Source organism: Tetrao urogallus (assembly GCF_951394365.1).
Source record: "Tetrao urogallus genome assembly, chromosome: 1".
NCBI classification, from domain to species: Eukaryota; Metazoa; Chordata; class Aves; order Galliformes; family Phasianidae; genus Tetrao; species Tetrao urogallus.
Window position 1 is genome coordinate 144,726,932 of NC_136813.1, and position 233,588 is coordinate 144,960,519.

General features: G+C 47.9%; 13 protein-coding genes across 15 annotated transcripts; 6 read left to right on the forward strand and 7 right to left on the reverse strand.

The window, feature by feature from the left end:
- Positions 1-16,408: 16,408 nt before the first annotated feature.
- LOC306958002 (lethal(3)malignant brain tumor-like protein 2) lies at positions 16,409-30,342 on the forward strand (the record flags this gene model as incomplete). The annotated part of the gene is made up of 17 exons (XM_079549391.1): positions 16,409-16,441; positions 18,563-18,839; positions 19,068-19,201; positions 19,530-19,653; positions 19,947-20,026; positions 21,375-21,492; positions 22,269-22,403; positions 23,035-23,123; positions 24,088-24,319; positions 24,607-24,686; positions 25,188-25,292; positions 26,496-26,643; positions 27,436-27,518; positions 27,895-28,129; positions 28,882-28,947; positions 29,897-30,019; positions 30,233-30,342. The coding sequence occupies 17 exons, from the start codon at positions 16,409-16,411 to the stop codon at positions 30,340-30,342; spliced, it is 2,172 nt and encodes a 723-aa protein (XP_079405517.1).
- Positions 30,343-32,271: 1,929 nt separating this feature from the next.
- On the reverse strand, positions 32,272-35,409 carry CHADL (chondroadherin like; the record flags this gene model as incomplete). Its single annotated transcript, XM_079549255.1, has 4 exons — positions 32,272-32,488; positions 32,751-32,917; positions 33,515-35,179; positions 35,257-35,409. 4 exons carry the CDS (start codon positions 35,407-35,409, stop codon positions 32,272-32,274), a joined length of 2,202 nt encoding a protein of 733 aa, XP_079405381.1.
- A 2,734-nt stretch (positions 35,410-38,143) lies between these two features.
- Positions 38,144-53,427, reverse strand: RANGAP1 (Ran GTPase activating protein 1; the record flags this gene model as incomplete). Its single annotated transcript, XM_079547566.1, has 15 exons — positions 38,144-38,213; positions 40,235-40,356; positions 42,197-42,285; positions 44,002-44,104; positions 44,440-44,553; positions 45,021-45,183; positions 45,569-45,653; positions 46,350-46,449; positions 48,097-48,210; positions 48,393-48,551; positions 49,797-49,931; positions 50,993-51,172; positions 51,583-51,642; positions 52,515-52,642; positions 53,316-53,427. The coding sequence occupies 15 exons, from the start codon at positions 53,425-53,427 to the stop codon at positions 38,144-38,146; spliced, it is 1,734 nt and encodes a 577-aa protein (XP_079403692.1).
- A 12,052-nt stretch (positions 53,428-65,479) lies between these two features.
- ZC3H7B (zinc finger CCCH-type containing 7B) lies at positions 65,480-100,585 on the forward strand (the record flags this gene model as incomplete). Its single annotated transcript, XM_079535995.1, has 22 exons — positions 65,480-65,532; positions 67,167-67,200; positions 67,585-67,782; positions 68,603-68,761; positions 71,454-71,534; positions 72,986-73,045; positions 74,964-75,006; positions 78,861-79,120; positions 79,997-80,345; positions 81,298-81,356; positions 82,348-82,510; positions 82,608-82,769; positions 83,561-83,766; positions 84,829-84,929; positions 85,626-85,807; positions 89,307-89,392; positions 94,834-94,967; positions 96,227-96,332; positions 97,471-97,579; positions 98,847-98,980; positions 99,617-99,780; positions 100,393-100,585. 22 exons carry the CDS (start codon positions 65,480-65,482, stop codon positions 100,583-100,585), a joined length of 3,036 nt encoding a protein of 1,011 aa, XP_079392121.1.
- An 11,381-nt stretch (positions 100,586-111,966) lies between these two features.
- Positions 111,967-126,433, forward strand: TEF (TEF transcription factor, PAR bZIP family member; the record flags this gene model as incomplete). 3 transcript variants are annotated; one of them, XM_079537543.1, is made up of 5 exons in its annotated part: positions 111,967-112,069; positions 121,761-122,084; positions 123,456-123,676; positions 124,311-124,522; positions 126,412-126,433. In XM_079537543.1, the coding sequence occupies 5 exons, from the start codon at positions 111,967-111,969 to the stop codon at positions 126,431-126,433; spliced, it is 882 nt and encodes a 293-aa protein (XP_079393669.1). The 3 variants fall into 3 exon arrangements, with proteins under 3 accessions (XP_079393669.1, XP_079393670.1, XP_079393671.1); XM_079537545.1 differs by lacking the exon at positions 111,967-112,069 and adding an exon at positions 116,436-116,722; XM_079537544.1 differs by lacking the exon at positions 126,412-126,433 and having other exon boundaries at positions 124,311-124,717.
- A 20,294-nt stretch (positions 126,434-146,727) lies between these two features.
- On the reverse strand, positions 146,728-147,747 carry TOB2 (transducer of ERBB2, 2; the record flags this gene model as incomplete). The annotated part of the gene is made up of 1 exon (XM_079540701.1): positions 146,728-147,747. One exon carries the CDS (start codon positions 147,745-147,747, stop codon positions 146,728-146,730), a length of 1,020 nt encoding a protein of 339 aa, XP_079396827.1.
- An 8,353-nt stretch (positions 147,748-156,100) lies between these two features.
- Positions 156,101-161,311, reverse strand: PHF5A (PHD finger protein 5A; the record flags this gene model as incomplete). The annotated part of the gene is made up of 4 exons (XM_079549282.1): positions 156,101-156,190; positions 159,329-159,495; positions 160,773-160,796; positions 161,260-161,311. The coding sequence occupies 4 exons, from the start codon at positions 161,309-161,311 to the stop codon at positions 156,101-156,103; spliced, it is 333 nt and encodes a 110-aa protein (XP_079405408.1).
- Positions 161,312-161,637: 326 nt separating this feature from the next.
- On the forward strand, positions 161,638-182,477 carry ACO2 (aconitase 2; the record flags this gene model as incomplete). Its single annotated transcript, XM_079549663.1, has 18 exons — positions 161,638-161,673; positions 166,172-166,314; positions 168,080-168,338; positions 170,562-170,654; positions 172,363-172,521; positions 172,899-173,049; positions 174,350-174,454; positions 174,688-174,779; positions 175,037-175,142; positions 176,407-176,564; positions 177,317-177,390; positions 178,085-178,196; positions 178,389-178,511; positions 178,703-178,858; positions 179,962-180,153; positions 181,028-181,160; positions 181,451-181,572; positions 181,979-182,477. The coding sequence occupies 18 exons, from the start codon at positions 161,638-161,640 to the stop codon at positions 182,120-182,122; spliced, it is 2,358 nt and encodes a 785-aa protein (XP_079405789.1). The 3' UTR covers positions 182,123-182,477.
- Positions 182,478-184,310: 1,833 nt separating this feature from the next.
- On the reverse strand, positions 184,311-189,643 carry POLR3H (RNA polymerase III subunit H; the record flags this gene model as incomplete). The annotated part of the gene is made up of 6 exons (XM_079537189.1): positions 184,311-184,364; positions 185,030-185,237; positions 185,816-185,879; positions 186,833-186,919; positions 188,378-188,474; positions 189,533-189,643. The coding sequence occupies 6 exons, from the start codon at positions 189,641-189,643 to the stop codon at positions 184,311-184,313; spliced, it is 621 nt and encodes a 206-aa protein (XP_079393315.1).
- Positions 189,644-194,485: 4,842 nt separating this feature from the next.
- Positions 194,486-197,291, forward strand: CSDC2 (cold shock domain containing C2; the record flags this gene model as incomplete). The annotated part of the gene is given in 5 exon segments (XM_079540726.1): positions 194,486-194,542; positions 194,545-194,628; positions 196,449-196,696; positions 196,781-196,903; positions 197,129-197,291. Coding segments are annotated over 5 exon segments (675 nt in total).
- A 3,130-nt stretch (positions 197,292-200,421) lies between these two features.
- PMM1 (phosphomannomutase 1) lies at positions 200,422-204,411 on the reverse strand (the record flags this gene model as incomplete). Its single annotated transcript, XM_079550504.1, has 8 exons — positions 200,422-200,544; positions 200,754-200,869; positions 202,364-202,439; positions 202,676-202,775; positions 203,234-203,325; positions 203,562-203,638; positions 204,071-204,188; positions 204,283-204,411. 8 exons carry the CDS (start codon positions 204,409-204,411, stop codon positions 200,422-200,424), a joined length of 831 nt encoding a protein of 276 aa, XP_079406630.1.
- Positions 204,412-208,475: 4,064 nt separating this feature from the next.
- On the reverse strand, positions 208,476-218,281 carry DESI1 (desumoylating isopeptidase 1; the record flags this gene model as incomplete). Its single annotated transcript, XM_079532421.1, has 6 exons — positions 208,476-208,569; positions 209,722-209,844; positions 210,606-210,715; positions 211,320-211,389; positions 211,913-211,934; positions 218,191-218,281. The coding sequence occupies 6 exons, from the start codon at positions 218,279-218,281 to the stop codon at positions 208,476-208,478; spliced, it is 510 nt and encodes a 169-aa protein (XP_079388547.1).
- Positions 218,282-218,752: 471 nt separating this feature from the next.
- Positions 218,753-231,626, forward strand: XRCC6 (X-ray repair cross complementing 6; the record flags this gene model as incomplete). Its single annotated transcript, XM_079547468.1, has 12 exons — positions 218,753-218,843; positions 218,941-219,056; positions 219,207-219,345; positions 221,888-222,142; positions 224,308-224,491; positions 225,845-226,031; positions 227,275-227,443; positions 228,007-228,168; positions 228,415-228,544; positions 229,754-229,854; positions 230,757-230,870; positions 231,430-231,626. 12 exons carry the CDS (start codon positions 218,753-218,755, stop codon positions 231,624-231,626), a joined length of 1,845 nt encoding a protein of 614 aa, XP_079403594.1.
- Positions 231,627-233,588: the final 1,962 nt, after the last annotated feature.

Consider the following 233,588-nt stretch of genomic DNA (forward strand, 5'->3'; position numbering starts at 1 on the left):
AAGGAGCTGATGCCATGATGTGCGTTTGTGTGTGTGTGTTTGTGTGCATGTGTGACTGTGGCTGCTGGGAGGTAGGCTTTGCATGTAAGCAAACAGCATGGGTGCAGAAGCTGAGAGAAGGCTCAACCGCCTTCCGTATAAACAGCAGGGTACAGACAGCAGGAGCGCTGTGATTGCCGCCTGAATGAGCGGCAAGCCGCTGAGCTGAGAATGCCCTCAAGACTGCTTGGTGTTTGGAAGAGCTGCAGCAGAGCAGTGATGGGATCTCTCCCGCTTCTCCTTTCTCTGCAGATTGTGTGCAGAAACTTCCCCGTCGAACGCACCGTTGACTTCATGGCGGCCATCAAGGAGACCGTCCGGAAAGCCAACGGAGTGCACGTGCGTGCGTGTGGGAAGTGGATGACCACCTTCCTGCAGATGCACGGGAAGGACATCAGTTGGAACGTAAGAGACTTTCTCCCCCGTGTCTTGGACTTGTTCTGGCCATTGCACACGGCTAGGCCCTGCAGAGTCCAGGATGCAGCAAGTCATTCTTTCTCCCCTTCTTCTTTCAGGTGCCACCGCTCCTCTACATCCTGCGCAGCATCACATCGTTTGCGCAGCTGAGCACGATAAGGAAGGGAGGGAGGAGAGGAAAGGAGCAGGGAAGAAAAAAGGGAATGATAAGGGAAATTTGAAAGGAGAAAAGCAGAAAAGAGAACGAGAAAAGAGAAGATGAGCTTAAAAATTGTATCATTTATTATAAATAAAAATATATATTCATATAAATAGTACTTTTTTTTTTTTTTTTTTTACCTAGTCTTTATTTTAATAGCTGCTGTCTCTTCTCCATACCAGTTACAGAATCACAGTCACCAAATGTCAGGGATTGGAAGAAACCTCTAAAGCTCATCTAATCTAATCCCCCTGCTGGGAGCACCTAGATTAGGTCACACAGGAATGTGTCCAGGCAGGTTTTGAATGTCTCCACAGAGGGAGACCCCAGAACCTCTCTGGACAGCCCGTTCCAGTATTCTGTTACCACCACCATGAAGTTTTTTTTCCAGCATTCGTGTGGAACCTCTCATGTTCCAGCTTGTACCCATTGCCCTTATCCTGTCACTGGATGTCACTGAGAAAAGCCTGGCTCCATCCTCCTGACAGACATCCTTTACATATTTATAAGCGTTCATTAGGTCACCTCTCAGTGTCCTCCAAGCCAAAGCTTCCTCAGACTTTCCTCATAAGGGCGATGCTCTGGTCCCTTGGTCATGTTTGTGGCTCTGTGCTGGACTCTCTCAAGCAGTTCCCTGTCCTTCTTGAACAGAGGGGCCCAGAACTGGACACAATACTCCAGATGCGGTCTCACCAGGGCAGAGTAGAGAAGCTGGATAACCTCTTTTGACCTCCTAACCATGCCCCTTCTAGTATGTCCCGGGGTGCCGTTGGCCTTCTTGGCCACAAGGGCAGAGTGCTGGCTCATGGTCACCCTGCTGTCCACCAGGACCCGCAGGTCCCTTTCCCCTACGCTGCTCTCCAACAGGTCAGTCCCTAACCTATGCTGGTATGTGGGGTCGTCCAGAGCAATTTAAATCCAGGCCACAGGCAGAGCTGTCAGCTGCTGCAGCTGGGCTGGAAATCTGCTCCTGCTGGTGTTCGCCATAGGGAATTAGGCCAAGGAAACAGCACTGGGAGGTCAGTCTCCAAATCCAGTGTTTAAAGGGAGCTTTTTTTACCCTCATTTTCACACATGCCTGTTTGTGTGCCTTCATGCCATTGCAGAGCTCACCTGGCTGCATTTCCACATGCAAATAATTGGTATGCGTGTTTTCTGTGCTTGTGTATGCACGTGCATACGTACACACTGACGGGAGGAGAGGCATTGCATTAAGCCGACTGCATCTACGTTTGAAGCAGATTTGATAATGACCCTAAATATGGACCCAAGTGTTTCTTCTGCTGCTAACTGACCTAATGGATTTCATATTTGTATTTGCAGTATTTGTCACCACAAAATGCCAAGGAATCCTCAAGTTTGATAATGCCCCTCTCCTTACTCACTCAGCTGCAGCCCCTTACACAATACTTTGTCTGTCTGATTTGCACCGAATTCCTGACAGGACCAACATACACCATCCTGTGTATTCACAGTTTCACTAAATGTCAGGGATTGGAAGGGAACTTGAAAGATCATCCAGTCCAATCCCCCCGCCTTAGCAGGAACACCTAGATTAGGTCACACACGAATGTGTCCAGGCAGGTTCTGATTGTCACCAGAGAAGGAGACCCCACAACCTCTCTGGGCAGCCCGTTCCGCTGTTCCGTTACATTCACCATAAAGAAGTTTTTTTTTCTAGTATTAATGTATTCATTTTTGATCAGATGCGGTGGAGTCTCTCTAATGTCCCTGACACGTGCCCCCAGTAGACAGCAAAGCTCTCTGGAGAGGTTGTCTGGGCAGCAGATGGGGGCCTCAGTGCCTCCCGGCATGGAGTCCCCAGTCACTAAGACAATGCCGGGCAACGGTGCCCAGCAGCTGCTCCCTGGCAGGGGCTCTCCATCACCTGCTGAGGTGATTCCCTGCGTCAGCATGGAACCGGAACCCCAGAGCCGATTGCGTCACAAAAACGTGCTGTGTTTGAGGGCCTGCAGGGTTGCCCTGGGGACCTGCCTGGCCCCCAGCCCGGGGCGCATCATTCATTCTCTGTGAGGTGACACTGCAGTGTGGTGTCACAGTGGCTGCGTCATCCACCCTTGTGGAGCGGTGGGAGCGGTGGCTCAGTCCGCTTGTGGGACCCGCAGGAAGTGGAACCAGAGAGAGCTTTGCGTCTATCTGGAGGCATCCTGCTATCATGGAGAGGCTGAGAGCCCTTCGAGGTGAGTCCCTCCACCTCTCTGGACACCACGACGCTGCCCGAGCACACGTGTGCCTCCAGTGTCTGTTTAGGACGTGCAGCAGCACTGTCCTTGCTCTGCCCAGTGCAGCTGCCCACCGTGGTTTCCCCAGCACCCCAGCAAGGGGAAAGCTCCCTCCCCTGCCCCCGCCAAGCACACGCAGCCCCACGCTGTGGGGCTGGAGGAGCGTTTTCCCCCCAGAGCTGGCCGGGTGCTCGGCCCTGGCTCCAAGCAACACCTGCAGCAGCTGCTCTGCTCTTTCCTTCCAGGTCTCTTTGCTTGTGTGGGCTGCGTGCCCAGACGGACGCGTCGCAGGGAGAGAAGCAGGGTGTCAAGCCCTGTCCCGACCTGCGCCGCGACCTTACTGCTTCAGCGCCTGCAAGATCAGGAGGTGAGTTGGGGGCATCCAACCAGCAACCCTTGCCCTCCTGGCCCAGGGCCACGGTGCCGTGGGTGCCAGGCCCGGCAGCGCATCCACAGAGCGATGGGTGGCAGCGGGCAAAGCGAGCGTGACTGATCCTTGTCCCCAGGGTGACCGAGCGCAGGCGTACTGTGAGCTGGAGAGCGCCCTGTGCCAAGACAGCAGCCGCCCGCCGTGCGGAGTGGTGAACCGGCTGCTGGCAGAGGTGTCCCGGGACCTGACGGCAGCCCAGGTGAGGGCTCCCTCCCAAAGGCAAAGGGAACCGCCTGCCCACGCTGGTGTTGTGCTGGCGGATGGTGGTGGCTTAGCTCTTGCAAGGGCCTCAGGCAGTCTCCTGTGCCGCGTGTCACCAGTGACTCTCTTCCAGGGCGTGAGCAGCAACGTGAGGACAGCTGCCAGCAATGTCCTGGTGGCTCTGGCTCGGACGCACTTCACCTTGGTGATGGCTGAGCTCCAGAGCCACCTGAAGGCCACGGGGGACATGTGCAAGGAGTTGGTGCTCGTCACCCTGAGCAAACTCTTCAGCACCTATGGTAGAGTACCCTCAACCTGCTGACATCTAGAACAACCGGGAGGGAAAGGGGTCTCTGCCCTCCGCGTGTGATCTGCATTGAGCTGGGGGATGCAGGGCTGCAGCCCCTCCTCCCTCGCTGCCAGGACTCTGACTGTGGCCCTCTCCTTCCTCTCTGCAGCTCCACAGTGCATCCCCTTTGTGTGGCTGATGCTGGCAGGCCTGCGCAGTGTGGTGGGCCAGGTGAAGAGTGGCCAGATCCTGCGCGTCGCTTGTGCTGGTGAGTGCTGGCCCCAGAGCAGGGGGCTTCAGGACAGCCCTTGCACCTCACCCTGCTGCAGACTCTCACAGGCTCCCTTTTCTCTCACTCCCTTCTTCAAAAAAATATTCTTACTATTGTCTAAGTATTTTGTCATGTTTTTTCAGTTGTGAAACAGTGGCTGGATGGCGTGAAGATTCACTTGTCCGCAGGAATGCAATGCCCCTGGCCTGCCATGGAGAAAGAGCAGATGTATGAAAACCTTCGTGAGCTGCTCTTCTCCGTGATGTGGAACTGGCAGGACTGCCAGGAGGAACAGGTGAGCACTGCTGCATTCCCAGCCCAGGAAGGCAGCAGGGGCACCCATGTCGGCAGCTCTGTCTGTGCCCAGTGGGCTGAGAGCTGAGGGGTGATGAGAGGGAGTGGGCTGGCTCTGCAAAGGGCCCTGAAGTGGCTGTGTGCCAGGGAGCAGCTGCATGTGACAGCATTGTGGCAGGAAGAGCTGGGGATGAGGGTATGGGGAAAAGCTGCCTGCCCTCCAGAGCGAGCCCATCTCCTGCTGGGCGTGGGGGTGTGGGGAAGGGGAAGGGAAAGAGAAAGAGAAGGCCCTCTGTGTAGGAAGGGCAGGCCTTCAGTCTTTGATAGCGGGCCTCTGCCATCCTCTCCAGGACAAACAGGCCGTCCTTGGGGCTGTGGCTGCCATGTTGGAGGTTCTCCTGCAAGAGGAGCGGCACCAAGAGCACGTCTGGGAGCAGCTCCTCTGGCTCGTTCACCCGTGTCAGGAGATCCAAGACACCTGCAGGGTGGCCAAGGTGAGGCGTTGTGCAGGGCTCAGGGTGGACGTGGGGCCCGTGCAAGTGCCACGAGGGGTCAGGGGGACGCAGGGAGGAGGTGGGGAGCCCTTGCAGAAAGAAGGGATGGGTGTTCAAGGGAGGTCTGAGGCTTCCTGAGCTCTTCAGTCAAAGAAGGATTGGCCTGGACGAGAGCCAGGAGGGAGCCAAGACTCACAGGGGCTCATCTCCTGGGGATGGGAGACTTCGTCACCACCACCTGGGTGGTGGGGCTCTGAGTGCCTGAGGAGCTGTGTGCTAACAACGGAGGGGACCACAGCCAGTTGCATCTGATGGGGGAGAAGTGGGCTGCTGGGTGGGAAATGCCTGCAAATGATGCCCAAACACGGCTCGATTGAGAGCAGAGAGACTCTCTTGGTGCTGCTGGGTGGTGGGGGATAAACAAGAACGCCTGTGCAGGAGCTTCTCCCTGCAGAGAAACAATTGGGAAACAGTTTCTCCACTCGCAAGTGGCTAGATGTGGCTTCATCCCTTTCTTCCTCTCCTGGTTTCTTGCAGAGCCTCACAGTCTTCCTGGAGGCCTTAGGGGGCACTGAGTCTGTCATTCCAAGGGACAAGTTTCAGGACGTCACCAGTGCCGTGTTCTACCAGGTAAGGGGAGCCTACCCTTGCGCCCACAGCAGTTTCCCTCGTGGCTAAGTCTCAGGAGGACTGCAAAGCTCCGAGCCCCTGAATAAGGCGGCTCAGCCTTAGCTCCTGCATGCTCAAGGCTGCTCCAGAGCCGTGCATGTACTCCCGGGGATGCTGTGGGGCGGGCTGGGTTTTGTCTGCCTGTCCTCTTCCCGAGAGTGCCCAGGGAGACGAGAGCGGGCAGCACAGTGTCTTTTCCGTCCTCAGTGCTGATGTGATTTTCTCAAATGGACCTTGTTCCCACAGCTCTATGACGACAGCAAGCAGCACAGCGAGGCTGCTCGTGCACAGCTGACCCACTGCATCATGCTGCAGGGTAAGGAGAGGAGCCTTGGCCATGCTTGGCGGTGCCCTGGCCAAAACCTCTCTCACAAACCTCAGGAATGGGTGTGAGTTTCTTGCTAACATGGTGTGGGATTTCCTCCCTGCAGCCCGGATCTGCCCAGAGGAAATGATCCTGTTTCTGCAGTCGCAGCTGGGCGATGACTGGGAGCCTGGATGCGCGGCAGCCCTGGGTCTGCTGCGTGCTCTGGCTCGCTCTGATGGTCAGTACCACGGGTTGCTCAGTACCACGCCTTGGGACTGCCAGGGCTCCCTTCTGCCATCTGCGTTGTGGCTCCGCTCATGCTTCTGTGCATCTCTTGCAGAGCCCATGATGACAGAGAAGCTGCCCCAGGTCGTCGAGGCTGTGCAGCGTCTGTGCAGCGACCCCAGCATCCGGGTGAGCTGGTTTGGGAAAGGAAAGTGCTGTTGGGGTGGTGATGCTGCTGCCAGCACAGGCAGGGCTGGGGTGACTAGAGAGGTGCTGGAGCATTGGCCACACGGTCCTGATGGCTCCTGTGGGGAGAGCAGGCAGAGTGGAGCGGGCAGGTCCCTGTGCTGTGCCTGGAAAGCGCACAGCCTGGTGCTAAGGCCTGGCCCTCACGTCAGAAGCCAAAGCTTCTCCTCTGCTCTTGATTCTCTGCTCATGCCCAAAGGGCTGCCCTGATGAGCAGCGGGCTTCCCTTTGCCTTCTGACCAGGAAAATCACACCCACAATTGACCCCTTGCAGGTGAGGACGGCTGTTCTTTATTTCATCAAGGAGCTGCTCAGTTCTAACACCTGGAGCTGCTCAGCCTGGGATGTGGTGGGGCACATCTTCAGGGAGTTCAGCCGCACCACGGCAAGAAGGGTAAGGACAGTGGGCAGCATCTTCTTTTGGAAGACCCGTGCTGCTCGGAGGGTGGCACAGAAGCACCGCTGGGGCCACACCTGAGCCTCCCGAGAGGCTCCTGAGAACTGAGCATAACCAGTGTTTCATTACAACTGTCGTGCAGGCATCCGGCGACCTTTCTGCCCGGGAAGCCCAGGAAGAAGGAGCTCTGCAGGAGCTGTGCATGGACATCCTGGGATCACTGGACGTCTCTGTGAGAGGGATGTCCAAAGTAAGTCACGCTCTGCCCTGCTGCTGCTCCCTTGCCCTTGCCCTTGCACCACGTCTTCCTCGTCCCATTCCAAGACCCCAGCTCTCTCCTCCAATGTGCTCTGAAGCACACAGGACTCGGGTGAATTCACAGAGTCCTCTTCCTCTCTGAGCAGAGGCAGGAATGCTGACCTGCTCAACTGCCTCGTTCCCTACAGCTCCTGTGGCCGCGGCTGCTGCTGTTTGTGATGCCAGCGCAGTACACAGGCATGCTGATCCCAGTCTCCCGCTGTGTCTGTGCACTGGCTGAGAAAGAGGAGCTGACAGGACGGCCGATAGAACACCTGGATCCCCATTTTGTCAGCTCCATGTTTCAAGGTAGGAGCAAAAACTCCCGCAGTGAGCTCTGCTGACCTGTGGTAGCACCCAGAAGGGACAGTAGAGATGTGCATGGCTGGGCACGCAGTGTCTTGGACTCTTACTCAGCACTTTTTTCTCTTTGCAGGCCCACTGCTGACGCCCCAGACACTGCTTGCACGACTGCTGGTGAGTAGATGCTCCAGAGGCCGGTGCCATGAGCAGCCAGGAGGAAGCAGCGTGGCCATGGGCAAAGCTGTTGGCTGCTCCTTGCCTGCCAGGGCAGAGCCAAGTTGCTTCCTTTTTGGGGGGAAGCAGCTGCTCTTGCTGCAGAAGTGACCCTTCTACTTGCTCTCGCTCAGGTGGTGGCAGGCAGCCCTGTAGCAGGCAGCCAACTCCAAGCCGCTGCCTTACTGCTGATGAAAAACCTCCACAGCAGGTTCCACAGAGCTGTGGGGGCCATGTGGGCTACTGAGATCCCCCTGCTGCTGCAGTGCCTTGAAGGTAAAGTACTGGTGGGGAAGAAGAGGCAGAGGCAGGGAAGGGAAGGGGGTGCGTGAAAATGCAGCTCTGCAGAGTGGCGGAGGGGAAGCACTGCCTGCAGCCCAGTTCTTGCTCTGCTGCTGTTCCCATTCCTGGGAGTCAGCTCCGAGGCCCAGGGACCTATCCCACCAGAGATCTGCCCATTCCAGGACAGGGATGGGCCCTTCACATCCCCTCAGACGGCAGTCTTGGAGCACTTAGTTTTGTGTTCCTGTGGAGGCAGTGTTTGTGGGGAGGGACAGGTCATTGTGGAGGGGGTGCGGGTCCCAGCTAGGCTGTGTCAAGTGCCCAGGCCAAGCCAGGTTTGCAGCAGCTCTTCTTCTGTGCCTTGATCCCAAGTCAGGGTCTTTTTCTTCCTATTGCTGTGCAGGGAAAGATGAGAGCTTCCCGGACACTGCCGAGTTTGAGCGCCGTCTGCTAAAGGTACAGCATTGCCGGGAGGCGCGGTGCAGAGGAGTGCTTGCCTGCCCCAAGTAGCCCCGCTCCCCCATGAGCCACTGTGGGACAGGAACAGCCTCTCAAGCGCTGCTGCGGAGAGGGGCGGCCGCACGCCTTTGTGGCGCTGCCTCTTCCGCTCTGTCCCAAGCCCAGGGGGGTCTGAGGAGAAGAGGGCGGGTGGCTTTAATGGAGGGAACGCTGGGGGAGCTGGGAGAGGGACTGTTCTTCCTGACACCTCTCCCCAGAGGGCTGCAGCAACTTGGGAGTGAGGGAAGAGGCAAAGGGCAAGGGAACATTGTCTTCTCCTGTTCTCCAACAGTTCCTGAGGGCGTCAGTGGACACCGTGGATGATGAGGCGTGGACCGAGGCCCTGAGCAGTGAGCTGAGCTGGCGACTGAGCAGCTCTGCCAGCAGCTCTGCAGAAAAGGTGAGTTCCCCCCGGCTCTACCCAGCGGTGCAGCTGCAGGTGTCCAGCTGGGGCTGGGGCTGCGGCTGCTGCTCTGCCCACGCGGGATGCTGATGCTGCTTCCCAGTCTGTGCCCCGCAGAGGCCTTTCCCTGCAATCTGCCTGGGGATGGCTAAAGCTGGGCCCTGCAGCTGCTCTCAGCGACTCCCAGCGTGGGAGCTGGCCCTCCCGCAGCAGCTTAAGCTGCTGCCACAGCTCAGCTTCTTCCTTCCCTTCCCATGCAGTCGTTCCTGTACAAGGCTCTGGGCACAGTGCTGGGATCCTGCAAGGGAGTCCTCCACGTGCAGGAGAAGCTGCTGCAGCACCTGGAGGAGGCAAACGCGGAGGAGCCACGTGAGGCCCAGGTGAGCTCTCCTCTCCTCCAGCTCCAGCCAGCATCCCTGCTCTGGCCCTGGGGCAGAGGCCTTCTCCTGGCCCTGCTCCAGGCCTTTCTGTCTCCTCACTGCTGCCATTTTGCTCAGGAGAGGAGCTGTAGATTCAGGCCTGTGCCAACGGCCCCTTGTTCTTTTGTGCAGGGAATCATCTCTCTTCTCAGCCATGCTGCTGAGAACAACTTCCACACAGTCCTGGCCACGCTCACCATGTTTGCGTCCAGGCTGTGCAAAGGCCGCAATGCCAGGATTTCCAGGCGCAAGAAGGTAAAGCGTTACGGGTTTCCATCTTGGCATTCTTCGGCCTTATTTTCCCTGCAGCTCCTGCCTTGGGAGCCCAGGTGCATCGCGGGGCACTGGGGGCCGTTAGCGAGTGTCTCAAGGCATTTCTTCCCACACAGATGGAGCTGGACAGCACGAGAGCTCATGCCACACGCAGCGCTCTCATGCTCGCCCACGGCAGCGTGGCACTGCGTGCCTCCAAGGAGCAGCTGCTTGCCCACCTGGAGGGAGGCATCGTGGGCAACATCCTGATGCTCTACAGCTGCAGCTGCCGGGTGAGAGCTCAAAGAAGCATGCCAGGGTGTCAGAGCGCCCCGCTGCAAACCCTCCACGGGGGGGGGGGGGGGATGCTGAGATGGGCCTTTCCTTTCCAAAGTCCCTCGGGGAAGGGTTTGTGTCCACATGAAGATCCAAGCCCTTCCCTTAGTGTTGTCTCCCCGTGTCCCTCTTGCAGCCCTTGTCCCTTCCTGCAGTTCAAAGCATGTTCTTCTCTCTTGCTCCTCAGGACTTGCAGAACAACCTCGCGCTGCTGCAGAGCATCACCGACTGCAGCTCTGCCTTCCAAGCTGTGGCTGGTTCTGCAAGCTTTAACCCCTCCTTGAAGAGCAAGCTGCTGGAGATCCTGATGGTGAGTGCCTAGAGACAGGGCTGTCTGCAGAGGAGTTCTGGGCTGCGCCACAAGGCTCGCTTCCCTGGGGGCATACAGGTGTCCAACAGCCACACGTCTCCAGCTGGTGGGGACCTTGGGTGCTGGCAGGCAGCGGCTGGGCAGCGGGCTAGGTGCACCAGCTGCTGCATTCTGCAGTGCTTCCATGGGAAAGTGATGGGGCTGGTGTGTGGCAGTTGTGCCTGTCTCGGGGCCGGGTGGAACAGCTCTCGTGTGCTCCTTGCCCACTTTGACACTGTCTCTCTGGGACTTGCAGGACCTGATGAAGAGGTATTACTCGGGCATCCCTGTCTCCCCAGTGCCTCTCAAGGCGGTTCTGGCCCTGGAGCAGTTGAGGTAAGGACTGAGGTTGCAAGGCAGGATAGTGGTCCCCGTTTTGGGTAGCTCCTGAGGGCCCGGAGGGGGCAGGGAGGGAGGAGCCGCATCTACAGGAGAGACGGCTGGGCTGTTGCGCCCAGCGAAGTTGAGGTTTGGGGCAGGGAGAAAGGCCCTGGTGCTCCTGTCCCCTGGCAGGGAAGAGAAGGGAGAGCTGGGGTCTCCTTCCCTCCAGAGCGGGAGGAGGTGGGCGCTGCTGGAACTGAAGACAGTGCTCAGCAGCATGAGCTGGGGGTATTGGCTTTGTAGCTGTAACTCAGAGGTTGCCTGAACCAGTCTGGAGAGCACTGGTAAAGGCCCTTTCTGATTTCTCTTCCTGTTTTCCTCCTCTCAGCAAGCTGAAGCCCTCTTTTGAAAGCAAGGATATGCGTGAGATGTTGGTCCTGTGCTGCAAGAACATCGTGACACATCCTTCAGCAGAGATGATGCTGAAGATCAGGAAGTCACAGCAAGCAGCACAGTACCTGCAGGTAACCTGCCGTAACTTTCCCGGCCACCTCTGGGTCGGCACCCTACCTCAGCACACACCACCTCTGCTCTGGCAGCAGCCGTGATGCTACACGTCACTCCCCTCTTCTGCTTTCAGCTTCAGCAAACATCATTGAAAGCTCTGGGCCGGCTCATGGGGGTCCTGCTGGAGACAGAGCCCAGCGGTGGCTTCTTCCAAAACATAGTCCATGTGAGTATGTGCTGCGGGGGCAGCAGTGCCGGTGCTCAGTGAGGCGGGAGGCCTTGAGGGCAAGGGCTGGGAAAGGAGGGACAGGGAGAGGGGTGGCAGGAAGGGAAGGAAAAGACGTCCTCAGTGAGACAGATGCTCTACCCCAGGTCCTGCAGAAATCCATGGTATCACCCAATGTGTGGGAGCGCAAGAGGGCCCTGCAGACCTGCTCCCAGCTGCTGGCTGTTTGTGAAGAGCTTCAAGTGAGTAAAGAGCCCCACCGCATGCCCCCTGCTCCCTCCCCGGCACCCCTGAGCTGGAAGGTGAGCTCCGCCCAGCTGTGCATGCTGTGTGACGGCGGCGTGGGGAAGCACAGATGGGGAGAAGCTGGGAGAGCTGGGGCCGTCTACAGCTTTGTTCCTGCCTCTCCCCCCTGCAGAGAGGAGATGCCTGTGAGCACTTTGGCTCCTTGGTGGGATTGCTGGCGCACTCTGACGTGTGACCCCATGCCCGCATCCCGCCAGCTGGCCGTCACCTGTCTGAGCTCCTTCTGCGAATCCAAGAGTGAGTAGAGCAGGCGTGCTCCAGCCCTCTGCCCTCCTCCGTAGCACTACCACAGCCCCACGGGGCTGGGGCCCCTCTGGACAGCAGGGAGAGGCACCGCGCACGGTTCTCCTCTTGTCCCCCACCCTGTCCTCTGTCTCTCCCCCGTGGAAAGCGGTCCCATTTCCAGAAGCATGACTTCCCTTTTCTCCCTGTGCTCTTTCCAGCCAAAGCGACCAACACAGTCATTGAGACGGGTGACATCAAGAGCCCTGTGCGAGGGGCTGCATGCCTGCAGCATCGCCTCTCAGCTCCAGACCACGTCCAAAATGGCAAGAGTAAGTGGACCCCAAGAAGGGGTGCTGGGATCTCTGTCCGTAGAATTCTGCACGGCCCTATGCTGCCCCCAGCCTCTGACACCATTCCAAACTGAGTGTCACCCTGAGACTGCTTTTCTCGGCCAGTAACAGGAGGCTCTGAGCTATGTCTGGCCTTCAGGCACCCAGTGCAAGGAGCTGATGCCATGATGTGCGTTTGTGTGTGTGTGTTTTGTGTGCATGTGTGACTGTGGCTGCTGGGAGGTAGGCTTTGCATGTAAGGCAAACACCATGGGTGCAGAAGCTGAGAGAAGGCTCAACCGCCTTCCGTATAAACAGCAGGGTACAGACAGCAGGAGCGCTGTGATTGCCGCCTGAATGAGCGGCAAGCCGCTGAGCTGAGAATGCCTCAAGACTGCTTGGTGTTTGGAAGAGCTGCAGCAGAGCAGTGATGGGATCTCTCCCGCTTCTCATTTCTCTGCAGATTGTGTGCAGAAACTTCCCCGTCGAACGCACCGTTGACTTCATGGCGGCCATCAAGGAGACCATCCGGAAAAGCCAACGGAGTGGCGGCGTGCGTGCGTGTGGGAAGTGGATGACCACCTTCCTGCAGATGCACGGGAAGGACATCAGTTGGAACGTAAGAGACTTTCTCCCCCGTGTCTTGGACTTGTTCTGGCCATTGCACACGGCTAGGCCCTGCAGAGTCCAGGATGCAGCAAGTCATTCTTTCTCCCCTTCTTCTTTCAGGTGCCACCCATCCTCTACATCCTGCACAGCATCACATCGTTTGCGCAGCAGAGCACGTTCCTGCCTTCCTGTGCCAGGCGGTGGTCATCCTCACCCACTGTCACACTGAGGCCGTGATGAACAACTTCTCCCGGCCGCGTGGGCCAACAGACAGGTACTGGCACTCCCGCCTTTGCTGTGCCTGAGGTCACAGTTGTAGCTGGCCTCTGCCAGAGGAATCCAGGGAGGAGGCAGCTTTGAGTCTGTTTGAGGTCACAAGTCACAACCTGAGACTCCTCCTTTTTCTAGTGAGACGTGGAAAAGAATAAGAGAGTTTTGCCTTCAACGCTGGGGCCGGTTAGAAGAACAAAGAGAAAAGACAAAGAGGAGGAGGAGGAGGTGGAGGAAGAGGAGGAGGAGGGAGGAGGGTGGAGGAAGAGGAGGAGGAGGAGGAGGAGGAGAAGCAAAGCAAAGCAAAGCGAAGAGATACCATTAATCACATAGAGAATGTAATTGTATTTGAATTGTAATTGAATTGTAATTGTAACACTATTATTATTAATATCTTTAATAATAAATAAATAAATAAAACCACTATTTATATCAATATTATTAATATAAAAATCTCTCTGATCATAGGATTGTAAAAGCCAAATGGAAGGTGGCAAAAGTTCAGACACTCTTCCTTATCATAGCTGAATGAATTGGTTTGTTCAGAATTATGGAACAGACTCTAGCATCTTCTTAGAGCATTTCCTGCCCAGGAAGAATTAGATCACGTTATTCTTGGAAATCTAGAAAGCAAAGGATGATTAGTTATGGCTCTGACCGATTAAGGACTTCCTCCCCAAGATGGGCTGCTGTGCTGGAAATGATGTTCCTTGAGTAACAGACCAACAGCAAAAAGCACAGAGAGCAGTACTGCAAACTGGGGAAGCTGGTTGTGTGGAGGGCTTCTATCAGAATATTCTGCAGTGGTTTTCAAGGTTTGTTTCCAACTGCTTGAGTTTCCATGTGCATCCTGAATGGCCAATATGTTCATCCCTCAGTCTGTCACTGGCAGGAGATGTTATGTGACGAGAAACTGGATATGAGCAAGCAGGGTGCGCTTGCAGCCTGGAAAGCCAACTGTGTTCTGGGCTGCATTAAAACAGGGGAGGCCAGCAAGGAAAGAGAGATGGTAGTCCTCCTCTACTCAGCTCTTGCGAGGCCCCGTCTGGAGTACTGCATCCAAGGCCTGGGGCCCCCAGCACAAGAAATACGCAGAGCTCTTCTATCAGGTCCAGAGGAGGGCCGCTAAGATGATCAGAGGACTGGAACACATCTCCTACGAGGAAAGGTGGAGGGGACTGGGCTTGTTGAGCTGGAGAAGAGAAGGCTCTGAAGAGACCTCACTGTGCCCTTCCAGCTCTTGAATGGAGCATATCAACAGGAGAGGGAACAACATTTTACATGGGTCGATATGATAGGATAAAGGGGGGTGGTTTTCAACTAAGACAAAGGAGATTTAGGTTAGATATGAGGAGGAAGTTTTTCATTCCCAGGGTGGTGACACACTGGAACAGGTTGCCCAAGGAGGCTGTGGATGCCCCATCCCTGGAGGCATTCAAGGCCAGGCTGGATGTGGCTCTGGGCAGCCTGGTCTGCTGGTTGGCGACCCTGCACATAGCAGGAGGGTTGAAACTCAATGATTACTGTGGTCCTTTTCAACCCAGGCCATTCTGTCATTCTATGATTCTGTGACATGTCTTTGCAACTGCATCTGTCTCTCAAATACAACAGATACTAGCCACATGAGGAAATGTGGAAATATGAGGGGAAATGGAAATAAAAAAGAAGACTTTTAACTTTGCATGCAACTCAAGTACAAGTATGCAATTATATCTATCCCAACATAAAGCTCTCAAAATCATTTCCATCTTGCATACAATGCAGCTGGGATAGCATGAAAAGCAGAACACAGTACTTTAAAAATGGCTTATCTAGTAATTTAATTGATTGATTGGGATACCAAGTCTTGGAGTCAAAATCTGGTCAGAGAGCAGGAAAAGCAGGCAGAAGAATATACTCCACTGCATTCCTTAGTTCAAGGTTGCAGTCGTCTCTTCTGTGTATTTTGTGCCAGTGATGGACATCGTGGACATCTTAGAGGAGCTGCCTCCTGTTTGAAGGCACAGTCCTGTACTCTCTGGGGATTTTCTGTAGTGAGGGAAGGTGCAGAACTTAGAATGGGGTTGATACACATACACTGAACTGTGTTACATTAAGGAGGGGTATTTCCCATCTCTTCCCATTCTCTTTGACGGCAGGAGAACCAATACCCAGTGGGGATGCCTACTGCCAGGAAGACATAACATTTACTGCGAGGATCTAGGAAGACATTTCTCACAGAGGCAGTGGGGTCGCAGAAAGCAATCTAGGTGACTTAGGTATCAGGTAGATGTTAAGAAGGTAAGTATTGGCTCAGGGTACTTAACTTGAGATTCATAGTTGCCTTTTTTTTTTTCTGCTATACATTCACTGCTAACCATTCTGATGCTGTTTGGTCAAAACATTGTTCGGTGAGCCCGTGGGTCACTGACTTGTACAGTGGTCTTGAAATGGGAATGGATGTTAAAGAAGGGAGCTCCCAGTCATGATGACCATGGATAGGTGCATTGAATCTCCCCCTGAGAGAACCAGCCAGTGAATCAACTACAAAGTAATCCCACGTTTACCGCTGCAGGATTTGGTGGACAGCAATATCAGTATGGGAAGGAGCTGAACAGGCCTCTGAGCAACCTGATCGAGCTGTAATTCCTGCTCACTGCTGGGGAGTTGGACTAGATGAGCTTTCAAGGTCCCTTCCAACTCAAATAATTCTATGTTTCTGTGAAAAATGTAGGAGAGCTGGATGTGGGGATGGAGCATTTACATACTTTTTGCAGTTTTCAGTGGAAGTAAGAATTTCCAAGGAAAATGCAGGCCTTCTCCAAGCTAAACAAGACCAACTCCCCCAGTCTGTCTTCATAGCAGAGGTGCTTCAGCCCTCCAAGCATCGGCGTGGCCCTCCTCTGCACCTGCTCCAACAGTTCTTCCTGTACTGGGGGCCCCAGGCTTGGACACAGTACTCCAAACAGAGTCTCACAAGGGCAGAGTAGAGGGAAGCAATCCCTCCCTCTCCCTATCAGCCATCCCTTGTTGTTTAGATACTCACCGCTGGGTCTTAGCAGAGTAGAAATATTCTTTTTTCTTTCTTTCTTTCTTTCTTTTTTTTTTCTATCTACTGTGCCAACACATTGAAGTTGACAAACCAAAGTTTGGCATGAAGGACAACAAATGCTAGAGATATGAAGAGACAGTGCTTCCTGCCTACTCTTAACTGGGAGCTGGAAGGAGGGATGTTGCTAGTGGGTCAACTAAGACCACGGCGCTTTTCTACGGTGGGGGGGAGGGAAGCTGTCTTTGCATGAAATGATTGCAAGCTGAGGTTGAACCACCAGCTGCTCTTTGGAAGGCGGGAAACATGGAACGGTGCGGCCGCCGTAAGGCGCCACGCTCTTCCGCCTGCTCGCGGAAATCGAACTACGCCTCCCGTCGTGCCCCGCGGGGAGCGCAGGGGGAACAAACTCTTCGCTGATTGGCTTCTTTTCTTCCACCTGCGGCCAATCAGATGCGCGGCTGCTGGGGGGACGTGCTCCACGCGCGTGAGGCGGGCTAGCGTCCTGGGAGCCATGGAGCAGGAGCAGCAACGGCAGCAGGGGGAGGTGAGCGGCGGTGGGGTCGGGACGGCGCCGCCAGAGGCCTCCTGCTCCGACAGCGGAGCGCTGTGCAAAGCCCCACAGCACAGGCTGCGGGGCCCGGGCCGCCTCGTGTCCCGCGGGAGGCGCGCGGTGCGGGCTGTGGCGGCCGTGTAACGGCTGTTTGCGGGCGGTCCACCTCCCCGTGTGGCGTCCGGTGTGGCTTCAGCGGGCCGTGAGGGTGGGGAAGAGACGGGGGCGCTGCGGGTGTTCCCGCTCGGTAGCGCGTCTCTGCTTTGAGGCCCTTTTGGTTCCGGAGCAGCGATCCGAAGTTCTTTGCTTCCTGCGCGCTGAAGGGAGGTGCGAGCACAGAAGGGGCTGAGCTGCACAGTTCCTAGTGCCTCCCCTTGCAGTGCTCGCTGTGTTGATGCTGTCTTCTTGCTGCTGTCTTGCGAATTCCGAACACGTTTTCTCAGGTTGTTTTGCCCTTATTCTTAGCTTGAGGCTTTTCTGGTCGGCTCCTTTCCTTCAGTTCCCGTCTCTCTGCTCTCCCGGTAGCAGCTCAGGATCTGAGCCTGCCTGGATGCCAGGTGTGATCGGATGCAGAGACGTGGTTGTAGGGAAAGGCTCTTTAATAAAAGGTGACCTGTTGAGACAGCTTCTGAACTGAGGTCAGCTGTGGTTTATGCAGTTTCCAAAGGACATAAGCTCAACTCTGAAAAAAGTTGGCCAGCTGATCACAGAAACACCAAGGTTGGAAAAGGCCTTCGAGATTATCCAGCCCAACCATCCACCTGTCAGCAATAGTACTTACTAAACCATGTCCCTCAACACCAAATGCAAACGTTCCTTGAACACCTCCAGGGTCAGTGACTCCACCACTTCCCTGGGCAGCCCATTCCAGTGCCCGACCACTCTTCCAGAAAAGAGAAGTAGTATATCCTAAAATCTGATGTTTTGTTAGTTTTGGTGGCCAGAGCGTGTAACTTGGTACTCGATGGGAAGCTCACAGTGGCTTTGATGATGGTGTCTGCACTGCTGTGCAGTTGTTGCAAGAGACAGTGGCTGGAAGGACGCGGGCTCTTTCCGTCTTTGTCAGTGTGCCTGTGAAGTTCCCTGCATTCATCCCACCTTCCTCAAACTTTATGTCACTGCAGCTCCATGGCTGTGTTTTTTACTCTTGGGAAGCAACGTACAGCATACAGTCTTCCTCTAAGGGAACTTGTTGCAGGAGGAGCAAGGCCAAGTGCAGGGTGCTGCACTTGGGCCGGGGTAATCCCACGTATTTCTACAAACTGGGAGAAGAACCCTTTAAGAGCAGCCCTGCAGAGAAGGACATAGGGGTCCTGATGGATGAGAAGCTGGACATGAGCCAGCAGTGTGCGCTTGCAGCCCGGTAGGCCAACTGTGTTGTGGGCTGCATGAAAGAAGGGGTGGCCAGGAGGAACAGGGAGGTGGTTGTCCCCCTCTACTCAGCTCTTGTGAGGCCCCATCTGCAGTACTGCGTCCAGGCCTGGGGCCCTCAGTACAGGAAGGACGTGGAGCTCCTGGAGCGGGTCCAGAGGAGGGCACGAAGATGATGAGAGGGCTGCAGCACCTCTTCTATAAGAGAAGTTGATGGAACGGGACTTGTTTAGCTTGGAGAAGAGAAGGCTCTGGGGGGACATCATTGTGGCCTCCATATTTGAAAGAACTGTATAAACAGGATGGAGAGCAACTGTTTATGAGGGTGGATAGTGAAAGGACAAGGGGAAATGGTTTTAAACTGAGACGGGAGGTTTAGGTTAGATATTAGGAGGAAGTTTTTCACTCAGAGGTGGTGATGCACTGGAACAGGCTGCCCAAGGAGGCTGTGGATGCCCCATCCCTGGAGGCATTCAAGGCCAGGCTGGATGTGGCTCTGGGCAGCCTGGTCTGCTGGTTGGAAACCCTGCACATAGCGGGGGTTGAAACTCGATGATCACTGTGGTCCTTTTCAACCCAGGCCGTTGTGTGATTCCTTAAACTCCTGAATTTGAGATTGTTGCATGGATTTCTTGCACAGTCTAAGGCTTCTCTGTGGCCCTGAAGGCCTCCCAGCAGTGAAGGCAAACTTATGAATGTTTGGCATAAAATGTCTGTTTGAAAGCAGTCAGTTTCTTTTTTTAGGTGGTGTCTTCCATTAGCAACAAAACTTCATCTTTGGAGAGGGTGGAGGAGGAAGGTGAGGAGGAGGAGGAAGAGGAGGAAGAGGATGACTTGGACATCTTTGGAGGCTATGACAGCATCCAGAGCTACAACAGCAGCATGGGCAGTGACAGCAGCTCCTGTCTGGAAGAATCTAGTGATGATGAGGTGGCAGATCGGGAACTGGGAGATCTTCCACTCTCCCCTGTGCACCAGCCACCCACGGGCCGGATTACAGAAGACAGTGGCTCTGAGCCAGGTAGTGCCCATTCTGGTGTGTGTGATGGAAGGAATGAGGGCTGGTGGAAAGCAAAGGGTGTGTGATTTCCTTCTGAGTATGCTCTGGGAGCAGAACTGGAGTGAGACTGCAGGTTCTGGATTACATGGGGGACCGGCTATGTGCAGTGGGGATTGCCTGGGCTTAGATCTGTCACTTGTAAAGCATAGACCCTGCTAACTGATCCTGTTTCTGTGCTTTTCCTCTCAGCTGTGTGCGAGATGTGTGGGATTGTGGGAACCAGGGAGGCTTTCTTCTCCAAGACCAAACGTTTCTGCAGTGTCTCCTGCTCCAGAAGTTACTCCTCGAACTCCAAGAAGGCCAGCATCCTGGCCAGACTGCAGGTGAGTCAAAACCCATCCTCCTTCCCCAGGGATGGAGCAGAATGCCCCTGTGTACAGGAATGGATTTTTGCTGCCTAGTGAGGTCTCAGGTTGCTCTTACCAGTGGTTTCTTATTTCCGATGAAGCCCCCAGGGAAAAGCATACCAGTTGAGAGGTGTTGTTTCTTAGAAGCTGGGGAAGGACCTAGTTGTATTTTATTTGTTGTATCTCCTAGTTCCTGAGAGCACTGTAGTAACCTGAAAACCGTCTCTGGAGAGATGTGCATCTCCTGCTGGCCAGTTGCAAGCTTCTCTTTCTTCCTATTCCACTAATGTTCCTTCTTTTGTAGGGGAAGCCGCCAACGAAGAAAGCGAAAGTCCTGCACAAGGCAGCCTGGTCTGCCAAGATCGGGGCCTTCCTCCATTCGCAGGGCACAGGGCAGCTGGCAGATGGGACGCTGACAGGCCAGGATGGTGAGTGTAGGCAAGTCATGAGGAGGTACATCTGTAGGAGGCGTGACTGCGAGATGCTTCACTCTGATTTCTCCAGAGATGCTGGAGCCCCAGAGGTGGCCCCAAAACTCCATTTCTCAAGAGCAAGTGACACCTCTTATGGGATCTAGCTGCCCTTCAGGGAAAATGCACTGGAATACAGAGTCCCTGCTCACTGGGTGGCGTGGTGGCATGTTGTAGCCTGGAGGTAATTGAGTACTGTGTGCTTTTAGATAAAGCTCTTTGCCTTACTTTCTTCTGTTGTGTGTTTGTAGCACTAGTCCTGGGCTTTGACTGGGGAAAGTACCTGCAGGAACATGGCTTCAAGGCAGCTCCAGTCAGCTGCTTCAAACACGTGAGTTGTTTGCTGTGCCTCCCAGTGTGCGTGGTACACGTTGCATGCACTGGGCTCTGTGGTGGTGAGTGGAGAGAGGTGTGGGGAGAGGCCTGTTTGAGCAGTGTTTGTGAGGAAGGGAGCTGGGGTTTCTCACCAAGAGCCAAGAGTGGGAGGGAGTCCCATGGGGGGAACCTTTGATTTCAAGGGTGGAAGCAGAGGAGTACTGCCAGTGGTGATGTGTCTTTACTGGGGTGGGTTTGCCTGGGTTGGATGGCAGACAGTTCCCAGCTGCCTCTGTGATTTCTGTGGGTAAGTAGCACACGCAGTGATGTGCAAGGAGGAGCAATAAGTGTTCCTCCAGCAGGTCTGCTTCCTCTGACAGTGATTGGCAAGCCCTGTGAGCCAAGGAGCCAAGGCAGAAAAAATGGAAGGATAGCAGCAGCTATATTCTCTCTCTGTTAAAATAATTTGTTCTGTGTTTTGTTTTAGCTTCTTTTTATTTTTTTAGCGTTTTGATCTGTGATTAGTATTAACAAAATTGGTTTTTTTGAGTATAGATCAGGAAGATGATGGCAATTTTATTGATGATTTGGGATTTTGATATTATAGAATGGCAGCAAGATAGGTCACCCTGAAAAGCAATGCCTCTTAGTTGCATGGAAACTACAAAAGATGCAAAGAGCACAAGAACAGTATTTGGTAGAGCAAATTCCCAACTACAAAGCACTCTAAAACCTGGTCACCGCCATTAGCTGAATCCTAGCGATGAGCTGATGGAGACACTCTTCATTTTGTGGTGTGGCAGCAATACATGGCTATCTGGGACCTGGCTTGTCTTTCACATTGCTGTCTCCTGTGCTGAAATGCAGTACCCACACCTCACTACGCTCACATGCACTGTTTACTCTCTGCAACTGTTCAGCAATCATCAAGGAATGTCAGTGGGTGCAGTTTTTTGCACATGGAGGAATTCAGTGACACACCTTTGCTTCATCCACACTTGCATGTCAGATGTCATTTTGTCAAACTGCCCCTCTGCTGCCCTCTGTCACGCGGCAACAGAATGGGATGGAATGTTGGCAGGAAGGTACAGCCTCTGCTGCTATATCACTGTGGGCCAAGTAATAAAGGAGGAGGCGTTACTTTCAGAGCAGCTCTCCTAATTTGAGATGGTAGAACAGCCAGCAATGAAATACTACTTTTCTACCTCTTGGGATCTTCTATAAACACCCCAATGAAATGTTGGTCACGGTTTGGTTGCTGCTGGCAGGTACAGGAGGGATGAAGCATGCAAACCTTTTGTCTAAGGTGAAAGTGCTCAGACTGCCAATGTCCCTTTGCCATTGTGGCTGCCTCTACTCTTTAGGTGCCGCTCTTTGATCAGTGGGATGACGTGGTGAAAGGTATGAAAGTGGAGGTGCTGAACAGTGATGCTGTGCTCCCCAGCCGAGTGTACTGGATTGCATCCGTCATCCAGACTGTAGGTATGCCTCCAGTGCAAATGCCAACAGCCAGGCACAGCTGACTGCTGGGGGAAACTTGAGTGAGAAGAACATAGCTGGTCATGTAAAGCATCAGCTCTTTGGAGCTCCGCAATTCATGGAATCACAGAATGGCCTGGGTTGAAAAGGACCACAGTGGGCATTGAGTTTCAACCCCCTGCTATGTGCAGGGTCGCCAACCAGCAGACCAGGCTGCCCGGAGCCACATCCAGCCTGGCCTTGAATGCCTCCAGGGATGGGGCATCCACAGCCTCCTTGGGCAGCCTGTTCCAGTGCATCACCACCCTCTGGGTAAAAAACTTCCCCCTAATATCTAACCTAAACCTCCTGTTTCAGTTTAAAACCATTCCCCCTTGTCCTATCGCTACCCGCCCTTGTAAACAGCCGTTCCCCCTCCCATTCATAAGCTCCCTTCAAGAACTGGAAGGCCAAAATGAGGTCCCTCCAGAGCCTTCTCTTCTCCAAGCTAAACAAGTCCAGTTCCCTCAACCTTTCTTCATAGAAAGAAATTGCTGAGGGATTTTGGAACAGGAAATACCGTGGTACAGAAGAGGGAGGAGAACAGCATCTGCTTCCTTTTCTGGTTGCTGGGGTCCTTTGCAAGGACTGTTCCAGCTCCATAATGGTTGGAGAAGCTCTGATAACCTGTGCGGAGTTCTGAATTCCTTGTTGTAGGGAAGAAACCTGTAGGACCCAAGACAGAGAAGAGAAATTATGTCCCTGATGCCTTTCTCTGGTTGTCTTCTCTATCCTGACAGGATACAGGGCCCTTCTGCGATATGAGGGCTTTGAGAATGATGATGGCCATGACTTCTGGTGCAATTTAGGCACAGTGGATATTCATCCCATCGGCTGGTGTGCCATCAACAGCAAGATCCTGGTGCCACCACAAAGTGAGTGTGGGACAAGAGAGCCCAGAACACTGGCTTGGCTGCCTTTGGTTATGCATGGTACAGTGGGATGGGCGCTCCTACGCACAGCTCTACTTGTGCTCTGCTGTGACAGTTGGGGTTGCTCACCCTGCATCTCCCTGTGGCTGACCCAGGGGGCTGCTGGGTGCCGAGCTGCTGTGTCACATCTGTGAAGGGATCCTAATGAATGTAGTCCTTCTTCCTTCTGACCTTCACAGAAACTATGTTTAGTTTTTGGGGGTTCATCTTGGATGCTGTTTCTGAGCAACACACTGGCTCCAGTTCTTGCTCAGCTAGCAGTTAGGAGAAGGAGGCTAGTTTAGCAAGATTCTGGCAAGTGGGTTTGTTTGGTATGACTTCCATGTTCCCTGTAATACCACTTCCACATCCAGATGGGTGGAGCTGGATGTCAGCTTGGCGCAGTCCCTTCTGTGGTGGTGATCCCTCACAGGCCATCGTGAGGGTGAGCTGCAGAGCAGAGTCTGTGTGAGAGCAGAGAGAGTGTTGGAGTGTGAAAGCCTTCTCGTACAGATGAACTCTCCTCACTGAAGAGGAAGGGTGTAGCACAGTCCTTTGGTCATAAAGATATGCTTTTTCCCTTCTGCATGTCTAGCTATCCATGCCAAGTACACTGACTGGAGAAGCTACCTCATGAAAAAATTGGTGGGAGCCAGGACCATCCCGGTGGATTTCCACATCAAGGTGAGACCTTGGTGAAGGCGGTGCTTCCTTTATTGCTTCTCAGGAAGCTGAGATGGTTTTTGCTGCTTGTTCCTGGAACGCAGCAGAGAGCTCACGCTATGGAAGGTGGTGGAGGCAGGCAGATGTTGTCTGTGTGTTTCTTCTCCCAGCATTCCACTCCCACCTGATGAGCAGAAATGGGGAGCAGCTTCCCTTCAAAGATGGGCATTCAGTTTAGGCTGATTGAAGTGTCAGAGTCCATTGAGAGTGCTCTGAGTAATTCTATAGCACTCTGAGATCTCCAGTGCCAAAAAGTCAGGTGTTCTATAAGTGCCTTTGGTATTTGCAGGTGAGTACAGATAGGCTGTTATCAACAAGTTGCAGGTCTCCAAATAGTCCATCAGCAGGCAGCCAGTGACTCATTGGGTCTGTCTGTAGCATAAGTCCAGTGTTGGAGGTAGAGTTGGCAGGTGGTTTATCATGTTGCTCAACCTTTGGTCACAGTAAGATAGCGAAAATAAGGACCTGACCTCTTGAAGTCTACTGAAAATCCTGTTATCCTTTGGGAAGCTGTACCTCTCTGTTCCCACCCTGGAAACCTTTATGGCCTCTCTTAGGGCTGAAAAAGGCACGCAACTCCCCATTCAGTTCCTGCTGAACAGAGAAGTGATATTTTTTTCACCTTGCATAATATTCCACATGCTGGCTAAGCATGGCTCCTGGTCTGCGGTACCTGTTGTAAAGCCACAGGACCAAGGGAGCTTTAAGGTGGATGTGCCCAGCCATGCTGTCGTGTTGTGGGGCTGGCAGCTCCCTGTGCCTCTGATGAATTCAGCCCCATGCAACACTTGCCAGAGATTTGGGCAGCTTTGGGCAGTGAAATGAGCTGAGCAGAGTGTGTGTGAAGGGGAAAGCCATTTCTTTGAAGTCTCTGGGGAAGGAAGGCACTGTGTGCAATCGCCTCACCTCTTCTTCTTGTTGCCAGATGGCAGAGAGCATGAAGTACCCGTTCCGGCAGGGCATGCGGGTGGAGGTGGTGGATAAGAACCACGTGTCCCAGACACGCATGGCAGTGGTGGACACTGTCATCGGGGGTAGACTGAGACTCCTCTATGAAGATGGTGACAGCGATGATGACTTCTGGTGCCACATGTGGAGTCCCCTCATCCATCCTGTGGGCTGGTCACGGAGAGTGGGCCACAGCATGAAGAAGACAGGTAGGGATCAGGCTCCCACATGCATCTTTTGGTTTGCTATTGCTGCCCGGCTCTACTGTTAACACCAGTCCCATCGTGGTGGAAGATCAGGCATTTGTTTTTGTATGAGCTCTGTATCACAGCCTGTTAGAGGAAGATGGAGAGGGATTGACCTGTTTTTATTCATCTGATCTGATCTTGTTTAGCTTTTGAGTTCTCACAGATAACTGATAGCCAGCATGTTTTCTTGCTGCATTTGCTGCAGGTTTCTCACTTCTTTTGTGTTTTTTTTCCCCCATTCCTTCCAGAAGAAAAGCGCAGTGACATGGCAAACCACCCCACCTTCCGGAAGATTTACTGCGATGCTGTTCCCTACCTGTTTAAGAAGGTAGGACAGGTCTTGTTTTCTGCCATGGCTACAACACAGGGAGCAGTGATGCCACTTCCTTGAGTATATGTTGCTTTGTGGGCAGTTAAGGGTGATTGGTCTGTTCCCCTCACAGCTATAGGACAGTGAAGTATTTGGGGTGTCAAGGCAGGGGAAAGTCAGAATAATAAGACAGGAAAAGTGAAAGATGGCATCAGATGGAGGAGCTCAACTGAGCAGTGAGCAGATGCTCAGAGTTTTGTGTAGGAGTAAAGAGGTGGGGCCTGAGATCAGAAGGAGAGTGCTGCAGAGCAATAGCCAGATGCTCGGTCTGGCCTGAGTCTTGGCAGCAACTTGCTGTCATAAGGGCAGTATTGTGCTGTCTGCCTCTTTACATTGTATTTTAGTTCTTTATTTCCCCTCCCTTCTTGTGTTGATCCGGTTTGCATCTGGGGCAGCTGGTGTCAGGATGGGGCTGTCCCACACCCCTGACAGTACGTGGTGTTGTGGGCTCTCCTGTAGGTTCGTGCTGTATATGCTGAAGGTGGCTGGTTTGAGGAAGGCATGAAACTGGAGGCCATTGACCCTCTGAATCTGGGCAACATTTGTGTGGCCACTGTTTGCAAGGTAAGTTTTGGGTGGGGAAGAGGTCTTCTGGCTTTATCTGGCTTCATTCCAGCCTTTCCTCAGGTCTTTGCAAATGGATAGGACTGGGTAGAATTTTGCCTGGGAGACAGGAGAGCTGTAAAGTGGAGCTGTCAAGAGAAAGGTGGGCAGCTAGGATATGGAGGGTGTGAACTGGGGCATTAGCTCAGAGGTCTGGCAGGCTGATGAGATCAGTAGCTGGCCATTCACACCTACCTGAACAGCAAGAAGATGAGCATGTGTGATCTATGAGCTAACTGTCCAAGGTGTGTGACTGGCAACAACCTTCACACCTGGCCATGCAGTAGGAAAGATCCTATCTGCAGTAAGGAGAGCCATCTGTAGTGCTGCCTTGAGGAAAGAGAAGTGATGAAGGGTAGTGGCATATATCTTTTAATGGGCAGCATTCATAGGTTTGGGAAGCTGGGGATAAATGCATCTGTGCCTATCTCTGCTGATGAGGTGATAGTGGGTGGGCTTTCCTTCTGGGCTGGTACTGGAAAGTAAATTGCTCCTCCAGGTTTCCTCACGAGGGTGCTCTGCATCTCCCAAAGCGGGTTTCCTTGGGATTTCCCTCAAGAAGGGAACTGCTGTAACAGAACCCCAAGCAGAAGGCTGTGATACCTGGGGTCTGGCAGGGGGAATCCAAAAAACTTCTGACTGGAAAATATTCCCTTTAGCCAGCTCTTCAGAATGCTGAGAGGCTGGGGGCAGTTGTGCTTACAACATTTTGTCAGTACTAATTAGCTGCGGTGGACGTTAGGAAAGGAGTCTCACTGCTGTCAGTAGCTGCCTACAGCTGGATTGGGTGACCTTCCCTTCAGGCCAGTAACAAACTGCCAGTGTGTCCGGTGTAGAGGGGGCTCTGGGCTGCCAGTAGGATCTGGTTTTGGGGGACAGCAGAGCTCTCAAGCTTTATGGCGGAGCCCTGATCATAAAGCTGATAGTGTCAGTTCCAGTCCTGCAGCAGTTGCTGCTCTGAGGATTAGCTTATGCTGGCTGACGTATCAGGAGAAGCTTCTGTGGATCCTGGAGCATATAGTAAAATATATCAAAATATAGTAAAATATACTAAAAAATACTGCATTTCACTGTCTAGTGGCAATGGTGGTTCAGCTGTGGGTGCTGTGAGATCTTTTGAAAGGAGAGACTGTAGAGCACTTTTGCCTTTCACTCCTATCTCAGGTGCTCCTGGATGGATATCTCATGATCAGCATTGATGGAGCCACATCTGATGATGGCTCTGACTGGTTCTGCTATCATGCTTCCTCACATGCCATCTTCCCTGCCAACTTCTGTCAGAAGAACAACATTGATCTGACCCCTCCAAAAGGTGAGATTTGGACTCTGGCCTGTGGCAAAAACCTGTGCGCAGAATCTGCTGGACTGGGCTTTTCTGGGAAGCGGCAGATTGAGATGAATCAAAACCTCTGAGTTCCACCCTTCCTGGTTTTTGAGATACAGCTGACTGGAGGAAAAGCTCTCCCTCAGTACCGAGTCTTGGTGAAATGAAGGCACGTCTCCAGAGGGCATCACTGTTAGTTTAGCACCTGAAGGATCGTGGGGACAGGTGTACAATTCCAGGTGAATAACCAGCGGTGTAAAGGATAACAACGCTGGGAAGTGATAACGAGAGCTATTGCTCTGTGACTCGGACCACTAGAAATGGCAGGAGCCACCTCTTCTTGCACAAACAAATGGAGTCTGATATGCCATCCCTCTGAGAGTGGATTTTACTGCCTCACCTGGCCATGCCCAAAAAGGCCTACTCTGAATTTGTGTTGCAGCGTTTTGTGTAGTGCTATTCTGTCTTCCTTTGATGTTGCTGTGGGTGGGATAAAGATTGCTTTGAGTGGTTTGCTTTCGATGTGCGATCAAATCCCTTCTTGATTGTTTCTCCTCACCTATTTCTGTGGTCTGATATATGATGGACATGGGTGTTGCATCTTTTCTCTCTGCCCACTGGAGGGAGGTGCTGGACTGCCATGGAATCTGTACTCTAAGAGTATGTCCAAATCAGATTTACACGCTTTGGAGGCAGCTACTGTGCTTCTTTCTTGCCTTTTCTCTCAGCTGATCTGCCCGGTGGTTGTGTTTTTTCTCTGACCTCTTCTTCCTCCTTCAGGCCAAGATGCAAAGACTTTCAACTGGGAAAGTTACCTGGAAATGACAAAATCCAGATCTGTTCCGGCACGGCTCTTCAACACAGTGAGTGCTGCCCAGGAGAAGAGATGTGTTTGTAGTCAGCAAGAAAGGCCACAAGAGTTCTGTGTGTTGCAGAGTGGTTGAGGCTGGAAGGGGCTTCTGCGTCCATCTGGTCCAACCTGCTTGAGCAGGGACACCTAGAGCAGGGTGCGTAGGCCCACGTCCAGATGGCTTCTGAAGGTCTGCAGGGAGAGAGGGAGGGAGGTCCTACAGCCTCCGTCAGCAATTTCTGCCTGTGTTCAGGCTTGAGAGTGGGCTTTTTCTTTCTGCTTGCTGTAGGCAAGCCTGTAGCTGTTGTAGGGAACTGCTGTATATCCAGTATGGCTTTGGTCTGGATGCAATTGTCTTGAGTTTTCCTTTATCTTTTTAATGCACTCAGGACTGCCCAAACCACGGCTTCAAGGCAGGCATGAAGGTGGAAGCAGTGGATCTGATGGAACCCCGGCTCATATGTGTGGCCACGGTGAAGCGTGTAGTGCACCGTCTGCTCAGCATCCATTTTGATGGCTGGGACAACGAGTATGACCAGTGGGTGGACTGTGAGTCTCCAGACATCTATCCTGTGGGGTGGTGCGAGCTGACAGGTTACCAGCTTCAGCCGCCTGTTGTTCCAGGTGAGTGAAGACTTGACTCTGGTTTCTAATGCTGGAGGCAAAGGTGTCCTCCCTCCTTCTCTGTGAGCGGCTCGTCGTTTTGGCCCGTTTGACAGCTTGGGCTGTGCTGGCTCCCACAAGTCCTTCTGTGCAGCCGCACAAGCTTGCAAGTGGCAGAGGAAGGAGTCTGTGGTGAGGAGAAAACAAGCTGAGGTTTGAGGTTGGCTCAGGTTCCCCTCGGCATCCCCACCTGCACACCAACAGAGACCTGCTTGTGCTGAAGTTGGGCCGAGTTCAGGTGGTCCTGTCCCTGCACAGCTCCCTCTTACTAAGCACACTACAGCCTTAGCCAGGTAGCAGGGGCACCTCAGGCACCGCTCCCTTATCTCATAATTTCTCTGACTCTGTGAAAGGTAAGAGTTTCCCTCTCAAGAGTTTGTTCCTTTCCTTGTCACAGGGAGGCCATTGCCTCACCTCTGCAGATGACTTCCTTTTGCATCCAAGCTACAGAGCTCATTTTCTCTGCCTGTTCCTGCCCAACGCGCACTAGGCCTCTCTCCCCTGTGCTGCCCCAGCCTGTCACCCTGTGCCCTCACGTGGAAGCACAGACAACAGCTGCACTAGGGCCTTGCTTTCCCCTCAGCCGGTTGTCTGGGGAAGAGGGCGCTGACTCGGGGGGACGGGTGTATCTTGTTTCTCGCTTATATCACTTCATCCCAGTTACCTACTGGTTGTGGGACTTGGCTTTCGTTTCCCTCTCGTCTCTATGGCAGAGCTCACAACTCCAGTGAAGGCCAAGGAGGTGCCCAAGAAGAGGAAGAAACCCTATGGAAAGAAGAGTGAGTGATGTTTGATTAGTGCCCTCCCGCTCGCTCGCAGGCTGGGCCCAGTGAGAGGAACCCTGTGTATGATCAGAGCAGGAGAGAGAGGCCTCGTCTTGCTGTGTTTGCTCTCAGTCAGCTCTGGGTGTGACAGCTCAGCTTCATCCTTCTTACTCGCCCCCATTACCCAAGAGCAGCGCGCTGTGCGTGTGTGGGAAGGCTCTGTCTCACAGTCTTTTCTGTTGGCTGAGGTACAAATGGCGCTTGTTTGCAGGCGTGAGGTGTGCTGCTTTCCCACCATGTCTGTGGTAAGAGGGAGTTTCTTGGCCACAGCTGGAGGGCAGCCAGAAAGCAGCCCTGGCTGCTTTGTGCTGAAGGAAAGAAAGCCTTAAGATGGCTGAAGAGGCCAGTAGTGGGGCTGGACCGTGTCGCTGTTCTACCTTGTCCTCGTTGCTGTCGTTGCAGTAGATATGGCAAGTCATGCATAGACGGGCAAGGAGTTCATTCCTGGGGGGTGGAGAGGAATGGACGTCTAAAGAGTACACAGACACTGAACCTAAGTAAAAAGGTCAGCTAAAATTGAAAATACCAATGCTACAGTGTCCATGCCCTGGAGCCACCGTGCCCATTTCTTAGGGCTAGACTCAGACAGGTAAGCAAATCTTGGATGGACTCCAACAGGACCAGCTCCTGGGAATTTCGGCACATGCTGAAGTCCATTATCTCTAACGAAGGACAACACGGCGGAGCATATGTTGAAATGATGAATGTAGAGTTCTTCTTCAGTAGCTCCTTTCCTTTTTTTTTTTTTTTTTTTTTTAAGTAACCAGTTGGCAGCTGATGATGGTGTAGTTTGCTGGTTGGTTGCGCTGGTCCCTGGCCTGTGGCTTCTCAGTGGAGCTGGGGTGCTGATCTACCAGGGGAAAGAAGTGCACATTTTCCTATGCTTTGTTATCTCTTTCTTAAGGAAAAAAGTTACCTGCCAAAAGCCGCACCATCAAGCAGACGGTCAAGAAGCCTCCCGTCTCACGGCTAAAGCGAGAAGCAAAAGCTTGCAGCAAAGCTTTGCCAGATCCAGCACCTGACGAGAGTAAGGGAATGCGTGACTTGACCCTGCAGCAATGTGCAGCTCTCTGGTGCTGGGGAAGGGGGTTGGGTAGGGTGCTTGGTGTGCATGGGGTGGGGTCTCAGAAGAGTTGCTGTTGGTCGTAAAGGCTTAATTTCACCTTTGCGTGGACAGATAGAAGGTGGACCACACTGGCTTTCCCTGTATTGATTTCCCCTTCTCTTTTTCCTTTGCTAGTCATTGCTGTGCAGGTGAAAGAAGAAACCATCGACCCCTTGGAGGCAGAGTTTGAAACCACAGAGCTTCCTGTTCCTATCAGCAGCATAAAGCAGGAGGACACAGACTGATCATGGAGCGTCCTGCGGTTGCCTCACTTCATCTGTGGCCCTTTGGGAAAGGTCCTGTCTGTGAGAAGTAGAAGACTTAGAGGGGCCTTCTCTCTTTGTGGCAGGCCACCCTGCATCAATACATCTCTGCTTTCTTGGTGAGCAAGAAGATTGCCCCCAGGCCTGTAACTTTAAGCCTTAGCAAATAGACTCAGAAAAGCCTCAGGCTTGCAGAGGAGCAAGAATGGGTAGCTGCTGGCAGTGTGCTCCCTGCCCCAAAGGCATCTTTTCGAGCAGTAACCGCTGATGGGGACAGAGGCTGCCAAAACACAAGAGGGCAGTCTGGGCTCTCAGCTGCAGCTGGAGGTGTCAAAGATGTGATTTGAGATGATGTGTGCAGGTCACACGTGTCAGGGATTCAGCTGCTGTGCTGTGCTCTCTGGGTGCAGCCGCTGCCTTTGGGAAGGAGAGGAAGAGTGGAAAAGGTGAAAATGGAAAAGGAATGATGATGCCTCTTCAGAGAGCAAGAGAGCTCTTTGTGTACCATCACTTCTTGCTTTTGAACCCAGAACTGCAGTGTGCATGGTGCACGGTTTGAGATTTTTATTTTTTAGTAATTCTACTGTAAATTTGATCAACCAGTATGTATCCTAAGGCCCTGTGGATTAAATGAAGGAAGAAGCCAAAGGCTTGTGTCATGTTTTCCAGAATACTAGCCAATAGCATACCCAAACTGGGGAGCAGAAGAACAAATCGGAAAGGTCAAGTAGCAACAGAGACAAAGAAGCTTTCTAAGTATTCCTGTGAGCTTTGTACAGGTGGGGAAGTGCCTGTCTTGTCTGTGGTGCTACAGGCCCTGTGTGGCTGCAGCACATCTGCCTTGTCAAATGCTGCAGGGAAATGACAGCTGTGCAGGACAGTGTCTTAGTCATGAAATGGCTGCTTTGGCCACGCGCCCCTCTCCAGTTTCCAGGCAAGAGCCTGCAGTGCCAAAATAGTTCATGCTTTGGAAAGTGCTTCATGACAAAATAATCATAATAAAATGGCAATGATGGCAAAACTAGTTAGTGAACACTGGAGAGAGTGGAACACGAGTGAAAAAATTGTGGAGGATCGGTGTCAAAGCTGATGGGCGAACTGGGCCATTGCAGTCTGCCCTGTAAATGTCTCCCTGGGTCTCTGAGGAAACTTCTGGTCCAAAAAGGGTCAATAGAAAAGTGTTATGGAAGCAGCCTGTTGTGGGGTGTTAATGAAGGCAGGGAAGGGGGTGTCCCTCCAAACCCCCTGCAGGGGGATCCTGTTCTGGGGCAAAAGCAGAGTGTTTCCTCTCTTCCCCTCCCAGTGGTGCCAACCTATGGCCTGTTGTAGGGAATAGGCCAGGTACGCTGCTTATGAATGGGATGGGTGAACCACTGATCAAACTTTGCAAAAAGGAGAACGATTTCAATCTGCTTTTGTTTTAATTCTAAGGAGCAGCTGGGAATTCAGGCAGTGTTTTCTCTGATGAAAATTTTTAAGTTTTCTCCTCTGAGATTTGAGCCAGCATGGGATGCTAGAGCTGCTTCCAGTCTGTTTCAGCATTTCTGAACCTTTGAAAGCAGTCAAGTAGAAAGAACATTTGTGAATTCCAGCTTTTCCGCTTGGCTCTTGAAGGCTTGTGAAGGGAAAGCAAGCATAGGGCTTTGCTGTTGGAGTCGTCAGATAAAGCACATGGCAAACACTGCAGAAGCTTTCACACAAGTCCTTTACAGGATAATGTGCCTCTGTGGTCTGCAAAGACAAACCTTGCATCTGTCATACTTGGCCAGGACAGGTCAGCATCACTCCACTGTGGCCAAGCTCTCTCCTTCATACCCTGTACAAGCTCTGTGTTGCTGTAGCGAGGACAAGCCCAGAAAACTGCTCTGACCGTGTTGTAGGTACAGCCCTGTAGCACTTCGCATACATTTCCTAAGCTTTGTTTTTCCTGAAGCCTCTGGATGGTGCTTTTTCTGACCTCTTCTTCTTGCTGGGTTTCCTTGCAGCCTTAGACTTATCAGCACTGGCTCCTCTGGCTCTCCAGCCTGGACAGTTTTGGAAAGTGGTGGAAAACTTCACCTTCCGCCCCTGGGCTTCTGCAGGGGATGCGCAGGTGGCCCCAGTGCGCAAGTTGAGTTTCTCAATCCACCTGGAAATGAGGCAGATCAGAGGAGGAGCAAAAGATGAGGCAAAACTGCATGTGAGCGGGTATGAATTGTTGCAAAACCTCTTGCTCAGGGCCTCCCCTGCCTATGCTTGGAATATCTGCTCATCCCCGTGTATCACTGCTCTTCTTACACTCTTTTTGCCACACAGATGTGTCTTGTAGGACTAGACCTCCCTGCTGAACCCATGTCACCAGTTCGGCAGCTCTGAGTGTCCCTGTGACTGTGTCCCCTCACAGCACTCACCTGTACAATGGTAGCAGCTGGCAGTCGCAGTGGAAAGGCACATCCCTCAGATTGAGGATTTCCAGCCCTGTGAAGTTGCTCATGTTAGGAATGCTGCTCATTTTGTTGCTCTCCAGATGCAGGCTTTTGATCTTGGGTCCAAGTCCAGCAAAGGCACTGGGGGAAATCTGCAATAGAACAAGAGTGGGGCAAGGGGATCACTGTTAAGAGGAGCAAACTCTGCTTCACAGCCACACTGGAGAGCTGAGAGCCTGTCCTGAATTTGGAGCACCCATGAAAGAGTAGCTCTAATCAGCAGTGACTACGGGTCGTGTTCTAGGACTCACTAGATCCTACCCAATGTTTCTGGGAAGAAGATGATGTACAGGTCATAGAGTGATCTGGGCAATGTTAAGAGGTGCATGGTCTGTGTGAGATTGGTGTTAGCATTAAATTCTTGACAAGGAGAAATTCAGGGTTATAGTAGAGGAGTCCTAGAGGAGGGATCATCAAAAGAGGAGAAATTGGGATTGAGGAAGGAGCGGTTTGAAGAAGGGTTACAGGAATGATCTGTACCCTGCCAGCATTTGCTGTCTTTAATGAACAGGGAGTGAGGCTGTCCCAGGTCAGCTGGGGGTGGGGCAGAAGCAAGACACAGTTCCATCCCAGCACAAGGAAGCTTCTCTCCCTGGCTGAGCTGTGGAGTGTCTCCTGAAGCTTTGGGAGCCTGGGGACTTTTAGGGGGTAGAGGTTCCTACAGGGGCCTGTCCCCTGCTCACACGCACCTGCTCCAGCCCCATGTTGTCCAGATAGAGGTGCTGCAGGCTCCCAGCCACCGGCAGGAAGGCGCCATCCCTGATGTGCTTGATGGGGTTTCGGGACAGCTTCAGTTCGGTCAGGGCAGGCAGGTGCTGCAGAGATGATGTGGGCACCTCCTCCAGGGAGTTCCTCTCCAGGTGCAGCTTCTCCAGCATCTTTGTGGCAGCCAGGGCAGCAGGGCCAATGCTCCTGATGGCATTTCCAGCCAGGCTCAGCCAGCGCAGCCCCACCAACCCTGCCAGGTCACCTTTGGCCAGCTCCCCAATGGCATTGTGCTGAAGGTGGAGGGAGAAGAGGTTGGGCAGGAGCTGGAAGGCACCCGAGGGCACCTGCGTGAAGGCGTTGTGATCCAGGTGCAGGTAGGCGAGCTGTGGGACCCCCTCAAAGGCAGTGGGCACCAAGGTGCTGAGCTGGTTGTCAGAGAGGTAGAGGTAGACCAAGCTGGGCAGACCCCGCAGCGCCCCAGGGTGCAGCTCTGTGATACCACAGCTCTGCAGGTGGAGGGACACCAGTTCCTTCAGGCCCAGGAAGGCACCCGCAGGCACCATGCCCAGGGCATTTCGGCGTAGGTCGAGGAGCTGGGTGTCTGTGGGGAAGCCACGAGGGATCTTCCGCAGGCCTCTGTTCTCACAGTTTGCGTGGTGGAATTCAGGGGAGCAGGTGCAGCCCTTGGGGCATGGCCCACTTGTGGTTCCCCCAGTCTGCACCGAGGGCACGGTGGGATTGGGGAAGGGCACCTGGGGCTCCCCACACTTCATCTCAGAGGGCCGCAGGGAGTCGAGGGGTCGGCCCTGGAGGGCTGCGGGGGCCACGCAGGTCCCCTCTGTCTGCACTCTTGCCCGCCCCATCCAGCGGTGGAAGGGGAGCAGGAGGCAGGAGCAGAGCAGGGGGTTCCCGGCCAGGCTGATCCTCACCAGCCCCCCAGCCCCCACCAAGGCAGGGAGCCCCCGCAGCTGGTTGTGTGCCAGATTCAGCGTCCTCAGCAGGGGGCTGCGGGAAAAGGCATCAGGTGCCACGTCCTGCAGGGCCGCATGCTCCAGGGAGAGGTGCTGGAGGGAGGCCATGGCCACGGCCTCCTCAGCCAGGTAGGTGATGGGGTTGTGGCCCAGCTCCAGCCGTGTGGCCTCACTCAGCCGTGCCAGAGCCTCGCTGGGCAGCGCCTGCAGCTCATTGTGGTCCAGGCTGAGCCTGCGCAGGGCAGGCAGGGCCGTGAAGGCTTCACTGCCCAGCACATGGAGGGCGTTATGGGACAGCCGGAGCCACCTGAGGCTCTGCAGGCCCTGAAAGACCATGTCTGGGAGGTAGACCAAGGCGTTCTCCCTCAGATCGAGGAGGGTGAGGGACTCCAGCCGGCTAAAAGCGCCCGGCTGCATTTCCTCGAGGTTGTTCTGCCGCAGGATGAGCTGCTGCAAGGAGGACAGCCCGTCCAGGGCTTCCTGGTAGAGGACAGCAATGCTGTTGGAGGCCAGGTTGAGGTGAAGCAGCCGCCCCAGCCCCCGGAAGGCCCCTTCCTCCACCCTTTCTAGCTGGCTGTTGCTCAGGTCCAAGCGTGTGAGGTAGGGTGTGCTGAGGAAGGCTCCGGCTGTGACCACCTTGAAGCTGTTGCCCCGCAGGTCCAGCTGCTTGGTGAGCTGTGAGTCATGCAAAGCACCGTGTCACCGCGGGGCTGTGGCTCACCCCCTCCCATGCCCAACGGTTCCTCACCCACCTCGGGGATGGTGTCAGGTATGGCTGACAGGTTCTGGCTGAGGCACAGGACGTGTGCACGGAGGTTGTCACAGACGCAGACCGCAGGGCAGCGGGCTGCAGTCGTCCCTCCCGGTGCCAGAGCCAGCACCAGTGCCAGCAGGAGCAGCTCCATGCTGGGGCACCTGCGATCGAGGAGAGGAAGAGGTGAAGGAAGGCAGCAATGCTTTTCTCACCCCAAACAGTACGGGGCTTCGGTGGGAACTGATGGGGCAGCCGCTTGTTGCGGCACACACGAGGCCACTGGCTTTGAGCAGCCATTCTGAGCCGCCACGCTGTGCCCAGAGCTCCTCCAGCCGCGCTGTGGAATAATGCTCAGCTCTGTTCAGCGGCAGCAAGGAGCGGGTTGGTTTTGGCAAGGCGTCAGCGAGCTTCATCGGAGGGTACCGGAGAGGGGCCAGGGCTAGGGGGAGTACAGAGGGCTCCCCCCACCGTTGTGCAACGGGGCCGACAGGGCTCAAACACGAGGAGCCACCGTGCTCCCAGCTCTGCCCTCCTCGCCCTCGCACTGCCGTCACATCCCCCCGGCGACACAGCGGCCCCAGGACACCAGCGCTGCCCTCCCCTTTTTCCCACACACCTTTTGGCCTTCACGCAGCGGGTCCCAGGTCCTCGAGAGACGGCAAGGAACGAGGGGGAGAAGCTGTTGCGTCCTGCGGCTGCCCGGCTTCTGCAACACCGCCCGCCTCTCCGTGCCTGCGCCGGTATTTGCAAAAGCAAGCGCTGAACGGGACGCCTTGTGTCCCAGCAGCGCTGGCTGGAAGCAGCCAGGAAGGGGGGAGGAGAGAGCGGCTCAGCCGTCACCTCCTCGTCACCTTACGGGACTGGGATTCTGGGCGGCCGCAGGCGGCACGATGGGAAGCCGGCTGCGGGGCAAAATGTTTTAGCTCTGCCTGCAAGGAGTCCAGTCCTGCTCTCTCTCCTTACCACCGGATCGCTGCATGCAGCCGGAGCTTTTCCTCCCCTCTGCCACCGCTGCTTTGCTGCGCTTAGAAAGTTCGAATTAAATACGCTGCCTCCGGGGTTTGGTGCACAAGGCAGGCTGAAGCAGCACTGCTGTCATCCCCACCTCAGCCTGATTTTCACATTCCAGAGCAACAAGTGCTCAAGGATCCCACACGAGAGCCACAGGAGGGTTGGGACCATAGAAATTACAAACTGTTTCACTTCTTGTTTGCTCCCTCCAGCTTGCAGTAACACTTCTGTTTGCAGGTGTTGCCAAAGGAATAAAAGGGAACCAGGTAAAGGAGGCAAGGCCCAGCCTTAGCACAGAGCTGAATGCTGCCATCACAGCCTCCATTCCATTCCATTCCATTCCATTCCATTCCATTCCATTCCTTTTACTGACTCAGATACAGAGTTTTGGTTTAGAAAATATCCCTTGCTTTTAGCCTTCAGGCAACATTTTCCAGAGTAATGCAGACACTGCTCACCTGAAGGTGCTCCCTTTCCCTCGGTTGTGGGCACCATGAACAGGCCCACAGGGTGGCAGAATTCAAGCAGAGACTGTATGCATGTAGAGCTGGAGCATACCACACATTTCCATCCACTGCCTCAAACCCTTTCTTCTCTGTAAGCACTGCCTGCAAACCACGTGAGCAAACAACAGCAGCTCCTACATCATATAGGACAAGCATGCCCCCCCCACTTAATGGATGGTAGCTGCTGAGCTAAGTCCATTTCCTTTCCTCTTCTGGCACCCTGTACAGTATAGCCATCGAAAGGCCTGGGGCAAGGATGAACACTTTCCTTCAACTATAACTGAGGAAAAAACAATCAGTGCCAAGTGAAGGGAATTATTACTTTTTATTACTCTAAAGAGAGGTGTAGATTCTCAGAAGCCCAAAAGACGAGTGCAGGTAGTTGACACCAACATGCAGGCAGGTGAACCAACTTCAGTGTAGAGTATGGGGTACCTCCTGCTACTCCTTCTGTGCAAGAACAAGGGCTGCCCTACCTGAGGAACATCACCATTGCCCTAATTCTGTGCTCTTACCTGTGCTCAGCTTTCAAACATGTGAACAGTCCCACTGTTCCAAAGGTAAGACTGAAGGAGAAAGGGAACACATTTCATATGGACTTCATGGATTGTATTCATTTCCAGACCGAGTCTATTTAGCCAGGAAAGGAGAGGGAAAAGGAAAACTACACAGGCAGTGACAAAAAAAAATTACAATGAACATATGCTTGCTCCCTTAAGCAATGGCCACCCGGGTCAGCCACACTACACAGACACTCCAAGCCAGAGTAGCGGGGGAGCAACACCCTAAAATACAGATTGGCCACACAGCGCCTTCAAGAAATAAACTCAAAAGAAGAATCAACGGAGAGCAGACCCTGCTCCTCTGAGCCAGCAGCAGCTGGCCCAGGGCACGTCAAGCACGCCGCTGGCTGGAGAAGCAGCAGCAGCATAGCTGTCCTCCTGCACAGTCTAATAAAATAAAATGGACAGCAAGGGTTGATCCTGATGAGAGCGCTTCCAAGCTCCGTGTTCATTTTGGCACACCCTTGCCAATGCTACAGAAATGGAGAGAGACTCTTCAGTTCATGCTGAGCTCAGAGCGTAAGCATCAGCCCCACAGATCAGAGAGTCACTTCATGAGGAATAGAACAATATTAAAAAAATAATAATAATAATAAATCAGCAGGATTTGCCCAAGTTTATGAAAGCAGAAGGAAGGACAGACCTCCAACAGGGGCAACAACAACAAAAAAAAAAAAAAAAAAAAAAAAAAAAAGGAAAAAAAAGACAGCACATCTGCGTGAGCTCCGGGATCTGATTTCATTGTACAGCTCTGAGTTCTCTGCTGAGGACAGTCCTACAGGGAGAGAAGGCACATCTCTGCCTCTCACAGCTGGTGGAGGGTTTGTAAAAGCATGTGGCGGGCAAAGGAACAGGAGTCGAGAGCACGGTTTGGTCTGTAGGAAGAAAATAATTATTTACAATAGTAAAGCTTCAAAATTGCATTGTAGTAAACTCTAAGTGCCCAAATAAACACCATGTCAAATACACAGGGCTTGCATGTCCAACAGCCTACACATTTTCCCATCAGTTCTCTCCCTGTTCTCTGGTTCCCATTCAGAGCATGCTGTAAAAATTCTCTCCCCTGTTGCAGACAGTGAGAGAGCTGCCAAGAATCAGAAAATTTATATCCAGAGGTACAAAGATGGGTAGCAGACTGCTTCTCCCTGCGGCCCTGTGCCTCGTTTTTGGCAGCAGGAAGTAGGTGGGAAGAGAATTCCCCTTCCCTCCCTGCAATGGAATTTTCCATACAGATTGCGTTTAGGGCACCTGAAATGCATGAGACAAACCTGCTTATGTTCACATCTTTTCTCACCAAGCCAACACCAACTTCAGTCTCCAGGATTTTTACGTTTTCAAAAAGAGGCAGCGTAACCCTGGAGCCTAAGAGCATCTGTTGGCTTCAGAAATGGCCAAGAGAACCTGTTGTTGGCCTGAAGTACCTGAGATCATATCCTGGAGAAGAGTTAACTGCTTTTGTCCCCACAAAAGCCATTTAATGTCCCACGCCTTCAGGAACATAGCAGGACACAATTTGCAGTTTATTTTCAGTCTCAGTGAGGGATTCATTGAATCACAGAATGGTTGGGTTGGAAGGGACCTCAAAGCCCACCCAATCCCACCCCGTGCCATGGGCAGGGCTGCCATCCACCAGCTCAGGCTGCTCAGGCCCCATCCAACCTGGCCTTGAACCTCCACGGATTTCAGCCATCGTGTTCAGAAAACCCAACCCTGTTTGCAACAGCGCAGGTTGATTGCATCTAGGCAGTGTCCCATTTCTGGGAGCAGAGACACTAAAAAGCTGGTGCTGATCACAGCCAAGCTTTCTCATCTTCCACCCTTAACACCAAACCTCCTCTAACACTACTATGGATTTTCCCCCTTGCTGTGGAATTCAATCGCCTGTTGCTCTGCGGCGGGCAGTTGAAAAAAGACCAGCAATGTGATCCCATCCAACAGCACAGAGCTGCAAAAATAAAATTTAAAAATTCCCCCTAAAAACCACCACAGCTTCTGGAGAGCGACCGGAGGACAGGCAGACATCCCTGGACATTGCTTCCTCCTAAAGGATCATGCAGATGCACAGGTGGGTTCACAGCACCCTCTTGTGTCCAGAAAAGAAAATAAGGACAGAGAGCAGCAGAGTAAGATGGATGCCGCTCCCAGCACATACACCCCAGTTTCATTATTTTTCTGAACAGACAGCACTATCCACAGCATCACTGCTACAAAACAGAGGAGGAGAACCAGTACTCCAGAAGTAACATAGTTACACAGTTTCACTTTCTAGAACTGCTGTTAGCATGGCTGGTTGCTGGACAGGCCACTGCTATGCATCAGCTTTCACAGCTTCAGATACACCACCTGCAAAAATCCTCAGCTCATAACAGCCTGCTTCTAATCCCAGCAGAGCTAAGAGAAGGCTATCAGTATTTGACTGAATCCCTCTTACCCATGGTTTGTACCAGCCACAGCTACTTGAGGCCTTTGCCCTTTACCAGCACAAGATTTCAAGCTTCTGCATACTCCTCACACCAATGAAAATCAGGAAGGCTTAAGCCTTTTCCTGAAACCCACTACGCTGTCCTGACCCTACGTGGCACACAGTCTGTGATGAACCAGGCAGCCACCAAATGCCAAATGGATTTCAGGTGGTTTTCAGTACTGAGACAGTGCTGGACTATTTCTCCCCTCTGCTCCAGAGCCAGTTTTCCTCTGCTTCTTCCTGAAGTTTAAGACTTGCTAACCTAAACCTTGTGTATCAGAGTAAGAAAGATAGAGGGCCAAATTATTAATGCTTAATTTTAGAATAGGTACTTAGTGGGCTTTAACAGAGCAGCTTACATGCAAGCTATTAACCTTCCATTACACCAACTCTCACGGAGAAAGAAGATGGCATGACGAGTACGATACTCACTTTGTGACAAAAGCAGAGAGAACTGGGGCCAGGGATTTAGGGAAATAATCCTGCTGGACCATATGGTTCAAAGTCATAAGAATACCATAAAGGCTCGGGACAGCTTTGATCTTCTCTTCGCTCTGAGAAAAGGACAAGAAGATGGAAATCAAGCATCAGGCAGTCACTGCTTTATCCGATTCACTGCAGATGACCAAGGCAATGAACTCCCTGTAGAATGAGGTTCTCTCATACACAGTAGTAAATACTGTTCACAAGGTTAAGCATGATGTTCCTCAAGACCAAGGTGGCCAACTCTATAGCCTCCCTGCACCAACATCTGAAATGTTACCACATTGAGGGTACTCTAGTACATATAACTTAAATATTAGTCACTGATTGCATCAGCAGTAGGGAAAAGGAAGTAACGAACATGCAAGCAGAACAACCAAACCTCAGAGGCTCTGTGTCAAAGTGCTCTCCTGTGGAATTCTACTTGATTTTATCAAGAACTGAGTTGCCTTAATTACACAACTTTCTCTCGCATTATTCTGTAGCTCAGTTTTATGCCACCTCCAGCTCTTTGTCAGGATGCCTCCAGAACCTGAAGCACCATTCCCAGCACTGCTCTCGCACTCATGAATAAGGTAAAGTTATTACCATTCCTCCTCCTGCTTATACCACAATGCAGAATTTCTTCTTGCTCCTAACATGACACTGACCTACACGCCCCAACTTTCATACCGTTTTCATTTATTTTTCCACTGCTATCCTCTTAATCTCTTCATTCTGTAGACAGGAACAAGACAGCCATTTCTGGGTATGTGACCTTATATTTCATGGTGCTAAGGATATCTGTTGCCCACGTGCTTCCACTTATGTGGGACAGAAAGTTATGAAGCTGTTCCCTCTCCACACATGCCTAATTCATCAGCAGTCCCCCACAGGTGACAACAACTGGTTGGCTGATCCTTGAGGCCATTATTATCCACACGACTTCCTGCCACAGCTTTTCCAGAGCATGAGTCTGTGCTTAGTGCTTCATACATCTGTTATTTTCTGGATGGGATAAGAGGTAGGTGGCAGTGCCCAAAACAAGCATTCTGCAGAGCAGAAAGCCATCCTGGGTTCTGTAGACCTGTGAAGAGGGATGCTCAGTTTTGGTCCCATTTGAATCTACACAGGGACGGGCTAAATGGATTTTTAAGGACACGAAGGATGTGACCCGCATGTTAACAGCCTTCTGTTCCCTGAGCTGGATATTAGCAGAAGGAGATTCATAAACTTAATTAAGAGGAGGCTGCTAGAATACAGACATTCTGCAGCTTAGAATCATTTTGGCCCAAGCTTCCATTTTCAGTTTCCAAGTCTTGAGAAAAAATGATCCTTGCAGCCCTAGTAGGCAAAAATATTGAAGTCTGCAGACAGAACCTCTCCCCAAGGTATCTCACTGAAGGTAATGCTATAGGTATTCTGATGCAGTTTGCAGGCTCCTGTCGTCTCTTGGGAGGAAGTCTATTCCATATAAAGATGTATTTAACACTAGAGTGACGTGGAGAGAAGTTAAATGCTACTGATCAAACACGAGAAGTTGGATATTTGTTTGAGACGTGCTACTATAAGATGCCCTAAAGGACCGTGGTTAATAACAATATTACACATCAGACACCTGGACAAAGGGTTTGTCTGTTTGATTAGACATCTGGAAGAGCCTATAGACCAGCAGCATGACCCTCCCTACCTTTAAGGGATGTCTGGGAATTCAGAGCACAGAAAACAGAAGAGGTACAAATTGCTGACACCATCTTCATCCTAATGCAATCTTGCAATTTTTGCCGGCCCTGCAGACTTCTATTGTCCCCGGGCATTAGGCATGCACAGGCACCCAGCTGTTTCCATGGTAACATAATTACCCCAAGCCCAACCAGACTGGTTTTCAACAGCCTAAGCAGACCATAACTTAACTCTTTCCTGCTTCCTCACCTTAAGTAGCCCCATATGGATCAAGAGTCTTGTGATGAACGCATCTGAATTAAACGTGGCAGAAGAGAAAGCTTTTTTCATCAAGGCATCTAAAAAAGAAATACATCACATGAAACAATACAGAAAGGGACCCTGTAAAAAAATTCAAGATCACAACTGACCATATCCATCATTTGTTGAAGGAATTTTGAGAGGTAATGTGCCCAGGATTAGGTAGAATCTCTGAAACCAAGACAGAGAAGATCTGGTCCTTAAGTATAAGGCCTGATACTGGGGTTTAAGTGGAAAAAAAATAGCACAAAATCTTACAGTCAAGTTTCAAATGCAGCTTGATCTCTATCCTATGCAGCACGAGATGTTCTACTCAGTGTATTTGTACTTGGAAGCACATGTGCATATGTACAATATACACATCATCAGTTGAAGTAGAGCAGTAGACCTAAAAGCTTGAGATGTAAAGGCCAGCAAGATTTCACCTTTCTTTTGAAGCCAAGTTCTCACTGTATTCCTTTTGTTCAGTTGTTCCCTAGGCTTCCTTGGGACCAATATCCTGCCGCTAGCTGTGGGCAAACCAGTGTTTTATCTTCTCTTGTCTACAAGGTAAAAAAGGCACAATCTTGACTTCTGACTGTTGTAGTTTCTTGGAGTGAACACAACCCACTACAGCAGCTGCAGAGCAGTGCGGGTCATTCACTAGGGACCTCCTCATCAACTCGCAGTTACTCTTCTGGAAAGAAAGCAATTACTAGGTACCACTTTCCCCTACAAAGCAGGAGTAATAAGGAAGAGCTCTGGTGTCAAGGTAATACATGCACAAGCATGATTCAGGCAACGCATGCATCCTGCATGCCATTTTTTGTGGGAGACAACTCACAACGGGCAGCAGTCAAGGCTGGCACACACTCAGTGAAATGCCAACAGACTACTTTTGGCTGCCTGGACCTACACACCACTCCAGTTAACCCTGTATTAATTTACTGTTTTACAGACAATAGCTAAGTCTCACCAATGTATTACCAACGTCTCACCAATGTATGTATTCCAAACTAAGAAAATGCTAACTAAGGGAACACACACTTGTTTCAAATAAATCACTCTAAATGGCCTTACAACCAATGGATCCATTTCTTTTGCACAGTACTGATAGGTAACTCACGGATGGGGAAACTGTACTGCTGCATCATTTGGAAAATAGATGAAAGCAAGTGGTCAAAGTGCACAGGTGTTGTTTGGAATTCCAGTTTCTCAATGAGAAAATGAAGGGATGCTGTTAGTACACTCATAAATCAAACCTACCCATTCTGTGCTGTACAGTGAGAAACAGTCCCTTGTTTTACAGTACCTACTGTGCCTTAATAACTAATTGTAACTAATAAAGAGGTACACTAGATAAGAGATCTCTCTTTACATTCTCTTAAAACTAAATTGGAAGGCTACTTCCTGTACTTTTCAAATGAGCAGCCTTGGAAAAAAAAACAAAAAAACAACAAAAAAAAAAAACAACCTGATCTTGAGACACAGAACTATTGGCTATTGATAGCACAGCATCAAGGAGATTCAGGTAAGGGCAACACACGACCACAAAGACAGCAACGAGAGACACTCCTCATCAAACTTTGGAAGCATAAGACTTCTTTCATTTAGAACAAGTCTTTACTTCCACTCCACACAACAGCATGTCACAGCTTGGTACTTTGTAATCTGGGGTGTCCTGCTACCAGAATCAACCAATTGAATACCCAGCTCACAAAGGCCTTCCTTTGCTTTGCACTGCATCGCATCCTTAAGTGAAGAAAGATTGTCACCTGTTGTTTCATGCACTGCTGTTTTTACTGGGGCTTCATCTTTGAAGACTGAAGATATCCTTAAGAGAGCTGTAACTACTTTCTCTACATCAGATGTATCTGTCTGAAAGGCAAGGAAAAAAAAAAGTTAAGTGGTAGCCAAATAGAGAAGCTGGATCTGTGCCAACAGCAGTGACAAGAAATACAGCCTCCAGCTGACTGACATCAGTTTTGCCTTGGCCACACTACAAGACATAAGCAACACTATGAAACAAAGTTACTCTGTGTAAAACACCTAGGGTGCCTGTGCAAATATTAAATGCACCACCTGCTTCCACAAGGTTCCTCAGGGAAGAACGAGGGAGAAGCAGCAAGTCTAGGACTGAGAGAAAGTTAGCACTTCTCGGGATTAATGATCCTGAGACAGAGTCAAGTGCAGCAAACCACAGGCTCACCTACCTGCTGAGCTATCAGCACAGAACACTTTGGCCCTAGCCGCAGCAGCTTCTCAGGTGATGGGAAAGCAAGGAATGTGGCAACATCCACAGGAGGAGACGGCACGGGAGTTGAATCCTGAAACACGCAGAATCCATCTCAAGTTTACTCTTAAAAGCAAATAAATTGGTACAGCAAGGACTTGCAAAGGCACATCAGGTCAGAATTTGTTTTACTTTAAAACTATTTAAGGCTGGAATGAAGCTAGAGTTAAAACAGACACAATATTCTAGCACGACTGCATGGCAGCGCACATGCAAGGTTCTTACCACACTCTGAAGATGGGGAGACTTTTTCCACCCACATCTGTCACAATGGCTGCTCAGTCTGTACCACTACATGTGTGCACACGCAGCCTTTAACAAAACAGCTTGCCAAGTCACCCATTTTCTTCACCTTCTGCATGTTATCTCCCTGCCTGTTACCACAGAGCCAGTCCATGCAGGAATGTGAATTCCTGCCAGCACTGCAAACTCTCTCTAAATCTTGTACCCTCCTCAGCTCTTCTCCAGACAGTAAACAAATGTATCCTGAAGTAAACTTACCTGTGAACTAATTATTTTCTTAGGAGTCATCGAGTCCTGTTCTCCCTGTCCTCTTTCCTTCAGCTGTTGCTGTTCCACCTCCTCCTCTTCTTCTTCCTCTTCCTCTTCTTCTTCTTCCTCCTCCTCCTCCTCTTCATCATCCTCCTCTTCCCCTTCATCATCACTAAAGTTAGAGAGTTCACATATTCCATTAATCACATACTTGCAATTCCCATATGCTGGTATTCAATTTTTATTTTCCAAGAACAAAAAAGCAGCCTCTCCTCAAGACTCAGTGCAAGAAGTACACCTTCACTACAACACATTAGGAAGCCACCTGAGACTTCAGCCATCCAGTTGACAGTGGTAAGCAAAAAATGTAGTCAGTAACTGACACCGAATTAATTCTATCAATGAAAATAGTGTACAAGGCTTATCCTGCTTATGTTACAGCACTCCACACTGCTCAGACCAACATCCAACTGCAATTACAGTTCTTACCTTAAACAAAGTAAGTGTTAATAAAAATTGGTAGAAAACTTCTCATTTAAATTCTGGTGCCCTCTTACCTCAACGATCCCAGCACAGCTGCCATATTGAAGCCTTCAAGGATCTCCTGCAGTTGCTCACACCCCTCTTCACCCAGGCAGTTACCTGCATCCAGGGAAAAAGGGAATACATTCAAAAGATGCACACAAGCTTGTTCTTGGGAACACTGTTACAGATTCTTATCTATATCTGTTTAAGTTAAAAAATAATATCAGTAATTTCTACATCAAGGCTTGGAGGCGGCGATGCAGACTTCAGTTATTGGAATCAAACAGCTGTTTAACAGATTCCAGAAGCATTACACAACACTTGGAGACAGACAAAAGCCTCTGCTGTTCAGAAAGTCTTGGAGAAACTTCCTGCTAGTTCTGTAAACAGCTGTTAGTCCCAGCAGTTCTGAAATGCAGAGACTTGGGTACGAAAGGCAAAAGCCCACAGTGGTCAAAATCTCCTACTCCTCTGTAGAGATCCGCACAGAAGTTTTTACTTACAATTTTGAAGTATCTAAGATCACCCTGAACAGTTTTTAAAAGTTGTGTTGAGAACAGCTACAGGTATCACTCCCATCCTTCTACCTTATGGGATGTACTGAAACTACTGAACTCTAACAACTGCCTGAGTTCACATCTTAAGACTGCCTTCAGAATCTAACCACTTCTGTTCCAGCATCACCCAACCTCGTAACCATTTTTTAAATGCCAGATACTGTAACACCAGCACAGGTGATCCTGTAACCACTCTTTCTAGTGGTTTCTAGTTGGGGTCAGACTACATGTGCTTTTACCTAGCAAGCTTACTTACCATTGAGATCCAGCTTCTCCAACTCTACCTTATCTTCAATAGCTTCAGCTACAGACAGAGCAGCGTCTCGTTTGATCTCACAAAAGGACAAATTCAGTTCCTAAGAAGCAAAAAACCACTTGTTTACATAATTCCTGTAATATCTATCATCCTCATAAGCTTCACATGCTCACAAGCTTTCTGGAAAGATTCTAATTTGAAAAGGCCCTTAGGAAAAACAGATTTTTAACTGGAAGTGACATTTCTCTGCCTCATTTAAACAATTTAAATGAGTTTAAATTTTAAACAAAGTATTTTGAAACATACCATAATAAAAGCAACCACTTCAGTTAAACAGCCACAAAGACCACACGCTATTATGACTGCTCCCCTAAAAGGTAGCACCTGTTCCAGCCCTTAGCAATCAGCTGGTTGAATACTTTCACTTACTCAAGAAGCACTTAGAGAACCAACGGGAAGAATTGTGGAACCACTTAAAGGAAGAAAGGCACGTTAGCTCCTTAATTTCCTCTCGTCCTCTCATGCTGCCCTGGGATTCAGCAGCATGTCCAGTCTGCTCAGGTAGCACAGACTGCCCTGTTGTGTTACCTTCTCCCAGAAATTGAAGATTTTTGTTTCTAAGCACATTCTACACCAGCAGAGCCCAGCTATCAGTCACACAACGAGGTCAGAACTCATACTTCAAGTTTTACTGAGGAACGGTAGCTGCTATACTGAACGAAATGCACATTTGCCTTTTAGTATTTACATTTCAAGTTACAGCCTCCTAAAGACAAACTACACCATCCCCCACCACTTCACATAGTGTTCTTCAATCCTTTCCTGAGATTTAATATTAACAACAGAAGGGAAGTTGTTCTTGAACACAATGAATCAGTTACTATTGCTTCATACTACTCTCCCTTAACCATTTCTGCTCTGGAAGAGCAGGGTTTAATTTCCAACTGTTCACACAGACAGTCTCATTACAATCCTTACTTAAGCCTACCTGGGAAACTCAGAAATAAGTTCTGGAGGAACCAGCAGAAGCTTGAGGAAAGGATCTCACAACACAAGGCACCTAATTCTTACTGTACCAGATTCATACACGTAGATAAACATTAGCACTGCAGCAGTGCTGAATTTTTGGTTTTATCTGTAAGCTTCCAAAAATAGGAATTGTGTTCAGCATCTGTCCCAGTGCAGCTGTGACCCTAGAGAGGTGTATCTAGAGATTGTAGTTCACTTATATTACTGACTTGACAACATTTCACAAAGGCCAATGCCAGTGAAATTTAAACACTGATACAGGAGGTGAAACAAAAAAAACTACTGTTTGAACCTTTGATACATCCCCAAAACAAGAAAAGGCAACAACTGTATCAACACTGAAATGATGTAGAGATCACAAGATATTCAGGAAGACAGATATCTCAGTCTGCTCTCATGACTCTCAGGGGTTCTAAAAGCAGATACTTCCATTATTAGACTTTCTGAAGAGCAACTGCTAAGCTGAACCAGCAGCTTAAAAAACCTAAGTGGGACCTAATCAGATTACTGGTATACCTTCACGCAGAACAGTCTCACATGGATGTGGTGATGCCACTAATCTACAACTTCATCGCTTTCAGTTACAGGCACAGAGCTGCACTGAGGAGAAAGCCACCTTAAAGTAATCAGTAGCAGTAGGAGAATGGACACGAAGCCAAGTAACAGAAAATTAGTCATTTTCAAAAGAGACTCAAAGCTGAACAGCAGAAGGCAGTACCTTTAATTTATGAAGTCCTTCTTTAAGAGCATCAGCAATGGCAAGAGCACCCTTGGAACGCACCAGGCAGTCTCCAAAGTTGATCACTTCAACCTGCCGAAGTGCTTTCAGAGTCTGCAAGACAACACAAAGTTGACGGTACAGACGTACAAACCAAATGTGATATCACTTCTGGAAGGTCATCCTTCCCACCTCATTGTGGTACGTGGCTGCACCAAGCCACAGACTGATGCTGACTGACTACATTTGAAGAGACTGGGAGGTGGAAGACAAATCAACCACTTGGAACAACTCACCTCTGCCATGGCCACAGCTCCTTTCTCTGTGAAGGTGTTGTCATTCAAATTTATAACCTTCAGCAATGAATTGATAGCAAAGGCCTGGGCCAGTGCTGTGATGCCAGGATGGTTGATTCCATTCTGTGGCATATGGACCTCTTCTAGAGTCCCAATGATCTGCGAAAGGATGCAGATACAAAAAAGGCTGTTAGAAGACACATTTCAACTTAAGAATATAGGACTCCACTCTTTTTTGCTCAAAATCTACTTGCAATTAAGAAGTCCGTTAGTTCTTCTACACAGAATTACTTAGCAGCAATTGTATCACAAATCTAAGTGAAATATATAGCTTGTGGCAAGCATCTAATAAGTTATGGGTAGCTCCATGCTAGTATGTCTATTCTAGATACCTCAAAACAAGAGTTCTCAGTTTGAGGTTCAACCCTCAAACAAAGAAAAAAAAAAAAAAAAAAAAAAAAAAAATCACTAGTTAGCTACTATATTTTATTATATTAACTCATGGGTTGAGATAAAAGCTATTTACTATGTCAGAAGAGAAGAAAAATACATTAGTTGCAATGCTACCCACTCACCAACACCCAGCTAACGCCACAACTGCCCACCAAAAGACAGCCCACCAACAACGCAAGGTCCCACGTGCATATCACAAAACACAGTAATTCATCCAATTTTTATAGTCATTCAGTCTCAGTTCCTTTTGAATCGCTTTGTTACATGCCTCTCAAGTACCTAAGTCTTGTTTTTGCCATGATTACCAGTTAGTCAACCCAGAAAGACCTCCATAAAAAAAAAGAGCAACCTATAAACCACAAAATCATCATTAACACATTTTACAATATGCATTATCACTCAGAAGACATTTTTAGCAGCAGTGGAGGAAAGCAAAGAGATGTAGGTGGCACCAACCACAGAGACCTCTCTTCCTCCAATGAAAGTGGAAGTTGATCAGAGACAGCTAGAAAAGTTGAGATCTCACAGGCTGATGCCAGCAAAAACAGCAGGTTGCTCCTGCCAATTGACTGAACAACTAAGCAAGGAAATCACTAGTACCTAATCACTTGCTCCACCTATCCCAGCACCAGACAACGTCCATTAGTACAAAGGAAGGAGAAGGAATAGGACCAAGAATTTACTAAGGAGATTCCTATTCCTCCTACTTGACACAGCAACTAGTTACGTGCTTGGAAACTCAGTCACGGAAACATTCAGCCATCCATTCTAATCACACCCGTTGAAGATTCCAGTCTCAGCAGCAAAGAGCATTGCTACTTCAAGTGACTTGACAGCCAGCCATTGTTTCCAAGCCATGGCAAGCTCTGCGAGTGCTATGTGCTACCTCTACCATCAACACTTAAATATACCTTGCTCCCACTTGCTGACAAGAGCTGGTTTGATACTTACTCCAAAGGCTTCAGCCAGCGCAGTGGCACCATCGTTCTCCAGACGATTTCTGCCAGCCACAAATATCTTCAAAGCAAGAGGCTTGCCCTGGGCACTTGATTTCCTGTGACATTCTTTCAGGGCAGCAGCCAATATCTAAAGGAAGCAGAAGTGGTTTATACAGCCTCACCATTTCATTGTGAACGCCAAACGTTTTGTGTATCCAACTCTCAAGCAATAATACTTCAGACACTGACAAAATACACTTGCTTCTACAATAAGTTACACAAGAAAACTGCTACTGCAACACCTGCACATAAAATCCCTAGGACAGAAGAGATGATTTTGCAGTAGAATACATCGATCCCAGTAACATTTGGTTAATAAATATGTAAATGAACGGGTAATAATGACAGTCAGTCTGCTTTTCTGCTTCATCAAATGGGCACCCTTCAGTGCTAGGCTTGGTTTTCTCACATCTCCAAGGATTTTAGTTCTCTTGACATGGAATCTAAAGTCTAAGACAGACCTGTTTTCCTACCATGGAAATTATTATATTTCAGGAATTTGTCAGTATAAACACAGAGGGAAGGGATCATGACAGACTGGAGAAGTGGGACAGGAGGATTCTCATGAAGATCAAAGGACAACACCAGTTCTAGCTCCTGGGGAGAAACAGCCCAGTGTAGAAGTATACACTGGTTGCCAAACATAGCAAAACAGCTTAGTAGTGAAAAAAAAAAACAAGACAAAAAAACAACAATTGGGAATCCTGATGAAGTGCACCATATACTTGCAGCCAAGAAAGCCTACTGGGTTGCCGTGGAAGAAAGCGGCTTAAAGAAGGCAGTGTCAAACAAATGTTACAGACTGATGCAGAGAAAATTCCATTTAAAAAAAACACAGATACAAAAAAAAAAAAAACAAACAAAAAAAAAAAAAAACCAACCAAACCAAACACTTTTTTTTACTGCAAAGGTTGTCAAACACTGGGGTAGATTATCCAGAGAGCCAGTGAAGTCTTCATCTTCTGAGATACTCAAAACCTGACTAGATATAGCCCTGAGCAAGCTGGCCTGGTTGCTTTGAGCAGGAGAGCTGGGCTAGATGACCACCAAATATCCCTTCCAAACCCAATCATTCTGTGATTCTGCATAGGGAAGTCTGAAACCAAGTCCTGGCTCTGACCTCACCCCCAGTAAAGAGACCACTTTTACCTTGCCACCACCAATGCCCATGCCACAGTTATTGAGCTTGAGTTCCTGCAGGGTGTAACAGGCAGGGCTCTTCAGCAACGCCTCAAAGCCACGCACACCATCTGGCCCAAAGGCATTGTCACTCAGATCCAGCTCCACCAGCTGGGCTCCAGCAGTGATGAGTGCATCCCCCAAAGAGATCTGCAGGGAAATGAGTGACAGGGGTGAGGGGAAGGAGTGGACTGTTACTGACAGCAGTGCTGCAGTGGTGAGGTGAGACAGTGATGCTGCAAAAAAAATTCTGTTCTGAAGATATTCTGTGAAGTTGCCTGGAGAAATAAAGCTCCACAGCTAAAGCCAGAGCAGGAGTCACACAAAGCAAGCTAAAGATAACTGCAAGGAAGTTACCAAGAACTGTCTCATCTCTTTAGGCCAAATACTTCTCCAGCTCATACAGAAGGAGCTAAAAAACACATTACTTATTCTGAGACACTTAGTGTTAACATACAGAGAAAAACTCACTAACGAAGTCCCAGAAATACACTCCCACAAAAAGCATGGCAGGTGAGAAGTTATATTAGGCGGAAGTCTCAGATCTAGTTTTCACTTACCAAAGCAGGAGGGATCTCAGATCTTAGCCTCCCAGTAAACATGTCACTCCAATGACACCTCTAAAATAAGAAACATGCAGATAGGAGCCATGAAAAAAATATTTAGGACACAATCGTACAGAAATTTACACATACAAGATGCATTACATTAGTATGGACAGCTTAACGTTGCCTGCTGTGGCCTTGCCATTTGATTGTGCTAAGGAAACAGTGACAACTAATACCACAGCTGCTTTCTTGGAAGGACATTAAGCCACCATAATGCATATTGCAAATAACAGTATACAAGAATTGTTGCTTGCATTTGAGCTGGGCTTCTCTTCTGCTGAGAAAGTTACCAATGGAAAAATCAGTAGGAAACTGAAAGACTGGAACATAAGTGCATTTTACTAAGGGATGGAGCTCAACAATCTGGATTGACTCGAAAAGCCACAAGTGGGTGAATCAACGTTTCATACTCCTCTCCTGCAAAGAGCAGTGCCTCTAGCAGCACAGCATCCTTCTAACATTAGGATGAAAGAATAGTAGGGAAACACAGCTTGGACACAGAAAAACCTTCTGGCGCGTATCCTCCATCAATTCCTTCATTATTCAGATATTGTATGAAACATCACTCACAGAAGAGCTGACCATTCTCCAGCTTTGTGGCCACAGGTCTTTGTCTACAGATGTTGCCTCCACAGAGAGGCTCTTTCTTGCACAGCTTCCCAGCTCTAAGATTGGAAGCTTTTTGAATAGGAACAGTTAGGAACACAGGAAGTGCTCCTCCCACTATCCCAAAGTCTCCAAGTTCTGCTATATTGTCATATGGTTATTCTTATCACTGGAAGAACAAAGTATAAGCTTTAGGGCTAACTCAAGAAGAGTGCAGATAGGCCTACAGTGTTTCTATAAAACTTTTCCCGCCCCCACCACCCACTTGAAGGTCTCACCTTGAGCTCTGACTTCTTCTCCAAGGCTTTAGCAATAACCTTCGCTGCCTCCACACCCACTGTGTTGCCTTCTAGACGCAATGCTTCCAGGCCATCAAATTCCTCAATTTGTTTGATCACTTCTTCAGCTGGAAAAAAACACACAGTATTCAGTTGGCCTTGTGATTACCATCTTAGATATCACAATAACAGTAACACAGTGAGGCAGAAGTATTTGCTAAACGCAACACTTAGCAAGAACATCTGAGTAACACTATCTGAAACAATCCTGAAACAGCAATGGAGAACACAGCTACAGTGTCAGGTCCCTAGACCGAATGCCCTCCATCCACCATCCTCTCTCCCCTTTCATGATTTATTTCTATTATTACTTTGTCAAATGTGAGGTCGGCTGCATAAGTTTGATTCCTCTGCCATTCAGCACATAGTTTAGCAATGCAGGCATCAACAAAGACAAAAGGCCTAAAATATGATGGCAACGGGTGCCACATCAACAGGAATGAGTTCCCACTTACTGGCAGAAATAGATGCCTGTTTAGCAAATGTGACAGAGTGGAACAATTGTACTCTGGAATACTCCTATTCAAAGCAAAGGTGCAGGCTGCAGTCTCTCTCCTGCCACTGACATACCCAAACTCTTTCCTCAAATTTCAGTGGCTTTGCACTATTAATATGGCACATAAAAAGCACCACTGTTAGAGTCAGTAAAGAAGGTAGACAGTATATCAAATAATATCTCTGAAGAACATACTGTTTTTTCATGTAGCAGAAATGTTGGTCTAAATGTGTCTTTTCTCTTACCATCTTCAGCTGTGTTGAGTTTCAGGCTCTGGCCTTTGAAGCTCAACTGTCCGCCACCCACTTTGGTTTTGGCAAGCGACTCTGCAAGCTTAGCGATGTCTTCTGATGCCATTTTTCTGCTTTCCCAGTGCTAAGAGCTGTCAATTAAAACAAATGGTCACCATCAAAAAGATAAACTATAATACATAATCTGTATTAGCAATCATCTTTATAATCACTAACATGCTGGTGTTATTTCCTGAGATACCTAATTGAGTATTCAGTGTCACTACTGTTTTCCCCATAGCTCGCTTACAACCACCAAGCTAGATTAACATTTCAAAGCCAGCCAGACGGTGCTGATTCTTCCAGTACTGAAGTGACTTGGGTTTTGATGAAGTTGTTACACTTCCCAAATGACCAATAGCTAAAGCTACCGGAAAAGACCACTTTAAGATGTTAGTCTTTGGGTGCAACTCTTCTACAATTAAGATGTAATATTCCCTCTCCCCTAGCCCCATCCCTTAGTAATCCATGCCGTGCTGCTTTTTTCCTGTTCTCCAAACCCAGACAGAACAAACACAACTGTTTTTCCTTTTCAGCAATATCCCCAGTAGCACCTAACTCAGCAGAGTTCCAGAACCACAGAGCTGCTGAAAAATCACGTGTGTTGTACGTAGCTCATTCTGAAAGTAAGGCCTCCTATTTATTTCCATGGAAACTACAACAGATACAAAGAACACAGTAACTCCATTTGACAGAGGAAATTCTCAGCTACAAAACAGTTTTTCAACATAAGCACCGTCATTAGCTATGCATTTTCACCAGTGATAAACCAGAGCCTACGTGCCATGCTCATAAAAATCTGTACCACTGGAGATGATCCACTGCTTCACAACTGCTACGACAGCATCGCTGCAATGAAATTGAAATGAAAATGTTGCCCTCAGAGTCCATTGTTCATCAGCTCAAACAGATGGAAGTCAGAAGGTGCCAGAAGTGGACTATAGGGTGGGTGTGGTAGCACAGTCCAGTCAAGACTGGCAATGTGTTTTATGGCCTTCAAAGTGGTACGGGTCCTGATGTTATTGTACTGCAAGGAAAAGATTGCCTTCTTCTCTGGCTCAATTCTGGAAGTTCAAGCCTGTAGCTTAGTCAGCATCACAACATAACAGTCAGAGTTGATGGTTTGTCTGGGTTCGAAGAAATCCAGAAGAATCACCCCCTTCCTATCACAAAAGATAGTGCACATCACTTTACCCACTGAGGTCTGTGTCCTGAGCTACTTCTTCCAAGGCAAATTCACATGCTGCCAGTCCAAGGATTGCTGTTTTGAAGCATTTGTTTTCAGCTTCCCCGGGGCAGAGCTTCTCTTCAGCTTTCATTAACTTTAGTATTTGGGACATAGAAGATAAAACACCTCCAAGGTTTATCAGCATCATCTTTTGAGGATGACTGTCCTCTCAGGTAGATGCTGACGATAAAAAGAGGCTCGAATAAGTCACTGCACTGATTCTAAGTCACAGACATTGTGCAACAGGCAATGGATGCTCCCAATCTCTGTCAATCCAATTAAAAAGGAGAAGATGCAAGGATGTCCCCCAGCCATGAAGGTTTTACCACAAGGAACAGAAGTTAGATAGGGTCCAGCAGTCAATCTGTTCACCAACTTTAATCTTTAGCTTTATAATACTTCATTACCCAACAGTTTGAATCATAGAATTACTTTTGTTAGAAGGGACCCTTAAAAGCCATCTGGTCCAACCCCCCTGCAAAGAACCCATAGCTCAATCAAGGTGCTCAGAGCCCCTCCAGCCTGACTTTGCATGTCTCCAGGGATGGGACATCCACTGCCTCTCTGGGCAACCAATGCCAGTGCGTCAAGTACCCTTATCAAAAACAGCTTTATTCTTATATCTAGTCTAAACCTTTCCTCCTTCAGTTTGAAATGATCTCCACTTACCCTTTCAGAACAGATCCTGCTAAAGAGTCTGTTCCCTTCTTGCTTATATCCTCTCTTTAGACATTGAAAGGCTGCTCTCAGGTCTCCCCAGAAACTTTTCTTCTCTGGGCGGAACAGCCCCAACTCTCTCAATCTTCTCTCTCACAAGGAGGCATTCCATCCCTCGGATCAGTTTTGTGGCCCTTCTTTGGGCATACTCCAACAGGTCCATGTTTCTCTTGTACTGAGGACTCCCCATCTGGCCGCAGCACTCCAGGTGAAGATCTCACAGCACAGAGCAGAGGTGCAGGATCACCTCCCTCGCCCTGCTGGCCATGATCTTTTTGATGCAGCCCGGAATACAGTTGGCAAAATGAAAGTAAGGGTCTATTTACCATGAGGTTCTCCTATAGCCGACAGACCCACTCACACCTTTCCTTCTGCCTGAGATTTCCTTTTACTTTCTATTTCATAAGCAGTGACAGGTTCCTAATTCCAGCACGCCAACTCCCCAGCACATCCTGCAGCGTGTTTCATCGCACACATCGGCCGCACCCAACCACTTACCTACCCGAGGGCTCTTATGCCACCAGATCTTCCACGAGAAAACCTTTGGACAAACATTGAAATGTCAGAGTTACTAAGCACTCTTAACAAAACAGGAGCTGGAAACGCGCCTGCTGACAGCCCAAGGTTATCCTCCTCGCACTCCCTTCCTTCGGAAGGTCCCTTCGCTGCCTTCCGCCCCTTGACGTCCCCACACGCTGCCGGCCCGCAGAGGGCGGCTGTGGGTGGGGTTTCCGAAGGCTCACTGCCCACGCGCGGAGCCGTCCCCGCGCCTCACGAGGCCCCGCGTCGTGACAAACGTCCTGAGGGACGCCGCTCCCTCACGGCCCCCTCCCAGCGGTCCCCGACGGCCGCCGCGCCTCCCGATCTCACCTCGGGGCCTCCGCCGGGTGCGGGTCGCTGAGGGGCCGAGGTGTCGCCGGCACGGGGCCGCCTCACGCCGCCGTCGCTGTCGCCGGAGCGGGTGGGGGAGGGGCGGGCGGAGGCGGAGGATTTGAAAGCCGGCAGTTTTGCTCTCCCCGCTCCCATTGGCTGCAAGGCGCTGCGTCACTGAGAGCCGCCCCGCGCGTGACGCCGCTCGCCGGAGCGACGCAAGCTGCGCTCGTGGGCGAGGCCGCGGGGCACGCTGGGATATGTAGTCCTGCGGAGGGGCGCATTCCCGGCGTGCCCCGCGTGGGGGAACCCTGCGGGGCCTGAATCTAAGACCGGGCTTCCGTCTATTGCGGTAGAACTATTTGATAGAGCAATTTGTCAGCGACAAAACGCCGTCTTTCGATATAGTCACCACCATTAGGCTGCCTGTTCTCGCCAGCAAGGAACAAGAGCCTGCATGCCATGCTCATAACAATCTGCACCCCATTTGCACCGTCACTTGCTGCTGAAAGGCACCACCCTCCGCCTCAGTGTGCTCACTGTGCTCACATCTGTTTGGTCTCCATCAACATCCAGTAAGCATCAGTGAATGTTAACGGATGCAATTTTTTTGCATGCAGGAATTCAGTGACACACCTTTGCTTCATACACACTTCCATGTCAGATGTCATTTTGTCAGACTGCCCCTCTGCTGCCACCCGTCGCACAGCAGCAAAGCATAGCAGGATACTGGTGGGAAGGTTCAACTTCTACTGCCTCATCGCCATCGTGCACCTTTCTTGTCATAAGCCAACATCATAAAATAAAGAGGCATTACTTTCACAACTGCCACTGTATGAGCAAGAAATGTGGCACTTGTTATCAATTCATCACAGCCTAAAGCAATAAGCAGGATTGTATCAAATATATCCAATTATTTCCTCTTTCTCCCAAATATTGGCTGAGCCAAAGGATCGGGGATAAAACCTGCATGGCTGCAGACGTAGTGCAGTGAATGTGTGCTGTGCCATTGCAGCATAGGTCGATAAATTAATTCTCCTTATAAGTACAGCTTTACATGTTAAAGTTAGTTTTATGACACTGCCATATTTTGCAGTAGAGATTTGCAGCATTTTGACTCTACTGAATACAAGACCTGGGTAACCATGTTTCCAAATTATGAGAATTTTCATAGAATCACAGAGAATCATAGAATTGTTTGAGTTGGAAGGAACCCTTAAAGGCCATCTAGTCCAACTCCCTCACAGTGAACAGGGACACATACAGCTAGAGCAGGGTGCTCAAAGCCCCTTCAGCCTCACCCTGAATGTCTCCAAGGATGGGTACCCACAACCTCTCCAGGCAACCTGTTTCTATGCTTCATGTCTCTTGTCATAAGTAGCCTTTTCCTCATTCCTAGTCTAAATCTCCCCTCTTTCTGTTTGAAAATATTTCCCCTTGTCCTACCACAACAGACCCTACTAAACAGTCTGCCCCCTGCTTTCCTAATAGTCCCCTTAAGATACTGAATGGCCCTTAATCTTCAATTAACCCCTGAGGAAAGGCATTATTTCACGAGCAGGACAGCACTTGCCTCATGTCCCTTATGGGGCAGCTCTTAGTATTACAGACGAAGGAAATTGGTGCTGGGTGAAGTGACATTCAATGCGGAAACTCAATCTTGAAAAATAATGTTGTATAAGCTGTCCTGTATAAAAATACAGTGTTTTTTCCAGGATAACTCCTGATTGTGAATAGATCATGGTTTAGTTCCTCTTTCTCCTTGGCTTCTTCTAAGTGCTCTTGTTCCTCTCATCCAGCTGTTTTTATCTTGCCTTTTAGCTCTGAGAGCATGGTTGGAGGCATTGTGGGCTCTGTGACTCGCTCAGTGCCCCATCCCTGGAGGTGTTCAAGTAAGAGGTAATTAATCTGCTGAACAGGTAGCAAAAATAAACATTGTCCTATCCCTGAATCAGAGTAGTCTTTGGGTTGTATTGGACAACATAATGAATACCTTAAAAAAAAAAGTAGATTGTTATTAAATATTGTGAAGAGAGTAGGACAGTGTCCTCCAACATCGTATGGTACATTATACAATTCACAGCCTATATTTTGTAAATGATCAGTTTATTGTGTTGACAGGACTGCCGGCAGCCAATCCTACTCTCTATCAAGTATTTCCTACTCTGATTAAAACATTCTGAATCCTAAGGAGTTTTAATACGTTTTGGGTGATACCTTCTACCCGCACCTGAATATTACCTGAGATGCTTTTCTGCAAATCACTGAGTGACGCTGTTTTAGGTCATGGTAAATAGAGGAGTGAGGCACTGAGGAGTAAATATGTCCCTGATTACATGTGAAAAAGGGGGATAATTTAAACTGGTGTCAGTCTGGAAATTATGACCTGATGGGAGGCAGAAGTCTTTGAGGAGTGGAGAACCCATCTTACCAGGGAGGCTAGGTTGGGAGCCAAGCATAATGCTCATTTCAGAGGGATATCTGAAGTTAATGGCATTGCCACTGGCGGGGAGGGATGAAATCTTTATCCGAGGTGATCTGTGTACCTCCATGTTAACATCCTTTTCCCATGATGCTATTATGTGGGGTGTTGTGGCTGGGTAGTTCATTTTCCAGAAACACTGATGGGTTTGAGATGAGAACAAGCCAAGCATTTAATTCCAAAATTTTTTATTTAATTCCAAAAGATTTTTATGTGCATGTAAGTTACATATATGTCTTTTGTATAATATGCAACAGTATATAATGCAATAGTATTAATATTTTATATATACACACAGTATTTTCATTTCCACAGGAAGGTTCATGTTTGTATATCTTATTTTCAGGGAAGCCATCAGCAGTGTGGGATGCAGTAAGTGCATTCCAGACTGAATAAATCATTAACAACGTTGTATTAAAATCAAGAACAGAGCTTCAGATATTTCAGTGCTTTGTTATTATTTTTTAAGCCTAATTCGACTTAAAGAATCTCAGCACCGTCCAAGAGGGAAAGCTGCATGCATGTAGGCTGTGGGAAGCGGTAGCCTCTAGGGCCCAGAGGATATGCGGGAGGCATTTTCTCTGCTGGTGCGGCTGCGAGCGAGCAGAGCGAGAGACCTGGAAATGAAAGTAAAGAGCTCAGGAGGCACATGGAGGGAGCTGCAGGGGCAGCCGATCCACAAGCAGAATGCTCCCTCCTATAATTAAATAGCACTTACTGTTATTATTACTTATAGTAATAATACGTTAATAATACCTCTAGTAATATAATACCATTTATCGAGGAAAGTTATACGTAGCGTGGGGGGGAGAACCCGAGGAGAGGTGAGTCCTTTATGATTATTTTATTATTATTATTAAACCGAATGGCTATGTGTGTGTATGTGTGTATGTAGACAGGGGGTGGACTTGTGAAACGAGAAAATCTGGACATTGCTTCATTAAAAAGTAAAGGTTTCCAATGCTGACTGCATAGATGCAATGTTGTGTAATTGCAAAAAAAAAAAAAAAAAAAAAAAAAAAAAAGTGGGGGAAAATGATACTGGCGACATTCGGAAGCTAACCCCCCGCTTCTGCCAAAAAATGTGGGGCTTGCAAAAAAATAATTGTCAGAGATCCTAATCCCACCCCCCGGAAAAAATGTGATGGTAGTCTGAAAGTGAACAGCGAGGGGAAAAGCCCCTGGGTTTGTATTAAGAACTTGGGGCTCATTGTGCTCGTGGCTCGTAGCTTTCAGGGCTGCGTTTGGGGCTGTATTTGGGTTGCAGCTCTCCCTCCTGTTTGGTAAAAGCCCCGCTGAACAGTGGAGAAGCTCAGCTGGAACAGCTTCCCAAATGCACCTTCCTTAGAGCTTGTAAAGTTTATCAAATGAGAAGGTTCTGCTTTTGTATTTGTTTATTTTTTGTATTTCATTCTTAATGTTTTAAGCAGCTTCCGGGTAGCACGAGAGGTTATTTTTTATTTTATTTTATTTTATTTTCCCTTTTTCGTAGAGTCTCTCCCCCTCCCCCCGGACTCCTGGAGATGTGTGGTTTCTATTGAAACGGAGGGAGGGGGGTGGGGAAGGAGGAAGAGTATGTTTGGGCTTCTTTTCCGTTTTCCGGGAAACCTGGCTATTTCCCCCCGGCAGCACCGGGAGTGGAGTGATGCCCGGTTGCGGGCACCTGGTGGAGCCCCGCGGGGCTCGGAAGGCATCGCCGGCCCCACGCAGCCCCGGCCGGCGGAGGTGGCGCTTCCGCCCGCGGTGGCTGCTACGCAAGGCCGGGGATCGGCGGCCTAGTGCTGCGGGTGGGGGAGGAGAGCGGGAGCCGTGAAATCAGACCCGACGTTTACATTTTAAAATGAGGCAGGGGAGGACGAGCTGGGCGGGCAGGAGACCTGAGTGAGTGGTCGAGGGGCTGGCAGTGTAATCTTACTGTGCTGCTGGGGCAAGAGGAAGGTGGCCTGCAGTAAACGGTGGGAGTCCTGAGGGAGCCAAAAGGGGGGTGATGAGGACCTGGGTGCTCTGTTGAGGCTTTGCCCTGGGGAAACAGCTGATGGCTGCTTTTAATTTCAGCTGGGGCTAGTTTCACATTCACTGGAGACTGGACATGGCCATCGTTCCTGGCTGGATGGGGGAAAGTTCTATGAGCAGTGGCTGAGGAACTGGCATTGTTCACTGTGGAGAAGAGGAGGTTCAGAGGAGACCTTATCACTCTCTAGAACAATCTGAAAGTTTGTAGCGAGGTGAGGTCAGCCTCTTCTTCCAGGTCACCATCCCTGGAGGTGTTCAAGAAAATGGTTGTGGTAATTAGGGAGTTTATTGTGGTTATTAGGGAGTTAAAATGCAGTTTAGTGAGTAATATTGAAGGGAGGTGTATGGTTGGACTAAATGATCTTAGAGGTCTCTTCCAAACTCAGTGATTCTATTATTCTATCCTGAAAATTGTTGTTTGTGAGAAGTGTTCTCAGAATCACAGAATGGCCAGGGTTGGAAGGGACCTCAAGGATCATGAATCTCCAACCCCCCTGCCACATTCAGGGCCACCAAACTCCCCATTTAGTACTAGACTTATATAGACTAATACTAGACATATAGACTAAGTGTTCAGACTTAGGGAGCAGCCTCAGGAAACAAGCTGGAGCCCTTATTTGTGGCGGGCTTAACCTGTTTTGCTTCACCACCATGGTGGCCAGATTACAGCCAAAGTCTTCATGCTTGCAGGTTAGCAAATCCTGCATGGAGAAGAGAACACAGCCAGTGGCTGAGCTCCTGTCTGAGCTCTACAACCTGCCACTTGCATTTCAGTGTGCTCATTTCTGGCTGAAATGTATTAGTCCAAGCCTAGAAATCAGACAGCTATGAACTCATTGCTATCGCAGAAATATACTGTGAAAAACTTTGTGCAAATTCAGCTTTGTCGAGGCTCTTGATAAGGTAAATTAAAGTATTTCCATTCATGTCATATTCTCTCATTGAGTGAATCTACCTGGTTTGTGACTGAGTCACTGTGTTTACTGGGTTGTGTTTCCTTCTGAAAGCAAAAAAACCATTGTGCCAATCTGCAGTATTTTATTTCTGTCTGACAAATAGTTTGTAACATAAATAAATAATAAAAATATATTAATATATTTTTATTTATTATTTATTATTTATTTATAATATAATATAATATTTATTTTATATTATTTATAATATTTAATAATATAAATATATATTATTTATTATTATTTATTTAATTATTAATATATAAATAAATAATAAAAAAAATAAATAGTTTGTAATAGTTTGTAACTCTTGACAAACCACGAATAAATTCCTCTCCAGATGTTGGACCAGAGGGGGCAAACATTTCAACTGAAATGATAAGGGCTTTTTGGTGGTGATATAAATATCCTGGATTCTAATTCTGGTAGTGATTTGAGCAGACAAGTCTGGACAGACAGATATCGGGGGAAAAAAGGATATTCAGGCACACTGCTTGATGAAATGTTTTGTACTGTGTTTCTAAAAATATTTACGCGACCGAGAAAACAAAAGCTAAGCAGGCTCTGTGCTTGAAATTAATTATGCATCAACTATGGTGTGGTGTGCAGCAGAACCAAAGCACTGTGTGTGTCAGTGGCTGACTGTACTCTGGGGTTACAGACATAATGAGTGTGTGGTGTGGTGTAAGGTTAGAGTGGGACGTGATGGTGAAGAGGCTGGAGTGACCAAGAAGAGGCTGAGTTTGACGGGAATGCAACGGGGGGGTATGAAAGGGCAAGAGGAATCTGCATTAGTGGTGGAGCATGCTAGAGGGAAGAAGAGAACACGTGGAGGAAGGTGCTGCTGTGGAGTCAGATCAAATAGGAAAGATGGTTGTTCCTGAGAGAGATAAAATAGGTTGTTGGGGCAGCGGCATGTGGTGTGCATTTTGAGGGTGTTGCCATGAGAAGATGAGTCTTACGTGTGAAATTATGACATAAATGTGAAGGTGTGAAGGAGTGCTAGCAGAGGAGGCTGATTACCAACCTATAAGGAAAGAGGAATGTGGGGCACCACCAGAGCACAATACTGTAGAGGGGCAATTGAACCTGTGGTCTGTGTCTAAAGAAGGCGACGAAGAGTCTTGTGTTGGGAAGCACTAGCTGTAAAAGATGAGGCTTGGACTGCTGAGAGGAAACAGTGTGCAGGGTACAGAAGTTTTTTTTATGAGAGTTTTTATCAAGGATCAAATCTTTAACAGGGTATTGTGGGATGTAAAGATGATCAAACCATCTAAGTGAAGCAAGGGAGGAAAGCTGGATCTGATGGCCATGAGGAGATTAAAAACAAGGGGAACTCCAGGATGCAAGAGGAGTTGGTTATCTGTGGGAAAAAAGATGCTTTAGAGCCTTTTCTTGCAGGCCTTTAGCCCCACTCCACCTTTTCATCAGCAGTGTTTGAATGCCACTCTGTGGACAAGCAGCAGTGACCAGTTCTGGTTGTAACACGTGCCAATATCTTGCTGTGGAAGATGGTCAGCAGTGGATCAGGGTAGCCATCAGAAGTGGTACTGATCTTCTCTTCCTCACTCCTTGCAGTAGTATTTTGAGAAAAGGACTGAGCTCAGTAGTGGAGTTGAAGCACTCTGTGTGTATCAGAAGCTTTTTAAGGTGATGTATCAGTTGTGTGGATATACACAACTGTGAAGATGTGCCACAGTGTTTTTGGAGTGCAGCCATTGACTTTTTGATGAACAGTGTCCACTTCCCGCAGTCACCAAGAATAAGTCACCATCAGGTCTGTGCACCACAACTTTCCTTCTGTTCTTTTTGTTTTCTCCAGCGTGGCTTGTGATGAGGAGCAGCAAGAGCAAGAGTTCTCCAAGGAGGACAAGCCTGACTTTTTTCCCCAGCTCTCACTGCTGTCTGTGTGCACACAGCTCCTACTTCTCCTCGTCTTGTCTGTTCTCTCTTCTCTCTTTTCAGTTTTGTGTAAGGAGTAATACTGAATGAGATGACTGTCTTATTTTCTACCATTCAAACCTGTCTGCTTGTAGCTTCTGTGTTCATATTAACCTCTCAGTCTCCTTGTTAAATTTCTCTCTTCCTGATTGCTCATTATCCAGGTTATTTATAAACCATTCCAGGCCTTCTGGCGGTGGTGTGCTGAGGTCTACCAGCTCTTCTCCATTGCTTCCGTTAAAAGCCTTTATAGAGACACTGATGATCAGTCATCTTATCTGCTGGCATTCTGGCTTTCCCTTGCTTGCTGTGCTGCCCATCCCATTCCACATACAGCCGCTTGAAATCTTCTGCCTGCTGTTTGGACCAGATTGCTCTCATATTTAATGTCTGATGACTTACAAACAACGCTGTATCACTTTCAAGCCCTTGCTTACTTCTGCTGCCTTTGCTTCTTGGTCTTTATCTCATCTCTATCTTTTTTTGCCTAACTGTCCTTCCTGGTAAAGGGCAAGTATCAGCCATTCTGCACTTTGCATAGTGCAGAGCATAATCAATAAGGGCTTGCTTAGCTGCCAGGATTGATTTTCATGTACCTTAAAGGTTCCTTCACAGTGTTCTGAGCTGATCGTGCTGCAGGTACCATAAGATACATTAGATACAAAGGCATCTGTAATATGAAAGGGAGCCAGGTGGTAATGCTCTCCAAGAAAAATGACGTTTGTTTTTATCCTAATCTTTTCAGAGGCAATCCTAAGCTGTGCATGCGTGTTGTCTTCAGTTCCATCTCATTTCAGTGTTTCTGAGCTTGCTGTCTTTGTCCATCTGTGTGCATGCCTATGGGAAAACGTTTCGCCGAGTGTATGGGAAGTGCTGAGTCACGGCCTGAACCTCTGATTGATCACCTGAGGCGAGCCATGAGTCAGCCAGAGGAGCACAGGTGAAGGCAATTCACCTGTGCTGCCGGAAGGGGTGGAGCCAGGCTCCACTCCTCCTAGACCTATTTAAGAGCTGGCTACCAGAGGGGAAGGCTCTCTTCTGGAGAGCGCCTCTCTTGGTGTTTTGTGGTGAGCCCAGCCGAAGGGTAAGCTCTTCCACCTATTCTCTTTTTGTTATCGTCGTCTCCTTTGCCTAACTCTCTTGATTATATTGTGATTATAACATCTTGATATCTATTGATTATACAGCCGAGTCCTCCTGAGGCTGCAGTTCAAAGCATTGCAGAACAGGGGGGGTCCCCTCTCCCTGAAGCATCCTGGAGCCCTCTTACTGCTCCCAACGAGCGTTCCCAAGTTTCTGCTGCACTTGTGCACTTGTCAACTGATTTTCAGCACAAAATATCCATTGCTGAGGTCCCTTACTGTCTTTTTATGTGTACCACAGCAAGAGATTCCACCTCCTTCCCAGTGCCTCACTGTGTTGTGATTCCAGATGCCCCACATAAATTACTTATTTGGTATGCAAGGATGTTGTAAACCAGTTTGAGTCTGGCCCACTGATCAGAATTGCTTATCATGGAAGGGTCCATGTGCAAATTCTTGAAATCTGCCAGTGCGGGGGAAGTGTTTATTTTTTCCCTCTTTCCTAGAAGGCAGTCAGGATTGCAGTTGGTTCCCATTGCTTTGTTTATTGGCAGTCTAAGCAGTGAGCTCAAATTGAAGCAGTTCCTCTTTGCCTGTGTATCCTGGCAGTGGCATGTGAGAAAAAGCAGATACTGGGTAGTGAGCTGCTTGCTGTCCTTTGCCTGCAGTGTGGATAAATCATGGGCTTCAGTGTTCTGTGCGTTTGGGCTGGTACATTTTGTTAGTAGTAAGTTGAAGCACACACAAAATACTGTGCTGCTTAACTGCCAGCAAGACCTGTAATAACTCATTTCTTTTCTATTTTTTTTCTTTATTCTTCTGCAGCGATTGTAATGGAGAGACAGAAGAGAAAACAAGAAATAGAGAAAGGACTTCAATTAATTCAGTAAGTGGACTCATTGCTTCCTGTGGCTTGGGAGGTGGTTATCTTTGTATCAAGGATTGTAAGAATCAAGTTCTTTCTATTCACCTTTCTTAGGAAGACAGTATTCCTATTACGTCGGTGAGGAAAGGAAGGTAAAAACCAGGTGCCTTGTACACTGCTGTTACCAGAAAGAGATGACCTGGACTCTGTTGCAGTTGCCAGACTGGTCATTGCCTCCAGTCACTCTTCTGCAAATATTTTGTGGCTGCCTAGAGCTTGTGGTGATTTCCTGTAGGGTAGCTACAAGTTCAAGCACTTCCTTATGAAGTGTGGTCGTGCTTTTGCTTCCAGTGGTTGTGTTGGCAAAAGCCTCAAGGTCCAAGTTGCATGATGAGTAGGGAAGAAATAAGATTAGAATAAGATTTATTTTCTTAAGGCGTGCTTTGAATCCTGCAGTTATTATGAAATCTGTCCATCCACAGTAGGGAAAAAAGCCAACTCTTCCAAGTTAGTTATATACTGACATCCCTTGGCGTGGCCATTGTATTTTTACCCCAGTTGGAAACTATGTGAGGCTGGTAACCACTCTCAGACAGAAAGTTGTGAGGTTTGTTTCAGTAATGTTTATAAAAACGTGTAAGGTTCCCATAAATTAAATAATTTGGAAATGCAGGATGTTGTCTGTGTTTCTTGACTGTGTCTCGAGCTCTGAACCAGGGAAAGTGTTATTCATTGGCTTGTTTTGGGGTAGTCCAACTTTATAAGAGTGTGAATGTTTCTTGCAAAGCCATTACATTTCCTGTAGTTAATTTTAAGGATTTGTACTGATGAAATTTTAAAAAGTTTATTCTCTGATCAGTAAGGCCATATATATAGTGCCATATTTCAAAGGTGAGGAGGGGCATGAAGATTGCTAAGGATTTCTTGAAAACTTTGTATTGTCTCTGGCAGAAATAATATATGTGGAGCAAACAGGTGCTCTGATTTGAAGAACAGAGCCTTTTGCCTGTGTCTCGAGGCTGCTGTGGGACAGGTGTAGCCCACACAAGCACGGCCAGTTCTAGGGCACAGCCTGGCAGTCTTGGCCAAGGCAGCAAGAATTGAATGGCTTCTTGCACCTCCATTGTTTTCTCCTTTCATTGTGTTTGTAGTGTAGTCCTGAAGGCACGTGGCTGAGGTAACGGGGAGGAAAGTGATTGTGTTTATCATTGTCTTTTCTGTGACTGCACAGAGGATTTGAGGAGGTCTTGAAGTGACCAATCTGTTGCCTCTCATCAGGGCTAGGTGCATTTGTGCTCCCATTTTCCATGACAACCTCTCATGAGATTTTCTCAGAAATGTTTTTTTACAGGTGGCTGTCTGAGGGCACGTGACAAAATATCAGATGTGCACAGAAAATAGCTGAGAATAAGATTCCTTGTGTCTCAAATACCTTTGGGACCTAATCATCTCTTGACGTCACTGGGTCCGTCACTGAGCATAATGTTCCCTAATTGTGTTCTCTTCACTCCAGCTGTCTTTTAAGTGATAAAACATTCAGTAAATCACTGAGATAATCAAAACAGGACCAAAAAGATGGTTTTCTTCATCAGACAAAAGCGAGATTTTACATGGATGCTTGAATCACGAACACTTTCTCTTCTTTTTTTTTTCAGGTCTACATTACCTTTAAGCCAAGAAGATTATGAGGTAATTACAAGATGTTTTTTTTCTGAAGTTGGGAACCCTGAGGTTAACAAGATTTGTTCTGTTACACAGCCAAACAAGAAGTAGAGAGCGAGAGTGGAGCGTAGGGATGGTCTGTCACAGTTTGTCTAAAATGTCAAGCTTTAAGAATTCTGGCAAGGAAAACTTTCAGTAGAAGGAGAAAACACTTGAGGGATCAAGAAAGGAGGAAATTTGACTGGATTATTCTTCTCCACCAAAAGACTCATGCTTTATAGGAGAGTGGGGATGTGGGAGAATTGTGGTGGGCAGACAGGTTGCTGAAACATGGGAAGGAATGGGAAATTGGAAACTGCTTCTGTTTCCGTGTATCCATTTCAGTCTGTTTGCTCTGTTCCTGCTGTCCAGGCTGTCTTGCAGAAGCTGGTGAGAAACTTGTTTGCAGAGGGCAATGATTTGTTTCGAGAGAAGGATTTCAAGCTGTCGCTGGTACAGTATGTAGAAGGGCTGAACGTGGCGGATTATGCAGCTTCTGATGAAGTGACCATCCCAAAGGAACTCCTGTGCAAGCTGCATGTCAACCGAGCTGCCTGCTACTTCGCCATGGTGAGTGCCTTCCCAAGGCATCCCCAGGAGTCAGGAAGGACAGCTGGATTGCTTTGGGTGTCATGCAGTTGGAAAACATGTCAGAAGGGTATTCAGCCCCCAGCACAGAAGGAAATGGTGACATACAGAGAACTTGGATACCTCCTCACTATCACGTTGTGTCTTGCAAAGCCAGAGGAATGATGTAAAGGAATGGGGTCCCGCTTTTGTTGGCCAGCCCTAAGGTGCTAAGAAGGCAGTTCAGGTCCGTGTTGAGGAGTTAATGCACTCTGCAAATGCAGTTGTAAAGAGCCAGTGCCTTCCTGTACTGACTCTGAATATTGCTCTGGAAGTTTGCCTGCCTCCCCGCATCTGTGAGACTGGAAGACGGTGAGAAGGCTTTGAATCATGGCAGAGCATTCAGAACGCATATGGAAAATGGTTCTGAAATAATAAGGCTAAAAAAAGCTGTTCTCTTCCATTTTCTTCAGGAATGCAACAGCCTACTTTTATGGCAGAGCCCCAAAGCAGGTCCATCCTGTTCATAATGAGGCTAAGTCCTATGAAAAAAGTTAACAGGTGGTCACATAATTAAAGACTGTCAAATGTAACATGTCCACGGTAGAAGGGGAAGCAATATAAGGTTCTTCAAGCAGCCCAAATCGTGCTGTTCACTAAGTTTAAAGTGTTCTGCATTTCACCAGAATTAACAAAATGCAATGAGTGCATTTCCAACTGTCTTTTCCATGCTTTTGTATTTCTGCTGAGAGATACAAAACATGGATTCACACAGAGAAGGGCTTGTCTGCTGTGCTGACTTTTGGTGGTTTCTTCCACGCAGGGGTTGTACGAGAAGGCTCTGGAAGACAGTGAAAAGGCTTTAGGTCTTGACAAGGAGAACATCCGAGCGCTCTTCCGCAAAGCTCGCTCTTTAAATGAACTTGGAAGACACAAAGAGGCGTATGAGTGTAATAGCCGTTGTCTGCTCTCCCTCCCCCATGTAAGTTTTTGACATACAGCTTATCTTGATTTCTGGGGCTCACCAAGTTGCCCTTTCATCACTTAATATTTAGCCTGAGGAGGAAGGAATGTTGGCTATACTTGGTGACATGCTTATGTCCAGGATTCTTCTCCCTCTCTCAACTGAGAGGATCTTTGAATGCTCGTGTTTCTTCCATCCAAGTCACAATCTGCACACAGTACCAGCTAGAGACACTGGCTAATGGCAGAAGGTTTGTTGGCCTATTCACATTGTGCAAAAAGTTGCCCTAACAGAAGGTGAGCTAAGGCCATGAAGGTGCTTTAATTAGCCCTTTTTATATGCCTAATGAGAGTGACTGTGAGCATGGCACAAATGCAGACTGGAGCCCTGTGGGGAAACATACACGTTTTTCCTGTTTTAGGTAAAAATGTCTGATGTTTTAGTTAATAATTACTAAGGCAAGCTGATAAAGTGTTTTTGTTTCTGAGGGATATGTGGAGGGGTCCTCGATGATCAGTTATGTTCACAGGTGTGTAAATTTTTTTACTTAAGAGGGGACTATTCACATATACTAGGCCCTATGTATTTTCTTAACAGTGCTTTTATTGAGCTTTCTTTTAGGCCAGATATTGAACAAGTAAGCAGACTCTGATTACATCCCAGTGAGTGCTGGTCATCTTTGCTAAATTTAGTTCTGATCCATCACAGTAATGCTGTTAGGAAAAAAAAAAGGCAACTACTTCAGCAGAAGTTGGTGGGTTTTTTTCTTATTAGAATTGCAGAAGCAATTTCATAAAGCAGTGCCGTGTTAGCAGTTTGTTGCCTCTTTTGTATTCAGTTTACTTGACTTGACAGAACAAGGTGACCAAAACACACTGAAAGTATTATGTTAGAGAAGTTTTAAAGACCTATTTCGTAAATCCTTTTGTAAACAAAACTGCCTAATACATCTGTTCATGTAAAACTGTACGTGGCTGTATCTCACAATGTAGTTCAGCCACTTTTATATGTGGCTGAAATATTAAAGGTCTTGGTGGTCTGCAGACATTTTATCTAGCTTTTCTGGGTCAGGATAGCTCAACTTTACAAATTCATTATCAAGACATCTGCATTCCTGGCTCTGAACAATTCAGTCTTGTAAATTAAAGCATGCCATTGCCTTATTATCTGATTAACAGAAATCACAAGCCTTCTCCGCATCAAAGTCGAATCAGACTATCCATCGTCTCAGTTCTGTTTCAACTACACCAGTTGCTGGGCCTCTAGAACAATGAGGTGCTACCAGTTTGTGTTGCTGTAACAGCTGAGAAGCAGCTCGTATATTAAAACTTGCAGTGATGAAGGAGTGCCACTCACTGTCTAGCAGAGTTAGCTTAACCAGGTGCAGATATTCAGTGCTGATAGTTTGCAGAGATTCCCAGCATGGTGAGGCTGGTGCTTCTCTGTTGTCTGCTTTTAGGATGGCACAAAGGGTGGGGTTTTTTAGGATATTGCAAGAGGGCATTTTGCATGCCCTTATTGAGCATCCCCTTGCTTAGATGGGGGACAGTAAGCACCTGAAGCAAAGGGAGGCTAAAGAAGAATTCTCAGAATGACAAAGAGTGAGTAAGCTCCCAGTCCCAAACCTCAGGCCTGCTTGTTAAAAATTAAATCATGTTGTTGGGAAATGAAAGCAGCCTAGAGAAAAATATTCTTGATCTTGTCTAAGCATCAGACAGGACATCTTAGAGTTGTGATGGCATGTGGAATTGTATAGGATGAGCCTGGTAGGTATTGTTGTGAGATCAATGAAAAGAAATGATGCAGGAGGTGTCAGAGGATACCTGCAAGAGTGTTTAGAAAGGCGGAGGAACCAGAGACAAAGAGCATTGAAAACGTGATTGGGGTAAAATATTAAAAAGTATTTAAAAAGGCAGAGTGATGGTTATGTCAGACAGTTCTGAGAGTTGGAAGGGATGGAGTAGGGGGAGGCAACCATAAGAACTGACCAAGAGATCTCTGGAGAATATGGAGCAGTTTCAGGAGAGGAAGGTACATCCTGAAGAGATATAAGATGGAGAGAGAAGAGGACATGGGTAAATTGGATTTTTTTCTTCGCTGACTTCAGACCAAACCAGTGTTGAGGATGTGGGGAAAGAAGTTCAGTCAGAAGGTGGCATTTCAGATTGAGGGGAAAAATTACTGATGCAGTGGGATGAAAGACCCACAGGCTGGTGAGGGGCTGAAGGGGAAAAAAATGAACCTGCAGAGAGAAGAAAATTGGGAAGATCAGAGTTATGTGGTAAGCAGAGAGAAAAGAACAAGCTTCAGGGTTATAGATAAAGGACATATGGTAGCATTAAGGAGGGATATTGCAATAGATTGGGCAAGCATGTTGTTTTCCTTTGAAGAAACTGTTAAAGGATGCCAGTATTTTTGCCAGCGGGAAAAGGGAGGAAAGCGCAAGAAAGGAGTTGCTGATGATAAATAAGTGAAGAGGTTTGTGGCAGGTTAGTCCAGGCAGAACTGGAGAGAACAGAGCAACCTCAGTACCTCAGCACGAATGATAGGAACATTCTGGTTTGCATGGCCTCTGCTAGGGTTGCTCTGCTGCTATCTACAAGTGAAGCTTTTTTTTTGGCACGGCTGCGCGGACAGCTGCATTCCTGTTTGTTTTGTCTGCCACAAAGACACAAAGCTGAAAGTGTCCTTCCAATGCTTTTGTCCCCAGGATGAGAGTGTCACGCAGCTGGGACAGGAGCTTGCACAGAAGCTGGGACTGAGGGTTCGAAAAGCATATAAAAGGCCTCAGGTATGACTTCTTTATTTTCTTTATTTTCTTTTTTTCCCGGAGGCTATCCTTTGGCTCTTTCAGATTTACTTCTGCAAAAGTGGTAGGTGCACTATAGACACAGGTGTATTACACTGCAGTCCCCCCAGCAGGCCACTGGCTCCCCTCCTTATTCTGCCTCTCTGACTCACCTTTGCCTTTGTCCATTTCTGACCCCACTGCTGCCCTGGGTCTTCTCCAGGATGTTCCCTGCATCTCCAGCAAAGTCAGACTGGTGCTGCAGGAGAAGGCTCTAATGTGGTAGGAGCCTGCACCTCTATGAAGAGAGGGACATGTGGCCTGATCCCAAAGGAAATTTTGATTCACATTCCTTCCCCTGTAACAGGAATGTGGCTGATACCCTTCTAGTCAGATGCTAGGAAAGAAAGCAGCAAAAATTAAGCTGTTGGTCCAGTTAATGGACCCCAGTGGCTAGACCTGGCTTTGAAAGAAAGTGCTGTAGTACAGTGTACAGTGTAGGTATAGAAATGTATACTCTGGGATGGAGCTAGAGGGCGTTAGGCCACTGCTGGCCCTCTTGGATAAATCTGCTTTGGTCTTGTGAAATCATGGGGTGCATTTTCAGGAGTAAGCAGCTCTAGCTTGTGTCACTGAATGTTCACACGATGACTGTCAGTGTGCTTCGCTGAGCCAGCTCTGCCAAGCATCCTCAGCCCCCTGCACAGCAGTGTGTTGGACACCTCCAGGGAACCTTTACAGTATTTGGTGACGTGGTTCCTGGGCATTCAATCTGCAGAGAGCTTTTGGGAAAAGTGTGGCTCTGTTGTCATGTTCCACTCAATGACAAAACTGATGCGATTGATCCACCCAAAACCCCTCGATGCTGTAGCAACTCTCAGCACTCTGAAATGATTCTGTCTCAAAGAAAAGGAAGTTTTACTTGGAAAATACTTTTTGTAGCTGCTCATTGTGTTCATTGGCCCAACCACGTTTTTTGCTGTTGTCACATTACTGAACTCTGATGGGCTTAAACCATTCTGATGTGCTGGAAAAACAAAGACTATAAAAGACAAAATGCTTTTTATTGCTTGATGTGTAGTGATTGATATTTTGATAACACCTTGCTATCTTTTGTGTTGACTTACAACTTTCATTCCAGTGCTGCAATGCCTTTCCAAAGCAGTGATGTTTTAATGAAAAGGCAAAAAAGTTTGGTTTTTTAGGAATAATGTTAGCTTCCTGACCATGCATTGTATGTTAGGTGTTTAGTAAACACTGAGGTGACACTGAGGTGTCCATAATAAATGTGTGGCCCTGCCAGCGTTCATAAAACTACCTTTGTGTCACAGAGTTATGCTTTTGGGGTGGCTTTTATTTCTAGACAGTGCCTGAAAGAAAAACTGTATTCAGCTTTACCAATTTTACAAGTGTTTGTGGGCTGTCTCTGTTCTAAGACATCTCTCTTCTTGCAGCAGGAATTGGAAACATTCTCTCTACTCAGTAACGGCACGTCCATCAATTTGTCAAATCAGGTACAGTTGGCATCCTCTAGTTATTAATGTTGATGGATTGCTACTGGAATGTTTCTGAGCTTTATTTACATATGCATTGATAGCTGTCTTTTGGAATTTAAATATACTAATTAGTGTATTCCCCTTTGTCGTGGTTTACCTCCACTGGCAGCTAAGCATCCGCAGCTCTTCTCTCACTCCTTCGATCAGGAGGAGAACTGGAAAAAAGGGTAAAAACTTGTAGTCTGAGACAGACAGTATAATGGAACAGAAAAAGGAGGTGAAAATAATAATAATAGTGATAAAAGAATATAAAAAGCAAGTGATGCATGATGCAATTACTCACCACTGAGTGATGCTCAGCCTGTCCCGAAGCAGCTGCAGCCCCTCATGTCACCTCCTCCCAGTTTCACTGGTCAGCATGATACCACATGGATATCATGTGGTATCCCTTTGGCCAGTTTGTGTCCTCTCCTGGTTCTGTCCCATGCCAGCTGCTTCTTGCTGGTGGGGCAGTACAAGGAGCTGAAAAGTCTTCGATTAGTGAAAGCACTGCTTGGCAACCAGTGAAACATCAATGTGTTATCAGCATTATTCTCATCCTAAATCTAAAACACAACACTATAGCAAGCTACTAAGAAGGAAATCAACACTGTCCCAGCCAAAACCAGGACAACCTTATAAGGAATATTGTTAAATAAATTTATTTCTTTGAAAATATTTCTGGTGAAAGCATTTTTACTGTCAACAGATCAGTGGCAATAGTTATTTTTCTTGGTTATTGTGAATGGTTTTCTTCTTTTGTATTTTAAATAAGTTTCAGTTTTCAGGTTCTTACATAGTTAGGACTACACTAAGTAAAGATCAGGAAATGCAGATGCTGAGGAAATAGAGGTCAAATCAAGCAGTGTAGTGCTGTTGTCCAGAAGTGAGCAAGGTACATGCACAGTTTGTTATTCTTTGTATTGTCCTTTGACCTGGGAGATCCTTGAGCAGAGCTCTGCACAAATATTGAACCAGAATATAAGAAATTGCTGAGTTCTGTTCCACCACCAGCTGACAAAAGCCTTGATGTTTTTACAGGCTGTCTGGTACTTCACATTACTCCTTAAAGCAAGCGAAGTATAAAACCGTAGCAATTGACATTTTGTTTGACAAGGTGGGATTCTAAAGAACCAGTTTACCTGCCAGTGTGCAGAGACTTGCCTTCACATCTTTCTAGGAGAGCGAGTCAGTTTTCTTGCATAGTTGTGCCTAGTTTTTCATTTGTAAACCTTGAAGAAATTGAAATATTGCAAAGATCAGAAGTTGTGTAAACTATTGCAGTAGATGCAGTATCTAGAAAGCAGTGCTTTACTTGTGCCTTTGTAAGTTTAAACTTAAAGCACACATTTGCATCTGTTTATGTTACTGTAAAATTTGGGGCTTATTTTATTTCTTGCCTGAAGATTTGTGTCAGCAGTTGTCTTTGTGGAAACCTTTTCCTGTTTTGAGTTTTGCTGTAAAAGTTTGTGGTTATTAGATTGCAAAGTGAACTAAGAGAAGGAACATTGTGTCAGACCAGGCTAATCAGATCTCTCTGCACAGGGCTGACTGACTGGTTTGTCCTGGGACTTGGGACACAGTATTCTTTCTCACCCACACAGGAAAAAACCCAATTCTATATACAGATTTGCTCACGTGGTTGGGCATTATGCAGAGTTGGTATTCCTTTGCAGCAACAAGGCTTGTCCACTGCTGGAGGTGAAAGTGCATAGGTTTTGGATGAAAGCACTCTTTAAGTTTTGTGGTTTTACTGTTCTTGCACTTGCAATAAAGAAAAATAAAGAGCCTGATGTGTTTGGGACTAATAGAAGCTCTACTCTGTGAATTGAGAATATCTTTTTCAAAGATTAAGTTCTGGTGATAATTTCTCTGTTCTTTCCTTTGCCCTCTGCAGACCACTTCCAATGGTTTGGGGTCGATTGATGATATTGAAACAGGTAAAGATATTTCTCTTCTCTGATTTTTTTGTGGTGTCAATGTGGTACCTGACCAGGCTGGCAGGCCTGTGAGGTTTGTGGTCTGCGTTTGTGTCTCTCTGTGTGCTCCTGACTTTGATACCTAGGAGGAAGAAAAGATGATGGGAAGCAGGAGCATATGGGACTGTTACTGTAACTAGTTCTCTCCCATTATCTTCCATATTGCAGTCAGTTATTGAGGCACTGTCATGAAGGGCAAAAGAGACTGAGCAGTTATTTGCCTATTAGTACCTCATTCAGAAAAGCTTCTTGTGCTTCTTGTCCAGGCCCAGCAAGGGACATCTCCAGGAATTAGAAGGGTGTGCTGATGTACACAGCTTCCTCCAGTTCTGCTTTCTTAACGTTGACCTTGGCGCAGCTTCTGAGATTCTTCTGTTACTCCCAGACAAAACAGTCTAGATAAAGTTAAGGTTGTAGGCAACTGTCTGTGCACCAAGCACGTGTTGTCCTCCAGGACACTGAGATGGAGGAGTTCAAAATAAGGGGGTTGGGAAGGACCCAAGGAGAGCCTTGTGCTGCCTTAGGCACAGAGGAGGAGCAGAGTGAGGGCCACAGGGTTGCTTTTCTCATGCTGAGAATCAAGTGACCTTAACTCTTCCCCTGTAGGAAGGCTGGCTGCATGCTTTGCCCTTTGTTGTGTGCTGGCCTCTGAACGTGTCAGTCTCTGTTCCTTTGAAAAGTAGCTGCAGCACTAAGTGTGCAGGCTTAATGCAGATAGCTATCACTCTTTTTATAGAAAGACACTAATTTTATAATCAGGGTGCTCTGGTGTCTATTTTGTTAGTTCCCTGTTAAATTCTGGTTCAGTAACAGAATGCTGCGTGCAGGCATGAGACCCAGTTCCTCAAAACATGGAGAGTTTTTCAGTTATTTGCTGCGCTGAGATGAGCTGGGCTCTTACTGCAGAGTGAAGAGTGGCTGCAACCAGGAGGCTCTTTGTCTTGTCAGGGCTTGGTGCAGAAGCAGCATGCCAGCTTTGCTGCAGCTCAGGCAGAGAGAACATTTTCTGCTAGATCTTTTCAAAATCACTGAAATGATGTGTTCTCCATTGTCCTGAGATTGGCGTGCCATTAGGAGAGCTGTGAGTGCCAGGTGCCTCGAGTGAAACCCACAAGGCTGTTAGGGGGTTTTGTTGATGTTATTTTGGGGTGTTTTTGTGTTGTTCTGTTTTTTTGGGGGGGGGGAGGGTTGGGGGGTTGTTTTTTTGTTTTTTGTTTTTTTAGATGCAAACTCCTGACAGCCCTCCCTCCTTGAAGTCAACTGATTAACTCAGCCCTGTCCTGTATATGTCATGGCTCAGATGTGGCTCAGTATTGCCTTTGGCCAATTGATGCATGGAGGAGCAACTGCTTTTTGGGATGCAGAATGAGAAACAGGGCTCTTAAAAGAACTCTATTCACCTCTCTGGCAATGCCCAAGGAAGCTCCCAAGTGGGGAACATATTCTGCTAGTTTTGGTAGAAGCTCAGGGAAAGGAATGGACAAGACCCTCAATGAACTCATAATAATACATGCGGCTTAGTAGTGTTGGAGCAGTGGCACAGGAAGGCAGGGTGTGCATGTGCTCTGTTCATCAAGGAAGGTTTATGGTTTTTGTTTTTTAAAGTTGGGGCAAATGTTAAAGTGGGCACAGGGGGTGCATGAGCTTTCTAGGCAGAGAGCAGATATGGACATGGTGATTGGTGAGGAAACTCAGTGGATGGGAGTGTTGTGGGGAAAGGAGAGGGAAGGGAAGAGAGAGGATGGAATGGAATGGGAGCGAGGAGCCAGAAGGAGGAGAGGGTTTGGGTAGTCAGAGAGAGAGGAGCAGACGTTTTTTCTGCTTTTCTGCGTGGGATCTCTTGGTTCCTTGCTCTTCTTCCCATTAACCCATACCAATCTGTGGGACAGCCCTTATCTGTCTCTGCCTTTTGATCGCATATTCAGTTTTTCAGAGTTTGGGGTCTGTTAGGGCATATGAGGGCATTTCTCTCTTGGAGAAGGTCTGAACTTGTAAATCCCTTGAGGCTGTATCATTGTGAACCCTTTTACTCCCCCCTGCACGTGTCCCTGGCCCCTACGGCATGTCCTGAACTTCTTGTTGGCCTTCACAGGGATCTTGACAGTACTCCAGATTAAAACATCTGAAAAATGGGAAGGGACAAGCTGTCCCTTTGTGCTGAGGGAAATCTGGCTGCACTACCAGCAATGAGGACAGCACCAAAGGAAAGCTGAATGGCTGGCTCCCAAGCATGGCTGGAGGGTCTGCACCAAAGGGAACTGAACTGAGAGAATCCTTCGCAAAGGAAGCATGGGGGTTGGAGCCAGGCCTGATCTGAGGAACAGCTTTTCCTGTGTAACCGAGGGCATTTACAGCCTTCCTTTGAGCCACTCCACTGCCTGTGGTGGCTGAGTCCAGCTGCAATGCTGAAAAAGTGTGTTGGAGCCCATCAAGTACATGTGCTGTCCTTTAATCTCATGAATGAGTTTTGTGGAGAGGGACCAGTATCTTGCTATTCCCCCCTCGCCATTCCTTTGTCATTGCTTGGCCTCTGGTGCTTTGTACAGCAACCTCAGCTGCTGTCCTCCTGCTCCCAACTCCAGAAGGAAAGGTAGCAGCGGGCAGGGGTGGGATCTTGTAGGATCAAGATTTGCACTTCAGAAACTTGTCAAGTTTCTTTCCTTCCTTATCAGTCCTTCTAATGAAAGCTGTTGTCATTCCCTCCAAACTTTCCCTTGCTTATAGCTTCAGACCATGATAGGTACAGTGCAGCCACTGCTATATGGATGGAGGTGGCAGCACCTTTTTCTGATTTCTTTTCTTTTATTCCAGGACATCTGCACAGGGGCAGAATTAAGGTAGTTTGGGTGCTTGGTTTGAGAGCTGCAAATGTATTACTTCATTTCCTGAATTTCTAACATTTGAACTCTTTTTTAACCTTTTTTTTTTTTTTTTTTAAATTTTTTTTTCTGGAGAATATAATGCTCTTCTGTAAAGAATACATGCTTGTAACCTTAACTTCACTTAACAGAGGTTTATTTTGCATGATGGGAACACGTTACCTTTTCAGTAGGGTACCAGAGCAGTAAGGAAACCTTAGGAAAAATCCCTGCCTCTTTCCTGCCCCAACCCTTATTCACACAAGTTTCTAAGGGGATGTTTGGTGCTGAGGTGTTATGGGGAGAGTGTGGGGAGCATCCTCCCACCTGCAGATATCAGGAAGCATAGAAGAGCAGGGAATTTTCTTGAGTAAATACAGCTGAGTGAGTCTGATAGGACTTTAAGGGACACGTTTTTAACACAATGTGATGTGAGCTTCAGATCTCTGGCTTGTCCCAGCAGGACCCTGTGGTTTTATCTTTTGCCATCCAGGATGCCTGACGGTTTAGAGAGATTGTGTGAATAAGCAAGTCTCTGGGGTGACAGAGCTCCGAGGAGCAGAGAAGGCAGTGGTCTCTGCAAAGTGCCTTGGTGAGGAACATTAAAGAAAACACCAGGTGGTGGGTTCTACAGGAATCAGATTATGTGCCCTTGGCCTTCTGTCCCAGACACAGCAAATTCAGTAGCTGGTCAACCAGCAGCTTTGTGGTGTCCTGGTTACTGCTTGATACACCCTGACAGCCAGTCTGTGCACTGGCCTGTAGGGTATATTTCAGCCATCAGTGAGCCATTGGAGACTGAGAGCAAATATCAAAGAGTAAGAGCAGACCAGAGCCCCTCCTCTCTGAGAACAGGACATACTTGGTGTTTGTGATTTGATGTAATGGTTTTGCCAGGCTGTGCTTTGCTTGCACCCTCCTGGGTGACTGTCTGTCTCTGTTTCTTCTCCATCACAGACTGCTCTATGGACCTGCAGTGCCTGCCAGCTCCTGTGGCCACCCCCATCCCCGTGAGCGAGGGGCTGTCCCCTTTGCACTCAGATTCAGATGCAAAGGGCCTGCCTAGCTCGCTCCCTGCTGCTAGCCTGCTCCCATCTCCAGAGTCCGTGTCTCTGCCAGTGCCTGACAGTGTGGAGGACTTCACAGACGGGGACATAATTGGGGAAGAACTGGACTCCCTCCTGGATTCCCTCGCTGAGGGCTCACCGTACCCTCTGGTAAGAGTGGACATTGCATAATTCCCTTGCCGCTTGATCCAAATAGATCCTTAGAGCCTACAGATGCGTGTACTGCTTCTCTTTCTGTTACTTCTTCCTCCTAGCTCTTCCTCTAGCAAAACTCATTCATTCTTTTGGTTATTTCTGCAACTGGCTTGTGAGTATCTAAAGAGCTCCTCTTTAAGCCTGCTTTGCTGTGTGCAGCTTTATGCAGCTGACCCTCAGTGGCCTCCCCCAAACACAGTCTTCTGCCTGGCCTCTGGTGTTTGTGGATTTGAATCAGGCCTGAGGGTAGACATGAGTGAGTTGAAACACGTGCAGTGGATGTATTTTACACAGTGGTGTGTTGGCTGCATTCAGCCAGAGCTCTTTGCACAGGTCTCCATGTTGTAGAAACAATCAAATTGATGCTTATGTTGTATTTTAGTTGCCAGTAGTGCAGATGTTGTGTGAGTCAGCTTTGATCTGGAAGCAATATAACCGCATTCAGGCAGGAAGGAGCTTGAGGCAAAAAGCTCTGCTGAGAGGCGCCAAGAGTAATGGTCATTACCCCAACCTTGGTGCTGTGTGTATTCAGCTGTGCTAGGTCTCAACCTGAACTGGTGCAGGTGCCCAGTGCAGGGCTCTGCTTTGTGAGCTGATGAGCTCTGGTGCCCCAAAACCTCCTCAGGGACCTCAACCCAGACTGTGTGTGTTGCAGACAGGTGGGCAGGTCTGTGGGAGGTCTGCAGGCGGATGGAGCTGCTGGGTGTCCTTCTGCTTCAGATAATGCAGCACATGCTTGAGTGGGAGTCTGTTGGCTCTGTCTGTGTTCAGACACTCCCTTCTCCTTGTTTCTAATACGCTGCTTATCCTCTCCCTTCTCAATCTCCAAAGTCTTTGGTCCAGGGCACCATTCCCACCAACCTGCCAACAGAGATGCCCCAGCTGATCCCCGTGTTTCCAGGGGGAACTCCGCTGCTTCCTCCAGTTGTGACAGCTAGCATCCCTGTCTCCACCCCGCTGCCACCTGCCTCCTTTGGCCTGGTGATGGATCCCACCAAACAGCTCTCCTCTTCCTCTGTCTTGGATGCCTTCGAGCCCCCACCCGGGGGAAGTGGTGGCTCCACCTTAGATTCCCTGGATTCCCTGGACCTGCTCCCCTACACAGACTCGCGTCTCGATGCCCTGGATTCCTTTGGGACAAGCAGAGGGTCGCTGGATGCCTTGGACTCCTTTGCCATCGGTAGGTGTGGGGCTGACAGGGTTTTGTTCTTCTTTACCTGTGCTTGCCACAGCTGTTTCCTTCAGTGCTGAGGTCTGTCCTTTAGTTGTCTTTGTCAGTGCTTCAGAACGGGAATACAAATGTTGAAGAGGGCAGGCAATTGTATTGAGCAGAGCAGCTGGGTATGTCTAGCTCAGGAGTTATAAGGAGGGCTGTAGGTGCATAATCCCAGATAGCTAGCATGTGAATGCTATGAAATCTCAGAGGAGAAAGGAACACAGGATGTTTAATGAAGACGAGTGAGGTCTAATTATGGCTTGGTATCCAGGATACCTCCCTTGGCACAATTTACTTGACTATAAAATGTTTCCTCCACCTTCCCTAGTGACTGTTGGACATTTGGGGCCAAATGAGCAAAATCCTGGTGACTTTTAAATGAGATAGGATGTTTTTGCACTGGTCTAACTGGTAAAAGCCAAGGTGGGTCTTTCCATCTCTGGATTCAGAACAGTAAGCGTCCCATTGCCTTGAGTACTGGACTCTCACGTAATAAGGAGCCAAACTGTGGAGATCAGTGGGCAAAAAGCAAGTTTCCACCTGTCCCGTGAGGGATGAAAGGCTTCTTCTTCAGGCTGTCTGCTCTAATGCAGTATATTTTGGTTAGCAAAAATATTTTCTGAAGAACAGAGATTGGCCAGTCAGCACTTCAACACACTGATTTACCTAAGGATTGGATTGCCCCAGAGCTGCCACCTTAAAAGTGTCAGAGCTCAGTGGCACAGAGTTGAGTTCACTATAGTTCTGGGGACGTGAAGGCCTTTCCTGGAGCTTTTCCAAGACTTACATGGGGGATTTAGGTATAAAATGTTACGAATAAAGCAAAGTGATTTTGCTGGCATGTGTTTGTCTTTCTGTGAGCAGAACTACCTCTGAAAGTGAAATGGTTTTGTTTTTTCTCCCTTCTTTGGCCCAGAAGAAACCAGCCCTCAGGAACTGCGACATCCACCTGGCAACCAAAAACCATCCCCCGTGGTGAGTGAGCCGCTCCCCCATGCTGATGTCCCAAGGTGCTCTGGAGCCAAGGTAGTAGTGACGTGGGTGAAGTAGGTAATTTGGGCCCCTCTTTTTAACCTGCCCCAGTGAGCATTTCCTCCCACCTTGTGACAAGGCGGGGAAGGATTTTCCCAGAGTCAGGAGGAAGACGTTTGTTCTGCCTTTGTTTTTATCTGCAGTTGTGCAGATGTGCAGGATGTGATTGAAATGAAAGGGATGGGGATTTTTCACGGAAGCCACCCATACAGCAACAGTGCAAAATAACATATTATTAACGTAATATTGCCAAAGTAAACTTGGTGTCCTAGGTTGTAGGATCAACGGGGGATCAAGGAGGCCAGTGTGCTAATGTATCTTGCAGCCTCTTAACTATGGATCAGAGCAATCCAGGCTTTCTTAAGAGTAGTGTAGTTCTTTACTCCTCTTTCCCCTGTCAGACAGCTTTTCCTGGTTGCTCTGTTCCTATCCAATGTCTCCAGTCCTGGGTGAAAAGGGTGTCGATGGTTAACAAATTTGGAATGCAAATTGTTCTTCTTAGATTCCTGTTCACCTGCTGTGCCTGTTACATAGCTGTAGAACAAAATCTTTGCCTCAGATTAATTCCAAAGACTCACTGATAAGTGGATCTTTTTTTTTTTTTCCAGGTAGCGGTGGGGTTGATTTGAGAGTTGGTTGTAATGGATGGAATGAGAATGAGTGAGTGGACATTCTGTTCTGCCTCATGGTAGAAAACTGGTGCTCCTTACCAAGAGAGAAAGAGATCTGTCCTTGAGGTGATCATATCGCGCTGCGTTATTTTTGAAAAAGTTACATGCAGCTTTTCAGGAAATGTCATTTCAGAATTGAATGTTTTGATGAGGAAGAAGATGAGGAAGTTTTTTGAGTGACTGGAGTGAGGTGTGAGGTTACAGAGTTCTCTTAGCCATATGGCTGCAAAGCTTAGAAGAGAAGTGTGTGTGTTTTTGTACAGGTCAGCCTTGGAGGAGTGAGTCACCCAGCTGTGCCCAAAGTCACCGAGCACCTGCTGTCCCAGCCAGAACCAGTAATACCCAACACAGCCTTGCTGGTGAAGAACCCTCTGGCATCCACCCATGTCTTCAAACAAGCCTGTCACATCTGCTACCCTAAAACAGGTGATGTGTTTCCTCTGCCACCCACAGCATTGGCCATGATAAAGCTTTGCCTTTCTCCTGGCTGATGGACAGAGGCTGATGGATGTCTCTGCTGCAGGGCCCAAGGCTGGTGATTACACCTATCGAGAAGGCTTGGAGCATAAATGCAAGCGAGACATCCTGCTGGGCCGGCTGAAGAACTCAGAAGACAAGACTTGGAAGAGGATCCGTCCTCGCCCAACCAAAACCAACTTTGTAGGATCATATTACCTGTGCAAAGGTGATCTGGGGGGGGGATAGAGATGTTGGTGGCTGGGAAGGGGTTGTAAGGTGTGGGCCAGGGGATCTGGAAAACTACTTCCTATTGGTCTTGCCTGCTGTCCCTGGGGTCTTCCTGTCCCATCAGTAGCCCACAGCCTGTAAGGTCCAGTGCAGTCAAAGAAGATGAACTCCCATGCTGTGGAGAATGGGCAGTGAAGAAAGTGGTGGAGCAGGAAAAGAGTTGCAAAGGCATAGTGTGGCTCTGTGCACAGCCAAGGGCTTGGAGCTACTCTAATGCAGGCTTTGCTGGGAACCTACCTAGCAGCCACATGGCTTGGCCTAGGGAAAAGCTCCTTTGCTCCGACCCATCCCTTGGGTCACATTTAATGTGACTGGAATGGTCCCTGAGGCTGTGTCATTGGAAAGCACCCAATGAGGTGGGGGAGAGAGCTCCAAGATAGTGGAGCTCCTCAGTGGTGGGCTGCTAGGAGAATTTCATCTGGTTTGGCTTTAAAAGGGGTCAGTTAAATTTCAGTCTGTCCTTGACCAAGCATAGCATTATAGGAGGTCTCCAGTTTCCACAACAGATTGTGATCTTCTTGAGATTGTCACTACTTAGAAGTTTGCATTAACTTTTCTGAATGCCTCGGTGTAAGCAAACTTGAAGGGAGATGTCTTTTCTTTAACTCTGTGTTTTCTTGCTTTCAGCTCCTTGTGAGGTGTGGGCAGTGGGAGGAGACAAAAGAGAGCTTAGTTTCTGACTGGGCCGCCCTCCCTGTGTGGTGGTGTGTGCTGTTTGTTGCTTTGTAGATATGCTTAACAAGCAGGACTGTAAGTACGGGGATAACTGCACCTTCGCGTACCACCAGGAAGAGATCGACGTGTGGACGGAGGAGAGGAAGGGGACTCTCAACCGTGACCTCCTCTTTGACCCACTAGGTGGGATCAAGCAGAGCAACCTTACCATTGCTAAGCTCCTGAAGGAACATCAAGGCATCTTCACCTTCCTCTGTGAGGTACAGAGCTGGTGGGGGAGAGTGGGCCCCTTCAGTTTCTCCTCTGTGTGGATCGGGACCATCGATACGTCCCAGCCAGTGCCCTGTATGCAGAAAGGCAGTGAGCAATGGATGCAGCCATGTAGGATGAGGGTGAGGTAGTTTTCCTCACCCATCAAGCTGCCTGAGGTGCACACAGCCACATGGGACCACTTTCCTCTTCCTCTGTCTTGAGGTGTTGTTTTGAAGTGTAATTTGGATCCGTCTGTTTTAAAAATCAGAATCCCACAATGCAGCAACTTTCCACTGAGTGTCACAGAATCACAAAATGGAAAAGGACCTCAAGGATCACGAATCTCCAACCCCCCTGCCATAGGCAGGGCCACCAACCTCCCCATTTCATACTAGACCGGGTTGCCCAGGGCCCCATCCAATCTGGCCTCAAACACCTCCAGGGATGGACAGGGCATCCACAGCCTCTCTAGGCAGCCTGGTCCAGCACCTCACCACTCTCATAGTGAAGAACTTCCCCCTGACATTCAACCCAAATCTTCACTCCCTCAACTTAAAACCATTTACCTTTGTCCTGCTGTTATCTACCCTTTTAAAGAGTTTTTTTTGTATTGATCAACTGCCTTGGTCAGTTAGAAATTAGCTCTTACCCCTTTGACACACTGCAGCATAGAGTTCCCTGAGTTGTCATTGTAATATGTGAAGAAACATGTTCTTAGCTGTAACTGTTGTGTGATTTTTATTTATTTATTTATTTATTTTCCCTTCTATTTCTCCTCATTTCCTCCTTGTTCTTGCTCTGTTGTCCAACTGGAAAAGAATATGTGGCTCTGACCAAAATGTTTCCAACCACAGTGGAAAATACTGTGGAAAATAAGCCAAAAATGTTGTCCTGAAGCTTTTCCAAAAGTTTGCTTTCTTTATTCTAATGTCCTACCATGAAGTTTTCACCAGGCTTGTTCAAAGTTAGAACATTAGAATAGGCTGGCTCTGGTTCTTCTTCCCCTTCCAAGTGGTTCTGGTTTACTTCTCTATAAGGTTCTCCCAGCATGCTAATTCTTCTCTTCTCAGATTTGCTTTGACAGCAAACCCCGGATTATCAGCAAAGGGACCAAGGACACGCCATCTGTCTGCTCCAACCTCTCTGCCAAACACAGTTTCCATGACAACAAGTGAGTGAATGTTGGTTGCACTGATGGGAACAATCTCTCAGATGTCCAACCAGTTGAATGCCAACCCCACGGTCTCTTTCTTTCTTTGTTCCCGACGGGTTCCAATCGTAGGCCAGCTCAAAGTATGGTCAGTAGTGCTACATGCTTCTCCCTCCATGTTTGCTGCTGATGCTAAGGGATTTGAAGCAAGAGCAAAGCCCTTTTGAAGTCAACCTAAGTTTTCCATTGATTTAATTTGTCTTTTGAGTTTGGCCTTTATATAAAGGTCAAGCCAAAGATCCTTTAGCTCAGGATCCTGCCTCTGACTGGCTGATAATGAATGTTTAGGAAAACAAGTATAAGAAGCATGTCAAGTACTCAGTAATACAACCCCTTCTGGCTCCTGGCAGGCTGAGGAACTTCGTTGAGCCGGAGGAGTTTGTATATTAGCGGCATGTTTTTGAAGTGGATTTTTGAATTTGAACTCATCACCCATGGGCTGAGGAGGTTGCAAATATCTGCCTAGAGTTGAGACTGACTGAAAGGGCAGCAACTTGGTTTCTCAGGTGTTTTCCTACAGTTCGCATCTCCTGATCTTCTAGAGCTGATCTTCTGTGTCCTTTGCCTGTTCAGTCAAATGTACGAAAACCAGATGTAAGGAGGAGCGGGAGGAGAATTGGTGCTCTGATGATTCACATTTCTCTGGCCTGGCTGTAGGTGTCTGGTCCACATCGTACGTTCCACATCCCTGAAATATTCCAAGATCCGACAGTTCCAGGAACACTTTCAGTTTGATGTGTGCCGGCACGAGGTGCGCTACGGCTGCCTGCGTGAGGATAGCTGCCACTTTGCTCATAGTTTCATTGAGCTCAAGGTCTGGCTGCTGCAGCAGTATTCAGGTGAGTGTGGCTTGGTGCAGGACTGGTGATGTGTACATCTTAGTTTCTTCTAGCATGTGGCTGGAGCCAGTTAAGTGTGGAAGGAGGTGATGTGGAAGTGCTGAGAAGTTGTTGCTCTCTTGTGCCTATGCTTAATCTCTCTCCTCAAGAGACACAGAAAATAGTGCCAAGGTGTTCTGTGAGATTATTTGGCCCTTGTCCCTTTACAGGAGCTACTGTAAACTGCAGGCCAGGGAGCTTTTCCTTTGGGACCAGCTATATAAGTTGAAATGATTGTTAGGTAGAATTGAATCTTCAAAGGTGTTTTGATGTATAAATCCTGCAGAAGATCCTAAATAGCAGTTGGGACTTGGAATAAACATCTGGCGCATCTCTAATTTCTCTGAACAGATTCACCAACGGTGTGAAGTGATAAGATTCTTGGTGTTTCCCAGAAAGGCTTTGATGTACGTCTGAAGAGGCTACTACAGGAATTATGTTCAGATCACTCATACATTTACATGGCCACATCTGGCATTTTCACTCCTCCCTGACGATGCTGGAGGGTTTTTCTTGCTGCTCTCCTGTTAACTGAGTAGATGTTGGTCCACCCACAAAGTTGCCTGGATGTTTTTTCGCCACAGGGTCTTGTTTAGTGCAGAATCCAGCCTCATAATGGGAATGCTTTAGAGAGGAAACATGTTTTAAATTTTCTTTACCATTCTTTGATGTAATTGGAGGCAACTAACTCAGTTTACTGTTCAACTCTCTGTCACTATTGCTCATGCAGTCCTTAGCCTTGACTTGGCTCATGGAGGACAGTGGAGAACAAGCAGCATACTGTGGCAAATGCCATCTGCATTTTGCCCAGCTGGCTTCACTTACACATGGCCACAGGAAAAAAAAAGTTTAAACACTAGAGTTTCTAAGATGATGTGCTGCTTGTGAATCCTATGCAGGATTACTCCACTAAATGCTCATGATACTGTGTGTAGTACTCTGAGCACTCTAGTATTCAAGCATCCTGCTCTTTACCTCACCTCATTTTTATTTTTTATTTTTAGAAGTCTCTTTGCTCTCTCTTTCCTTCTTCCTTCCTCTTCTGCCTGTAGAAGAAATTGATTGATTTTTGCTTTTTGCCTCCTTTTCTTGAAGGAGTCACTTTCAAAAGAGAAGCTGAGGAGATAAAACCAAGAGTTTAGCTGCAGAAGTGGTCAGTACATCTTGTGCTTGTTCTTTTCTTTTCCAACAACAGGACAGCCAGAATCTTTTTGATATTTCTGCAGAGAAGTGGATATGAGCCTGTTCTACAGTGGTAGATTATTACCTCTCTAAAATACAATCCTTGTTAAGGCAACAGATGAACAGTGGTTGTCACCAGTCTCTGAGAAGGCCTTAGCCTTGGAGCAGAGAGCTTGATTTAGGCACCAAGTGCTCTGCAAAAATAGGAAGGGAGCATCCATTGCTCGTAGCAGCCTGCATTTGAAACCAGTAGGCTGTTGCATTTCACAGCCATTTGAGCTTTTACAGAACATGTGGCTTTGTTCATGGGGAAATGGATGGTACTTACAGAGTGAAGGTTCCCATGATTTGGAAATGTGGGTGGGCAAGGACTGCTTCTTTCTTCAGTGTGGCTATTCACAGATATACCTTGCTATCTTCTTCTGTCATTGGAAATCAGAGCCTTTGCGCTCACTAGTGATGTTGCAAAAGAATGTTGAAGTGTTAAAAGTAATCAGCATTGCCGATCACCTTTTGCTTCCCAGAGTTTCTCTTTGGGATAGTTCATGCTTTGTATCAGAAAACATTCTTTCATATCTGGGGGTGTTTTCCAACCACTGCATTTCTAGACCATATTGTTCAGTTAGTTCAGATTTCTGGGAGTGGGAGAAGGCAGTTATTTGAAATTCAGCCTTCTGACAGGAGCTGTATATCTTTGTCCTGCTGTTTCTTTATGCCAAGGATCAGTGCAGGAGTGAAGAATGGAGATGATGGAGGTTGCTTAGGCCATTTCTCTGCCAGATCCAGTGCAGCGAATTAACTCTTCACTGTGGTTTTCCCAGCTTTGTAGTTTTTGCCCCCAAAGTGTAGATCAGGGCTGTGTCCCTGGATTACTTAGACATGAGAGAGAGAGAGTTGCAGTTTTACTAACTCTACCTAGTGTCTTTTGGGATTTACGGCTAATAAGGAAAAAATCTACAACAGCTCTGATCTGGGAGTACCAGCTAGGCAGCAGTTGCCATTTTAGAGGCCTCAGCAAAACTTCCTGGAGAAAGTCCTTTAATCCTGGCCAAACCCCATACAAACAGTAGTATTATTGTCTGGCGGGGATTTGGATAGCTGAAATCACAATGGGGAAACTGAGGTCAGGTGTACTGCGGCTCACCCAAGTTGCACACAACCTAAGCTGAGATAAAAACTTGTGTTTGCTGGCCCTTATCTCCTGGAACATGCTGACTCCCAAATCGGAGATCGTGTCCATATAGCATGTCTGCAGAGCACCAAGCTTTGATAATAGAAGCTGTTGGTAAAAGCAAAACAAACAATTTTGTAAGCCCTGTGGGCTGGGAGTACTACACCAAGGCCATCCTCAGCATCCCACTTGTTGCACTCAACTAGCAGTTGTAAGATACTTCAGTTTGTTTTGACAGATATTTTAGGTCTTTACAGCACTTAAATAACATGGCTTATCTCTAATGGAGCCAGTTCTCACACTGACCAGCCAGCTCCTATTCTTCCATACTTTTCTTTTGATGTTTAGTTCTCTGAGAATTGCGGCACCAATCTAATCTGGTTGGTGCTGACAGAGGATGTTACTTCACCCTTGAGTTGGCCAGGAGCTAATTCCTTAGATAAAGTCTAACCAACCCTTCTTCTTCTCCTTGGCTGATGCATTTGTGATTCCTGAAACCTTGCAGATCCTTTCTTGCTGAAGGAGAAGCAGCTGTTTCTTTGTTGGTTTTGCACTTCTGATCTTTCCTTTCTACTTTGGCTGGACTGTTGAAATTCAGCTTTTTTCTTTGCTTATTGATTGATGAACACTAAATTTGAAGTATGTAGCAGGCTAATTAATCCTAGCAGGGATTGATAGATCAACAGTAACAAAATGTCATCTTTAGAGCCTGGAGTAGATCTGTTGATTTGGTGTTGGTCAAGGTCTTGATCCCTAGTCAAGAATCAGCATCATGGAGGCAGCGTCAAGGCTTTTTGTACACAGTCTGAGAAGAATGCCAGATCTGACTATGCTCAGAAGACCAAACTCTTCCCACTTGTCTGGTTGGAGTGAGAGTGCTGGAGAGAGATCCTTCCCTACCTTTTTTTTTTTTTTTGAACAGGTTCTATGGTGGTGTTGGATTCCCTCACGACCCACCTGCTGGCATTCCTGGTGGACTGCTGGGAGCTGTTAGCCACACAGGGGATTCCTAAGCCCCAGTGCTGGAAGTCCTGCCAGCCCTCCCTCCCTCTCTTCTGTTGGCCATAGTGGAGTAGCTCAGTCCTGTCTCCTCCTTCTTGTTCCCAGGAATGACCCACGAAGATATTGTGCAGGAATCTAAGAAGTACTGGCAACAGATGGAGGCACATGCCAGCAAACCAACCAACAACATGGTAAGGTGCATCTCAGGCTTGTTGCTCCTAACTGTTCCAGTGCTTTTTCTCTCTTTTCCTCCCACTATTATGCCATATGCCTAGCAGGTCCCAGCAAACCAGGCTGGCCACAGAGGAGGAGGACAGCTGTGAGCTTTCTGTTTTGCAGTGCTTGTGATGATCTTTGCATCTTGTTTATCAGCATGGTATCTGCTGAGTTCAGTGGTGGAGAAAAGCCCTCAGAGCAGAGAGGGCAACACACAGAGAATGGTGCTTCTTGCAACATCTTGCTAGTGAAACTGAGAGACTTTGGGGGTTCTGTCCACACAGAGTGGGGATCAAAGATGTCCTGCTGCCCTTTAGTGGCCAAGGGATGTTATGGCAATCTGGAAGGACTGTAAGAAACAACTCATGATCCGTGGGGTTACTCTTAACACGGGAGTGTGTGGAACTTGTGGTTTAGGTACTGTTGGGGCTGGTCAGGGACCTTGGTGGCACCTTGACAGGGGGACAATGTGAGCTTTGTCTCTGCTTTTTTTCTCCAGTCTCAGTATGGGAAAAGGTGTCTTTGGCTGCACTTGAAGCACAGCCAAGAGATTTCTCTGGAGAGGCGTTTCAAACAAAGAACACCTCTTTGTTTACTTTATTCCAGCTCACTGGCTATGGGTGGTGCCACCTTACTCTTTCATTCCTTCAAGGAGGTGTTCTGTAGCACAGGAGCCCACCTAGTGAGGTTGATTCCTAGCCCTGAGTTGAACTAAAGCAGTTTTCTGTTATTAGAACAGTGATTTTCTGTTCCTTGGTTACTTTCAAAAGATAAATCTGGTGAAATTTATGTTATGCCTCCTAGCAAGCTCTCAAGGGTAGGCACAATCCTCTCCCCTGCAAAATGATGGAGAATGTGTTGTGAATCCATTTCATTCCCACCTGACAGCTTTCTTCCCCTTGTGGAGGCCTAAACCCATCACTACTTGGCCTGTCCCTTACTCCCAGGGCAAGGGTGATTCACCTCTGTTTGGGACCTCCCACCAGGAATCTCCTTGTACTACTGAATACAGCTTCTGAGCATCCTGGAAGAAAATGTTTTGTAGGACAGAGGTCCGAGTCACTCACATGGTGTACGGCAGCTTTTTTTGGCTAGATCACAAGCCACCGGAAGTATTCTGAAGGCCATAGGGTGCTGATGCTGGGAAAAGTGGCTGGGCTGTGATCAGCATGGGTTATCCCACTAGGAAAGACTCAGGTGACTTGCAGTGATGGTCTCAGTGTGCTGTATGCCCAAATATCTACTGGTTATGGTGCATGAGATGGAGTCATCTTTGAGGAAATGCTCAGCAACATACATCCATATTCTGCTGTCATGGTCTGAAATGACAGAGGAAGAGGGTGCCGTGCTGACTGAGAAATGGGAAGCAGCAGTCAAGAGTAACCAAGGTCACTAGTTCCCAAAGCTGTCTGACTTGCCTAAGTAACTTGTTCTAACCTGTCAGGAAACTGTATGTTTGGTCCTGAAGGTATGAGATAAGTTTTTACCATCTGTATTATGTGAGAAGTGAAAAATCTGAATGGTTCCATCAGACAGAGCTGCCTATGCTCTCTTTCTAGCCTGGCATAGAGGTGGAGACAGATATCTGCATCTCCACAGGGGAGGAAACTAAGTATGAATCTGCAGCAGTTTGTGACAGTAGTTAGATTTATCTCGGCAGTCCCTGCCCCATGGAGAATGAAGTCTAGTGATTGGTTCTTTCTGGCCTGCAATGGAGCTGCCAGTGTTATCCAGAAAGCTCTGCCTTGTCATTCTCTGTATAATGTTGGGGTAAAACAATATCAATGGACATCTATATTTTTGAAGCCTTGCAAAATCATGTTCACCATTCACTGGAGGTGCTGCTGTTAGAATAAGCTGTATGCAAGGCATGGTCAGAGCATGTCCACTGAAGCATGGGAGCTCTACATGCTGAGTAAGGGTTTCATTTCTGGCTGCTGGGGCTTGCAGGGGCAGAGACTGAGGAAAAAGAAATGCCAGCACCTGTTACAAAAGCCATCAGGGGATGGGCAGAGAGCTATATTTTCTGGGTTCTATGGGCAGTGTTTCATACCGATGGTCAATACAAAGTCTGGTTGTGCCCCACACATGCCTGGTGCAGAGCTGGATTTACCCTGAGTTCTTCCAGGACTTCAGTTTGTTCAGAGGTGAAGCAGCAGCCTTGTTGGTACAGTCAGAATGTGCTTACTAGTGGCACCATCAATTATCTGTAGGACTTGGCAGTTTATCGCAGGGTAGGGAGACAGTCAAGTCAGTCAGACATCTCTGTTTGCAGTAGCAGACCACGGCTTGGGCATCAGCACATATTCAGGCAGAGTGCTTTGCTCTGGGATGAGACAGTCTTGCTGCTGAAGACCCTGGCGGCAGGAATAATGTATCTGTTGAGAGATGTTTTCTTTTGCTATTATGTTCCCTGGTTCAAGCAGGCTAATGTGACTCATAGTTTTCTCAGTGTCCTTCCAGCTTTTGAAGTTGGCCTCCTGGCAAAGACAACTTCCCAGGATTACTGTAAAAGCAGACCTCTTCTTCCCATCGTCCAGTGTGATCCGTGCTTGCCCTGGTGCCCTCCGGTCAGTAGAAGCAATGATCTTCCCAGGGATTTTGCAGCAGTTTTGTCACAGCAGCCAGTTGGACACAGCAGCTGAGTCCTATCCAGTTGTGAAAAAGAAAGGCAGGCAGCATACAGGCACCTGGCAGCCGTGATGAAGATCTAGTAAGAAATGGAATATGATGATACACTTCTTGCTGAACACTTGGCAGGGAGCTCATATGGAGGCTGTAATGGGAATAAGCCCTGTGGCTGCTGATGGAAGAGGCAATCATTCATCAGGAGAGACAGTTGTAGGTAGCTGGGAGTCCTCAACTCCCAGTGCACCCCAGGAGCTGAGGGGTTTAAGCCCTTGTTTTTTCTGTTTCCAGTGGGCTGTTTTGTTTCACCCCACTGGCCAGCTGCAGAACCGCCACGCAAACTGACCCCAGAATTAGCAACTTCAGCAGGGAGATGAAAGGATCATCCCTCGCTGTCATAAGGGATACTTGTGCCTAAATACAGTTCCCTCAGGTGACTGAGTAACCCGGGCTGCTGTATTTTCCCCCAAGGGCATCGGATCCTCCAGATAGCATTTTATTATGACTGAAAAGACTTCCTGTAGCTGGGAGACATGCATGGCAGTGCTGGGGCTTTGCTTTTTGCAAATCCTCAAGTGGAGAACTGTTGTGCTAAAGACTTGTTTATTTGGTTGCCATAGTGCATAGCTAACACTATATTGTCTGGCTTTAGAACAAGGGGTGGTGCCACAGCCGGAGGCACTTTTGTCTGGCTTAGTCTGCTACAGCCTCATGTGATACTAATTTCCACACTGCTGGTTATCAGCAGCCTGCCAGGTATGTGTCTTGCCTTTACAAATACAATCATGTAGCGGCAACAGCAGCAGCTTTGATTTTTGTTTTACTCCTAATCCCCTGGGAGCATACATGCCCACTGGATTAGTGACCAGCGGTTGGCAAGACTCCCGTGAAGAAATGCATAGGGCTTCATTTTGTCATGCATTTCTGAAAAAGCAGCCTAGAGCACCAGAATTACCTGAGAAACATGTTCTCTCCCTCTTCAATCTATTGTGACTTCTGGAGCCACTCGGTTTTTCCTTTTGCTGGTTCAGTAGATTTGAGTTGAGCTTTCTGGCTGTGCTGCAGAATGTGTTGCCTGATAGATTATATGGCAGATAGCACTGGGCTGATAAAAGCCGGTATTCCAGCAGTACTGTTGTGTTATTTCAGCCCCATAGGTATGGTGGGTCAGTGGCAAACTGTAATTTTCTTTGAACACCAAATGGAGATTAAAACTACTGTTGAATTGCCACATTTGAGAGCGAGACACCTTACTGCCTTCTATGATATCCCAGACCTCAACCCTGTTCATCCTGCAGCTGGCCACTTTAATGTGTTCTTGGTGGTCACCAGCATCAGTGAAGACCAACAGATGAACAAGTCACATCGCAGATGCCACCAGAAAGGCCACCTTCAGGCAAGTAGGCCAGAATCAGCATTGCTTTGCAATAGAGATGGTGGTTCTCCAGAAGTCCTTTAGCAGTGAGAGCCTTGCAGTCAGCACGGGCAAAGGCTACCTCTCTGGATAGCTTTTCACAGAACCAGAGGGCCTCTGTCTGCCACATCTGCTTTGTAAGACTGGGTCTGACAGATGCAGAGTGGTAACCAGTAGCTTATGTAGTGTTTCCTGAGAGATGCTTTGATTCTGCACCACCCTGCATTTGCTGCTTTCCTTTTGCCAGATGATGCGTGCAGGATCCACACTACTGCTGTTGCTGGCAGAAGCCAGCTCCTCTGGGATGCTGCTTGCCTCTCTCTTCCTTATGAGATGCTCGAGATTAGAAGTGAAGGCATGGCAGCTGTGGGGGCTGCTTGTGTGGTTAGCAGCTAGTGAGCTGCTTACTGATTTGCCACTTTTGTGCTTCATGGTTGGTTCCATCACCAGGATGTTCCATATACCCATGCCCACAGCTGCTGGCTTGCAGTCAGGTTTGGTCTTTGGTTTGGAAATGAACAGGAGACACTAGCATTGTGTCCATCAGTGATGGTATAAAGTTTAAATGACTTTTCAGAGATTTGCTGAGATAATGCAAGACAGTGGTGATATGGGACTTGCTTAGGTTGTTGGGTTTTTTCCTGCACAATCTGTTGGTCATAATCCCAAAGCGTCCACTTGTGATGATGACAAGTAGAAGGCCAGTTAAGCTAAGTGGCTGAGAGGATATGAAGTGTGGGTGTTTATGGTTGTACCTCTATCCAGAGATTGTAATTGACTGCCTGTGAAACTCATAGTGAGGGCACTATGAGGGATGGAAATCTGCCCAGAAATGGCTTTAAAAAGTATTAACAAGAGGACCCCACTCCGACTTTGGTGTTTCAAATGCCTAGTGTAACATGAGCCTCTTGGTCCAGAAGCAGCTCCTGCCTTGTGTCACAGCCTGGCTTCCTCTCCAGGAGATCCTCAAGCTGTGCAATAGAGCTCTCTCTGTGCGTAGCAAGGAGGATGTGGGTTGCCCTGCCTGCGGCGAAGCAGGGATTAAGCACTGGGGCAGCTCTTGCCGAGCTTGTCTGTACATGGAGGTATGCTGCAGGGGTTTGGCAGTCAGGCCTGGTCAGTGCTGGAAGTTGCCAGGCTGGCTGTGCTCTTGGCCAGAAGTCAAAATGCAGGAAATCACGCTGAAGCCAGCATTAGTTTCACTCCCATCTGGCATTTCAATGACCACCAGCTAACTCTGGTGAAGGAGAGCTGGGCTGTCTCTGTTCTAATCAATTAGTTTCTGGCACGTGGGTGCTCTGGGAGCTGCCACTGTGGCATTTTAGGGGGTGTGTTTTGGCTCTGCTTGCCTGAGGTGCTGGTTCTCTTCCCCAGGCTTCTCCCCGGGCTCCCACATCGAGCACCTTTGACCTTCAGATGAAATTTGTGTGTGGCCAGTGCTGGAGGAATGGACAGCTGGTGGAGCCAGATAAAGACCTCAAGTACTGTAGTGCCAAAGCCCGCCACTGGTGAGCAATGCAACCTTCTCTTCTCCCCACCCCTCCTGAAGGGCAGGAATTTCTCCTCTTACATTCTCTGAGGCTTCATTTGGCATAGTTGGAAGAGGTTGTAAGGTTTCCTAGCAGCCTCTTTGTCCTCAGGGTATTTTCTAGTGAGCATTGCAGGTAGCTGTTTTCCAGTTTCCAGCTCTTTTTATTACTGCTTGTACCTGCTGCCAGCACTGTGCATGGTGCATCACAGCCAGACTCTTAATCTTAGTGCTTACAGTCCAGCTCCTGTAATTCCCTTTCCTCCAGCTGCTATCATTACTCCTTAGCAAGGTCACTAAAATAGTTCTGCTCTGCGCTTGTTTGTACTCTGTGCTGTTTGAAGATGTCTGGCATGTCACTATTAGCAATTATTCAAGGAGTTGTACTTCTTTTTAAATTAGTTTCCTTAGCCCTTTCATTGCTTTTGTTGCTCTTCTCTGACATAAGTCTTATCTCTTTGTACCTCCTAGTTACATGGAACCCGTTGGGTTTGATAGAAAGGGAGTATTGGCTGGAAATAGGCCATTGGGCCATGGAAACTGTGGCCCCTCTCACCCAGGCAACTTGGCAGCACAGGATGGAAAGGTTTATAGGACATTAGTTCCCAAAACACAAGCCACATAGGTACAGTTCAGCATGCTATTGCAAATGTTAAGACCTTTGATGGAAAAGACACAGAGGCAGGAGTTGCTGGAGGAAGTGAGAAGGAAAGGATTACTTCTTAAAATGGGAAGATAACACCTCTGTGCAGCTGCTGAACAGAGCTGAAGCTTTTGCCCAGGGTATTTCCTGGTGATCACTTGCTGATGCTGCCTGAGAATTAGTACTTCATGTTCATAAGACAGTGCTTGTAATGACTTGCATTTCTGCTGTACCTTTCAAGCAGAAAATATTCCTAAATGTTTTCTACGGATCTTGTTGCACAAGAATTGGCTGTGTCAAAGGGTGGAATGCAGTTTAGTAATTCATGGTGATGCCACGCAAGACATAGGGGAAACTTTTGTGGCTTTACAAAAAGATATATCCCAGAAAACGTGTAAGAAATAGTGGGAGAAATCCTCCTAAACACCCTTCTTCAGACTCCTCTGCCAATGATATCTAGGAGCAGGTAGATAGCGGCAGGGACAAGCTAAACTGGAGGATCTGGTCATCTCTCCATATTCAAGAGATCTCTGAGGAAAACAAAGCTTTGTTTTGCTCTTCCTTTTAGCTCGACTGATTTATTCTCTCTTCCTTAGTTGGACAAAGGAACGTCGAGTTCTGCTGGTGATGTCCAAAGCGAAGAAGAAGTGGGTGTCTGTCCGACCACTGCCTTCCATCCGCAACTTCCCACAGCAATATGATGTAAGCCCCATAAATGGCTCAGCCAAGTGCCCCTTTCCTCCCACCGTTGTGCAGTGCTTTGAGGCATGCTCTGTTGTAGACCTGTCTGGGAAGCAGGCACGTGATGTTGGCTAAGGTGTGAGAGCAGGACAAACTGAAGGCAGCGAGATCTCAGATGCATCCAGAAAAATGGTGGAGCAGGAAAAGGAGCAGCACTCATTTGAAACACTGAGTTACACACGTATGCAAGTTCCTGTCGCTGTTGTTAATGCAGTCACCATCTCTAGAACTGGTTGGCACAAGGTTTGGAGATGAGGTTTAAGGCTTCCCTTAGGGTCAGGGTTTCTCAGTGTGGGTGAGAGGTGAGATGGAGTACTGGGGAGAAGCCTACCCCTGCCTTTGCTGTGTCTGGACTGCTGTCTATTGTGAAATTTGCCCAAATTGTGTTTTGAAAGCTGAACTAAGAACTCAGCTAAAAAGCCTCATGCTATGAGGAAGACAACAGATATCCAACCTCTTCCCCCAGCTCCAAATATGGCAAACAGTTATCACTCTCACCCTCTCTTTTCCTTTCTCCCTAAAAAGGAAAAGCTCCTCTCTTTGCTGCCCCATGGGATCCCCTGTATCCGTGTCCAGGTGGAAGGTGAGGCCTTTGGCACTCCCCAGTTGAAGGCCTGTTGCTGGAGGCTGGGAAGGGGCAGCAAGAGATTATTATGGTTGCTGCAATAGGAGATGAGGCCCCCATGAGTCGTGGGTCACGCAGCGAGAGTACGTTGCCATAGGCCTATCTTTGCCTGCTTGGAGATGGCTGGAGAATGTGTTACCTTTGGGGCCAGCAGTGTGACCAGCAGGAGACATTGTTGGGTCGGTCCAGGTTGGTCCCTGCTGTTTTCCCCAGGGCCAGTTGCATGTGGGAAGGGCACTTAGAGAGAGGCCAGGTGCTGAACTGAGCTGCCTCTGTGTTTATAGGGAGATCTTACCTTTCATGTTATAGAGAGCTTGAGGAAAAGAAGCATCAGTTAATGATACATGATGTGTCCTGTTTTGTGACCTCTCCTGTGTGCAGTTTAACACCCTTATTGTTTTTTTTTAGTCCATTTTCCCCTCCAGCAAGGAATGTTTGCGCAGATGCTAAATTTTGCTTTCTGTCTTTTAACAGTTATGTATCCATGCACAAAATGGCAGGAAATGCCAGTATGTGGGCAACTGCTCCTTCGCCCATAGTCCTGAGGAGAGAGACATGTGGACCTTCATGAAGGAAAACAAAAGTGAGTGTGGGAAATGTGGGCTGTGGATGCAGGGTCTGTTCAGGCTTATTCCTGACAAGGTGTTGCCCTGGCAGTTCCCCAGAAAAGCTTCAGTGGCACTGACATCAGCTGAATCCCACACAGCTTTGTGCCCATGGGAGCAGAGAAGGACTCGTGGAGGGACTGTCAGCTCTCTGTCATCCGTTGTTTGTTCAGACCAATGGCGAGCTGGGGAAAAAAGATTCTTTGCAATGCCCAGTTTTTCAGGTGCTTACCTAGCTCTGGTGGGAGCTGCTGATAAGCTTGAAGGATTTCCGGTCATTCGGTTTTTGTGCTTGGATGGAGGGTCTTTCTCTGCTGTTCCAAATGCTATTGTTTGTTGTGGTTCAAGAGCTTTTGTTAGTGGGCCTTTTTTAAGCACATCAGACCAGTCTGGGTGTGTTTGTTCGAGCATGAAGGTGAATCTTCAAACAACAGCATTGTTTCAGTGTGGGCCAATTTGCATTAATTATTCCCCATTACCTTGAGTTCTTCAATTACCCATTTAATGAGGGTAATCACTAATCACTAATGCATTGCATTTAGAACGTCACACTGTTATCTGCAAATTCTTATTTTTCTGTGGCCTGTCTCACAAATTCATCTTGAAAAGGCAGATGTGCAGTCAAATCTTCCAGCCAAAATTTCTCAGCAGCATCCCAAATGGGTTTTAAACCAAAAGCACCAAAACACATGGATTGCACTCCTCTGGGTAGGGTTTGAACTCTGGGGCAGGCTATCATTAGGTCTTCCTCCCCTCCCTAGTACTTTCTGTGGCCAGCTTGCTTATGGGCTCTCCTCCTCCTTGAGCACTGAGGATGAAGTGTAGACTTAGAGGAAAGGGATGGATCCGAATCCAGCCCCTGCCTTCACTGTGGCTGCAGTGAGACGCCTGCTGGGGTCAAGCAGAATCAAACCTGATGGAGAGTCGCCTCATGGGGTGAAGTCCATGGGGATCTTGGGGCACCTTCTGTCCTTCCTGAATGTACCTGCTGTCATGGATGCCCCTTGACTCGTAAAAGACAGCTTCTCATGACAGGCTGGGGAGATGTAAATTTAGCTCCTCTGCCCACAGCTCTTACCTGGGAAGGTGACACTGAGCCTGCTGAGCACTGGCCTGAGCTCTGATGGCAGGAGTTGCTGCACTGGAGAGGGGAGGAAAGGGTTGCCCCACCATTCATCCTTTTCTTGTAGTTTGTGCACGGTGCGGGAGGTTGTCTGAGTGACTTCACGGGTCGCCTTTGTGCAGTACTAGATATGCAGCAGACCTATGACATGTGGCTAAAGAAACACAATCCTGGGAAGCCTGGAGAGGGAACACCACTCACTTCGCGAGAAGGGGAGAAACAGATCCAGATGCCCACTGACTATGCTGACATCATGGTAAACAGCTAATCTCTTGTCCTTCATCCTTCTCCTTCAGTGCTCCAGGTATAAGCTAGCAGGGGCTGAATTGCTCTTCTGGGAAAGAGCCTGTGCTGATGTAGGTTAAATGGACAGCTTGGAGCAGCACAGATGAGGTGGGAGGGGATTTACCTGGGGCAACAAGGCTTTGCGACAGCTTTTCTGTTAATCCTCAAGTGAGTAGGCGTTTCGCGTGGGCTCAGCCTCTCCCCAGGATTCCTGCTCCTGGGGAAGCTGGGAAAACCACTGCTGGCCTGTGAGAAAAGAAGGGGAACCTTGGAGATGAGCTGTGTGTAGAGCACAGAGACCTGAGAAAATCAAAGACAGATGTATCTCCTTAGCCGAGTTTGTGCTCCTGAGGGTTCTTGTGCTGCCTGAGCGCCTCACAGTCAGCTTGAACTGTGGGTAGACTCAGAACATCTCCTCTGCTTGCCTTCAGCAGCAGCATAATGACCAGAAGATGATGTGTCAGGGAAGAGTGTGAAGTCTTAGAGTGAGGCAAATATCCAGGATGCTTGGGAGGGAGATTTGAAGAGGTGATGCCAACATAAGGAAGGCCAGCGAGTGTGAATATTGATGCACTAACTGGCCTTTTGCCCTTTCTGCACCCATTAGATGGGCTACCACTGCTGGCTCTGCGGGAAGAACAGCAACAGCAAGAAGCAATGGCAGCAGCACATCCAGTCAGAGAAGCACAAGGAGAAGGTCTTCACCTCAGACAGTGACTCCAGCTGCTGGAGCTATCGCTTCCCTATGGGCGAGTTCCAGCTCTGTGAAAGGTACCATGCACACGGCTCTGTTTGATCCCAGAAGTGACGACTCCTCAGTGGTAAAAATACATTTCCCAACACGGCTTCAGAAAAGGAGAGCAAGCTTCAAGTCTGCCCTTTGTAGCCGTAATGTGCTCTGCTCTTGGTCTGCTAAACAGAGTCTGCTTGGCTCAATTCTTGGGGGAATCCCAGATGCTTTATTAAATTGTTTGAATGGCTCACACCCTCTGAATCAGTGCCTTGAGGTGCCTTCAGAAGGCTTCTGATGGTTAGAAATGCCATTTTGGTTAGAGAGAAGGCTGTGTCTCTTGTGGCTGCTTTAGAATTTCCTGGCACTTCCTCTCTTGGGTGGTGGCTTCTTCTTGTCCCCGCTGGTCCAGCTCTAGCTCACACCATTTCATTCTTTTGACCGAGTCTCCTCATAGGTGCTGTTATTTCTGCGTCCAGCTTCTCTATTTGTCTTCCTTTGGCTGCACGCAAGTTGTAGGAGAATCACCTCCCCCTTAGCAGGGAGAGTCTGCAGCCAGTTTTGGTGGGCCCCAGTGGAGTCTCGCAGACGGAGCGCTCAAACCCCCTGTCCCAGTGGGGGATTCCTGCTGACAGTGCTGCTTGTGCTGGCAGGTTCCAGAAGAGCAAGGCCTGCCCCGAGGGAGAAGAATGTCGTTATGCCCACGGCCAGGACGAGCTGACGGAGTGGCTAGACCGCAGGGAGGTGCTGAAACAGAAATTGGCCAAAGCCCGCAAGGACATGCTGCTCTGCCCCACGGACGACGACTTCGGGAAATACAACTTCCTATTGAGGGATGGTGTATAGTAAGGGCCGGGGGGGGGGGGAGGGGGGGAGCCTGTTGGCTGGAGAAATGCAGGGCGGGTTTTCTGAGTGAGGCAGTAGCAGGGCGAGCGAGATCCGTGTCTCGCAAAGAGAACTTTTTCTTTTCTTTCGTTTTAAGATTTTGAGACGATGATTTGTTAGTGGTGAATGAAAACGTGAATTTGATTCTCCTTGGCCAGCGAACGCCATGCTCACCGAATTTGTGGTCCATCTTCTCTCTGTTATTTCCCCTAAATTCTCCTTTCTCTCCATCTTTTTGTTTTCGCTTTGAAATTTTGTTTGAAGGAATGGATCCGGGCCGTATTAGGATGTGAATGAGAATTTCTCCTTATCAATCCCCTGCCCTTCAATTGGGACTGTGGCTGCAGAAGTCAGGAAGACAGCTGGGAGAAAAGGCTAGACATCTGCTGAAAAGGGGACCATGAAGTTCATGTTCTCCTTTTCTCAGTGCTGCAGAGCAAGCGTTGCAACTGGCCTGCTTTCTTGGGAATTCAGTACCAGAAGGATTGGGAATTGAGATGCAAGGAAGAAAAGCCACAAGATGTGGCTTAAAACATCTGGGTTTAAACCCCTACTGATTTTATTCTGCTGAGGCATCAACTGGAGCTGAGGGAGGCGAGGGGTAACAGCCATCTAGTAGAAAGAGTGCAGCTAAAAGCAGCTAAGTTATTACACTTTTTACAATGGTGGGAACTACACTGTAAGAAGCTATAGACTGTTTTGGCTGACTGTAACCAGGAAACAAGTTGGTGATGCCTCACTAGATGTCTTTCTCAAGTGTGCAACGTGTTTTTGGAGTGGGTGGTTTTGGTTTGTTATTTGTCTAGTCTGACTGGTGCAAGTAAGACATCAAAGTCATCTAGGTGGTGTACTGGAGACTGTGACCTGCCGTGTCTCACTATACTCCACACAGCACAATCAGTCAGGAAGAAGTCTGTAATCAAAAGGAGTCTGTATTTCTCAGTCTGCTTGTGTCCCGGAGGGATGCAATGAGGTTCCTTTCTTGCTCTTTAAGTGGCATGTGTTGGTGGCTTTATACTGCACCAGCAGACGATGAGTTGATGGTTGGACTAGATGATCTTAGTGGTGTTTGCCCACCTTAATGATTCTATGAACTGGATGGGGATTGAATTAGAAGGACACCATCAGGCAGCGTGGGTGTAATGTGGAGGGCCTGGCACTGGTCATGCTTTGCTGATGGGAATTCAGCTGGAAGCATGTTTACAAGTGCTAACTGTCCAGTCCAGACTCACTGGACCTCAGCACACTGATGGTTCTCTGTCAGGGCTGAACCCCTATCTAAGATTTTTGGTTTTCATGGTGGCAGCAGTGAGAGGCCTCATTCTGTATGCCAGCCTTGTTCTTTCTGGTGCTCCCATCCTGTAAGCAGTAAACATGTCTTATCCTGAGCTTCCCTCGCATGTCTCCTGCATCCAGCTGTGCTCTGCAGTTTTGTTTGCATGGATGGCATCATCTTCTCCAGCACAAAAGCTTCTCCTTCCCTGCCTTCGTGATGATGTCTTTTTTGTATACAGACTCCCAGAACAGCAAGCTGAGAGCCCTCGGGGCTGGCGGACAGCACTGTATCCATGGCAAATACAATTTGGCTGTGTTCCACGTGGTGCTTCGGCATTGTTGAGTCCTGCTTTACCCTGCCTGCTCCTATATCCTTCGGGTTGCCAGCTTTTAAAAAGATGGGACACGGTAGTAATATGCAGGAGATGCTGTGAGAACAGCTGGCACCTTTCTGAACCAGCCTCCAGGTAGCTGCATCAGCAGCACTGAGATAGTTATGGCCCAGGAGCAGAATGTGCTGCGTGCTGGTCTTGGGTCTTTCTAGTAGTATGATGTGCCCCAAGTAAGCCACATGTGCCTCTGAGTTTGCTTCCTCACCTGTAAAAACACAGAGGGGGTCATTGTTTTTTCATGGGAGGTTCCCTCCTTGGCTGCACAGCACCTTGAGATCTGCCCTGAAAGGGGCCTGGGCTGTAGCATCCGATGAAACATGAGTGGCTTATGGTAGATCAGGGAGAGGAGGGGAGGGAAGTGGCCATTTCCAGCTCTGCCCGTGTGAGAGGTGAAGGATGAGAGCCAGAAGAATCTGGAGATTCTCCATAGAAATGGAGAAAAAGAACGACCAATGCAATATCAGATATGGCATTTTTTGAGAGCTTAGGTACTGTGTTCTCTCTGTTCTTTGTTGTCCAGATCGTATCTTCTGCTGGTGCTCCTTGTGCTGGTCAATTTTATGAATAGAGAAAGGGAGGGGAAGTGATAGGCACCAACTCCTGGGTTATCTTGTCCTGCTGGGCAGAGATGCCAAGGAACTAATCTGGACTGGGAAATGTTGGAATATGTTTTTATTTTTAATACAAATCTGCATCTCTAGTGTGACTCAAGCGTTCGCTGCGCTGTGATTTCTCATACAGTAACTTGTTTTAGGTTCCAGAGTGGGTCATTGTCCCCTCTCCCTGTCTCTGCATGGGGAGCTGAGCTGCTCAGTGGGACTGGGATGGGGAGAGGCCAAGCATGCGTGAGGGGAGGAAGGCCCACGGTCACGGGTGTTGCGTTGAGTATCTCTTTTCGTTTTCCCTGATATGATAACCTGGTCTGTGGTGTTGCAGTACTTTGTCACCAGACTTGTTTTAGTGTGTATATATGTGACCCCTCCCATGAAGCATATATACACAGGTATTAAATATATCGCTCTATATAATATTATATGTGTGTGGTATCAAAGGAATCTTTTTAATGAGGGTAAAGGAAAAGGACTCGGGCCGGGAAACGCAGCATCTCCATTTAAAATATGAAGGCTTTTATTTGGATTAGGGAAAGGGAAATAACAGAGGGGAGGTTTTATATAGATAGGTATAAATTCTGAGATGGGGCAGGTTTACCTGTTCATGCTTTTAAAACCCCCTAGGATGTCCTTACAGTCCCATCTCAGTGAAAGGGTATTATACTGCTAATTAGGGAGTGAAGTTTTCACAATAAGGCTTTGCTTATATTATCTAAGAGGACATTGTAAAAGGCAGGAAGCTTCACACTTGGCTTCCCAGGCTCACTTTATCGAGTCAAGAGGTTTTTCTTCAGCACGTGATGTACTTTCAGTAGAAATGCTTGGTGCTCTCAGCTCCACAGCAGTTAACCCCACAGGTAAGTTGTAGGGCTGCTTTAGCAATGCATTCGCACGACCCTCTGATAACTCTCTCTTTTATTCATTCTTCTGAGGGAAGAAGAACATTTTGCAGCGTGGAACCAAGTCCGAGGGTTATTAACAATGCTTTGATTTTATAACATTAGAAGAAAATCTCACGTCCTGTAAAATAATCACACACACAGAATAGAGACTTTGATTTAGATCAGCTTGTTAAATGCTGAAGGACTTGGTGAGAATCTCTTCCCAAATCCTTTGGTAAGGGTCAAGGTGTAAGCGATGCTTTTGTGAGCCTGACCTTTACGGGGAGAAGGAAAAACAAATCAAATACCCTATTTTGCTTGTATGAAACTGTATGTCAAAAACAAATAGGTTTTAGCAAGTGAAAGGAAAAGATAGCAAGGGGATGCTGCACTTCTGAGCTGGGTAGTAATGATTTCGAGTCCTTTAATATGTCTTTGTATTAATATAATTTAAGAATACCACGCTTTACTATTAAAAAAGAACTTAGTATCTTTCATAAGGTCTAGTATCAGGATAATAATGTAGATGTTTTAACAACATTTTTGGTTTTGTTCTTAAAAAAACAACAACAAACTTGCTTCTTTTAGCCTTTGTAATAGAAAATAAAAGTGTGCACTTTAAACCCTCTTCTGATACAGTGTGTGTTTGCATTTTTCAAGTAGCCCACAATGGCTTCTTACCCAGGTTCCAGTTTTCCTTGCTGTAAGGAGGGAAGCAAGGAGAGTACTTCTGGCATTGTATCGTTTGTGCTTTTTACCTTCCTTCCATATAACCTACTGCTCATCTTGCCAAGTAGAAAATTGCATGTGTTTACCAGCAAATTCTACAGTTCACCTCAATCTAGAGATTGCTCTGCTGTGCAGGCTGCTCTGTTCAGCTGGATCAGCCAGTTGTGCACCTTGCCAAGGAAATGCCCTCATTCCCATCCAGAGTTGCATGCAGCTCAAGCCATGGAAAGTGTTGTTGCAGATTCCCCCTGGTGGGATGCTGTATGAAGGTCATACCTGGGGGACAACAGCAGTATGGAAACACTTATTAATAAAACTTTCTTTTTTCTCTGCCTATACATGATGCAGATGAAGTGCCAAAACTGAAGATGTGGCAAAGACAAGGGAGTCCCGTGGAGGCACCCTGCTACTGCTGTACAAACTCCAAGAGTGACTAGAAGGTCAGACTCAGTGAGACCTCAGGAGGGGAGACTTGATCTTCCTAATGTTCCCAGATGCAAACATGACAGCTCAGGGCCTTCTGGTCAAAGGAGAGGCCTGAATATGATATTAGAGTGCAGGGAGAACGAAATGGGTGCATTTTTAAATGCATCGACTGGGTATATACAATACGAGAGGAATTTGTTTTAGCCTCCACACATGACTGAGACCCTGCTGGCAAGAGTAAGTGTAACTTTTCCAGTACAATGGAGGCTGAAACTGTCAAACTGTGAGGCAGACAAAACATAGGGAGAAAAACAAAAGTACTAACTGCAGTATTTTCCTGGCAGACCTGAGATTCAGCTGTAAACTCCTCACCAGTGTTTCTTTGCTGAAGAATAGCAACTTACACTTTAAGGAGGCAGGAAAAGGAGTGGTGGCTTCACCCTCCCAGGAATTTCAGCAGGTGTGAAGGCAAAGGGGAGAGCACAAGGTCAGCCAGGAAGGATTTGGGTCTGATGGCAGAATGAAAGTAGCTAGGGAAGGGACTTTCTCCTTGAGAGGTGAGAGAAAGTCTGCCTTTAATGTCACAGTGCAGCAGTATGGCAGAGGCAACTTGCCTTCCAAAGTCCCTAAGTTGCAGATGGAATTCCTAAGCAGTTTTGTGACTGAGTGTGTCTTCCCACACTACAGGGAAACATTTCTGGGCAGTGGCAGCAGGTGATGTAAACACGGTCATCACTGTTAATTGTTTGTAGCTGCCATTGCAACCAAGAATGGGAGCGTGTTGCATCATGCCTGTGGAAAGAGAGCAGGAGAAGATTTGTGCCCTGAGGGAGCTGGAACTTGTTGAGGTGGGTTGCTGGCCAGGAAGGAGGGCACAGAGTAGGTAATACTGTAGGGCACGAGGTGAGGAAAACATTGGGCAAAAAGTGATGTGCTAAATAGTAAAGGAGAGAGGCAAGGCTGGATGGAAGTGTCTGGTATGGAGGGAAATGGAGGAGGAAAGGCTGCAGGAGTGCAGGCTGGAGCAGAAAGCTATTTGGTGCGAGGCAAAGGAAGGTGCAGAACAGATGGATAGGCATGTATGGGGTGAAGCTGGGCAGAGGTCTTCTTTCCTCCTGGAAAGCTGTGAGTGCTGCTCAGCAGCTCCATCTTATGTCTCAGCCAGCCTCACCCCTTTATCCCCAGGATGGGAGGGGAATGGCCAGAGCCCATCTTATTCCCATTAACTTCTCTCCCTCACACTGGCTGGATTCTTGCTTTCTGCTTCTCTGCAGTTCCCCCTCCTGGCAGGAGCAGCAGGTCCTAGTGCCCTCAGGGTAGGGGTGTTGCTTCCCAAAAGCAGATCCAGCTGCAGCTGGGATAAGAGCAGGGAACAGAAAGGATGACAGTTCTGATTTATTCAGTGCCCTCTTCAACAGCTCCTGAGATTGCCCTTCATGAGTGCTCCTCTCTGTGGTTTAGCTTATGGTTAGCAGTTCCCCAGAAAACTTTTCTTTTTCTTTCTTTTTTCTTTTTTTTTTTTTCTTGAGAGCCTTGTGAGGTACGGACAGCAATGTTCCAGGAAATAGGGTTATTTGTTATCATCTGGGATAATCCTCCCAAAAATGACATTTACCAAGGATTGAGATGGAAATCTCTAAACCCAGATGCCAGAGTAGATTTGGCTTGCTTGGAACCGGAAAAACACTCAGTGCTGGAGGTGCTTTTCCATGCATTTCTCTGTGGATTTCCTTTCTCTGATTCAGTTGTGGGCCTTCAGTAGTGCTGGGGCCCTCCAGGCGGACAGTCAGGGAGTATGAAAAGCTGCATACTTTCTGTAATTGAATACTAAGGCACGCTCCCCTGTTTGTACCCCAGCAAAGCTCAGCAGCAGAGACAGAGAGTCCTCGTTCCAGGGAGTGAGATGGCCTCTGTTTTCCTCAGCCGAATGGCTTGAAGATACCTACAAAGTTTCTGGATGTGGGGATCCACATCCACAATGCAGAAGTGGATTTTCAATAGAGACTTTCAGCAGACTAGATTGTGTCTTGTTGGAAAAGTAGGCATTTGTATCTTGGCTTTTGGGGATCAACTATAGCCAAGCTGTCCAGGCTTCTTGTGAGACTGGCTATTTTCTTTCAGCTTGTGTTCTTTCCCCAGACTCAAGCTAACTCTTATCTATCTATTGGGTTCTGACCTCTTGGGCCACAGCGCTGCAGGGTTCCTTCTCCTGCCAGGGGTCACATTGTTCCTGGGAAAGGTGAGTGAGTCTGGGATGGGTTGGCCACGGGATGGCTGAGATCACTTACAGCCAGCCTCTCTCTTTTGAGAAGTGGCTGCAAGAACATGCGTCTTCCTTGCCATGCCACCCAACCATCTTCCATAGACCCTGGCAGAGGCCCAGCAATTGCTGTCCTTGGATTTCCCCATCCTTCCTTAAACACCTTTGTTTTTTGTTGCTCTTGGCTTCTCCTGGGCTCTGCCTCCTGCCGTGGGTCTGATAAAGCAAAGGCTTGGAAAGCTCCCAAAGCCAGCTCTGCCCAGGCTCCCCGAGTATTTCTGGAACAGGGAAATGCATAAAAGCAGCTGTAGGCGTCCTTCCTGCGCATGGCAGCACAACCTTTGGTGACCCTGAGTCCTTCTCACGTTATCTCCCTACCTAGCACCTACTTTTCTGGCAAATGACACCACACAGGGAAGGCCACATGCAGAACAACAAAGATGTCGTGAGCCTGGCTGCCGCGTGAGCACCCCAAGAGGTGGGCATGTCTTGGCAGCAGGGTGGGAAGGAAAAGCTCATTAGTTTTTGGCACAAGCTTTGGGAAATTAGTTTTTAGAAATACTTTTTGCCTCAGGCAGGAGATGTAGGTGATTCCTTCTGCTCAGCTGTGCTGTTTGCTCAGAGGTTCCCAGTGCTGTTGATAGGGCTGCAGGAGGTGCCTGTTCCAATGCCAGCCCTGGCTTGCAGAGAAAGCAAAGCTGCTGGCTGCCTCCAGCCATGGGCTGTATCCCTGCAGTGGGGAGGTACAGGTACTGAAGGCTGTGCCAGGGCCGGGCCAGCATCAGGGGATACAAACAGAGGGGCTTGCAGCAGCAATCTGTCCTTCCTCAGGTACATGAATCACTCACCAGCCCTCCTCCACACAGGGGTACAGGCATGCGTACATGTGAATGTATGCAATGACCTGTCTGGGGAAGAAGTGGCCCATTAGAAGATGAGAAGGGGGCTCAGCATAATACCTCATCAAACCTGCCTGTTCCTATCCCACATTGCTACTATCAAAAAGGGTTTTATGCATGTATTTCATGCACCTGTCCGCTAGCAGCAGTATCTTGCAACTATAGAAGAGACTCCAGGATGTGGGCAGACATTCTTTCGGAAAGGTTGTGGTAAAATTTATCCTGCCAAATAGTCCCTGCCAAAGTGAAAAACGAACACCTACTAAGCCCAATGCCCCATGCAAATAAATAGTTAAGTTCCCCAGTGGAGGCTCTCATTGGAGCACAGTATTTATTTGTCTTAGGAGCTAGCACGGGAAAAAAGAATTACGGATGTCTGGAAAGAGGCAGTGACTGACCTCTGGCAAAGGGTTTGCTTGGGCAAGAGAAGAAAGAGGAAACCATTTACCAGGCTGGGTTTGATGAAAGAATTGAGGCTGGAGCCTCCACCCAGACCACGGGGAGTAGGTTTGATCTGCAAGACCTGCAAGAGGAGACCATGTGAGGTGATATGGAAATTTCCAAATAATGGCTGTGCTGCCAAAGTGGATGCTCTCAAGTGGCTGAAAAAAGAAAGCTGTTTCAAGAGCAGTAGGGCTTGTAAAGCTTCTAAGGGTTTCTACAGGCTTTTATCCTTATTTCCAGGTATACCTCAGAGGAGCAGCAAACCTTATCTGTCACCTCAAAGTCCTCTCAGTACTGCTGGCTCTGCCTGTACCCACACTATTGTCTGCTAGGGGCAATATGTGTTTTGGGGTCTCAGCTACCAATACGCATGCCCCAGATCAAACAGAATAAAAACCAGCAGGTTTTCTTGCTGAGGAGTCATTAATTTGACTCTCTTCTTCCTAGCTTATCTGTCTAGTAGAAAAAATATATTTAAACTTATTCATCCCTTTGTCAAAGCAGATAGTGTGTTCTGGGTAAGGGGGGGGGGAATAGATGGATGGATAGATACTGCTGTTGTGTAAGCCTTGTGTCCTTATCAAGTCAGACAAAAATGTTTTTTATTTTCTAAGAGGAAACATCCCATTGGATTATTGAGCCAAGCTTTCATTTTATCTGAGGAAGCTGAGATGGCAATTAGTAATAATAACCATTAATGCTGCACTTTTGTCAAATGTCCTTGCTGCTGGTGGGCTCCCCATAAGCTGTGCTCTCATGACACACAACTAAGCTCCCTTATGAAACTGCGGCCTCACATTGTGCAGCCAGATGCTACCACACAGTGCAAGACCCATAGAGACAATTTTCAGGAGTTTCTGCCCAGGAAGGCACCCAGGCATGCCACTGTCTCATGTTTTGGGACTGAGATTGGCTGTGAAAGACTGGCATGAGGAAAGGCAGCAGAAAGGCAGCTGCAGAAGTACTACTGATGTGGCCCTTTAAAGAGACCAAGGGAGCATTCCTGGGGCTGAGGGAAAGTTGGTAACATTTAGACCTGTACGAGGAGCCTTCTCACCCAGCTCCTTGCAATAAACAGAGCTGTATCAGAGAAGTCCAAGTGCACAAAATAATTCCTTGGAGCCTCAGGGTGTCAGGAAGGCAGATGACCTCTGCAGCAGGTGCTCTGCAATTCCTGGTGCACTTTGGGCCTGTAGAAAGATCCCTGCAAAGACAGCAGGAGAATTAGGGTTTTAAAATGAATGTATCCCTGGCTTCTGCAATTTAAATAGTTGTTCCTGGAGTCTGGCTCTCTATGTCGCATTCACTGTACCCTTCTCTGTGGACACCCATTTAGAGCCAGTGCAAGTTGACTGTGGCTGGTCAAGTGTGTCAGAAAATCTACTGTGAGTGGCTGACCGGGCTTCTGAGTGATGGAAAAGGTTGCTGAGAGCTGCACTCACATGGGATTACAGCGAAAATAAGTAATGAACTGATCTGATAACAGTGCAGCCAGAACAAATTCTGCAATCTATGGCCATGCCTGCAGCTCTCCATGATGACACAGAGCCAACATTTCAACTCCATTCACTAAAGCAGCTCAAGCTTTCTCCATGTCAGGGACAAGAGGGCAGGTGGATGCTCTGCACTGCTTTGATGTTAGTCCATACCATGATTTCTGCTTCTCTGGGGCTGGATACTGGGGCAGTGTTGATGCACCCTACCAGTGATGTTACCAAGTTCTTCAAAGAATCACAGAATGGTTGGGTTGGAAAAGACCTTAAAGCCCACTCAGTTCCACCCCTGTGCCGTGGGCAGGGCTGCCACCCAGCAGCTCAGGCTGCCCATAGCCCCATCCAACCTGGCCTTGAACCTCCAGGGATGGGGCACCACAGCTCTCTGGGCAGCCTGCGTCAATGTCTCACTACCTCTGAATAAAGAATTTCCTCTGAATATCTAATCTAAATCTCCTCTCTTTTAGTTTAAAACCTATTACTGCCCATGTAAAACCTTCTCCTGATTGAGAGCTTGATTTTCATCGGGTTGTGAGTCAAGAAGGACACATGGTGTTGGCAGGAGATTTTGTGGACATCGCAAACACAAGATGAGATGTGCCTTCTCAGCTCTATACGCAGTAACTTGTAAATGCCCACTGAAATTTAAGAATTCAAGATTTTGAGTGACAGTTTCCTCCCAACAAACCTAATTTGCCAAAGCAATAAATGTCAGCAACAGGACTAGAGGGAATAACCTCAAGTCACATCAGTGGAGGTTCAGGTTGGATATTAGGAAAAATTTCTTCTCCAAAAGAGTGGTCAGGCGCTGGCACAGGCTGACAATGGAGGCAGTGGAGTCACCATCCCTGGAGGTGTTTAAGAAACACTTATGTTGTAGTAAGGGACATGGTTTAGTGAGGAAGTACTGGCCGTAGCAGGATAGTTGGACTAGATGACCTTGGAGGTCTTTTCCAACCTTGGTGATTCTATGACTCAAACCACTGCAAGTCAGGAGCAAAAAGAAACAAAGGCACTTCTGTTCTCATTATTGCACTCAGCAAGAGAAGACCCCAGCACATGTAAGCCGCTCCTTGCCAAGACAGATCCCTATAAAGAAGATCAGATCTTTTTCTTCCTGTCTCCTGTCGATCCTCCACATTGAAAAGAATCCTTCACTAATAGAAGGGGCTTGCATGCTGAAGATCTTACCTAACCAGCTGTTATCAGAGTACTCTCAGGGTACATGAACTTGCCTCACATCACCGCTTTGAGAGGAGGTTGTTGGATTTCCAATAAAACTCTGTCGCTTCTGAAGAGAAATTCTGCGCTTTGTGCCTGATGCAGACTTGATAAGGAAGATGCCTTTCACTGTTAATCAGTAGGGACTTAGCATGGACACACAGTAAGTGTTACATCATAGAAAAACAGGCACTATCTGCCTCTCTGACAGCTGGAAAGTTAGCAGGCACATGCAGGCACGGTGTGTATGTCTCCGTGGGGCAGGCTGGGCAGCTCATAGCTCCACAGATCCATTTGCTGTTGTGCTCACAGCCACAGTGTTTGTATTTATTATAACACCTTGGGAAAGAAAAGGGTGCTGCCTTTTCAAAGTTAGATAACTGGCCCAGTTCTTCGCAGTCGGATTGGCTGCGAGAGGCCCTGTAAAACCGTGCTGGCCAGCAGCCCGGCCCAGCCCTGCTAGGCTGCAAGCGATTTCCACAATTGGCCACTTCAGAGTGGGAGTGGGGGAGGTGAAGACAGCTGGGCAAACTGCATCTCCACCAAGCTGCTTCCCTTCCTCCTCGGGTTTTCTCAGCCGGAGTTATTTGGCAAAGCCTGCTCCGGGTGCCTCCAAACCCCTCTCGTGAGGTCCAGGCGAGTGGGTTGCGGCACTGGCGGCCAGGCTGCTGGCACTCCATTGGCCTCTCTAGAGCAGTCCCGGCACAGGACATGTCAGTCTGCAACAGCCCTGGGGGCCCCGCTGCCCTGGACTTTCCCGAAGTCCTGAAGTCCCTGCTGGAGTACTCCTTACCCTGGACCAACAAAATGACAGGTAGGACGGAGGGAACGCTTAGGGGTCTGGTTTTTTCTCCATAAATTGCAATGCGAGAAGCGGGCAGAAGTTTGTTCACTGCAAACTTTTCAAGGGTGTGCTGCCTCACCAAGTGAGCTGGGGAGTGCTGGGAGTGAGTGTGGTGTGCAGCTGGGAATAAAACAGCAGTGATGATGGATTGATTACAAAATCCATCAGGAGTGCTGAGCTCCTGATCCTTTTAATCTCAGCTACTTCTTGAGCGCCCTCAAAGCTTTCTGAGCAGGGAAGAATTGGGTACAAACCTTTGTGCTCACATAGGAGCAACTTCCAGGATTTCTATCCGTGCTATGTAATGGTTAATGAGTGCTCAGTCTCTGGACACTACTGCTCCCCAGATGTGCACTGCCTGGGGTGAGGTGCCCAGCTGGCTGATTCTGTGCAAACTTTGTGCATGATGCTGCAGTTGTTTATCGGTTAGAAGCTGAGGTACGGAACAAAACAAATGTTGTGTTTTCTTTGCAAGAGCACTCAGGTACTCCTAGGCTTTCCCACTCTCTGCAGCCTCCGAGAAAACAAATGGAAATGATCCAAGAAGTTGTTTAGTCTGTGCTTCTTCTGGGCTGACCAATTCTCTCCTGTTGGGCACGCTCCAAGCGCCCATCATATAACTCACGGACTTGATGGTTTTGGATGGGATGCCACATGCCCTTGGCAAGCTGTTTTTTGGTTGTTGTGTTGTAATGTTTGCTGACAAGTGCTAGCGAAGTGTGTGGGAACACCTCAGCACCATACGCTCATGTCCAGGCACGAGCAAGTTGAACTCACCAAAAAGAACTCCTGCTGAGTTGGCTGTTGGGCAGGGAGCTGCCAGAGGACAAGGCAGACAGCTCGCAGTCTTGAGGGCAAGCGTGACCCAAGCTGGGAACAGAAAAGCCAGGCCCACAGTGCGGAGGGGAGCTTTCCTTTTGCCCTGATTGTCAACAGGAAAGAAGAATGCTGTGGCAGTAAAGCAGCTGCCTGCTGAAATACAGCAAACACTGTGGGAAAAGGGAAGGGGAAATGCCCATACCTTCCAGAGGCTTATTTTATCACATTACTCTGTTCCTCCCATCTGTGAGCTTGCTTGGCTCACTCCTTTGCTGAGACTTCGACTGGCGTGCTTTACCTGGTGTGCTTACATACCACATGATGTGAAGCCACATGTTGGAAGCAGGTCATGTTTTCAGGGCCGACTGATGCCCATGTGGAAAGTAGACCTGGCTGGGAGGCAACCGGTAATGGACAGAGGTGGCTCACATGGCACAGAGCTTTGCTGGGGCTCTGCTGAAGTATGGCTTGCCCTTTGAGACCTCTGGTCTCCACAGCCAGGTGGATTGAACTAATCCAAGGGGGGAGTGCTGGCAAGATTGGTCTGTCTGGCAAGTAGGAGTAGGGACTGTTGGGGATCAATGATTTGCAGAGGAAATAATTTCATTTTAACTGAATGTGGCTTATTTGGCAACTGAGGTTGCTGTCTTGTGGCAGCTTTCCTCTTCAGTCCTGGGACCACCCTGCCTCTTAGCATCACCTCACGTAACCCTCAGAATTGTGATTATTGTGCCGCTTCCCTCCTGCGGCCAGTGTTCCCATCACGTCCTGCTTCCCACAAAGTTCTGTTCTCCCTGCCGGGTCTCCATACCTACACACCCCTCTTCTGTTTTTGTTTGGCCCTGTGTCTGAAACGAGGATTCAGACCTCCCAGCAGAGCTTGCTGGACATGTCCCACCCTGTGCTTAGCACTGGGCTGCTTTCTGCTTCCTTCCCTGCTGCATCAAAGCTGGGCTGTTCTGCATCATCTGTCCCCGACAGTGACAGCCAAGGCCACTGCATTCCTCTCCTCACATCTCATTGTCCCCCTCTCTTCCTCCTCGGCTGCAGAGCAAAATACCAAGTGTAAAGATCCAGGCAGATCCCAACTCAACCAGGAAGGTACAGCTGAGGGAGCAATGTCCACTTCGTGCTGGCAGCAACTTGAATCCCTACTCCCTTGAAGAAGTAAGGAAAAGCTCTCAGAGCAACCTCCTTCCTTGCTGGTGGGGCAGAGCCGACGCCTAGGCAGGGTGCTGTGAGAGGGAACCCACAGGAATGCTCCCCAGGACCTCCTGCCCTCAGGCAGAACAGCTAACATTGTGCAGGCTGAACCCTCCCCATGCACAGTCACGAGGCAGTGGCAGCGTAGAGTGAACTTTAGCTTCAGCAACTATTTAGCTGGGGTGGAAATGGGCTGGAGAAAGAGCATGATCAATCTAAATGGAAAATCCCTGGAGGAAAGGCTGCTGAGTGGATGTAGCAACCTCCATTCACACAGACGTCACCCAGCAAAGTAGCTGCCATTTAGATCTGTAGGGGGGGATGCACACAGAGCACATTCCTTGAAGGAGCTATGTACTGTACTGACACATAGCATCATCCCTGGGGGCCTCCAGCCACAACAACAATGGAACAAAGCAACCCAGAGAGCTGTAGCTGAATGGAGAGCCTGCAGCCTGCCCCACTTTGGCCAAGTCCCCTCATCCTATTCATAAGAAGCTGCTGTTTCCCAGCCTTGCTAGGTTGTGTTCTTGTTACCACCTACCATTTAGCTGTTTCCTGGGCAAGTGCTTTACTGTAAACCTTTACTTGCCCCTTGCTGAGCTGCATGTGCTGCCTCTGTCCTGTGTGGTCTGACATCTGTCTTTCATTGTCCCGTGTGAAGTGCCATCCCTCTTTTACTCATATGATTATTTCTTCTGCCAGCTGAGCTTGGCAAGGCAGAAGGAGCCTGTGAAAGGCACGTGGCAGCCCTGAAGCACACCAGGCAATGGAGCATGACCTGTTCTGCATGCTTTTGCAGTTGGGTTTATCAGCTGCAATGATATGTTAACCCACACTGCTCCAGCATCCTACATTCACCAGGTGGCCTTCCATGTGAGCTGGCATTGTCAAGGAGATTTTGTCTCCAGCCTATGCAAGAGAAGCAGCTGGCATTTAGGGTAGAGTGTGCTCCATGTCCCTCTGAGTTGGACAAGGGCTTGCTGCAGTGAGGTATCAGTGGGGAGCACCTACCACATGTCACTTCCAATCTTATCCCTTTCTTCTGGGGCATGCGGAGAGAAATTCAGACCTGATTTTGTGTCTCCGTGACCACTGAGATTTATTAGAAAGGGTCAAGTCAAGCTGTACTTTGAAACCACGATGTCTGAAGTTATTTCTGAAGCCTTTGCCCTGGAGGTCTGCAGAGGTGCAGCTGAAGCAAGGCAGCATTACAGTCTGCCAGGAGGGATAGGGCCCTTTTAGGGGGGAGAACCATTCTGCCCTTTCAGCCTTGGTGCTGCAGGGTGCAGCTGGGGCTCTTGCAGAGGGGCTGTGTGCCCGTTCCTCCGGCTGCTCGCAGCACCGGGCAGGTTTGCTGCAGCCAGCCTTCAGTGAGAGCCTTCAGGAGGCAGCAGCTGCTGGTAGCAGAGGCCTGTGTCTGTGGTGCTGTCACTTCTCCGAGCTTGCTCGTTCGGCAGAAGCTCCATACGCTCTGCCTGTGCTCTGGGGGATGAACTTGGCACACACACATCTCCCTGCACCTTCAGAAGCTTAAATCCCAGCACGAATCCCTGCCGCTGGAATAGAAGGCAGGCCCTGCCCGGACCACTGAGGGCAGCTGACGTCCCTCCTGGCTGCTCACGCTATGTGGGGCACGCAGCGGCCGCACTGCAATGTAGGGCAGAGGGAGATTAAATCCAGGCCGTCTGGGCAAGGCGATCCCGGCCTCCAGACAAGGGATATTTAGGGATCTGCCTGCCAGGGCGGGGCCTCGCCCCACAGCAACCGCTGCTGTGATGCAGCTCCCCAACGGCGGGCCTGGACCCGCGGAGATCAGGGCTAGCGACAGCACTTCACGGCCATACCGTTTCCACAGCCGCTACCGGTTACCGAAGGCCAGATGCCCGTGCGTGTGCGCGGGGTGAAATCTCTCGCTTCTGCGCATGCGCGCCCACCCCGCGACAGGCGCTGCTCCTCCGCCGCCCACGCGCGCACTCGGTCCGCCCCTCCCGCCGCCTTTAGGAGCAGTTGGCGGTGACGCAGAGCTCTACAGGAGGGGCGAGGGGCGGGGCCTCGCATGCTAACGAGCCGCCGCAGCCTGCCCCTGCACGTGCCCCGGAGGGCGGGGGACGCGTGCCCGCGCCGGCCGCGGAGGGGCGGGGAGGGCGGAGCCCTGCAGCGAGGTCCCGCCCCTAGAGCGGCACGGGCCAATCGGCGCCGCGGAGAGGGCGGGTCGAGTCGCGAGGGCTCGGGTGGGCGGTGCCGCGGCGCTCGTGAATATTGAAGCGAGAGGCGGACGCGCATGCGCCCTTCCGCTCCAGCTGCTCGGTGTCGCTGGGTCCCGGGGTGCCGCCGCAGCAGCCTGGCGCCGCACGCCGTGGCCGTCGGCGACCATTGACAGCCCGTCAGGCGCCCGCCGGCTCGCGGGGAGTATGCCCGGCCGCGCCGCGCACCAGGAGGCGGCGGCGGCGGCGGCGGGAGGAGCGGCAGCGGAGCCCGCGGCAGCCGGGGGGAGCGCGGGGGTCGTCGCGCAGCAGCCCGAGCAGCAGGGCCTGGCGGGAGCCTTCCCGCTGGTGCTGAAGAAGCTGATGGAGAATCCCCCGCGGGACGCGAGGCTGGGTGAGCGCGCGTGGGCGGCGGGAGCGCGCGGCACCCCAGCCCCCCCGCTTCCCCTCTCTCCATTCCCATTCCCCTCCTTCCACCGCTCTCCCCTCCCTCTGCCATCGCCGTCCTCCCGCCTTAGGGGCGGGCCCGGTGCGGGTTGGGGGGGTGGAGATCCGGGGGGCGCCCCCTGCGCCCGTTCTCTCCGCCCCGAGCCCCGCAGCGTGCCGGGGGGAGAGGTTGGGGCCGCTCCGGGTGCGTCGAGGCGGGGAGAAACGCTTCAGGTGGGAGGGGTGTAGGGTGTGCCGCGGGAGGCGGCCGCCTCCGTTGCCGCAAAGTTGGGCTGGAAGGAGCCTTCAGGTGCCTCTGTCTGCTCTAGGCGCTAAGCGAGCCTAATCCCCAAGGGTGTGCCCGGTACCTGCGCCGTCCTGCCCGGCCGGCGCTCCTCTGCTCCTGAGGGCAGCGTTGTGCAAACAGGGCTGGCTGCAGCCTTCCCAGTGCAGAGCCGTTGGCGTTTTTTATCCTTGCACAGTACTGCGTAAACCTATTCGTCTCGTGATTCTGGCCAATACCTTTTTCTCCTTTCTGCTTTAAAAAATAAATAAATAATAATAATAATAGAAAGGTCAGCCTCGGATAGAGGTTGGCCGTGTTGCTATGGCACAGGATGCTGCAGTGCATTTTGAATCTCCAATGTTATGGCAGTGCTGAGGTTGTTATCCTCACCCAATACCCTTTAGAGGTGACAGTGCTATCAGAAACAACCTCGGGTGGTGTGTGGTGACCAAACGGGATATGGCTGCTTTGTTTTCTACGCCCAGCATTTGGAGCTGTGAAATTTTAAAACAAATAAGGATGCCTTGCACTGCTCTAGAATGAGAAGCACTGAATTGTTTTCCCCTTACCAGATGACCCCGTTCCAGCTTGGGAAGGCACACAGCATGACCCTGTTAAGCTTATTGGTGGGCCTGCTGAATTCTGATTACCCCTCTCCATTCACACCGGGATGAAGTTCACACTGTTCCCATTCTTAATTTTCTCCCTGGGCTTCCTTTAATTCACCTGGCACTATGTCATTTCATTTCATGCTTCCTGAAACGTGTTGCTTTGTTTGTTTTGGTCTCGATGCTTCAATTCTCTGCATGTTTGCAAGACAGAGAAAAAAGGCACCGCTGTTAGCAGGTAACTGTTCTTAATTTTACAAAAGACCTGCCAGTACAATTGCAACTACTGACTTCAGAGGATCCTTCTTTTATTTTCTGTTCCTTTACAAGGCATGGATGGAACCAAAGTGTCAGCAGGCTTTCTAAGAAAGGCTCCTGTGTGCTTTGCCTGTTGACAATATACAATTTGCTGTATTATTTTGAGGTAAATGGTGTCAACTAGCTGCAGTTGTGTCCATTTATAGTCTGCACAAGCTTCCTATGGGTTTTCCAACTGCCCTGGGTAATTTGACTACCCAGTAAGCGAGCAGGCTTTCTAATCCTTCTGAGCAACAGCAGAGGACATCCAGTTCCAACTGAATGCCATCATCTTGAACGCTCTGCCATGTACTGAGTATATGCAACAGCACTTGTAAGTTGTTCTTGAGCAGAGCATAAGGGTTAAATAAAAAAACCCAGTAATTTAAAATAATGAAGTCTGTGGCGTAAGGGAAGAGGATTAATATTTTGAAGCAGGAGTGTAGGTCCTGCCTATTAATAATGAACTGCTGTATACTCTCCAGTCCAAAGGATGCCTTAATCACCAGTTGCATGCCGGTGTGGCAGGAATGCCTCAACAAACATCACAGTAATGGGCATCAGGAGTACATTACTCTAAAACCTATCTTGTTGCACTGTCACAAATGGGGCTGAAGATCTGTGGAAGAATCAGCCTTGGACTATACAGCATTTTCTGTATAATTTGGCAAAATATTTTTGATGAAGGGGGGCTTCCTCAAAAGTGTGGGTACTGGTAGTGGCCTAAACATCTGTCTTGTCTTGTGGAAAAACAAGCATGAGCAATAAAGCTCTTTCCCACTTGCTAAAATGAGTGTTTCCAGCTGTTAGTGACCTGGAGTTCTTGATTTTCGTTGCCAGAATTATTTAAGGTAAACTAGTGACCTCTCTTAACAGCAGATGTACAAGCTAGTTAATAGGTCATAGTAGCAGAATGAGAGGACTAAATTGGACGTGAGCTTTCAGCTGCAGAACTACAGTCCAGATTTACCAGGGTGACCTTGAATCACTGCAAATGGAGCCTCTTAGGATACTGCAGCTCTGCTGTCAGGTAATACCTGTTTACACTATAAATATATTTGGAGAATTAATGTTTCAGGTCCCTGTGCTGGGGCAGGCGGAAACTTTCACCTCAAGATGCAAGAAGTTAATTAGTGTTTCATTAGATATTGTGTACCCAGCAGGATGTTGTGCAGCAGGAAATAAAGATTAAATGAATTGAAAGAAAGCCAGTGGGAAAATGTCAGTGTAAAAATGATCACACAACAGTTCTATCTTTTTATGCGTCATGTTTGAAATACACGGGCACTCAGTACGCCTGCTAACGGCTGCTATTTTAATTTTGTTTCAGATATTGCTGCTAGAAGTGAGGGTGGAGAAAGAGGCAGCGTAGCTAAACAAAGACCACACTGGGGACTCAGTGCTTGTCCAGTTCTCAACGTGTAGCAAAAGGAAAAGAATCAGGCGGTCCTCTCATGTGAAGAAAGGATTTAATTTGACGTGAGCCAGGGACAATAGCAAGGGGAAGTTGGAAGGGCTGCGGTCTTTTTGGGGTACTAAAGTACAGCAGGATGATGGTGCACATCTGTGGGGCTCTGAAAGTTCTTATAAGAGCCACACGTGCCTGGAGTATGGCATCTATCTTCTGGGTTGGGGGGGAGAGGAGGGAAGGGAGGGGTTGGAGACGCAACAGCTAAGCTTTGTATTTTGAGATGTTGCGTTAGATGTTGCAATGCCCGTGCACTACTGTCTGTGTTAAGACTTGCATAGTTTATAATGGAATACTGATGTTTTTAAGACCAAGGGGTGATGACGCTTTGATTCGACATTCACAAGTTGTCTGTCATGTTGATAAAAAAATAAAGTGATTTATACAGAAATCATTATTGTCACTTGTTTTGTATTGTTACGGGATTGTACACCACTCCTTGTACAAATCTGGGTGGTTGTGTTGGGCAATATGCAAACCTTATGGGAATGCACTATCCTAGATTCAAAAGCTTGATGTAAAATGGCTGTTCTGATTTGGTGGAGTGTGCCTCACTAGTGACGTCATCTTTGTGTGTGAAACAGAGCAGACAGCATTTCTTTACTTGCTTCGAGTACAAGCTGTTTAGAACATTCGGTCAGTTTGGATCGTGGCTGTTAACCTGAACGTTTGCTTTGCCTGGGAAAAGGTAGGGAAGTTAGTAAAGGAGTTTATAGCAGGGATAGGTGTTGGGAGGTGGAAGTTCAGAGGCAGCGGTGTGAAGTTGTGAGGGGAGCAGCCCATAGCTGCGAGGAGATGATGTTGACAAAGCTTACCCTTTAGGTACTTATTGTTAGTCCCAAGTCTGTAGCTGATAAGTATTTTCTTGTGTGTTTAGATTAGTAGCTATCTCTTGTATAAAATGTTCGGGGGATGGTGGATGAAAACGATAATTTATTTTGTGTGGCAGTGCTGTTCTTTGAGCCATAAAAAGCTCTTTCAATCTCAGTTCCGTCTCAGCTAAGGCAGCAGTGGAAGGAATGCCAGTTTTATCAAATAGGCTTTATATAAATAGGCTTTTCTGATTTGGAGCACGGTTTCAACCACACTCCCACCTCGATGAAGTAGAATACTCCTTTAGTATATTTTAGCTGGTCTGGAATATCCCATTGCCAAGGGCTTGTGCGTTTTGCTAGGCTGATGTGTGCAGATGCTGGAGATCCACAGTGCTCCAGTGTACTTCCCTGCAGCCCTTGTTCCCTCAGAGTGGGTATTTTATCTGTTTCCTTGATAAGATGCAGTTCCCAGTTGGTACAGCTGCACCTGGTGACTGTTCCTTTTGATGGCAGCACTGGCTTCAGTAGTCGCTGCCCTAACATTGCTTCTGCAGTGCTTCCTTGCAGTGCAGGTAGAATTGCATAGCTATGAGGAGAACTGGATCAGGAACAGAACTTGGACTTTTTTTTTATTTTTGCTGATTTATTTTTATCTCTAAAATTATGTAATTATTCCATAACTTGAGTTTTCTGCTTGGATTCTGTCCCAGACAGTTGTGAAGATTCAGTAGCTATGGGGAATGTAGAAACAGCCATTTTTCAGTATTACATGCTTTGTAGCATAGTAAATGGAGAGCTCATCAGTCTTTTCTGGCTTGGGGGAGGAGATGTGGGAGTATGCCTTATCAGACATCTCCCCAAAGAGGCAAAATTGTGTGTAGGTACACTGAGCTATCTATAGTGAACAGCATTTGGAGCTATTACTTTATGTGGACATGCTGAGTCATTTTAGAAAGGAATGCATCTACAATACTGAACAGTAGTGGTCCGGGTCTCTGATGTGCTGTGGACCCTTCTAGCCGATTTTCAAATGCAGTCTGAAAACCCTTATTTACTTCTGAATGTCAATCTAAATTATTCTTATTCTTCTGCACCTTCTTTCCCTCATGCATTGAATAAACTACTCTGCTTCCTCAAAGTTCTCTTAATGGCTTCCGTTGTAATTCTGTGTCAGGACATTCATTTCCCCATCTTCCAGGACAAGTCAGGGAAAGACAAATGAACGCACAGCAGCAAAACCAGTCTATTTTGCAGTGGCTAGTGAATAATAAGCCAGATGCAGTATTATAATGTACTTTGGTGAGTTCTCACAGCAGAGTTGATGGTCTTCAAGGCTACTCAACTGTGGTCCAGCCCTTGCAGGGGGGCAAAGTACACCATGCTGAGCTGCATACAAATGTTGCCTTTCAACATCTGCATTTCCAGATCATGTCTTGAGGCAGAAATACGGTTTACTGAATTTTCTTCCATGGGATTTTTTTTTTTTTAATTTTAAGCTGCAACTTGTGCAGTGACCTACTTGTATCTTTCAGATAAAGAGAAGAAGATAAAGCTTGAGGAAGATGAGGCGGCAGCTGCCAGCACTATGGCAGTCTCAGCTTCCCTCATGCCACCTATTTGGGACAAAACTATTCCTTACGATGGAGAGTCATTCCATCTGGAGTACATGGATCTGGATGAATTTCTCCTAGAGAATGGAATTCCTTCCAGCCCTACTCACCTGGATTTGAACCAGAATCCACTCATGCCTGTGGCTAAGCTGGAAGAAAAGGAGCCAGCCAGTGCATCCACCGGTTCTCCTGTGTCTTCGTCATCTACTGCCGTCTACCAGCAATCTGAAGCAGCCTCCAGCACAGGTAGATGGAATTGTTTTGATTGTTCTGCTATCAGCAGGTGCCTCTTTAGATCCAAGAGGAGATGTGCTAACCCATTGCTGTTAGCTGTGGCAGGCTAAGTAACAGGAAAGTGCTCAGCGTAGCCCGTGTGTCAATTCATGAAGATGCTGCCTCTCGTCTTCCTCAGTCTCCTTGCTGGAAAAATGAGTCAATGTTTACAAGTATGCAGCCTTTCTCTTTTTGAAATCAGTGAAGCTGGAATGCCAGCATAAAAAATTTGCTTTCTTAATTTTGCTTATTTGGTGAGAAGCTGGGCGTGTTGTGAATTCAGCTGCTCAGATTGTCTTCTAACAGATTTGATAGGTTGTGCCAAGTCACTTGTACTGCCTTGGTTTGTCCCTCAAATAACAATGCTTAATTGGAAAAATAAATAAATAAAAAAGGCAGCCTTTCCTTGCTTGCCTGTGAAAATGGCAAACTGACCTTTGGAAAAGGTCTATTAATGGTACAGTTTAATATTCTGTGTTGCTTTGAAGAGAGAATGAAGGAACAAAGAAACAAAACTATGTACTTAAATGGTACTGAGAGACTTCTGCTTTTCATGAGTAGGGTTTGAGCTAGATTTGGAGTTTAAACTTCTTAGCCACTAGACTTGCACAGTGCTATTTCAGGAGCAGAGTTTACAGCAAGCATTTTGCTGAGGACCTCCTCCTGGGAACCTATGCGAAAAGCAAAACATGAAATTCTTTCTGTAAGACATAAGGTGTGTTATTTGCTTGTTTTTTTCCAGGTGGCATATGAAAAGATTTGTTCATTGATCTCTGCTTCAGGTTGCACTGATATTACAAACTCGATGAACTTGAGTTGCTAAGTTGCATAAATATGTCAAAGTTCACGTGAACGCTGTCAGGCAGCTTGTTGGGGCACTTCTGTTCCCATGTGGCAAGGTTGTAGCATGTATTTAAATTTGTACCAAATCTACACTTCTTTAGTCCTTTGGTAATGCAATTGTCTTACCTTTGAAGGACTTAGGACTGCAGTGTTTGGGCAAGCTTTTTTTTTCTGTGAAGTTTTCAAAGTGACAAATCTCAGGCTGATACAATTTCCATGCTTAGAAACAAACTTGCTGTAGCAACCCTAAATGTGCTCAAGTGCAAAAAAACACTTTGAGGAAGTCTTAGCTTTTGTCCCACACCTGTCTACTCATGTCTGTTAGTCTGGCAGATGGTCCTGGAACTTGTGTTACAGTGGACATACAGTACCAAGCATTGCATTAGAGAAATATCAGGTAGTGCTGTTCAATGCTGGCTGCAACAACAGAGGTATCCAGCGTGGCTTCTGAGTTGATTCTCTTCATCCTGCTGAATGTGTTGCAACTTCTGTTTTTGCCAGAATCCCCACCGCAAAACGAGAGAAATACACCCAGCCCCATTGATCCTGACTGTGTAGAAGTTGAGGTGAATTTTAATCCTGATCCTGCTGATTTAGTGCTGTCCAGTGTGCCTGGTGGTGAGCTTTTCAATCCTCGCAAGCACAAGTTTACTGAAGAGGACCTGAAACCACAACCAATGATTAAAAAAGCAAAGAAGGTTTTTGTCCCAGATGAGCAAAAGGTAACAGATTTATTACTGCAGACTTCTCTAGGCTGTGATCAAAATTTTTCACTCTTTGACCAAACACACTCACATATAAAGGTAACATGCTGTACATACATGACTGGGGAAAAGCATTGCCGGGAATAGAATTGACAAGTAAACCACTGTTCTTGCTGTTTTGCTGGTTTAGTACCATGAGATAATTACCAGGCAGGAGCAACTGAAAATGATATACACAGAAATTAGAAGAACTGTCTGGTCACGTCCACATCGGCTGCGCTTTGAAGGCCAGTGTATGTATTTGCCCAGCATTATGCCTGCTGTAGCTTTGAGCAGACAAGAGGCTATTTTTCTTGGAAGTTCATTCTTGAATTGAAATTAAGTCAAGAGCAGATTTCAATTGGACAGCATAGTAGCCAGGTCTTTTATTCTCCCCACTTCTAGGAGGGCATCTTGTTTATGCTAAAGCAAGACTTGCATGTGATTATGAAATCTTACAGTGCTCCCTTGCCTATATTTTAGCATCTGAGCCTTACGAACCAATGAAGGAAGCTCTCAAGTATGGCGTGTAGTGCCCTTATAGGACACAGGTGTTCATTTGATACAAAATATCGGGTTGGCATCTTTTTTTTCTTATTTCTTTCTGCTCCAGGACGAAAAGTACTGGACAAGACGAAAGAAGAACAATGTGGCAGCAAAGCGTTCCCGTGATGCTCGACGATTAAAGGAGAATCAGATCACAATTCGGGCAGCCTTCCTTGAGAAAGAGAATACGGCCCTGAGGACGGAGGTTGCAGAGCTGCGCAAGGAAGTGGGGCGATGCAAGAACATTGTTTCTAAATACGAGACCAGATACGGACCCTTGTAAGCACACCCCTTTTCCTTGTTAGGGCTCGTTGTTTTAGCCTCTTAGACTTCTCTGCCTTCTGTAGAGACTTTCAGAAATAAAGTTTGTGGAGGCTTTGCCATTTTGCATCTTAAAAAAAAAAAAAAAAAAAAAAAAAAAAAAAAAAAAAAAAAGTTGGCAAAACATTCAGACACATTTCCTGATTATCATGTTGCCCGAAAACTTAGTGTCCGTATTTACAACTTTAGCACTAATAGAGCACTTTCTGATGTCATACGAAAGAACAGATTATCCTGTCCAAAGGAATATACACAGATTCCTTGTGACTGGACAGAGCTTTTGCTTTCTGTTCTAATCTCTCTTTTTTTTTTCAATGGAGGGAAAAAAGCAAAGACCAGAGTCCCTTAGGCTCTTTTTTTCTTTTTTTTTTTTGTTTTCAAGAAAATCTTACTCTTTTGTACCTGTGTGCCACCTCCCTGCCCCAGTCAAATTGTGAAACATCATTTTAAGATGTTGCTGTGCAGCATCATGAAATTTTCCTCTCCCATTTAGAGGCACTAGAAAGCACTCTCTTCCTGTTGAAGAGGAACAGAGAATCTTTAGGACAGGGAAATGTTCGATCTCTTGTGGAAACTGAGATCTCTACCTTAAGCACTAGGAAAACTACAGTCAGTACAGTGTTGGTAAAATACTGCTTAAGCCTCTAGATAGGCTCTAATTCTGGGTAACTTCCAGGAGCCTAGAATAGAGAACAGCAGGGAGTCCCTCACTTTACAGATGACTACAGAATAGTTTGTTGTGGATTTTAAGCTGTAATTCTACCACCACCTTTCATTTTTTTGTTCCCTGAGGGGAGACTTCTTCCTTGAATTGCTGATGAAGCAGCATGTTCATCATAACTGAGGAGTAAGGGGGAAAAAGAAGTCTGCCTTCTTATGCTGAATTTGAGGCCCATCTGTTAAGGAATTGCTTTTAAAATTTTTACAGAAAATCTTCTGTAGCATGAGAAACAGAGAAACTAGCCACTGTTACTTTGTTACACCTTACCTGTTGTACAAAGGTTTTGTTGTTTTTTTGTTGTTTGTTTTGGTCCTTTGCCTCCCAAATATGCTATGGAACAAGCTACCAACAGTACACCTCCATATCTCTTGTGTAGCAGTGTATCTGGACTCTGTGCTTGCTGGTTCTCTCTCTAGCATGCTTCTTGATAGAAAATTAATATACAAGACTTGCTCTCTTGAAAATAATCCATTCTCAGCACCAAGTGCTGCTTCAACAGTATGTGCTGCTAAAAGAGAACTATGTTGCGTGTGATGTTGGGACCTTCTCCATGACCTCCAGCTGCAAGAGCCAGAAGCTTTAACAGAAGTATTTGTGCAGAAGTTCCCTTCTAGAACAAGAGAAGCTATCTTAAGATAGCAGTTATGTCAGAACTTCTGAGCTGTGCTTCCTGGGCTAATGCTTCTATTAGGGAGTGAACAAGAGGTAGCAGATGTTGAGGGTAGTTTCCAGTTCCCCTCTTGAAATCTGAAAAGAATGTTGAGGGAAATGAAACAGAGGTTCTTTCCTGTACTAAAGACTTTGTGCCCAGCTTGTCTTTTAAACATAATGGAAAAATTGGTATGAATTTAAACCAATTGTGCGTTGACTTCTTAAGAAAGTGGAGAAGCAGGCTAATCCAGTACAGTTAAAGTAAATGTATGCTTTGATCTCTCTCCCCTTTTTATGTTCTAATTCGACCAGAGTGTCTCTTCGTACTTTGTTGGTCTGATTTCTTTCAAACATGCTAAAAATGGTCACCCTTTCAGCAGGGGATTTGCTTTCACAGGGTGGTGTGTGGTGGTGGTGATGGCGGGAAGGATATTATAAATAAATTGTCACACTTAACACTTTGCTTTGTTTAAAGTGACTTATCTGATTCCGAGTGATGCAACTTTAAAGACTTTTAAAAACAAAGAAACTAAAAAGCACACATGAATCGCCAGTCTTCAGAGTGAGCAGTGAAATCTTTGAGGTGTCCCAACACAACTGACGATGACCCTGCCTGCCTGCTTGCCTGCAAGTACCCCATCTGAACTACCCAGGGCTGGGCATGATGAAAAGTGCAAAGTCTCCTTAATTCTGTATATGGCTTTCTTATCTGTCTTTCTCACTGTAACTATGAACTACAATAAGCTTACTTACTGGGGGTTTTGTCAAGACACTCAAAGTTCATGTTTCAAAGTCTGTTTACAGCCTGTGTGAGTAGTGACTGTTCTGGCACTCGAGTCGGAGAAAATAGAGAGATTTAAATGGAAGTGTCTGTATATAGTAAGAACTGCTATACTTTAAAACTTCTTTCCCCTGCAGTAGAATAAGTTGTACCTAATGCTGCAGCTCGCTTCTGGTACAGCATAGCATCTTGTGGAGTATTGTGAGTGCAGAATCAAAGACAGCAGTTTGTGACGTGTAAGGCTTCCAGTGCAGAGTAATACAGCAGATGTATTGAAACAATGCAGAAAGCACCCCAGTGTGCCATATGAAGGCCTGTAAGAAAATCTCTATCAAACAACCCATGCCAGAGGAAAAACTCTGCTGTAACCTGCCTTCTGATTTTTTTTATTTTTTTTTTCCAAGGCTCACTTTCTTTTAATGGTATCTCTCTGAAACAAAGTCTGATCTTGTGTTACAAGTCAGCAGTCATGGACAAGGTGCTGGTCTGATCCCCATGTCTTTTGGCAGTGTAAGGCTACCAAGTGAGTATTAGTGCCAGCAAAGCAATGGCTATGAGCTGCCATGCTGCAATTTGCCCTCTCTTGACTACATGAGAACTGCAGTGGCAGAAGAGTATTTCATTTGTTTGACAAACCTGAAACAGCTAAAGACTTTGCAGAGGTGCAGCAGGCACCTTAAGTACCAGGACCCTTCCTTGTGCTGGTGCGGGAGAGTAGATGAAAGCTTAGGCAGATTGTGCAGATGATTATTGTGTGTAGAAGATGGGGAAAGTAGGTGGAAGGTCCTTTGTAATAGCTTCATCAGCCAAACAAGAATCTACCTTTATGTTGAGGAAGGTTAAGAGCTGTATTTAAGTGGGAAGAACAAGTACTTGCTTTCTGGGAAAGTAGCACAGAGCTGTAGCCTGTAAGACAGGAGTGAATGTTTGGTGTATTTGTGCCTGGAGATTGATGAATAGCACACACCTCAAGAGAAATAACCCAAAAAGCTTTCAGAAGCACAAGTGCCTGAGTTATGAGGCACAACTAGTTACCAGCAAAACCTGACACAACATTGAGCAAGTATTCTGAGTTAGTGTTTACCCAAGAGATACCACTCTTCAGAGCAGAAAGGCAAAGAGAAAAAGATGCAAGGCAGCAGATAATGTTGTACCTTCACTTAAAGAATAAAAATTAAAATGCAGAATTTGTAACTTTTTTTTTTTTTTTTTTTTGAAAGCATAACCTTTGTAAAGGGCATATATATATTAAATGCACTTATTGACCTGTTATTTGTAATGGACCATGATCTGGAGTGGAGAAGGTATTTTTAACTTTCATTGGTTACAAAATTGTACCGAGTGCACAATCAGAACTTGTGATTCTGAGGTGATCTCTGAGCATCCTCAGATGGACGAATAGCTTAGCTCTGCGTTGCTGGAACATCAGCATGTATCACTACCTGTAGCAAATATTGCAGATTCGAATGGATATTTTTGGTATGTCCTGTTTTTCTTTTTCCTTTACTTTGATGATACTGACAGCATGTAAATACAGCAACTCTTTTTCCATTTATCATTTCTACGTTTCCGGTTGGATTTAGCTATTCTTGACAGTCATGCTTCCTGCTTAAATCAAAGAATATTGTAACTGGGCAAGGAGTTGCTAATCCTTCATGGGGTCTTGCTGTCTTACTGCTTTAGGAGCATGTTTTAAATGCCTATACATTGTATACAGGACCTGGTTTTGCAGTATGCCACACTATTTTAACAGCAAAACAGTAAGAATAGTATGTGCAATTCTGTCTTTTCCTGTTGTATCAAAGGTTTATACAGTGGAAACTAACAGTGCATTATATATATATATATATATATATATATGATATAAAATATATGAAATAAATATATATATATATTTATATATATATATTTATATATATAAATGAAATATATATATATATATATATATATATATATATATATATTTTATTTCAGAGAAGACTGTTAGTAAATTCTTGTGCTTCCCTGTAGAACAGTGCACATCTGCACATCCTGTTTCACGTATCTACAGGTTGCAAAACTGGAAAATCACACTTCAGGATAAACGTGACTGATCTTCTATAGTTGGAGATTTCTTTTTTTCTGTTAAGAATGAACATCTTCAAGGGTAGATGAGGAGGTAATAACACCGAAAGGAGCGTGCGCGTTGCCAGACGGCAGTGATGTGCAGCGCTCATTTCCGTTCTCAGCTTTTGCAGTCTTGGGAAGTTGAGCTTAACTGCTTCCGAGCGTGTGCTGCTCCTTTCAGATTCACTTGCAGTCTTGTTTCCTTGACGAGGATGACTGTCCTATTTGTAAATGATAGCTTGGATATGTTTTCCGTAGAGATCGTAAGACCAATATTCTTTTAGCTCAGTCTACGTGTTAAAAGATGCTGAATTGACACTGTTAGCGTCTGAAGTTCTCTAACCTTGGGACGTGCTACATAGAGCCCGTAAGTGTGCCTATACTCCTATATACTCCATTGCATCCAAAAAGGGACCATCTCCAAGGGGAGGGAATAAAGGGAATGCATTTTGGAGCATCACTGCAGGGATTGCCATTGAAGGGAGCTGTTTTTGACAGCTCTACATTGATTAAGAAATGCATTGAAATCAAACAGCCGTTGCACAGCACTAGCTTTCAAAGTGCATAAACTGTTGATACTGGCAATTGACTGTTGTCTTATTCTACAGAAAAATTGACAATGAATAAGTGATGCACAAAACTTATTGCAGTACTGCTTTTGTACGTGACCTTCTAATCCACACAGTTGCATTTCCATGCAGCAATGCATTTCGGTACTTAATAAGTCCCTAGAATTTTTTTCTTTCACCTGATGCCAAGATCTGCTCCCAGTGAAGCCATTAACAAAGATCTCATTAACTTCTATAGGAAAAAGTCTTTGTTCTGATGAGGTGAGCATCAAGCTTTAAGCAAGCACTGGAGCCCTGGGTGTATTTGTGTTGCTCTGGAGCGCCCTGTGCTGGGAACAGGTGGATGTATCCCTGATTGCAGATGTCGTGTTCATAAACTGATCCTTCACTTATTTGTTCACACAGTTTTGATGTTCAGACAGCCTGAAATCTTTCCCTCCCTCCCCTGCCACGGACAGGGTTAAAAAGCATACTATTAACTTGTGCTGGGAGAAGGAATGTTTTTCATTGTTGCTTTTTCTTGTTTACTTGTTTCTTTTCTGAAAAAGAATGTTATGTGGCTTTCTGCAGTTCTTTTGGTAACGTTTTATATAATTTCTGGCAATTTTCCCTGCTGTGCATTTTGAAAGCCCAAGGTATTTCAGCTGTCAAAATCACTTTCAGTGTTACCTGCAGTGTTACCTACTGATTTTAATAAATGTATTTCACAATGAAGGGTGCAGTGGAAGGCCAGCAGTCACAGCTCAATAAAACATTCTTGTATGGGGAATTTTTTTTCCCCCCAAAATAATGGATTTGCACAGAAGAGAATATTGTTGCTTCAGCCTTGTAAACCTCTTCAGGATAACATGGCTCTGTTCCTTGTGATCAGATGCCTTCATTTTTAGTGAGAGTGAAGGTATCTTGCACCCTTTAAAACCCAGACAGGATTTCATTTGCCCTCACTGTTTTAGCTGATAAGCAGGAGATGAGAAATGCAAACTTATCTTAATGCATGGATCTTTTTTCTTCTTAGTAATCTACATCTAAATCCAAAAGCAGCAAGATAAATTTGTCAGTGCTGTTGTTTTGCCCTTGCAGTACTGGAAGATACTGGCTAGCTTTCTAGATTTTCAGCTGATTACTCTGATCTGTATAGCTGCAACAGGGTGAAGATGGATAAGTTCACAACAAAAGAATGGGAAGAAGGTAGAAAGAGTAAGCGTAACTTCTGTGGAGATGCTAACAAAATGCTAATTGAGAAACTACATGATTTAATTGTCAGTAACGCAGATTTGTCATACAGAATGTTCATTTTTAACATGGGAGTATGCTAGGAAGTCCCTTTTGGAATGGAGACTTCAAGTTGAAGCAACTATGGGGGAAAGGGAATACTTTGAGGGAGATACATATATAGATAACCATAAAAATAGCTGTCAAGTAAAGCAGAAAATGGAAGTGGGGAAAATGGTACCACAGGTTACTGACCCAAATTAGGCTGCTGAAACCAAAGCCTCGCTGTTTAAATTTCTGCAGCAGCTTGGATCCCCATCCTATAGAAGATTGTTTAGGTTTTAGGAAACTTGTTTAGGTTTGGGAATCTCCTTTTATTGATCTCATGCCCGCAGTTCAGAAGGAAGTGAAAGGAATACAGAGATGGGGGTGGAGAGTTACCGCAGAAAGGCATGAACAAATAGCTATTGCTTGAACCGAGTGTGCTGTTGTGCCAGGACTTGGCTTGCCCCTGTGAACTGATAGTGCTGTGTCATGAAGAAATTACTATCTGAGGCCCCAAGTGTTTTAAGACCTCAGTTGTGCATGGGATGAGCCCTGTATCCATAGAGAACCGCGTGGACTTCACAGGATCTATTTCTGAATGTGAAGCTCTGTCCAGGCAGTCGGCCGCAGAATTGTGTCCTTAACACCGTCAGTTGTAGTTACAAGGCTGTTCATATTAGATGTAATTTGGGTGCCTGTTACGTAGCCAAAACCCTCGTTACGTCATTTTCCCAACCAAGGCATGAGCAGAAGCCCTTTGCTGTACAACACCTGTATTTAAAAAAAAAAAAGAAAAAAAGAAAAAAAAAAAAAAAGTACTTCACATCCATCTAGTAAATTAAGGCATGTGATTTTGGTCTGTGGGTCTCAACAAACTTTGCTCGTGTACCTGCCTGAATGTTTCCTTAGATCTGCAGCTGTGTCTCGGTGAGAAGGGATGGCGGCCTTTGTTTTCCCCAGGGAGCACAAGAGCAGCTCTGGTCCGTCACGCTGCAGGTGACCGCTTGCTGCTGGCCAGGATCGTGGAAGGATGCATCCTCTGCACTTTTATGTGAAGTTGTCTCAAATATGGTGATTAACATGACTATTGAAATACTGTATTTTGTATAACTTAGGACGTGTAAATACACTTTTAAAACTGATCTGTTCTCTGAAGTAATAAATAAGTGCTTCCATTGTAATTCCTGGATATTGTTAATGCTTTGTGTAGCTTGATTTGGGACGATTCTATTTTTTTTCCTAGAGAACTACAGAAATCAAAACCAAGATCGATGTTGTGGAATTCTAGTCTAGTTGTGATGCTTTCTATCAAGACAAAATGTGTTTTAAAAAAAATAAATAAATAAATGAGCTACTTAGGCAGAGAAACTGAGAATTTGAGGGAACTGATTCTCTTCCAGTCTTTCTTTAAGGGTAGTCACCCATGGCACCAGTAACTGTATTCTTCCCACCCCATTAGCTGAGCAATTAATTTTGTTGTGCGTGAGTAGCATTTGGAAAGTGGCAGTGTTAAATGATTCATAACACGGAGTGATTGAGGAAACTGAAAGGGTTTGGTTTGTTTGGTTGTTTTTTTTTTTTGTTTTTTTTTTTTTTAACTGTTCCCTCTTTCAGCTTGAACAGATCTGCCTCCACCCTTCAGCCAGACTGCAGCAATGAAACAGTGAGTGACTTACTGATGCTCATTTGTAACCTGGATAGCCTACATCTCTATTAGATGCGTTACGTACGTAGATGGCACGAGTACCCTGTCTTGGTTTTAGAGAGGGAGAGCAATTAACGAGTTGAGGTTGTGCTGGATGCTGCACAGCTGGAACACCCATCAGCTTTCATGACCTGTTCTATCTTTTGTTAAAAGAGGAACAGTGGAGCAAGCTGGGTTGATGGTTGGACTGAATGATTTTACAGGTCCCTCCCAACCTTAATGATTCTAATCACAAGCAGTCCGTTAGGAAACACCAACACTTTGAGGAGATGTGGAGACTGGTCTGTCAGTCTTCAGTAGGAGATCAGCCTGTGATAACAGCCTCTCCAGCCATAACATAACTTCTTTGTCTTCAATGCTGTACTGGAACGGACTTTATCTGGTATCAGCTGCTTCTGTGGTGTTCCATAAACAACAAAGCTACAGCATCTTTTCTAGTGAGTACAGATGATCTCTTCTTCCCCACTCCCCTCCCCCACCCGTGTCTCTAGGCTATAAAATAGCTAAGCATATGTGCAGAGTGTTCAGAAAATTCTGTTCCTATAAGGCTTTTTCAAAGGCATTCAGACTCAAATAAAAAGTCAGAGGGAACTCCTGTCTGCTATATTTGGCCCAAAATTCTGTTTCCTCTTGGATAAAAATATTTTATTTGGCTTCAGACGTGGCACTGATCTGTCCCAGCAGTTCAATGGGATGGATGATAAATCTGCACAGTATTTATATGAGAGACAAATGAACCTTAGTTTTACTACGTGTTAACTTGTCTAATCTCTTGGATGCCTACTCCTGAAGGTTATCTAAATAATTCCTATAAATGTAGCTGCTTTTCAGAGCAGCCCATGAAATAAATTTGAGATCATTCTGGCTGAGAGATTCTATAGAAACAAAGGAAATAATAAAGATTGTATTGTGGCTGGGTAAAGCTGGATCGCCATAAATGGTTTTAATTCATATATGAATCTTCTGTCCCGAACTACTTCTTTTGTACATAAACCTACACACTCTTGGCAGCTGTTAGAAGAAAATAAAGGTGCTTAAACAGCAATCAAATGAAGAAAGGGCATTTCACTGTTGCAGAGTTGGTATTATTTTATATTTCCATTTATTACACTTTTTAAATTGTATAAACCACAGATTTGAATTCTCAAAGTCTTCAGCTTGGATTCTGTGAGTAGTTTCAATCCTCTCACCTCTCTGCTCATAACTGGTTTTTAAGAAAAATAAAAGCTTTTGTTTAAAATGTAAAATTTTGACTGTATTAAATTCTGTTAGTACCCTTCCTTTTTAAGAAATAAAAAGTATATTCCACTACGCAGAGATTCGGTAGTTTTGTTCTCTAGATAGCAATCTGTGTGCTGAACACAACTGCCAGTATTACACCTGCAGTTTGCACTGAAGATGGCAGATGCTGAAGAGCTGCTTGCCTTCTGTGACCCCATTGCTGTTCCCATGTGTTAACTATTTGGTTTGCAGGTAGCTGCTATCTGGCTCTCCTTTTCTGAATTAATTGGTTTAGAAATCTGCGAGGTTTTGAGGACAGCTTTTCCTTCATTTTTAACCTAAATTTTGCTGCTTTTTTTTTTTTTTCCTTCCAAGTGTTGATAGGTAAAGATCAACCTAATGGGAAAGGAGTGGTAAGAAATGCCGTTTATACGCTCAGTGTCTGGCTGACTTTCCAGAGGAAGATGCTTAGTTTCCTTGGCCTCTTGCAGTCTATAACAGTTCTACCTGAGATGTATGCTCTCAAGGAAGATGAGCTCACTGGCATTTTAGTGCATTTGGGCTATTTTAGCATACCGTGAGAATGCAGTAAGGTTGATTTGATTCTTTGCTTTTGTTAAAAGTATCTCATGAAGAGAGTACCTTGTGATTTGGGGGGTGAGGGCAGGTAGGAAAGAAATGATTTCAAACAGGAAACGTAGATGTTCACTGATTGTGAAGGGAAGAGGTGTACAGACTAGGCACTATAGAAAGTCTATGAAGAGCGGCTTAACCTCTTGTTGAAAAGGGTAATTCTGAAATGAATGCACGAAGATGACTGTGAAGATGACTATCTACAACCCACCGTGGTGGATTAGCAAATGAATTGGTGTGATTTTGCAGAAGGAAGGAAGTGTAACCGAGTTGCTTTTCCCTGGCTATCTGCCTGAGACATGATTAGCGATTCAGGCAATCTGAGCAGGAAAGCTAAAAAGCTAAACGCTGTGTAGAGGAAGGGGCCTGACCTGTGCTGTGTGTTGTGGGCCAAGAACATGACATTGCCAAGACAAAGTACTGCAGTAGAAACTGAGTGGCTACAAGGGTGTGTTGGATGCATCCTCATAGTGCTTCTTGGCCTCAGTGCTAGAATCAGGGGGAGATGCTTGGTATCTGCTCCCTGTTGTAAATGCAGCTGGCAGCAGTGCAGATGTTGATAACACAGTGCCTTCTTTCCAGGGTGATTGTACGTCCTCTCGCGTGTGTGGGGAACAAGTTTCTAAACATGCCAGCTCTGAACATTGTACTGCTAGTTCCTTACAGGAAATGGAAGTGCTTTCTCCTACTTGTAGCCATTAGTGATCTGAAAGATGGCTATGGAAAAAAAAAACAGCTTCTTATTTCAACCTCCTTCCCGCTATATGCTGGGGGGATCTGCTGACTTCAGGACTTGGACTGTATTCCATTTTCCTCTTTTCTCCTCTGATCTGTAGAGAAGCAGGGAAATAATCTGTCCTCTGCTGCTCTGAAATAGCAACTGGAATGCTTTCATTGAGAAATATGCAACAGAGAAATATACACCAAGCTCAGGGTGCTTGCTTGCTGCTGGTTGTGATAGCTGTAGTTACAGTTAGTATAGTTACATACATCTACATGTAGTTAGATGTAGCCATTGGAGAGTACATTTCAAATATTTTATGTAGCTTTCAAATGTTACAACTCTCAACTGCGATGACTTGGGCTTTAAGATGCTAAATCCATGGGTGAGCAGGTTGCAAAAATGTTTTCAACTTCCTCTTGCCCTTAAAACAAGAAGAATAAAAGTAACTGAAGAGCAGGCTGATACGTTCCCTGCTGATGTGCAAAGCTGGAGGCAGCCTACTGTGGGCCTGGTGAAGCAGCAGGACCTGCAGCATCCCAAATCCTGGGTGGGATGTTGCTGGAGACTCCGTGTGTATACCAGATACTACAGCCAAAACTGCCCACAGTGGAAGGAGGCAGGAGACTGGAGATGCGTTGAGTAAAGGATTCAGTCTTTCTCCCCGTCCCAGGGCTGGGAGGGAAAGGCATTCAGCGGGTGAGGAGGGAGATCGTTGCTGGACTAAGGAATGAAAAAGCAATGGAAGGGAACCAGGAGCTAACGGGTTGTGAGCATGTAAGATAAAAGTCGGCCATTTATGCTGGAATGAGGGGGCTGCGGGACGTCCCCGGGAAATAACAGCAAAAGGGCAACAGGCGACGACCCTCCTTCCCTCTGAAAAGGGAGGAGGCAGAAGAGGGCTCGGAGATTGCCTCCCCAGCTCCTGGCTGGGGGAGCAGGGCCAGGGCCGGGCTCGTCGGTGCTGCCAAATGGCGGCGGGGCGGTGTCATGGCGGCGACGTGCCGCCAGAAGGCGCTGCGGCAGCGCGCAGCGCTTCTCAAGGGCGCTTCCCCGCGGCTCTCGGTGGGCTGGGTGCCCGGGGAGCGTCCTGACCGCCCCCTGGAGATCCTTCCTGCCGTGTGCTCGGAGGAACAGCGGTAACCCTCTGGCTGGAGGAGGGAGTGACTTTCCTAAGGTTACGGGGGGAGATGGGGAGGACAAGGCAAGGCGGGGAGAAGGGACAGGACGACTTAGGGGTGAGGAGAGGGAGGCCCGGGGGAGGTGGGAAGGTGCAGGGCAGGAGGGCTGAGGAGGATGCTTCCTCTGCGTACCGCCACCCTGCCCTTATCCCTCCGTGGCCGTGGTGCCGTGGCCACCGGAATTTCCCCCCGTGTGCCCGCGCCTGAACGGCCGCACGGCCCAGCTGAGGCTGCGGGAAGAGCTGGGGAAGGAGCGAGGGGGGTTTTAAAAATAGTCCCCTTTGCATTTCTGCAGCTGTCATTCTCAGCTCCGCGTGAGCCTGAGGCGCCCCGGCTCCTATTCGCACAGCCACGTACGTAATGGGAGACACGTGGGCACGGCCGCTGGCTGGGAGCGGGCACAGGCGTGACATTTAACCGGCACGGCCCGTCCCCAGCGCTGCCGCAGCCAGGAGCCGGCAAGTGCTGCTCCTGGGAAGGGGCTGTGGGATGGGTTGGGGGCTTCAGAAGGCAAAGCAGCGCTCCGGGTCCCCGTGTTTGCTATGCTGGGCTGGGCACTGCGCTGTGCGCTCCATCTCTGTCTCTGGTGCAGCTCGGAGCCGCAGATATTGCTGACTCGGGGCAATTCCTGAGCAAACGTGGCATGTGCAGGCAGGTCAGGAGGACGGAGCCTCCCAGCCTATCTCATCCCCAAACACGTCCACCCTTCCCACCTTCTGGCCAGGAACTGAGCCATATGTCTGCTCGCTGTAGGATCCTCTCCTCTTCCAGAGATCACCGGCTTTCACGCTATGTAAGCCGGCAGCCAGACTGCCTGGGGTGACGCGTGAGTCATTGCGGTGCGGTTATTTAAAGTCTGTCCTCTGAGTGCCAGCCACGTGCCTGTGCTGCGCAGAAGGAGCAGAAAGCCCCGGAGGAGCCTGGGGTTGGCATGCAGAGGGACGGCCACAACAACTGTGTCCAAACCCACAGACTCACCGCAGGAGGTGGCCGTGTCATTGCCCACTATTGGTCACTGGCACTGAGTGGTGCTGTGCTTCTCCCGGTGCTGGAATGGGAGCCAGAACCTCAGCCCAAAGCCTCAGGCAGCTGCAGGCTTCCAACAGCAGTTAGGAAGTGGATGTTCTCGCTCGTAAATATTTATGGCATATTCTAACTACTCCCTGATGTTTTCCATTAGGGCTGACATCCCAGAGTGATGAGTAAGCCCCAACCAATGCCCTTCTTGGCACAGCATTACTCTGCTGGGCCCGCAAAGGAGCCTGGCGTGTGGATGAGTCTCTCTCCCTGCTCTCTGCTGGCCCCACAGGGAAGTAGGGTTTATCAAATGCTGGAGATAAGTTGGGCCTTGCTGCTGTCCTGCCCTGCTGAGAGGTGCTGGGACCTTCAGGCATCAGCTGTGGGACTGCTCATGGTGCCCCAGGACAGGACTGGCCCTGCACCTCCATGGGGTTCTTCTCAACCCTCGAGCTCACACAGTGCATCTTTTCTCATTGATATCATATAGCATTTCATCGTATCATAGAATCATTAGGGTTGGAAAGACCGCTAAGGTCATCCAGTCCCACCATCAACCAGTGTCTGTGACTGCTCTAGACCACGTCCCTCAGTGTCACATGTACCCATCAAAGCACCACAAAGGTATCAAGAAAGATATTGGTGCTAATTGCTCATTAAGCATTTCCAGAAAAAGCCAGCCCTCCCACTCCTACGAACTGCATTACAGCTCCAAACACCACTTCCACCCAAGACCTTGGGCTCCAAGCCCATCTGCAGCCCAAACCTCCCTCTGCTGAGCCCTCCTACGCCGTTACGCTGCATGAGACCTCCGCTCCTTGTTGCTACAGCTGTAGAAGCAGGGGCTGACAGAGCAGGGGAGGGATCAGCACTGCTCCAAACACGTGCTTTGTGCTCCAGCTTAATCTGCTCCAGGCCCTCAGCAGCTGCTGTTTATTGGATCTGCTGTCTGCTGCCAGAAGTCCATGTGAGCCTCGGGACCTTCACTGCAGTGATGGATGTGCTCAGGGTGGTGCAGAGCTTATGCTGAGCTTGGTCCCAGCAAACAAGCACTGAGATGTTCTCTCATCGTTTTCATTCCACCACTTGGAGACACAGCAAGCAACTGCTGGAGAATGATTTAGGACATGAAGAATCCTAGAATCGCCGAATTGTTTGGAGCTGGAAGGGACCTTAAAGCCCACCCATTTCCAACCCCCTGCCGTCACCCAACGCCCCATCCATTGTAGAGTTGTTCAAGGGTTGGTGGGGCCCTTGGCGTCCTGAAGATAGGGAATGCTCTGCAGCAAAGCCCAGAGGTGGGTGGCGGGCAGCCTTGTGCTGCGCTCAGGTACAGTGACAGCCTGACACCTTGGTGGCAATGTCGGGAGGATGAAGCCCTGTGGTATTTTGGTAATAGCAGAGCTGTGAATCGCAGCTTCCCGGCTAAATTGCGCTTGAGTAATGCTCTCATGACTTGACTATCTACCCAACGTTTTAATTAGTCATTTCTGTCTTCCCTCCCGCGACACCGTATTAAGTACAAAATTATTGTTATTAGCACAAAATGGCTGCCCTCACGCCCACACCCTCACAGCTCTTTTCAAGATGGGGCTGTGTTTCAGAGGCAAGGGGTAATCTCCAAAGCATTTGTGAAGCCATTGGAGGAAAAATCACCAACGCGGTAGAAATAGGCTAGAAATCATCTCGCTGTACTCAACACTGTGAGGCCACACCTCGAGTGTTCAGTTCTGGGCCCCTCACTAAAGAAAGACATGGAGGGCCTGGAGTGTGTCCAGAGAAGGGCAGCAAAGCTGTGGGGGGTCTGGAGCACGAGTCTGATGGGGAGCAGCTGAGGGAACTGGGGTTGTTCAGTCTGGAGAAGAGGAGCTCAGGGGAAACCTCATTGCTCTTTACAATGACCTGAAAGGAGGCTGTGGTGAGGTGGGGTTTGGCCTCTTCTCCCAGCTAACAGCAATAGGACAAGAGGGAATAGCCTCAAGTTGTGCCAGGGGAGGTTCACATTGGATATTAGGAAACATTTCTTCTCAGAAAGAGTGATGCTAGTTGGAACAGACTGCCCAGGGAGGTGATGGAGTCACTGTCCCTGGAGGTATATAGGGAAAGGGTAGATGTAGTACTTAGGGGCATGGCTTAGTGGGGGGAATTGGTTAGATGGACAGTTGGACTAGATGATCTTAGTGCTCTTTTCCAACCTCACTGATTCCATGAATCTATGAAATTACTCTTTTGCCCCTTTTTTCACAGCTGACTTGGGGGCTGGCATCCACTGAAGTCAACTAAGTTTGATACTGAGTGCAAGAGAGACACAGGCACTGGAGAAGGACATCTGTGGCAGAGGTACAGGGCAGGAATTTGCCATGGCAAAGGCCTCTTCCACCACTGAGTGCCCTCGATGCCCCTCTGTCATTACATTGCATCAGCACCCATGATGTGTCAATGCCCCATTGCCAATTGGCTTCTGATTAAACCCTTCTGGACTTTAATGAGATTTCCTCCTTCTCTAAACCAGTGGTCATGGGTATGGTCACCCCGGTAATCCCAGGGTAATTTTGGACATCCTGGGAGGGGTGGCAGAGCCGAATGCAGCGCCCTTCAAAGGCAGAAAGGTGTTTTGGAGACTTCCAACAAAGCAAGAATCCACCTTGCAAAACCCATTGTCCCGGCGGTGAGCGGAGGCTGGTTTGAAGAAGCCGTCCATCCAGCTCCCCTCATCCCCAGCCGTGCAATCCTCGCATCTGCTGCCTGCTCTGTCATTAGCTCCTGGGCCACTGCCAGGGGCTGTGGCAACACCTGAGCTACTAATCGGGCTACTGCAGCAACACCAGGAAACTTGTGCCAGCCGAGCCACGTGCTGCAGCACAGCCTGAGCTCCCGCAGCTGTATGCCATGCTGACATTGATAGAAACAGCACATTGCTGCATGCAGGTGGCTGTGGCCAACTTCCCAAGTTTCCTGGTGGGCACATTCCCGTCTGGTGAATGCTGGTACCTGTGGTTGCTTTACCTGCTCTCATATCCAGATTGTTGGGAAACCCTGCTGCACTCCTGGGGTCTTCTCATGGGCTCTGGCAGCAGGTACATGCACTGGCAAACAGATGGAGATGCAGACGCATCCCTTCACTTCTCTTTTAATGGCCTGCCTGGTGAAGAGCATCGGCACCAGGAGGTGCTTCAGGCAGGAGCTGAGCAGGCTGTGCCCAAGGGCAGGAAGCCCTGGAGAGGCCCTGCAGCCTGCCTTGCTGAGTTAGATTCACCAAGTGACAATTACCTCCTGCAGCAGTAGTTACCAGTTCCCCTGCCAGCATCATCCCCAAAAAACAGGAAGCCTGGCACTCCAGCTGGCCCAAGCTCCTTACATCCAGACCTGGGTACAAGGAGGGATGTTGGAGCTGTTGGGCAGGTGCAGAGGAGGCCACAAAGATCCTCAGAGGACTGAAGCACCTCTCTCACAAAGACAGACTGAGGGAGCTGGGCTTGTTCAGCCTGGAGAACAGAAGGCTGTGGGAAGACTTCATTGTGGCCCTCCATTACTTGAGGGGAGCTTATAAGCAGGAGAGGGAGTGACTTTTTACGTGGGCAAATAGTCACAGGACAAAGGGGAATGGCTTTAAACTAAAAGAGGTGAGATTTAGGTCAGGCGTTAGGAAGAAATTCTCCACTCAGAGGGTGGTGAAGCACTGGCACAGCTGCCCAGAGAGCTGTGGGTGCCTCAGCCATGGAGGTTCAAGGCCAGGTTGGATGGGGCTCTGGGTAGCTGAGCTGGGGGGTGGCAGCCCTGCCCGCAGCACGGGGTGGGACTGGGTGGGCTTTGAGGTCCCTTCCAACCCAACCATCCTGTGAGTCTATGATTCCCTGTACTTGAGGAGACAAAAACAGTGATGTGTCTTCATCCAAGACAATATCTAGGGGGAGGTAAAGACTGGATCGATCAAGCCAGCATTCAGGAACTTCTCCATCACAACACTTTGTTCCTGCTTTTGTGGCTCCACGATGATGACGGGCAGCTGCCATCAGCCGTACGTGTGAGACGCTAGCCTGGGGGAAGGCAGTTGTGCAACTTCAGGGGCCATTGCTGGTGTTCTAGATGATGATGTCCAGCCCTGACTGGTTCTTGGCTATGCAGCTGTACTGGACAGGCAAGGGAAGGGTCCAGTCCACATTGGCCCAGGAGGCTTCACAGGTGACTCTGTGGTCCCTAAGTGACCCAGCACAACAAGTTCCTCCTGCTTTCCAGGAAAGTTGAGTGATGTGCAGCCGCTGGGGACACCTGGCACTTGTGCGGTGTCCCCAGGGCAGCCAGCACTTTGTCCCCAAGCAATGCGGGGCACTGAACACCCAGGCCAAGGTCAGCATGGGGCCACTGGGGTTTTCCCATCTTCTGCCCGGCCATGGGAGGGGACAGGACAGACTCTATGAATGGGAGAACAATGAGATGTGGTGAATGGGTTTCTCCTGCAGCAAATGCCAGTGTGGTGCAGCTGTTGTGGAGCAGATGTTGGTTAGATGTGCAGTTCTCTGCTTCTCTGCTTACTACAAAGCTGTTGAAGTCTACTGGGGTCATTGGCTTCCACAAGGTTTCCACCTATAGGAAGCACCAGTTGATAAAAAAGTTCACAAAGCACCCGGGGAAAATAATGCTTCTCAAAGAGTACTTCAGAGAATGAAAATGATTCACTCTAAGGTTAAAAATTGACCAGATAGTTTTAGTGGGCAAGTTTCTAGTCTAAAGGAATATTGATCCTTAGTAGATGCTTAGCAATGGCATGACTGGGGTGGACTGGCCATCTGTCCCTAACATGTCTCTATTTAGGATGAGAGGTAATGGCCTTAAGTTATGCTGAGGGAGATTCAGATGGTTATGAGGGAAAATTTCTTTTCAGGATGAGTGGTGCTGCAGTGGCACAGGCTGCCCATGGAGGTGGTGCAGTCACCATCCCTGGAGGTGTTCCAGAACCTTGTGGATGTGGCACTGAGGGACCTGGTCAGTGGGCACAGTGAGGATGGGCTGATGGCTGGACTAGGTGATCTTAGTAGTCTTTTCCAACCTTAATGACTGCATCCCTCAGCATCCTCTCCTTTCCACTCAGGGGACCATGAGAGGCACCAGGAGAGATGGACAGGTCCTGGAGCTCCCTGTGTGACCATGATGGAGTCATGTCCTCTCCTTGGACCTGAACACCTCTGTGCCAGCACTGGTGATGACAGCACTGCAACTTGGTGCTCACGTCCAGGTGGGAACTGCCATGCTGGGAGGGCTGCAGCAGCACTGCCCATCACCCATTACCTACTGCCTCCTGTGGGTGTTGGCTTTTTCTGCTGAGAGCCACAGCTGCAACTTGCCTGCAAGCACTCGCTAGCTGATTCACTCCAAGGAAAACTTTGCCCTCGGTGGAAACACCCTATGGAGCAAGAGGGACACACTCCCTCATGGGGATCTGCACCAGCAGCACAGCTCCTGTGCCAGCTCAACAAAATCAAGTGGGGAAAAAAAACCTGACAGTGTCCACAGGGGCTTTTTCAGTGTTTTATGAGGAAGGTGAGGGTCCCCCAGGCCCTCCTACAGGCAAAATGCAGACATGAATTTCTTTGCAGAGGTCTCCCTGCCTTCACTCTCCACAGCAATGGGAAAATCTCACGCGTCCCTCCCAGCACGCGCTTGCCAGGCTGGAGTCGCTCTTACTGTTGGCTGTGGCCACGTGGATTGGCTGTCGCACAAACTGGCTGTCTCCAAGTGGTACAGATAGGAAGCAGCATTCACACTGGCAGGGGCTTTGCAGTGTTTTTCCATGTCCTGGTTCTGGCCTAGTGCAAGAGCCAGGGCACAGCAAGGCACCCGCATAAAGCGGTGTTTGCCCCCAGCTATGCCATGGCACCGAAGACTCTGGGGCAGCAGCAAGTGCTCACCAGCTAGAGCAAACTTGGGTTGCTCTCCATGGGCCTGTATTTACAACACAGGCCAGTGCACAGCTGTCTTACTGGCTTTCCACGCTTGCGTAAGGCAGTTGTGCCATGATTGCTGCTGTCACAGGCTGAAAAGTGCAGGGGTAAGCATGGCATTCCCTACCCAAACTGCCTTCTCCTTAGAGTTGACTGCCTGGTGACTCAAGTAGCAAGTTTTCCTCCTTAGCAGCAGAGCTTCCTGCAACAAACATCTGAGCGACATCCCCACACCCTTGCCTTGCTGAAACCACCCCCTGGCTCCAGCAGATGAGCCCCACCTCGCTGCCACATTTTGCATCCCATTTGGGAACTGACCTGCTCAGCACCCTGGCTTGGTATGACACGCACAGCCAACACTCACACGCCCTGCTCATTGAGACAGGGCAAGGGCAAACGCCAGGAACAAGGTGATACCAAGCCATCACCTTAATCCCTGCTCAGCTATCAGCTCTGAACTAACTGCAAGCACTGCCCTTCTGCACACCTGTGCCCAAAAAGGGCCTGTGTCAGAGCCAGGCAAAAAAAACCAAAAGGAGCAGGCAGGTACAGCTGCCCTTTTCCATTTCCAGCAACATGGTGAAGGGCAAGAGTTGGTGCACACTTCAGATAAATGATTACAAGGGGTTCAAGACACAAAGAGGAAAAAACAGCGTTGTTGCTTAGCACAGCGTGACAGTCACATGGAGTGCAGGGTGCCTGGCTCCCAGGGCTTGCAAACCCAAGGGCAAAGCAGCACTAGCTTCTCCAGGAAGAAATTCAGACCCAAGGGTTGCAGGCTGCCAGGAGCTGCTCCTGCTGGCAGCCTGCTACAGGAAGCCAGCTATTTTGGCAACTGGTTTGCCTGAAGGCAGTGCAGCCAAAGGCGCTGCTCCCTGCTTTCCCCCTCCCCAGGGCACTGAACCTCACTGTGGGGCAGCCACTGCCTTTCCTGGGGAGCTGCCCTTGGCACAAACCCAGGCAGCACCAGATGTGCCCAGCACAGCAGCACCTCCATTAGCACATCCCACCAGACAGCAACACATGACGAGCAGTTATTATATCATGCTTTTAATACAAACTTAAAAAAATCTGGAACAATAGAAACTGTACAGATTTGATCAACCTTTTTTTTTTTTTGTTGTTTGTTTGTTTTTTAACTAAATCTCTAGACACGCCAATGTCCCGTTCCAAAATATTGCACAACATTCTGAATACAAAACTCTGATTGTATTCCTCCTTCGCTACAGAAAAAGAAAAGAAAAAAAAAAAGAAAAAAAATGGAAAAAGAAAAAAAAAAAAAAAAAAGCCATCAGTCCCCCAAATCCCCCCCCTTCAAAGCCCCCCCCGTCTCAGAAAGGAACCGCCAAAGCACACACAGATCCTCCACCCAGAGCAGCATGGACGTCTTCCATTCATTCATTCTCCACAGGGCAACTTCCCATTCACTGCTGGCAGTGGGGTGGGAGGGACAGGAGGAGGCTGAGCAGGGGAGAAAGGAATCTTCACTGCCTTTTTTTTTTTGTTTGTTTGTTTGTTTTTTAAGGTTTTTTTTTTCCTGAAAAAATATTTTTCTCTCTCCTCTTTTTAAGAAAAAATCTTGAAAAGAAAAAAATTACAATTTTTCTTTTTTTTTTTTTTTTACGTTAGAAATATACATATATTATATATACCTCTTGCATTTTACAAATGTAGCAAATTATTCAATACAAACGGACATCAACAAAAAGAACACAAACCCATAAAAAATAAAAGTTAAAAAAAAAAAAAAAATTCTCTCTTCTCTCCCTAAGAAACCAGGTAAATTAGTGCAGGTTTTAAAAAATAAAATTGAAGCTGAACGCCTACATCCAAGACTAGAAAAGCCCTGAAAAGGCTGCTAGTTTCCATCGCTGCCTGACACCGGGGGAACGCTTCTGAAGCACACTTGTTTAAAACAGAGCTTGGTCCCTCCCTCCCCTCGCACCACGGTTGGTTCCCAACGTGGCTGTGGGGGCAAAGCGGCATCGAAGCTTCACACGCACAGGGCCGGGGCTCCCTGCCTCTCCCCAAAGGTGCCAAAGGGGTCCGCTGTCCCGCGGCAGCCGCTGGCAGGTGGCACTGCCAGCATTGGGGACAGCCGGGTCCCACGAGCGGGGGCCTGGCAGTCAGTAGTGCGCTCCCAGGGAGAGGGTGGCAGTGGTAACATCCGTAAGTAGGTTAAAAACCAAAGAGAATAGGCAAAGAAAGATGCAGATGGCTCAGCTGTTCCTGAGCAGCTTGCTCTAGCCTGGAAACCCGCAGGGCTGAGCTACGGACGCCATTTTAGGAGAAGCCAAGTGAGCCCGGCCCACCGTGCCGGTCATAGCCTGATGGCAGCAAGCAGCCTGCTGGGGGCCTGCCCCGCAAGGATGGAAATGCTCCTCAGGGTTGTGGCAGCAATGGCACCCCACACCTATCCCGTTGCCTCTGCAAAGGCTCACTGGCAACAACAGGAGGGCTGGCACGCCTTCATCTCGGGTCAAGGAGAGGGAAAAAGCACAAGCTGCAGACCACCTCCCTGAACGGGGATGTCCTGAAGGAGCACAATGGTACAGCAGCCACAGAAGTGGGTTTCAGAGTGTGCTCCAGAGACACCGTTTCAAGAGAACTAAACCCCCAGCCCAGCAGGCAGCAAAAAGCTCACTTTTCTTTTAAACGTCAAAAACTGGAGTCTCATGACTGCTTCTCTCCTCTCCGCACTCTTCCGCGCTCCCACCACAGCCTCCAAGGAGGCTCCTTCACACCCAAGGGTCCTCCAGCCCCACCTGGGGGCCCAGACCCTGGCACAGAAGTGACCTGTAGACCACTTACCATCGCTCAAGACAGCAGCTTCAACAACATAGCCCTTTTTCTTCTCCAAAATAGCGCTGCCTCTAACTACTGAAAAAAATCCCCTCTCCAAGATGAAGACAAATCCACAGCCGGCAACAAGAGCTCAAAACCTAGGACCAAAGGATCATGAGTGAATGCTCAGCCCTGCAGGTAGGGTGTCCACCAGGAAGGGACAGGATCCAACAGCTCAGCACCACCTCCTCACACAGGGACAGACCTGCAGTGCTTCTATGCTGCAGGGCTCTCCTCCGAACCAACCCCAGAAGGGCACAGAAAAGCCTCTTGATGGGTGCACAAAGGGGACTGCTGTCCTCCCATAGCTGGAGATGAGAGGGGACAGCAGACGCTTCTCAGCACACACAGAACTGGATGCTAGCCTGGAGCAACAGCAGCGCAGCAGTGTGAACCTCCAGGCACATGAGATGCTCTCCTCCCACACACACAGCAGTAACAGCAAAGCAAGCCCACCTCATCCTGCCTGCCCCTCCTACAGCCAGGTGGGAGTGAAAAGGGAGCACTGTGACCTACACCTGTGCCGAACTGGGGCTGGGGAAGGGGGAACACAACCCAAGAGACCAGAGACTCATTTAAAGAGTAAAAAAGTGAGTAGGAGAAAAAGCACAGGGACTGAATTTAAAAAAAACAAGTCAGTGCTTCAGGAGCGTTGCCAGCACAGCGCAACAACACTGGGTTCTCTCTTTTTCCAAGAAGCTATATTTATAAGATTTGAATATTTTTTGTATATTTCTGTTTTCTCTCCCCATGTGTTTTGTTGTTGTTGTTGTTCCCCCCCTCCCTCCCCTGCCCCCAATACTCTCCTTCCCTGCGTTCAGTTGGCCAGGACAACGGGCTGGAAGGACTGGCTGGGATACTGCATGGCGTTCAGGTTGTAGCTGAGTCCTTCCACAAAGGGAGACTTCTCCAAGAAGAGGTTGTTGGTGCTGCCGCCGAAGACCTGAGCCATATCAAAGGTGCTGCCTGTGCCAGCACTGAACTGCGACGCTGGAGGGATGCTGGCCTGGCTCTCACTGGCAACACCGTCGAAGAATAGGCTGCTGGCCCCTGGCGAGCCGCCGCTGTAAACGAACTCCTTGGCATTGGGGGAGAGCTGCGACTGCGGGGCTTGGCTCCCAGCGCTCCCGACGAAGTTCAGAGAGTGCATGGACAGGGAGAGGCCCTTGTGCTTCAGCAGGTTGGTAGTGGGCGACCTGACCATCCGCGGTTGCTGCGTGGCCCCTGCGCCGCCACCCCCTCCTCCAGCCCCTCCGCCCTTCTTCATCTTGGTGGAGCCAAACTTAGTGGCAGCAAACGTGGCAGTGGTAAAGGTGATGGGCTGGGCAGAGCGAGGGATGAAGGTGGGGCTCGGTGACTGGCCGAAAGAGGGGGATGGAGAGTTGGACAGCGAGTTGTCCTGGCTGCCAATGGGGACAAATACCTGGGCGTCAGGGTTGAAGCTGCTTTTGATTTCTTTGTCCAGCTCAGCAGCGCTGCAGCCCTCGCTGTCATCCAGGTAGAGGACCTTTACGGAGCCCTTCTCACCGATCTGGTAGGAGACCTCGAAAGGATCGATCCAGACGCTCAGTTCTTCCGGCACGTTGGCACGCACATCCTCCACGGCCAGCCCACTCCGCTTGGCCGCCAGCTCCACTACCGGGTCCACCGTCTCCCCAATATGAACGCAGCGGTAGCCTGAGCCCTTCAGAGGCTTCTCTGGGTACCAGTGACCCTCATATTTCTTCTTCAGCAGGCGCTCTAGCTCCTCACCGAACAGGTCTGCCCGCCTCCGAGGAAGCTTGTTGTACAGGTATGAGATGATGAAGTTAAGGGCAACTTTAATCTCCAGATGCATACTCCCTTCACAGCAAGCAAGTCAGGGCAGTGTATTAAAAGAGACAAAATGACACACACATAGACAAGATTTGGCTCCAAGCAGACCTAGAAAAAAAAGAAAGAAAAATATAGATGAAGACAAGAAAAATACAGCAACTCTCCACCTACTGAGACAAACAGCCACAATGTTTCATTAGCAGAAGCAGAACAAGCAGCGATGCTCACTAGGCGTCAGCCCAGATTTCCAGGTGCTGCTGGGGAACAGCGTCCCCAGTCCTGTGCAGAAGAAACAGGAGTGTGGCTGCTCCCTGCACAAGCTACGTGCTGTGTACCCACCTTGTTGCCAAAAGCAGGCAGGCCGACTGCCTGCTGTGGCAGAGCTATTTCAGCCAACACGCCTCGCTATGCCCTGGCACTCGGCTGCTTCCAGAACAGCTCCCTGCAGCCGCTTCTCCAAGCACACGAGCACCACCTGGAAGCCTCGTGACTCCCTCGGCAGCTCTGCAAGGACCTGCATGGAGATGGCTCTCCTTGGGAGGCCAGGAGCACCATGTCCTATTGGAACAGGCAGGAGGATAAGGAACAAGAGAGGGTGCAGAGGCACCAGCTGCCAGACCACGTTTACTCTCCCTTGACTGGCAAGCACATAGACATCTTACTAAGCATACCCAGTTGAGGCTCAGTCTAGCCACAAGCCTGAAATCTCAACTTAATTCAGATGGGGGCAGAAAACGTGTGTAGGGTCACAAGATACACACGTGCCACCAGCTTGTCCAGCACCGCTCACATCCTTCTCCCCGCGCAGAGAGCAGTTCAGCACTGCCAGGGCCAGGTACTGAATAAAAACTGGAACTGCTTGCCAGAGACTGAAATAATCCTTTCTCTCCTCTCACCCACCCAAAGAAGTCTTTGAAATTGAGAGAATCCACAAAAGCACAGTGTGAAATCACAACACACAGCTCTCCCATTACACTCAGATTTAGGAATAGCTTTTACCTGTGTACAATCCCTCGGTTGGACTGCACCATGCGTTGTCACCCACCCAGAGCAAGCGCATCCCACAGATACCTGACGAGGAAGCACGCTTCCAGCAGCCTACACACCTCTCTGCAGGCGAGCAGAATATCCAGTTTTTAATTGGCAGCTTCGTCAGAGGCTGCTCAGCCTTCAGCTACCCTCACCTTGCTCAAGCAGCCACACCACGCTCAGCTGCCTTCCTAACATGGGCTGCAGGGATGCTCTCATGCAGTGCCCGGCAGTGCAACCTGTGCCAATTATCTGGGGGTGGGGATGGAGCACAAACCTCAGCTGTCAGCATTCCCCCAAAAAAGCAGGAGCCCAGCAGCACAGTCCTGCACCCAGGCTAGGAGGAACCGCCCAGACTTGTTGGCTTGGGCTGACTGAGTGGACAAGTAGGATTAAATAAGCACATTTTAAGAAAACCCTCAACTATTTTTAGGCTTTATTACTAAGTAAAACAAACAGGTAGATTCTACATTTTCTTTCTGTATGATTCGCAGTCAAAGAAGGCTCAGTTTAAGGAACAAATAGCAAATCCCACAGCCCAAGCTTGCTAATAGCAAGGCCAGTGCTGGAGGAATCCCCTCTGGGTTTAACTCAGCAACATGAGAAACCACAGGAACGAAACCAGGGCCTGACCAAGAATGGATGAACACCAAAGAGAATATAAGAAAGCAGAGCTTCCCGCAGGCAGAAAGGAGGAATCATTTCCAGAAGGCAGAAGCCTCAGGGCTGAAACAGAGCCCTGTGCAGAGAAAGGGGGCACTGAGCAGAGCCCTGGAGGATCACAGTAACCTCTCAAAGAGGGCTCACAAAGCCCTGTGCTACCCCCAAAGGGAGGTTCCAAAAAACCCTGCCTGCTATGAGGCCCCCTAGGAGCGGGCAGCTTGAGACCCCAGCAAATTCAGCAGGAAAATAAATGGCCTCTTGATAGATCTTTACATCCCGTGTGCTAAATGCTAACCCAGACCCAGTATTAGTGAGAGAGTCGTGCTCACAGATGGGGAATGAAGGGTTCCCCACCCTCACGAGCCGTTTGCAGGTCCTTTTTCTCTTTCACTGAGTCCGCTCTCTTCAGAGAGGGGCACACTCTGAACCTTCCCTTGAGACGGGTTAACCAACCCCAAGGCTCCTAGGGACACTCCAAAAGGCACAGAGCCACCACTCCCGCCTAACAAGGAGAGAACCCGCTCCCGGGGACCCCACGAGCTCCTTCCAACACGTATTCACACAGCGACAGGCAAAGAAAAGCCGGGGATCCAACTGCTCCGGGGCCGCGCCGCCCCACCCCCCAGGCCGCTCCCCCAGGGCCGGCTGCCCCCGTGCCACCGCCGCCATTACCGCCCAGCCCTGGGGCCGCCTCCTGCCGCGCGGCACTCTGGGAGCTGCAGTCCGCGCTGCCCCCCCGCGCCGCCCCTCTTCCCCGTGACCCACTTCCCCCCGAACCACGACTCCCGGCACGCCCCGCGCGCGGCCCCGCCCGCCGCCCCAGCGCTGCCACGGTGGGGCAGGGCGAAAAATTTTCCACGGCACATGCGCAGTGTGTCACCGCCCGCCCCGGAGCAACGCCCCGAAGCCGGGGACCGCCGGGCAGCCGCCCCCCTCCCTTCTCCTCCTCCTCCTCCTCCTCCCTCTCCCTGTCAGCGAAGCGGTAGGGGGGAGGGGAGGAGAAGGCGATGCGGCCCCCCCTCAGGCCGAGACCCCCAAGGCGGCCCCACGAGAACAGAACCGGGCCTGACCTCCACTCCCGGCAGCAAAGGACACCCCCGGGCCGCCGGCAGAGCCCTCCCGGCCCCCTCCCCGGCGCAAGAGCCAGCGGCGGCTTTGTTGCGCGCGGCCGGGCAGAGCCTGTCGACCCCATTAAGACGTACGGAAAGCCCCGGGACGCCGCCCGCGGCCCACCCAGTCGGTCGGAGCCCTCCGCCCCACTCACTGTGTCCTCAGCTCCAGGCTCTGAGGGGGCCGGGGGAGCCCGGGCTCTGCGTACCGCCCTCCGCTCCGTCCCTGGCTTCTCTCTGTCTCCGCCGAGCGCTGCGCTCCCTCCGCGGGGCGGGCCCGGGGGTGGCGTCGCGGCTGTAGGGCCGAAGGTGCCGAGGGACGCCCGGAGGTGTGGGTTGGAGTACGGCCGCCGCCTCACCCCCGCCGGCCTGGAGCCGCCCGCGCCCTGGCCCCGAGTGAGCCAACTCACGGCAAACTTTCACCCTTAGCAACCCCGCGCACGGATCCGCGCTCCCGCCCCGCGTGATGCGGCCGCGGAGGGGCGGGCCGGAACTACATCCCCTCCCCTCAGCGCCGCGCGGCGCGCTGAGCCCGCGGGGGAGGGGAAGGAGTTCTTTTTTTTTTTTCTTTCGCTTTTTTCACGCTGTGCAGAGGGGCGAGCAGCAGCACTAGGGAAGGCAGGGGGCGGGGGCCTTAGCGAGGATCAGGTGGCTGACCCGAGGAGGGACGCTCCACGGCTTCAATGAGGGGCACACGCGGCTCGGCGCTGCCTCCCACGCACCGACCCTTGTGAATGAGTCCCGCGACCCCAGGGATCCCGCCCCCCCCCCCCACCGCCTGTGGTCGCTAATCTCCTGAAAGGACTCCGTGTGGGGAGCAACCCCCGCCCCGCCGCTCGCGGACTATTTGTTCACAGTGCGCCTGTGCGATTCCGCCGCCGTGAATAGGCCCGGCCCGGCCACGGCGGAGGCGAGCCGCAAGGTGCGCCGACGGCGGTGTGCTAAAAATAACTGAGGCTTGTTAGCAACAGCCTCCCCATTGGCCGGCCGGGCCCGGCGGCGCGTCCGGATTGGTGCGCTGCCTCAGCCAATGAGCCGAAGGGGGTGTGCGCGCGGGGCGGGGGTGGGTTCGGCGCGGGGTCTGCTGGGAGGTGTAGTTCCCAGCACAGGGAGGCCGTGTCGTCAGTGGTGCGGGGGCCCTAGCCCTGAGTTCTAAAGAATTCCCACGGAACGTTCCATCGCATAACGGCATTTCTCTTGTAATAGATCTCCTCAGTACACAGCCGTACGTGCAAGCGTTTCTTTCACTGCCTGTTTTCAGAATGGTCAAAGACCACCTCAAAGAGCAGTTCCCCATCCCCTGGTCAGATAGCTTTCCATGGCCACTGTCCCCTGACACCAAATACTGAGCTCCTCTCCCACCCTGCTCCCACAGAGATCCTCAGCATCTTTCTGGGCTTTGCTTGTCTTGCCTCAATCAGGAGCCCTTCACCTTAGAATAGAATAATTAAAGTTGGAAAAGACTATTAAGATAATTGAGTCCAATGGTCAGCCCACCCCCCCCCATGCCCACTGACCACATCCCTCAGTGCCACATCCACACGGTTCTGGAACACCTCCAGGGATAGTGACTCCACCATCTCCCCCAGGCAGCCTTGCTGCACCACTCTTTCTGACAAGAAATTCTTCCTCATATCCAACCTGAACCTCTCCTGAAGTCTCAAGGACCTGAATCTTTCCTGTAATCTGAGGAACCTGAGGTTTGCCAAAGAACAGGGCTACTTTTGGAGCCAGGTTAATCACTTGCAGTTTAACAGGAACTCAGCTACAAAAGAGCTGGAACACCAAGCACTTGCTTGGCTGGAAACAAAGTCACGCTGTCAGCCAGCAATCAGGAAATTAAAACGATGGCACTATTTTTGGCATCGTTAAGAAAAAATGGCAATTACATTGCTAAAATTCTATTGTTGTTTTAATAAGGTGTTACTAAGAGGGTGTTTACACATTAGGACTCTTGAAGATATTTGCATCTTGACCACGCTCCTGTAATTACCTAGCTGCGCTGGCCCACGTGCGCGAAGAGGAATCCTGTCCCTGTATCCGCTCCTGCATTCCCGGTTGTGTGGTGTTACATCAAAGCACAGCCAACAGGTCCACACAAAGAGGACAGGAATGGCCCAGCCGCAGGGGCAAGGTAAGTCCTGCTGGGCTCATCAATGCTGAGGAAGGGCAGTCAGGTTGTAATCAGCATAATTAACACCGCCGTACCCTGAATCCTCTTTACATCCAAGTCACACGACAACCTCAAGGAAATGGATTTCTTTTTCCTGCTATGGAAATAGGCAAAACATCTCCAGCTGATCTCCATAATGAGAAAGCAACGTCTCCTCTGCAGGTAAGGTTTCTGAAAGCAGGATTTCACCTATGTGCAGGGAAAGCTCAGAGGTTGGCTCAAGGCATCTGCCAGCCCTCAGCACTTTTTAAAGGTCATGTTTCAGGCTCAAGGGCTTTGTCGATGCCCTTGATGAGACGATTCAATGACGGGAGGTGCGTTGGAGAGCTGCTGCTGAGCTCAGAACTGAGCTGTGACACGGTGGCTGGCCTTTGGTCGGAAGGGGTGTGTAGGGAACATCCCTGTTTCACAAGGCAGCGATGCCTTGTTAGTACTGGCAACAGAGGCCAATTACCTAATAGGCCAAGAGTTCCCATGTTTCTCCTCCCCCTCTGTGTAAACATTTAAAATAAAAGGATTTTTTACTTATTACATAACATCCTTTTGATTTAAGAAAAAAAAAAAAAAGCACTAACTTTACCTAGAAAAGTAATAGCAGGAAGACGTTCAGCCTTATGCACTCAGGATTTGCAGCCAGCACTATGGGAGTTCAGCCCTATGGGAAAGGCAGTATCTCTTCCACCTGTCCTTGTCCTCTACCTGCAGCCAGGGAGCCCCTGAATCGCCTGCACCAGGAGCACCAAGGCTGGTGATGCTTCTCCAGAGGCAAACAGCACACAGCAGAACACTCCTCGTCCCATTCCCTCCCTCATCACTCCTTTACTATGTGCTCTGGGATGCAGTACTGACAGGAAATCTACTGGGCAAGAGTGATTTCAATGAGTTTTGTTCTGTTGATCTCTTTAGGTAACAAATACTGGTAGCCCTGCGTGGGTATCATTCACTCGTGAACAGAAATCATCGCCATGCAAGCAAAGCTGAGTTCTTCTGGGCTACCCAGCTGTATCCGTTACCCTTGTCTGAATAAGCAGCTCCAGGGCAATGTCCCATCCGTGCTCTGAAAGTACCAGAAAGGCAGTGGCACTGAACCGATCTGAGCAGCAGCGGCATTTGGCATTCTCCCCAGAGCTGTCTGAGCAAACAAGGCAAAGGGAAAAGCGCCTGTCCCTCCCTCTCTCCACCTGCCCAGTGACTCAGAACAACTAGAAATGGCAGCTTTGCTCTTGCTGCTGCCAAATGCAGACCGATACACCCGATACACCCGGCAGAGCGAAGGCAGCAGGAGTGCCAAGGAAGTAAGTGTGCTCAGCCCTTTTTGGGGTGGGGGAAGGGATGAGGGCTCTCAGATCTCTATAGCAACCCCTGGTTAAATGGTCAGGAACAAGGGCTGCTCCAAAATTAGATCTTCTAGAGTGCCCTGCATTAGAGGCAGCAGCTCTGAGGAAAAAGAAATTCAAACTTCATTTCCCACTGGCTTCACTGAATGACATTTCTCATCTAAAAAACTTCAGGGAAAGAAAAGAAAGCAGAAAAGATACGTACTAACCTGCTGCATTCCTTGTGTGATAACCCAGGCAGCCTGACTGAGAGTAATTGATAAATGCTGGCTGAAGTGATAAAGTTCAATGTACAAAAAAAAAAAAAAACAAAAAAAAATCTGCATGTCATGTACTAGTTTTAAAGAAATACAGAATTTAAAGCAGCTGACAACAACTTTGACATGAGCTTCCCAGCCAGGAACAAGAGACAGCCACTTACTGAGGCAGAAATACTCAAAGAGTGGGTTTGCTGGAACCAGAGAACCGGTTTGCTCTGAGTATATTGACAAATAGCATCCACATTAGTAAAAATTAACCAGAAGGTGTGCAAGGGAACTAAGGTGCAGGGAAGAAGACATACAGGTGTTCTCAAGACTGCAAAAAGCTTGGAAGAGAAAAATAGAGTTAATTGTCGGTGGGGAGGAAGGAACAGCTGAGATAGCTGTAGGACCACTCACAGCTACAGCCAGCTATAGCAGAAAGAAATGACTTGTATGGGAAAGAAGATCACAGTTTGTCTCCTTGTTTTCTCTTAGCTGAAATACCTAAGTGGCTACAACAGGCAGAAGAAACGTTTAAATCAGAGAGGAGCTAGAAGAATCAATACTAGCTTCAGGGGAATAACTGAAATCCCAGAAGGTGCCTTACACAGACAGTGACTGCCCTAAACGCAGCACACACTGTGCTTTACAAAGACCTTAAGGACCACGGGGCATGGTACAGCTCTAATTTAACCATCTGGGGCACACACGCAGTTATCCCTCTGTGTAAAGGCACCCGTTTCCAGATCTCTGCTGAGCAAACAGACCACTTTTAGCCTGCGCTGGTATTTGACAAACAAGCAGCCCCTGGTTTTCAGCATGCATACAGCTAATAGCCTATCGCACAATAGCTGGTTTCCAGTTACGGCAGGGAAGGCTTTAACTTATTCACAAGAACAGGACAGCGAGTCAAATAGCTTAGTAGGTTTTAGAAAGGGATTGGATGTTTGCATGGTGAAACAACATCCACAGCCGTTTTAGCTAGGATAAGGGTTACAAGCTCAGCGATCCTCACGCTACGGGACAAAATGGTCAGTGGCTAGGATCACACAAGCACAAAAGCAACAGCCATTCCCTGAAGCTCCTTGTAGCAAGGTCACATGGCCATAAGCAGACACCATCAGAAACCTGATAACCCATTGTACAGTTCTAGCTGGGCTAATCCTCTGTGTCCCCAGAAAGCTCCAGAGAGGCTAAGCACAGAATGAACCAGAGAGAAATCCTTCTGTTACACAAAAAATAAAAAACAAGACAAGTAGCTTTATTGGTATGCATCCTACAGGACGGGTTACAGAAAGGGCCTTGGATTAATCTGTCAAAGAAAACATGGAACAGCTGCGCTCTCCCTAGGAAAGCACCAGCCACAAATGGTGCTAGCTTTTTCACAAAACAGGGCATCATGGAAATATACTGGAGGAAGAGATGGGGAGCAGACACACAGGACTGCTTCAATGCCAACATGTGGGGTGATTTCTAACAGCTGAGGGGAGACCTGGTAAGTAGGGAAGCAGAGCATTTCTCCACACCAGGAAGGCACTTGGTTTTTACTGAGCCAGTCTCCTCCATATGCAAATGATTGCCCACCAGGATATTTTTAATTAAGTTGAGACAGCTTCTAGCAAAGCTACTGAAAAAACAACTTTACTCTTTCTGATAGTCAGTTCCAATCAGGCTTCAGTCCCCTCTCAGCCCCCAAAGATACTACTGAATTTGTACTGCTTTAGAAAACATAGTCAGCTGGTTTTCAATAATAGTAAAGTCCAGAGATGTTCCAAGACCCTCTTGCAAACCTGACAGGAAGTATAGCCTTGAACAGATAGGATCACCTCTTCTTGAATCCATATTTTTTCCTTTCATAGAAGAGATCTGTCTTGGAACTGCCCAGGTTGACAATCTTAGGGCAACCATCTCTCTGCAAAAAGAAAAGAGAAAGTGAAGTGGAAGTTGAGCAAACAGAACACTAGCATCACATACACAGTTCTGAGAGACTCATCCCAGGTCCCTGTCTCCCCACCCTGTCTTCAACATACATTTCAAACACCTGTGTAGGCAGACTGCCCTCAAACTCTGGTTACTATCGGCAAGAAGAAAAAGGGTGGATGCCTTTTTAACACTACTCTAGAACAGTCTCTCCTCCTTAGGGTGAAGATGGAAAACAGCTCGTACAACAGTTTAATGAAAAGGATGCTCGGTGCCTCAAGACTGGATTCTTTCTAAATTAGGATACAGAGGATTTATGAGGCTCAGAGAAATAACCTTTCCCCTCCTTAGCCACAAAGAATCTTGTTGCTTTAGATGTCACTAAGCCACTCTAGTGTTGAGACCACTCTCAGCTGTGACAGCAAAAGCGAATCTCAGATTTCCTGCAGGTTAGATTGATTACTTCAGAGACTATCTGGTCATCTTGGGAGAGGACAGTTATTCAGAGCAGATATGTGGATTAAGATCTTGTACCTGAATTGCGGTAGAAAGTATGCAAAAAAACAAACAAACAACAAAACCATCAACAACAAAAAAAACAAACCAACAAAACATATGCAAGAAGGGGGACAGAAGAGCCCCATCTCAGAGGCATAGCTGCAAACACAAATCAGAGACATGTACCTCTCTGCCAACCACGGAACATTTGTCAGTGAGCCACCTGAGCCCAGCATCTGCATAACTCTTGAGGGCAAAATGTTGTGGCTGGCAACAGCAGCTGAGGAGCCCAACAGGCAGAGGAACACGTGTCCTTGACTGTTGCATAAGGCTGAGCGGATTACATTTAGAAAGCTTCTGGGCAGATGTCAGCTGCTGCAGAAACTGCACTCAAGCTGTTGCCACCAGTACTGGCTCCTGCATGGGAGAAGTGACCTGCTGGGGAGGGTCTGCAGAGTAAAAGTAACAAGAAAAGAGTAGAAGGGGGAAATCGGCTGCCACAACCCATCTCTAGATACTGTCTTGTTATTCGACTGGGAACCTCAGCAGCAGGACTCTTCCAAGACTCGCCTCCCACAAACCAGGGTGCCTGTGACAATCTTGACAGCATTACTGCAGGGCTCTGCTTATTCTTCCACCCCCTCACAAGGAGGTAGAATATAAGCATGCTCCTGTCCCCCAAGAAAGGATTATATTTTGCAACTCAGATCTGTCCTGGATGACAAGGCAGATCTTGGACCTTACCCACAGACAGAACTGAGGTAAAACAATACCTCAGTTTCTCTCCAGGGAGGCACGAACCAAGGCTAACCAGGCCCTTTGCGTTGCGTGCCTAAGTGCATCCACCTCCATCATTTTAAGATCTCATTTATTCCTTCCTGATCCTTTTCAGTCTTCCTCTGAGGATGAAGGAAGATAAGTGCTGTGACTGAAGCCTTAGGGTGGTAGAGCTTCAGATGCAGAGCTACGTCCGCCTGCTTCTCCTATTCTATTCAGGTTAGCACCAGCTATTGTAATTGTGATGTGTACCACCTTTGGCTGTTCTTGCTCTGAGTGCTCTACACCTACACCTGCACCAGCTCTGTTCAATCCTGCAAGTCAATCTTGTCACTTGCTCTTTTAGATCTGTAAATTCACATTCGCAATAGTTCCTAATATGCGAGTTTGCTGGTACAGGGCAATGGTCTTCTACAGCAGGTTTCATCCAGCTTTCAAAATACCTCAATTCTGCCTTGCTATTCTGCTCCTCCAGCTCTATATTCTCTATAACCCTCCCTTCCAGAGCAGCAGGCTATTTCACATCTGAACCTACAGATGAGACTAGATTATGAAAAACACCCATCAGGAATCAATATGAATTGGTAAAAATAAAACACACGTCTATTTTACTGATAAACTGTCAAACCAAGTGCCTTGGTTTTACAGACAAGTCAACAAAACTACTGCTTCTCACAACATTTTCAGACGTAGGAGGCAGCACCACCAACAGCATTTCTATCCACATATAATACTTAGATACTAAGAAAGATTGTGGTCCTGTCGGATCTACTGACTAAATTCAGACGAGAGTTTGCCCTGCAAGACCTCTAGAGAAAATATGAGTGCTGCAGAAAATTAAAGCAGCAGCTCAGTCGGCTGAGCACGTTCCTCCAAATCAAACAGAACTGTTTGTCAGCACACTCTGCTGACATCAGGGTGTGCTGGAGATGGTGTTTGCAAAGGATCCAGCCCAAAAACCACACAATCCTTAGCAGATACTCTCCATTAGGTCCATATTCTGGCATACTGCATCATATTTCTGCATCTCCCTACAGTCTTCCTACTACTTCATTGGCAGTCCTTCATGACTTGCACTCACTGTGATGGATATTATTGCATACCTAGAGAGTGAACATCTGCCTTGTTCACAGGCACAGGCACAGCAACTATCTTTCAGAAAGAGAAAATTAAACAGCACTGATTATAGAAATAAGAAATTAGCAGAAAAGGAGGTGTTTACAATATAGGTCATTCCAGACAAGAATTTAAAAAATTACACCCTACTGAAATTATACAAGAAATGTTAAGCTTGTAAAAGACAATTAGTGCAGCAAGGACAAAGGGCACTAAGAGCTAACTTCACTGTAACACAAAGGTAAACACAGGTGGTGATACTGTAGGCCTTACAGTACCATACATGCCAGTGGCATGACCATACCATGTATGGTATGATCACAGACTCAGTAAGGAGCTGATCCTGCCACTGCCTTTACAGCATTTAAAATATCTCTGCTGCTGATAAAACAGGCTGAGAGATCTAGTAAGATAACAGCTGAAAGTGGTAACAAGCAGCATGTAGAGGAAGCAAACTGTCAGTATGCATTGCAAAGCACACAAGGATCCTTTGGGATACAGAATCGGATGGGATACAGAATACAGATGCTTGCTATCTCAAAATGCTCCACAAATACTGGGAACCAACAACAAAAAAAGAAAAGTGCAAGGTAATGAAAACCAGTGCCAGTTCTGGGAGCAGAAGCCAAGCATCCAACATCCTAACATTAATACCACTAGCTTTAAGTCCCTTTAAAGATAAGCATAGCTATTAAACAAAGACATAAGCAATTCCCCAGGAGACTGGATGACAACGTACATCTTTTTCCTGGATGGTACACTCCTTGCAGTAGTAGGCATCAGACACCCCTGGGCCCCCGCAGATCACACAGCGCCCTTGGTACGAGCCGTAGTTACACTCATCACATATGCGCACGAGGGTGCAGGGCCGCACGTACGAATCACAGATCACACATTTGCCATCACCTGCAAATACAGCAGTCTTTGGTTACAGAACGTGCTTTTCTCCACCCCACATAAAAGAGGAAAAGCCTTCTGGACAAAGAACTTGCCTGTACACTCAAAGACAAAGCAGTTAGACTGCAGAACTTTAGCTTACAGGTACAAGGTGCAACATTATATTTGTATACAGACTTCAGAGGCCAACAGCCATGTCCTGTGTGATTAGCTAACACTGCTTAAGTCATACCATTACTTTTACTCTGAAAACTTCCCTTAACGTTTCATTTGTGAAAAAATGCCAGATTGCCAGGACTAGCGTCCTTACCTACACAGCAGCAGTGTAGGCATCTCCCAGAGAGCCACATCAACAAAAGTCTGGTGTTACCACCCTCAGAGGGATGGGATATGAGATTGTACTTGTGATGCTTTAAACCTTCATCTATGAGAAGGCCAAAGAAAGGGCAAACTGGCATAAACAGCCACTTCACAGAGTTGCTCTTGCTTTCTCACAAGGAACTGAGTGAAATTCAAGCACTCTTATCATACAGGCAAACAGCCATCACATGCCATTGACAGTCTCTGTTGTGCAGGCCCTGATCCAAAACTCTGACCTCCAAATGAAAGGTTACATATCTTATTACCAGTTCCCAAGGCATTTAATCCTGACTCCCACAAACAGCTCATTTAACCTGCTTTTAAATCTCCATGCTGACTGCCCTCAGCTACTACCACTGGGAATCTGTTTAACTTCTGTGTGCTCTTGAAAACAGCTCTGTTGCTTCAGACTGTGCTTCTCTTCAGTTTGCCTGTTTTTAACATTTCCTGGAGCCTAGAAATAGCTGGCTTACTTGTACTGAGCTCCTTTGAGGATCTAATGATTGCCTGTGCTCTTTCTTTGCTGCTATAGGTGAGCACTAGCACAGAACTGTAGGGGTTGAAAGGGATCTCCAGGGATCATCAAGTCCAACACTCTTGCTAAAGTAGGTTCCCTGCAGTAGGTTGAACAGATATTTCTGCATATTCATCTGCTGTAGCTTTAGATGGCACTTTTTTCCATCCATTTCCCATTCTATTAGATGACGAAGGGAACCCCTTCTCAAGCTGGGGAGTCAGAGTCCAAAAATGTGTTTTTCTTCTTTGAAATCATCAGGCTGATCGCTCTGCATTCTGGATTACAAGAAATCCATCAATCAAGCACTCACTGTATCCGCAGCCACTGAAACTGCTGCAGCACAAAGAGAAATCAAGCTGCAGGCTTTTACCACAATGCTGGGCTCTCAAACAACGGAAGATATACTTACATTTTTCACAAAGCCTTCCAATTGCTGTAAGAAGAATTAAAAACAAACAAACGTTACTTGAGGCAGAAATGGGAACGCGGCTACAGTTAGACCACGAACGCAAGCGATGCCTGTCCTCAGGGCACACCCACCCGGCCCACAGTGCCGGCGCACGGCGTTCGGCCAACGGCACCCCACACCGGCCATAAGGAAACCCGCACTCGGCGCCGCACCGCGCAGCCCAAGCCTCATCCCTGCGCTGGAGAGCGCGCCACGAACCCCGAGCTCTGAGGGCCGGGGGAAGAGCGGGGAGATGCGCGCGCGGGCCCGAACGGCACCCAACGGGCCCGAACGGCACCCAACGGGCCCGAACGGCACCCAACGGGCCCGAACGGCACCCAACGGGCCCGAACGGCACCCAACGGGCCCGAATGGCACCCAACGGGCCCGAACGGCACCCAACGGGCCCGAACGGCCGCCCAGCCCCACGTCAAGGTGCGGTACTCACCGACGCCTGCCTGCTTGCGGCAGAAGATGAGATCCGGATGGTGCTTGGCCATGGCGCCGGCGACACTTCTCGGCGCGCTGCCGCCGTACGCCGGTCCTGGTAGGGGTGTGGAGAGCGTCTGACAAAGCGGCGCTCCGAGAGGGGACGCCGACCCGTAACCGAGCTCTGCGTACTGCTTCAAACGCAACCCGCCTCGCCGCTCCTTTCAACCCGGGGGACGGCCGTATCCCCGCTCGGGGGTCGCCGCTCTCCCCGCCAGTACCTCCCTGCCAGGACCCGCTCGGCCCCGCCCTTCGGCGCCCCCTCCCACGCGCCGGAGGTCTCAAAAGGACCGACTGACGCCATCGAGGCGCGACTTCATCTTTGTCAGTGCACAAAATGGCGCCGTACTGCGTCCTGGCGGCTCGGCTGCGGGTGAGCGCGGCGGGACGGGTGGGGCCGGGAAAGGCCGGGCGGGGCGGGGGGGGTGAGGTTCGCTACCCGATGGGACGGAGGGCCGAGGAACCGCGGGGCCGCGGCGGAGGCGTGGGGCCGGATCTCCGCCGTCTCCGCGCGTAGGTCAGCGCGTCCCCGGCGCGGCCCGGCGCCCGTTTCCATGGCGATGGCGGGGCCGTACCGGCGGAGGAGGCGCGGCAGCCTCGTGGGCCTCGGTGTCGGGCGGGTACCGCTGCCTCCGGGCACCGCTGGCCCTCAAGGTGAGCGCAAGGTGACCGCGCTCGGGTAGGCCGAGAGATTGTGCCTGGGGCCGCGCTTCCTCCTTCTGCGGGCTTCTCTTAATCTCGTGCCGTTAGCTGCGGCTGCCCTTGGGGGGAGCGCGGCGCTCCGCGCCTCCTGGCTGCCCGGCTCCGGGATTGCCGTCCTTCGTGTCTGGATCCGTGTGTTAGAGGGGCCGTGCAAGACCAGGCAGCCGCATAAATTATCGTTTTTATTATTATTATTTTATTTTCCAAATGGCTTGAACCACGGTTCGTAGTGATCCCCTCCCAGTCTTCTCCATCGTGACCTCTAAAACCCACATCTGCCTGTGCCCATCGCAGGCACTACCATACTAAGTACGTTATCCCATTCACTGTCTAGTCGCTAATAAATGCTTCATTGTTTTTTAAAACCTAGAAGGCAGATAGGATGCCGTTGTCTCTTGTAGTGCTGCTCGCTGTACTGCCCTCAGTAAGCCACGTGGTGAAGCTGGGAGCTCTGACTGCTCCATTTGCCAGCTGTGACCTTGAGGAGGGTGTTCCTGCTCCCAGGGAGCTGCAGCAATAACCTTATCATGGAGTCGTCACGGAATATCTCAGCTTGGAAGGGACACGTAAAGGGTCACTGAGTCCAGTGCTTAGAAAGCACTTTGTGAAGAAGGCATTGAGCATGGAACAGGTTGCCCAGGGTGGTGGGCACAGCACCAAGCTTGTCAGAGTTCAAGAAATATTTGGAGAATGCTCTCACAGACTGGTTCTGATTTTTGGGTGGTGCCACATGGAGCCAGGAGTTGGATTTGATGATCCTTATGGATCCCTTCCCACTCAAGATATTCAGTATATTCTATGGTTCTAACTTGTATTTTATATTACTCTGTTGCTCTCGGTGCATGCCTTAGAAAAGCATTGCTTTTTTAAGTAAATGTTACAGCATGGCATCACTGCAATTATCTCAGTATATTCATCATTGTTAACTAATTGCTACTTCGCACTTTGAACAGAAACAATTACTGATAAAACGAAGGCAAATCTTTTATTAGAATACTGGGTTGGTTCTCCTTTTATGGTGTGTGCAGTCACATCAGATCATCTGAATGTGTAAATATGTGTCAGCACAGCAAATTTTAGTATTCTGGGGGTATTATATGATCAGATTCAAAGTAGGCTTTTTTTCCCTGTGTAAGGGACTGTTTCCCATCGTTGTGGCTGGTTGCTGTTTGCCTTGCTGGTTGCAAGGAAGCAAGTAATAGTTTTTCTCATGTGTAGCAGTTCTAGAGATGTAATGATAAGGTGGCTCATCTTGCCAGCTGCTGTGGTAGTGCCAGCACTGAGTGTGGCATGACATGCTGGTTGTGCTCATCTCTCCTAGATCAGGCTTTTGGAGTTGGAACTGGGTAGGAGGCTTATCTTAGAGAGAAATGAATTGGAATTAGCCCAGTACAGGCTGACAGTCCTATTTATAGTATGGTTCCTGTAAAAGTGCCAGAGGATGGAGGTGTTTTTCATGCTGTTCTGAAAGATGCTTTTGGGAGCCATCTTGTTTCTCAAGCCAAGTTGGCCTAAGGAATGGACAGAAAGAACAGCACTGTGAAACTGACTGAAGAGTCAGGGCTTTGCTGAAGGTCTTGTAGGTACATACAAAAAAGCAATTGCATTTCTGTGAGTTTTGTGTATGTTGGCAAGAAAACTGTTGGCTAGAGTTTAACCCATCTTTGGAATGCTAAATTTGGTTGCTCCTTGAAAGTGGGTCTGGGAAAACAGCTTGCATTTATATGTTGATTATACCTTAGTGCTTTTTTTAGGCTGAATCGTGGTCAACGCTGGAAACTTGGCTAGTGTTCTTAGATCAGGGAGGAGGAGGAGGAGGAGGAGGAAAAATGATATTTTGGGTTTTAGTTAGAATTTCTAGGAGTGCTTTTTGGGATAGGAGAGCATGTGGCAAAGTTTCTAGTCTTTTGACTACAGGCTTTATGCTTACTGGATGCGTCTACCATATTTGATGCCAAAATGTGAGTTTCAAGAATTCAAACTTGCATCTGGACGTTTAGTGCTGTGAGCTAACTGCAAGACAGCTGTTTGTTTTTTTTTCAGATGAGCTTTTAAAGTCCATGTAGATAAGAGTAGGCTTTCGAAGATAATGATACCTTTAGTAAGCTGTCTCTACCTATCCTAGGGGGAGACTTTTTACCTACACATATACAGATAGCCTCAGGAGCCCTGCAGTGGTTTCTTTCTGAGTAAAGGACACTCAGGTACAGGGAAAACAGATTAAATGCCAGGTGAGAAGAGCCTGCTGGGCAGCTGTTTGCTGGGTGCTCAGTCCAGAACCTAATGATGCTGACTATGTACTTCCCATGGCTGTTGTCACTACTCACCAAAAACAAAAAAATACCAAACAAACCCCCTGAAGCACTTCTTGTTTCAGGGAAAAGTGGGAGAAAATGAAACTGGAAACTGCCAGTCTTGTGACTTAATCTTGTAGTTTTATGGAGGTTGCTCATAATGTCTCCGTGGAAACTCCAGCAGATACAGAGAACACAATAGCACTGTCTGAAGGAACAAATTCTCAGCTACAGAACAGAATCACAGAATCACCCGGGTTGGAAGGGACCTCAAGGATCATGTAGTTCCAACCCCCCTGCCTAGCAGGGCCACCAAACATACACATTTAGATCAGGTTGCCCAGGACCCCGTCCAACCTGGCCTTGAACACGTCCAAGGACGGGGCATCCACAACCTCCCTGGGCAGCCCGTTCCAGGGCCTAACCACTCTCCTTGTAAAGAACTTCCCCCTAACATCCAACCTAAAGAACAACTTTTTCAGTGTAGGCACCACCATTAGCAATGTGTTTTTTGCCAGTGCTCATTTCTCTTCTGTATCTGCATCTGGAGCTGAGGTTGGGATCAAACAGAAGTCAGCTACTTTGTATAGCTATTACTGTGATCACCATTTGAATGTGGTGGTATTCTAATGAATACTGCATTTTCCTGAGCCTGCTTTCAGTAAAGTAGTGAAGTGAAGTAAAAAAAGTACTCAGGAACTGAGAAGACACTATCTGACTTTTGTCTGATAGGAAGTGGTGGTTGGTTCTCCAGTGGGAAAATCATCATCTCACGTCTGACATCTGTGATATATTCAGGAAGCTTTAAGCTTAAAGTGCAGCAGGCTGAAATCTGATGAGTGCCTTTCATTTGCCCTTCTGTTACAGCAATTCTCTTCCTTGTACCACCACGTTTATTTCAGATTTACTTGGACCAAAATGGTGCGTGGCTGCTAAAATGCTGCAGATGTGCATTGCTCCTACTGACAGATGTGTATCTAATAGCTTAGGATTGTTTGGTAAGAAAACAACCAACACCCTTATTGCTAGTGTGCTGGCTGCTGTACTCTCTCCTGGATCTCCTTGACTTTTTACTATGGAAAATATTAACAAATGTTATCAAAAAGACAATAAAACAAGAGATTTGGATGAAAATTGGAGACTTTGTCTCTTGGTCTTGATAATTTTAAGCAATGTTTTGAATACTGGTATCAAGAAAGCCATGGGAAAAATATTTACAGGGAGAAATGAAAAGATGTGATCCAAAGGTTTGATTGGAATTTTTGCTAACGCAGAACCAGTGGTTAGTGCTATGATTCTGTGGTGCACAAAGGACCTTTGCTCATTTACGGTCATATACACAATCAGACGTACACAAGGGATGCCAGGTGTGATTCTGGTGTATTTACTAACCTGCACTTTCCGAAATATTGTCAACATAAACTAGAGGATGAATAGAAAAGGCAGAATTCAGATTAAATTGTAAGAGGGGGGAGAACTCTGCACTCCTGTCTTGTGTCTGGTTTCAGGCCTCCAGCAGTGACAACGGAGACGTTCAAAGGATGTTAAGAAATGTATGTGGCAAATCCTTGGAAGTTTTAATGGAGGCTGCCCTCTGACAGCTTTTAAAGCTGTGTGAGAGCCTTTTAACCCTAGCACCGACCTGTCCCTTTGAGGTCAGCTGCTGTAAATGGTGCCACAGTCTTCTCCCATGTTCCAGAGAACTTGTGTAGGGACCTTGCACTGAGATCTTGGTATGTGATGGTGGAACAGAAGGGTATCTGCTTAATCCCATTTGGTGGTGTTTGCTAGCCCAACAGTGTAAACTCAATACCAACGAGTGATTCCAAGTGATACCAGTTCTGGGTTCCAGCACTAACACTCTCCTTTTTCCAGCATGCCCTGAATGATGGGATACGGCGCTATCATGTTGCATCCGTTCTGTGCCAGCGGGCCAAGGTGGCCATGAGCCACTTTGAGCCTAATGAGTACATAAACTATGAAAAGTTGGAGAAGAACATCAACATCGTCCGTAAGAGGTAAGAATGGAGGACTGAAGAGGGAAAGGGGCAGGTCAGTGTGCAGAGTTTAGCTCTGCAGTAATGGGAAAGGAGGGAAAAGCATCCCAGGGCTCTGGCAAAGGGTGTCTTTATTAGGTGGAGCAGCTTTGAGCCATGGCAGTTGCAAATATAGTGAAATATGGGTTGTAATGTCTCCATGTGGCAGTGGGGCACTGTGGGACGGTTGAAGGTTATGATGAAGCACTGACATGTAGAGAACCAGGTCAGTGCAGAGGAGGTGCTAGAAAGGGCTCTGTCCTCTTTTATTAACGCCTTCTTTTTGGAGTATTTGCATTGGCCCTCACACCTTTCTGGGGAAGCAGTGCGTGGGTCGTGGTCATTGTAGGTTAATGCTCCTTTGAGCTTTGACAGCGAATGCTCTCCTGTATTCCACTGTAGGCGTTAGGCACAAAAAGAAGGGCTAGGAATTTGTAATGTGTGTAAACATGGTGACCTTAATCTGCTGATAGAGGCTTGTGTGCCTGCTGAGTTGTCATTCCTGCTCCACTTACCTTGTCAGTGGTTTGTAAAATTGTCCTTTGGTCTTTGCATCCTTTGTTAGATGTGGTAACTCTCATTTCAAGTCATAGCATCTGCCCAATTCCTTCTCACGAGATCTCACCACTGATATAAATATGCTCCTCAACTGAGATAGCCAGTAGAACTCTACAGTACCTAAAGGTTTGTGGTTGTGAAACTCTCCTTACTTGTCCTTATTCTGGTACTTGTGAATTGGGTCTGACCTCTGTCTTGCTTCCTCATTCTCTGGCCTGAAGTCTGACCTTGAAAATTGAGCAGTCACAGAATCACAGGGTTGGAAGGGACCTCAAGGATGATGAATCTCCAACCCCCCTGCCACATGCAGGGCACCAGTCTCCCCATTTAATACTAGACCAGGCTGCCCAGGGCCCCATCCAATCTGGCCTTGAACACCTCCAAGGACGGGGCTCCACAGCTTCTCTGGGCAGCCTGTGGCAGCACCTCACCACTCCCTCTATAAAGAATTTCCCCCTGACGTCCAACCTAAATCTCCCCTCCCTCAACTTAAAACCATTTCCCCTTGTCCTGCTATTACCTACCCTTTCAAAGAATAGATTCCTCTCCTGTTTGTAGGCTCCTTTTAGGTACTGAAAGGCTGCAGTGAGGTCACCCCACAGCCTTCTTTTCTCCAGGCTGAACAAGCTCAGCTCCCTCAGCCTGTCCTCATAGGGGAGGTGCTCCAGTCCCCTGATCATCTTCATGGCTCTCCTCTGGACCCTCTCCAGCAGCTCCCTGTCTTTTTTTATAGTGGGGGCTCCACACTTGGATGCAGTACTCCAGCTGGGGCCTCACAAGAGCAGAGTAGAGGGAGACAATCACCTCACTGTCCCTGCTGGCCACCCCTCTTTTAATGGAGCCCAGGGTACCATTTGCCTTCCTAGCCTCAAGGGCACCCTGCTGGCTCATGTTAAGTTTTTCAAGCATTTCCTATACAGTCATTACTTTACTATATAGAGAGAGTACATAAGAAAGCAAAAGTGACATCAGTCTGCATCCTTTTGAACTTTTTGGGCCGAGCATCTGTTTCAGTGAGCTACCAGTTGATATTTTAATTCTGTAAGATGAGCATGCAGGTGTCTGTATTCACATCTTAGTAGTCTGAGTGGTAAAAGGAAGCAGAGAGCATCTTTATTCAGTTACATCCTTAAAAGGGCAAATGTCAAAGTAGATAACATGCAGGTACAAAATCCCTTTGTCTCCCCAGGCTCGACCGTCCCCTGACCTTATCTGAGAAGATTGTATATGGACACCTGGATGACCCAGCAAAACAGGAGATTGAGAGAGGCAAGACCTATTTGCGCCTAAGGCCTGACCGCGTGGCCATGCAGGATGCCACTGCTCAGATGGCAATGCTACAGTTCATCAGCAGCGGGCTGCCCAAAGTGGCCGTGCCTTCCACCATCCACTGTGATCACCTCATAGAAGCTCAGTCAGGTGGTGAAAAGGATCTTCGAAGAGCCAAGGTGATTAATGCAGAGTCTTAAATTCAGACTGTTTGAAGGCCTCTTTCCACTCCGGGAAGAGATTTTCTTATTTTTTTCTAGAACAGCCATGAAATCAGACATGGTACCAGGTTACCTGTGGTGGTCAGCTCTGTAGGTATGGCAGATGCAGTGAAGAAACTGAGCAGGCAGGACTTTGGGAGTTTTTCAGCTGATTTAAATCATTATATGATTTAAAGAATCCTGAATATGGAAAGAGACTTAATCTGCTAGCAATCATATAGATCATACGTGTTCTGTACAGTGCAAAGATATTTGAAGTAAAGGAATGAGAAAAATAAATTTCAGAGGTTAGAAAAGGAAGACAGGTCATGCTAGGGAGTGTGCTGTTTATGCCATGGCGTGGCAGCATGAAAAACATCCTGAACATGTCTGTATCACATTGATTTACACCCCAAATGGGCAGCAAATAACTACTTCTGTTTCCCAGACCACTTGCATGTGATTAGCCCAACACTTACTGAGACGTGTGCAGCATTTGGGACCAGCAAGGACAGATATAAATGTATCTGTAGGCATGAAGGATATTGTCCTTCATTTGTGAATTCCAGTGTTGTTTGTCCAGCTGCATGTTCACTGAGGTTTTGTGTTGTGTTTTTGTTTTTTGTTTTTTTTTTTTAACTTTCTCCTTCACTTTTTAACTGCTTATTCCTCCTTAGAGGTTTCTGTCAAATACAGATGCACACACCTCTGTTCCACATACCACAGCAAATCTGCCACGGAAGGACATCCTGTTAGTATAGCAGGGAGATGGAGGAAGCCCCCAAGTGGGCATAGTGTGAGTCCATTGCCATAGCTAGAAGGATCTGTGACTTGGATCCTGGTACCAAAACAGAAGAACCTGTCTAGCCCTTTGTGGGTGTCCAGATGGATTTGATGGATTTTAAGATTGTTGTCTGTATCTGTTCTCAGAAACTCCTGATGTTGAAGTAACTGCTTTTTTTTTTTTCTTTCTTCCTTCAGCCTAGAGTAAACTAACTTACGCTGCCTAGGAGTGAATTAAGGGAGTTCTTGCTCTACGGTTTGCCTTAGGCTAAAGTTGTGAGGTTAAGAATTTGGAACCTTACTAAATAAGGAGGAGAAAAGAAGCTGTCTTTCTCTCTCCCTTATTCCTGTATTCGTTCTTTGTAGTGCCTGTGGTATTCTGCTGCTGAGCTGAGTCCCTCCTCTGCCAGCCACTCTGAGCAGACCAAGTAAAGGTCTTGCCTTTTTCTGACTGTGTTCTGCTTCTGAAGCTGCCAGTTGGCATGCTGTGAATGCTGGCAGACCGGAGGGTGGTTTGAATCTGCTCCTGGCTCATCGTACTTTACTGGGGGAGAGATGTACAAACAGAGTAAAGTGACCTGACTCCCCATGGAAAGCAGGGCTTAAAGAACTGTTGCTGCCTCATGGGAAACTTCAGCAAGTGTGTGCTGAGATAGTTCTTCTATTATCCTAGTTTCCTCTTTATTCTGAAGCATAGCTGCCTGAGAACAATCTTCACGAAACTCTTCTGCTAGCGCTTATCTTATCTACTTTGCCACTCTTCTGCCAGGAGTTATCAGAACATGCGTACCGTTGTACTTCCTTGGCAACCGTGGTTATTCTCACAAGCAGTTTTCACGGTGTGACCTCTGCAAGTAATGGTGGTAGTGCAGCAAGAAAGGCAGCATTGTGTGAGTCTTTAGCAGGCGACTGAACAGAATGAGAAATGACACCCACCAACTCCTCTGGCAGTGAGCAACTTTCAATTTTATTTCTTCATCCGTAAAAGTAAAGCCAAAGTGCTAATCTGAGAGATGAGAAATGTCTGCAAAGCATGTGTGGAACAAAGGAGACAGCTGGCAGAAAAGGAAGGAGGGGTCAGAAGAAGTGAAAATGGGTTAGAGTACCTTGTGAGAATACAAGAAATAACCAGAGCATTCTCAAATACCTTGTTGGCAGGTACTGGAATTGAAACTAAAAAAGATGTATTAGTGGAGTTACAAGTGGGATGAAATTGAGTGAAATTAAGTGGCCTGTGATGACAGACTGGCACTGATCCCTTTTGGTTTTGGGAGTGATGTGCACCTCCTGGTTCCACATCATGGTTCCAAAACCATGGAACAATCTGTGGACAGGCTTGAGTAGAAGGGAATGTGTTCAAACTTGTGCTCTGTGGAAGAACGTGCGTTATTAATATTGTGTGTTTCCCTGTGTGACTAGGACATAAATCAGGAAGTGTACAACTTTCTATCGACGGCTGGTGCCAAGTATGGAGTGGGATTCTGGAAACCTGGATCAGGAATCATTCACCAGGTAATGTATGTATTTGCAGACCTGGAACACCCTGTGACTCTTTTACCTCGTGGTGAAGGGGGGGGCACAAACCCTTAGAAATCTCACCAGTTCAGAGGAGCAGCTCTCTTTGGGGCAAGAGAGTTTTCTTGCTTTCTCTCTTTCAGTTATCTCGATGACAGTGTTTTTATTTAGAGGTTATTTTTGTCAAACTGTAACCTGATGCGTGATTATGGAGTGCCAGCAGCAGGCCACGTGAATCAGAGAATCTGTACTGTTTTGGTGCTGGCTCATTTTGATATGGTTGGACAGTAAAGTGGTGCCATGAAGTGGCTACATAAGGCTAATATGCATTCCTTTTAATGTTAAGAAAAGAGGCTTTAGGAATGCACTTTTTGGGGGGTTATTTTATATACATTTTGTTCTATAGTAAACCAAGAAAGTGTATGAGGACACCAACTAGAGCAGCTGACTTTTAGTACTCAACAGCACCACATAGCTAATTGCTGTCTGAACTGGATAAAATACAGAACAGATTTCAGGTAGTTTTCAGGTCTGAGATTATCTTGTTATGGCAGTTGCACCTCAAAAGAAGATGACCATCCCAAGATAACTTATCACATAATGAGGCTTTTTGACTTTTAAAATCAATACCTCTAGCCAGATTTCCCGGACTTGGTCTGTTGATTCCCCCTGTGTGTCTACTAGACATTTTACATTGCTACTGAGTGCAGGTAGGAAGAATTGAAGTGCAACACATGCAAAAGGAATGGAGGGGGGTATGGATGACTGCTGTTAAACATTCTCTCAGCAGGAAGCTTGTGACCACACGCAGTCAAGAGCACTCTGCTCTTAGCTATGGAATGACTTACTTTAACTTGGTGTGACACAGCAGAGGAAGGAAATAGAACAGGTGAACTCTCCAAAAGCTTGTGGGAACACTTCAGGTTACTTCTGCTCTGAAACAACTCATAATGTTTGTTGTGTGGCAACATAGCTGCCTACTGTTGTTGCCAGCTTTCTTGTGATTCACTTTCTCTGGTTGGAGAAAACCAGACATGCTTTATAGCTTCAGAATCCAGCTCTGGCAAAGTGAGGCCTTGGAAGTGACTCTCTTGTACATTTATGTAAATCTGGAAATATTAGAGGCATAGTTTTAGCTTTCTTTATAAAGGGCTTGTTGAGTTCTGCCAAGGCTGTTCTGGGTCAGCAGTGAGGGAAATGCAGCCTCCTGGTATATTTGTCAGTTATTCCTCCATGTGATTGGGCTTTGGCCTGCAGCATGGGTTGGAGGGGCCAGTTGGTATTCTACTGCTGTGGGACCATAAAGTCTGCAAAAGATCTTGCTGGCACTGGACAGCTGAATTGGCTCGTTCAGCAGTTGAGTCAAGGGGTTGGAGGCTGAGGAACAGATCCCTAAACTCCAACAAAGGTTACTGGAAAGAAGTCATCTTCCAGTGGAAAAAGGAACATCACAGTTTAAGTTTTTGTATTATCTTGGGATGAGCAAGGACCCTTGGGCCAAGACCTGGTACCTTGTTCTGTCATTCCTCTGAAAGGAATTTGAAATACAGCTGAACTTACAATCCAAAGCAAATTAAATTATTTTCTTGCTACTGAAATCTGCAAATAAAAACTAATCTAGATTCTTGTTTTTGTTGTTTTCCTTGGTGTCTCCCCCCTCCTTTCCCACCAAACAAGCAAGCAAACAATCCATTTTTATTTTCAGATCATTCTGGAGAACTACTCCTACCCTGGGGTTATGTTGATTGGCACAGACTCACACACCCCCAACGGAGGTGGCTTGGGGGGAATCTGCATCGGAGTGGGTGGAGCTGACGCTGTAGATGTCATGGCAGGAATCCCTTGGGAGCTCAAATGCCCAAAGGTAGGAGCAAAAGGAATACTAATCCTCTATGTGGCAGGTGAGATTTAAGATACATAAGAAACATATGTTAGGCATTATGTACAATTAATGGTTTAATTTGTAATCCTACATCGGTTCAAACAGCTGGTCTGTGATTCATTGGTAGCTCTGAGTTTCCATTTCCAGCCTTTTTATTCAAAGATTGAGAAAAGTAGGCAAGTAGTGATCTCCCTTCAGTTGGCCCTGTCATTGTGCATGTGTTGTGGTATTTCAGGATTTTTCACCCTTTCGGTGTTGTGACTACCCACGTTCTGAGGAGTATGAGGAATTATTTTGGCTACTGAAGGGAAATGATGACAGTATAATATATATATATATATATATTTAATGTTACTCAGGTTATTGGTGTAAAACTAACTGGCAAGCTTTCTGGCTGGAGTTCTCCTAAAGATGTGATCCTGAAAGTGGCTGGCATCCTCACTGTTAAGGGTGGAACAGGTGCCATCATTGAATACCACGGGCCTGGTGTGGATTCCATCTCTTGCACTGGTAAGACAGCAGGAATCTCTTATCTGGAGCTGAGTGTTGGTGGTGGATGTTGTTGTTTGCAGAGGTTGGGAAGGGAATCATACAGAAAGTGTTACATACTCCCTCTTAGCCAGGCTGAGTGATTAGTACACTGCAAACTGTCAGTCTGTTTCTCTGCAAAGTGGCAGGGGTGCGGGTGACGTAACGAGGTAGCACCCCTCTGTGCAAAAATGGCTTCTTTCCATTGAATCTTGTTGTGAAACACTGAACAGTTAACTATGAAGAATCCTGTAAGATGGTGTTGTCAGGATGTGAGTAAGGATGGAGGTATTGTGCTGTATGCTTGGAGGATAAAGATGTCTGGATTGGTAAGGAAGACATTTTCAATTCAGCCTAAAATAAGCTGTGGACAGAAAGGGAACGTTTGTGATATCTGCTAAAGAAAAACTTCTCCAAAAAGCAGAGCAGAGGGAAGACCAGAAAGTAGTAGTTTAACTTGGAGTCTAGTTGACTGTGGGTCTTGGGTGCTGAACTGGGATGAGCAGGTATTACAGTTGTCTGTTGTGATACCTGTCAGGACAGAAGTATGGGAGTTGTCACTTCCTTTGGCTAAAATGCAGCCTTCAAGCTGGACTTCTCCTCTCTGTTCATATGACTTGGCTACAATTTGGATAGCTTGGTTTTTATAAACTGAGAGCGATTTAAGATTTTTCTTCTCTTGAATCAGCTGGAGCTGAACTGTGCTATCTGCTTCTAGCCCCCTAAATATAAAACGGCATCTCGTTTTCTCAGCATGGCTTCATGCTGTGTCCTTGAAAGGCACTGGGTGGTCCTAGTGCCACGAGGAAATGGTTTTTTTTATTGTACTCAATCACCAGAAGCTTTTACTCGACTCATCAAATTTCTCATATAGATAAATGCATTCTGGCTCTTCCAGTAAAGATAAATTAGATGCTAAGGAGAGACCGGACACTCATTGTGGGTAGCAGAGACGCTGCTCGTTGCTGTAAGCATATCCCCATCAGTGCAGATGGGGAGGAGTCCATATTAGACCTTCCAGAATCAAGAACTGCTATGGCTTTCAACTCCTTCCTTGTAGCAAAGTCTGGTCGCAGACATAATATTGATCAGAAACATTAGGGACTGAACCAGCCATTATGTAGACAGTGCATCCTGTCTGCGGTGCAGTTACATTTTTATGCCTAATGAACCTGATCTCTCTTGGCTTTGCTATCTTTTCTGTGGTTTGACCTTTGAGGAATTGGATGGTCTTGGACTTGGATCATTGACCTCATGACCTTTTCTCTTGTTCTTCTTCTAGGAATGGCAACAATCTGTAATATGGGGGCTGAAATTGGAGCTACCACCTCAGTCTTCCCTTACAACACACGGATGAAGAAATACCTGGGCAAGACTGGGCGAGCTGGTAAGAGCTTGAGGGTTGAAGTAGGTAGAAGTGTGGAGAGAAGGTGAATTCTGGGAGCAGCATCTTCCTGCAGTTTTGTCTGCTGTTAACTTCTGACCTTGCATGTAAAAGAATGGGGTCTATAGATGAAGTGCCTGGGGAGATATCTTGCAGACCCTGTGTTCAGTTGTTCCAGTCTTCTTTTCCCTTGTATTTGTTGCAGTTATTCAGATCTCCCTTCTTTCTTATTCCAGACATAGCTGCACTGGCAGATGAGTTCCAGCAATACTTGGTGCCAGATGCTGGTTGTCAGTACGACCAGGTGATAGAAATCAACCTCAGTGAGGTAAGGCTTTCTTCCTGCTTGCCATCATGGATGTGATGTGACTGTTTGTGTGAATGAGGACTGTACTGGGAGTTGAGTGCAACACCCCAGGCTATCCTAGAATGACACTCAGGTCTGCTCCACTGACAACTCAGTAGTTTGTGTAGGTGAATCCTAAACAGCTTCTGCATGAAGCTATGAAAGGAATTTATTTGCTGCTGACTGAGGGTTTTTTTGTTGGCTACTGTAATTTCTGACTTTGTCACTATTTCTTAAAGCTGAAGCCACATATCAATGGACCTTTCACACCAGACCTGGCGCACCCTGTGTCAGATGTTGGTACTGTGGCAGAAAAGGAGGGCTGGCCTGTTGATATCAGAGTTGGTGGGTAGTATTCGTTCTTTCATCTACATCTTTGTGGCATGAATGTTGCTGTTTTGGAATAAGTGGTTCACCGTGTAGCTTGAGGTCCAGTCCCTTAATTACTGCTCCTTTGATTTTTGGGTCAGTGTCATTTCTTCATAGGTGTATGAACTTTCTGGGAAGTGTAGTCTCTTCTCATCCTGTACGTGTGGCCTAAATCTGGGATGGCTGGAGAGATTTTAATCTCAAGAAGCAGGCAAGTTCTTCCCCTTGTTGGGAACTTTGAAATACTTGGGTAGACAGTAGTGTTACTTGTTGAATAACACTTCTGGTCAAATTCATGCAATAGGCTTGAACAAAGATCTGTCAGGAGCAGGATTGTGAGTTCTCCCTGCAGATGGCTGTTGAGCTCTCAGGACCTAGGAAAGTTAATACTTGTCCTAAAGAGCAGGCTTGGATACCTGCACACGTTTGTAGGACTGTAGCCCATTGGCTGGCTTCTCTTGGGTTGTTCCAGGTGGGAATGAAAAGAATGCAAATACATTGTAAAGGCCACACTGCAGGTGGGAAACTTGTTATTCACTGCTGTTACAAATAACTTGAAGTAACTTGAAGTTACTCTTTACTGGTTAGCACTAGAGTACTGTCACACAGCACAGTGTGTCCTGCTGTGGTGTTTGTACCGTAACAAAGGATGCTTTATCCAAGGACTACAGAATGTCTGTACCAAAACTGAATGGTACCTCGGGGTCTAGCCAAGAAAACAGGTGAGCTAGTTGGGTGTGTAAATTTCTCAGAAGGAAAAAATATGTCAGTGGGTTCTTTGGCTAGCAAAAAAAAAAAAGTGTATGCTGAGACAGCTGGGAAACTTGAAATTCAATTTGAATAGTGAGGCACCCACTTTTTAAATTATTTCTTCAGTTCCTTTTCATCTTGATTTGTAGCCCTTTTTTGTATCTCTGGATGAATACCTGAGTACTTCTCTGTAGTAATCTGCCTAACCAAAGTGCAAGTAGGTGCCACTCAGACCTTGTAAAACAATAACTAGACTAGTGGCCAGGTAGTGTGTTCTGACATAGCACCTCCACAACCTGACAAAAGGATTGCTTGTGACCACAGGATCTTGCTGGGAGGTTTGGCAGTATTAGCACCTGAAATTGTCTCAGATTCCTTGTTGGTGGAATAGGTTGTCCCTTATTTTCTGCTGAGAGGTGATCAGGGAGGAGCATTCTGGAACCATGGCTGCAGTAACCACCTTCCTGTCTCTCTCTGTCAAACCCCATAGGCCTGATTGGCAGCTGCACCAACTCCAGCTATGAGGATATGGGACGCTCTGCAGCAGTGGCAAAGCAGGCACTGGCACATGGGTTGAAGTGCAAGTCAAAGTTCACAATCACACCAGGCTCAGAGCAGATCCGTGCCACCATTGAAAGGGATGGTTACGTGAGTATGACCACTCTGTACACTTCCAAACAATACATGCTCAGCTTTTCCAGACAATGCTCAGGAGTCTGCAGTGGCTAATGGAAGCCTCTGAAACTTCGTCTTTGCTTATCACTAGAGGTACAATTACTAATCTAGTAACCAGCCTTGTGCTGCTGTGGCCCAAGGTCCTGACATTACCTAGACAGTGTTTTCACTGCATATGTTGATCTTTTTTCTCATTTAAGAACAGTTTGGCATGGGGAGAAAAATATAACAATTTGTTAATTGGTTCTTATAATTAGTAAATGTTGGATGCTGTCACAGCTTGGGAACCAACTACATGAGTCCTTACATGGGCTTCTTCAAAAGCTGCCCTCTTGATTGAATCCTGTTCTGAATGCACTGAGTAGGCACATTCTTGCCTGCACTTTTACCTAATCAACCCTTATGCTGACAGGAATTGTGCAGAAAATTAATCAGACCAGCTGCTGCTCTCAGTCAAATATCTGAGTAACTGAATTGTTCCATTTAAAATAGGTAGAATTGGAAACTCGATGGTAAAATCTTTCTTTGCTTTTGTGAGTGTTAACTTAGAGTTTACTGGGATCAAACCCCACACATTGATAAAAGAGTCTCAAAACTTGGGGGTGAAACAAGGAGAGAAATGTTCTTGGGTAGGTGCTTTGTGAGTGTCCTCTTTTTCTGAATGAGCAACACCAGAAATGTATTCTGGGCTTCTTACTAGTAATGAAATTGTTGTCTGTCCCCAGGCACAAATCCTGCGAGATGTTGGAGGACTGATTCTTGCCAATGCTTGTGGGCCATGCATCGGCCAGTGGGACAGGTAAAGGGAAAGTGGGACCTCTCTCTAGTTTTGTATTTTGAAGCACTTGGAGTACTCTGTGAAGCCAAATTTGATTGTAAATTCCACACACTAGGAATTAAGCACACCCTAGCCATTGGATGCAGCTGTGTGATGTGCTGTGGAGGAGGAGAAATGAAAGACTGCAGATTTAAGCTGAGCCTTTAGACGAATGAAGCTGCAAAAAGACCACATGTGTGGCCACATCTTTAGGTTTCTGGTAGCAGACAAAAACGGAGAGAGAGATTAGTCATCTTTGAGAAGATGGGCTGGAGTTTGTTTGGTTCTTTTAAAATAGGATAAGCTATTGGTCTGGCTTCAATCATTGGAGTGGCAGGGAGGAAAATTCCTGATAAGAGCAATGGGAGACACATGCTTTGTCCTTGCTAATGGTGAGGTGTCCAAAGGTACATACTCTAGTAGATAATTGTTCAGACAGTTTAACAGTGCACAACATGGTCTATGAAAACTACTCTGGGAATCAGTGTCTGACTTGGCTTTTCACTGTTCTTGGTTTTGAGTCTGTACTTACGGGAGGAAAACATGTCTGGGCACTAATTAACATTTCCCAAAGTCAGTGACTGATACCAAAGTCAAGACAGGGGATTTTAACAGCAAGACATCTAGAAGTAATATTCCTTTTGGATCTGAGGAATGTGTTTCCTTCTTTTTACAGGAAGGACATAAAGAAGGGAGAGAAAAACACAATAGTTACATCTTACAACCGGAATTTCACAGGTCGCAATGATGCCAACCCAGAGACTCACGCGTTTGTGACCTCCCCAGAGGTAAGAGACAGCCACAGGCAGCCCGTGGGATAGTTCAGTGTCTTGGGAGCTCATTCTGCCCCCTTAAGAAGGAGACAGTGTAGTTTGGTGTGTAGTTATGAGAGCTTTCTGACTGCTGTCTTTTAGGCATAGGATTTTCAAGTGAAGAGATGAGAGGAAGACTATGTGTTTAAATTGTCATTTTTCTTTCAGATTGTCACAGCCCTGTCCATTGCTGGCACTCTGAAATTTAACCCTGAGACAGATTTCCTGACAGGAGCAGATGGGAAGAAGTTTAAACTAGAAGCACCTGATGCGGATGAGCTGCCTAGGCTGGTAACTGCTTGGTCTGGGGAGGGAAGCCCTGTCACTGTTTGTTCTTTATGTATAGTAGGGGAGCTTCCCTCTTTGCATTGCCCTCTTCTTAATGTTAAGGCTTAGTTGGTGCAGTTGCCATTATTGTCTTGTTCTCCCCAAGTGATGTTAGGGTTGGCTGAGACTGATGTTTTTCCTTTTGTTTTTGGAAGGATTTTGACCCAGGCCAGGACACATATCAGTACCCTCCCAAGGACGGCAGTGGGCAGCATGTGGATGTGAGCCCTACCAGCCAGCGCCTCCAGCTTCTTGAGCCCTTTGATAAGTGGGATGGCAAGGATCTAGAAGACATGCTGATCCTCATCAAGGTCAGGAGCAAAGAGGAGAACACCAGCTATGGCAGGGCTGCTGAGCAGGGATTTGTACATCTGTTACTACAGAAGCTTTTGGTGTGCCTTGAGTGTCTGAGATTCTTCCCTTACAGTTGCATTATTATGGGAAGTGAAACAAGGGTCTTCCTTCTCTTGTGTTGATGTTTCCTTCCAATACTACATTTAATGTAACTAAGAGACTTTTCTGCTCGGGGCTAGTTAGCTGATATTGTGAAAAACAACATGTGATCCCACCCATACCATGCAGTCTGGAGAATTTTTCCCAGTTATAACCATTCATCATCATCTTTATAACCTGACAGTTTTTAGAGGTATTTTCTCTGAAACTAGGTTCTTAGAATCTTGTCATCCATCAGTAGTTGTGTTGTTTTACAGAAAGAGAAGCTCTTATTTCGTAATAATTAAACATTACATTTCAGTCTACTAAGGAAGACAAAGAGTTTCTCCTCCCTCTCTGTGGTGAGTTCACAAAGTAAGAGTTTCAGTTAGCACAGTGATAGGTGCAGAAATACAGCCCCTTAGGAATTGTCCTGCAGGAGCATTGTTGGTTCTCAGTGGCAGAGCTTCAGGTATTCCCAAGAGCCATGATTCCATGCTGAGCTGGTGCTTGTTTGACACATACAATTCCTTTGGAAACACTGTGAACTACCAGTAGGAAAGCTGTTCTCTCTGTTGGGAATTCTGTTGCAACAGGCTGAGAAGGCCTTGTACAGACTGGAAACTCAGAGGGGAACACTTGGTGTCCTGCTGAGCTTTTCCAGCAGAGAGTCTGAGCTGTAACAGGAAGAACTTAATTGTTTTTGCTATTTGAACACGCTGCTGAGGGAAGTGAGAACATGGCACAAGATGTTGTGGCTAACCTCATTTTTATACATTTTCCCCTTTGGGATGGAGATCTTGTTTCTAATCAAAGCATGCAAAAGGACCACTGCATTCTGCCTTGGTGCGCCTTGATTGTATAACAGATGCAATTGTCTTGGGTTTGTGCTTTTAAAAAGAGAGGTGAAGATTCTTCAGAATAAAAAGTGTGAGGAAGCATCAGTAATCCTAATACATCCATCTCTTCTACCACCCCTTAGGTAAAAGGGAAATGCACCACTGATCATATTTCTGCTGCTGGACCGTGGCTCAAATTCCGTGGCCATTTGGACAACATCTCCAACAACCTGCTCATCGGCGCTATCAACATTGAAAATGGCAAAGCCAACTCTGTGAGGAATGCACTAACGCAGGAGTTTGGGCCTGTCCCAGACACGGCCCGTTACTATAAGGTGGGACTTCGTCTTGGTGCATCTGTTTTAAGAGGATGCTTGCACTGTGTGTTCTGCCAACAGCAAGGACCTTGCCCTACTGCTCAAGTAACAGCAGTTGTGAATTGACTCAGTGTTCAAGATTTTTCTTGGACTTATTCTGTTTGTGGCAGTTCTTGTAGGAGGTTCTTTCCCTGCCTGCTGTGAGGCTGAGGGAGGAGGATCTTGTGATCCAGAGGGGACCAGAAACCCTAGATGAAGGGGAGGATGAAAGGGGAAGAACGCTTCTAGGCACTTGCAATATACAGGTGTTTGTGTCACCTGTAAAAAGTTGTGACTGCAACTAAATCCCACCTTCCTATCTAAGCAGATGGACCTCAGTTATATGTAAAGCTAAAGAATTAACCCCTGACTAGTCTAACAGTGAAATAAATATCTTGACCCCTTTGTTCTTTAAAACTTGGATTGGATCTTCAAGAAATGGCCTTTCACTCTCTGAACGGCTTGGCAGTGATCTCAAGTGAGATCCTCTGGTAGACTGAAGTTCAAGCTGGAAGTATGACTTCCAGAAAGTAGAGCAGGGATCACTGCCAGTGTGAGTGCTGCCACAGCACAAGACTGTAAAGAAACGTGGCGACAAGGATTTGCTCCGGATCCCAAAAGCAATCCTCTTCAGTCCATGTTAGCCAAGGACAGCAATGCCTAACTGCTCTGAAGCTCTTAATTCCTCTATTTCTGTCCTTCCTTAGAACCAAAGAGAGCCTTCTGGTAGAACGTATTATAGCGCTGCAATGTTAGTAGTGTTGCACTGAAATTAGATGTTTTGGTGATGTACTTACTGTAAATTCCTCATTTGAGTGGGTGCAGAATTCTAAATCTTTTTCTTGTATCACAGAAAATGGGTGTCAAATGGGCGGTTATTGGGGATGAAAACTATGGTGAGGGATCAAGCCGAGAGCATGCAGCCTTGGAGCCACGCCACTTAGGGGGCAGGGTCATCATCACCAAGAGCTTTGCCAGGATCCACGGTAAGCTGCACTTCCCCTGTAATGTATGTAAACAGGATGTTTGCTTTGGGTAGAAGAGATGTTTACCTTGCCTCAGGGCTCAATGCCTATGGAAAGGAACTCTATCTGCTGACAAATTGCATGGTCTCGTGTCAGGAATGCTGTTATGTATCTAGTTAGATAAGGCACAAACAGTGGATATGCTCATTTTATTCCTGGGTTAGTAATTACTGTTGAACTCCTACTTGGAGAAGCACTGAGCAGCCACTGATCCCCTGCAGTGAGTTGATTCAGTGGTTTGTTCTCTGCAGAAACCAACCTGAAGAAGCAAGGTCTGCTGCCTCTTACTTTTGCGGATCCAGCAGACTACAACAAGATTCATCCTGTGGACAAGCTGAGCATCGTGGGGCTGGCAGACTTTGCTCCTGGAAAGGTACCTGCTTATCCTGTCATTGCACTTGGGGTCAAGGATGAGCCACTAGTGGAGAACTGTGGAGCTGGGTGCTAGGGCCTGAGGCAGCACAGGCAGCAATGGCCCCGCAACCTTCCAGTCAGAGGGAATGCTGCACACCAGCAGTGGGGCCTAGAGAGCTGGGGGGAATCAGATCACATTACCCTGACCTGTTATGAGAAACCCTCTAAGGTATTTTCAGTTCAGACTCGTTGCCTTAGGCAGGAGAGCTCCCTAGAAGGAACTCCAGCCACACTTCTGTGTGCTGGTCAAGACCACCACTGTTTTCAGCTCCTTAGAAACATGCAGGGATTTTCCTGTGAGAAGCCTGAGCTAACTGACTCCTTTGAAAAAGAAGGGGGAAAATAAGAACCGTCTTTTCCTTTAGCCTCTGAAATGCATCATCAAGCATCCCAATGGGAGCCAAGAAACAATCATGTTGAACCACACCTTCAACGAGTCGCAGATTGAGTGGTTCCAGGCTGGCAGTGCCCTGAACAGAATGAAGGAGCTGCAACAGAAATCAAGCTAAGTGCGCACAATGCCCCCAGTGCACTGGACTCGATTCAGCTCGGCATTTTCATGAAAGTGCAATTCCATGCCTACTGTTGGAATAAACGTCTGATCAAATGTAACCATAGCTTCCTTTTTGTTACGGCACTTCCTCTTCGCTGACACTATGAAAAGGGAGTGCAGCTAGGCTTACTTTTCTCTTTTAAATTCCCCACTCCCTTTTTCTATTTTGGCTCAATTTCAGTTGTCCCACAGTTATTTATATTTGGAAATAACCAGCTAAAGTGGGTTTGTCTGTCAGTTGGTTGTTTTTTTTTTTTTTGCCCATTCACTTTACTGATGGCTAAAGACTTAAAGTGGAAATAAAGACTGTGACCATCTCTTCTGCTTTGTGTTATTGTATTCATAATCCTGCGCTTCAGCCCCTCTCCCCTCACTGTTTCTGAGAGGGTGGGAAAGAACTTGGAGAAACGCTACCTGCCTGGTTGTTATGCAAAGACCACGTTTTGGTTTGGTTTTTACACTGTGATTAGAACAAACTTGCAAGAATTAAATCACGGATGCATTTACTGGCATCGTGCAGTAATTTCCTCTGACACAGCTCACCCTCTCCACAGCAAGAGTGATGCTGAGGATGATTTCATGAGAACGCTCTGTGAAGCAGTGAAGCTACTCTGGTGCACTGCTAGGAGCTCTGAGCTGGTGAAATGTGAGCTGAGCACAGCAGCTACCTGGGATGCTTCCTCTGGAGCAACCAGTGTGGAAGACTCTTTGGCTGCTGAGGTTCTAACCTGCATCATCTGAATTCTGACCTCTTAAAAACTGACAGGGATTTTTCCTCATGTCTAGCAGGCTGCTTGTCTGAGCACCGCTGCTGCCCAGCCAGCATTCAGTAAGCTGACTGACTGAGCAGATGGACCTCAGTTACTATGTGAACCTACACAATTCTAGGCCCCCTTTTAATTAGAGCAATGCACCAGGAATACAGTTCAGAATTAAGGGGCTATAACTACACTGCAGGGAGGGTGCTGGTGACTCAGGCTTTGTTTTCACAGTTGGAGGTTAGCAGCTCCACTATCCCAGGGAATTACAGCCCCTTCCTGCCAAACGTGGCAGCCTTTGTAATTATGTGCAACATCACTCTCTTGGCATTTTGCCCTGCATAGATTTTACTTGCTTTTTGTTCCCCTCTTTCCTTTCATTGCTGTCAGAGAGGGTGATGGCAATTGTTTGCTATTGGCTGTTAGAGCAGAGCAAAGCGTTAGTCTCGACACTCAACACTGTCTGCCTTGAAATACAAGTAGCTAGACTGCAGGAGGCAGGTTTTTTTCTTCCTGTGAGGCAGGAAGCTCATCATTTCTCTAGAAATTGTACAGGAAGGCAGGCTGTGTGGCTTTTACTGTTTATTCCAATTCTAGCATTAACACGCTCCCACAAACATAATTAACTTGCTCAAACACAGGTCCATTTCAGTTCTTAATTATGTATTTTCAGTCAAGCTCCAGCAAAGTTTAGCTCATTCTCAATAAATACAGCCCACCTAGTGCAGTATTTTTGTTCAGCACAATCAGCTGCCCTTCCTTTTCCACGGCCGTCATCTTCACAGAGCCCATTACTTGCGAGTAAACAACTTTCGTTCCAGTTCTCTTTGGCTGTTCTCATCCACTCATTAAGTTTCCCTTCTCAGCAGAATGCTACCACCGCTTCCCTTGCCCTCCCAGCAGAAGGATTTTCCAGATCTCAGTACCACACCTCTCAGCTCCAGTTTTTTGCTGTTTCTTCTCCAGTTCCCCTCAAAACAGTAGTTTTCTGCCCCTCTTAAATCAAGCTGTCAGGCCAAGGAAACAATACATCTAGACAGGCATTCTCTCCCACTTTCACGCACTTGAAGTCAACTCCCTTCTTAATTCAGGCGAGTGAAGACCTCCCCAGTTTTCCCTCCAGGGCAGGAGACAAAAGCTCCAGCTGGGTTTGTTGCTGCTGGGCTCAAGGCTTTTTGTCCCTGTAAATTCACTTCTACAGATCAGTGAAGACATTTCTTGAAAGCAACTGTCTTGATCTGGCAGGTTGGAAGCTGAAGGGGAAACAGAGAATGGCAGGTCTAATTTCTCATTCAGCTTCAAAAGAAGCAGTGAGCACCAGCAGGATCTCGTAATCCCCCAAACATCCACTGGAAAGACTCTCTGCGGAGCTGGCACTGATTGCAGCTAGCTGTTTGTCCACCATGACAGGAGTCCCAGGCCTGGTTCACTGATAGATCCCTGCTCACACAGAAAAGAGAGCGTGTGATTGTAAAATGCATAGAGAACACGGGAGTAAATGCTAAAAAAATATATAAAATCCCTTCCCCTTGTGTTACAGATGAGGCATTCCCTTTTTCCTACTGGATCCCAGCCCAAACTTCTTCAGATCTTGTCAGCACTACACCAAACCCTCAATACTTGAAAAATCAGCCACTTGCCCACCCCATCCCTGACTGTGCCGACTGCCCCAACCTTCTCCTGCTGTGAGAAAAGTGCTCGTATTGGTTTGGATCCATCTTTCTATGGCACTGTACTCAGAGAGGTCTTGTGCCAAAACACGGCATGGGAAAGACCGCTGTGCTGTTGCATGAATCTTGGTGTGCTCTTCCCAGCTCTGTATTTCTTGTATGCTCATTCCTATCTGCAGGTCTTGCATCTCCAGTCTATTCTCATTCAGCCTGCCAGATGGGAACTCCACCAGCCACAAATGTGTTCTAGCAAAAATACAGCAAACACAGAGCAACCACAAGAACTCTCTCATTCTTCCCCTTTTGCTCTCCTTTGATTTTGTGACTGTCTTTGTTTCAGCTTAAAGCAACCAATTCCTTGGGAAAGGGATGCTACTTTAAGAACAAAATTAACCACAGGCTTTGCAAGACCACAGGAATTATGCACATGGTTACCACAAGAGTGTAGGGTGCTTCTTTCTTCTGGACTTCTTCTGTGGCATTTGACGTGGAGGCCTCCGCAGAGCTTGGACCTGTTGGTGATGTGTCAACAAAAGTTTCGTCCACAACTCGGAAGCGGATCTCCTCCCCGATGTCCATGTAGAGGTCGTGGGCCCCTTCTTCTGTCTCATATTCCCAAACCCACACCTGCTCCGCTTCATCGCTGGCCACACCAAGGGCTAAGGAAGGAAACGGCATTTCACCTGGCAGATCACTGTCTTACAGTTCTAAGAACCCTCCTGATTCAAAGCCTTTTCACAATCATCTCTCAGACTCCAACATGCTGTCCTACATCACTGTGTGCACATTCCAGCCCCGTGGCCTTGTTTCTGATTTTCCTACTTCCAGGTGTATGCTGTTACTCCCCCCCCCCACCTCCAAAACAAAGCAACCCCTCAGGCTCCCACAAGTAAGGACATTAGACACACCGTGTATCTACACATGTAGCAAACCCCGCATTCTGTCTCCAGCAGCACCGAAGTCTAGAGGCAGGGATTAATGGTGTGGCTGTTTGAGGGACATTGCTATTCATTTTCATCAGCTGGCACAATGATCCTGCAAAACCTAATAAGCGTGAGGCCTGCCTAGCTGTGATAACAGTCTGTGAGACTTGCCCGACACAACAGCTTAGCTTCTGCCACTGAGCACCTTCATTGTTGCAGCAGTAAATGCCTGCAGGGCCAGCACTGCACAATCTTTTGAAATGAAGTACTAAAGTTATCAAAGGTGATCAAAGGATACAACTTTGCTGGCTGCTGCAGGGATTCTGGTGGGATGACAATATCATCAAAGAATCCAATAGAAACTGCGGAGAAAAGAATTTGATTAAGACTGAAACCATTCTTCACAAATGATGTACCACAGCAATTCCTAAAGTGCAATTCTGGATTCATTTTCCTTCCTCTTTCAGGAAGGATGTCCGAGATTATGCAGGAATTATTCTTTGAGTCACAATGCTCTGTTTCAGTTGGCAGCAAAGCAAACACCCAGCTGAAGTACATACAGCAACAGAGGGCACACTCTTTGTGGCCACAGGGAAAGGAAAAGGCTGCTTGGAGCAGGACTGGAAGTGTCAGCGTTCCAATAAATGAGTCAGATGCTACAGAGGTCTGCGACAGGAAAAAGCTTAGAAATCACAGACCTAACTGTACACTGCTCTTTATTTAACATGTTAGACCAATCCCCACCCTCTAGATTCCATGATGTTGAGTTTTATGAGCCTAAATTCAGCAACAAATATATCCCTGGGATCCCCAGGAGCTCGCCTGCATGGAATACTCCTACAATACCAGAAGGCAACCCATAAGCTATGTACTTCATGAAGTACGTGGCCGATCATCTTTCTTATGAAAGATGTTTCCCTGCCATGGCTTCAGATACAGGAATTAATTGCAAATATTCAAGAAACTATAGCAATATATATCAGACCAACAGAATCTGATACTACCACCTTAAAAGAAAACATCAGAAGTTCTGTCAATTGAAGCGAGAAAATAAATTCAGTCTAACTCCAGATGGGCTTGCCTATTCTTCTTGGGCATGCACATGAGTGACAAAAGGAAAGGGGAGCGCAGACAAAACCATGAAGTGCAGGGGAAGCTGCCAGGCTCAAGCTACCAATCAGCCTCAGGCTGGAGCAGGGCTGGAGGCAGTACCAGCCTTCAAGCAGCTCGCACACAGCATGACAGTGCCTGAAACCTCAGCATCCCCAAGTGCACCGCAGCTCTCGCGTCCCTAATGTTAGGAGATGCAGTTTACCATGAACGCCATCCTGACTGCAGCTTTTAATCTCTCCAACCAGAATCTCGTCCAGGAAGGGATGGAAGACCACGTAGCGGAAATGCACTTGAAAGAAAGCACATCCTTAAGGTTATGTCCGTGTGAGTGAATCATACTCCTTCCACAGGGTGGCAGCCACTAAAACAAAATCCCACATCCGATATGCCCTCTAAAATGTTGCATCCTGCATGCTTTACAGCTTCCTTACGAATATTGGTGAGTTCAAGAAAACAAGAATCACTTACGATTCCTGTTTTATATGAGTTATAGCAGCAGCTGATCAGCACTTTCAGTTACAAAAACAAGCATTCCTTGGAGACCAAGAATGTCAGCTGAAACGTTGTTTTCCTGCCATACTTCTGCTCCATTTATCTTTGACAGCAATGATTTATTTTCTTCAAATGAAATTATATGGTAAACAATATTATCAAAGTAAGATTCTCTGCCATAATCTTATTTAACCAAATGAAAAAATCTAGCTATGTTGCTAACTAAGATTTTGCATTTATAATTATAAGGAAGCCATACTAAGACAACCCCAGCAAGATAACACTTAAAAGCTGTTTAACATAATTTTAACTGTCCATTCCCAGTGCTGCTTTTCCATATAAACCAAGCACTAGATTGGAGAGGGAGTAATAAATCCTGCTGCCTGCTAGCAAGTGCTATCCCAGCTTCTGAAAGCAGGAGGTTTCTCTGCAAACTCAGAGAACATATTCTCTTGTTTCAGTTCAAGGAGGTTTGAATTTAAGGAAGCAAATGGAGACTAAAGCAAGCAGCAAAGCCTGCCATCCTCCTCAGTATTAGAGAAGCTTTCATTTGTAGGGAATAAGCTCTATTGGCATTAAAAATTATGTCTGGGATGCCACATGTAGTCATCCAGTTCCTTTCTAACAGGGTTACTTCATTTGCTCAAGCATTTGCGTATTTACTTACAGCTTTTGCTCAGATTTGCCAAAGCTCAAAAGTAACGAATCATTTCTTATTTCCTCCCCCCCAAAAAGTCAACTAAAATCCTAAAGTGTATGCTGAACCAGATCTGTCTAAGTCTCAAAGACAGATGCTGCAAAGCTTCCAGCTAAGAAAACAGCATCAACTGTTGTGCGAATGTTATATTTAGAAACGTTTCAACATTCCAGGCAGGCAAAATTAGCTTCAAAAAGAAAAAAAATAATACTAATGGACAAACGCAGAACAATTAGTATAAATTATTTTCTATTTGGAGATTTCTGAGCTTTCTAAGTTAAATTAACCCCTTCCTTATCCAAGACCTATGGCTGTAACTGTAGGGCAGAGATGGACTGCTGGAGAAGGAAGATGGGACTGCCTACTTAAAAATGTATTTCTAACCACAAAAGTGCAATACAAAGGGACTTCTACCATGATCCTCTCTCTCTTCTAAAGGGAAAGGTGAAGGCTGCTAACTTCAGCAAGTCCTTTTAAACTTCATTTATCTAACAATGGGAACTTAATTGACACTTGCAGACCACTAACCTTCTGCAACTGCCGTAACTCAGAACCTACCTTTGGTATGCGACGCACCATCCCCAGGGAATATGTATGAATCTTCCAGTTTTGTAATATCATACAGACAGATGCAGAGACCAACGTTGTATACAACCTGCTCAAATTAAAAAACAAAAAAGAAAAAGGCTGTAAATCAATTACCAGGTTAACTCCCTTGAAATTTATACAAAGTGCACAGCTTTTAGAAAGAAGGCAGCAGAAGGTGGCAAGATGGGAGAGAAGCTGCTTGCGTGCACTCCTCCAGCACTAAGCACACTGCGTTTCAGAGGAAACCCTGTCTTCGTCAAGTGCTATGAGAGTTTGTGTTCTTACTGGCACTAGAAGGAGCACTGCTATAAACAGAAATCATTGGGATAATTGTCAATAATGAAAAATTTGACCTGCCACAATAGTAAAGTTGTGAAAGAACATCTATCAATTCAGCAGATCCACATCTTGTACAAAGGCCAAATGCACTTCCTGCCAGCATCCTCAGAAGTTTCTAAGCTTGTCTTTGTCTGAGATTATAATAGCTGTGGGCAGAGATAAGGAGAACTCCCAGTTTCCCTGCCACTTCACAGCCTACAAGTCAGTGGATACAAGATTGTTGTTTTCTTTTCCTAACCTGCCTGTGTAATCTGCTTCCTCAATCACTTTGGGCTGCTCTCCGGAGCCCCCTTCACATTGCCAAGCTGCACTCTGAGCTCTGCACCCTCTGAAAGCCGTGTGCCCATCAGCCTCATGGGCTGCACAGGGACACTGTGATACAACACTTTCACGTACCCCACACTAAAGGGGAAGACTGTGCTACCATACTGTACTCAGCACAAAGCAAGGCAGGTATCACCACTTTCATTTCTCTTTCAGTATTTTTGTTGTATTTACACTGGCCTGGTTTGCATGTGTTTTTTTCAGATGGCACTTTGTACTGCCGCCCCACACAGAAGATGGCAATGACTCTCCCTCCTTCCATGCCCCTCAGCACCTTCTCTACAGCACGAACACAAGACCTCTATGGGATGGTACACAGCTCCTTCTTTTTTTTTTTTTTTCTCTTTGTTTGGGGTTGGCCTTCATATCTAAGCTGTTCTGATGCATGTATCATTATGCACAAACACAGAAACGCTCTGTTATATGATGATGCTACGACGCTTACACCACTCTATACATTACCTTATTGGCCAATTTCTTGTTTAGCTCCTCAGCAATGGACTCATTCAGTTTCCTCTCAAACTGCCAGGGAGGAATCCTCACCGTGTCAGTCATCTCCACCAGGACAAACATGGCGAGCTCTGGGGAGACAGGGAGAGAGCACAGCAGCGCTGAGCCGCTTTAGTAACAAGCATTCAGCCCAGGCCTTGCCCGAAGCGCGGAGGGGCAGCACTCTGCGCCTTGTGAGGGGCAAAGTAAGGGGACGAGTGTGGTTAGAGACCAGTTAGGCAGCGCTCGGCCTCCCCATGACCCAAAAGCCACGCCAGAGCAGGCCCCTGACCTGTGAGCCTGGAGCAGACAGCAGCAGGCCCACAGAGGCAGCAAAAACCCCGCACCGCTTCAAACCCACCTGACACACCGAACGCCGCCGCGCGCTGCCCGTCCTCACGGCGACTTCCGGTGTAGGAGCCAATCGCCTTCGGGGGGCGGGGAGACGGATTCTGATTGACGTGTGTCCGGACCTACCGCACGGCTCTGTGCAGTGCGGAGGCCCCGCCCCTGGCTCCGCCTTGAGGCCCGCCTCAGGTGGGGGCGGCCATTTTGTCTTCCTGTGAGCGAGGTAGGGGCTGTGTACTACTGAGGCGCTCCGTTCCCTGGAGGGCTCAGTTTCTTTAAATAAAACGTGAATCCGTGAAAAATTTTCCGCAGCTGCCCGTCTCGTGATAGGGGTTGTGGGAAACGAGGGGTTGTGCCCGTGCCCGGGACGTGCCCCAAGACATGGAAGGAGCTGCGGGGTGCTCAAAAAAAGACTGAGAAAAACCCACGTGTCTGCGGCTGACAGGCAAAACTGTGCTGTCAGCACCGCGGCTTTGATGCCGACACGACGGGTGTCACCCCCCGCACCCTGTGGCAGTGTGTAGCGGGCGGTAATGAGTGCTCGGGATGAGAAATAAGTTACATGTTGAGCTGTCTTGGAGCGGGAAGGGGAAAACGAGGCCACAAATAGCGCATCTCAGCCTCATTAACAAGAGATCTGTGGTGGCTGAGGAGTTTCTGATCTGTCTGAAATTATTCCTGCTCCACCAGGGTGTCTTTTTTTGTGATGATTAAATGGCCATTCTGCACATGTTTAGTGTGTTGGCATAGCAGGTGATGGAGGATCCAGTTTTCCTTCCCAGGTCCCTGGGAGGAGTAGTGTTAGTGTCAGCAATGAGCTCTGCATGCACCACTGTTGAGACACCTCACCCCAAATCCACTTCAGCCTACTTCAGGAGCTGTACAAAGAGTCTTTCCCTTCTCCATGGCAGTGGCTGTGCTAATCAGGGTAAACACAGTTCTGCTGGCATGCTCAGTGCATCCCTCGCTGTTCTGACCTGGCCCCATGCAGGTTGGATGATGCTGGGACTGACCTTTAGCTGCAGGTTTTGCAGGTCACTGTAGCTGCCTTTTCAGAAGGTGCTGTAGTTCTTCAGCATGTCCCTCTTCTGACAGCAGGGGAAGAAATAGCCTTGGTATCACACCAGAAGTTAGGTCATGTGTTGATGCTAGCAAGGTGATCACTCTGGATGTGTATGTACACTCTTGTACATAAGAGCTGGAAGGTTAAGTAGGAGCAATACAGGGTGAATACCTGGAATAATATAGGAGACTGGGTGAACAAATGGATTAGGATGGTCATACCACATTTGCATTTCTTGCCTGCCCTTGAGCTAACATTTTTCATGCTTCCAACAATCACGACCCAATGGGGGGCTGCTGGGTGTCCAAAACAAAACAAACACATCTCCTTCAGCCTGTTGCGCAGCCCTGAGCCCCAGCTATGTGACTAGGAGGTCTGCAAGGCATCCTCTCTTTCTGGCCCACGTCTAATGGATGGTTCCTTGGTGTTCTATGAAGTGCAATGGCAGAGTCAGATGAGCTGCACTGCCTTGAGATACCAGGCTACCAGCCCCACTAGCAGTTCATCAGCTTCTACCAGAAATGTCACATTCTGCCAGAAATGCTTTCCTGCAGATAACCCCTCCGATTCCAGCATGGTGCACACCTGGAGCTTCAGGGAGGTGATGGCTGTTGCACTGCTGCTGACTGGGTTTTCTCTGTGGAAGAATTCTGTATTTCCATCAGCACTGGTCATAAGATTTGTCTCTGATGTAAAAATATAAAGCCAAATCTTGCCTTGTAAAATGTTGCTGTCTCAACCCTGCTGTAGATAGCACCCAGCAGCACACTATATTTCACACTGCAGCTAAAGTAGTCTGATGTTGGAAACTGTGGGAACAGCCCCATCTTGCTGAGCACTTTCTTTTTGTCCCTATAATTCTGGCATGTGAAATAGCCACAAGTTCACAGAGGCTGTACACACATTTTTGTAACCATGATGTCTCCAGAGTCTCTCAGTAGTGTTGAGAGCATTGAGGTTTTGCCAGCATATGGGGGCATGGTTCTCTGCTGCTGTTTTTCTGCTGCTCAGAGAAAACCCTAGGCATGTCTCATCCTCACAACTGCAGAAAACTTGAAAATGCAATCTGAAGTTACGTGAAGGCTCAGGAAAATGAAAGAAACTCCCAAATTGTTTTGCTTATGATCTCCTCTGCCTCCGCATTCCCAGGGCTTTTGGGGAAAACTGGCTCAGGGATGTTGTAGGCGGAGGTGAGGGATGATTTGCATCTAGGTTGCTGAGCCCTGCTTTGATTGACTCCAAAGGATTTACGTATCTTCTCACGTACAAAGTCCTCCACACTCCTGTCTTTGCTTCTGTCTCCACAGGCATCTCTAGCACCCCCACTCCCACTCTGATCAAAGCTTCCCTTCTTCTCCTTTTATCATTGCTACGCTTTGGACTCCCTGCCTTCTCCACTGCAACGCATGCCCAGAGCTGTCTGCCTGTCTAATGCACCTCAAGTTCCCTTCAGAGCCCCCACTGACTATACAGGAGAGTCAGTCTGATGCTCTGTCTTGTTTACCACTTGCAGCTGGGCACACAGCTGACCCTGGTGAGGAAGAACAGCTATTGATGATGTTCAATGTACAACAATTCAATGGACACCTGGGGAAGTGGAGGGTGTGCCCATGCTGCACATTCCCAGCATTCTTCCAGCTTCTTCGCCCTCCTGGGCTGCTGGGGGTGAGCTGTCACCAGGAGAGGATGGGCTGGCTCAAGAGAAACTTGGACCAGAGACTGGAACAGGTGGCTGCGTTTCTCCTTTGCTTCTTTTGCAAGCTTCTGAAGGGTTGTCTGGGTGGATGAGCCTTGTGGCATCTGTAGGTGGCAAATGGGACTCGTGTTTGTTGCGGAAAACTTGAAAAGCCACAACTAGAGGGAGATAGGCACTGACAGAACCCCAAACATGCCAGCCTGGTCCATTCCCCTGCTGCAAAATGAGGCCAGTATCACCCAACTCCCCAGTGGATGCATGCCCATGATGTTTTTAAAAATCTCCTGTGATGGAGACTGGTGCTTACCCAGGCAAAACATTGGAGTAATTAGCTATCTGTTCTAGTGTTTCCTAATATCTAGCATCAGTCTTGCTCCTTGCAAGCCCCATTGCTCCTCACCCCAACAGACACAACGAACAGTTGATTCCTGTCCTCATTGCAGCAAGTGCTCCTATCACACCGTGACCCCAGGAGAGGAACTCTGGGGCCGATTCATTATGTTGCCTCTCCCCACAGAGATAACTCTCAAGCACGGTCCTATTGGCACAGGGCAGAAGAGGAAGAAAGGATCTTTTGGGATGGGGACCTGCCATATGGCAACTCCAGGGAGGTGATGCTCAAAAAGCAGAATTCCCCTCCTGACCATACATGCCATACAGGGAGAAGAAGCAGGACCTGTGCCAGCACGGGATGCGGCATCACCATGTGAGGAATCATGTTGGGCTCGTGTCCCTCTCTTTGCTGCCCAAGCCCGAGCCCCTGATTGTGCCATGGAGTGACCGTGCACTGCGGGGTGCCAGGGGGCTGCAGGCAGCAGGAGCTGGGGAGAGCTGCAGGAACACCAGCAGGGTTTGGGAAGATGTGGGGAGAAGCTGGAACCCCTCGCTGGGTACACGTGTCCCCCACCACTTTGTCCCCCCAGCCTGCAAGGCTGCCTCGTGCCGTGTCAGGCCGTGCCACCGACGTGGGCATGCGTCACGGTGCTCGAGCAGAACGATGCAGCCCCTCCACCCCCCCGAAACTGCGATGACCAGCCTGATCCCTCCCACCTGCCTGCTCCCCCTGGCCTGGCCCTGACGTCAGGGAAGGCGTGCGGATGCGTGTGTGCAGGCTGCACATCATACACACATCAGGCACCGCAGAGACATCGGGAGGCAGCCGGCAGCCGGCAGCGGAAAAGCCCCCGGAGCCGGGCTACATGCGAGAGCTCTGCTCCTCGCCGGGCAGCAAAGGAGCGCTTCCCCGTCCCCACCGTGCGCTGATGCTCTGCGATCCGCAGCTCCAAGGAGCCCCTCATTGCTAAGGAGGTAAGGGCAGGCACGACGGCCGTCGGCTATTGTAGCCAAAGGTTCAGCTTCATGCACGGTGTTTGCTTACAGGGCTGCTTTTTATTTTGGGAGAAGTGTGAGGGTGAAGTGTGGCATCCCTCCTCTTTTCCTCTCCTGATTCCCCAGCAGCTCCCAGACAATGCCTCCTCCGGGGCAGGCAGTGCTGCATGGCCACTGTTGCTGGGGGCACATCGTGCTGCCAAACCGGGCTCAGCTGGCACCAGCTCTCCATCACCGATAGCAGGAGAAAGCAGCGGGTGAAAACCTGTCCTGGTAGAGGTGGGAGCTTGAATGGATGTTTCTTTGGGGCTGGCTGTGCTATTCATTCCTGCAGACAGTAAGTTAGATCACAAAGGAGAGAGAAAGGATGAAAGGATGTGGATGGGGACATTTGCGTGAGGTCTTTGAGCCGACAATACTCTGATTTAAAATCACAGCCAACCTCAACCGGGCAAATCCCCCAAACCCGGTTGTCGGGCAGCGATGCTTTATGCATATATACTCCAAAGGTAAACCAAGCCTCCATGATGGCTTCTCCTCTGGCTTCCTTTGGCTTGTGGCAGCTCTCCCCACGGCCTCCCTGAGAATCCAGCGGTACCGACGGAGGGAGCTTTTTATAATCAATCCATAAAGGTGACATTCATATTTTAGCGCTAACGAGGCTGTATCGTAGGCGAGACGATCTCAGCAAAGATGCTTGGAGTTGTGAGTGTGATTGGCTTAGATGGGGAGGGGAAGCTTTAAGTGTGTGTTCCCAATGAAAGCTGGCTTATCTTTTGTATAGTGATTCATTTCAGCCAAGGGGTTTTTAGCATGCAGGATACGTGGAGGAAATTGTTCCACTCTTCTTTAGCTCTTAATGGCATGATCTAGTAACCAAAAAAAAAGAGGGAGGGGGGCTATGGGGCTTTCATTAGCATTGGACAGAGACGGCATTTAGAAAACCTGAGAGACGCCGGGGCTGCAAGGACAGAGGACGGCTGAACGTTTGCTTCCCGGCTGCCCCCTCCTGTTACAACAGCCCCTTTCTGGGTCCAAAAGATGAAACCCACAATTTCACACCCAGCTCCCGGGCCACGCTCCGATTCCCAAAGGGATGGCGCAGGGTTGCAGCCCCCTGGAGTGGTGGGAGGCCCAGAACCCCAGGGCTGGGTGAAGGCAAAAGGATCCCAGTGGGGGGAAGGAGCACAAAGAGGAGCTGTGTGGGAGGGCCGGGGGGCTGAGGGAGATGACACCAATTAAATATGGATTGCGGGTGACGCGTGAGGGCTTCGTGCTGCTGCTGCTGCTAACGACCGGGGAGTGACAGCGGCCGGAGCTTCTGGGCCACCGCCTCGCTGTGGGGCTGTGGAGTTAAACCGGGTCACAGCAGCACCCACCCGAGGGTATGTGTTTATGAGGAGTGGGGCAGACAGCGACTTTGTTTGATGAGCTGCATCGTGATGAGCGAGGCTCTTGGATCTGCAGATAAAAGCCGACGTGTCTCCTGCCTGTCTATCCTAATTGGTGCGGGGTTGGTGCACGCGCCCGCTGGCAGCTCTGCATGGAGGCCTTCTCTCAAAGAAACAGGGAGGCGAAATCGTGGCCGTGCCGAAGCGGCGAGTTCTCTGGTCCCCAGCCTGCAGCAGCCTCAGCTGCCCCGGATTTCATCCCCACAGTGTGGCTGAGTGCGGGGTGGGCGCAGGGAGGACATACCCGCAGCTCCCCTCTGTGGTTTTCCCCTTCCCTTTGTTTGCTGCGGGGACTCAGAAGAGGTGGGAATCAGTGTCCCAAGGGATGTGGGCCCTGTGGGCCCCTTCTCTGATGTCAGTTTTGCCTCTAAGCATTCTCCTGTCTTGCTGCTTCTGCTTCTGTGTGGGATCGTGGTGCTGAGACGGCCATGGGCGGTGGGCAAGGAGAATGGGCGTGCTCCCTCCCCACCGTGCTGTCTGCTCCAGAAACCTTTTCCCATGTCCTTGGTGCTTGCTAATTTCGGAGCAGAGGTGACCCCTTTCTTCACGTTCCCCGAGGGCCCTCACCTCTCAGTGTGAGTCAGAAAGCAAATTAAAGGCTCTCTGGGTTTCCTGGCATGCAATCCCAAATACACCACATGGGTGTGGGGGGCTGAGGGAGGTGCATTGTGTTAGATGCAGCCACCGAGGGGGAAAGAAATCCACAGGGTGTGGGGTTTCTGAGCAGCTCCAGAGCCAGGAGGCTTAAAAACACACAAAACCCTAAAAATGTCACCAATTAGGACGGCCTTCCCATGCCTATGCCATCTCCTGCTCTTTGGCACGTGACACCTAGCTCCATCCTCCCGCCAATCATCCTGCAGCTGAACGTTGGGGTTTTTCTGCTTTTGGGGGCCAAAACACAAGGGCTTTAATTCAGGGCTCAAACAGTGTGATGCCGACCAAGAACCTGAGGTCGATGGCCTCAGCTGACCTGTAACTACTCCCCCATTCTCCCTGCAGCTTGCTGAAGCAGACCCCTGCCTGCTGCTCCCCACACCCAGCCCCGAGACGGAGCACCCCGCCGACCCCACCATGTCATCAGAGCCCGGCGCCCCGCCGGCCGTGCCGCCTCTGCACTCTCCCAAGTCCCCAGTCTGGCCCACCTTCCCCTTCCAGCGCGAGGGCAGCCGTGTCTGGGAACGGGGCAACCTCCTACTGCGGGACCTGCCCAGCCCACTGCCCACTAAGAGGACCAGGACCTACTCTGCGTAAGTACCCAGCAGTCCGCAGGGGATTCTGGAAATGTCTCTCTGGCTGCACGTTCAGACTTCTCCATCCCTTCCCTCGTGCAGGACGGCACGTGCTTCTGCCGGGCCCATCTACAAGGGTGTCTGCAAGCAGTTCTCCCGCTCACAGGGCCATGGGTTCATCACTCCAGAGAATGGCACAGAAGACATTTTTGTCCATGTGTCTGAGTAAGTCCACACAGCGCTGGGTATATGGGGGATAGGCGGTGACCCGGGGCTGGGGTGATGCTGTGTCCGTGGGTGATGGTGCATCCATAGCTGATACTCTATCTCCATATATCTAAGATCCCACTGCAGGTGGGTTTCTCCCATGTGCTGGGTGCCTTCCATGGTGCTGGGGGGCTCCATCTCTCGGCCCCACGGCCCCATCGCCTCCCCTCTCCTCTCCCACAGCATCGAGGGGGAGTACGTCCCGGTAGAGGGGGATGAGGTGACGTACAAGGTCTGCCCCATCCCTCCCAAGAACCAGAAGTTCCAAGCAGTGGAGGTGGTGCTCACCAACCTGGCGCCCCATACGAAGCATGAGACGTGGTCTGGGCAGATCATCGGCTCCTAGGTGCCTGGGGGGCCTGATGGCCGCTCGCGGGGAGCTTGGGGAAGGCTGGGCTGGCGAAGAGGCTGGGGCCACTCCTCAGCACGCAGGTGTTCACGTTCGGTGTCTTTTCTAAGGTTACAGTTTCCTTTTTGTGTGTGTTTGTACCTGTCTTTGAGGGGGATGGGGAAAGCGGTGTCCTCCCCACTGACTCCCCAGCTCCTGGGGTAGCACTGAGTCCCACATCCTTGAGCCCAAGGGGAGCGGGAGGACTGATCCTGCCCCCATCCCACTGCAGCCTGGGGCTTGTGGGGGGCTTGTCCCCGCCTCCCCAGCCCTGCTCTGGCCAGATGGGCAAATCACTGTGCCGGGAGGGGACAGCTCAGCCCCTTCTGCCCCCATCACCCCAGCCCCCCTTGGAACCCCGTCCTGTGTGTGCCTGTGTGTGTGTGTCCGTAGGTCACCGTGGGGCTGAAGGGTTTGGTGATCTCCCTCTGCTCATGTTCCACACCGACACCTCCCGCCCCCTCGGTGTAGACAGGGTCTCGTATATAAAGCACAAATTAGTTCTCAGTCCTCTCTGCCATAGCTTGGCTAGGTGGGCTCCTGCGGCCTTGGGAACGGGAAGGGGAACCTGGGAGTTGTGAGATGTGGACGTAGGGATGGCCCCATGCCATGCCCCAGGCAGTTAGCCTGGCCAAGACAAACTGTTGGATTTTTCTTTTTTCTTTTCTATTTTTTGGGGAAATAAACTAAAATCCTAGGATTGTTGGTGTTTTTACAACTCTGGTGTGGTTCCTGCCTGTCTGACCTTGTGTCAACCTTTGTAACATTGGCAATAAACCATTAAAAGTGACTTTCCCACGAGCCCTGCCCATCCTGCCTTTTTGTGTGTAAGTGCACCCTGCAGGGGACCCAGGAAACCCAAGGCTTGCCTCAGACACTCACCAATGCTGTGCACTGCACCTCAACTTCAGCAGAACTGCTGGAGAGGTTCCAGAGGAGGACCACAAAGATGCTCAGAGGGCTGGAGCACCCCTCCTATGAAGACAGGCTGAAGGAGCTGGGCTTGTTTAGCTTGGAGAAGGCTGCAGGGAGACCTCACTGCAGCCTTCCAGTACTTAAACAGAGCTTATACAAAGGATAAAGTTTTTACACAATCTAATAGTGACAGGATGGAGGGAATGGCTTTAAAGTAAAAGACAGGAGATTTAGGTCAGATGTTAGGAAGAAATAAATTATTCAGAAGGCAGTGAGGCAGTGGCACAGCTGCCCAGAGAACTGTGGGTGCCCCATCCCTGGGGGCTCAAGGCCAGGTTGGATGGGGCCCTGCACAGCCTGAGCTGGTGGGTGACAGCCCTGCCCACAGTAAGGGGGGGGACTGGGTGGGCTTTGAGGTCCCTTCTGACCCAACCATTCTGTGATTCTGATTCCCTGGTCCTGCAGGGCCTGCACCCAACACTTGAGGGCAGAGCAGAGCTTGCACACACTGACAACTGCACACTGTGGCTTTAATAGGATTTGTATACATATATATTTATATATTTATTTCTTTAAATTTATTTCTAATCTAACAGTTGGAACCAGTCAGACAGGAGCTGCCCATCTCGCACAGATACAGCACCATATGGTCCCCACCACATCCACTCACTCACACACCCATGGGGAGAAACCCGTGGCCGTGCTATGGGGCAGGCAAAGGGAAGCCTCTCTGCCTCTGAGATACTCCAGAGAACCCAGCCAGACTGCGGCCAGAGCTACGGCAGGACAGGTTTGTCCCCTCATTCACAGCACGGGCAGCCCTACAGACAGCACAGGGAGCAAACAGATCACCTCAGCCCCCAGGGCCACCACGGTGCCTTGCAGCCTCACGACCAAAAAAATACAGAAATCCTGCTGACTTGGAATAGACTCACAGGAAAAATAAACCACAGCCTGATCCTCAGTGAAAGAGGAGAACCACAAAACACAAGGTTCCTCCATGAGGGTTGAAGTGGAGGGTCAAAATGGCAGCCCGTGAAGAGGGCACTCCGCATTCAGGCTTCTCCAACATGTCCCCCTCTGCCACAGAGATTTTATCTGGGTAGAGAGGTATTTGTGCATTTGTTGGAGATTTCTGGATGCCAAGCCACTGCACTCATGCAAATTGGACACGTTACAGACTGATGTGTTTAAGAGGTACCGTCACACGGAGAAGAAAGCACCCACCAGAGCTGGTCACACACCACTGTAGCGTGAGCAGGGCCAGGCAGCGGGACCAAAGTCCTCTCAGGGACTGTGAAAAGCTGCCCCAGGCACGGAAGCACCAGCTTCTGCTTTGGTCCCGTGATTAAAGGGTGGCAGCCTTTGGGAAACTTCTCTCTGAGCCCCAGCTCCAAGGTGGGGCCACAGCGATGGGCAATGACAGTGCGAGGACAGCAGGAGGAAGCAGGATGTACCAGGAGAGCCGAGCACTGGGAAGGATAGTGACTTAGTCTGCTGTCAATGCCTTAGGTAAGGCTTTCTAGTAACATATCTGTGACACCTGATGGACACATGGATGGGAAGACTGAGCACTGGCAAAGTCTGCCAAGACAGGCTGTGGGGTCTCCTCCTTGGAGACCTCCAAATGCCATACACCCGGATGTAGGCCTGGGCACCCTGCTCCAGGTGTAGGGGTGGGCCAGATGGACCCAAAGGTGCCTCGGCCATGCTGCAATTGCGTGCAGGCTTCTGGGAAGCGCCCTGGCAAAGGGGGAGGGGAACATGAGAGGCAAATTCCCTTGTGCAGAGGTGTTGGAAGCGCAACACAGCTAAACAGAGAAGGGAGCAAGGGAAGGATGGACAGACATGCACATGGACAGACGTGGTTAAATTTGGCCCTGGCATTTGGGTCCTGAAGGCAGGAATGTATTGCTGCCCACCGAGGCCCCAGCTGGCAAGAGAGAAGTTCTGCTGGAGGAAGGACTGCCTGGTCCCACAGACCTCAGCTGTGACAAACTGGGAGTGCCAAAGGGCTGACCAACAGCCCCCTTCTGCACACCCCCTGGACTCACACAACAGCTCCTGACCAGCACCGGCAAGTGTTTTTCAGTCTACCCTGAGCAGATTCCTCAAACGAAGGTGCTTTTCCTTGTGGGGGAGAGAAGGGAGGAGGGCTGCAGGGCCCTCACAGTCAGCACTCATTTGCTCTCTCTGGAAAGAAGATTTCACGGCACCGCTGGACCGTGTCCTGGGGGGACTGGACGCTGTGTCCCACCGTTCGGGGGTCGTCGTAGATTTCATAATCATTCCCTCCCTGCAGGGGAGCAGAGAACAGGGAAAGCATTAGCAGAGACTCCTTGGAGAATCCGCATCCTGCAAGGAGCCTACATTTGCTGCTGCAAACACACGGAGAGCATCCCCCACTTGCACACCACTAAAGGGTTGTGGTAGCCGCTGGAGCACCACAGGCACCACCGAGTGAGGAGAAAGCAGCCATGTGAGGGGTGAGCAGGTTGTACTCACAGGGGTGGTCTCGTTTCCAAAGAAGTGGATGGTGTCAAACCTCTCATCGTCCAGCACGTTGAGGCAGTAGCGCTTGTCCCAGCCCTCTGGGAAGACGTCAAAGCTGATCATGCCACCTGCCAGCAGAATGGTGAGTGTTAGCAGAGCGGCCTTGAGGTGGTGAGATGTCCCCCTGCCCCAGACTTGGGGGTCAACCTGGAGCCCTCCCCATACAGCTGTGCCCAGTGGCTCTCTGGCATGTGATATTAGGAGGTCGCAGATGCTGTTTCTATGACAACAGGCTGAATGAAATCAGCAGGGCTGGGTGACAATAGCAGGACTCCATGCCACACATGCAAGCTGGCAGCAGCAGGCTGCAGGGGGAGCTGGTAGGGAAGCACCAGACATCCGTGTGCTGCTAAGATTTGGAGCTACACCTTGCAGATAGTATCAGTGTGTGCTGTGTCGGGGCAGCAGGGGACAAAGCACGTGTTGTCAGCTACTGGCACTGAGAACTCTCCCAGGCTCCTGCATGGACGTCACACTCTCCTGCTTTGGAAATAACTGAAATAAAATGCTGCACTGCATTATATTCTCCCCTTTCATGAGAGCTGGGCAGTGAGAAGAGCTCCTGGTGCCAGCTGGGAGGGGCAGGAAGCCAGTCGGAGTATGGAGAAGCAAGATACCAAGGACACCAAGCACTGCCCCTTGCCTGGGCACAGCACAGGGCTGCAGTGAGGTCTCCCATCGCTTCCCACCTTCCACAGCCTGGGATGAGGCTCTCACAGCCAGCTTGTCCCACCAGCTCCATTTCCGTGGGTCCTTGCCCCTTTGCCCTCTGCCCAGATTTCCACCTTCTTATGTTACACAAAGCTCTGCAGAATGTCTCTTTCTGGCTTCAGCCCTGTCCCTTAGATAACCTCATTTCTCCCCCAGTGCTGGCCAGGTTCCCAGGATTGCTGAAGCCCCTCCTTAGCTCCCTGCCTTGTCTGTAAAGCACCTCTAGCCCCAGAAGCAGCCCTACAAAAGCCCATGACACACAGTGCCAGCTCTTCTTCCAAGGAGAAGGATGTTTCCCTAGCAGCCAGCCCTCCAAACAAAACTCTGAGCTGAGAACACGAGGCCCCTTCCTCTCACACCACTGCATTCCTGGAGGAGCCCTGCAGAGGACTGAATGTGCCCAGAGCTCTGCTGGCAGCCCTGCTGCTGTGCTTGAGCCAGAGCAGAGCTGCTGCACAGGGGTGGGCTTAGCAGAGCTATGAGGAATAAGGCACTGGTAGCGTCATGGGACAGAAAGCAGTCGGCTTGGCTGATGCTCAGAGGAAAAACCTACGGCACAGTTTATTCCTGGAATCATACTCTCACTAAGGTTGGAAAAGACCTCTAAGATCATCTAATCCAACCGCTGAGCCATCACCACCTTGCCACTGACTTGCTGCAAATGCAAGCATGTTCCTCCCATGGCAGCTCTCCAGGAATTGCAGCTTGCTGAGCAGTCTCTGGGGTCTTACCAGAGAGCACAGCCTCTGGGATCCTGGATCCTCACAGGGATCAGCCTCATTCCCATTCTCCATCACACGATTTTAAGGGGAATGCAATGAAGAGGCCATGGCAAAGCCCCCTCTGCTCACCTCGAGAGAAACGCAGTCCTTTGCCAGCAAACTCCCTCTGCAAGGCTGCCACAAACTTCTCCCGGATCCGCTCTTTCTATGGAGGAGAAAGGAAAAGGGTTTGAATCACAGACTCATTAAGATTGGAAAGGACATCTAAGGTCATCAAGTCCAACCATCAACCCATCACCTCCTGGAACCTCCAAGCTAAGACGCATAGCTTGGAGCTGGTCTCCTATCTCCTTGGGAAGTGGGGGAAGCAGACAAGACTCAAGATCTGTGACAGAGCGAGACCTGCAGAGGGAACAGTGAGCCCAAACCCAACCCACGCACCTTATCCAGCTCTGAGAATTCGATCCGCTCCTCCAGTGTGCAGCTCCTCCCAATGGGGGAGATGTTCAGCATCCCATTGCGAAACTCAATGAAGGTTCCTCTGCATGTGGGCAAGAGCACAAGTTTACTGGGGCCTTTACAAGGACAGGGAGAGAAAAACAGCCCTTCTGAGGTCAGTGCAACCACAGCTGATCTCAGACAGCAGTCTGGCCAAACGTGCCCTCAAAACCAAGGGCTGGGCCCAGAGCTGTCCGGGCTGTTTGACTGCTGCTTGGTTGCTCAACTCAGTGAGGTTCCAGCTCCTGAGTGCCTCTGTGGATTCAGGCCTGTGGGATTTCTCAAAGCTTCTGTGGACAGCCCATGCTGTCACACAGAGCAGAGCTCAGCACTGCCCCTCCGCTCCCTGTGAGGAGCTGCAGCCGCCATCACGCCTCCCCTCAACTCCTCTGCTCTTCACTGAGCAAACCAGCTCAGCTGCTCCTCATACGCCTTGCCCTCCAGACCCTTCTCCATTTGTAGCCCTCCTCTAGACACCTCTAACAGCTTTATGTCCTTTACCGTTTCTTGGGCAGCTTCAGCAAGGCCATATAGTTGAGGCAGAAATTGATGAGGTCCTGCAGCAGCTCCTCTCCTAGGTGATCCTGAATGGCCTAGGGGAGGAGAGGGGTCGAGGAGGAAGCAGTGAAGGGACCGTGGAGCAGCAATCCTCATAGAAACACAGTGCGGTTGGGTTGGAGGGGACCTCCAAGCCCATCCAGTCCCACCCTGTGTCGTGGACAGGGCTGCCACCCATCAGCTCAGGCTGCCCAGGGCCCCATCCAACCTGGCCGGGAACACCTCCAGGGATGGGGCACGCTGGGGCCACCTGCACCCAGTGCTGACCCACCTGCTTGGCCACAAGCCGCCCATTCTTGTACTGCACGGTGCCATTCTCGGCGAAGACGTAGTCAAACTTATCGACGACTGAAAGGAAGGAGGCGAAAGTCCGCTCGGGTCATCAGCGAGGACAAGAGGTGCAATGGGGACACCCGGCAGGCCGCACGTCTCCCTGCCCGAGGGCCGCTATCTGCTGCGGGCAGGTGGGCGGCTGACGCAGACGGGCAGCGACCCGACGGTGTCACCGCCCCGGACAAGATAAGCGCACGGAACGTCATGCGCTCTGCCACGCGCGCCCATCGCTCCATCCCCGCCGCGGTGCTCGGCGGCGCGGGGATGGGTTACCTAACGCAGCCCCCGTGCAAACACAGCGCCGCTGACTCAGCCCTCCGAGCTAACGAGGCGGAAGGGAGACCTTAGGACTCGCCGTGCACCGGGCACGGATCTCGGGAAGGAAAACGGGGCGGGGGACTGCCCTCCCGGCGCCGCGTCTCCCCGCGCCCCGTTCGCGCCGCGCACCTTCGTCGCCCTCTCCCAGCTGCTCGGCGATCTTGGAGTAGTCGGAGCCCCCAACCACGCCGATCTGCACCCTGCCGCGCAGCTCCTGCAGGAAGCGGTCCACCTCCGGTTCGATTTTCTGCGGGAGCGGGAGGACGGATGAGAGGGGCCGAGCACGGCACGCAGCCCCCCGCTCCTCCTTCCTTCTGCCCCCCTCCGCCCGGCCGCGCTACCTGCCGAGCCGGCGTCAGCGTCCCGTCCACGTCGAAGAGGCACAGCACCCGGCCCCGCGCCGCCGCCATCCCGCAGTCTCTGCCGGAGCGCAGGGGCGGCCCGGGGGCGGGACTGCGCCGCGGCGCCATCGTGCGGCCGCCGCTCCGGGAGGTGCTCGGCAGCCGCGGGCAGGTGGCAGGTGGGGGCGCAGCGCCGGGACCCGGCACCGCTCCGCGCGTCGGGAGCAGTCCTGCCGCCTCGGGGCACCTCGTCAGGTGGGGCTTCTGTTCAGGAAGAGCGGTGCTGCATTGGAAAGGGCTGCCCACGGAGGTGGTGCAGTCACCGCCCCTGGAAGTGTTCCAGAACCGTGTGCATGTGGCACTGAGGGACGTGGTCAGTGGGCATGGTGGGGATGGGCTGGTGGTTGGACTTGAAGATCCTAGGCATCTTTTTCAGTTTTAACGATTCTATGGCTCTGTGATTCACAGCCCACCAACAGAGGTGTGATGAGCCTCTTGTCCAACAAACCCCTTCTGTCTGAATTCCATCCAGCTCATCCCAAGCTGCACCAGCCCTCAGAGAAGGGATCTGGGGCTGTTGGTCTGTGCTTAACTATGAGCCAGCAGTGTGCCCAGGTGGCCAACAGCATCCTGGCCTGTATCAGCAATAGCGCAGCCAGCAGGAGCAGGGAGGTGACCGTCCCTCCGTACTCAGCTCTGGTGAGGCTGCACCTCGAGTGCTGTGCTCAGTTCTAAGCCCGTCGCTACCAGAAGACATGGAGGTCCTGGAGTGTGTCCAGAGAACAGCAGCAGAGCTGTGAGGGGTCTGGAGCACAAGTCTGATGGGGAGCAGCTGAGGGAACTGGGGTTGTTGAGTCTGGAGGAGGCTCATTGCGCTCCATGACAACCAGAAAGCAGGTTGTAGTGAAGCGAGGTTGGCCTCTTCTCCCAGGTAACAGTGATAGGGTGAGAGGGAATGGCCTCAGTTTGTGCCAGGGAAGGCTCACATTGGATATTAGAAAAAAAAATCTGTAAGAGGGGTGCTGTGCTGGGACAGGCTGCCCAGAGAGGTGGCGGGATCACCATGCCTGCAGGTGTTTGAGAGTAGTAGTAGCCACACTGAGGGATGTGGTCTAGAGCAGTCACAGGCAGGGGCTAAGAGCTGGACTCAACAACCTTAGCGATCTTTCCAACCCTAATGATTCTGTGGCCTCAATAACATACTGCAGCGCTTGCAGAAGTTCCCCAAACTTCACTAGGAACACTGCCCACCAGCAGCCCACACCCAGGGCAGTAGGCACTGCTCCTTTCCCAAGCAGAACGTGGCACAACTTACTGGGATCATTTCTGAGCTTACAACTTCCAGGCAGAAACAGCATGAGGTAGATTAAGTAGATTCCTAGCTGGGGTGGGTGTGCAGAAAGATGCATACAAACAGGGATTACTTTTTTTAATTGTAATAGGGAAAAAAAAAAAAAGAAAAAAAAAAATCAAAACATCACTTTCTGTCTAAAGATGTAATTAATGAGCATTAAATGGCATGGAGGGAAGCCCAGAGATACACAACAGATCAGGAAACACAAGCAAAGGATTCTGCTCCCGTTCAGGAGTGCAGCTGCCCTACCCCTTTGCCAATGAGCTGGCTGAGGTTTGCCACCTCTATACACTTACATACATGTCTCATTCTAGCTTATATTCCTATGAGTACATAGGGCTGGGAGGAATGGCTTGTGCAAGTCGCACTTAAACATCTTTGGAGAAAATGGGTTTCCTAAGAGGCCTACAGGGTACAAGGGTCTTGTTACCCAGTAAGATCAAATAAACAGGACCTCTTCCTACAGATCCTTTACACAAAACACAGAGTAGTTCTGGAGATAAGGAGGCCATCTGGGAGCACCATCACTGCTGCAAACAGAGTATGCCTGAAAAGTGTAACCCATGATACGTTCTGAAACAGGCAGGCAAGCAGAAACTGGGCTTAGGACCTCTGAAGTGGACACACTTGTCATGAAACAGAGTGCACAGAGATCAAGGTGCCTGCACTCCCTCTGCTGAACAGCTGTACCAGCAGATTGCTGTACCTGGAGGTTTGCTGAAAGAAACAGCCACAGCTGTGCTGCTGGTGGGTACCAAGATAGCATACCCAGATGTTGCACTGCATTGTATCAGCTTTGGTGTACCTCATTGTCTGGGGGAGCTCCATGATGTCTAATGTGTTTCTGCATTTTGTGGTATAGTCATGTCTGCAGGAAGATAAGAGACCAATTCCTCTTCACAAAATAGGCATCAAGAGAGTTCAGAGGTGATACACAGCAGAAAAACTAAGCTATGGCTTCTATGGCTTAGCAGAAAGCAAACCTGAAAATTGTTCCCCAGACCACCAGAAGGTGCTGTATGGTAAATGATTTACTACAGAATGCTTTCTGCAAACAGTAGATTTTGTTGGGGAGAGTCTGAAAGCTCTTGCATCTATACTAACTGCTACAGCCCTCTCCTAGTCCAGTCCAAATGAAACACTCCAGGAGAAGCTGACAGCACAAGCAGGGACTGAAAGATAAAACAAACAATCACCACCAAAAACCATTCTGTGGTGCAAAGGCCATCTGCACTGAGAGCAGTCACACATAACTGCAAAAGGGACAGACAGGACCTGATTTCCACTCACGTAGTGATTCCACAAGGTGCTGAGCAACAGTGCATTGGGCTGAGTGAGAGAACTGCATTTTCCTCCATTCCAACCCCACAAAAATATTAAGTGTTAGTCTGACTAACAGCATGAGAAACACACTGATTAGTATTATTCTGAGAGAAAGAGCTCAGCAGGGGAAGGACACCTCCACCAGGTATGTGGTTTCCAGCACAGGAAATTGGAGATGCGGCAGCCGTTGTCACAGCAAAGCACTGCACACAGGACTACACATTTGCACAGACTTTTTTTTCCAGCAGTATCTGAGATGTGCAGTGCCCATTTGCAGGGCAACGTTCTGGGGTTTTTCTGATGTTGTTGTGTACCTTTCTAAGCATACTTGCTACAGAATTGTTCAGGAAATTAGTGTATATACGTGCACAGTAAGAAATCAGTGGGCCCGTTCTTTTCTTCCTGTGATCTTTTTCTGCTGTGAATAACTGCAAAGCTGTAAGAATCTTAAATTAGAAGATGCAGCACTGACACAACCTAATGTCGATCTAAGGATAGGACTGCTTCTCCACGTATCCCAATCAACTCAATTGTTCCACAGGAAAGGTTAATTTTACTCTTCCTTGCTTTCTTTAAATGTAGGGGGATGTACCGCCTGCTTTTCCTCATGCAGCCCTCTGTGATGTAGTTGGCTGCTTTAGGAAGAACAGCAATGTCAGAAACAGCTGGAAGCCTTACCATGTCTGCAGCAAATGACTGAAGGCAGAGTCAAGCTACATCATGTTATCAAGAGACTGCCGTGCTGTAACTCTTGCTTATTAGAAAAAACAGCTCCTGTGCAAAGGCAAACAGTTAACAAGGCTCTATCCATCACTTCCATCACTCACACAAGATTTTGTTCTTTCAGCTGCTGTCTCTCATAACACTTGGATCTCATGAGTATTTTTCAGATACAGCCTCCCTTCAACACACATACTGGAAGTTTCAGCCTTGAAAGTGACACTGCCTCGTTCAGCTGGGCCACCTTTCTCACTGCTGTGCCACTGCAAATACTCCTATCAAACGAGTTCAGCTTTTCCCCTGAGCAAATAACACAACGTTAATGAAATATGCACAAGACGAGTACTGGGACACCTTCACTTCCTCAGCTACAAGGATCTCCTTAGCTAGGGACTGGAGCAAATACCCCCGTAATATTGACAGGGACAAGAGAAAGACACACGAGTATGCAAGGGATGGCTAGGACACCCCCTTTACTTCAAAATGCATAATGGGCTTGAATGCTCATGGAATGAATTCCCACTTCCCAGCAGAGGAATTAATTAGAAAGTATCAGCCTAACTTCAGGCAAGACAGCCTTTATAAATTAGCATAATACTATTAGAAATCATGGCAATCTTTTTGGTAGCCTTGTCTTGCATGCACCCTGATAAATCCTCTCCCTAAGAAATTTTAAAACTGGTCTTGTAATTTCCATAGAGTTAATTCAGATGGGAAATTATAAAATAGAAATCTGGAAGATTCGTGCTTAAAAAGGAAGAGGCCTGGTGAGGCTGGGCACAGCAGGGCACTCCTGTTAGCTCTGTCCATTATCCCTGTTAAAGGTATTTCCTCCAGGTGGTTGCAACTGGGTGGTGCTCAGGAAGGGCCGTAAAGCTTGTCCAAAAGGTCTGAAAAGGCAAAGAAATAAGCATTTAAAATAGTTTACTTGAACATTTCCCGTCCCCTCCCTTCCCACCCCTCCTCCCCCCCATTTACAACTCCAGTCTGTTCATCAGCTTTCTTCTACAATGTTGGTTTGATTCTAGACTCTTTTCACTACAAAAAAAAAAAAAAAAAAAAAAAAAAAGAGAATTTAACCTATTAAACAGAATTTACTGTTCCATAACTAAACAAAACCAGATTTAAGATTCTTAAAGGTAGTTCTGAGTCCTAACATGCCCACAATGATATTGTGGTAATAGCATGTCTGAAACTGGCTTCAGTAACTCACACTGCTTAAGCTTGTGATTGAAATCTGTATTATGCAACTGCAGTTCTCCATTAAGTATCACATCAATATTAAAGACTCCGCTAGAAGAACAGATCTAGTCCCTTTATAAGACAGTGGTTCAACACACAGAATTTCTGTTGCAATCTGTAGTTTGCCTTTAGGTATGACTCACTCTGCTATAGACTACATGACAAATATGAGGAAATAAGAGCCCAGAGTGGAAGATGTGTCTCCCAAATGATGCAGTATACCACTTACAAGATCTAAATAATGAAGCCCAAACCATCCCACTGGGATCCTTGCTTGCTCAGAGCACCACAGAAATGGTTGAACTGACCTACCTTTATTTCCTCTCCCCCCGTTCTTCTTCATCACTCATTTCTAGTTCTAAGACTGCAGCTTTAACTTTAAAATTACATCTCCCCTTCTTCTTTGCAGGCAAAAGTAACATCACCATGCACTTATGGTGCTTAGAATATTACAGGTGATCTCTGAGAAGTACTGATTTCCCAAAGAAAGACAAAGACAAGAAAAAAGATACAAGAAAAACCCACCAAGAAACAAAAAACATATTGGCATCACTTTCTGAATGATACTTTAAGCTTCTTGTCACATTAACTAATTATTTTATGAAGGTTTTTCAAGTTAAAGACCAAAGAACAGCTTTCCTTCCCCCTTCTCAGTTAATACCAGTGCCAGTTAGTACCTGTTGTAATCTCCCCCTGCTTCTCACAGAGAGACAGCACAAACTGGTACTGCTGCCTCTGTCAAATATTTCAGCATTAGCATGAAGCAATATGCTACAGAGAGAAGCAGAATGCATACTCACGTGGCAAGAACTTCAGATGGAAGGTCAGTGATGTAGGAAGGGATTTTTCTTCCTGTCAGGAACTGTGCCACTTCATTACTGAAGGTGTTGCAGTTACGTTCAAAGAAGTGGTAAGACTCACTCCTGTGCCACAGGAAAGGGATTGAAATAAGAGACTCAGCAATAAATCTATCAAGCACTAAGACACAGATTGCTACTGGGGAGCATCTCCTTACATTAGCACTTTCCTCCTCTCCCCAACAAAGGGCTCTAAGGCAAATAGGTAAAACACAGCAGGTGAATTGATGTCTAATTTAATTGAATCAGGGTGGAAAATGACATCTCTCTGCATCACTGATTCTATACGATGGTTTTTTGAAGGTTAAGTGAAGTCAGGTTTCTTCATGTAAAACCACAGAAGGAATAAAGAGAAATCACAGGAATTGTTGGCACTGAAATTCAGCCAGAATACTAAAGGCCACCATTTTCTGTTGTGAGAAGTAGATGTGACGTGTTAGCAGTCAAGACTTTGCTTTTACTCAGCTGAAAGTTGGCTTTACTACACCTCACCCTTGATTCACGGGGCATTATTTTCTGAGATCTTTCATACAGTGCCTTCATTTTCCCTGGTGATCACCTCAAAGAGATTTTAAGCATTATTCCATTTAAAAAAAAAAGTAGTGAGAAAGACTTCCTGGCAGAATGCTTTCCCAGCCTAGCTCACAGCTGGCTAGCACACCACAGGGTTGTCTAGCTCTGCATCAGTTCCAGCCTCATCTCTGGAGACTACTAAGAAATAGAACAAGCAGACAAAGCTTACTCATAATACTTCCTTCTATTCTGCACCCCTCTCCTTAGAAGCCTTTTCTTGGTACTCAGATCATACAGTACTAGCTGCTACTTACCGGAACATAGACTCCCCCAAGGAAGAAAGATATTCCAGAAAGATTTCTTCTGTAACTTCAGTGTTCCCCAAGTCAATAACTGAGTCTGGGGGGCCAAGAAGCGTCCCTCCCTGTAGGAATTAATACCCAGAAGACTATTCAGATCATCACACCAAATTATTTTTGGCTCCACTGAATTGAGCCTTCATGGCTTGTATAGGCACACAAGAAGAAACTTCTAGTGAGCTTATCAAGGAAAGGGCCCGTCTGGCCTTCCATTTTCCACTCAGAGACTGAGAGGCAATGTACTGCACTCTAAGCTCTGACGAAATTCTGCTTTAAAAGAATCACGCATCAGTTTTGTGTCTCCAAGAACAGAAAAAGGTCTGTTGAAGCATCATGGATTTTTTCTTTAACCTTGAGAAGGATGCTTTGAGTTGCCAAGCCTTCATACAAAGATCATGCATATAAAATCAGACAGAGTATCACTGACAAAGCAGCTGCAGAAAGAGTTTGTCTACCCAGGGCACCATCAGTGGAAGTAGCCCTCTAGCCTGCATTTGGCTGTGCTTGAACCCACTGCCCAGTTCCTTTCCTCAGATGGACAGGGCAACCACAGGAAGCAGCCATATCAGGCTGAACTCGGAGTTCTCTTCACTTGCTGCTTTTCTAAAGGACACGAGCAAATCTAATGATGAAATTCTATCACAAAGTTAACAGAAAAGTTTCACTTACAGGTGCACAGCTGGAGATTCCCCCAGCGCCGTAGTAGAACTCATCCTTATGGACTATTATGGAGGTGTGCCTGCCACAGAGAATAGAAACAGGTAAGATAAAGGAAATATTCCACCTAGCACATAAAATCAGTAGTAAATTCATGTGGTCAAGCACATCATGAAGTAAATAACCTAAAAAGACAATGTGCTTCTGTGACTAGGAACTGTACCTGCTGGGACATGAATAGAAATGAAAGCAATAATTATCAAGCCTACTGTAACACGTAGGTGGTTGGGAAAGGAGAGGCATAGCTAGGTGCCCAAGCACAACACAAAGACAGGAACTTCCACACCAGCACAAGATACCCAGCAGCCTTTCTGCTAAAGGATTGAGGGTAAAGTTGCAGAGATAGTAGCTCTGTCTCTTCCTTTGATTCTAGAGGTTTAACCAGCACATGACTATATTTAATCTTACTGGCAGTCTGTATTCAGAAACAGAAAATGCATTGGTCCCTCTTCACCAAAGTGCTCTTAAGATCCAAAGCATATATGATCTCATACTGATAATGCTTCCTACACTACACATTATGCAATTCAAATCTAGTCACTTACCAGATGCCATCCAGCTGTTTCCCTGCATGCAGAAAAAAAGAAGATAGTTATTAGTAATGTATTCTCCAGCTTTCAGCCTTTCTGTCAGTCACAAGGGATCTTTACCTATCATTCCACTATGTCAGCAACCCTGAAGATAGGATTTTCACCCCAAAGTCGCTTCTAAAGCAACAGGATGCCCTTCTTTCAAATAAACTCCTTTGTCAACACAATGCTTGACTTTTTTGTCCTCCTGCACACAGATCTGTCAGTGCTATCCTGTCCTGTCAGTGCTCAGCTTTCTTGGGCTTTTGTCTGAAGAGAAACTGAACCTTTTCAGAAGAGTTCAGAGTTCTGCTCTGATTCCAGAATTGCAATTACAAAAAAGTTACAAAATTAAACTGTGTGTTTTGTAGAACACAGCAGCAGTAAAGATATGCTTCAGTCACAATGATACCATGTTCCTGTCTTAGAAGAAGTCCCTTCTGAAATGCTTTAGTTCCCCGACACATCTTTTCCAAGTGGGAAATGCAAACCTCTCCTCATTCAGGGTAGGAGCTCAAGATGTAACCACTCTTCAAAGAGTTACCAGCCACTACCGCTCCTGCCTCAATTACTTCACCTATCAGAACCCCAGGGCTTGGTCCCTGGTGCAGTTACCCCTTCATAAATTTGCATGCAGCAACAGCATGCTATGTTGGTGACCCACTTTTAAGTGACAGAATGTGATGTGATCATCTACAGATGCTTACATGCACAAGGAACAAAAATATTGTGGGGCTGAGGTTGATGATGGGAGCATGAGGATACCACAGTCTTTGCAGCAGTAACTATGCCATCCCCTGGCTTTAACTCAGGATTTGGCTGCACCCCTCACTGCACTGTCAACTTTGCTTGTCTCTACAACGACACCATCGCTTACTGCAATTGCATTCCCACAGCTTACGTTGCTGAGAAGTGCACTGTGGCACTTTCAGAAGTCTGGAATCAGATGCTTAGAATAACAATCAACTATTCCACTGCCAGGCACAGTAGCAGCAGTGGGATGCATTGTTCCAGTTCCCTGTCTTGCAGAAAGCCATTCCCTGCCTGTCCCTACTCAGATCAGTGGCTACAGAGGCAGAGGCACTCGCCTGCTCCTCTGTCACAGCTGCTGTGGTCTGCAAATCCCAGCAATGAGCACTTCTACCAGCTGCAGTTCTTCCTCTCAAGTAGTAAGCAAGAAAATCTTTATTACCATCAGAACTGGGCAAAACAGAGGAAGGAAACAGAAGGTAGTCCTCCAGGAGTTTCAAGAAAGGGATGCTTGTGCATCCAAGTAAGAAAAAGTCACTGCTGTAATCTTCTCACTTATCTTTGGAGCAAAACAGGTACAGAAATAGGTACCTGTTTCAGATGAGGGTCACATGAGAGAGGAGGCAGGGAAAAGGCTGCTGGGACAACAAAGACATCAATCAAAGTGAGCATACCCAGTTCTGAAGTAGGTGGGCTCATCTGTCACTGCCATGCATCACAACCAGACAGCAAACGTTTCACCATTAACCTGCTGCAGAGAAACGTGGGCACAGAGCCGGCTTAAGGCCAAAAGACAGCAGCAGCAATGAGAAAAGTGGGGCAGTGTGTTGCAACACCTCAGTGGGATTTACTGCTTCTTTAGCATCCCACCCAGCTAAGCTGCATTCTCCAGCCTTTGTCCCACACCATCTCCATAACAGCTTTCGTCTTACTCTCTTTGCCAGAAAGAAGTGATACCACCACCAGCTCATCAGTAATGTCATCTGCATAGGGTACACAGCACAGCTCTGCATTCAGCAGCTGGCTTAGGACAGGCCCTACTGCGGCCTGTGTAGCTCACGTTCTGTTAATAAGTAATTACACAATTGTTCACAATAAATCACTGTTTCCCACTAAAACTTTGATCTTCACCCTCCAGGGCAGAGAAGCAAGCTGTTTCAAAGGCAGCACAAACCAGTACTGTATCCGTGCTTTTGTATGCTAAATGGAAAAGACTTCATATTTGCTTTCAAGCACAAACACACACACTTCCAGCAAACAATAACAAAAGGCTTCCTACAGAGCTGGCAGTTTGCACTGGGGTTCTGCGTGTAGGTGGAAGTCCTGGCAGATTCTGCACATGGTGCTGCCTACAGCCACATGGAAAAGGGAGCATCAGACCCAGAGATACTCAGAATTGAACTGCACGAGGCCCTGGGAAATCTGTTCTCCCCACATGCACCCTGGACATGACCTCTAGAGATCCCTTTTCATCAGCATGGATTTCTGACCGTGCAAAGAGAAACAAACAGGATTCAGGGAAGGAACTTTGCACCAGGCTGTACTGCGCTGCTAGAGGCTCCTCTCTGGAGCTTACACACCAAATGCATGGTTGACAACTGGCAGCAGCTGCCAGGACAATAGCAGAACAGCTCTTGGCAGCTCTGCCCGAGGGCGTTATGTGAGGTCAGCCCGTGCCAAGGACTGGTTTAATGCTCTGAATGGACCTGCTGTCTTCCAGTTTGTGTGCAGCTCCTGTAAGACACTAACCAGGCTGGCACAGTGGAGAACACATGCCGGATGTGCAGTGCTGCATCCATGGCAGCTGTGCAATCTGTTGCAGAGAGCACAATCCCTTTCTGCCACCAGTGGACTGTGCTTGGCCAGACAGATCACTCGCGAACACCACGCAAATCTCTCCAATGACAACACGGCGGGGCAGTCCCACACTTGAGAAACCTGCCATTACTAACCATGTCTGCACCTCCCAGAGACCAAGGACTGTCAGCGTGCTGCTGCAGCTTTCCATGCTGCACTGCTGGCTGCGGTCACCTTAACTGCAAACCAAGAGACAGAGGAATCAAAGGCCATCAACTTCTTGAGGGACTCCCTCTCATCATTGGGATTCTTGCTGAATGACATTTGTTGCATCATCCAAGAAGTTCTATACAGACCTCCATGAACACCATTACCCTCCTCCCGAAGCTTTGCCTCTGCTGGTGATCTTGCTGTACCCCCTTCCCTCAAGCCCAGCCCTTGCACAGACCAGGTAACAGCTCTCAATCACTCCCACTCCTAAGAAATGGAAGCAAAGCAATCAGGACAGCCTGTAAAATGAGTTATGCCTTGCATGCATATACAAAATACATCGCTCACAGCCTCTGCAGGTTCAACACACACCTACTGCCCAGCCAGGTAAAAAATATGTATGTAACTGCAAGCTGCTTAGGGAGATTCAATATTTCAGGGGACCTCTACCTGTTAAGCAGGAAAACGTGTTGCAAATTTAGATGTAGGCACTCAATCACACAGCAATCAGTGTACATGGTCAAGTTACCAGGTATCAGCTCTCCAGCAGTCTGTGTGTAAGCTCAGCCAGCAGTAAACGTGAAGAAACTCAGTTTGATTTCATCTGCTGCCATTACAAGCTAATGGAAGTCACATTACTTTGCTCTGGTTGCAGATCAAGAACACGGGTGTGAAAGTTGCTGTGCTATAGTTGTGTTAGGATAAGAGCTCATTAAGCTTTAGAAACCTGATCAATACATGAACTCAAGCCTTCCTTGCTCAGGCGCTTTTACAGATCTTTTCTGAAGAACGTGTCAATTATACAAAGAGCTGCTTGCTTAAGCATTCCAAATTGTCTGAATGAGACAAAGTATCACTTGGCAACTAAACACATTTGTGTTGTTTTATTTATTTTCCTTTTCCTAACACAGGTTTCTTAGTTAAGCCCCATAAATACGAGAAAAACACAACATAAAATTCATTAAACAATTTCAAGACTCCTCCCCTCCCCAGCTTAGTTACAGGAATGGGGAGAATGAAGTAGTCAGACTTAGTTTTTGTGCTACTGACTTAGGAGATGGCACTCGTGAGGATAAAAGGGCATTATGAAAGAACACAAGCCTGAATAATTTTAGAATACAATCAAGTCAGATTACTTCCATGCTTGGGTTTATCTGTAAGGCCAAGCAAGAGGAAGATTAGACGCTTGCCAACCTATTTTACTGGCAGAGTTGATTTGTCAGCGTGGCCCATGTGACGTAGCACATTCCTGTGCATTTTAAACATCAAGTGAACGCAGAGTCTGCATATTAATCCCATTTATTAGACCTGAAGAGTTGAGGCACCAAGGAATTATATAGAGAGATGGGTTCTTAGCTTATCTTACTTAGAGCTTGTTATGCATCCTTCAGCACAAGCATACTAGTCCTCAAGCTGTGAAGAACCAGTATTTAACATTCCTATGCCTGTAGACCCCAGAAGACAGAAAATTAGCAAATTGGTTTCCTACCAAGGCAGAACTATCTGGTCAGAAACTATTTCTAGCAGAACACTGCTTTGCATAGCATTGAGATTTCTTAAGCCACACCATTGATTCCTGCCCTTTTAAAATGAAAAATAACTCTAATTAAATCAAACACTCTCTTTTAAGTGATACCAAACAGAAGAAAAAGACTAACAGACATGGAGGAGTCTGCATTATTTCCCTTCTTCTTGAGAGAGCAAGAAGTAGGGTAGACTGCAGGAAGGAAATGCACTTGATTTTCATGAAAGCCTAGCAAGTACTCTGGAACAAAGCTGAAATGGAAGTCCAGTCACATTCAAATTAACATTAAATTATTACCAGATCACGTAGACGGACAGACAAACACAGTCTCAGACTGAATGAAGAAGAACAGTACTTGCAAAGGAAGTAGAGCAACAGCACACAGAATGTGCCAGATATGATATCAAAGCCGAGTGAATCCAATGTTGGGTCATTTACACCTCAAAACAGAAACATTCATCAAAAAGCTACAGGAAATGTACAGAAAAACAGCAGGAACAAAAGGAGTCTGAGTAAAAATGAATACACTTGCCAAGAAGTGAAGATGTGCCCAGAAGGCACAACCAAGTCACCCAAAGCATGTGATGAGCAACACTGTCTGGTTCTACTATTCAGGTTCATTCAGCCACAATGCAGAAAACTGATCCTGAATGAGTCAAGATAACTTTTAACAAAGAGAGCTGATCCTGGAATGTTGCACCAACATAACACATACTAATAGTAAATCCTATTAGCACAGCTGAAGACATGGTGTGGTGATGCTCTCACAACAGCTAGCCTCACGAGGAGCAATTTACTCACCTGAGTATGGCTATTTCAATACTCATGGCAATGTTACAGAACTAGAAGCAAAAACACTGCTTCAAACTTCACATTCTTGGAAAGAACACCATGAGGAGAAATGACAAGTGTTTAGCACCAGGTCATCCAATAAACTCTTTTTGATTTCTGTGTCCTCTCAACATGATGACAGGGGAGATTTAGGTATAGGAGGCATTCAAGGCCAGGCTGGATGTGGCTCTGGGCAGCCTGGTCTGCTGGTTGGCAACCCTGCACATAGCAGGGGGTTTGAAACTAGATGATCACTGTGGTCCTTTACAACCCAGGCCATTCTGTGATTCTATGACACACAGTTTATGAATGTCACTGATAGGTGGAAAAAAAAAAAAAAAAAAAAAAAGGAAAGTAGCTATTGGATCATCTGAAAGTTAAAGTAGCAGCAGTTTTTGTTGTTAAGTAAAGCAAAAAATAGTAGTTGGGTGCATGAGACAAACCCATCATTCTCTCATTGGGAAAATAATCTGGAAGCCTACTGGGCCTGTGTGGAGACAGTTAAATTGAAAGGGAGGCAAACAAAAACAACCAACAGAACAAGCTACTGTTTGTGTCATAGATAACCCAGTCACCGGATCCACGTAACCCCAAGGATCGTGCACTCTGCCTTGTCACTGTGAGCAGGCAGGCCGTGCTGGCCCTGTTCCACTGGCAGGCCTTGAGTTCCTGGAGGAGCAGCACACAACACAGCAATTCCTGCACCGACGAGAGACACAGGCAGGTTTTTAAGCTTTCCTTTTCACGACTTGACTCCTACACGTTTAGCATCAAGGCATCTCGAGCACAAAGTTACAAACTTAAAGCTGCTTGGACAGCATAAAAAACACCAGTGATAAAGTCATGCACTGTTAACTTTCACAGGGAAATCAGAAAGCTACCAGACCCTGAAGACAGGTGAGGAGAGCTACAAAGCCATCACAATTCGATTTACAGGGAGGTTTCACACAATGACACTGGCAACCGATTTCTGCACAAGTCTATACCCGGACCAACACTCTGAAACGAGACCGGTCAGTATTAGCTCAAGCAATCGAACCACGGGCCAGACAATGAAGACACGGGCCTGGATGCAGGCGCAGCCGCTCCACCGACCCGGGTCCCGCAGCCCCGCCCCGCTCAGGCCCCGTTCGGTGCTTACCCAGCATGAGGGGGCTGAGGCGGCGGGCCATGCCCTTGGACAGGTCGTACACGTACAGCTTCACAGGGTGCAGCGCCGGCGGCTCCTCCATGGGGACGCGCGGCCGCCCGCCGGGAGGCGGAGAGGAAGGGACAGAGACGCGGCACCGAACGCCACTCCTGGGTCGGCGGTACAAACGGAGAAAGCAACGGCACCTCTGCGCATGCGCCTACTCACTGCCCCATTTATGCGGCGCCGCGGTTCGGAGGGGGCGGGGACGGAGACGAGAGGGCGGGACTTCAGGAACGTCAATCGGTCATTGGCTGAGGGTTGACGCTTCTTCCGGGGCAGGCGTCGGAGCGGGCGGGGAGCTCCCGCCGTGTTTTCCTTCCCGCAACCAATCCTCGTCGAGATGAAGGCGTGGCTACCCGTGGGGGGGCGGGGTGAGGCGCCCTTCGCACCTCGTCATTGGCCAGAGTGGCGGAGGGAAGCGGGGATTTCAGATGAGTGACGGTCCGCGGCAAGCGGCGCGTGGCGACGGAGGTTGAGGAAGCTTTGAGCGGCGGTTCCCTCGGCCGAGGCCATGGCCGACTGGGTGTCCTATTATCGTGGCGACGGGCCGGACGAGGAGGAGGACGGCGAGCAGCAGGAGGAGGAGGGGCAGGAGGCTGTCGGTAAGATACCTTCCCCTCGGCCGAGGGCAGCTTGGGGCTGTGGTCCCTCAGTGGATGCCCCGGCCGTTGACGCAGCTGCCTTTTCCCCTCAACGTAGCGGACCACAGGTTCTCCGGGCGGGACAGCTTGATTTTCTTGGTCGATGCCTCCAAGGCCATGTTCGAACCCTACGAGGATGAGGAGGTAGCCACTCCCTTTGACATGACCATGCAGGTGAGGAACGCAGGGTGGTTGTGGCTCCGAGAGCGGTCTGCCTTCAGCACGCAGGCTGCTCATAGGAACTGCTGATTGCCAAAGGCAGCATTTTGTACTGTTACTGCCACTCGTTTTCTTCACGTTTTGACCTCTGTGCTTTCTTTTCAGTGCATCCGGAATGTGTACACCAGCAAAATTATTAGTAGTGACAAGGATCTGTTGAGTGTTGTGTTCTATGGCACGGAGAACAACAAGAACTCTGCAGACTTCAAACACGTCTATGTCCTTCAGGAGCTGGACAATCCAGGTAGAGGAGTAAAGGGGTATGAAGATTTGTGTGAGGACATCTGTGTACTGTTGCTAGTAACTGGCCTCTCTGAAAACAGCTGTCAAGTAAATGGAAGAGTTCTTGTTTCTGAGATGTGTTTTGAGAGGATGGGAAGCTGCACTGAGGAAAGTGACCTGGGGATGTTAGCTGACAGCCATCGGAACGTGAACCAGCAGTGTGCCCAGGTGGCCAAGAAGGCCAACGGCATCTCGGCTTGTATCAGCAATAGCACAGCCGGCAGGAGCAGGGAGGTGACTGTCCCTCTGTACTCAGCTCTGGTGAGGCTGCACCTTGAGTGCTGTGTTCAGTTCTGGGCCCCTCACTACCAGAAAGACATGGAGGCCCTGGAGTGTGTCCAGAGAAGGGCAGCGGAGCTGTGAGGGGTCTGGAGCACGAGTCTGATGGGGAGCAGCTGAGGGAACTGGGGATGTTCAGTCTGGAGGAGGCTTATTGTTCTCTATGGCAACCAGAAAGGAGGTTGTAGTGAGGTGAGGCTGGCTTCTTCTCGCAAGTAATAGTGATAGGGTGAGAGGGAATGATCGTTCAAGTTGTCTGAGGAAAAATCTGCTCTGAAAGAGCAGTTTTGCAGTGGCACAGGTTGCCTGGGGAGGTGGTGAAGTCACTGTCCTTTGAGATTTTCCAGAACTGTGAGGCTGTGGCACTGAGGACGTGGTCAGTGGACATGGTGGGGATGGGCTTATGGACAGGCTAGATTATCTTATTGGTGTTTTAAAACTTTAATGATTCAATGATTGAGTAATGTAGAGGAATTTTAAAAACATTGTGGGAGCTTAGCCTTTTCTGTTGTACCTGGTTCTGATTCCCTTTCTATGTCTGTTTTGTTTTTTTTTTAATCTATTATACTGTGGTCATCTTCTTGCTGTCTCTTAAAGAGGATCTCAGCAGAACTCTTGAAGACCCATCATGTGCTGGCCACACTTCAGAATAAGGCTCAAACTTGATAAGGCACCACAAATTACAACTAATGGAGAATATCACAGAATCACAGAATGGCTGAGGTTAGAAGAGACCTCTGGAAGCCATCTTTATCCAACCCCCACTTTAAATCAGGGTCAGTTAGAACAGGTTGTATAATTCGTTAACTGGTTGTTCTTTTTCTTATTTTCATAACAAATTCTTGATATTTACTCTTCCATTTTGTTAGGATTACACCGAATGTTCTTGTTAACAGGAGTGCCAGTTGATAAATTGGAGAAGATACCAGGGGGAGTGCAACAAAGACAAAGAGCTACAAATTCTATGACAGCTGAGAGTCTTGCAGGGGAACTCTGTCAACTGGCTTTTAATAGCTCTCTGTATCTCTGGGGAGGTTTCATTTCATTTTCTTAATTAGGAGTTGCAAGCTAGTGTTCTTGCTCTCATTCTTTAGTAAGCCTGGGTTTCCTTGCAAGAACTGTGCCTTGTCCTGGTTTCGGAACTAATTACAAGTGGGACCTGACAAGACTGCCCTAGGTTCTTCCTTCTTTGGCAGTATCTGAGGCTTCTCACTCATCCTTTTTTCTTCTCCTTCCCTGCTTGCCCTTTTTCTCTGCATTAGAGGTAGTAGCTTTGTCCTGCTTATAAAGATAGCTAATTTGAAAGGGAGATGTTGTGGAAAAGGAAGTGTATTTACTGTCATTGGAGAGATGTGTGCTCTGGAGAAGGGAGACATCATAGTTAGCTATTATGTAGTTATTATGAAAATTAATATTATTAGTTAAAGGAAAGTTGAGCATGAAAATAGCAAATGCACAAACAAGACATTTTTGGGTGTGATTTCAAGATTGCTGTTGAATTTGAGTGAAGGATGAAAGAAGCAGCTCTGCAGATTGCAGCAGCTGAAAAATGAAAGCTTATCCTCTTTTGTAGAGTTGTAGAAGAAGACAGGAGAATTACTTTCAGAGAAAAGTGGGTGGGAGAAGGAGTCATAGTTGGGCTGGAGTGATCCATAGGGATTTCAAAAGGCCATTGGCACCTGCTCTGAACATTGCTGAAGCCCTCGTGGTTATCTATGGGCTGAATCCAACGTCTGGAGTGATACTGCAGGCATACAGTGCAAGGGAGCAGGAGGAATTCTCTCTCTTCCCAACCTGCCATGGAGATGCAGGATGTATTTCAGCCTTGTCGCTTATTGCTGGCAGCACAGCGGTCTGCCATTCCTCTGCAGTGGGTGCAACTGCTGTGTTCCCTGATGAGAACTTATTCTTGCAATGCAGAGGGTGCATGATACTTTGATCCCTGCCTGTTTCCTGCAACAGAAGTGCCCCACATTTATGCTGGGGCACTTTGCATTCTCTTGGCCTTTGCAGGTGCTTTCAACTGATAATCAGCTTACAGTGTTGAAAATGTTAGGGTATCTCAAGCAGTTTTCTCAGACAGGCAGTAGAAAGGCACCACTGTAGAGCTGCTAAAGGATGTTAATCAGATAACAGCTGCAGGAAGCTCTCAGTGCTTCTTTAGAAGAGTTTGCAATACTTCTCTCAGAATTTCTGATGTTTGCAAATGCTATTATTTCCCATAGGTGCAAAGCGTATTCTAGAGCTGGACCAATACAGGGGAGATGAAGGACGAGTACTTTTCCGTGAGTCCTTTGGCCACAATGCTGACTATTCACTGGGTGAAGCACTCTGGGCCTGCTCTAATCTCTTCAGCGATGTCCGAGTCAGACTGAGCCACAAAAGGATCATGCTTTTCACCAACGAGGATAACCCTCATGCCAATGATAGTGCTAAGGCCAAGCTGGCCAGGACCAGAGCTGGTGATCTGAGAGACACAGGTCAGTATTCTCCCCTTTAACTTAAGTTCTAATTACATGCAGAATAAAAATGATGTGACTTTGCAGCAGGTATTAACTGCATTGCAAGGTTGTGCTGGAAAAAAAAAAATTGTAAAACATCAAAACTAAGGAAACTTTCTGATGCTTTCTGTAAGGGCTGACTTCAAAAATAATGCCTTCTATTATGTTGGCCCACAATGTCAGAGGTGGATGTTGGTGCTGTGGTCTTAGAGGTTGAAGCTTCCCACAGATATTCTGTGGCATCTTGTTGCTGTGTGAGAGCAGAGGGGCAGTCTGACAAAATGATGTGTAACATGGAGGTGCACGTGAAGAAAAGATGTATCATTGAATTCCTCCATGTGGAAAAAAAGGCACCCATTGACATTTATCAACACTTGCAGAATGTTTATGGGGACCAAAGAGTGCATGTGAGCACAGTGGGGCAGTGGGTGGTGCGTTTTAGCAGTTGTGACAGCGACATGAAGGACAAGGCATGTTCCACACAGCCATGCACAGCTGTCACAGCGCAAAATGAAGAGTGCCTCAATCATCTCACCCCTGTGAATCGCCAGATTACATCCGGGGAACTGTGGGCAGATCTGAGTATCAGCTTCAATGCATTGGAAACGGTGTTGCCAATGATGTTGGCAAAATTTGTGCCAGCTGGGTCCCATGAATGCTCACGCAGGAGCAGAAGGAACATCATATGCAAGTATATCAAGACCTGTTGAACCAATAGAGGCTGAATAGTTTCCTGTATTGCATCATTACTGGTGATGAGATGTGGTGTCACCACTACAAGCTGGAGTCAAAAAAGGCAGTCCATGGAACAGCAAATTGTGGATTCACATGGAGGAAAACGTTTAAGATATAGTTACCTTTAGCAGGTAAACTGTTGTGTGGTCTTTTGGGATGGGAAACTGGTGGTTCTTATGTATTTCTGGGAACTTGGACAGTCAACTCAGACTGCTGCATCGTGTTGCTGACTAAGCTGAAAACTCAAACTTCCAGAGTCAGACCAGAGGAGAAGACAGCCTTTCTCTTGCAACACAGTAATGCCAGGTCCCCTGGCAGTTTGAGGGCTGTGAAGCACATTTCAGTCTTGGCTTCAATACGAGTCAGTCTTGACTGAACTGTGCTACTACACCCACTGATTAGTCCAGATTTGGCACCTTCTGACTTCCATCTGTTCAGGCTGATGAAAGGTGGACTGTGTGGGCAACATTTTACTAGCAACAACCATCATAACAGCTGTGAAACAGTGGATTGTGCTGATGCAGATTTTTACGTGTGTGCATGCAGGCTCTTGTTCATTGCTGACAAAAATGCATAGTTTATGGTGGTGACTGTTGAAAAATAGTTTTTATAGCTGAGAATTTGATCTGTCAAATAGTGTAATTGTACTCTTTGTATCTGTTGTAACTTGCATGGAAATAAATGAGGCTTTACTTTTGGAGCAACCTTTGGAAACCAGGTTGGATGACTGGTTCCCAACTACGAACACTTATTTTCTAGGGCTGCTCTATTTTCACATCATAAATCAGAATTGGAGAAGTCCATGGGAAACAAACTGTACTTTATTTCATTGTTCCACCATTTTCCAGGTAGGGAATAATAACACTAGGAAGGGAAATAACAGCACCAAGTCAGTGCAAAAGGAAGATTGCTCTAATGATTGCACTTTGAATTAGCTGTAGAGCAACAGCCTGGGCTCGGAGACTGCAGAGCAAATGTTTCATTAGTTCAGCTGTGCAGCTGAGATACCCATTGTTTTTGGAATTTAGCATATGTTCTAGATGTAGAAACTGTAAGCATCCTGGATTCATTAGACCTTAACATTGGGAAAAGGGAATTGCTGCAGTCGTTTCTTCTCTCTCTGCCTGAAGTAGGGATATGTTTTATAGGAGCTGGTCAGAACTGTTTCGTGCACAGTTGCCCACATTCTCAATTAGGGAGGGAACATTTTCCATGCTACATTGCTTTGACTGAAGCTGAAGAAAGTCTTTTGCTTCTTTCCCTGGAAACTTCCCCATCTGGTGCAGATGGGGCAATTTGGAGCTTACTTTTGGTCAGACAAAGAGAACTGAGGAACATGCCAATGTAAAAACAAACAAACAAACAAACAGCTTATGTGATCCTCCTCCTGTCTTTTGCTTTGTTTCTAGGTATTATCCTGGACTTGATGCACTTGAAGAAGCTCGGAGGGTTCGATATCTCTTTGTTCTACAGGGACATCATCAACGTAGCAGAGGATGAGGACCTTGGGATCCAGCCTGATGAGTCAGGGAAACTGGAGCATCTCATGAAGAAAGTACGAGCAAAGGAGACAAGGAAACGAGCTTTAGTCAGGTGTGTGCCTAGCTATTGTATGTTGTTCAACAGAGGCCACTGATGTTATTTTTAGACTGCATCTCACCAGCTTCTTCTGGAATCATTGGCGTCAGTGCTTAAATTTTTCAGTATTAATTCCTCACTTTGAGTTGGTGTTTCTTCTTAGCTTCCGAGGTTATTTGGCCTTGGTGGATGACAAATTGAGAGTGAAGGTAGGCCTCTTTTTTTGCACTGTGTGAATCTCCTGTGTTAACCTTGGTCAGAAATTATCATCATGAAAAATGACACCGTTGCCAAAGTAAAACACTTGCGAAGAAGTCTGCAATGTATGGTATAAAATGTTCAGTTCGTAGTGCAATCTGATTGAAATGAGGCTATGCTTACTTGTGTTAACTTAGGAAAAGTTGGTCTCAGTGTGACTGGTAGGTATTTGTCCTATTATTTAATAGATTCATGTGGCCAGTGTGTCTACGCACTTGGTATGGTTTCACACAGCCTTGATATTTCTGATCTCCTACTGAAAGATTAGAAATGCTTACAGAGAGATTAAAGGGATCTTGACAAAGCGGATAGAAAGTATTTTTGGAACCACCTACTTCATAACAGTTGTTTTTTACCAATTGAATTCTGAACAGGTTGATGTGGGTTCACAGTAAATGAATGACCTTTGCAGCCTCATGTTTTTTAGAATATATGAAAAAAAAGATCCAACTTAAGCTGTTGTCACTGGCATTGTCCTGTTTGCAACTTGATTTTCCTCTTCTGAGAACGTTCCACAAGTTTTCTAATACCTGAGGAGGAAGAATCCTGTGCCAGTGATATCTTTGAGATGACAGCAAATAACATTCACTGTAATCCACTATCCTGCACTCAGAACTTGAAGGCTGCATCCAATTTTAAACCTTTTCTTGTGAATTTTTCTCAAAGTTTGGATTTTTTATCATGGTACTGTTTGTCTTGATGGTGTTCTTTTGGGGAATTTTACTCTCTGCTGGAGCAGTTGTGTGAAATTAGAGGTCACGTTGTGTTAAGCAAAAGTGAGATGCCCAACCATAGACTTGTGCTGTGCTCTACCTGGGTGTAGCTGCCCTTCCAAGTGAAAAATGTGGAAGAAATATGTTAAATTAACTGTGCTTCAATAGTCTTTATGACCAGAAGTGATATAATTCCAAGAATGTTTATATGTGAGTGAAATGATGAAGCAAGTAATAACATGTTTCAGTTACGCCTATGATTTTTAGGAGGGGAAGAGAAAGGAGATTGGAGAAAATAAGTTATATGGGAAGCTGACTTTTTTTTTTTTTTTTTTTTTTTTTTGCAAAAGTGATCCTTCAGAAGTCTCAAGTCTGCATTCTGCTTCTTTTTACACAGGTTAAATCTGTATTTGAGCAAAGATCTGTCTTTCTCTGTTGGTGTTTACAACCTTATTCAAAGAGCTTACAAGCCATATCCAGTGAAACTTTATCGGGAAACTAATGAACCTGTTAAAACAAAAACAAGGGTGTTTAATGGAAAAACAGGCAGCTTGCTTCTGCCTAGTGATACAAAAAGGGCTCAGGTAATGTACTGGATGTGTGCCTTCTCACTCTGTGATTTTGGGGTGGTGGCGGTGGGGAGGAGCTCAGCCTTTTACTGCTTTTGTTTTATGTTTCACTTTCAGGATGAGATGGGGAGTATTTACATCTGTATGCTCTTTGGGTTAGTGCAGTCTTTGGTAAGCTGTGCAGAGAGAGAGTGGGTTGTTTCTCTGGTGTGATACTCAAGGGAAAGCAGAGCTGCTGGTGGTAGCGTGTTCAGGAGCACAGGTCATTTCTTTGTGTAAGGCAGAATTGGTTGTCAGAGCCTAACCTTGTACTGCACTGCTGATAGTATCTCTTGAGTCATTAGGAACAAATTTTGACCACTTTATTAAACATGCAAATGTTTAATAAAATCACAGAAGGGTTGCTCTTTTCCAAAGGGAAAAAAAAAAAGGACCACAGTAGCTTTATTCTTTGTTTTTTTTTATTCTTTGCTTTATCTTCCTGCTTGATAGTTTGTCTGATGTAGATTGAATGCTTTTTCCTCTCTGCTCAGGCACAGCCTTACTTCAAAATAGAATAGGCAGTTGCTAAATGTATTGGCACAAGTACGCTTTGTTTCCTTCCATGCGAAAGCCTCCTGAAATTGTACTGTAAGATTGATTGTTATTTTTATTTATACTGAACAGTAATTTTTTGAAATAAAATACAGTTGAGCAGAGATCTGTGCTGTAAGACCTCACATGTCTAACTTCTGGAGGTTGACTATAATATATTTTCATTTTTATGATACATGAATGATGCTTCGAAAGCATTGCTTTTTGGTCTCTGTTTCTGCCAGGAATGAGTAGCTGATGTTCATCTGCTAAAGCAAGTTTAGAGCCACGGTTTGGACAGGATCTGTAGAAGTATCTGCTCCAACAGTGCAGAGCGAGACTCACAGAACTGCATCAGGTCATTCAGGGCTTGTTTGGGCCAGCTCTGAGTGACTGCAAGGATGAGATGTGACAGTCTCTCTGTGCCAGGGCTCAACCACTGGCTTAGGAAATTGCATTTTCCTAATATTCAGTCCAAATTTCCCCTGGGACAATGGTTGTAGACTATGACCAGCAATTTTAAGTGTGCCCTGATGAGGAGAATTCACCCTGTCTTGCCTATAACCGCCTTTCTGCCTTTCGTAGTGAAAGACAGCAACTGCCTCTCCTTCTTTATCTGCCTCATCCAGCTTTTCTTCTGCTAGCATCAGTACTACCTGTTCTTCTCTGTCTCCTTCTAATTTAGACATATGGAAATCGCCAGATTGTGATGGAGAAAGAGGAAACTGAAGAAGTGAAACGGTTTGATTCTCCGGGCTTGTTTCTGATTGGCTTCAAACCACTTTCGATGCTAAAACAGCACCACCATATCAGGCCCTCCCAGTTCATGTATCCTGAAGAGTCCCTAGTAACTGGTAAGCAAAGGTAGCAAGAGAAGATTCACACCTTGCATTAGGGTAACCACCTGTCCCATAAATTATTGGGGTGGTGACTACTGAGTGTAAAATCTTTGTCTAACTTAAGAACATGCTAATATTAAAATGTATGGAAATAAGCGTTACTGCCCCTCTCAGTTGCAGTTAATTTTTGTTTTCTTCAGCAGAGGAGAGCTGACTGGGCAGGGAAGAATATTGCAGTCTGAATTATTAATTTGTTGCTTTTGGAAAAGGTCCTACAGTGTGCTGCTATTCCTGTGTCCCACCATACCAGAGAGATGCTTTGGAGATACATGTTTCCAGTTTTCAACCTTACTTCATTTCTCAAACGTTAGTGATTTTAGTTCTTTGCCCAGAACTCACACAGTTCTGGTCAGGAAAGATAATGGCATTGTAGAGATTTCCACCTTCTAATAGTTGTTTTTTTAACATCTGAAATATTGCGAGTATTGCAAAGAAGTCACAGCATCAAATCTGTAACGTCTGGGGTTACATTCTAGAACAAAGGAGCAAATCTGACCAGTGCAGTCTTTACTTTGCAGGCAGTACAACTCTGTTTAATGCCTTATTGATGAAGTGCTTGGAGAAGGAGGTGATGGCACTGTGCAGATACATCGCCCGCCGGAATACTCCCCCTCGCTTTGTGGCCCTGGTTCCTCAGGAGGAAGAGGTGGATGAGCAGAAAGTGCAGATAGCTCCTCCAGGTATGGGAAGAGATGTTGCCTTTCCCTGCTTTGTTGGGTGCAGTCAGCATCACATTTGCTATGTTCAAGCATTGTCACCTTGTAGGTACTGGGAGGTATTATTGATTGCTGCTGCTTAGGCAAAATAGCAAGCTGGTCTGGGGAGTCATCAGACCTATCTGATAATCTTGCTTTTTCCCCTAAATTCTGATTTTGAGGCCGTGGTTCTGCGTAACTATTCTCTTGCTCTCTCTCTGTCCTGTGTAGGTTTCCACATCATTTTCCTACCATATGCAGATGATAAACGGAATGTTGATTTTACAGAAAAGGTACCAGCCAATCGAGAACAGGTGGACAAAATGAAGGAGATCATTCAAAAACTCCGCTTCAAATACAGGTACATGGAGATCAACAGTGTGTGGGGTGCACGTGGGGAAGAAAGCTCAACACTATTGCTTTCTCTACTGCACGCATTTTTCAGACATACTGTCCACAAGATGAGATTTTGATGCATGCATTGACTAAATAGCTTTCATTGGGATGTTGCTTCTTAGCTACTAATTTAATAGGCTCTGGCATTCTTCAGCAGGTCTACAGTAAATGTTCTAGGAAGCCATAGTTATAAATACATTGATTGGAAAACAGTCAAGTGCTTAATGATCCATACTTGGCGACCAAGCTGAGTGCCTTAAAGGTTGTGGTTGCAGTAGATGTAAGACTTTGAAGTGGTCTTTAGCTTTGATCTGGATTCTGTTCCATGATGTGGTCAGGCATCATTGTGTGAGTATTTTTGTTCTTTTTAAATATTAGGGATGTGTCAATTATAAGTTTAGATAATTCATCAAGCCTTGCTCCTCCATTTCACAATGCAGTGTCCTGCATATAGGAGCTACAAGTACATTTTTACTCAAGGGCTTTTAATATACCTTGTCTCCCAAACACAAATGTGTCCCTTACCTCACAGTGTGATTGCTGCAGGCACACACATAAAATGCATTCAGTGAGGAAACTTTCAAGAGTCAATGATTTGCACAAGCGAATTGCTTCCCTCTGCATTAGCCTTGTGCAAATTTATTTCTCTATCATTCTGAAATGACCAGGCATCATGTGCTTTATGTAGCATGTTCTGGAATTCTTCATAATATTGCTCTTGTTCTCTGGGTTGTTGTAATTTGTTGCAGATATCACATTTTAATGGTCCAATCTATTGCAGATCAGGCCTGGATCTTTCAAATGAGTGTGTGCTAGAGAGAATAGCTGGGCCTTTTTTGTCATAACCAGGATAAATTTCAGGAGGGGACTTTTATGGGACACTAAAATAAGTGGGACATAAAAAATTGTATATAAAAAGCACGGTAGTGCAGAATGCCAGTCTCTCTGTTTATCTCACATAGCTTTCTAAGTCTCCCACAGGTACCTAACACATTTGGTACATGACAGGATGGTGACTCAGCAGGTAAACTGAAAAGAGGATAAGTGATTGTTCTGGTGAGGTGGACTGATTTGTGGGAAAGAGGGAAGTTTGACTTTGAAATGGGCTGGTGGCAGATCTTATGTTCTTAGCTTCCTGGCAGCACGCATTGAAAATCTGACGGATTCTTGACAGGACTGACAGCTTTGAGAACCCAGTTTTGCAGCAGCACTTCAGGAATCTGGAGGCTTTGGCGCTGGATATGCTGGAACCAGAACAAGCTGAGGATCTTACAAGTGAGAATTACTGGTAGATGTGGGGGGAGGTGCGTTTGAAGACTCCTGACTATGTCTATTCTAAGTCAGAGTTTTGGTACTACAAAACCAAATGCCTTTGAAAAGAACGTTTTAGTGGTGTCATTTTCCAAGATGCAGAATTGTGGATGTTTCTGTAACGAAATGCAGAAACCTTTGTTTCTTACACTGCCGGCAAAAAGGAGAAAGGAAAAATTTTCACTTTACACTCCAAAATTGAAATTTAATTCCCCTCCCCTTCCCCCGCCTTTTTTTTTCTTTTTTGACGACAAATATTTTCTCTGCAATTCCTGTCTTCTAGAGTCTAATAGTATTCCAGGCAGAGCTTACAAAATTATTTTGCCAGGAGGCAGTGTTGCCACCTGGTGGCTGTGACAATTTCTCAGAACATCCATCAAAGGCCACAAACCTGCTCCTGAGGGAAAGGTTTTATTTGGTTTGGTTTTAAATTTTGTTCTAATCTAATCTAGGAATAGTGTTAGAGAAGCTACTTGTTTCATATGAAGTGATATCTGACAAATGATCTGGGACCCTCTGCTAGATATTATACAAATACATGACAGAAACAAGTTCTGCCTCAAACTGTTTGTAACCTTAGGTAATAAACTGTTGCATTTTAAACGTCTGAGATTAGACCTAGCTAACAGTGCCACCAACAAGGAGATCTTCTCTGTCACTCCTACCATCCCCGTGTATATATTTAACAGTTCAGGGATATGTGTGTATGTATAACACAAATCCTTGATGTTATCAAGAGCTGTGAATTTCTCATTTGTGATTATCGTAACAAAGCTCTTTGCATTCTGCATGGTAGCTTTTACAGAAGCAAAGTTGTATCAGGCAATTTGCTTTTCTTGAGGGGACAAATCTTTCTCTTTTGCCAGTGCCAAAGACTGAAGAGATGAGCCGCAGGCTGGGCAACCTGGTAGAGGAGTTCAAGCAGCTGGTTTATCCTCCTGACTACAACCCTGAAGGGAAAGCTGCAAAGCGAAAACAAGGCAAGTAATGACAGTGCAGATGCACAATACGGTGTCTGTGGTATTTTCAGTTGAGGCTTCTGCATTTTCGTTTTTCAGTGATTCACAGGGAGCAGAGAATGTTGTGGTATCAGGCTGGAGAACTGCTAGAATGAGAAACTGCCTAGTGAAAACCCAGAGTGGTATAAAAGGAATCCATGCCTTCAGTCTGTATGTTGGGTGAGGAAGCAGACATTTATGCATGGACAATTTTGCAAGTCCAAAATGACCATTTTGGGGGATAAGTAATGCTCAGGTCTAACTGTGGTTTGGGAATGTGCAAAATTGTGCATAAAGCAGGAGTGTCAGCTGAATTCCCTATGTGAACACGGAGTTTTGTACTTGAGTTTGAGATCTCTGCTATATGTGAAGTACCGTATAGTTTACATATTGACACCTACTGTAGAAAAAACACTGAGTACGTAGATGGCCATTAAAATATCATTCTAATGGCTGTTAACTTGGTATGTATAAGAAATGCTGATGTCTTTCAATTGTGAAAATTTTAAAAATCTTGGTGATATAAAATTTCTCTTTCCAGCTGGTGATGGTCAAGCAGAAAAGAGGCCCAAGACAGAAATCTCGGAAGATTCACTGAGGAGTTACGTGCAGAATGGCACTCTGGGCAAGCTCACTGTCTCTGCTCTGAAGGATACATGCAGGCATTACAGGCTGAGGAGCGGGGGGAAGAAGCAGGAGCTCATAGATGCACTGACTGAATACTTCAGTGGGCGCTAAGCAGGAATGGAAGGCCATGGTTGACATCCACTTGCTTAAAGTTGCTGTTGTTGTACTTGACTTCTGAGTTTGTTTAATCTTGCCACAGAGGAGGAGGCCGATGGTTGCTGAATCTAGCACAGGAGAAACTTCTGACTTGTAGTTTCTAAGCATTTCTGCAAACTCAGATACTGTTCACAGTAGCAGAATTAAATGTCCTGCTAACTCAGGTTGCACACAGATCACGGTTGTGCCTTTCTGGTTTCTTAATAAAGTTATTTTGGACTTTTTTCTTTGCAACACCAGCTGTACCATCTTTTCATCACGAAGACAGCAAAATTCACTTAAATAAGAAAGCAAATAATTTGTGTGACACCACATGAACACATGCAGCAGATCAAGTCTGTCTGCCAACAGAGCATGTAAACACAGTGGTTTACTTTGCTGCCAGCATCAGTGCTTGTAATCAAATTGTGTTCTTTTTCTCCCATCAGTGTTATAAAGATTACTAGCAGATCACAAAAGAGAGAACCATTACTAGTGATCAGGAGCCAATCCTTTGGGCAGAACAGCAGTACTTCATAGAGCTGCTCAGCCAGGTCTTCATTTTTTAAATGGTAAAGAAAAAAAAAGTCATGTGTTCTGTGGAAAACTGCAAGCACTTATCCAAGCTAAATTACTGAGATGGCATAGTGCTTTTCCGCCTCTGTAGTGTGAGTCAGAGTATTATACAAGTTCCTGTGCCAAAACCTGTGCCCAAAAGTAGCAGACTGTGGAGAGTAGCCCTTGTTTGTTACTCAGAGTGTTTTTAAAATCATACTGATGAAGCTGCATGTGGGGTTCTAGTCTTATTCTTTAAACTTTCACCCTTGGGATGTCCCACCTGCATTGCAGCCCAAGATGAGTTAAAATGATAACTTTGTGGCTAGTTGTTTAGCTGACCTGTAACTTAGCGCTGAACGCAGCCATGGAATACATGAGTTATTTTGGTCTGCATGGTGTTTGCGTTCAGCAGATTCCTGTTTGGCACACTCCATTAGGCAACTTATTGAAGAGTTAAGTTGTAAGTTAAGGTCATGGCTGTGCTGTGAGTGCAGAATATGTATTGGGAGCCAGCTGAAAACAGCCTGAGAACTGCGACCACTCTAGCTGTACCACTACACTGCCCACTTCCACCCGCAGTGCTTCAAAAGAGCAGCTAACATACTGAGCCCTGCAGACTGAAACTCATGTCTTACTTTCAATCTGCTTACATTATGATAGGTATTAAGAATGTCTAAGCAATAAATTCCTTTTTGCCCATAGGTGGAGAAGTTACTGTAAATGCTTGTCTTACCAAGGCCTGAATTGAGTGCAATATAATAATGAGACTACCTTAATTTTGTGAGTTTTCCTATCCTGGATGCCCTTGTTAACTTCTGTCTTGGCTTGCTAACCCCCAGGCACATTATGTTCCAGGCTTTAGATAATTATGTTTCTTCTAGGTTATTACATCTCCCTTTCTTCTTTTTAAGGCAGGCTATTGCATTAAGCATAAGTTTACCAGGGTTGGCGATGGAAGGCTTCAAAGCAGAAAATTAGTTTTATTTACTCTAGAATCCTTTATTTCTGTTTCGTATGTGCATTGTGTTACATTAGCTGTCTTGGCACGATACAGATAGGGCAAGCTGTGGTTCTAAACAACTAGCTCAGTGATCAGAACTGGTAGATGGAACAGCAGGCTTTCCAAAATTTGTACAAACAACAGGGCTCTGAGATCTTCGTATACACGACAGTAATATTCTTGCTAAGATGAATTTATCAGCCCTTTACAAAAAGATACAATTTGTCTTAAGTCTTGTGTGAGCTGCTTTCATCTGCTTGAGATGTACTTAATAAAAGGTATGCAGTTGGTACCACTGTGAGAATGCTAACACAACTTATTTTCCCTTCTGCTGCTGCTGCTGCCCTATTGGTCTTTCCACTCTAGTTTTCCTTTCTGCC